The sequence below is a fragment of the Cervus canadensis genome, chromosome 1, assembly GCF_019320065.1.
Source record: "Cervus canadensis isolate Bull #8, Minnesota chromosome 1, ASM1932006v1, whole genome shotgun sequence".
Taxonomy (NCBI): domain Eukaryota; kingdom Metazoa; phylum Chordata; class Mammalia; order Artiodactyla; family Cervidae; genus Cervus; species Cervus canadensis.
Window position 1 is genome coordinate 40,520,041 of NC_057386.1, and position 288,358 is coordinate 40,808,398.

General features: G+C 41.5%; 2 protein-coding genes and 1 pseudogene across 6 annotated transcripts; 1 reads left to right on the plus strand and 2 right to left on the minus strand.

The window, feature by feature from the left end:
• Positions 1-498: 498 nt before the first annotated feature.
• On the minus strand, positions 499-124,582 carry NLK (nemo like kinase). 3 transcript variants are annotated; one of them, XM_043480057.1, is made up of 11 exons: positions 122,936-124,582; positions 60,817-60,946; positions 51,155-51,210; positions 28,932-29,038; positions 27,381-27,466; positions 22,818-23,027; positions 19,110-19,211; positions 12,821-12,907; positions 5,194-5,392; positions 4,177-4,270; positions 499-2,283 (listed from the first exon to the last, which is right to left on the minus strand). In XM_043480057.1, the coding sequence occupies exons 1-11, from the start codon at positions 123,391-123,393 to the stop codon at positions 2,229-2,231; spliced, it is 1,584 nt and encodes a 527-aa protein (XP_043335992.1). In that variant the 5' UTR covers positions 123,394-124,582; the 3' UTR covers positions 499-2,228. The 3 variants fall into 3 exon arrangements, with proteins under 3 accessions (XP_043335992.1, XP_043336000.1, XP_043335981.1); XM_043480065.1 differs by lacking the exon at positions 122,936-124,582 and adding an exon at positions 69,152-70,616; XM_043480046.1 differs by lacking the exon at positions 499-2,283 and adding an exon at positions 2,291-3,959.
• A 48,367-nt stretch (positions 124,583-172,949) lies between these two features.
• On the minus strand, positions 172,950-181,666 carry LOC122430772 (annotated as a pseudogene).
• A 77,896-nt stretch (positions 181,667-259,562) lies between these two features.
• LYRM9 (LYR motif containing 9) lies at positions 259,563-274,821 on the plus strand. Of its 3 annotated transcripts, XR_006271698.1 has the most exons (5): positions 268,895-269,026; positions 269,862-270,004; positions 271,675-271,767; positions 272,644-272,888; positions 273,283-274,821. XR_006271698.1 is itself a non-coding variant. In XM_043480085.1 (4 exons), the coding sequence occupies exons 2-4, from the start codon at positions 269,879-269,881 to the stop codon at positions 272,659-272,661; spliced, it is 237 nt and encodes a 78-aa protein (XP_043336020.1). In that variant the 5' UTR covers positions 259,563-259,628; positions 269,862-269,878; the 3' UTR covers positions 272,662-274,821. The 3 variants fall into 3 exon arrangements, 2 of the variants coding, with proteins under 2 accessions (XP_043336020.1, XP_043336011.1); XM_043480085.1 differs by lacking the exon at positions 268,895-269,026 and adding an exon at positions 259,563-259,628 and having other exon boundaries at positions 272,644-274,821; XM_043480076.1 differs by having other exon boundaries at positions 272,644-274,821.
• Positions 274,822-288,358: the final 13,537 nt, after the last annotated feature.

Sequence of the window (288,358 nt, forward strand, 5' to 3'; positions counted from 1 at the left end):
AGACTGGTACCAGACAGGCAGTCTGGCATTGTGTCTTGATCACATCACCACCCAGCTGGGCCTACTTCTTTAGCCGGAAGTACCTCTGGGATGCCAGGGGCAGGAGGCAGTAAGGAAGTGGAGGGAGGGGTCAAGCCCCCTAAGCAGTCTGCTGCTCCGGAGCAGTCCACTTTTGTTTAATATAATGGACTCTACTGTATTGGAGTTTGATTTCACATGAAAATAGGATTAAGAAAAATTCAAAAACCACTGGGTTAGACAGACTCTAAGGTCTGGAAAGACGTTCAAATTGTATACATTTAAATCACAGTATCTCTGAGTATGTTTTTGGCAATTTAAAGTCTCTGAGAAGGTTTAAAAATAACCAAAAACCCACAACTAATTTCCTCAAAAATTGAAATGGAAATATAAATAGGTAATGTCTCAAAACTTTGCAAATGCAGGCTGCAGGCTGTACTGAAGAGAAAATAAAGGAATTGAAATAAAGCGGCTGACGCATCTTTTTCAAATGTCACATTTAATGTTTTCACCACTGTACTTCAAATCTACATTGTACAAAGTGACCAGTAAGTGTGCCACGGTAACTGACCAACCTCTGAGATTGTACCTTTCACACCAGTGTCTTCTTGGGCTCTTTTGATACTAAACACGTTTCTCATTCAAGTGAATTGAAATGCTTCAGTTGGGTTGATTCTCAGGAGCCTCGTAAAAAGAAAACAAAGATATTGCACCATCTTTGTTTAGTAATTCAATGTTTGTTTCTTTCACAGCAAATAATTACTTCATTGAAGTTAAAACTTCCAAACATAACTTATTAATAGTCTTCAAATTCAGCTCAGATCACTCAAGATGAAAATACTCTGCTAAATACAGATAACTTACAATAACTTTAACAGTTAATTGTCCATAACACACACCAAGGTTTTTTCCTAGACCAATTTTAAGACGATCCATTAGTATTCCTTGTACAGGTGAAAAACGATCTTCAATTTTCTTGTCTTTTTATTTTTAATATAAAAGTTGGAAGGGACATTCAAGTTTCAAGTCTCCACATTGAACTTAAAAAAAAAAAAATAGTCATCATCAGCATGTGGAGGTAAACAAGCCAAGTTGTATAACTCCAGGAGGTAGAGGCCTTCAATTTGTATTCATATATACATATGCACAGAAGAATTCAGTGTTCCAACAGAAAAAAAAATTTGTCAAAAAGTAATAAGTTATTTACTACTGTGACATTTCAAGACTCCCACAGCTTTGCCTAAGGACACAAACACATTTGACATAATTCCCTATGTGCCTTTTTTTGTGGCTTAAAATTTTTTTTAAATTTGTTTTTATCTTTATTTTTTTTACTGTCCAGTGCAGGAAAAGTCTCACAAAATTTCACAGACCTAAAATGTGCAAGCTAGTTCTCTCTCTATACAGCAATGTTGGGATTCTTTTGAAATTAGCCCAGAAATGAATTATTTACACACATGAAAGATGCATGCTTGGGGATTCTTTTATGTAAGAAAGAGCAGAAAAACTTCTAATAAAAATAGATTAAATATATATATATATATTTATACTGGGTAAGGAAAACAAAAGTTTAGTCTCTCCTAGTCACAAACTCATTCTCTCTACCCACAACATTGGATTTTAGACAGCACACATCACCGTCACGGCTCTAATGAGAAGCTAATTATAGGGCTTGATCATTAGGTGGCATGCCCCCCTCCCCCACCCCCCCAGGTGCAGCCACGATCAGCTCACGTGGCTCCATGATTGGTCGCAGGCAAGGTTTCTAGATTCTTTTGTTTTAGAAAACCCCAAATTTTCAGGAATGGCTCAAATATCAAAATGTATGACTGTCCTTTGTGTGTGTGTGTGTGAACAATCTCACTTCATATTTTTAAAAAAGAAAAAACAAAACAAACACAAAAACCCCAAACTCCCAAATTTGGTTCAATTCTCTTTTGTTCTGAGGTGAGCCATAACAGCTGCACTAAATTCATAAAACATGTGCAACTCTGGGTAAAATATTTTTTCTTCTAAAAGCACAACCACTTTACAAGATTAAAAGTCTAGTAACATTTCTAAATATTATTCCTATCATACAAGTAGTGGTTGTTAATTTAAAACTTCATTAGTAAAATTACAGTACAAGCATGATTAACCTCCAGAATTGCAAATCCCAGACTCCAGTGGAGAGCTACATAACATCTTCAGTAGTACATTATCTTCCACCGTCACTCCCACACCAGAGGAGATGGGGGCATCTCAGACGGCTGAGCAACAGTGGAACTGGAAGAGAACGGAGACACGGTGAGCTGGCTGTAAGCACCACAAAGGGCAATTCACTGCTGCCTGTTCCCCACTTCCTCTAAAAAAAAAAATAGGGTCAAGTCCATTCCTGGAGTTTTACTTCTTTTCACTTCTCTAACGGTGCATCTGTCCACCTCCAGAGGATATGGGGTTGAATAAATGAGTCTGTGTAAAGTGTTTTTCATGGTGCCTACTTCCTAATATGAATGGAAGCTATTATAAGTAATAATGCCTATAATCAATTGGGAAAATAACATTAAAGGATACAGAATTATCCATTTAAAAGTAGCTTCTCAGAATAAGGTTATTTTAAGTGGGGACCTATTTTGAATGAGCCTCATAAGCATTCTTTTATCAAGTTTTAATTGATAATCATTTAGCACTTGTTATCCACAGATCTGTTTTGTCGTTATTTCACAGGTCTCTCTAATGTTGCCAACTAAGATTATAGACTCGAGGAGGCTGGTGTCACTCTGCTTCCTTGGGGCCCAGGATAATGAATAACTTGCACCTGAAAGGTATTAAAACACCTGATTGACTGGGTCACTGACTCTTAGGGAAAAATTTAAAACAGTAATTTAAAACCATAGAGATGTAAAAATGCAACTTCATTCCTTCTTTCTACAGAAGCATACATGGAAGGAATGAAAGATGACTTAAAAAATTCTTGACCTTGGTTCAGTAAATTCGATCCCCTTCAACACTATATCCAGGCCACTTAAAAGGAGGAAGTGTGAGGGGAAGGGAAAGAAAAGCGAGGAGGAGCGGAAGAAGGAGTGGGAGAAGGGCAAGAAGAGCGTGGCCTCTCAGATCAAAGCCCCCTACACGCTGCTCTGTGACACCCCGGCCAGACCAGTGCACCTTTTTCCTTTGCCACCCGGCCTGATGTGAGCCTTTGTCAACAGAGGGCGCTAGAGGGGCGCTGCAAGGCCGCAGCATTAGGAAGCGGCTTTCCTCCAGGTTCCGGTGTGCCTTTTCTTTTTTTGGAGGGGCTTTGGTCTACCCAAACTTTCTCTGCTCCCAGCAGGCTCTCTGACGCACCAGCTCAGCCCACCCCTTTTGAGAGTTTCTTCACCACCCTCAATGCTGTGTTCCTGTGGCAGCTAGCTGCTCTCCAAAGAGGTCCAAATCTTATTAGCCTGGGGTGGAGGGGTTTCCTCTGAGTTCTGTTTCTTTCTGTTCACTCTCCCTTGGTCCAGAGGGAGTGCTTGCTTTTCTGCATTTGCTACTTCGGACTCCTCAGCATCCTCTTCCATGCCTTTGAGTGATTAGCCATCTTTTCCTAGTTAATGCTTGTTATTAAATTTTCCCTGTCGTATGACTAGGTGGGTTTCTTTCTCCTGGTGGACCATGACTGATACAAGGAGTCAGGGAAAAGAAATGAAGGAGAAAAGGACAAACACAAAATGAGGCTTGCTAGGTTCTAGAGGAGGATTATAGCTCTTGAGCCAATCAGACTGTTGGCTTCTCTTCTAAATAGGATATATCAGCAGTCCACCTATAACATATGCTTTTCTTGCTTGCAGTTATCATTAAGGTGGTGGGGATGGCAGTGGGAACCGAGGTGACCACGTCCAACTCCAGCACAGTGGCTGCTGCAGAAGGAAGATCCCCACACACTTGATCAGGTAGCATAATGGTCATCTGGGGAAAAACTGCCAAGGCAACCACAGTGAGCTGAAGCGAGAGTGGAAACACATGTTCACATTTTACATGTGCTTTTGACTAAAGCCAAAACTCATAATAGGAACTTTCTGTTGGACCTTTTATTCATGTTATCTAATCTAAATAAAACAAGAAATATGCTGAATAACAAACTCACAGTGGCATCTTTTTAATTCTAATAAGGAAGTTAGAGTTACATATAGTTACCTAATAAAGCTCTTAAAAGCAGCAGACTGAGGGTTGATGCAGAGAGGCACTCTGTTTCCTTTCTGCTGTTCCAAAATGAACTGGTGAATGATTTCTGTGGAGAAAACAAACATCATACAACCCATGCCAATGTGCAGGCCTGGGAGCAGTGGATTCTTGGGTTAACTCTAGTCAGCATCTGAATGGCGTTTCCTAGTGGTTTAGTTAAATCAAACACACACGTCCTCTCTCAGGCAGAATTCAGTGGAACTTTCCTGAAACCAAGACGACAGGTGCTGCTAAACGCAGGCCAACCCCCTCAAAGTGGCATTACAGGGGCTGGAAATCCCACCCGTGGGAGGTGTAAAATAGTGTATAAATTTGAGAGTGCCTCTACTGGGTTGGCATTATAAATGAACTCTTCTAAACTGCTGGTTAATTATTGCTTTTTTGAAAATCACTTAAAAAACTTCAGTTGGTATTTAGGTACATAGTTTCAGGCTGGTCACTTTGGGGACAATTCTTTTCTAAAATGTCCTACAGCAGACACTTAAAACCACTCAGAATTTTGGATGTCATTAACCTCCACCCCAACAGGAGATCTCGTCAGGAAATTTTATGACTAGACTATCGGAAATCCCCTTCTTGTCATCATCTAAGGAACGATTCCCTCAGTGGCTGTTTATTCTTTTTAAAGCTTTGCATGTTATATAAAAAAGTCCAATATGTCTCATTCCATGCAACCACACTGAGTGAATACATATTAAATATATTGAGTCACAGTAAGTCAGCTTTAAAAACAAGAACAAAATGTTCATTCCTCTGCCAGACCTTCCCTTGGATATAAAATCAATGTTTTTATAACACACATAGCTTTCTTGGCTTATATACTCTGGACAAACGGCTATATGCAAGTTTTTAAAAATAAACATACAAAGGAGCTTTGATCATCATCCAGACCTCAATTTTCCACAGTCACATAACAGAAAATGTTGTTATAGTCATCTCACCTGGCGGAAGGCCAAAAAACACACTCACCTTTAACCTGTCGAACAGAACTGAGGTTCTTCTCAAAAGTGTCATCGAATTTGGGGTTGGTGACGGGCTCAAAGTCACTGGTATAAACTCTTCCAGTAGATGTGGAAAAGCAACATTTACACATACACGTGTGATATCGTAGTCGCCCTTCATCTAGGTAGGGGTGGGCTAAGGCATCCTTAGCGGATATTCTTTTGGACTGAAATAAAATTGAGAGACCAGCACATCAACACTACAGATAAACAGAACTGTCCATACAGGGGTCTTTCATGAGCCACAGTGGCTGCTTTACACAACTTACACTTAATTTACAGTACATCCTGCATAGAGGGGTGACTGCAGATGGTTGAGGGTTAAGAGGATAATTGAATTTAGAGGCAGGTAATATAGCAGTAGAGGGAGTTTTTGACGTAAGACAAGAAGCTACTGTTATAAACCACCACACGCAACCAGAAAGCACTTAGAAATGACTTTCTGCTAAAATCCTGAAAAGTTTCCTACCTTGAAATAGATGTGTGCAGGGTCAAAAATGATAAATATCATGACATTTAAATATGCAATGCTTTGGAAGGGGTACATTTACATTTTAAGTAACAGTTGTATTTTCTAAATATGTTTCAGCACTTAGAAGAGATGTGATCATGGTGGCAATTTTACAAAGCTGCTTGAAACTTCATCTTCCTGGGTACCAAATCAACTTGAGCAAAAGCCTGACTGAAAGCTGCTGGGGTTAGGCAGCAGCTAATAGCCTGCATGCCATGTTTTGATACCCATCCCAGTGTGAGTATCAGCAGCCTGGGGTTTTCTGGCACTTCAGATCAGAATACTGAGTGTACCAGTTTCCAGTTACATACACCATAAACTTTCAAACTCGCTTCTCCACGAAAAAAGAATAAAGCTGTCCCTTCTTGTAGCTCAGTGGATATGTCAGTACTACTGAGAGAAAGTGGATTTTAAAGGATTTAAGGATGACTCAGTAGTAGAGAGTAGAACACAAACTGACCCTTTGCCCTGCTTCCAGTCTGCCAGCACTTCATATGACAACTAAGAAAGAGAAAACCATTTGCATTCAAACCCGGAATAACTGGATCCTCCAACTGATTCTGGCCCCTCAAATAATAGAACGCTAAATATTCCCCTAAACCTGGATTCCCTAGAAAAACACATTATCTCTGAGTTTTTGCTATGCTATATTAAAAAGGCACGTCATGACCTTTTGGGATACGCTAACAAGAGAAATCAGCTGTTGATCTACCAAGAAGAGTTGAATGTAAATCTTACAACCCGGTCTTGTTCCTTTTGCTGCTTGTTGTGTTTTGTTATTTGGTGACATAGCCTTTCTGAAGTCTGACACTAACATGCTTAGCAACTAAACCTTTTCTTTTTTCCTAAATGAGTCCAACTATTCCCAGAGGCTCTTCCGCTGGGATCAAGGTCTAATGTCAGAACCAAAAAATACAGGACAGGATACCTTGCCTGGGTCTGGACCCCTCTGAGTCCACAGCATCTCCAGCCAGTCTCAGGTGCGGGGTTGAGAGCTCTTTGGCTTTTGCCCATTATCTGGTTACCAGCCAAGTCTATTTCTGTTTCTGACTGAGCATGGCTGATCGTGTCCAAGCTGGTGGCAGCAGTGATTAAATCTGGGTTTTATCATACAACCTTGCAGTCATTTCTGTCAGGGGCAGATGTCAGAAACTGGGTCCCTGTCAGCTGTGCACCGGCAGATGGAATCTGGTCTCACTGTTAGTCTTTGTCTGGGGCTTCTGGTATTTCCTGGGATTTCAGATGCACACCTGAAGAGATTCTGGTGTTCCCTAACTACGGATGGCATGCTCTGTGTCTGTCTGTCTTGTGCACTAGTACCAGGTCCGCTGACGTGTCTCACCTTACAAAAGAAAAGCCTTTGAGCAAAGAGCAAATCAAACCCTAGCATGCAATGATCAATTTTCATTTCTCTAAACAAATTAAAGTCTCTTTGGGACTTCTGAAACAAAGTTAAAGAAAGGAGACTGTCACTTTGTAAGGGTATGAACACTGAAAAACTATCCTATAAAACTGAAGTGAAAAAAAAAAATCACAGAATTTCTCAGATTTAATAGTGATGTTCGTTTGAAGTATCTGATGTTGCACAATTATGTCCTCTATGTCTTAATTACATCTTGTTTCTTGATCAACGTTTGTAATAGGTATGGATACTTGTTTTTATGCAATTTTGTTGCTTTATCAAAATTGGCTCTTCTAAGTTTTGAATAAGAGTGATACAATTTTCCATTTTACAAATATAAATGGATGTACTTTGTATACTTCTGAGAGGAGTTAATACATCATATTATGAGATCTCTTAAAATCAAATGGAGCCAACTCCTATTGCAAGTGGCTTTTAGAAACAATAATAACATGTTAAAGGCTATAAAAAGAAATGGAAAGATATAAAAACATTATTCTTCCTTATGAATGAAGTATTTTGGCTCTTTAGAAATTTTTTCTTGCTCAAGTTGTAACTCAAAAATTAAAAAAGCATTAATTGTGAGTTAAAATAATACTATTACTTAATTACTAGACCACAAAGTAAGCAAAATATTTCTCATAAACAACTTAAAAGTTTTCATAATTATATACAAGATGACTCTTTGGACAAATCAGTATGAGTTAATAGTTAATAAAAATTTAAATACACCCGCCTGTTTTCTTTCTGATTTTACTGTCATGTACAAATAATGCTAATACAATATTCTGGTTTCTATAAGTTTTAGGATTTTACCCTCATAAAAAGCCTAATCATTTTGAATTTTTTTCCTACTGGAAAAATTATGTGTTCAACTAAATTAGATAAATGATAATAGGTAATGTGTTTCTAAAATGAAATTTGTCTTTTGTATGCTAAAAATTCTAAAGACTTAATGAGTTAACTTAAAATTTAAACTCCTAATTCTTAGTTAACATTAAGACCTTACTAATATTGAGTTAATATGTGGTCTTTGGATATATGGGCAACATAATTTTAATATACCTAGGCTCTTAATTAATATATTATTTAGCAGCCATCAACAAACAGTTAAAAAAAAAGATGGCAAATACCTTTGGGTTAAAGTACATATGTGTTTAAAAAGCATAAAGGAATGTGTGATGAAGGAAAGATGTGTGTGTTAGAAAACAGATATGCTTTTGTTCATCAAGAGAAAAAAGTGAATAATTGTCTAAATTCCTAATAATTATTGTTGTACTTTTAAAATATTGCTTACAACTGTTTATTGTCTTTAGACAAATTAAGGTCTCTGGAGATTTGTTCAATGTCTTCACTATTTTGAGGTAATAGTTAATTACATCTTTTAAAGTTATTTATTGTACTCCATCCTTTTCAGTACTGTCGGTATTATTATAATAAAAGAACCAGTGCCCTTTCATCTTATCATCCCCTGGTTGTTTCTGCTTTTTCCTTGTATTTGCCTAAAGGCTCCTGCTACAAGATAAAGATCAGGAATAGAGTCTTCCATATGAACCATCACAAGGATCTCCGTAAAGAAATGTTATCAGGCACTCCTGACTATTGTCTTTGGGGTACAAACTCATGGGTAACAGCTGATTATCATCACCACAGTTAGCCACGAGGAGCAGACACAAGGTAATAGACTGCTTAACCCAAGACCAACAAAGTAAGAATCAACTACTTCAGACTAGATGGATTAAATAAACTTATTTAATTATGGTTAATGTTCTATTTTAATGGCTTTAAAAAAAAAATCTTCTTTCTTTCTAATGTATCACTACCTCTCAAATTTAACAGGACAAAATCAGAATGAAACATTCTTTAAGCTAGATACAGAACTCTCATAACTACAAAGAAAAGAATCCTTAATAAATCAATCATAAACTAAATTCAGTAAGACCCTGTCCTCCTTACTAGATAAATCAAACCTCCTTTTTGTAGATAAATCTAATTTGTAACTATGACCACACCACAAGTTTCATTTAATTAAGAGTGACAATCCCACTGTTGAAGAATAAGGACTACATTTCACATGCAGAACTGATATCTGAAAGGCCTCTGGGGAGATGAGCGTGGCATCCACTCTGTGGCTTAGGAAATTGGGCCCTAGAGCTGTAAAGACTACGAGCTCTCAGCAGGTCATAGTCATTAATAAACGTGGGATCTCAGAGAAAGAGGATACCTTACAGCTACAAGAACTGCAGGTAAAACCTGGGACAGGTGAATTACATGGTTCCTCATTCCTAATCTAAGTAGAACTAATAAAGAGAGTAACATATGCTTGACACATAAAAGTAAATTTAACCTCAGGGCCTTTAGAAAATCCTCTATGGGCGGACAGAAATTACCTCTGAAACCTGAAATTCATGTGCCTCTAGTTTTGTTAACCATACAAACGGTCTTTATGTATTAATCAAAGTCTCCTGTGAAAGCTATACAGATAAACTTGCCAAATAAAATATCAAACTAATGACACTAAATCACCAGCTCACTCAGCAAGTTATGTGGCTGAAACTGTCCTTAATGGCATGAACTTGACCACAAGGAGGGGCTATGCCAAAGAACGGCCACTTTGTCTTGCTTCCTGATCACTAAGAACCTCACATACCAAAGGAAACAAACAAAAGGAAAACACCAAACAAAAAATCCACTTTGTACCACAAGATGTGACAGAAATAACTTGATCATTCTGATTGGTTCTTGTTCAGCCACTCAGTTGTGCCTGACTCTTTGCGACCACATGGACTGCAGCATGCCAGGCTTCCCTGTCCTTCACCATCTCCCAGAGTTTGCTCAAATTCATGCCCATTGAATTGGTGATGCTATCCAACCAGCTCATCCTCTGTTGTCCCCATCTCCTCCTGCCTTCAATCTTTCCCAGCATCAGGGTCTTTTCCAATGAGTCAGTTGGATATGACTGCATATCCAACTTTGCATCAGGTGGCCAAAGTATTCAGTTTCAGCATCAGTCCGTCAATAATTATTCAGGACTGATTTCCTTTAGGATTGACTGGTTGGATCTCCCTGTAGTCCAAGGGACCCTCAAGAGTCTTCTCCAACACCATGGATCAAAGGTATCAGTTCTTTGGTGCTCAGCCTTCTTTATGGACCAACTCTCACATCCATACATGACTACTGGAAAAACCATAGCTTTGACTAGACAGACCTTTGTTGGCAAAATGATGTCTCTGCTTTTTAGTACACTGTCCACGTTTGTCGTAGCTTTCCTTCCAAGGAGCAAGCATCTTTTAATTTCATGGCTCCTGTCACCATCTGAGCCCAAGAAAATAAAAGTCTTTTACTGTTTCCATTGTTTCCCCATGTATTTGCCATGAAGTGATGGGACCAGATGCCATGATCTTTCTTTTTTGAATGTTGAGTTTTAAGGCAGCTTTTTCACTCTCCTCCTTTTACCTTCATCAAGAGGCTCTTTTAGTTCCTCTTCACTTTCTGCTGTAAGGGTCATGTTATCTGCATATCTGAGGCTGTTAATATTTCTCCCAGCAATCTTGATTCCAGCTTGTGCTTCATCCAGTCTAGCATTTTGCATGATATACTCTGCATATAAGTTAAATAAGCAGGGTGACAATATATAACCTTCCCAATTCCCAATTTGGAATCAGTCTGCTGTTCCATGTCCAGTTCTAACTGTTGCTTCTTGACCTGCATACAGGTTTCTCAGGAGGCAGTAAGGTGGTCTGGTATTCCTATTGCTTGAAGAATTCTCCAGTTTGTTGTGATCCACACAGTCAAAGGCTTTAGCATAGTCAGTGAAGCAAAGTAGATGTTCTTTTGAATTCTCATGCTTTTCTATGATCCAACAGATGCTGACAACTTGATCTCTGGTTCCTCTGCCTTTTCTAAATCCAGCTTGAACATCTGGAAGTTCTCGGTTCACTTCATACTGTTGAAGCCTGGCTTGGAGGATTTTGAGCATGACCTTGCTAGCATTCTGGTCCCCCAAATAAAAGAACCCTGTTTCTTACAGATCTGGACACACTCTAACAAATCATTTTTATCCCTAATCTTTGTTCTAACCTTTGTGGATTTAATAATTAGTGAGAAAGTTACTGTTTTCTCACTGTGAAAAAACCAGTGTAAACCTAATTGGTAATTTTTGGGTATTTTTTCCCTTTTAATATGTTATGTTTTGTATTTGGTGACTTCCATGTACTCTTGGCAAGTAAAATTTTTCTTTTCTAAATGCTTCCATTTAAAAAAATCTTCTTTGACAATAGTTATTGGCACAGATGTGATAAATACCCTTCAGATGAATGAATAAATGAAGAAATGAACTTTGCCTCAGAGGAATCAAGTCTAAAAATGGCATTTAGAAAAGCCACCATTTGAAATGCTGTGATAAACCTAGACAGCATATTAAAAAGCAGAGATACTACTTTGCCAACAAAGATCTGTCTAGTCAAAGCTATGGTTTTTCCAGTAGTCATGTATGGACATGAAAGTTGGACCATAAAGAAAGCTGAGCACCAAAGAATTGATGCTTTTGTTTTTTTCCCCAATTATTTTTATTAGTTGGAGGCTAATCACTTTACAATATTGTAGTGGTTTTTGCCATACATTGACATGAATCAGCCATGGATTTACATGTGTTCCCCATCCTGAACCCCCCTTCACCTCCCTCCCCATCCCATCCCTCTGGGTCATCCCAGTGCACCAGCCCCGAGCACTTGTCTCATGCATCCAACCTGGACTGGCGACCTGTTTCACACTTGATAACATACATGTTTTGATGCTGTTCTCTCAGATCATCCCACCCTCGCCTTCTCCCATAGAGTCCAAAAGTCTGTTCTGTACATCTGTGTCTTTTTTTCTGTCTTGCATATAGGGTTATCGTTACCATCTTTCTAAATTCCATATATATGTGTTAGTATACTGTATTGGTGTTTATCTTTCTGGCTTACTTCACTCTGTGAATTGATGCTTTTGAACTGTGGTGTTGGAGAAGACTCTTGAGAGTGCCCTGGGCTGCAAGCAGATCCAACCAGTCCATCCTAAAGGAAATCAGCCGTGAATACTCACTGGAAGGACTGATGCTGAAGCTGAAGCTCCAATACGTTGGCCTCTTGATGCAAAGAACTGACAAACTGGAAAAGACCCTGATGCTGGGAAAGATTGAAGGCAGGAGGAGAAGGGGATGACAGAGGATAAGATGATTGGATGGCATCACCTACTCAAAGGACATGAGTTTGAGCAAGCTCCAGGAGTTGGTGAAGGACAGGGAAGCCTGGCATTGCTGTCCATGGGGTCGCAAAGAACTGGACACAACTGAGCGACTGAACTGAAAACCTAGAGTAAACACTTCCTTATGCAATACAATGGGCAGATTTTTTTCAAATAATGCTAAAAATTTTTCCCCTAATTTAGACTGGTGTCAAACTCCTTTTACAAATATTGAGATAAATAAGGATGATGCCCTTCCTTCTCTCTCTTCACCTAGTATTATGTGTTACTACTCGAACTTCTTTGTGATGGGGGAGCATGATAAACTTCAGCCCTCAGTTACATGAGTTATCTTTTAAAAAGTCATTATTTACATTGCCCATCTACTCAAAGCCAGGATGTTTTTCCTAGAACACGTTTTTAATTCATTAAAATAATATAAAAACAAACACTACTTACTGGATCAAAGACCAACATCCTACAAAGGAGATGAACAGCTTCATGTGTAGCCTGGCTAGACAGGGTATAAAGCACAGGAAGAGATGGCTGCAAAAAAATAATTCAAATAAGTGAGTAAGTCTTTGTGTAAGTAGATGTGGGATACAGCCGATGTATGACAAGGTACGTACCCAGCTCTAAAGGTGTGCGCAGAGAAATCTCAACTCAAAGGAGGTGAGTATTCCCCTCATTAACCAGTCTTCACAAGCAGCAACTGACTTTCAGTGCATAATTTATATTGCATGATTACCCATTGAAGGTCAGAGCACAAAAGAGCCTATGAAAACTGAAAGGTAATCCTGCAAATATGAAACCCCTAATTAGCCTTATATTATACACGCTTTGGCAAGGGAAGACCAAACATGCCGAGGGATGGGAGAAAAGATTTACAACCTTGGCCACTTGCAAGCAAACTGTGCAAATAAGCATGTGAACGATGTCTTATGTCAATGTTACCATAAAGTTGCTAAAACGCTGAAGGAGCTTTAGGATACTCAGGAGATTACAGAGTCTTCTAAGAAAGTATGACACTGCTTTTGCAGGTTCCAGCCGTACTGCCTTTAGCACTGATTACTCACTCAATAATTGTCTTTTGTATTAATCAGGGGCAGGCATATCCACACACCTGTATCTAACCCTTTTGCACTGAGGCAGGGAGATGATTCTAATGAGCATAGAAGCCACAGAGCTTATAAAGCAGTTATTTTGCTGCTTGGCAGATGAATGGTGTCACTGCTCTGTCTCTCACTCAAGTGACACTGAAAGGTCCCCTTGTATCTTGATCACAGCCTTAGAATTCTGCTATGATAACTACTAGCATCAAGTATTCTATGTATCTGCCTCCTTCCAACAGTTAAATTGTATAGGAAAATCCAACAAGAACAAGACGACACTTCAGAATCATCAGGGGGTAATTATTCACCTTACAAACGTTTTCTTTAGGATCACGAGTTAACAGGAGATAAAAGGAAATGGGAGTTCTACTTCACTAACTAGATCAACACGTCTGAATCTCAGTTCCCTAAAATGAGGAGGTTGGACTAAACAATCTCTGAAGTTTAGTTCTAACTGTACAATACTTGATAGGATCACTACAGATAAAGAGGACTATGCTCACAAAACTCATAGAAAGTTGGCATTCAGATATGTGTAGACCAGTTCACTACTCCTTGGTGCATTTACCAAGGAGTAAATATCTAAGTCTATGGCAGCTCTAAAATTATTTGTATTAGTCAAGATGAGTGGGGGTTGTGCAGAGTGTGGGAAAGAGGTTTTAACTTATGATTTAACTTACACATATTTTCTCTAAGAATTTTTTAATTGTGTAAAATGAAGTAATTTGATATTCTTCAAAGATTCTGATTCTTGGTTTACGTGAATAGTTGTCCTCTTTTTCACTGACTTGTGTAGTTTGGCAGCCAAATTCCAGCCAGTTTCTACTGACCAAAATGTCTCCCCATAAGCATTTCTTTCCCTTCCATTCTCACAGTGAATCTACCCCTCATTCCACTTTTGTGGTAGAGGCAGGTTATAGCTTAAGGAAGGGAATACTAATACTAATATAATACTAATACTGGAATAAGTACTAGAAGATGTGGCTTCAAATTCTAACTCTGCCATCACTAGGCTCAGGTAAGTAACTTGCTTTGGCTCTCATCCATTAGACTACACCAGTACAGACCTGCCTACCTACCAACATCGCTGCTAATCCTGACATCCACACAGTGCCAGGTCCTGGGATAGATGCTGAGACAACAAAGATGATTAACACCTCTCTGGTTAAGAAAAACATAAGAACAAGCAGTTCCAGAGGTCACTGATTAGAGGATCTAAGACAAATTAGAAGGCAAAATTTATGACCAGAGGACAAATGGATATGGGATGGAGAATTTGTGAAAATCAAGAGTGGATGTTTAAGGCTACCTGAAATATTACAAATTCACCCTCCCCCCAATATTCTTCTTTATAGAAGTACACTCCAACAAATACACTAAAAATAATCCTAAGTTTCATTTCAGCCTTAACAGTCATTTGATATACTTTCTCCTTTTCTGTGTTTTTATATGCATGTTAAGAAGAGGCCCAGAGAAAAAGAAGAGTCAGTTCGGCCATGCCAGTACTTCTCCCAAATGATAACTATCAATAACTTAGCATTGGCTCCACAGGAAAGATGCAATACTACAAATGCTGCATTTCTTTCTTTTTTTGCTGCACGCTGTGGAGCCAATGCTAAGAAGTTTATATTTCTCATCAGGTGCAACAGAATCAATTTGAATAAGAGAAAAAATAAGTTTAGCTGCTGCTGTTCAGTTGCTTCAGTCACGTCCGACTCTTTGCAACCCCATGGAGTGTAGCCCGACAGGCTCCTCTGTCCATGGGATTCTCCAGGCAAGAATACTGGAGTGGGTTGCCATGTCCTGCGCTAGAGGATCTTCTCGACCTGCGTCTCCTGCATTGTGGGTGGACTCTTTACTGCTGAACCATGAGGAAGCCCAGAATGCTTAGACACATGCCTTAAACATCTCCTTTGGAAAAAAGTTTCTGCCAATTCCCCCAATACTCACACACATTACTTTTCTCCCTCTAAAATATATGGGTCCATTCTATACGGGTCCATTTTCTGTTGTTCAAGTCTGTGAGTCACTCAGGCCATGTAGGAGTGAGCGGGTGCCATGCTGAGTCACGAGGACAGGAAGGTTTATGAAGAGTGCTCCAGTGATGACTGAGTAATTGCCAGTAAATGAAGCAAGGATGAGCCTCTGGCTTGAGCGAGAGGCCCTAGGTGATAGATGCCACAGTTATCAAGAGACTTCCAAGTGTGGTCACCACAGCAGAGTCAGCCAGGCTGTGCAAGGCCTGCTGGAGACTCCTGACAGTCTTTACCTGGCAGCAGAGAAGCCGCGCTCAGTTGGCAGCGTGAACTGAGCTGCACTGTGTGCAGTGCACTATGGTGAGCACTTTGGGGTTATACAAAAGAACCCCCATCTGAAAAATAAGAAGTTTGAGCTGCGTGAACTCTCGAGAGTACTCTCATTCTCTTAACTGGAAGATAAAGTCCCTGACAGGAGCTAGAACTATTTTCGCCTCAGTGAAAATATTTTACTTATTTCTGACACAATTAGCTGAGAACAATCTGAGGGAAAACGAAGCTCTAAACCTTATGAGATGAACAAAGGGACTAAGGGCTGGTAGGAGACTTCTCAATCCTATCAACACGGCAGAGCCTCAACAAGTATCTGCCTTAATAGACTCCTGGGCCATGGCAGCTAAGATTCCCTTCATCCGAGATCCCGAGTTGTAGTTCAGTTCAGTTCAGTTGCATCCGACTCTTTGTGACCCCATGGACTGCAGCACACCAGGCTACCCTGTCCATCACCAACTCCTGGAGCCTACTCAAACTCATGTCAAGAGTTGTAGAAAAGAGACAATGCATAGAAAATACCAGTGTTTTTGTCTGCCCATTATTTCCTGACCTTAAGGGACCCAACTCCTTTTCTCACTCTCAGATCAAGTGATTCAACTGGGGCTTGATTTCAGTCTCCCAACTGCAAAGATGGGCAGAGGGCTTGGCCAATCAAATGATGTATTCTCCTGAGCACCACCACTGCTTCTAGGATGATGTACATAGTTAAAACAGGTTGGGAACAGTCAATGGGTCAATGGGTGGCTAACCTAACACACCCTCCCAATCCTTTTATCCCTTATCTACCCTTAATAACTGGGATAGAAAAGACACTTTTTTTTTTTAAAGCCTTTCTTGCCTTCTGGGAGGCCACATGCCATACAGTTCTGGACAGTAACACATAAGCAGAGGTTTACTAGGCAGGCTTCTGGGAAAACGTTTGCTTTCCTGAGAAAAGGAAGAGATACTGCTAGTGCTTCCTCTTTGCTCCGTTTTCTTGCTTTGAATATGGATATGATTTGTGGACAAGCTAGCGTCATTTTGTGACTATGAGGCAATAGGCAAGAGAGTATGAAGTCACATGCTAAAGGTGAAAAAAGAAAGAAAAAAACTAGATCCTCGATGACATAATTGAGCTGCAATGCCATCACCAGACTGCCTACCTCTGGGACTTTTTGATATGAAGAAAAAATAAACTTCTATTTCTTTAAATCATTATAAGCAAGGTTTTTGGGATTTCCCTAAAACTCAGATGGTAAGGAATCTGCCTGCAGTGCAGAAGACTCAGGTTCAATCCCTGGGTCAGGAAGATCCCCTGGAGAAGAAAATGGCAACCCACTCCAGTATTCTTGCCTGGAGAATTCCATAGACAGAGGAGCCTAGCAGGTTACAGTCTATGGGGTCGCAAAGAGTTGGACATGACTAAGCGACTAACACACAAGCAAGGTTTTCTATTCCTCATGACCAAGTACATTCCTAACAGAATCAGAGACCCTCCAAATATTTTTATTAATCTATCTGGGAAAGCTCTTTCTTGAAGGATTGATATGCTAATAGAATGTAGGCTTAGATTATTGGCTCCATTTTGGCCAACTCAAGGGGGAAAGCCTGTCTGAAAATGAAGCCAAAATACAGGAAAACAGAACAGAAGAGAGGCAGATTCCTGGTATGAAATATCATTTGACTACTTGAATCCAGCAGAGCCCAAAGTCAGTGGTAGCTCAAGACTTTTCAGTTATATGAGCCCTAAGTTACATATCCTTTTTGACTTCAGTCAGCTTTAACTGAGTTTCAGTGGGAAGAATCCTGACTGATAAACCACCTGGAAGGATGTATATTAATCAACCAACATAAGTATATTAATTTGAGGCAGTAATCTGTGACTTTAAGAAGATAGCCAATGAGGTTTTCCTTCTGTATATGTGTATTTTTAAAAAAATCCCAACAAACAATAGTATATATTTCTGTTTGTACAAATATATGTAAAGGCATAGAAAAATGTCTGGAAAGATATTCTCAAATTAATCCAGAGGAGACTAGGATGATGTAGGGGAGCTGAGAATGACTAACTCTGTACAATTTTTACTTTACGTGTACCCATATTTACTTGCAAATATACAAACAAAATTTTTTAAAAATCTGCTTTGAAGGTATATATGCCAGGTATTGATAAACTAGTTTAATACCCCTGATACTGGCCAGTAAATTGAACATAACAGATCTTGTTACACCTTTCTTTTAATACAGAACCTTCCTCTACGTTGAGACTGTGCTCTTCTAAGGGAGTCAGCGCCCCCATCATTTCAGAAAGATGTAACCAGCAGGGGGCTATTTAAAACACCAGGACCTACATCTCTAGTAGTAAATCTACAATGACTAGCTCAGGCTAGTTTTAGAAGATAACACGTTTTACCCACTGCCTTTTTTGCCTGTGAAAATGGAAGCTCCAGATTCACACCAGAATCATAGACAGGGAACGCTAAAGTAAAGGCAATGCCTTGATCAAACGTCCTGCAGGTAATCTGAGGCCTGCCAAACTCCATCTGTCACTTGGTCTATCAGTTACGTCAACCAGATCTTCTGATGATTAATCAGATCATCTCAATGCCCATTATAAAAGAAAGCAAGGCAAAGCCTAGGGAAGAGTTGCTGAGGCTCCCTGGTCAGGCCTTCTCCCCTCTGTCTCGGTTTGTTGTTCCTAGGAAAAGTATTCCCCTTACTCACTATTCACATCATTAAGCTGTTTTGTCCAAAGAAGATTAGGAAAGTGCTTCTAAAAAATGCTGTTAAATCAATAGGGTGGAAATAATAACCATCTCATCTTTCTCAGCAGTGACTTGGCTGGTTGCAAGTAATATTGATCAGTGCAAATCTGGCAATCTCTCTTCATACTTCTTTTCTAACAACATTCACATCTGATTCTGTGTTAGTGGCAAGAGTGCAATAGAAACAGCTTCACATTCCTGGCTGGAATAAGAGATACCGGATATTTTGGCTCAGTATGTGAGAAACAACAGCTTGATACACATATACCAGGTTATGATACTGAGGTCAAAGCTCCACCCCTGGTAACTTGTCCCCAACATGGCAAAAACCAGGAGACCAAAGCCAGAGGTCATTTACTAGCAAAGGTGCTACAAAAATACTTTCTCCTGCAGCACTGGGAATTACTATATCCTATTGGGTTTGACAAATATTTTAACATTTTACCTATGGCCATGACATAAAAAAATTAATAAAACCTACATGTAATGTTTTTGTTTAAACATTCTCATCTTGTTATTCTGTGGGAGGGAAACTGCCCAAACAGGTGGTGACCAAATACAGGACCCCTCTGTCTCCTCTCACCTGTTTATGAGGACCCCTGAGTATGTGTGCCTTAGCGCCTTCACAAGCCGTCCTCATTGCTTCCAGTGATGGTGTGCCCAAGAGATCTGTGATCAAATCCAACTACGAACAAACAGGAAATACAGATGGTTAGTAAGCTCATGGAAACAACCTTTCATTACTCTTATGTCATAGCCTGAGAGATGAGGACCAAACGTGGAGGGGAGCAGAAAACTTAGGAAAGTTCCAGATTAACTGGTAGGAGCCTCTATTTTCACTTTCTGGACTATTAAAAAAAAAAAAACAAAAAAACAGAAAAATGTTCGGTTGGGATCTATATAATAGAAATAAAGAGAATGGTTTTGGCCACCATGGCATTCCAAGGTGACAGTCATTTATGAGTCTGTATGTGCCTGCTGTGTGTCTTCACACCACACATAATCTTTTACATTGGTGAAAAATTGTGGTGCCCAGAAAACTGTGACACTGTGTAAGGCCACATCTAGTTAGCTGGGCACAACAAAAGAGACCAAAAAAATGGTCTTCTCACAAACAAGCCCTTGTAGATAGCAAACTGCCTTAACAATTTTCTGTAAGTGCTTTGATTATTCTAACCCAATTAGCAATGACATCTCATTCTAATTCTTCCAGAATGGAAAATTCTTACATAGAGAAAACTTCTTCTTCTAGTTCTGGGATTTCCAAATATAAAGCACTATTTCCTGCACTTAACTAAACCATGGGGTGGCCCTCAGTATCACTGCCCTCCAGGATAATGGAGTTTCTCAAGTGGCTTGTTTTGCATAGAATTAAACATCTCTGTGCAAAAGCTTTCTGGGAAAAGTGACTTGGCAATACTTTTGGACCTCTAATAAACACAAAAGGAAATGAGCAGTTCATGAAAACAACTGGAAATATTGAGAAAGTTGTCTAAAATGGGTCAGATCCAGGCCTCCCTGAGGGCTCAGTGGTAAAGAATCCGCCTGCTTATGCGTGAGACACAGGTTTTATCCCTGATTCGGGAAGATCCCACATGCCTTGAAACACCTAAGTTTGTGTGCCACAACTGTTCAGTCTGTGCTCTAGAGCCTGGGCTCTGCAACAAGAGAAGCCACCGCAAAGAGAAGCCCTTGCTCGCCACAACTAGAAAAAAAGCCCATGCAGCAATGAAGACCCAGCACAGCCAAAAATAAATTATTAAAATGGCTCAGATCTATGGATAAGAAACATTTTAATGAAGTCTGCTGATACTACAGCACATAGGACATTTATTTCTCAAAGAGAAAATGCTACAGCAAATATCTATTAATACTTCCATTTGTTAAGTTAGACTCTGTTTTAGGTCTTGATTTCTCACTCCAAAATACAATGGTGACTGATAGATGTGAGTTCTCCTTTAGTGGCTACATCAGACTGAAAAACTCAAGACCTATGTTATTTCTCTAGAAAATGAGATATTTGAACCCTGTTCTGGTTGCTTCACATTTCCCTTTGTACATTCTTTTCAGCACTGGGTCTTCGTTGCTGTGCACAGGTTTTCTCCAGCTGTGGAGAGTGGGGGCTATGCCCTAGTCATGGTGCTCAGGCTTCTCTTGTTGCAGAGCACAGGCTCCAGGTGCATGGGCTTCAGTAGTTGTAGCTCTTGGGTTCTAGACTGTGGGCTCGGTAGTTGTGGCACATGAGTTTTGTTGCTCCGAGGCATGTGGAATCTTCCTGGATCAGTGATCAAACCCGTGTCCCCTGCATTAGCAGGTGGATTCTTACCCTCCGTACCACCAGGGAAGTCCCTACTTAAGCTCTTCTGTATGGCAGCTTATGTCCATATGTGACATGTCATCTTATAGGTAAGGCTGTTAAACTCTACCTTCTAAAGAAATTGAGTAATAAAGTGGATATTATCAATAGTACCCAACATTAGATTTATATATGATAATTTTTTAATCACCAAGATCAATTTTAAAAGATGTAGACTTAAACAAAAATGACTGGATGTATAGCAGGGAAATAAATTTAAATGTTGATCAGAGCATATACAGTTTCTAATGTATCAGTTAACAATTCTTGGTAGATAGAGCATAAAGGAGATGGTTTCATTTTTTGTCATGTGCATGAATTATTTACAAAGATACACAGTAGGTAGGGTCATCTTTTCAAACGTGATCAGTCAAATCTTAACACTCTCTTGCTCAAAAACAGACAGCTTTCCATCACACTTTGGACAGAATAAAACCCAAAGTCCTTATCAGGTCGCCAAGGTCAGGCAGGCTCTTTTTCTGTGACCTCATCTCCTACACACTCTTCCTTAATCATGCCATCACTCCAGCACACCCACACTTGTTCCTGCCTCAGAGGGTTCTGTTATGCTGGTTGTCCCTTTTGTCCCAGGTGTGCTCCTGGTGCTGCCTCCATCCAGGCACCTTCTGGCTGTCCCTTTGCCTGGAATATTTGTTCCTGGTATCTTGCTCCCTCATTTCACTGCAGTCTCTCCTCAAATGTTACTCCCTTAGATGGTTTTTTAGCACTGCTCTGGCTCCATCATCACTCTCTATCCCTAACTTGGTTTAATTCTTTTTGGTAGTATTTATCATTACTTGGGATTATATTTATTTTCTTTAAAAAGATATTTGTTTGAATATCTTTTTTAGGTCTTAGTTTGTATCATCCGGGATCTTTCACTGCGGTGCACAGGCTCTCTAATTGTGGCTCATGAGCTCAGCAGTTGTGGCTCGCAGGCTTACATGCTCTGAGGCATGTGGATCCCAATTCCCCAGCCAGGGATCAAATCCACGTCCCTTGCACCGGAAGTGCAGAGCCTTAACCACTGGACCATCAGGGAAGCCCACCAACTTATTTATTTTCTGTCTCACATGAAAGTTTCAGAAAGCTTTATTTTCAGCTGTATCCCTCATACCCTGGCACACTGCCACCACCACCATCATAATTGCTAACATTTACTGAGTGCTTACCAGACTCCAGGCCTTAGTTTTGGCTCTATTACTTCATTTATTCTGCACAACAATCCTCAGAACAGTTTAACTTGCCCAGGATTTGACTGACAGCAAATGGCAGAGTAGGATTTGAATCCACCAACTGGATTGTACAGCCTGACTCACCATTGTTACATTCTTCTCATGCAAACAAGATTGTTAAAATTTTTATGAATAAAAAATACTTAAGAATTAGACCAAAGAAAATGTGGGTAGTAATGAATTAGTTTATAAAGGCAGACAGTTAAAGTATCACAAATGGTTTCCAACATTTTAATCAGCTTCTGATATTCTCTGCCATATTTAAATAATTTAGTCCAATATAGGTTGGAAAGGGTTCTAAATGTTCGTATTTAAAGAAGTCAACACTCAAATTTATATTCTAAGCACAAAGTGTAAGTACATTAAGTCACCAAATACATTTTCGAGTCAGATCCATTCAGTTAGAAAGAACAGAGGCTCTCAAACCACTGAAGATTACACCTGTGCAAACTGTTATAGCAGAGTCTGCTTGCCATGCATCAGTGCATGTAATAAAGTCAACATTCCCTCTTAATAGGCTCGTAAGCTGCAAAATCAATCTCTCTGTAATCTTCATAACTTTCTGAATTTTAAGTGAACTTGAATTTGCTAAAAGCAATTTAGACAGTACAATGAATAAGCCCAAGATGTGCGCAAGATGGTTTTTCCTTTAAATCTGTAATAGAACTGAAAGTTCCTAAAGCCTAAAGTGAAATCATACCTGCTGAATGGGACTCTGTGCCTGAAACAGTATTCTTCGTCCTAGTAGTTCTGCAAAGATACATCCGACAGACCAGATGTCAATAGCATTGCTGTAATGACGGCTGCCCATCAGGATTTCTGGAGCCCGATAATACTGAGTAACAACTTCCTGAGTCATGTGACGGGATTCATCTAATTCTTCCACTCTGGCCAATCCAAAATCACAAATCTAAACAGAATAGATTATCAAAATGTTGTCAAATAGACACATATATTTACAAGTGGAATAGCAGAACAAAATAATAATAAACTAAAATCTTGATAGACCTCTGAACTTTGCAAAGTTTTCAGTGATACAGGTGGAGTACATTTGTGTCAGTATATAATTTGATATTATTTGGATGAGAGGGAAGAAAGTCTCAAACTTCCATATTTCTATACAGAATTATTGTAAAGACAAGCTTTTCACTTTTCATTTGTTTTTAATTGGTAACTAATGAAACAAACAAAAAGCAATTGAATGTATACTTTTCGGTTCAATGAAGAAACCAAGTTAATCTATTTTCAAGGCTGCTTATGGAGGAAGATAGTATAAGGAAAAAAAAAGACCTCCTGAGCTAACTATGTTCACTATCTTTTTGTTTGTTTTTAGCCGAACTGCATGGCTTGTGGGATCTTTGCTTTCTGATCAGAGATGAACCCCAGGCCTTGGCAATGAAGCCATCAAGTCCCAGCCACTTAGACCACCAGGGAATTCCCATATGTTCACTATCTTTATGGAATATACACAGTAAAATTTCTTCAAAGCTATGGGTTTCAACTAGAGTCCTGCTAAATCCTGAGGTACTTCAGGAGTTCCATGAACATTTTACCTAAATTTCACATGAATCTATAAATATTTTAAATACTAATTCACATTCCAATGTGTGAATATGTCAAAAAGTAGCACACTGTAGAATACCAATGCTAACAGGTCCCTTCATTTCTTCATGCCATAAATGTTCAATTAATTGAATGTCTATTATATTTTAGGCAGTATGCTAGAACTTGGGAGACATAATGGTAAATGAGAAAGACTGGTTGATTTACCTACAAACCTAGGAATAAGTCTTTTTCTGCTCTTTCTGTTTACTTTATGTCATTAATTTATGTATCTTTGGCTGCGCTGCGTCTTTGTTGCAGCACACAGGTTTTTTTCCCTCTAGTTGCGGAGAGTGGGGGTTACTCTCGGTTGTAGCGTGCAGGCTTCTCACTGCAGTGGCCTCTCTTGCTGCCGAGCACAGGCTCTAGTTATGGCACGTGGGCTTGGTTCCCCTGCAGCACGTGGTATCTTAGTTCCGGGCCCAGGGATCGAAGCCATGCCTGCGTTGGCAGGCAGATTCTTAACCACTGGACCACCAGGGAAGTCTTCCCTTTCTGTTTAAGTGAAAAGTTTTTGGAGGCTGCAAGGTGAGCTGTTAGTAAATGGCAGCAGTGCCACCACCAGCAAATTTTGCTTATTTTCAGGAATTGAGATTTTCTTGATACTGGGCAACCAAAACAGAAACTGGGAGCACTGAGGAAGAGATAAGAGAGGAATGACCATCTAAGCTCCAGTGTTCTCAATGATTAAGTCTGAGTCAATATTATTAATATAACTGACAAAATAATACTTATCTGCCTTCTAAGTTGAGGTCCTACCATAATATTTTATTTGAAAAAAGGGTCTCATAGCTTAAAAAAGCATTGGAAAACTACTGTTTTAAAGAAAACATATTTTAGCCCTAATTTTTGGCAATCTTCTCTTTTTATCTTGAATCTACTATGTCTAGTCACATCAAATGAATGCATGTCTGTATGTGGGGACAAATCAGTATGAAACCAACATCTTTAAAACTTAAAATGAAAGTACACTTTCAGACCACACAGAAAAACTATACCAAAAAGGAAAACAGGCATATGTTGTTTATCAAATCCTCCCAAAGAACACATAATATTTTAAAAACTCTATTACTTGACCAAAAATTTTTAGGCTATCTTTTAAAACAAACAAAAAAACCCACTAAAAATCCACTTTATTTCTCTGGTATTAAAAAACAAAACAAAACAAAACACCACCTTACCCAACAGAAAATGTTTTCTCTAATAAAGCCAGCCTTTTGTTTAAAAAAAAAAAAAAAGATCTGGATTCATTTTTTGGCAATTTATCTGGAAGACAGGCTAAATCCAAAGTAAGAAGCTTATATGATCAGATAACCAAAAAGATATTGCAATTTCCAGCAAAATTATCTGCTTTGGGCCTAATAGTAAACAAAATAGAGTCTCAATCTAAAAAGATGATTTCTAAAAAATGTTTTGTCATAATTATTTTCTATGAATTTTTACATTTGAGAAGAGAGAATTAGCATCAGTAGATTGGCAATCTACTCTTTTTAAAAGTAAGCTGCCAAGACAAGTTAAAGGAGCAGAGCAAAATTTCAATTTGTTCCGATCTGTATGTTGTTTATTCATAAATGACATCTTCTTTTAGTTACTCTTTCATGTAGCTGGAGGTTACAATACCATAAAAGACGATTTAGAAAATGGACTGCAAGCAGTTAATGGCATCAAGCATGACAGGCTCTACATAAATGCTTTGTGAAGTTCTCCAACCAGAAACTGAAATAAGAAGAAACTGGTTTAAATTGTCTTATAAGTGACTTGGTCTGGATAAGTCAAAGAATTTTTGACTCTAAGGTTTTTGTTTGTTTTAAAAAAAGAATTAAAGTGGGTTATGGAGATAAGGCCTGAAGATGTTTATTACACTGTATCTTAATAGTTTGCTACTACTCTATTCATTTATTTTATTTTTGGCTGTGCGGGGACTTCGTTGCTGTGTGGGCTTTTCTCTACTTGAGGCGACCGGGGGCTACTCTCTAGTTGTGGTGCATGGGCTTCTCATGACATTGGTTTCTCTTGTTGCAGAGCATGGGCTCTAGGGTGTGTGGGCTTTAGTAGCTGCGGCACATGGGCTCAGAAGTTGTGGCTCCTGGGCTCTAGAGTATAGGCTCAACAGTTGTGGCGTGCGGTCTGAGTCGCTCCATAGCACATGGGATCTTCCCACAGCAGGGATCAAACCTGTGTCTTCTGCACTGGCAGGTGGATTCTTTACCAGTGAGCCACCCGGGAAGCCTGGTTACAGCTCTTTTTATTTATTTATTTTTTAATTAATTTATTTGGCTGCGCTGGGTCTTAGCTGTGGCAAATGGGATCTAGTTTCCTGACTACAGATTGAACCTGGGCCTCTGCATTGAAAGTTCAGAGTCTTAGCCACTGGACCACCAGGGAAGTCCCACAGTGAAAAGCGGCAGGGGAGTGAACTCAATGACCTACAGAAGGAAAATTTACTTTGGTAGTTTTTACTTTAATGGTTTTTGGGACTATTAATTATCTGTGGAAACAAAAGAATTAAGGATAATATTAGATGTTTTCAAGGAAAATATGAAAAATAGGTGTTTTTAATCTTTCTAGAGTTAAAACAGGAGCAGAGTTCTTCACATATAGAGCGAAGGGAGATTTTTTTTCATTCAAAAGCAGTTTTGACACACTAGCTTTTAAAGAAAACTGGCCCACAGTTTAAAGAAAGCATTTAAAATAAAAAATGAAATTCATTTATATACTTTGGTTTCAAGGTTTAGTTTAACTGCCAAGAGGATAAGTACTAATGACAGTTGATTACATTTGAAGTAGGCAACATTTATAAACAGTTCTTTTCTTTTTCAAATATATCAATTGAAATGTTAAGAATATTTATTGTAGACTGAAGCACCATATAATACTGTAGCCGCTCATAAAGTAAGTGGAATTTTAATTTGCTTTCACAGAGATGACTCAGCTCTAGGAAGGCCCTTACGTCCAATTTCTATAATGGGGAAAGATATGATGGGCCTTTCACTATTTAGGAGGTCTGTTAAGACACATTTCTGTTAGGGAGAGGGCAATGAACATGTGGATTTTGCTATTTGTGAGCCACTCTAACAAAAGACAAAGGGGGTGGTACTGCCGCGAGAGTAAACCCTGTAATCAATACCCCTTCAGAGGGGTAACTGAGGATTGGCCACTACATACTGTGGAAATACCTTTGACCCTTTTCTGGTTTAGTATTTTCACTTTTAAATGTTTCTATTTCCCTACTTTGCTGCCTCAGGCAAACAGCATATAAAAACATCAGCTGTGCAAAAACATACAGTCTTCTTAAAAGCCACAATTGATTGTCACGTAAGTAGATGCTTACTGGTCTTCCAATCTTTTTTCTAATATACACTTTCTTTGTAATGGAACAAGCTGAAAAGAAATCACCTTCTTTAGTCTTCTTTCTAGTCACACTGCAATTCCAATGGTTCCAAAATATGTGCAAAATATCATGAAGAAACCATGAGCCAAGACTACAAATTAAGTTACTATTTTGTCCATGACTAGTGATATTGGTGGAGAACACTGGGTTCTTTAATTTCTGGTAAAGTGATGAGAATAAATTTAACCATTTCTTTCATAAAAACGTGTTCTTAAACACACTCTGACATTCCACTTGTTTCCTAGATGTTTAAATAAAATGAAGAGCTACCTTTAGAACACAGTTGCTGTTCACAAGGAGATTCCCTGGCTTAATGTCTCGATGTAAAATGCCAGCTGAATGGAGATATTTCAAACCTGAAATAGAAACAGATAGAACTGCAGATATTTAATTCCTTTTACTCAACCAATGATTTGGGGGAAAACCATAGGAACAAGAGTACAGGATTTTAAATTGTTCTCTAAATAACTGCATAATGAACATTATTAAAAGCTTGACTTAGTCCTACCTCAAAAAACTGTAATTTTGCTACAGTAAAATAAAATGTCATCAAAGGTTTGCACAGTCTAGAGATAATGTCTATAATTTGAAAGATTATTTAGGTTTAAGTATAGATAAGCACTCCAAGCCCTGGAGTTAAGGCTGACCAGACCAATAACCTTGAACAGTTTATAAGTGTGGCTCCTGGAGCTCTGGATACTCCGAAGCTGATTGTGAGCTGCTGCCACAAAATAGTTCCCATTAACCAACAGCAAGCCTTTTCCAGGACAGATTTTCACTGATGAGACAAAATTCAGAAACTTGCCCAGGTCTGTTGGTAGTATTCTCCACCACTGAGAATCAGGAAGGTACTTAATTACTTTAAGAATATTTTTGATATCTTTACAAAGTCTGTGGGCTTTAGCAGTGCTAGATAAAAGGCACAGCTTCAAGGCTGAGTCTTCTGAATAAAATAAAGCAAATCACATTTCTACAATGTTAAAGAAGGTCCTCTATCCAGTCTCTTCCCTCTGCTACCACCCCCACTCCCAAATATCAACAAATCTACAGAAGGTGAACTTTCTAGTTTTAACACTGTGTATGTGTTTTAGTTCTTCTGGCAGATGCTTTTCAATTTTTATAAGGAATGTCTGAATTCTTTGAATCCTATGGGAGAAAAAAAGTATTTTACTAGGTAAGAAAACTGTTTCAGCTTTAAACAGGTGTAATGCCAAAATTCTGAAGGACACACCTGATGGCCAGAGGAAGCTCCAACAAATGTCAGCCCAAACTGTTTCTCTATCGTCAGTACTCCTTAATGAGCCAGGCTGGAGAGTGAGTTAGTTGGCTGTTTCTGTCAGTCTTCTCCATGCTTTGACTTTAAAAGTCATTTTGCTTTTCTAGAGTGGAACTCAGGCATGCCTGCCAACTCTCAGACCAGGCCCACCTACTGCTGGCATAAAGAATGTATGTCATCCATAGGAAACACAGTTCCTTTTCAGTTAATCATCTGATGCCAGCCACATACTCCTACTAAAGGTTGTTCAGTGGAAGCTTTGTGGCAAAACAGCCTGCTTATTTACCCCTCGGGATTAACCCCCTTGACTACCTAATGAATTAGATAGGACCTTCTCTTCCATCACCGAAAATAAGAACCATCTGGCTACCCTTAAAAGCTTCTTATTTAACATCAAGTATAGAGAGTATTAAATATACTTTGGTCAGAAGAAAAAAGTTGTCAGGCAAGAAGTAAGCCTTGGAAGGTTAGATTAGTTCAAATGAAAAGCAAAACATTCCATTTATACAGTGACACTACCTTTTTCTTCACAGAGAAAGTCTTACCTCGCAAAATCTGATAAAGAAAAACTTTGACATGATCTGAGCTGAGTGGTTGAGGAGAGACGATAATTTTATGCAGGTCACTCTGCATCAGTTCTGTGACAACATATCTTGAGGTTTTTAGTTAAGGAGAGTTCAGAGAATTCAGCCCCCAATCCCTATAAATTAGGTATCAACTCTAAATACATGACTTGTCTTTTTAAGGCTGGAAAAAGCTTTAGGGAAAGAAAGCTTTTGGATAGCATGAAAAGAGATGACAATTCCAGCCCTCCTAAGATGAAAACACTGCCAAAATGAAATAATTTAAAAAAGTTAGAAGTTAACAATCAAGTGACTATAATTAGCACTATAAAAGAGAAAAATAAGGGTAAATATTTTCAAAGACAGCCAGATCAGGAGAAATGTGAAGACCAGCAGTCTCAGGGTCTATTCAGACATGTTCCTGGAGTGTCCTCTGAATCCAAAAAAGAAAGGGTGCTGGTCTCACGCTAGGCCACCAGGGCACCAAAGCAAAAGATGTAATCCATCCATTAACAGTGGCTTCAGTTACTTTGTAAAGCATGGTACTCCAAAAAACATGCACAACGGTTAGTTCATATCTTAGTCTCTACAGTCTTCACAACTGAACTTTTATTATTTAACTTCTTATACATTTATACCTCCCATACTTAATTTTAAGCTTCCTATGCTTTGTACTCCGTTATATCCTCAGGGCTTTGCACAATCAACATGAGGCAGGTGATCGAAAGCTAGGGCCCAGGGAGTAAAGGAGATGTGGAATTCTCTTGGTAAAGGCACTACTGTCTCTTGCTTATCTAGAAAAGGACAGATTCATGACTTACCCCTGCCTTCAGTAACAACTCCTTAAAATTTTAGGCAAGTTTTACGATTTATAAGCTTCCTTCAGACAAGGGAAAAGGGCCTTTGAGTTTAGGAGGCTCTTACAGGATTTAAATTCTTTTGACACATTCTATATGTGAAAAGAATCTAAAAAAGGGTGGGTATATTATGAATGATTCACTTTGCTATAGAGCAGAAATTATCACAACATTGTAAATCAACTGTATTCCAATAAAAATTAATAAAGACAAATGAACAAACAAGAAAAAAACCCCAAACAAATTCTTTCGACATCTTGTAAAAGTTAGTTTCACATTCTGAGTAAAACACTAAGGCTTCTTCCCCGGCCCCGTGCACCTGAAAGCAGGGAAAGGCAAGACAAAAAAATAGCAGAGTTAGTTTGCCTTCTTACATACTTCCTCAGATCCTAAAATTCTTCTATGAGAAAGATATTATGGAGGTTGGAGTCTTTGGGTGCTCACCATTAGCTATAAAAAACTAAAAAGGATCTGGGGCAGAGGCTCTTTTTTCAGCACTGGCATGCTCATTGGAATGGCAAGTGCTGGACATAACTTACATTTTCAAAAAGCAACATGAGGTTTTGTATCTTACCTTTCTGAGTTTTAAAAAGTCTCTTGTAGTAAGTGATTATTATTTGGGGACTTAAAAACACTTCTAATTTAATGTTTCAGCACAAACAAGTAGGAAAAGGGACAACTTGGGCATAGGGAGAATGAAAAATTGATAACAGCTGACATACATAGTTGGACTACCCCTCCTTTGTGAGACATTTTCTCCAAATGGCTGGTGGAACATTCAGCTCTGACTTTCCCTCTCCCTTTGTGGTTGTTTCCTCTCATTCCCTTTGTTGGTGCTCCTTCCCAATCACTTACTGTTGAAATGCCCCAGGGCTTGGTCCTCTTCTCTTCAGATACTCACTCTCTAGGGTAATCGAAGAGAGTCCCATGACTTTAAATAACATCCAGGCTGACGACTCCCAACTTTACATCTCTAGTAATTTTCTTGCCTTAAGTCCAGCCTTGTATATTTAACTGTCTACTCATCATCTCCAATGGATGACTCACTGACGGCTCAAAATAACATGTCCAAGATATTCTGTAAGAGCGGGGGAAGAGCCAAAGACACCATAGCTTAGCTCCTGCTGTCGCCAGGGAATAAGGCTTTATTTGTCTCCTGTGGGATAGGAAAAGACACCTAAACATCTTTACTACTTCTAACAAAGGCTTGCAAGCAATTCTGAGTTTAGACCTACCTGCATCCCTACTTTCTAAGATACCTGATGCCTCCAATTCCTTAGCTGCTTTGATGTTCTGAGCAAGAAGTAACCCGCTTCTGGGTTCTCATTACTACCAGCAGAGGTTTCTGCCTCTTCTAGTATGAATTCTTGGGGACTGTAGGAAAGATTTTAGCAATAAAGATCAGTTTTATCAAATGTGTTTTCAGATGGAAACTGTTTACATGTTTATTGGCCACATATATGTGTAAGTATGAGAGGAGAGAAAAGAGAGGAGGAGTGAAGAGAGAGACTTGTTTCTTTTTTTAACTCAGTTTTCTACTGGGGTGATAATTTTATTTGTAGAAGTGCCTTACATATTAAGAATATTAACCCTCTTGTATATAATACGAAAAAGTTTTTTTTCCCACTGGGAAATCTTAATCATAGGACAGAGACAGGGGAAAAAATTTTCTATTTGCACCATTAAGCCTTAATCAGAGGTTCTAATATTCTTGAGTTGGTTCCAGAAATCTCAAGGGATGAAAACAAAGGAACATCACACAGGGAAAAAACAAAACAGAACAACAGAGCAAAAACAGAAAAACTTCACAACTGCCATCCCTGTATCGTCAACTTGTGGTTTTACTCAGGAAAAGAAAACTCCTAAACAGAGCACTTATCTGTATGGGATGTCAGTCATGTCTTCTGAGTTTACTGACAATTTTCTTCTTCCTGCCAGGATTGAAAAGTTCTTGCATGGAAGTGAAGAGCAGGTTATATTCTATTCTGTCTCACATATCTACAAAATAGGCAGCCAAGCTGCGATGCCAGAATCTTTACTGTTACTGGTGACAGTTGGTATGCATGCAAACAGCAGAGAGAAAACATCTTAATTTTCAAGTTATCAGGTTGAATTCATGGTGCTGGCACTTGAAAAATCTTGCTTTGACTTATAAAAGGAACAAACTGATACAAAAGCCAAAAACACAGAATAAGCATGAAATAATGTCATATGTTTTCTTCTAACAGTGACTACATTTTCAAAGAAAAGGGAAAAGGAAAACATTGGCTGGAATGGGTACTATTCTAACCAGATATTTTACAAATAATTACTAATTTCAGGAAACACTCTTATATTTAACTTAGCATGCTGAAACAAGTATTTCCAGATCAGGGTGTTGTTTCCACCCCAGACCTACTGGATTTGAACTGATAATGTTGAACCATTTTGACCAAAAAAATAATTATTTCACATGGTTTAACATAATACAGAGCAAAGTATTAACAGACAGCAAAAACAAAACAAACAAGCCCCCCAAAACCAAAATGAACCTGAAAGACAAGGGTGTTCAAAATGAATATAAAGGATGATTTCAAATACTAAGTCAATTCTTCTATACTAAGAGCACATTATGTGCATAATTTCTTACAAAATACAAACCAGCAGGTACTCCCTCTGCTAAACACAAATGACCAGATTATCATGTTACTGTCTTCAGGATCTGTGAATTTAAAAGACATTTCATTCAATCTCCTGTTATAATATTTAAGAAAGAATTTAAATGAGTGTTGCTTTCATATCTCTGCCTCTTAAGATGACAGTCAATGTTAAAAAAAAGACGGTAGTGTTTAATAATCTCTTAATTTAATCAGAAAGTCTAGGGAAAACCACATATAGCCCAGTCTACCTTGACAATTTCATTTACCTTTGTACAGAGATGTTTTCCTTCCTCTAATATCTTTTAAACATAAAAGTCTGAGAAATTTTAAAAGTATACTTTTTACAAAGTGATTAAAAACAGCCACTCTGCACAGAGTAAGTTTTGTCAAGCTTTAGTTTAGCAAAATAAATTCTTCAGGGTTGAAATAAGTGTGTTTCACCTCAGGGATAAAGCAAATTTTTTCTTCACAGAAACAAGCCAATGGCCAGGCCAATCTTTTAAAATTTTATTTCTCTGGAAAAACACAATTCCTGAATTGGCAATTGCACAACAGAGCTGCAGAATCTAGAAGAAACACACACCACTTTATGATGAGGTTTCTGCTCTGCTCTAGCAGAGATCCTCTGAAGTCTCAATCCCCAACATGATGTCTCCCAGATGTTCAGCTAGTTGCCATGCCAACTAAAGCAGCTTAGATTAAATGAGGGCCTGAAAAGGCACCTGCACCACTCCAGGTCTGTTGCACATTAAATAAAGCTCTCTTGACAGGGACTCGGAGGTGCCATTAACTTGAACAGCAGCTATCTGATTATTGTTTCTGAGTAATTTAATGAGGGTCTCCAAATAAGAAAAACAGGGTGCTCTTTCCTCTCTCTGTCCTTCTAAATGGGACAGCCTCTCCAACAGCTGGTGCACCCACTGGGCCGCTGACTTTGCTGTGGCCTTTAAAGTTAGCATTGGGTAAAGGTAAACCACAGGACCAAAGTTAGGACTTGCAGGAGAATATTAGCAGATTAACCATTCTCCCCTTATTAAAACTCATCATTAAAAATATGGTTGTAAAAAACACACTGTGCATGGTATGCCAACCTCACAGTGATTTGAACAGCCCTGCTATAAAATAAATTGCTGCTGATTGCAGCAATTAGTTAAGTAGCTCCATGAAATATGGATTTCAAAATGTACTGATTTGCTTCAGAGAAACGAATGATGCAAATTAACAATTAGAAATGCAAGGCGGGGGACAGTAGCAGCTCTTGATACCTGAAGGTGCCCAAGAGGCACAAGTGTTTCTGTGTTGTTTTAAAGAGTTAATTTTGTGTACTTTTTTTTTTGTTAATACTGACATTTCAGAAACTTCTTTATATATAACGGGGTAGAAAACAGTCCCTTCACTTCTTTCTCAAATATTACTAGTCAACGGAGAACATCAGTTAACAGAAACACAAACTCAGTCACAGAGAGGTTATGGGATTTACCCAAGGTCATGTTCCAAGTTTGCAAAAAGCCTGACTACCTTATGCTTCCCAACTCCCGCGCACTCGATCCCACAAAGCTGCTTCCTGCTTGCCTACTATTCCCATTTCTTAACCAAATGTCACACAGCATGCACACTACTTTGCAATAAAGAAAAGCTGAACTACTTTTAATTAAGTGCTATGAGAAGAAAAGGAGAAAGGAAGCTAACGTCCTGTTGAAGCTACTTATGTGCCACTTTATCACCCTCATTTAATCCCTGTGTATAACACCTAATTTGTAACTATTTCTATTAAGATATGAGCACATCGAGGCTGGGAGAGGTTAAGCTGCTGACAAAGAGCTTGGATTCACACCTCGATTGTAATGATCCCTAAATCGGACCCTTTACGTGAAATTCTGCGTCACTGTGTTTACTGTCAAGAGAGAAAATGAAATTCCTAAGACGGACCTATTTTGCATGTCGGAAAAAACCAGGTTCCAAACAAAAATCAAATTTAGGACTGGGGTTACACGATGGAGCTTTTAGAATCCCTCCCTCACTATGTGTCTTCAGATGAGAAATCACTCTCCTCGTTCTCCAACAAATATCCAGAATAGCAGCATGTGCCAGACATGAGCTCTGTTCTAGGCACTGAAAATGTGATGGAGTCTAAGAGCGTCACTGCCATGATTGAGTTCATAGCCCACCAAGGCAGGTGGACAATCAAACAAACAATTACAACAGATTCACTCAAAGATCACAACAATGTCATGGCTGTTGATCTCGTAAAGCCCCTTAGCACTGCTCTGGGACTGAATAAGGCAGATCTGCCATCACAGGGCCAACAGGAGTCAGAGAAGCAAAGCAGCAGAACCAAGACACATTCTTCTAAAAAGATAAACCTCTAATTATTAGAATTGCTAAATGCCAATAACTACAGAGATTTACACCTTCAGTGAAACACGTGAGAAACCATCCAGGTTTCTTCAGCTCATACTGAACTTCTAATTAGATGCACATTCTAATTGGCAATTTACCTATATCTATAAACACACACACATACATGCATTGTGCTCAGTCACTCAGTTGTGTCCAACTCTTTGAGACCCCGTGGACTTTAGCCCCCAGGCTACTCTGTCCATGGGATTTTTCAGGCAAGAACACTGGAGTGGGTTGCCATTTCCTACTCCAGGGGATCTTCCTAACCCAGGGATGGAACCTGCGTCTCCTGCAACTCCTGCATTGGCAGACAGATTCTTTGCCACTGAGCCACCAGGGAAGTCATGCATTAGGTTTCCTAAAATGGTTCACCTTAAGAATTAAAAAAAAAACAAAACAAAACATGAGAAATAACAAAAATAAAAACATTGAACATTTATTGAGTTCCCTCTATATGTGAGGCACTTTGGAAGCACTTGCTATGAATTATCTCTTTGACTTGTCACAGCACAAGTTAGGTTATTCCAGAGAACTAACTGTTCTCTTTTTGAGTATTAGTCTTTCCTTTTGGAAGGAACTGAATCCAAAGGTGTCTGAAGTAACTGCCCAAATCCACACTCTTACTCATTTCCTCTAGTACCTGAACTGTAGTCTTAGTTCTGTCACTAATAAATAAATAAAAAAAAAATAAAAAACAAATGAAAAAACAAATCAAATAAAAAACAATCCCACTGTTTGCTGAAAAGCATCTTTGAGCCCACTACGTGCCAGTCTTAACACAGATCACTTCATTTAACCCTCATAACAATCTTGTACCACTCCCCTGCAACAGATCTATGCTTCGGGTGAATGAATGTCAGGTTGACAAGCTAAATAATGATACTCCTTCTGCCAGCAACTGAAAAATAATTCAAAGGTTAAAAAAAAAATGCTGGAGGTAAGTTTTTCTACCTCATATTCTCTCTGTCGCTCTCTTTTTTTATCTCCCATGTTACTTCATTCAAATTTTATTCCTTTCACACTTCTTTCTTCTTCCCTTTTCAGAAAAAATTTATATTTTGGTCATGCCATGTGGCATGTGGGATCTTAGTTCCCTGAGTGGGGATTGAACCCTCACCCTCTGCATTGGAAGAGCAGAGTCTTAACCACTGAACTGCCAGAGAACTCCTTATTTCACCTTTCTTAAGTTATAAAACTAAAACTGACAATTAACACTTTCCTGCACCAAGGAACCATACACAGTTACTTGAATAGCTTCATATTCTCTATTTCTTTAAATGGATAAGGAAAACACAAAAAAATTAGCATACACACATTAATGTGTATATACATAAAGAAGCCCCAGCTAACTGTGTGGTGAGAGCCCTTGAGAAGAAAATGGGGGAAGAAAACAAGACTGAACTATAGATTGCTGGAAATATAGGACAGGTTTTAGTGGGAGATTAAAATAAAAATGTTTAAGTTTATATATTATATTACATTAGACATGGTAACAAGTAATTACTACTAAGTGAAATCTGTCACAGACAGGGTATTAATTTTGCTGTTTACTTTCCTGCACAAAGTTTTTCTTTTTTTTATTAAATATTTTTCTATTTACTTCCTTTTGTTATAAAAAAATCTGGATTTCTAAATTATGGAAGCATGTTATCATTAATGAATTATAAAATTCAGCCTTAGTGACATGATGTTCTTTAGAATAATGCCCATCAGTGTTAGCAGCTGAGTCGTTAGTGCATAGGGCCCAAATATCAACATAACATGCAGGACACCCTGCTGGACAACCACAAAGGGTTGCTGAGGAATAAAATTGTGTTCATGAGGGCAGAGTTTGAAGCAGAAAAAGCAAAAATAAGAAGTCTTCTGAGAATCAAAGAAATGAGGTAGAAATATATTAGAGGTACCAGAAAGGTGGAGAAAAGGAAGGCATGTTTAGGATTAAAAACAGTTTTGTACAATGTTCTTTGATGCCAAAAAGGATTATGGGCAAGAAAACTAGGGAACGAATGCAGATAGAGTCTGGTAGTCAACTGCCCCTCAATGGTAGGCCTCCCCTGACTGACCTCTAGCTCCAATTAAAACAAATCTGTACTATGATCAATATTTGTTTAACCCACCTTTATGATGCTGCATCTATTTTAGAAAGTAATTTAAGAATGCATGATAATCAGTCTCATGCCAGAAAGCCCGACTACTCCAACTGTCAAAGGTAATTCCACAGAAAAAGCTATATAATCACCACAGAAACAAATGCTGACATTAAATTCTGACCTTCAATTATGAAAAAGATGATTGAGTCTGTCTCTGTTTTTAGGAAGTCATGATTACTCAGGCAGTCTCAGAGGCTGCAGGACTGGTGCCAAAAGCATCATTGTTTAACCATTATCATTAGCATCAATAAATACTGACTGGGTACCAAGGGGTGTAGAGAGCATGCTAACTCAATGACAAAACAGAGAGAAAAGATGAATGAATGCAAAGCAACATTCAAGAGATTAGAAAAAGTATAAGACTGACAAGTAAAAATCAGGTAGAGAAAGAAGGAAGCAAAAAGATTTTATGTACATGGCCACAGAAACTTGATTAAAAATATTGCTAGTTTTCTATGTGTCAGACCTCTAGCTTAAAGTTAATTTGTCTCATCTATTCATAATTACTCTAAGTCCTATTAACATTCCCATTATACAAATAAGCAAAGAGGTTTAGAGAGGTGAAGAAACTGGCCAGAGGTCATAGCTTGTACACAGGAGAGTTGGTGCTAAACCCCAGCTTTTGTTCTTCATCTGTGCTTTGTCTTTCAATAGATGAAACATCAAAAAAGGTGAACAAAATAATTCTACTTGAGAAGAGGGCAGATGTTTAGAATCAGGAGTTAAAACAGACTTAGGTAGTGGGAGGCAGTGTGGTGTAGGCTTTGGAATTAAAGACCAGGTTAGAATCTCGACTTGGTCACTTACTGGCTTGGTAACATCAGACAAGTTAAATAACCTCTCTTGAGTTTGTTTTTGCATTTATAAAAGAAATACAATGACATCTACTACACTGCTGGGTTATTACTGGATCCAGATGCTGTATGTGAATCACATATAAATGTCTGACACATAGCTGCTGCTACTATCATCACTGTTATGGGAAGAACATCTAACTGTATTCTTATCTCCTCCTAACATTTCCCTCTCCCTACCCAAGGGAAAGCCAAAAGAATCTAAGTTAAAAGAAAAAAGAACACAAAACAGGCAACCAATTAAAAAAGTTCCTTTAAGGTACTGATCTTAAGAAGATCAGAATCTTAAAAGGATATCGCTGCTGAAAAGGAAAATTATATTCACTTCTTATTAACAGGTCTCATGCAGTTTTCTTGGCATACTGCATACTACTTTTGAGAGAGGGTTGGTTCTGGAAGGACTAGAAACTCAAGGGAGCAATTAAAAGTGTTAATCGCTGAGACCTCCACCCTTGGGACTTCTGGTTTTGGTAAAGAACTTCTAGACACCTGGAGTTTCTCAGACTTGACCTCACGGTGGCAAAAATTAACTATTAGATCAGCATCCCCTAAATCCCCTAACTGGTTAGTATACCACATATCCAGAACAACACACACAAAACAAAACTCTGCTGGGCTCATGCATATCCTATTTCCTTTGAAAAAACACCACTTCGACCTAATCTTATTATCTACTGGGTTCTCTTGCCACCTCTGAGTGATGTATCAATAAGAGGAAAACTGTCAATTAAACATGTAATTATTAAACCCACACCAACAATTCAGTGCACTTAACGTTTAATAACGGCATTATATATTATACACAGAGCAAACCAATGTATTAATAAGTAGTACATAAATTGTACTCTGGTTAAAATACAGATTCGTGCTAGTGTGCTACAGGTTTATTAAGTTCCCTGAAGTATTGCTCTCAAATAAACTGAGTTCGTAGCATGAGACTCAGCTGGTCTATGAAGTGACTAAAAGCCCCACTGCTTCCCTATATCCTCCAATTAAGGCAGGTCTGATAAATTTAGTGACTTCTAAAACCTCTGGGTCTCTATGTAACATGTCTCCCTGGTGTCTACCAACCTTAAAAAATAGAAATGAAGTCACAACAGTGGAATAGGACCAAAAGATCAAATAAACAGCCCTATGAGCATCCCCAAATCCTCACACCTGGATTAAATATTTCAAGAGGCTAATAATCAGAAGGTTAACCAGAAGGTTAAGCAGTTCAAGAGAATGATAATGGGTTATGAGGCTTTTCAGGGGCTCAAATGAGGTATGGCTTTGTTGTTATTCATTATTACCCTCTAATAGTTGGGAAGCCTGGCAGCATTTCATTCCCCACCAGCTGGGAAGTTTTAGAGGTATATTTATTTTGTAATAGAGGTGAAAAGACTAGATTCTAGCTTTAGATTTTTTTTTTTTTTTGGCGTCACCTGAAACACAGGTGTTTCAAAGAGCTGGTGTGAATAAGTTGTTCCTACTATAGCAACTCTCTTCAAAGCAGAAGGAAAAAAATTCCAACTGTGAGTTGGAACTTGAAACAGTTCTTTTAAAACAACCTCAGGATTTGCACATACACTACTGCTGCTAAGTCATCTGAGTTGTGTCCGACACTTTGTGACCCTATGGACTGTAGCCCGCCAGGCTCCAATGTCCATGGGATTTCCCAGGCAAGAATACTGGAGTGGGTTGCCATTTCCTCCTCCAGGGGATCTTCCCCACCCAGGAATTGAACCCACAGCTCCTGCACTGCAGGTGGATTCTTTACCACTGAGCCACGGGGGAAGCCCTAAAATACATTAAGGCCAAAGTAATCTTTATGTAGCCATGAAGGGACTACTACTTAGGAGATGCGACTACTACTTGCGGGCGTAACAGGGGAGTAGCCTTTGTGCAGAGTCACAGCCACTGGGCCACCAGGGAAGTCCCAAGGTGAGTGGCTGTGGGATGATAGGTTGGAGGAGGAAATTATGTCTTTCTAATTAATAAGAAGAGTTTGGTTAAGGTAATGGAAAGAGGAGTAAGAAAGCCATAACGGGGATGCAGTCTGGATGGAAGGCTTGGGGGTGCCAGCAAGATGTATACAGAATATATTTTCAGGTTAAGAGGAGACCAGGTAAGAGAATATGAGGTACTGAGGTTGACAACCCATTCCTCGTTAACAGTTCACATCTTATTTAAAAAAACAACTCTCTATAAACGGGCTAGGTAGTTACTGATCAGCCACTATGAAAATCCATTTGTGATGAGGACTTGCTAATACCACTTGTTCATAGCTGGCTTGGTGCACTTTGCATCACAAAGTCCATAGTTTCACTAAGCTCTACTTTATCTATAAGGCCTTTCCTTACTACTTTTTTGTACTTGTTAAGTGCCAGGTACTGTTCTAACTATCTATCCCAATTTATTCCTCAAAATAACTCTGTAGGGTGGTTGTTGCTCATTTGCTGAGTCATGTCCAATTCTTTGCAACCCTACAGATTGCAGCACGTCAGGCTTCCCCGTCCTTCTGCATCTTCCGGAGCTTGCTCAAACTCATGTCAATTGAGTCAAGTGATGCCATCCAACCATCTCATCCTCTGTCGTCCCCTTCTCCTCCTGCCTTCAATCTTTCCCAGCATCAGGGTCTTTTCTAATGAGTTGGCTCTTCGCATCAGGTGGCCAAAGTATTGGGGCTTCATCATCAGTCCTTCTAATGAATATTCAGTACTGATTTCCTTTAGGATTGATTGGTTTGATCTTGCAGTCCAAGGGACCCTGAAGAGTCTTCTCCAATACCACAGCTCAAAAGAATCAATTCTTTGGCACTCAGCCTTCTTTTTGGCACTACTAAACATTTTCATTTTATTAACCAGGAAATTGAGGCACAGAGAGGTTAAGTAACTTGTTCAAGAAAACACAAGTAAAAGGCAAAGCTGGGATTCAAATCTAGGTTGTCTGGTTCCATGCTCTTTGCCTCTATGATAGATTTTCTATTACCTCAAGCTAGCCAGAATGCTGACAAGGTTGGCCCTGGACTGATTAAAAGATTTTGAAATAAACAGAAGATAGGGAGTTTGTTCCCATTTCATGACACGACAGTCACTGAATTCAAGACTGCTCTTGTCAGGCAGCAGAACTAACCGACGATGAGAGCATGGTAAGCAGAAGGAGCAGAGAATGGGACTGATTTTAAGAGTGCTGTTATTTAGGCTCTGACCAAGAACAGATATTGGAGGAGCCACCAAGGTTTTGAAAGAGAATAAAGGGAGATACTTGCTTGTCAATTTCCTAATATAATAATCCTGCAATGATGGTCAATTTTCCATATTCCCATGTTTGAGCCTGCCAATCAGTCTATGACTTAGATTGTTTCCACCTCTCAGACAAGAGAGAATAAAGGTGACTCATTACCCAGCTCCTAGAGTCAGTAAGAACCAGGGGAGTTTATAAACTATTACAAATAAATGATTGCTATAGATAAAGGTTATGCAAATGTCATAAGAAAGCATTACTATATAAGCACTTTAATAATAGAGAGTTAATCATTCTGGACAGCTCAAGGTGTGCATATGTGTGAAAATCTGTGATGTGGTCTTATGTTAAAAACTACCCTATCAGATTAAAAAACTCTCACCATCTAAAGTTCAGAACTATAGTGGGTTGACCTGCCTGCTTAACTGAGGTCTGAGAACATGTGGAAAGAGCAACTGAGGTTGTGTGAGAAACTATTAATGATGTGTTAAAAAGCTTTCTGAAAGCAAAGTAAGGGTATTTAGCTGGTTTAGCTGAGTTGGGAGAAAATGGAGAACACAAATTATTTCCTCCATAATGAATATAGACAGAAAGCTTTGAAAACACAATTTTAATCCCTGACTTTAGATATTAAAAAGTGGGCAATTCTTTCTTCCACTTCATACTGGACAAAGACCAACACTAAACCAGATTATAAAAAATAACTCTTGCAATATTAAATATCAAGTAGGAGACATGTTGGCCAACAATTTAACAACCATTAAAAAAAAAAAGTCTTCCATCTTCATGCAATATAAGTTAGAACAAATATGAAGATCAGGTGGCTTTTCCAAAAAGACACAGTGAATTTTTGGTTTAACGGACTATAGTATGTAGATACCCAAGTTTGGTTCCTGAAGCCACAGAGTCTCTTCTACGAAAAGTCTAAGAATGACAGTTAAAACATGCTTAAACTCATGTTAAGCACTAATTCTGAAATCCTGCCATTCCTGTTGGAAGGAAAATCTTATAACCATAAATATGAGAGACTTAAATAGGTATCATTTTCTTCACATTTTTTCTTTCAAAATCAGGTCCACAGAGGGAAATTTCAATTGAGATCTCAGATATGTAAATAAATAAAAATGAGGGGTATTAAATAGCATGAATAAGGAAAAATCTGGTTTTCGGATATTGTTGATTTCAAGCAATGCTTTCCATGTGAAAGAAAAACAGCAATGCATCACAGAGAAAATTGCTTTCTGGTAACAAATGGTCAGCTCTAAATCTCATCATCTTTTTAGTAACAAAAAGCACGGGCGCCTTTGCAACTAGAAAAAAATTGGTGTGTGCTTCAATTAGAATCACTGACCTTTTCTGAAGCATGCCCGTGCTTCTCTATAGAAATCAATGGAATAAAAGGTCATGGTGTTAAAATGCTTGAATATAACAATCTTTCCTAGGCTAAGGCAAATTCCTCTTCTTTTTAAGGTAACTAATTTGTTGTATAGAATGTCAAGAATAAAAAAATTAAAACCACCTTTAATTTGCAATTTTAAATTGACTAAAAAAAGTCAATTCTACCATGTGAAAAAAGGAAAAAAAAACAAAAACAGAAAACGGGAAAGCTGTCATTCTACATCCTGTCATGGCCCAGAAGATTCCGTTTGCTGAGTCCTTGTCACTAAAGCTATAACCACATATGCAATGACAGAAAAAGCATCCTAGAATATATGATATTATTTCAAACCTCAGTCTTTTCTTTTCAAAGTGCCCTACAGAAGGCAAAGGCAAGTTTCTGTATCTGTCAAATGTTCGTAGTAGAGTCTGGGATTACTAATCTTTTGTCATCATAGCCCCACAAAGCAAATAAATGCAGAGATACACAAACCCAGACAGAGGGATGGGATGGGGAGGGACTTGGGAGAGGGGTTCAGGATGGGGAACACATGTACACCCATGGCGGATTCAGGTCAAATGTATGGCAAAACCAATACAATGTTGTAAAGTAAAATAAAGAAATAATTAAAAAAAAAAAAAAGAGCCAAGGAATAGAAGCAGAATTAATGACCAAAATAGTCACTACTTTTTCTGGACATAATATATATATTTGAGAGAAGAGTCTCTCCCCAAGTTGAGAAACATTTCTCCAATTTTTTTTAATCAATGAAGAGAAGGGGCAAATTCTTCAATCCCCACTTAACCCCTTCAGAGGATAAAGATGCACATATCAGTCATATAAAATGCCTCATGCTTCTTACTGTCAATGGGTCCTCAAATTAGACCTATCCACCCTTTCTTAGGGCTTCCCTGGTGGCTCAGACGGTAAAGAATCCACCCGCACTGCAGGAGACCTGGCTTTGATTCCTGGGTTGAGACAATCCTCTGGAAGAGGGCATGGCAATCCACTCCAGTATTCTTGCCTGGAGAATCCCCATGGACAGAGAAGCCTGGTGGGCTGCAGTCCATGGGTCACAAAGAGTCGGACACGACTGAGCGATTAAGCACACACACCCTTTCGCAACAGGTCTGAAAAACTCACTTCTATGTCCAGATGATCTGGTGTCAAACGTCCTTCACCCAACAGAATTTGAGAGCAATTTACTCCAGTCTGATCTACTGTAAAGCTGCAAGAATGATGTCATTAAAACTTGACAGTAGACTGCTATCAGCAGTATAAACAACCACAGCATTCTGAAGGGAGGACAAGCCTCTCAACATGCCAAGCTCTAGATGCTTCCTTAGTATACCTGCCCAGTACTACCCATCACAGTGAAATTCATTTTTGGTTGAAGATGTTAAAAGTCAGAGTTATTAAAAGGAATAGGGCAGAGAGGATTCAAAATATACAGAGAACAAAAATCTACAACAATCTGAGAGAGGTATATCAGAAGTCTGAGTATTTTCTATGGCAACTGGGAAGAGACGAAAGTTAAAACAATGGTCCATTTAAAGGGATCTGCCTCCTCTGTCAAGATATAAGATCTGCTATGTATCAAATTATATTTTAATGAAGTTGGGGAAAAAAGATATGAGTACCTTATTCACTTGCTCACAGTACCTACTTTCTAACATTTATGGAATAAATACTTTATCATGCAATTAGATGTACCACCTTTAGCACTGTTCCATACTGCTATTTAATTAGAATAGCTATACAAAAAGGGTTATATGGACCCACAAATAGAAACCAGAAACCGCCTAAAATTTTGTGAAAAAATATGGAAAGTATATCTATCCTGAAGTGAAGTGAAAGTTGCTCAGTCAAGTCCGGCTCTTCGAGACCCCATGGACTATACAGTCCATGAAATTCTCTAGGCCAGAATACTGGAGTGGGTAGCTGTTCCCTTCTCCAGAGGATCTTCCCAACCCAGGGACTGAACCCAGGTCTCCCGCATTGCAGGCAGATTTTTTACCAGCTGAGCTATCAGGAAAGCCCCATATCTATCCTACTAATACGCAATTGATCTCAAATGAATTGATATAGGAAAATGTTTTATTCTATGAAAATTTTAAGTTCCAGGTAAGTCCTCCAAACTCTTCTTTTGTGGGAGAGGGAAGGAGGGCAGGGAAGTTTTCATACATAAGAAAATGTGGTTAATATCTCTATTGTACACTTGATTACCCTGGTATTATAATTATTTCACAATTGTCGATCATCTCTTTTGAACCATGAACTCTTTAAGGGTAACAGCAATGGCCATTATACTTGCTACTACCTGCTGGTACCTCTTTCCTGAGGGTAAAGTTCTAAAGTTAAGGCATAAAATGAACACCAAGTGTCACAAAAAGAAGTCACCTGGGAAGATACCATGTTGGAAACCAACATATCAAACTCTCATTAAATTCAACAGTATTGTATTCTCTGGCATTGGAACAGAGTGCTGTTTTCTTTGACTGAACCCCATATGAAACAGACGGCTTGTGTTAAGGGGTCATGCCACATAAAAGTACCTCTCTTAACACCAGTATCACACTCAGTTTGGTGAAATGCTCTCACTGTGGGAAGCCTATGGGAGCTGAAACTAACTGAGGGTACAGTACATACTGATTTCTGTCTCACACTCGTTCTGGAAAAGAAGGTAAATGAATGGAATTGGGCACAAACTGAATTCTCTTTTTTAACCATGTTAAATTCAGAAAACCGTGTTGCATATGTTTCAGTTTAAACGCAGGACTGTGACTCCACCATAAGTTCAAAAACTCACTGTTCAGAGAATGAATGATGCAGAGATTTTGGGTGATTAACTCAAGGCAGAGTCAAAGGAAAATATCTTTAAACTTCTCACACCTGACTTTGAATTCTGCTTTTTCTACTGCTGATGCGTCAGCATGAAAATAACATTGGAATTTTAGACCTAAAAAATATATTCTCATTTTCTAAAGTTTAACAGCAAATGAATTAGGTGTTGACATTTTTAAGATTTAGTTAATTTGGCCATCAAAAAACATTTATAATGGATTTATATGAAGAGCATCAACATGATTTGGGTAACATGGTCTCCATTTGAAGAGCTGGTAAGTGGAGGAGTAAGCTGCCTTTTCTGCTACCTTTTCTAGACTATGGTTGGTCCCACTGCTATGCTCAAAAACCTCTTAATTCAGTGGTATTAAGCACATTCACAATGTTATGCAACTATCACCACTTCTGATTCTAGAACTTTCTCAACACCCGAACAGAAACTTAGTTAAGTTTATAAAATATACTTCTGATTCCGTCATTCCTCACCACAAAAATCCTTCACTGGATTCTAAAATGCCTACTGAATAAAGATGAATCTACTTAGTTCAACATTCAAGGCCCTCCATGACTTGGCTCCAAATAGCTTAATTTCTCACTATTCACACATTCTAAACTCTAGTCATTCCCTAGAAGATGCTAATACTCCATCCATTTGGAATATCCATCCTCCTCAATGTTACCAATCCAAATCCTTCTCATCCAACACTCAACTAAAATGTCTTTTCCTACATGAAATCTTCTTACGGTTTTTTCTGGGTGAGGCAATCTCTTCTTTTAAATCTTCTGACACAATCTACCATACGTAATAGTTATTTCTTTAGTTCTTATCTCACCCCACTGACTCAAGGGAGAACATTTTTCTTGAGCGAAAACATTAAGAGGCAGTAGTGGGTTAATAGGATTCTTGACCCACCAGACCAGTCAACATGGATTCAAACCCCAGCTCTATCATTTTTGAGAGACCTTGATCAAGTTATCTACCTCTCTGAGCTATAGTTTCTTTATCTTTAAAATGGAGATAAGAGTGAAGTATTGAGAATAATTCCTGACACACTAAATTTTTAAAAATTAAGCAATTCATCAACTTATCTCTATAACCTCCACAGGGATCAGTATTAATACAATGTTAAACATGTAACAGTGCTAAATGTTTGGCCACATGAATAAATAAAGCTGAGGAGATACAGACTAAGGTGGTTAAAGTTAAGAATTTTGCTGTTCTTGGATTGTTCTACCAACTTTTCCTCTGTTTTGCCTTTCTAAGTGTCTGTCTTAGGCTTTGGTGCTAAGGAGCCAGAAGTAGTGATGGTGGGTAAATGAAAGTTTTTGTTTAAAAACATCAAATGCTTTTCAAGTAATCAGCTTGGAAACTAAAATGGGAAAGAGTGAAAATCAGATCCTTAATGCTCTCAGGATATGTAGATTTTTTTCTATCACTGTACTTTCCAATCTATATTATTTATATGATTGTATCATCTACTAGATTACAAACCTGTTAAGTCAGACACTATCTTATTCAACAAATGTCTATTTAGCACCTACTATATGTTAGGTACTGTTCTAAGTGCTGGGAACACAACAGTGAGCAAAACAGAAAAAAATCCCTGGTTCTAGGAACATAGTTGATGCTTATGTTTATGGAATAAATGAAGAGGAAATTCTAACAATATGGAAATTTTCAAAATTCTTAAGATGTAGATTTCCAGTCCTCGCTGGTACCTTTGCTGCAGAAAGAGTGCACTTATATCTGCATTTACACATTTTATTTTGCTTGTTCTTAGCTTTTCACTGGCTCCTAAGGTTCCCTGAGGGTTATAGAGATCTTTCATAGCACTAGGGAATTGTGCTATGTACATATTGTGTATATAAAATACAGTCTACTAATACTATCAATTAAACTACTGCATCTGGGAGTAGTTTATTCAATAGTATTACATTACTGCCTACCAAAGACTTTAACTGGCTGAAATGGATATGTAGGTTCCCTCACTGTCTTTATGACAAGAAATTCCTGTTTTAACATTGCCTGCACAAGCCAAACCTATTATTCAAATAGGGACACTTCTGAAAGTAAAAGGAGAAACTTATTAACACCAGGACATCAGGTAAAATCCAGGAGTCCTGGCAAACTGGAGCACACTGTTATCCCGTTAGACTTCTCATTTCTACTGGTTTTAGGCTGTAACTGTTTCTAGCACAGAAGACTTATACCATGCATATTCTTCTCCATAAAATGTTAAGACTGTGTTTCAAGTTAAAAAATATAATTTTTCTTAATTATTAGAGAATAGATTTTTTGGTGGACATATTAGATTTTCAAACTATGAAAACACAAACGCTAAAAGTTACCGAGGTCAGGGTAGAATTTAACTGCTCTTTTTAGACCCGATTCATCTGCTGAACTCTGTAGGGAGGTTCGTAAACAGTTATAATCTAGACACTGTCTTTTTAAAAGTTGCATAAAGAGTTATTTAAAGATGCATGGTCTTTCAAAACCCAAACTAAATTTTTGGTGGGCACTGATATAGTCATTTTATTACAGTTTTAGTGAAAAACAGATGACTAACTGCATGATATACACGTTGACATTGTACACTTGATTACATCAAAATGTTCATAGACCTCAGATTTTCTAAAATGATACTAACTACTCGATTAGTTTTAAAAAGGTCTTCTGGTTTAAAATATTGTCTGCTGAAACTTATATATGCACTATAACATCCCAATTTTCTAGTCTTAGAAAAAAGTATAATAATATGGTACTCTATGTTTAAGATTACTAAAGATTATTTCTTTCCCTTTATATATATTTTTGACTCCATAAATGGGCTCTTTTACTGATGAAATATCAGACATCCATTAGATGCCTAGCAATATATGTATTTAGAACTTACCTAAAACAACAGAGCCTCCAAAATAGTTTCTTCAAAGCACAATTCCAAGATCACATATTTAAAATTCAAAATATTATCTATTCTAAAAGCCCTCAACTTAAAAAAAAAAAAAAGCACTGCCTAAAACCATGTTTAATGTATATGCCATGATTCTGAGATACTATAGAGGGAGCTGCTGGTACAGATGGATAATGTATTACATTGAAATCAAATAGGAACTTGAGATCCTATTAATCATTCAATACTTTTGTGTTTTAGGCAGAAGTTTTCTTATTTTTCAGAGGGAAACTGAGGGAAATCTTTTTTTTTTGCTTTGGCTATAACAAATTTATTTGTATTAAAAAGCACTGGACACAGAAAAGGTTCTATTTAGGATACTAGAAAAATCAGGCAGAGCACATATGTAACTAAGGCATTTCTTACATTTCTATTTAGCAGCTAAACGTTTCCATTTAGCTGTTCTAAAACACATAATTTCAGTATTTTTGTACCCCAAGCTTCACCATGTCTTCCTTATTAAAAAAAGTCTTTATAACCCTGTGGCAGCTATGGTTTAACTCTTTTTATATTAACAGGATTTATTTTTTTCCAAATGGCACAATCACTGAAAAGCACCTTTTTTTCCATATATCATTCTACATATAGCTAAAAATTATATAACAGAAAAAAGAATACTGAGGTTTAGGTTTGAAGGTTTTTCCATTTGTAGCCAGCTAATAACTGTGAAAGCACAGGTGTCAATCTTTTAACCTAAAGGTAAATAAAGTAAAACATTTAAGTAAATGGTATACTAGAGGGTTCCACAAATATTTCATGACAAAGGCTTTTAATATAAACATTCATGAACAATTTTAGGGAAAGGAATTTCATAGAAACATTCTGCTAGCTAATGAAACGGCTGAAATCAGCTACCAACAGCTATTACATCACCTATGCCACCTACGGTTTTAAACCGTAACGGTGCTAAATTTTCGCTGCTCTGCAAGTATTTGAAATAAATATGAATCTAAGATCCCCCAGACTCAAATTATGAACAACAATAATAATAAGCATTGAGAATTCCTACTTTTAATAGCATACATTTTAAAGGAATAACAAACCCAAGTATAAAAAATTAATGCCTGATATAAAGAATTCATGCTTGAACTATAAGACAAAACAGACAAGGATATAATGAATTAGCTACATTTTCAATGAAGAAAATCTACAAATACTTGATATTTATTAAAAATACCCCATATTCATCAATTATCTCATATGAAAACATTCTTTCCCCACAGATGGCCTAAGTGCAATAAAGGGTTAACAGCAGCTCTGGGTTGCCCCAAACTTACACATTCCATAAGTCTTTAGGACTGGCCCCTGAGAAATAACCTTTGAACTCTTGCAATATCCTGCCTCATAAGAATGTCTTAGCATACCTGATGCTTTGGCCACACCAGATGGCTTATGCTAACAATGTGATTTATGGTGAACACCTGTTTTTGTTCACCTGGGGCCCTGGGCCAGCTGCATTAGTTCAACCTCTGGGTGAGAAGGGAGGAGGGCTAGAGACTGAGCAGCTAAGGTCAGTCCTGAAGGCTCCCTGACTTCCAACAAAAACCCTGGACACCAAGGCTGAGGTGAGCTTCCCTGGTCGATAACATTTTACTCCTGTGGTCACACACTTTTGCTGGGAGAATTAAGCACTATCTGTGCAGTTTCACTAGGAGAGCACAACTGGAACTTTGTGTCTGGTTTCTCTTGGACTCTGCCTTATGTAGCTTTCTCCTTTGCTGATTTTAATCTGTATCCTTTTGCAGTAATACACTGTAACCATGAGTAGAACAGCTTTCCTGGGTCCTTGAGTCCTTTCACCAAATCATCAAACCTGACAGTAATCTTGGGGACCTCTGACACACCTGTAAATCCAGTAAAATTCTTATTTAAAAAGAAAATTTCCTCATTTCCAAAGAGGCAGAAATGATTTTACACACTCACAGGAATGCCTTCTAATATATGGATTCCCTTCCCACCAACAGAAAGGATAAATAAAGATGGTGGCTCCTGGCCAAACGTAGAAATTTACTTGTGCTGAATGAAACAAGTACTGCCCCCCTCCTACCAGCTTCCTTCTTTTCTTCAATCAGGAGCCACGTTATCACCAGAAAGTCCAGAAACGGAATCATTAATGCTCTTACTCAGTTGCTACTACTAACCTATAGCTGAGAAGAAGAAAAACTTTCTCAACCCATCCTTAGGTTAATTTTATATACTTAAAAAAAAAAAAAGATTTCTTGCAGCATGAGGGGCTGAACTGGGGTCCCCTGCATTGCAAGGTGGTTTCTTAACCAATGAACCGCCAGAGAAACCCCTAATTCTTTATATACGTTTAAAGAAAAGGTGTGTCAGAACCATCTTACCTGGCCCAAGATCTCAGTTTTGAACACTAAAAGGTATACAAAGACACTCCATCAGCCAGGAGCTGGTCAAATGTCAGTCATTTCTTGAGAATGTGTAGGAGTAGGGTGCCCCAAGTCTAGAATTACAGTATTCTAGAGCTCTCTTTATTTTTCACCTTACCCAAGTGGTTAAAAAAAAAAAAGAGAGAGCAGTATTATCTTCTTGACCAACTGGCAATTGTTGTATAGTGACAAAGGACTTTACCAAATTCTGTTACAACACAGCTGCCTCAATGGTTTCATCAGCAAAAAAGGAATAGCAATAACCTATCTCACAAGGCTGTGGGGATGAAGTGAAACATCTATTCAGAAGTCTTGTTTTGTGGTATCACCACTCAGGATATATTGATAACGTTGAGCTTTTTCAGATACTTCGGATTTCACAATTACCTGGTTCTAGGTACTCAACCACTTCTGCAAGGAGGAGAGTTAATATACTTCAAGGCATGAACCCCAGAAGGTGCTAGTGGAACAAATTAATTAAAAAATTGTTCCCTTCTTTCACATTCCCTGGTTAGGATACATTTCTTCAAAATAGTCAATGTGTGGAGGTTGGAGTATGTCAAGGGCAGAGAGTACCTGGGGAAAGGAAAAAAAAAAAAGCAAAATTTAGAGGAAAAAAAAAAAGAACCAAAATATGACATAAATGCAAAAAAAGTACTCTTAACTCATTAATGATTTCAGGCTTCATTATAATTGCCCACTGAGATGAACTAAATTTATCAACCAAGAAACACTGAAACATTAAGGTAGGCTTTGTAAAATTACTATCAAAGACAATTTTAGCTACACCAATACGAGAGAGGCAATTGGGATACACTACATGCTACCAGGACACCTGCACAGGAGAATGCTGGAAAGAAATGCCTTATTTCTAACAATCAGATTCGCTCTAAGAGCCTGAGAGCTCTACCATTCATCCTTTACTCCTCTGTTCAAAAATGTTTACTATGTGTATTTTATCTGGTAGGCACTTTGGGAGGTTCTTCGGTAAAAATGATGAATAAAAATAACCACCCCACTCTCTCGACTAGGGGAGAGGAAGGCATTAAATAGTTAACAAAAACGGAGCTGTGACATTTATTATTATGAAGGGAAAAAGTACAGAGCAGTGGAAGAAAAAGCTTCCCTGAAGGAACACCAAGAGTTGCAGGGTGAATAGGAGTTGGTCAGGCAGTGTAAAAGCACTGAGGCAGGAAAGAACCTGGAGGATTCTAGAAACAGAAATGCCAGTGCCTATGGAACACAGAGGGTGGGAGGAAAACAGACCGGGAGAAAATAGAAGAGAAAGGCAAGAGTATATCACACAAAATCTCTTTAAACTACGGAAAGTGTTTTGGATTTTATTCCAAGTACAGAAAAAGAAGTCACGAGGGTGGAAAAAAAAAGACTTTAAGGTACCTGAAATTCAAGTCCTTTATAAAAGCTGCATAATACCAATATAATTTCTGCCATAGAAATGTAACAAATAGGCCTTCTTCCCCTACCAACTGTCTACCAACTCCTTTAAGCCCCATCTATGATGTCACACCTAAGAATTCAAACCTATTTTGCCAATGAGAAATATCATGCTCAAAGGACTCAGAAGAAGGTATTTAACAGGAAATAAACTGTGTAGTACAAGTTCATATTTCCTGATCTTTAGCTTAGTTTTTCAATAAAAAATTTATTATGGAGAACTTCAAACATATAAAAGTGGGTAGAATAATATAAAAGAATACTCATGTAATCAAGACTTGGCCTTAGTAGTTATCTATATGTGACCTTTCTCCATTCATCTATACCCTCCACTCTCCCTGTATAATTTTGAAGAAATTTTCAGCTGTACATCAGTAAATATTTCTAAAAACTAAAAACTTTTTAAAAGTACAATGAACAAATCTGAAAATTTAATGTTTTTCAACACCATCAAATACCCAGTGCTCAGATTTCTAAATTTCTTATTTTTTGGGGGAAAAAAAAGTGTTAATCTAAATTAGGAGCTAAAGAGGATTTACACATTATGGTTGATGCATTATCTAGCAAGTTTTACCTATAAATTTCTGCTCTATTTCTCTTTTTCCCTTGCAATTTATGTATGGAAGAAACTTTGCTCACTTTATTTTAGCATTTTTATTTATTTGGCTGTATCAGGTCTTAGTTGTGGTAAGCATGATCTTTGATCTTTAGCAATGTGAACTCCGAGCAGTGGCATGTGGGACCTAGTTCCCTCACCAGGAATTGAGCCAGGTCGTCTGCATTGGGAGCACAGAATCTTACCCACTGGACTACCAGGGAAGTCCTTTGTTCATTTTAAAGGTTATTATTTTTTTTTTTTTTAGCCAATAATTTGTTACTTTATAAAGTTTTTAACTAAATGAAACCTCCTTTATTGAAAAAGCCTTCACTCACTTAGGGCTTCCCTCATAGCTCAGTAGGTAAAGAATCCGCCTGCAACGCAGGAGATCCTGGTTTGATTCCTGGGTCGGGAAGATCTGCTGGAGAAGGGATAGGCTACCCATTCCAGTACTCTTGGGCTTCTCTTGTGGCTCAGCTGGTAAAGAATACACCTGCAATGCAGGAGACCTGGGTTCGATCCCTGGGTTGGGAAGATCCTCTGGAGAAGGGAAAGGCTACCCACTCCAGTATTCTGGCCTGGAGAATTCCATGGACTCGCAAAGAGTTGGACACAACTGAGTGACTTTCACATTCACTTTAATACCAGTTAAGTATAAAGGTTTTTAAATAGTTCAGATGTTTATAAAGAGTATCCTTAGTTTATAAAGAATATCTGTATTTCCTTTCTGAATTAAAATGTTTATACTTGGAAATTTTAGTATAAATGGAAAATAACAGATTTTCCAGTTTCTTCATAGAATAATTTTTACCATATGAAAGATAAATTACTTCATTTCTATATTTTTAAACACCTATAATTAGCTGGTGTCACAAATTCACATAAATTCATTTCTCATTATGTGATAGAACAATTTTTAACATGAATATTTGATGCTTTGAGGAAGGCAGTTAGAAATTAGTGTTTTACTTGACATCTTTTGGACTCTAAGCTCTGTATCTGAACAACATACATCCTGTCTTGGGGGGAAACAGAATGCAGTGAGTGACAGCGTCCATTAGACAAAGCTATTTTACACTTCAAATCTATCTGCTATAATTAGAGGTTATCTAAAGGAAAGTGACAACCATACATTTTAAACCTTGATAGAGAAGAATGAGGCTTTCTTACTCCAAATTTGAGGAGGCTTTCTGTAGAACAGCCATATAAAATAGGGTTAGACATGTGCACCAAAGCATTTAGCTGTGGTTCTTGGCTTTGAAGGTATAATACTTTAAACTCTATCTGGAATTTTTTAAATGCCCATTGTCTTATATTCCTGTTCTTTCTACCTCAAAGTGTTTATCAGATGACAGCATTCAGTGTTTCCAGGTGGCAAAAATAGTGCTTAGAGATGATTCAGGAATCTCAGAAGTGATGTAAATGAGTTAAGTGAGAAGGAACATTAGCAGAGTTTCAAACCCCAGACTTCATGACTGACTCACTATTTAAACAGTCCAAGTCCTTCTATAACCCCTCTATTATTTATGGGAATAAAGTATGTGAGATTAGCCTTATGATGTAAATAGGAGGTCACTTGTAAAGAGTCAAAGTATCCCAAAATACCAAGGACTCAAGACTCTGAGGATCTCAAACACACAAAAAGCAAGCTGATTTGTCTAATTAAAAAATGAACTAAAGCTCCGTCCTGAAATAATGGTCATTACCAGTGTCTCAGCACATTTCTCAAATCTTTTAAGAGTTGGACAAAAGCTCATTGTGGTAGCTGCTTTTCAGAATTTTAACCTCTGTGATGTTAGAAGATTCCCTAAAATTGGTTACATTAGTAAATGGTTTAGTGGTATTTTTTTTTTAGTTAACCCTTTATCAATAAAACAATTGCTGTAAATAATCTCAATCCTAAAGGTAAAGACTGAAAATTTAACTGTTTGTGGAATTCAAATTTAATTAATTCAAATTCCAAATTTAAGCAAAGGAGCTCCCACCGCCTCTTCATTCTCTCACCTACCCCCACCCCCAATAGATTTTAAGTTGTTTAAGGTAGAGAATGTTATTTTTTTGAGCTGTAACATATAGTAAAATATACAAATTGTAGTGTATAATCTGAATAATTTTTATACACATAAAGTATATAACATGACAAATTTTTATTCCATGGTTAAAAGCTAGATCAAGAAATTAAGGATTTCAACATCCCAGAAAGCCCCCTTGCTCCTTTCTAGTCAAAACCCATACCTGCTCAGAGGTTACCACTATTCTCATTTCCATCACCCTGGATTCCTTTTGCCTGTCCTTGAACTTTACGTAAATTAAATCATAAAAAATCAAGTCTTTTGTATATGGTTTCTCTCACTTACTGTTATGTCTGTGAGATTCAACCATGTGTGAATCTTCATCCTTTATATTGATGTGTAGGATACCATCATATCAAGGGAATATAACACAAAGTATTTATCCAGAGTACTGCTGGCAAACTTGGGGGTTGTTTCTAAATGTTATTATGAATGAAGCTGCTATGAACATTTTTGTACATGTCCTTTGGTAGATATATGCAATCATTTGCCTTGGGTATATTGAAGTGAACTGCTGGGTCACTGGGCAGGTGTATATTTAGCTTTAGCAGAAACTGTGGCAGAGAACAACCAATTCTGACTCGAGTTGAATGTTTCTTTGACTTGCTGTTCGTTGCTGTTGTTATTATAATCATACATAAACAACTTGTCTTAGAGGACCCGGGCCTTTTGCCTGACTGTTAAACTAAAGTGCTTTGTTAGCTCGAAGAGATAATCTGACTCTGCCTACTGTGAATGTTTGCAAGAGATTAACACATCTCTTCCACAAGCAGGCCATTCCAGTAGATGTTTTACAAGACTGATGGTCTTTTTCACTTTACTCCCTCACTGCCTCTCCCTCTCTGTTCTGCCTTTTGACTTTAGTTCCTCAGCACTTTTCTCTTTGGTTCTATAAAAGAAACTGGCATCTAGATACCAAGAAGATGGTTACTTTGAGACATTAGTCTGCCATGTTTTTGGTCAGTCTGCCTAAACTTGTATTCCTTGCCTCAGCACCTTGTCTCCCAGGAGCAGAGCAAGCTTGGACTCAGTGACAAATTACCAGTTTTCCTAAGTGGGTTTACAAATCTACATTCTTACCAGCAACAATAAGCTTCAGTTGATTCACACCCTCGTCCACATTGGGTATTGTCAGTCTTTCACTTCAGCCATTCTGGTGGGTACATATAGTATCTCACTAATCTTAATTTACATTTCCCCAATGACTAACAACTTTGAGCAATTTGTCATAGGCTTATTAGCCATTTGGTTATCCTATTTTTGGTGAAATTCTTAAGTCTTTTACTGATGGGCAAAAATTTTTGATTTGGAGGAGCTCTTTATAAGATATATAATGTTTGGATACAGAATTTACAGTCTGAAAAAACATCAAGTAAAATATTTATTTCTAATGGTTTTCCTCAAATGCTAAACATTTATTTAAAAAATTGTTCTATCACATAATAAATTCTGGAAACAAGTTTTTTGCTGGATGATGTCTGACATCTGTCTTTTCTCTCTCTTAAACTTCTGTGCTGCATATACTTAGTCGCTTCAGTCATCTGACTCTTTGCAATCCTATGGACTATAGCCCACCAGGTTCCTCTGTTCATGGAATTCTATCCAAGAATACTGGAGTGAGTTGCCATGCCCTCCTCCAGGGAATCTTCCCAACCCAGGGATCGAACTCAGGTCTCCTGCACTGCAGGCAGATTCTTTACCATCTGAGCCACCAGGGAAATCCCTTAAACTTCTGATGAGCATCAATTTTTAATGTTAATGGTGTCCTAGTTAACATTTTTCAAAAAAATGGTCAATGCTTTACTTGTCTAGTTAAGAAATCTTTGCTTATCTCAAAGTCGTGAAGACATTTTCCTATGTTTCATTCCAGAAGCTTTGTTATTTTACCTTTCACATTTAAGTCTCTGATCCATTTTGAATTAATTTATGTATATGTCATGAAGTAGAGCTCTTTCATTGTTCTTGTTGTTATGGTTCAGTTGCTAAGTCATGTCTGACTCTTTTGCGACCCTATGGACTATATAGCCCATCAGGCTTCTTTGTCCATGGGATTTCCCAGGCCAGAATACTGGAGTGGGTTGCCATTTTCTTCTCCAGGGGATCTTCCCCACCTAGGGATCAAACCCTTGTCTCCTACATTGGCAGGTGGATTCTTTACCACTGACCCACCAGGGAAACCCAGATTTTTTTCAAATGGGTATCTAATTGATTTTGGTTTATTGGAATGGCCATCCACTCCCCTCTGGATTGCAGTGGCACCTATCTTATAAATCAGGTGAACACATACATGTATGTCAGTTTATAGACTCTATTCCATTTATCTGTCTATCCTTGTACTGCCTTGATTATTATAGCTTCATATGTTTCAATACTTGGATGTCTGAATTTGTTTAACTTCTTCAAGATTGTCTTGACTAGTTTAGGTCTTTTCCATAAACTTTAGAATGTTTGTCAATTTCCAAACACACATACACATAAAACCCTGCTGGGATGCTCATTGGGATTACATTGAATATATGGCTCAACTTGGGTAAAGCATGCATATTAACCACAGTGAGTATTTCAGTCCATGAATACAAGCTACTGTATTATTATAAATGCATCAAGAGTACCACAAAATTTAGGCACAGAGCAAAAAAACCCCCAAATCCACTAATAAGTAACCTATTCTAAGTATCCTTTGCCCTTTCATACTCCTTAGCAGCAGAACCATTAGCATTAATAATGTCTGTAGCCAAATAGCTTGTCGGCATTCAGAGAAGGGTCCTATTGGTATGATTCTTTCCTACTTATGAACCCAGAGAGGCCTTGTTTGAGTTCAGTCAGACTATACAAAGGAAAACAAATCATTCTTCTTTGCTTTCTCTACCTCCTCTTTGCCCTCCTCCACTCTAGAACTAACAGGTTGGGAAGAAGTAACTCCAAGATTTCATATTTTTTCCTGTCACTTTCACTTTCACTGAGGTTTTCCTGTCACTTTACTCACTCACTCACTCTTCAATAGACTGTCTACCTACTGTGTGATTAGTGCTGTTACCTAAGGACAAGAAAAACCCAAGAGCTGTATAACAAGGGCTCGTGGCAGGAATCAGTGGGTCCTAAGGAGGCTCTGGATGGGCTTTAGAGGACTAGTGAATGTCTAAAATGAAGCAAAAATTGTGTGCATATGTATTTTTCCAAAAGAGGGTACCTAGCATTCATCAGGTTCTCAAAGACTGAGAAAACCCTCAAACACCCCTTTTCCATGCTGTTAAAATGACAACCATGTCTGTGAAGTAGAGAATATACAGTCACATCTCAAATTCTGACTAGATACTACTGAGATGCTACTACACTACTAAACAACATCGATCTTCAGAAAGTTAAACCCATTTCTGGCACCTTAAATTACTACATCACAGTGAACTTATCCTATAAGATGAACAAACATTAAGGAAAAAACAATGTGTGTGTATGTGTGTATCTCAATCAGTCAGATCACCTGAAATCAATGAATATGATACAAGGATTTTGAAGGTTCTGCTCAAAAGAAAATCCAAAGTCTTCCAGGACTCTGAAGCTATTCTCTGACACATACAAAGTCATCCAAATTAAAACCCAACCTTCCTGCAACAGCCAGGTGAATCTTTCTAAATGCCATTTTCATCATGACATTCCTTTCTCTTCTTCTAGTCAATCAAATCTTAATCTCAAAAGGCTCATCTTAAGGTTTACCTTCTCCTTGTTAAAATCATCTTTGAGAGTCTAAGTCGAGGACAATTACTCTCTCTTTCTTAATAGTACAATATTTACCTGTCATCTTTCACCTGAGAAGCTTTAAAAAAATTACCACTACCTGTAATCTCAATCCCAGAGATCACAATTTAGTAGGTCTGGGATGAAATCCATTAAGTTTCATTTTTTAAGACTCACCTGGTGATTCAAATATACTTTGAGGTTTGGTTGCCCTGCTTTCCACTCTGCACAGAGCAGAGTGTCCTGCATTAATGTTTAACCAGGCAGGCAGTCCTCCCACGGCACTGTTATCACAGTATTTATCACATTACTAAACTCCCCGAGGGTAGAAACCCCTAGAAGCTGATGGAGTTTAGGGATATAGGATGCACACAATAAATGTTTACTGAAATAATGAATATGGGCTCTGAAGCAAGACAGATTTAAATTCCAATCTTGTGCCACCTTGACCTTGGGCAAGTTACTTAACTCTAAGCTTTGGTTTCCTTCTTTGTAGAGTAGGGATAACAAACCCTATCTGACAAGATTTCTACATATTAATATACGTAAGCATCTACATACTTCTTGACACTCAGTAACAAATGCTCAAGCATCTGGTCTACTTCCTTTAAAAAAGGACCGTATTTTAAACTTGTTTTTTGGTATTCTCCACATGACCTATACTCTGCACACAGGACACAATTAATAAACACCTGTTGCCTTAACTACATCAAATACCAGTTGCCTCTTAGATTGGCATTCCACACATACCAGGTATGCTGGCCCCAAGATACTTCCGTAGATTTCAGAGCATGGCATAAATTCACTATGTATAAAATAGTGGTGCCATGATGTCTTCAACTCCCAACTATCTGCCTCACTTTCGAACATTCCCACAAAAGTCACAAGCACTCTTTTATGATAGACCTCAGGAGCTCCGAACAGTAGTTGCTGTGTGTTAATGTGTGACTTTCAAGGATGCAATTTGTTTCTTTTCTTACACTACTCACTCTGACACTCTCTCTGTAACTTAATTAGCTATTCTATAGGAATGAGTCATGAGCAAAGATAGTAATACATACAGATAGTGACCAATTACACCATCCCTCCTTTATAAAAGAAGCCGAGATAGGTCTGAATATAATAAACCATTGAAACCTGTAGTAAGTGAATTTCTGAGGCCACCTGCAAAATATTTCTTTCCCATGGATCCCTTTACTTGAGTCTCTGACAATGTATATATAAGATGTGTAACTCTTTTGATGCTGGGTTGGTATTCACAAGGCAAATTTGAGAAATAAATAACTAAGCAAGCATTAGACATCAATCTAAAATCACTTCCAAAATTTCAGGAACTAGTCATGAAATAGCAACTGGAATGATGTTTTGAAAGTTACTGAAACAAACACACACATTGTTAAGCAGTTCCAACTGAATAAAAGACAAAACAATAACTTCCTAAAAAAGTTTAAGGAAAATGGATTTTGCGGGGGGGGGGGGCAATCAGTAAAATGAAATATGTCAAACCAAGGAGCTTCAAACAAAAACACATTGTAAGTTTGATATTCCCAGTTTTACCAAATACTTCAGACTTCTATAAATTTTTGTCTTAAAGTGTGATTCACACTTTGGCCAAAGTTCTTAAAGTTCCTGTGCAAACCAGCAGTCAGATTCATAAGCAATTATTATTTTCCTGACTTTTACTTCAGCAATTAAAATAGCACAGGTTGAGAACCAAACGCAGAATGTGAGGCAGTTTTACTTTTCATATGAAATTGAAAACTAACAGTCTAAAACTAACAGTCTAACACTAACATCCACCGGGGAAATTTTACATGTATCAAACTTTTAATTCAGGATCAGTTGAAGAGAAGCTCTCTCAAATCACTATGAGTCTTGATATCTCTAAGCAGAGCAATAAATAAGATAACCCATATTATCTTTAAGAGCTGTACTGTTTTTCAGAGGAAAAACTGTTTTCTTATATCTTTAACTTAACTCTGATTTAAAATACTAAAAGATAAAAGTAAGGCATTTAAAATCAGGGGCCAGTTACTTCTATTTAAATCACTCAGACCGCACATTATACTCTATTTTTACATCGAGTATTAGTACTGTTCCCAAGCTAAGTTTTAACATTTGCTTTATATCAATTAATATTTCTGTCAATCAATAAATCCTAGAATTCATTTAAATTTGCTCATTCACAAAAAAGGTCTATTTTGTCTCAGGTTTCCAAATCCTTTAATATGGTAATGTACCCTTTTTAAGTCTCTTCTGCTCTTTACTAACATAATTAAACATGCTTAGGAAATAGTTATCCCAAACACCAACTTCACTTACATTATCATGTTTAAAAAAACACAACATCTTCAATTCCCGGAAGACCCTTTTGCAAGAGACCAGATTCTGGAAGACGTTGGGCATCTTTTTGAGTGCTACTCTCTTTCCATCTCTTGGATCTGTTACTGACCTAAAGACACAATATTTAGGGGGAGAGGAAAAAAAAGACAGATAAATCAATTCCAAACTTTGCTCTTCAACGTTTCATCATATGACAGATACCTTTATGTTGAAACACTCAATATTAAATCCACTTAATAATGCTTAAGGTATCAGTGAGAAAGATTAAAAAAAAGTATAACCAAACAGAATGTTTAGCCCACCCAACTCATCTGCCATGCTGCTTCTTTTTTTAAATCCCTAAATTTCTATAAAAACTAAAATCTTCCGGAGAGGTCACTTAGCAATACATCTGAGGTAGAGGGCTATTAGTGGTAAAGCTATTTTAAACATGAGGGAAAAAGTACAGAACATTAACATGATTGAAGTCAAATTAGTTTTATGCTTTATTTTCAGAACCAAACGTGATCACTTTTAATTCAGTGTATAGACTACAATTGGAATATTTCTTATGTAAATGAACATCTTTTAGTAATACGGTTTTTAGGACATTTCAGGACACAAGCGTGTCCCCTCATAAGTCTGAGTGGAAGTTTAGGGCTGTGGCATCTTGGTTATGATAATGTCTTCCCTTTTGTTTCTCAGTTCTTGGTATGATAGCTGCCTCCTGTGGTTACTCCCTCTTTAATAACTCAGTGTCTGCCTTTTCTCTCTTTTAGCCTTCTAACATCTATATTGCCAATTCGTTGCATTAGAGTTCCCCGTGTCTGAAGTACTAACGTGTTTTCCATTTCTCTGACTGGACCCAACTGATACATATTAAGTCAAAGTTTTTGGTAATTATGGCCAATTGGCCATTTGGCTAACTGAGCTTCCATGGATTAATCTAAAGCTTTTTTTTGCCTTCTATCCATCATGGATGACTGGTTGTCTTTGCAGAATTCATTCCTGTCAGATTTATTTTGCTTGATAATTATCACTCTCAGCTACCGTTATCTTTCATTTTCTCTTTCAGTCATTTGATGATTTGGTTCTTCTTCCCAGACTTCTATCATTTTGAAATCTGGTCTGTATGTCACCAATGCCTTTATCTAAGTTATTAATTAAAGTTTAGAACAAGACTGAGGACAAAGCTCTTCAACAGATGTAATACTAGAAGCCATCTTTATTCAATTAATTATTCACTTAACTACAATCACTTAGTTTATTTCTTCCTCTTGTCCAGGAGGAAATAAGACACTCATCAAATTACTTTTCTGAAAATAAAGCATTCCTTTTATATAACTGTCTAAAAATCATATCAAACTTCTTTATGAATATCATCACTTCTTTACAAATTTATCTTAGTGATTGCTACTTCCTTTCCTGAGTTCTCGTTACTCTTAAATGGTGCAGCCTAGTATTTTTAAAACAGCATGAGGACTCTACTTTCTCCCACTGATAGGAAATTCGATAAAACAAGTATTATCATTTTTAACTCTTCAATACCTTGAAATGTAATTCAATTACACTAAGAGACCTAATATTTTTGACTGTTGTTTAAAAAATACCAAGCAAAATCCACAACACTGCTTAGAATCCACATAATCCAGGAAAGCAAAATACAAAGGAAACCAAATATTATATTGACTATTACATTTTTTTCATATTTAAATATCCTACTTCTGTACCGAGATACCAGAAGATAAAAAGTCAATGAAACAGCAAGGAAAGGAAATTCTGGATCACACACTGCATAGTAGCCACTGCCTCTTGAGTCTTCTTTAATGGAAGACAGTTAATTAGCATTTCTTTGTCTTATGACATTACCACTTTGGAAGAGTACAGGCCAGTTATTTTGTAGACCACTCCTCAATTTGGGTCTGACATTTTCTCAAGATTAGATTCAAGTTGATGCTGTTAGCTGCTGTTGTGTTGATTCTGCAACCCCATGGGCTATAGCCCGCCAGGCTCCTCTGTCCATGGCATTCTCCAGGCAAGAATACTGCAGTGGGAAGCCATTCCCTTCTCCAGGGGATCTTCCTGACTCAGGGATCTAACTGGGGTCTCCTGCATTGCAGGCAGATTCTTTACCATCTGAACCACTAGGGAATGTATTTTTTAACCGGAATGACCCAGATGTCTTCTCAGTGCATTACTTTAGTAGGCACATGATGTCAGTTTTGACTGATGATAACTGTGATCATTTGGATGAAGTGTTCTTTCAGGTTTGTACACTGTAAAGTTACTTTTTCCTTTTGTCTAACTGTAAATATTCCTCATCAAATTCTGACCCAGTACGTTTAGCATCCTTTGACGGCTTTATTGCCTGAATCAATGATCACTACAATGTTGCCAAATGGCACTTTAGTAATTTTTAATGTCTAATAATAGCTACCCTGCACAATATTAATTTAAAAAAATGAGTAAATTGATTTAACACATAACCCTTTCCAAAGGCCTCTTGCAGCAAAAATTCTTCGCAACTTCTGACTTTTCACTGGTCTTGACCCTACCATGGTGAGAAAAGCTGTTCTAAGATAGACCCACTCTTGGCTCAAGGTTAGTACCGTTCCTTGTAATGTTTTAAGGTAAAATTCACAAAGCAGCATTTTATTTTATTATTTATGCAAAAGCCAGTCATGCCTGTGGCTGGTAACAATATAACTCTAATGAATGTGAATGGCAGTGCAGTAATTTCACGCCATGTTGAGTTTGTTCTCTCTTAACTTGAGGGAGCAGATGCTTTGGTTCAGCACAAACGGTGCCACACAACACAGAGAAGTGTGGAAGCCTGTTCCGTTCTGTTCTTTGTTACGGAATGGCTTGCTGTGCTTGGCCTCTGTTGCTGCAATACCCCGGTTATCTCGACTGCACTTGTTAATGAAGCTCCTGCAGCAGAGATAATGAACAACATTTAGGGCAACTTTCCTCCTTTCAGGAAAAAGGAGCTATCCTTCCCCCTACAATTCACTTGTGACCAGTTACTTTCTCTAAAGTACTCTATGCACTAAATAAAACGGTGCATCTGTCCTTTCATCTGCTTACCTTCACAGGCATTCCAGTTATACTAACAGGCACTTCCTCAGTTTTAAATTAACATTTGATTCTGTAAACACTTAAAAGTTTTCAAAAGAGAAAAACAAAAACAAAGAAAGTTTTAAGGGTTGTGAGAAAGAATCCTTTCTTATATCTTCTCGGGTTCATCATCAATTCTTCTCTGAACTTAAAATATAAGTTTAACTGTTTTTTAAACAGCCAGAAGAATCCACGAGCCATTCTTCAGAGAGATACAGAGTCAGTCAAAAGAGTACACTACCAAAACAGGAAGCCTTTCAGATGTGGTGTGGCTGTTTTGTTGTAGAGTTTTCTTAATCCCAGGAAGCTGAGACCAATGCCACAAATCTGCTTCTATTACTGACAAGCAGAAGGGTTGAAGTGAAACAAGAGTAAAAGTTATTATTGGGGATACTTTTCAAGTACTAGAATGTTACAACATCTTTTAAATAGTATAACTAATCAGCAAGAATCTCCCAGAAATTAATGCTCCTCATTCACTTTGTGTGAAGTCCCCTCAACATATTTTAGCAGTTTTAAAGTTCATGGCTCTGATACAGGTTTTTAACTATCCAACAAAAATAATAATTTATAATGAGAATGCTTCAATTTGGATTAAGAAATTTTTCTTCTAATTCTAGCCACATTAACTTGTAATCAGCAATCCTCTGCTTTTTGGTATATATACTACAATTACTGTGTCAACTGTACCAATACAATACACATCTCAGTAACAGAACCTCCTAAGTGTTAGTCGCTCAGCCATGTTCGACTCTTTGCAACCCCCTACATTGTAGCCCACCAGGCTACTCTGTCTATGGAATTCTCCAGGCAAGAATACTGGAGTGGGTAGTCAACCCTTCTCTTCAGGGGAACTTCCTAACTATACTCTAAACATTTAGATTATTGCCTTCACATTCACAGGATTCACTTCCTTCAAAGTTATTTTTACTTGCATTTACATGAAGTCTGTTGAGAAAACAATAGCAAACTATGAGACAAAATTTTTGACAACAAATAAGTCTAAAAAATGTTTATTTGTCCTCAGTACTTATTATATGTTCATGGACACTACAGGTTAAAGAATATGGAAATTTATTTATATGATTCTTTCGTTTTTCTAACCAGAGCTTCAACAAGCTCTAGTCTGTGTGCACTGACATAATTTACAGAGTTGCAAACTACAGTATTCAGAAGAACAAATCTCCTAAGCTTTCCTGCCCCCACCCAAAAACACATTAAAAAGGTTTCTCATCTTTTATATTTAGATAATCTGTTCCATCAGTTGAGTTTTTCTGATGCTGGTTCTTCTTTCAAAATGTTTATCCAAATTTGGTATTTGCTGAGTCAGCTCTATATGTGAGAAAGCAATCTTTTTCATTTTATTCAAGATATTTATAAACAATCCCCCAATTTGTTAATCTGAAAATTACAAGGAAAAAAGATATTATACAATAGCCAAACCAAACAGTGAAACAGGTCACTCTTTTTTCTCATATCCTAATATTACTGATTGGGAGAAGTAAAATAGCTACATTTTACAGAAAGAGTTAAATAGGAACTTAAACATCCTCTAACTCTGTGCTTGCTACTGCTGCTGCTAAGTCATTTCAGTCGTGTCTGACGCTGTGCGACCCCATAGACAGCAGCCCACCAGGCTCCCCTGTCCCTGGGATTCTCCAGGCAAGAACACTGGAGTGGGCTGTCATTGCCTTCTCCAATGCATGAAAGTGAAAAGTGAAAGTGAAGTCACTCAGTCGTATCTGACTCAGCGACCCCATGGACTGCAGCCTACCAGGCCCCTCCGTCCATGGGATTTTCGAGGCAAGAGTACTGGAGTGGGGTGCCATTGCCTTCTCCAAACTCTGTGCTTAAGTAAGTATAAATAGCAATGATCCCAGCAGATGAGAGCAAGCACTGAGCCATTCCGATCTGTAGTGATACCCAGGGGTGCTAATAAGGGAGGAAGAAGAAAGAATAGGCAGGCCATCCAATGCCAAGCAGTCATATTTACTTTCAAATAATTGTTATTGTAAGATCTAACTTTAAGGCCTCCTCAACTCCCCATTCCAATAATCACTGAATAAGTTAAACTATAGGTGAAAAATTATTTAATGCTAATTATTGTCTTGGGAATATTTTATGGTGCTTGAGATCATGAATTAATTAGTTCTATCCTTACTGTAGATGCTAAAAAGACATAGAGACTCTTTCCCTCTCAGTCACTGTCAAATATCTCTGTGAGAGTCTGACCTGCTTGCACAAGAGCTGCCACACTGTCTTTTCAATGTTAGAGGGTGATCATGACACATCCTTGTCTGCCAAGTCTAGGAAATTTTCAGGGTCCACTAGCTACCATCTTCTCCTAGAAACAGACCTGTGAATATCGTATGGGGAGGAAACCAGTTGCAATGAAGGAAAGGTATCTGTACAAAGCCATAAAGGAAAACAATTCACAACTGCAACTCCTTCTTGCATTTTAACAACTTTGGGCAAGAGGAGGTCACAAAGGGTAACCAAAACTAAGACTATGTCACACAAAAATGTACTTGCTTTTAATCCCATTGATGATTTCATGAAAGATATGTATTCAGTAACAGAAACAATGATGAATATAAAGATCTTTTTTAAAAAATTAAAGAATGGCAATTTTTGTTGCACATTACTTTTATAAATGTAGAAGATGCAAAATGAAAGAAAAGGACAGTTTTATTCACATGGTACTTTTACAGGATTATGGTTTTACCAATGTCAAAAACTGTAATAAATTTAGAAACAGAAAGTACACATAATCAGAAAAAGTTTTGTTTTTAATTGCCAAAGATAATGCTTTACCATTTGATATTAATATTTTAGTGGCTAAACTAATATTTTAATAACATAAAATATAAGTCTCAATATGCTATTAGTTAAAAGCAAACTGTATGAACATACCAACAATAAAGTCTTTTTTGGAATAAAAGGGAAAATTTGAATATGGTTTAAAATTATGATTATAAATTAAATTTCCCTATTTCTAGAGATGTATATTCTTAAGTATACATAAGTGAAATGATATGAGATCTAAGATTTGTTTTAAAATACTTCAGTAATAAAGACTGTTGAAATGAAGCAAATCTTAAAGTTACTGAATCTGAGTGGTAGGTTGTTGTTGTTTAGTTGCTGAGTTCTATTCTTTTAGGACCCTGTGGACTGTAGCCCACCAAGCTTCTCTGCCCATGGGGTTTCCCAGGCAAGAATACTGAAATGGGTTGCCCACTCCAGTGTTCTTGCCTGGAGAATCCCAGGGATGGGGTGGCCACAGAGTCGGACACGACTGAAGTGACTTAGCAGTAGCAGTTCCTTTTCCAGGGGATCTTACTGACCCAGGTATCGAACCTGTGTCTCCTACATTGGCAGGCAGATTCTTTACCACTGAGCCACCTGGGAAGCCTGGTTAATGGGATCTAATTATTCATAAGTAAAGAAAACGTACGTTTGCAAAATTGTAAAATAAAAAAATTAAAATGAAAAAATATTTAAATTTTATAATAATATTAGAAATATCTGAAACTGGGATTAAAGAAAAGCTATGCAAGACTTCTACATAAAAGGACTGAAAACACATCACTGAGAGAAATTAAAGACATAAATAATGAAGAGATATACCATATTCATGAATTAGAAAGCTATTTAATACTGTAAAAATTTAAATTCTCCCCAAATTGATATATAGACTCAAGTGAAATTCAAAACATAAAATGGTTTTCATTTTGTAAAACTAGACAAATTAGTAAAAAAGTTTTTACAGAAATGCAAATATGCCAAGGAAAGCTAAGACACTCTTGAAAAAGAATGAGAAGAGAAAATTGCTCTCCTAGATATGAAGTCTTATTATAAAGTCACGGTAATTTAGCCAGTCTAACAGTCCAATGAAACAGAAAAATGGTGCAGAAACAGATTCTTCCATATATAGACATCTGGCTTATCATAAAGCTGGCTATGCAGACAGAACAGCCATCTTAAGCAAGTGCTTCTCAGTTTCAAAACTATCCATCTAAACATTGCTCTATAATACTAAGGTTCAGAGTCTGCAAACCATGTTTTGGTTTTCCCAACTAGATCCATGTTAGACTCTGCTAATAAAGGGCTTTAGGAGCCTTTTAGGAGCAAGGCTGGGGTAGCAAAAAGGAACAAAGGACTCTTCTTCAGTTACATACAGAACTCTTAAGAATCAATTTTTAAAAAAGGCTTGGATAGGTATTTCACCACAAAAAAGGATTAATTCAAATGGCCAATAAACATATGAAAAGGAGCTTAACCTCATTAGTCATTTGGGAAATGAAAATTAAAACCAAAGAGAAAGTACGACTTAACCACCAAAATGGTTAATGTTTCAAAGTCTGATAATACCAAATGTTTGGTGAAGATGTGATGCAATGTCAATCCTAATACATTGCTAGTAGAAATGTAAATTTGTAGAATCACTGTGGGAAACAGGTTGGTTTTATATACTAAAATGAAAATAAATCCATACTGGAACCCAGCAATTTGACTCTTAGGTATACACCCAAAAGGAATGTGTATACCTACACAATAAAACACAAACAAGTGTGTGTTCATGGCAGCCATATTTGTAATACCCTTAAAACTGGAAACAACTCAAATACCTATGCACAATAAAACAGATAAACAAATTGTTGTATATTCACATAATGGAATATTTTACAGCAACTGAAATGAACTACTGCTATATGCAACATAGACAAATCTCACAAACACAATTTTGAGCCAAAGAAAACAGTCACAAAAGAACAGTAAGATTTCTATATAAAAAGTATAAGCAAAGTTAGACTCTAAGGTTTAGGGATACATATTTAGCAATAGAAACTATTAAAAAAGGAAGTGGTTACCAAAAAAGTAAGGACAATGGTTATCTTAAGAGGGTTACTTAATGATGGGGGTGGAGCCGAGAGGACTTCTAGGTGCTGCCAATGTCCTATTTCTCATATGCATGCTGGCTTAGGGGTGTGTGCTCTGTGATAAATCACTGAGTTGTATGTTTTTTTATTTTGTATTCTTTCTGTGTGTTATTATATAAGTAAAAAGGTAAAGGCTAACCTCCCAATTAAATTTGGGCATTAAAAAAGCATTTTAGATTGAAATCTATATAATGAGTAATTTTTAAAGAGAGCGATTCTTCCTTTTTCCTCCCCCATAAAGATACACATCTACACTAGCCCAATAGATTCTGTCATACCTTTCCTTGTGCCACTGGTTCATTCTGAAGAAAGGAGTATACATAATATCTTCCTTATGTTTTGATAGAATTCCAAAAGAATTTGCTTGCTTTAAAAAAAAAAAACAAACGTTTTCTTCATCATTAAACAAGAATATGCTATTAAGGAGCATTCCACAGAATGCTGTCAGCAGAATTACAGAACTACAGTCCCACCCCTAATCTAATCACAATCTCCTAACTTCTATTGTGAAGCAAAATGCTGAAGCAGCTACAATATATAGATGTGCTTCAGGTTTTTAATTAGTTGGCCTTTTAAAAATAACCAAACCCCAAAATACTGCAAATACAAAACAGGAGGCAAGATTCCCAGCTGTGGCAAACTGAAGAAATCAGCAAATCTTCTAACAAAACTACTACAAAACTGGACAAACGTGCCAGAAACAACCATTACCAGACTCCAGAAAATAACTAAAGTGACAAATTTAAAAGTGTTTATGAAAAATGGGAGCTTTGGGTAAGAACAGAGGGAGTCAGAGGTGTTACTGTTTGGGGTTACTCCTTATCCATCCCCCACCCCAAGACACTCCATGCAGTAGCTGTACCTGAGCAGGGCTGGCCATAGAAACCAGTGGCTTCACTGTCTGAGGCTGCTGAAGTGATTTGAAATGGAAGGCAAAACCTCACACCCAGTGGCACCGAGAGTAAAACCATTAAACCCAACTAGAAAAGAACAGATAAAGTTTACGGCTCTGCTCGCCTGAGCCTGCTGTCTCAGCCGGGAAGAGGTGCAGACGAACGGAAATCCAGAAATTTAAAAAGGAGATTCTAGAAATGAGAGCCACAGAGGGCTTGGTGAACTCGAGGTTGACTGCGGAGGTCCTCAACCCTCTACATATTGAGGGCTGACTACATATAAAGGGAAAAGGGGGAAGCTTAGCAGAAAGTAAAAACTGAGGCATACTTGAAAACCAGATGAACACCCTAATACACTCACAGATGCTCAACATAGGGTAGAGGCCTTACTGGAACAATACGTTTGAGCACAACTTTTAACTTAGCTCACTGCTAAGCCATGGGACCCCAAGAAGGCTAGGGTAAAAAATAAAAAGATCTGGCATATTAAGTCAAGTTACTTGAATATTAAGCAAACAAATATAATAACAGCAATAATGACAACATTCAGAGAGAGGAGGGAGGAGGGCTGAAGAGAAATCAGATCCAGGATTGTAACAATAATATCAAATATGTCCAGTTTTAACAAAACAAATTACAACACATGTTAAAACACACACACACAGAGGAAAATGTGACCAACTCAGAGGGAAAAGCAGTGAAAAGAAACTATTTCTGAGTGGGTCCAGATACTGTACTCAGAAAAATTTCAAAAGCAATTATAAACATGTTCAAAGAATTAAAGAAAAATATGATGACAATGACAGAAAATCTCAATACAGATATCAGTTCAGTTCAGTAGCTCAGTCGTGTCCAACTCCTTGTGACCCCATGAATCGCAGCACGCCAGGCTGCCCTGTCCATCGCCAACTCCAGGAACCTACCCAAACCCATGTCCATCAAGTTGGTGATGCCATCCAGCCATCTCATCCTCTGTCATCCCCTCCTCCTCCTATCCCCAAATCCTTCTCAGCATTAGGGTCTTTTCCAATGAGTCAACTCTTCACATGAGGTGGCCAAAGTATTGGAGTTTCGCTTCAACATCAGTCCTTTCAATGAACATCCAGGACTGATCTCCTTTAGGATGGACTGGTTGGATCTTCTTGCAGTCCAATGGACTCTCAAGAGTCTTCTCCAACACCACAGTTCAAAAGCATCAATTCTTCGGCGCTCAGCTTTCTTTATAGTCCAACTCTCACATCCATACACGACTACTGGAAAAACCATAGCCTTGACTAGACGGACCTTTGTTGGCAAAGTAATGTCTCTGCTTTTTAATATGCTATCCAGGTTGGTCATAACTTTCCTTCCAAGGAGTAAGTGTCTTTTAATTTCATGGCTGCAATCACCATCTGCAGAGATTCTGGAGCCCACAAAAATAAAGTCTGACACTGTTTCCACTGTCTCCCCATCTATTTGCCATGAAGTGATGGGACCAGATTCCATGATCTTAAGTTTTCTGAATGTTGAGCTTTAAGCCAACTTTTCCACTTTCCTCCTTCACTTTCATCAAGAGGCTTTTTAGTTCCTCTTCACTTTCTGCCATAAGGGTGGTGTCGTCTGCACATCTGAGGTTACTGATGGTTTTTCCAATAGTCATGTATGGATGTGAGAGTTGGACCATAAAGAAAGCTGAGCACTGAAGAACTGATGCTTTTGAACTGTGGTGCTGGAGAAGGCTCTTGAGAGTCCCTTCGACTGCAAGGAGATCCAGTCCATCCTAAAGGAAATCAGTCCTGAATATTCATTCGAAAGACTGATGATAAAGCTGAAACTCCAATACTTTGGCCACCTGATGCGAAGAACTGACTCATTGGAAAAGACCCTGATGCTGGGAAAGATTGAAGGCAGGAGGAGATGGGGACAACAGAGGACGAGACGGTTGGATGGCATCACAGACTCAATGGACATGAGTTTGAGTTAACTCCGGGAGTTGGTGATGTACAGGGAAGCCTGGCATGCTGCAGTCCACGGGGTCACAAAGAGTCAGACACAACTGAGCAACTGAATTGAACTGGAGGTTTCAATACCCACTCTCAAAGACAATTAAAAGATGTGATGCTTACTCCTTTGAGGAAAGCTATGGCAAACCTAGACAGTGTATTAAAAAGCAGAGACATCATTTTGCCCACAAGCAGGAAATCCAATCCAGTAACATAAAATCCAACCATTATTCATGATAAAAACAAACAAACATTCAACAAACTAAAAAGAGGAAAATTCTTCAACCTTATAAAGGGCACATGAAAAACAGAGCTAATACCTTACTTCAAAATGAGACTGAATGCTTCACCCTAAGGTCAAGGAACAAGGCAAAGATGTCTGCTCCAGCTATGTCTATCTGAATTTTACTGGAGGTTCTCCTCAGTGGAAAAAGCACACCTCCAATTTTTTTTTTTTAAAACTTCTGAATTGGAAAGGAAGAAATAAAACTGATTTTATTTGCAGATGACATGATCCTCTATGTAAAAAAATCCTCACAAATACACAAAAACAGTACTTGAACAAACAGGTTATCAAGGTTGCAGGATACAAGATTGTTATAGAAAACCCATTTTTTTCTACATGCCAGCAATGAATAGTCTGAAAATGAAATTAAGAAAACAATTCCATTCACAACAGAATCAAATAAAATGCTTAATGGAAGAAGTTCGACAAAAGAAATATAAGATGTACATACGGCAAACTACAAAATACTGCTGAAATAAATTACAAAAGATTTAAAGAGACAGAGAGAACACTTCATATTCATGAACTGGAAAACTCAATGTTAAGACAGCAATTTTTCCATAGTGATCTACAGATTCAGTGTAATTCCAATCAAAACTGGAACCCTCACATATGACTAGTGGAAATGTAAAATCCACCTTGGAAAGCATCCACTTTGGAATGCAGTTTGGTTGTTTCTGAAAAAGATAAAATAAACTTACCATATGATCCAGCAAATCTACTCATATATTTACATAAGGGAAATGAAAATATATGTTCACACAAAGATTTCTATGTGAATATTCATAGCAGTATTATAGCCTAAAAAACTGGAGTCAAATCCATCAACTAGTGAATGGATAAACAAACTATGCTACATCTATACAACAGAATAAAAATGAACAAACTACTACTTCCTTATAAACTACTATTTAAATGGCTAAACCTCAAGCATTATGCTACAAACAGAAGCCAAACACAAAAGACCACACAATGTATGATATCACTTTTAAGAAGTTTTTGGATGAGACTTTCAGAGAGACAGAAAGCCTATCAGTGGTTGCTCAGGGTTGGGAAATGGAATGAGTGACTGATTACAAAATGGTTAAGTTTTGGGGGTGACAAAAATGTTCCAAAATTGGGTTGTAGTGATGATTGCATAACAGTGGAAATTTACTAAAAATTACAGAATTACATACTCATGATGGGTGAATGTTATAGTATGTAAATTATGCCTCACTAACACTGTTAAATCATCACCTCAGAATACTGTTTACAATATTCTAGGCCCTATTGTGATTTCATGCTATATAATTTTCCCCCTTGATATTTATACAGTTTTTTCCATTTACCCACATAGATTTTATACCTCAAAGAATACAGAAAAATCATAACTTCTTTCCCCTTCTTTTAATATCAGTGTTTTGCTCATCTCTAATTTATTTGGAAATCCCTATAATGAATGCAATGCATAGTTTATAACAATATAAACCATGAATCAATTTTTGGAACTGCTACTTTGTTCTATGGTTTACTTATTTTTCAACCAATACTCCCTGATAATTATCACTTAACATGTCATAACTTTTTCATATACAGATTATTGCCATTTAACCAAATTCTTTAAAGCAGCTACCATCAAATTTCGCATATCAGAATCAACTGGTAGGCTTTACAATAAGAAACACGAAAACAAAACAACTGTATTTCATTACTGGGTAAAAGTACAAAAGACTTTTGACTTTTACCCAGATTCAAGAACTACTGCTTTAATCACAGTGCTTTTGTAACTTAAGGTACATAAGAATTACCCAGAATTCTTAAAGTCTTAGAGTGAAGATTGATTTGCTATGTCTGGGGTGTGAAATGAGGTTCTGCATTTATAACAAGCTTCCACGTGATACTGATGTTGCTGGTGGCAAGGTTTTAAGATATGTATCTTATTTGGTTAAATATTAAATACCTCAGGTAAACATGGGATCTTAGTATATTTGGCCCTCCCATGAGTCAGGGTATAACTTCATTTATTCTAAATTCTTTGATGTTTGCCATTGGAGCTTTGTTGTTCACATATACACATTAGGTTAAAGTATCATGTCTAGTGCCCCAATCTTTGTGAGTGCCAAATAGGGAATGTTTCAACTGACTCTTGGGGGGAAGGGATTTTGTGTCCTGGTCCTGTGGGACTGTCATGGGCGGTGTCATCTAGAAAGAAACTCATAATCCATCTGGTGCTTTGATTTTTGTTACTGCTGCTGGGAACACCTCTACCTCACCTGGCCAAGTAAACTTGCAAAGAAAGATGAACACTGTATAATCCTTCTTATATGAGAATATATAAAATAGATAAATAAAACAAAGTTCAGTTCAGTCACTCAGTCATGTCCAACTCTTTGAGACCCCATGGAGTGCAGCACACCAGGCCTCCCTGTCCATCACCAACTCCCGGAGTTTACCCAAACTCATGTCCATTGAGTTGGTGATGCCATCCAACCATCTCATCCTCTGTCGTCCCCTTCTCTTCCTGCCTTCAATCTTTCCCAGCATCAGGGTCTTTTCAAACGAGTCAGCTCTTTGCATTGGATGGCCAAAGTACTGGAGTTTCAGCTTCAACATCAGTCCTTCCAATGAACACCCAGGACTGATCTCCTTTAGGATGGACTAGTTGGATCTCCATCGAGAGAGTCGAAGGCACTCTCAAGAGTCTTCTCCAACACCACAGTTCAAAAGCATCAGTTCTTCGGCGCTCAGCTTTCTTTATAGTCCAACTCTCACATCCATACACGACTACTGGAAAAACCATAGCCTTGACTAGACAGACCTTTGTTGGCAAAGTAATGTCTCTGCTTTTTAATATGCTGTCTAGGTTGGTCATAACTTTCCTTCCAAGGAGTAAGCGTCTTTTAATTTCATGGCTGCAGTCACCATCTGCAGTGGTAACTATGTAAATGTTATTCTTAAAAAACACTAGAAATGCATTGCCAAAAAAGTATTTAGTATGTAACATTTTAAATAAGTGTATGTTTATTATTATAATTGTTAAAATATAGTAATATACATTAATTGAAAAACTGCAACTTCACTAAATTCAATCAATATGCTATTGAATTCTTTAAATTTTCTAGGTATGTAATTATTATGTGCATTGTGATCATTTAATTTCCTTCCTGTGTTTATCTTTACATCACTTGTTTTTTAACACATAACTGGCTGACAATTGATAAGAGATTTCTGTTTTGTTTTTTACTGGAAGATGCCTCTACTTTTCCATTTGGGCTGATGTCAAGTTTTAGTGACAAAATATATAGGGAAAACTTTTTAATATAAAGAAAACTTATTTCCTTTATATATTTTAGAGTTGTTGGAAGTGAGTGATTTTTATAAAATATTTTTAGAATCTCTTAAAAATATTTTGGAGGCATAATCATTTCCACTAATTTTCACTTTTAAGTTACCAGGTTATAAAACCTTGAGAGCAAGGATTCTACTAAAAGTTTTATTCAGTGCCTAGAATACGCTATCTAGGTTGGTCATAACTTTCCTTCCAAGGAGTAAGTGTCTTTTAATTTCATGGCTGCAATCACCATCTGCAATGATTTTGGAGCCCCCAAAAATAAAGTCTGACACTCCTAGTGATGCTGAGCATCACTTCATGTTCCTGTTGGAAGACTGGCCTTCATTTTTATTTTCTGTCCTTATCAGGCACCACATGGGTCTGCCTCACAAAATAAATTAGTAGCCTTCAGTGTTTGGTAGCTATATGTTGTATGTATTATGTGTTGAAAAACACTCACTAGTGATTCCAATAAATTATCATGTGATTCCCATTACAATTGAGTTATTCAAAATATCTAGCTGTGTAGTGTTCTAAAAATTTAAAGCCTAGTTTCTAAGTTTTATAAATGCTATCCATTTCCCTGGTGGCTCAGAGAGTTAAGCGTCTGCCTGCAATGTGGGAGACCTGGGTTCGATCCCTGGGTCAGGAAGATCCCCTGGAGAAGGAAATGGCAACCCACTCCGGTACTCTTGCCTGGAAATCCAATGGACAGAGAAGTCTGATAGACTATAATCCATGGGGCCGCAAAGAGCCGGACACCACTAAGCTATTTCACGTTCACTTTCATCCATTTCCCCACTTATCTTACTTTTGTCTACCTTACTGCTCTGTTGTTTTCTTAGATCCTTTTGAGATTAACTATTATATACAGAATTTTTTTTTCTTATCGAAATAAACAGGTAGAATTGAATAAATAAGTTTAGCTTTGCCAGTCTTATGAGCTGAATAATTGGTGAGGGGGGTTTTTATGTTTACCAAGTAGTACATAACCTTTTGTAGTAAGCATTTCTCCTTTTCATCTAGTGGAAAACCTGCTATGCTTTGCTACTTCTTAGTTTATTGTACCATAATCTGAAGATGCTGTATTTAAAATTTATGCTAAAAGTATTTATTAAAAAATTATGGGTATTCAAATCTGTACACTAGAGTACATATGCCTACTATTGATATTTCCACTTCATTCTCTCAAAAATTTATCGTATTATATTACTGAGAACAACCTTTGATTTATTCGATTTGACATTTTAATGGTGAGATGCTGTGTCCTAATTGAGTGCTCTGGTATATAGCTCTTGCATTTCTCAGATTTTGTTTCCCATTGTTTCCTGTATGTAACCTAGAAAGCATCTGCTGGCATGTACGAATGGTATGTAAGACATCCCAATATTACAAAGGAAATTTTGAGACAAGCACTTTATGTATTTTCATTATATATGAATTAAAAATGATTTAAAACAGTAATGTACATGAAAACACTTTTGTTCATATAAAGCACACTGCATAACAAACAATTTGGTTGAGGATAATAAGCTCTGAATATGCAGAAATATTAATAAAAACTAAGATAATTTTTGGGGGTGCTGCACAGAGTGGCTTGTGGGATCTTAGTTCCCCGACCAGGGGTTGAACCCCTGCCCTCGGCAGTAAAAACGCAGAGTCCTAACCACTGCGCTGCCAGGGAATTCCCAAACTAAGAAAATTTAAGAAATAAGTAATTTGAGGTATGTTTTCAATAAAATAGATATAATGAGGTATACAAATCATAATTTGACATATCTTATGCTAGGTTCTTCAACCATAATATGGATGCTTTAGATGCAGGATAATTTTTATAAAACATATTGTATTTGAAAAAGATGTCAAGACTATAATATACTCTTATTTTTTAACTGTGATAAATAGTGCAATAAAGGAAATGAAATAAATCACCCTGACAGAAACATCAACATTGCAAACTAACATTTTTCCTATCTTGGTATTCTAATATAGGGCTAAATCCAGCCTTGGCTCTGGGCGGTAAAACCTGCTGGCATGATGCAGGGAGCAAACCAACTCTAAATGAGCAGGGTAATCATAATTAGCTACCAATGTCTACCCCAGAGCCACCTGGGGAATTGAGGGTGGAATCAAATGTTGCTAGTAACAGATAACAAGCGCTTTCTTCTATGGCCAGTGTATGGGTAAATCACCAGGTCTTCTTTATCACTCACTTAAGAGAGGGCAGAGGGGAGGATTTGGCTGCCCAAACACCTGGCAGGGGTGTAACTGATGACTGACTCCTTACTTTTTCCCAAATCTATTTTTCACCAGCAAATGACACCTGTACCCTTTGAAGAGTAATCCATATTTTCTCCCACTTGAAAAGACAGTAGGAGGAAAGAAAACACCATCCTAGGTTTAGATCTGAAAGCATTCTAGCCTTTGGACCAAAAAATGATTTTAAAATTTTATGTTGCCAGTTTATATATACATGTATTTATAATATATAGATTATACAATTACAAACTATAAAATCTCAGATAAAGAGGAAAGTATTTGCTTCAGCCATAGCTCATTAGCCATGTTTGAAAGCCACCTGTTACACCACAGCTAGAATATCAGGTGTATATTATTACGTGATAGGAAGATTTTCAATCCTCCTCTGGGATATCAATTTGAAAGACAGCATTGGGTGAAAGGAGGTACCTGTTCCTTTCCATTCAGCTAAGACAGAAAACTTTGAACCAAGGTGAAGATTCAGTATAGCAATTAAGAGACAGTCATGCAGAATGCAGCTGAATAAAGGAAAGGGTCTGCTGCCTGGCATTTTACTGAGAACACCTTAAAAAAAAAACACCTGAAGAACAGAAGGCTAGCAGAACTAAACTGGGATTCAATGGTGCAACAGTTTTAGTAGTGGAAGGTCAGAGAAGGTGACCACAGAAAATTGTAAGATGAATTTAGAACGAGGACAATGAGAGTTTGTTTTCAAAGAGTTTCTTTTGCTACTCAGATCCAAATGGTACCCCAGGGAAAAGAAAGGCTTTCCTAAAACTATGAGATTCCATGTAAAAAGATTTCAAGACTATTACTACCACTGCCTGTCAAATAACTGCAAATTACTTCTGCATGAATCCTGAGTCGCTCCTTGAGAGCCTTGCTCTGCTTGTTGTCAGTTTCACTTCAGGAAAGATGACACTAACCATCAAAGTCATGAGGATGAGAAAGGTCAAGTTCATTTGCCAAAAAAAGTCTATCTGAAAACTACCACTTACAACATCTAATAATGATAAGTAAAACGTAGCCCCCGTTTTCCAATGACTGGCTCCACTTTGATAAAGTAAAAATGATTGTTTATATATAGTAGTTTGTTATCAGGTCACACAAATCCCCAGGAGAAACAAACCAGAGAAATAAGAACTGCCCAAGGCCTACTCTCAGAAAGAAGTTAGAAAAGCAGCTTTACAACTACTCTAGTGGTTAAGAATCTGTCTTGCAATGCAAGGGTCCTGGGCTCAATTCCTGGTCAGGGAACTAACATCCCATGGGCCTTGGAACAACTAAGCCCCCCAAGCTGCAACTAGTGAGCCCGCACACTCCGGAGTCTGTGCCACAACTAGAGAGTCTGTGCACCACAACTAAAGGTTCTGCGTGCCCCAAGGAAGACCCGATGTAGCCAAAGAAAGAAATTAAAAAAACCAAAACTATCTCCCTTGGAACACTAGTAAGTTTAGGAAGAGAGTAGATTTTCTGCCTGTTTTCTAAAGTATTCATTCAGAACTTAGTTTCAAAAGTTCAATGACATTAGTTTGCTACCACTGTGATAAACAGACAAAATTTAAAATGCAAGCATATTTCCAAATCCATTATTATATCATTTGCAAATATACATAAAAATTTCCTTAATTAAATCTCTAGGACTTTAAATAATTTAATAAATGGCTGAACACAAATTAAATTTCAAACAAAAGTTTTCATAAAACAAAGTTTCAAACTTCAGAAAAGAGAGTAAAGCATAACCTTAGAAAGTGAGTGCAGAAAGATTTTAACTCAGTAAAAACGCATGCAATGCATAATATCAATGTCTAAACTTCTGGAGAGAAAGCTACAGGACCTGTGACTCTCACAACATTTTTAACACTATACATAAAGTTGCAAGACTGATACAAAATAAAACCCTTCTACTTCAGCATGGTTGTTCGAACAGAATGACAACTTCTAAACTCTCTTAAGCTGGACCAAAAAACTAGAAGTGCTACTTGCCTTTTCAAATGGCTATTCTTAAAGTCTTCTAAAGAGGTACTATAGTACATAAGGAAGGTAGAATAAATTTATATAACACTGGAAATGTTCTACTAATCTGCTTTACAAGGATAAAATCTTTTTCAATGTCAAATCATATAAAAAATGAAAAAAATATAATAGGGAAAAAAGATCCTCAATGATTCAAGATATGCAGGAATAAATCTAATAAGGGGTGAGGATAGATAATGGGTATAGATGGATAAAAATGTAAATTTTACTGAAAAATACAAAAGATAACTTGAATAAACAGAATAAACCATGTTCCTGAAAAAGAAGAGTGTAGCAGATTGTATTTTCCAAAAATGGCCACAATAATAAACCATAATGGAGAAGAAAAACAAGAAAACCAAAATCAAAAAACTTTTCCTCTTCTAAAGACGCTGCTGAGAAAATGAAAAGGCAAGTTACTAAATGGGAGAAAATATTTTTAAAACACCTGACGAAAGGCCTGTATGCAGAATACATATATCTCTTTCAATAGTAAAAAGATTAACAATCCAATTTAAAATGGGCAAAAGACTTGCATACTTTATAAAAGAAGATATGCAGGTGGAGAGTATGCACAAGAAAAAAATATTCAGCATTAGCAGTCAAAGAAATGCAAATTAAAGCCACAGTGACAGTCTACTAAACACTCACACTAGAATGTAACAAGACTGACATTTTTAGCACTAACCATATCACACTGTGATTATGGACATGTTTCTCTATTCCAATAAAATGCAAGCTCATAAGGGAGTGGAAAAAAAAAACGGACTGAAAAGAGGGGTGGTGAGGACTTGGAGCAACTTGAACTCTCATACATAGCTGGTGGGAATGTAGAATATACAGACATTTTGAAAAGCAATACAGCAGTATCTTACAAATAAGCATATACTTGACACATGACTGAACAATTCCACTTCTAGGTATTTACCCAAGAACAATGAAAATATATAGCCACATAAAGACGTGCATATACAAAAATTCATAACAGCATGATTCATAATAGCCAAAAATTCAGTGCCCTCCAAATGTCCATCAAGTGATGAATGGTAAATTTTAGTACATTCATAGTATATATAATACAACTCAGTATTACAAATGAAATATTAATAAACAACATGTTGAATCTCAAAACATTATGCTAAGTAGAAGAAGTCAAACACAAAAGATGACATACTATTTGAGTCCACCTGGTCGAAACGCTAGAAGAAACAAGACTACAGTGACAGAACAAAGACCAGTGGTTGCCTGAGGCTGCACACGGGAGAGGGGACCAACCACAAAGCAATGGGAAGAAACTTCTCAGGTTGGAGGCCCATTATAATGTCTTGATTGTGGTTGCACAAATATAATTACCAAAATTCATCAAAGTCTATCATTAAAATGAGTGAATTTTATAGTATATAAACTTTAAGAAAAAGAACACGCTATCAGAAAACAAAAGATACAGTACTCCACTAGAACAAAAAATGATATTGAAACTAGCAGCTATTATTTTTTCTCAAACTGACTTTGCAAAAATCACCCTATCATGAAGGGCATTAATTAGCATCTTTCTTGAGAGTAATTTGGCATTGTATACCTAAATTCTTTAAAAACGAGTGGACCTTTTGACTCAGTAATTCTATTTCTAGGAATTTCTTTTACTGAAGAAATAGTCAGAAAAATTAAGTAAGACTATATACAAGAACGGTACTACAAAATTTTTCATAATGATGACAAATAACTGGGAAAAGTCTTGTATGTCCAACAATAGGGGATCGGATAAATGAGAAGACATTCATTCAATTAAAATGATGTGCCCAATAATATACATATCCTGACTGATATATGAAAATACACTTTTTCTTTTTTTAAAATACTTATTTATTTATTTGGCTGTACTGGGTTTTAGTTGCAGCACATGGCCTCTTTTAGTTTCAGCATGTGGGATCTAGTTCCCTGACCAGGGATCAAACCCAGGCCCCCAGCACTGGGAGGTCAGAGTCTTAGCCATTGGACCACCAAGGAAGTCCCCAAAAATACACTTCTTAATTGCATTCTATGTTGATATCTTTCACAAAAATGCTTATCCTCTACCTGTGAGAGTTATGGTACAGAAACTATCACAACAGTCAGATTTCTAACATTAGAAGAAAACTAATCATTCCTGTCCTCTTTTACCCCAGTTTGGGCATATAAGACTATATTTTCTGTTTAATTCTTATGATGATTATTGAAAAGAAAAAAAGAACCTTTGGACTTTTCTCTGTATTGTCACAAAAGATCTGATGTGAGCAACTATTTCATTTCAAAAGAGCTCTGATCCACAAATTTAGTTATTTTAATAATTTACTTACAGTTTGCTCTGTAAAAGATAAAGGAATAACAGAAGGTTCTAGTACACACATTTTAGGCTTGTATTACTTGGGCCTCAGTTTCTTATCTATAAAGGAAAAATGGCAAGGTGCAGGATTTGGTCATTTCTAGTTCTAAGGAAGACTAATAAACTAAAAATCAGTCAATGCTTTAAAAAATTATAGAATCAGCAAATGCAAAGTGCCAAGAAAGAAAGCTTTGTCAACTAGTCTGGGATATCATGTAAACATTCATTTAAAGGGGGGGAAAAAAAAAGAAAAAATAAGATCCTTATTAAATCCTGGTGAATTTAAACCCAGGGAACATTCACTATCAATCTGTCAAAGAGAGTAACAAAGGCAGGAATCACAACTAAAAAGCGATATATCCTCAATGGTTTCCTAGTTGCTAAAATTTAAAGTCAAGTATCTTACCTGAAGACAGTGAAAATGTATAACACCTGTCATTATAACCACATCAGCATCAGGAAATAAGATGTCTAACAGTCCATCAACTATTATTAACAGGTAATTTCAAACAGAAAAGAACAATATACTAATAGTTATTCAAACCTAGTAATTTATTGCGCCTGCTTTATGTTTGTATATTCAATGAGGTTCATATATTCAAGTATATATTCAGGCATTCAAAGTAAGAATAATTAGTTTATAAAAATGATAACACAACTTGGATTTCTACCTAACAAATAGTATCATGTGCAACAAATCTACCCTGCAACTCAATATAACTCAAAGAAGACAGTAAATAACCTATGGAAAATATAAACCTGATTGTAAAGAAAGATTTGAATTTCATTCATTTAATGCCAAATCAAGTTTAAATATACAAGTACACAAGAAATGAAACTCATTTATTAAACCTTAATAATTACAACTAATGTATAAATATTATACATTAGATTTTTCCATAATCAATCAACTATCTGAACTATTTTCACAACATGAGCATTTCTGTGTGTATGTGCAGTTGCCTTCAGAAATTATGTAATAAAAATAACCTGTAGCATGGTCCTTTTAGGTTGGTGCCTGAATTTAAGTTACATTATTAATACATTCCAAACCAAAGTGAAATACAACGTGGAATTTATTTTTGGGGGGGCACACCTCGCCAAACCCTAACCACTGGACAACCAGAGAATTCCCCAATGTGCAATCTAAGAAGATGATACAAGTAAACTTATTTATAAAACAGAAACAGAACATAGACTTTGAAAACTTTGGTTACCACAGGGGAAAGGTGGAGGGTGGAGGGATAAATTAGGAGTTTGGGATCAGCATATACACACTACTATATATAGATAATAAGGATCTACTGTATAGCACAGGGAACTCTAATCAGTCCTCTATAATAACTTATATGGGAAAGGAATCTGAAAAAGAATAGATATATGTATAACTGAATCGCTTTACTGTATACCTAAAACTAATATAACACTGTAAATAAACTATACTCCAATATAAAATAAAAATTAAACAAGGAAAATAAACCAAAAAACCCAAAGTGAAATACAAGTAGTTGGCTCAAGCAAAGTTCCATCAGGTGGAAAAAGAATAAAACTATCCTTAAGTGTGGCCGTGGATGGTGATGAGGGGATGTCATGCTGCAACACGTGACACAGCCAGACAAAACAAAGCATAAAACAAGGGAAAGGTGCCATCCTGACACTGTTCAGACCCCGTCCTGTCTCACTCATGCATCCTACAAGGCAACTACGGAAGAAGCATGCACCTCTAATTTTCCAACAAGAAAGGAAATGGTTTGTCTGTCAACAGTAAGGGATTTCTTATTTTCCTGACATTGTATGGTGCTGTGCTAAGTCACTTCAGTCATGTCCGACTCCTCATGACCCTGTGGACAGTAGCCCACCAGGGTCCTCTGTCCACGGGATTCTCCTGGCAAGAATACTGGAGTGGGTTGCCATGCCCTCCTCCAGGGGCTCTTCCTGACCCAGGGATTGAACATGAGTCTCTAAAGTCTCCTGCATTGGTAGGGAAGCTCTTTACCACTAGTGCCACTTGGGAGGCCCTTTCCTGACATTAGTGATTTGTAAAAGTAAATTTTTATTAGGGTCTCATTTCTTTATTGAAGAAGACAAAGATGTTTCCATTTTTTTTTTTTTTTTTTCATTTTCTCTCTGCTGTTTGGAAATTGAGGTGGGAGTGTGGAACTAGAGAACTGTCTTCAAGATCCAGAGGGGCTTTTAACTGACATATCAGGGGCCCATTGAAAGTTTGTCTTTTGATGCCCAGGTGTCAGGATTCTAACATTAAAGTTAAGGCAACCTCTCAGTCCACATGCAATGGTTGACAAACACGTTCTCCTTCAGGACTTCTTTGATTGTATATCCTTAGGTCCAGAGATCTGAGGGTATACTATAGGAGGATTTTTAAAAATTTAAGAACATTTCAAAAACCCAAGTCTATTCCAAGTAAGGCACAATAATAATAGTTCAGTTATTACTGGACAGCACATTTTTTAGGCTTAATTATGTAAAGTAGGGCAAAAGTAAACTATTATATATTGTACTTTTTTCTCATATGTGAAATTATAATTTTACATAGTAGAATCAAGAACTTACATATTTTGTGATCCTCTTCAAAAACAATTCCTATTTTCAGTGAGTCAGCATAAAGTTGAGAATGCTCCTTGAGCCTTGTTTCTAGTACAGTGGCTAGCATGTTCATGTCACAGAATGCTGTTTAAACCAGATTCTTCTGAAACCAGTTAAATAGCTATCATTCTTTTTCAACTTTTCCTGAAGAAGTATTGATATGTTCTTACCTATAAAAGAATGCTTGTGCTGACAACTGCTTGAATATCTCTATTTAATAAGTAAAGCATCACCATGAATATGCAATTACGTTTCATCTATGAGAGAGACTTGGATGGAGAAACATGGGAAATTTTCTTTTCTTTTTTTTTTTTAAGCATTTTTTATTTTTCTTAGCTGTACTCTGGCATGTGGGATCTAGTTCCCTGACCAGGGATCAAACCCAAGCCCCCTGCACTAGGAGCTCAGAGTCTTCACCACAGGACCACCAGGAAAGTCCCTATGGGAAATTTTCGAAAAGTAAATTCTCCATTCTGGTTTTATGATTTTAAGAAAAGAGCAAGAGTTACAACACACAACGAAGAGAAAAGCACAGGAACATACTTGAGGGAAGATGACTTTTCTGTTTGAGCCAGCTATTTTAGAAAATCCTAGAATACTTACAGTGAGTGTCAGAATACCATCTGGCTGTACTATTGATGTAATTTTTAAATGTAACTTTAAGGATTGATGCAATCCAGGGGGAAGTAGAGGGGAGAGAAAGCCTAGGGGATAATCACTTCAATGATATTTATTTCAACTGCAGATCAGGGATCATATGATACTTAACATCCTGATGAAGTGAATTTTACGGACACCTTGCTTTATAATAAGGCCCTTGAAGATTTAAGGAATTACACAATAGCAGTAAGATGTTTGTCTCTAGAAGTGAGCCTTGGATAGAGAGATGCACATTTTCCAAAGAACTCTAAAATCTCTTTAACTATGTGAGTTATAGTCTGGGGAAGAAAGAAAAAACTAAAATAATCCCATCACTAGTAGAAGCTACTAATCTGTGTTAGAAATGGAATGCATCGGATATACTGCCACGTAGAATGGTCAGCAGACTCTTTCCTAAGGTCCAGCTGTCTAAGTTGACTATCCTTCTAGTTTGAAGGTAACGCTAGGGGAGAGAGGGAGATAAAACAGAAGAACGAGGACCTGAGGCAGTAACAGCAGTGTGGTGTGACATTTAACAGCACCAGATATAACTCAAGTCTCTTCTCCCATGAATACAGTCCTTTCTTAGTGCACATAGCAACAATTTCCACTTGAGGTGGCTGATGGTTATTACTTGTGTCTTCCCAATGTTCTTTCTCATCTCATTCTGATGGCAGACCACATTCCCCACCATCCAAAAAGAGTTCTTAGGAAGCTGAAAAAGCAGAGTTGGAAGAGGTTCCTTCTCCTCTTTCATTAAAGAAGAGCTGTAAGAGTGTGTGCTGAGAGCTTCCTCTACCACACGGGGAAACCAGATCAAGAAACTAATCACAATATGAAGAGAAAGAGAAAGGAGACAAGAATCCTGATAATTTTCAACTCTAAAGTTTCATTTGTATCTGACTAGTTCTACTTCTATCCATCCTGAGGTCTGGTTATGTGAACCAACAAATTTTTTCATTATTTTGAGTTGAACTTTTATAACCCAAAAGACTCAGCTCTTACACCAACTTTTACTAGATGCTCATTTCCACCTGTATAAAAATATCAGCTTTTGTCTCTCCTTCCTGTCCCCTCACAGATCATAAACATTGTAATTTGCCCCTCCAGCAAACCCCCAGATGTCACTGTCTAAAATAATCTTTTTCAGATATTTAATCTCTTTATGACTCCCATTATATACTATCATGGGTGCAAATCAGTAGCTTCTTTGTCAACTCCCCATATTTCTCCCCAAACTACTTCCATTTCTGGTATGCAAGCCTTGGACTCAGCTAGCAAAGGACAAGTAGCCATAGCTGGGTTAATTACGCACAATTTATAAATATCCCATGACAGTCATTTCAAAGGTACAGAAGAGAAAAGCAGCCTTTTTGAAATGTGTTCTTGTTCTTAGGTTCAGGACAGGAACAATTTGACATCAACTTTCAAACTACTTAGGCTGCAAACTACTTTTGGATTTGTTTTCCTGGTGCTATTTGTTTAGAAATCTGAAGAAAGAATGTAACCATTCCCCATATAGCAAATCCTAGAAACTTGTGGAAAATTATAGCCTTTTCAGAGAGCTTAATTTCACTTCACATAAATAAAAACAAATCATTTTACTTGTTCAGAGGTTATTAAGTATCATCTGATGAGGATAAAACTGCTACTGGCAAAACTTGTGAATCTATCATCTTCTAGTAAAAATATTACAGCTTTTTTCTACTATCCTTGTTACTGAGCAATAGTCATTTTTTTTTTTTTTCAATATTTCTTGTCATTCTCTTTTTAGAGATGTCAGGTTAAAATTCTAATGTGTTTTAATGCAGACCATATCCTGACTTAGGTAGTCTGACAGCTGAATAAGGCCTGGCACAATGTTCATCAATTATTAACACTAGCAGGAACCATTAGAGTCTAGTGCAACATCAATAAATTAGCTGAACAAATGAAATAAATGAATAGTGAGAGCCTTTGATGTGTAATTTTCATGGGGAAGACTGTTACCTTCATTTTACAAAAGGGAGAACTGATGCACAGAGAAGTTAAGAAATTTGCCTTGGGTCACAGAGAATAAATGGCAGTACTGAGACTGGATTAAAGCCTGTTAAACTCAGACAGTATGTGTTCTGTTTTCTACACCAGGCTGCTCTCTCTGAACTCTGAAGGTCTATAACGCAGCAATTCCAAAGCTGTTCCTCTACATTTTCTAAGGACACCTCTGACCACAATCACATTTCACAAAAATTTTTGTTATTATAAATCACTCTTCTTGATATGCTTATAGAGGAAGTTAAGGGAATATGCAGTGAGGACAGGGAGGGAGAGTTAATGGGGACCGCCCACAAAAGCTCTACTTTTGGAAATGCTATTATATATAGATCAGCCTACTTTAGGAGTGCTCAATTTTGGTTTCATTAAGTATGTATGTTTTTCAGAGCCAGGACTATATTTAAGAAACGCATTGTATACTTTTCCAGCATCTGGTCACAAGAATATTTCAAAGAAATCAAAGTCCTTTGTTTCATTATTGTATGTCCCCACCTCCCCCCAACTCCCTTCCCAGCCAGTTATTATTCATGAGCTGGGAGACAGCATTTCTCAGAAATCAAGATTAGGAAAACTTTATAACAAAAATAAAATCATTGAGTTTCTTAGCTATTTCTACACAAGGACAGGACAACCTGTTTCACCTTTATCTCTCTACCACTTGTTACACAGTAGGTGTTTGTTGACAGGGAAGGCTTTATAATGTACACATGGTTAGAAAAATGGAGTTTTACAGAATATTGTTCAGAGCTTGTGGATACAAAAACCTTAGTAATGGAAACATAAATCCTAAAATACTGTTCCAAAATATTGATGTAGTTAATGTGAACAAGAAAATTCCTTTACAAACTATGGTTTCCTCCAAAGAGAAAAATAAGTATCACCAAAACGGAAGAATTACCACACACTAAGAAAATGTTCTAGTCTGGTTTTCATTTGTTGTAGAGAAACATGTGTATCCATAAATTTTCTGAAATTAACATATTAAATGTTACATTTTGATTATTTACATTTTTTTCAAGACAAACATGCTGACAAGCCTTCTCTTCCCCTTCACCACCTCTTTTTTTTTAAAGCTATAAATGACATACCAAACTTAATAAGACCAGAAGCATAAGAGCAAAGAAAAGCTGATCCTCACAGAGGTACGTTTAACTTTAGAAACGGGAAGGAAGAGCTGCTGTGCAGGTGCTACATGTCACCAATCCAAAGAGGTTTGCCCTTTGGCAGCACATTTAAGAAAAATGTGTATATTGTTAGTTATAATGATTTCTAAGTCTTGTTCAACAAGGGGCACCTACCTGGCAACATTTCAAAAGATGATAAAATGACATTCAGTACACAGAAGGTAGGCTAGCTGTCAAAAAGAAAAAAATCTAATCCTTGCACGACAAAAGCTTTTTATTTTGGAAGATATGTAACAAGTGCATTACTTAAAAAAAAAAAAGTTAAGAAGGGGACACTGCCCTGTATGATTAAATGCCATAAAACCTGCAATGTGTCTTTGGGATACCTCAAAGGATAATCAAGAAGAGTCTCCTAAGAGGAAAAAGAATGGTCCCACAAAACACTCATTTTACAGAGTGGTATGAAAACTTTGATCATTACTTTTTAAAGAATACTAACTGGAAATAGGTCTTAAATCTATGGGAATAATTTTATTTGGTAGATTACCAAAATGTAGCTAATGATATGGATGAGATTTATATGGGTGCACTTATATTTAATAAAATGGAAGCCACAGAAACTGTAAGAACTATACTGACCTTGTATTTTAGACACAAATATAAACAGAAATTAGACACTCTACTCACTGCCCAGATAAAATGCTTGCCACATCTGCTTCAGATATCTTTTGTTAAAATATTAAATATTATACAGATACATCAAAAGACTGCCTGTCTCTTACTTTCTCCCTCTCTGGAGTTAACCAACATCCTGACTCTGTTGTGAATCCTTGATATTCATACTTTAAAAATTTTTATATATGTGACTACCTCCATAAAAACAGATATAATTATTGTCTTAAAATTTTACATAAATGGTATCACACTGGCCCAAGCTTTCACATAGAAATTGCTTTCCCTCCATAATCAGTCTTATTTTTAAAATTTATCCATGTCAATCCATCTAGACAGAGTTCACTCATTTTATGTGCAGCATAGTATTCTATTATATGAATAAACTGTAAGCCCACATAACTGAGAATTCACTGAACCCCAAGCAGGAGAAAATGACATCAAGATAGATAACAATCAAATTGTTTAAAATCGGTGGAGCATGGGGGAACTGGATTCAAGTATGGTCAAAAGGCATAAATTTCAAATATATAAATGTTGAGGATGTAATGTACATAATGACTACAGTTAATCCTGATGTATCATATGTTTGAACACTGCTAAGAGAGGAGATCCTGCAAGTTCTCAACATAGGGAAAAAAATTTTTATCATACTGCACACCTTAAACTTATACAGTCCTGTATGCCAATTGTATCTTAATAAAACTGGGGTGGGGGGAGAACTGCTTAAAACTATTGATAAAGAGAAAATCTTGAAAGCAGTAAGAAAATAAAGACACACTACATACAGAAGAACAAAAGTAAGGATTACAGCCCATTTCTCAATGAAAACGACATGAAGATGACACTGGAACAACATCTTAAAAGTACTTAAATGAAAAAAAGCCACCCTAGAATTTCATATCCAACAAAAATAACTTTCAAAACCAAAGGTGAAATAAAAACATTTTCAGGCATGCAAAAGCTGAAAGAATTCATCACCAGAAGACTTGCGCTGTAAAAAAGGACAAGGAAGTCCTTAAGCAGAAGGAAAATGATAACCAGATGAAAACCTGGACCTACTCAAAGGAATGAAGAGCACAGGAGTAATAACAAAGGTAAATACAAAGATCTGTTAGTATTATTTAAATCTCCTTAAAAGATAATCAACATATAAAACAAAATAAAAACAATGTGGTGCAGGATTTAAAACATCTATATAAAACAGAAAAAAAAGCCTATGTATAAGTAAAATATATAACTATAAATATATGAAATACAGCATATTCTGTGATTCCATTTATATAAAATTTGACTTTATGTAAATAGATTTTCTAAATGCAAACTAATTTATAATGATCAAAAGCCTGGAGGTGGGATGCATGAGATAAGGAGGGATGGAAAGGAAAGATTACAGAGAGGTAAAGGAATCTTTTCATGGTGATGAATATGTTCAGAATCTTGACTGAGGTGATAGTTTCCTGAGTGTAAATAAACATACATCAAACTTATCATACTATACAATTTAAACATGTAGTTTTTTGTATGTCAATAAGTAATCTTAGCCTGTTGTCCTAAAAAGGTACAAACTTGCTGTTGTAAGATAAATAATTCTGAGGATCTCATATATAAAGTGCTGACTACAGTTGATAATACTGTATTATATAATTAAAATTTTCTAAAAAACTTTTAATATTTTCACTAAAAACAAGAGTAAATATATGAGGTGATAGATGTGTTAACTCAATTGTTGTAATCCTTCCACAAAGTGTGTGCTATGCTGTGCTTAGTCACCCAGTCGTGTCTGACTCTCTGCAACCCCATGGACTGTAGCCCGCCACGCTCCTCTGCCCATGGGGATTCTCCAGGCAAGAATACTAGACTGGGTTGCCATGCCCTCCTCCAGGGGATCTTCCCAACCCAGGGATCAAATCCAGGTGTCCTGTGTTGCAGGTGAATTCTTTACCATCTGAGCAACCAGGGAAGTTCAAGAATACTGGAGTGGGTAGCCTATCCCTTCTCCAGGGGATCTTCCCAAACCAGGAATCAAACTGGGGTCTCCTGCATTGCAGGCAGATTATCAGTTGAACTACCAAGGAAGCCCTCCACGAAGTAAACATATATCAAATCATCACTTTGTACACTTATATTTTACTTCTATCATTTCATATGCCATTGAAGATGATACATCAATGTCAGAAGGGAGATCCAAGTATAAGATCAGAATTTTAATAATTTTGATTTGAAGTTATCAGTATAAACTCCTGGTGTTATTTTATCTTAAAAAGACTGTCCACTCAAAAAGCCTTAGAAACAATGACCAACCCAAAAAGAATGACTATCTCTAATGCCCAGGAGACTTTGAATAAATGACTGATTCCAAATTTAGGGTAGGAAATCCTGACCCAGGAAATTGAACCCAAGTCTCTAAATGTCTTCTACATTTGTAGGCGGGTTCTTTACCACTATCACCATGGTTCGCTTACCATAAATCTGTAAGTTAATAATATTAATTGGTCACACGTTGGAGGATGGTAGTGAACCAATTCATTATTCTGAAAACAGATAATGGGGACAAATCATGCATTTAAACCTATACCATCTATACCTACCAATAGGTAATCAAAGAGAAGAGGAAGTTTTACTTTACAGTAATATTTCGGCTAATAAATGAAGAGGAAATGGCAGAATGAGAATATTACCATTTTGTAAACTTTAACAAATCAGTGTATCTCAGCTTTAATCATCAATGCCTACCAATACCACAAAAGGAGAGACAACCCGTATTATGTGTCTCCTGCTTAAGTACAAACCACTACCTAGTAGTCATGCCCACCCATGGAAATAAGGGGAAAAAAAAATAAATCAAAGTCTCTAGATCCAATTACTAATGAACAGAAAGCATGACAGAATAACAGGCTAAACCACAAGGACGCAACCAGTAAATCTCACTAAACTAAGAAAAAAACCATTTAGACTCCTTAAAATTAAATTATAAGAAAACAGAGAAATACAGAGAGGTAATCACCCCCTTGATGTGGGGCATTCTCCAAGTATTCTAACCTTAACCTTTTCTCGTTGATGACTTCATCCACTGTATTAAGCTATAAACTTGAGAACTGATGACTAAATCTCTTAGAGCTGACACCACAGACGTGATACGGCCTCCTCACAGATGACAGTACTAAAACAAAATAGATATCATCCAGTCTAACCATCTAATGTATTCACCTAAGGCAAACAAAACAAAAACGAATAAAATCCAAATTTCTTATCTTAACATTCAAAGTCCAATCTCTGTTTCTAGTTTTCTCTCTTCTCCTCTCCAAATATCCTATTCTACTGCCAAACTAGGCAACAGTCATTCCCCAAATATGTTTATATGCCCTTACCTCAGCTGTTTCCCTACTACAGCCCCAACTACTATTTCATTAGCTGAAACAGTCCTATTCATGGGACCTCGAATGATTTTCTTTTCTGATTTACATTCCTCTGTACAACAATAAATGGTAAATGATTAGCATTCCTCTAGAACACTGATGCTAAGTATACAGTATAAAACATACAAAAGGACCAAGATATAACCAAATCTTTCTTTCCAAGTTTAAATCAAATACCAATTGTTAATGCTCTAATGCTCCATTTAATCTCTGTTCCAAATTTCCCAAACTCTCATTTGGTACATACTTATATAAAGGTTAAAAAATCAAATCAGATAATTTACAAAGTTATAAGCTTTAGGCATGCTAGAAATGGGGTAGTAACTTTTACACAACAGTAATTCTCCTTTTCCTGAGAAACAGAACCACTTTTTCTTCAAGGCAGCAATTCAGTTCAGTTCAGTTGCTCAGTTGTGTCCGACTCTTCGCGACCCGGTGGACTGCAGCACACCAGGCTTCTCTGTCCATCGCCAACTCCTGGAGTTTACTCAAACTCATGTCCATTGAGTCGGTGATGCCATCTGATCATCTCACCCTCCTGCCTTCAGTCTTTCCCAGCATCAGGTCTTTTCCAATGAGTCAGTTCTTCATATCAGGTGGCCAAAGTATTGGAGCTTCAGCATCAGTCGTTCCAAAGAATATTCAGGATTAATTTCCTTTAGGATTGACTGGTTTTATCTCCTTGCTGTCCAAGGGACTCCAACACCACAATTCAAAGGAATCAGTTCTTTGGCACTCAGCTTTCTTTACAGTCAACACAGCAATGTTCACCTAAAAGACTACGTTTCCCTTCTTTTCTGCAGCTACTGTGGTTAGGTGATTCGATTTTGTCCAATAAAATATACATGGAATTGTGTGATTTCCAGGAAGGATCCTTAAATGCAAACTAGTAATATGTTTTTCTTTGCCTGTAAGAGGTGTATAACTGAGTGACTGGGGAGACAGATAAAAGAAAAAAATCTTGTAAACCCTTTTGTATCTTTTGAATCTTAAACCATAAATATCTTGGGGAAAAAAAATGTTAATTTTTAAAAACTATAGTGACTTTTAAAAGCTATTTAAAAAACTTTAGTGAAAAAAATCTTACATTACAAAAATATATTCCAAACTAGTATATCTGAGTTCAGAACATAATAAAAAAAAAAAAATCTACCCCCCACCATTTAAGTTTAAATGTATTTATTTATTTGTGAACGATGCTGGGAACATGCCCTTTCTTTGGTGGGGGAAGGGAGTATTCAAAACTCCCCTTTTGCAGGTTGAGGTTAACTTTATTTATTCCAAGAATATCAGTCAGAAAACTTGCTAGAGGATATGTCAAAGGATTAAAAAAAAAAAAAGGCAGAAAATATGTGAACTTCTTCCTGAATCAGATAAATTAAAATGTTGAACAGTTTAGCAATTTTCCTAGCAACACATTTCTGATCTGTCATTTTTGAACTCTATGCCCTGAAATTTGTGTAGCAGTCATGATACTGCAAAAGATGTGAAGAGCAATGATACAGAATATTTAGTCCTGTTGACAAGTCACAGCCTAGACAATTCAGAAGCCTGAAAGACTTTAAACGTCACTGCCCTCTTTCTGGATTAGCAGTTAAGTGGTTGAGTCCTTTCTGTTCCCAACTCTTCACTCAGACTTTCAGACTTGACTCTAGAAATCAAGCCTCTTCACTGGTACACACAATTCTGAAAACAAATGTTAGACTTCTTAACACAAGACAATTTTCTCCATATCAAACAGTACAAAGGATAGTATATAAATGGGGAAAAGCAGATTTAACATACAACATATAGATGTTCTTTTCCTCCATTTATTTCTAAACCATGTGACTATTATTTCAAACAGTTCTCTGCATACAGTTATTCTGATCAACCAAAATCCTTTTAGGAAGGGCCACCACAGAAACCACTGCATTTAATTACACAGTATAACCCATCTTAATGGTTAAAATTTCCTTCCAGATGACTATTTAGGTGTAACTTTTAGGGTAAATGAGAAAACTCTGAGATGTGCACCTGCATATGTTATGTTACTTAGTCATTACAAACATGCTATTTCCTCAATGTTTACATTTTAAAGCTTTTACAGCCAAAAGCACTCTACTCAATTCAAAAACTGACAGGCTTTAGGGAAGACAAATAAACCCTTTTGGACCATCAACTGTAGAGGTCAACATTAAATTCTGCTCTTCAATTTCATCTCACAATCCAAACTGATCCCGCAATAAGAAAAGCCGCAGAAACCCAGGGGACTGTGCTTCCCGTTTCACCCCACCTACACTTTTCTCCAGCTTCCTATTCACAAGGATAGGAAGGTATCCTAGTTTCAGACAAAAGGAACTGATAAAAGCTGGATGAACATATTAGCAGAAACTTAGAATTAGGCATCTGGCCTTGTAAAGGTGCATTTTGCTGAAGTATCTTCTTACAATCCAGGTAATCCAAGTGAATTTTAATCTGCTATGCTAGCACCCTTTATTTTTAACACCTAATAACATTTAAAAAATACAAGACTGCTTAGAGCACTGTTTTCTTTGGCTGAGCCTCTCAGAAAAAGCCAATATATTGCAGATGCACTATTTCTGCTTAAAGAGTTACCTTAAATACAGTATGAATTTTGGGCGAAGAGGGACATTTCCTCTTACATGGCTGACAAGCTTTCAGTGATGAGGGATATAAAAGCATCCCTAACACATGCTCTTGCACGGTGATTTGCTTTGCTGTTGCTCAGTCATTAAGTCGTGTCCGACTCTTGGCAACCCCATGAACTGCAGCATGTCAGGCTTCCTTGTCCTTCACCATCTCCTGGAGTTTGCTCAAATTCACGTCCAATGAGTTGGTGACGCTATGCTATCTAACCATCTCATCCTCTGCTGCCCCCATCTCCTTCAGTCTTCAATCCTTCTCAGCATCAGGGTCTTTTCCAATGAGTCAGTTCTTTGCATCAGGTGGCCAATGTACTGGAGCTTCAGCATCAGTCCTTCCAATGAAATATTCACGGTTGATTTCCTTTAGGATTGACTGGTCTGATCTCCATGCAGTCCCAGGGACTCTCAGAGTCTTCTCCAGCACAATTTGAAAGCATCAATTCTTCTCAGCCTTCTTCACGGTCCAACTCTCACATTCATACATGACTACTGAAAAAGCCATAGCTTTGACTGAGCAATTTGCTTAGGGACTTAGAATTTGCTTGGAGATGTCACTACCAAATTAAACCTGGTTAACAAGAAACTTTCAAATCAACATAAAGCCTTTGTTTTTGCAGTATATACATCATCAGTCTATGTGAAGGGTCAACAAGAGAGGCTTTAGGAAGGATAAAGCTCAAAGGTAAGCTTTATTCAATCTTGCCCCACAATAGAAAAGACTTCCCGCCTATTCTCTGTGGTTTATATTTATTACTTTTGGGCGAAGGGTGGATATTCTAATTTTTAAAATTCATTTAATGTTGTGTTATAATTATCTGCCCCAAGCAAGTATAATAATCACTTTTTCTTTAAAAATCCAGATCTACCAGTAAAACTGATTACTTCAAGGAATTAAGTCCATTGAATAAAAAGCACACAATTAAAAACATAAATAAGATGGAAGAAAAAGCAACTACTTCCAACATTTGGATGCTTGGTCTTCTGTTTTCAACAAACTGCCAAAATATAGAGCAAGATATATACTATGCTGATCTACCAATATGGTTCATGAGATAATACGAACAGAAGAATTAACATACCCGCAGATGCTACACTTGGTACTATCCTCAGAGCGCTGCTCACAGGGGTTCTCTACTATTAAAACATTAGCAGCATGAACTTACCCTGCATTCATAAGTGTACCTCGGTCCAGTAATAACCATAATTTACCCTAGCCAGACTAAATGATAAATATCAACGTAAATAATGATTTCTTTCAGACAGTCACAGCCCTAGCTTTGTGGGATTGGGGGTGGGGTATTAGGGATACTTTCAGAATCAGATGAAAGTTAATGGATCATCTTCTTAAAAAGTCTAACACACACCCATTTTAATTTTCTTCTGTTGGATCTACAACGATGTAAACTCCCATTTAGCTATCTTTACCAAAAATAATTACATATGCTTTCTAGGAGAAAAAAAAAATAGTACTTCTTGGATTGAAGCAGTCCTTTCAAAATTTAAGCTGACTGAATGAACAGAAGTATTAATATGTTTCATTCAATACCACTTCAGTTGCTTATTCTTTTCAGTGTTTAAATAATAAATGTACACTTTAAGGTAAAACATCCTGGTAAGAACTCTGTTTCATAAAGCTGAATTACAAGATGCTAGAGAAAGACTAGAATTTTGTGACTCTATTTGTTAAAAAAGAATCTCCTTTCAAAGCTTACAGGAAGAGAACTATGCTAGTAACATAATGTAAGGTTAATGTTAAAAAACATGAAAATCTAGAATTCATTTATCTTCTCTGGTATGAATGAATAATAATACATCACTGACAAGAAGAAGGTGAAGTTTCCAAACATTATCTTATTACTCCCCTCCATACTAATGCAAGGTTTAATGTAACAGTATTCTCTGCATCAAATCGATCAAGACGCCCAATTTTAATCTCTAGATTAATGCTTTAGATTAATTTACAGTGCCAGATGCCTAATAGGCTTAGAAGCAGTTATAATTTAAGTATTCCAAGACAATTCACTAGAATGACTTTTGTCCCCAAGGGCTGGCAAACAGGGAAAGGAAGAGAAAGGAGGTTTGTATTTAATACCATTTTATTTGCTTATTATTTTCAGTGTTTAAATAACAAATGTAATACACTTTAAGGTAGAACATCCTGGTAAGAACTGTTTCATAAATCCAAATTATAAGATGCTAGAGAAAGACTGGAATTTTCTGTGACTCTATTTGTTAGAAAGAATTCATCTCAGAAAGAAAAGTGCAAAGCAAAGAAAAGCAAGGATAGGAAAAGGAAGGAAAGGGGGTGTAATGCTAACAAAGGAAAGCACCAAGAAGAGAAAACAGAAAAAGGGCAGACATGACACATGGTATTAAATTAGTATAATTCTATGTATATCTCTGACTATAATTCTCAATCTTTCAAGCTACATTTTTAGTTCAGAGGCAGAAGAAGTAAGGAGAGAGAATAAAATATGCCAATGATGAGTGAGTTCAATTACTACTTTGGACTCAATTTGCTAAGATACAGGACAAATATTTAACTAAAATGCAGTGACCACCAACCCTATTCAGCCCTAGTTCTTTCCTTCCATTGCTCTATAAACCACAGGTTCTCTGTATTTAATTAACTTTCAACTTAAAACACATATACACAAAAATGAGGGTACTCTTCATTTTTGTGCATCTTCTCCATTCTCAGGCAACATACCAGGAAAAAAAGCCCCTTTTCTGTTAGAAAAGAATATAGGTCTCTCCGGATTATTTAAGCGAATCACACTAACTTTAAAAGTATTCAAATTTTAAGTTATCATTTTCTTTAAAAACCCAATCTCTAAATCAAATAATCTGAAAGGGCTCATGATCCTTTTTAGCCCCCAAACACTGGAACTATCACAAATGTCAGCAAAACAAAATTCTTCTTTCCTCAAAACTACTCACTTGATTTATGACACATATGAAGAAGAAAAACAAAAATGAACTTTCCACATATATATGTGGAAATATTACATATTTAATTACACAAATAATAAAATAAAATAATAATAATTTGTTGTTGCTGCTACCTCAGAAAAAGTTTTTAAAGATAGATTTTGTTAGTTGATTGTTTTAGTCTGTATTTATATCCACCCCATTCCAAAACAAATGAGAAATATCGAAGGAAAAAAAAGATTTTTTTTTTTTTTAAAGAGAAGAAATAAGAGTCTGGGAAAGGGGAAAAAAATAGGAAAGTTATGAAGTAAGGAGGGGGGGCGGCCCTAGAAGATGGTGTGTACACAAAACATAAGGTAAAATAGTCTACATTTCTTAACCAAGGAGGCTGCACCTTTGGCTGTGACCCTTAAGAGCAGTAAAAAAGAAAAAGAAGAAAACCAAAGGTATTTTCACTCAAATGCCCAATTGTGTCAAACAACTCTGTGAGCATGACAGCTCTGTCAAAGTTCCAAAGAGATTCAAGAATAATAAAACAGAGATGAACTTAAGGCACAAACTGTAGAGATGCTGTTGTTTAAGCAATGCTAAGACGTTGCCATACAAGTTGTTCTTGCCTATGTATGTAGGTGCTGCATGGAAACAGCCCCATAACTAACACAAATGGGGTAAGGTTACTTTCATTTCTAGTAATACTTACATTTGATTCACAATTTCTGGCAATTGCAAACCAGTTCAGTGGCAGACCTTTTATAAAAGGAACTGCTAGTTTCACATAAATCACCTTAGAAAGAGGAGACTTCTATTGGAATAACATCAAGAGTCAGTTGTCTCGATGAGGTTAATGCTGAGTCTGTTTCTTAACATTTAAAAAAAACTGATTCATCTGCCAGATCACATAAGGTAAACTCACAGGCTAATACAGCCAATACTCCCCCTTATGAGCAATGTAAAGTTATACCATATTTCATTAACTGTAAGTTATGAAAGTAACTTAAAAATGAAAGTAAATGAAAGTAAGATGCCATCAATGGTAAATGTGCCATTATTTGATGTACCATCAAAAAGGAAAACCACACATGCTGCTTATTAAGTTGTGGGATATGACTGACTGTAAGAAACATCCTGATTGTGGAGATGTTACAGTATTAGTGGATATTAGAAGAATGTCTACATGTAAGCCATGCTCCTTTGGGCAACACGAGTCAGCTTGCTGTCCATCCACTGGTACTAGCACTTCCTTTGCCTTCTCTGACCTGGGCCGTTCTCTATTGTTGTCATCCCCACTTCTGCTCTAGCTGGTCTTCTCGCCAACCTGTCTGTACTCACTAATCTCCACTCTCTACTATCCCATCTCTTTTTCAAACTACTACTTAATTCTTTTCCTCATCTGAACATCTTCAATTATGAGAAAGAATGCTAGGCAGAAGGGATATGTGTTCACAAAATTAGCTTCTCCAACAGACTCCTTTATTTTTTCCTATTGTAGGACAAGTACGTAAGAGCCATAAAATGATTATGTAACTTTGAGGGATAAGCAAAGGAATTCCTGAAGGCAGAAACAAGGAAAAAACAAATTCACAAGAGTGAGGAACACTATAGCCAAAGCTTTCCCTGGAGTTACTGGCCAATCCTTGGGGGACAAAAGTCTTGGGTTTTAATGGGCTACTTGCTGAGATGACAGGAGGCCACCTTGGGTCCTACCATAGAGACAGACTGGGTTAACAGCACATTTATAAATATGCTAAGACTTCCCCAAAGGTTGCATCCTTAGTGGGTGAAACAGGAGAAAACTCATTCTGCAGAGGGAGATGATGGGAATCAAAATCTTTGCTGGCTTTGGCTCATGGTAGAACAGTTAAACGGAAATATATCTCCACTATAATTCTTAGCCACAGTCTGCATTGCTGTGAGGCTAGAGACTTCCAATTGGTTGTGTGGCTTGAACTAAGGTAAAAAATTTACTTAGAAATAGGTGTACTCCTAGACACTCAAATTATCTCTGGAAAAAAAATCTGATTTCTAGCCTCAAAAAATTACAAGTTTCAAAGACCATGAGCTCACAGTTTAAAAAAAAAATCACAGGAAGAAACAAAGCACTTATGAGTCACAGTCAATGAAGAGCAAACTATAGAATTAGACCAACAAAGACTGCAGATAATTCATTTATCAGACGCACAACATGAAATAAGTATTTTTAATATGCTTGAAGAAACAGGGAGAAAAGTATGGTCCGTAGAAGAAAAAAAATGATCAACTGGCTTCATCAAAATCATGTTTGTATCACAAGACACTGTTGAGAATTTTTTTTTTAAAAAAGAACTATAGGAGAAAATTTTTGTGAGTCACATATTTGAAAGAAGATGTCTATCCAGACAGGGGGGGTGGCAGACAATTCCAAATGCTCATAAGCATGTGGAGCCACTGGAACTCTCATACACTGCTTGTGAGGACGCAAAATTGCAATCACTTTGTTAAACAGTTTGGCGTTTCTTATAAAGTTAAACATATACTTATTATTTGACCCAGTACTTTCTCCTAGGCATTTTCTGAAGAGAAATGAAAACATACATCCACACAAAGATCTGCCTACAAATGTTCACTGCAGTTTCATTTATAATAGACAAAAACTGGAAACCCAAATGTTCATTAACATGAGAATGGATTAAAAATTTGTGCTATATAAATACAGTGCAATACTATTCAAAAGAAAAAAAGAACAAACTATTGACCCATGTAACATAAATATATTTTTGTTTTTTTTTCATAAATCTTAAGGACTGAAATGTGTGCACTGGATTTGGTACCCAGCTGCTAATTAATATTTAATAGCTCACTGGTCATTTATTTGTCAGAGCAGTTTGAGTTGTGTTAAGTGTAAGAAAGATGCATATAGTGGACTGGGAGTAAATAAGAAGTGAAGAAGCAGAAAAAATAATTGGGTAGAGCGGGAAGTCATCCATCCTTTGGCTTTATGTTCCCTGTGAAACAGAAAATGATGTCATCTGTGGAAAGTGAGGAAGAGGTGGAGTAGAAACTTAAGAAGAGTGAAAGAGATTTGAAATAGCTGTTGTGGGAAGTGGAGGGAAAAACTGACCTGTTTAAGACTGGAGAACACTGGAAGGCCAACAAAGGTTATAAACCATGTACTATGTTAAATTGCCATAAACGTTTCTGAATGTCTAAGGATGAGCCTCAGCAAGTAAACAGAAAGGTACTTTCATCACTGCTGGCTTGTAATAAAGTTTGTGGTCCACACTAGAAGTATTGACCTTGTATTACAATTGCCTTCTCCCAACTTCTGTTCCAACTGCAAACCATTCTCCTCAGTACTGCCTCTGCACCTCATAAAAAGAAATCTGAACATTTTAATCATCAGATTAACTTACTCAGCAGCTTCCTAGATTCAAATAAAATCTGAAGGTATTAAAATACAAACAAGGTCCTTCTTAATCTCATTTCCTAGTAATCACTCTCTCATCTATCTCATCTTTCACTTAAAATAAACTAATTCTGGGTCCCCAAAAGTACTACGGTCTCTTATGTCCCTATGACTTAGTACATGAAATTCTGTCGTGCTCTCCTTGCCCCTCTATCCCTTGACTTTTCACCATCAAAATTTAACTCAGTTGTTACTTCCCTAATTAGGCGTACTACAAAAAATGCACTGCATAATGACAGAGGCTACCATTCACAATATAATGCTCTAAGAACCATCCCCTTGGAATTGTACAAAGTGAGGCCCTGGGTAACCCACCTGTATCTTCCCACTGTCAACATCCTGGACCTATTTGTATGTAAACCTTACCATAATTTGTTTACAAGAATTCAAGTACAAGCTTCTTCCAAAGTAAGAATTGTGTCAGGGAAGCCTCCTTGGCCTCACAAATTGGACTAGGTACTATAACCACTCTGTTTTCCTCCATAAAACAAAGATGCTAAGTGCTAATAGATAACAATAAAAACAACTAATATTTACTGAGTGTTTCCTATGGGCAAAGCACTATAGTCAGCCTTTTACATGTACTATTTTGTTCAGATTCTTGCAGGAACCTGATAGGCACCATCATAAGGCCTACTATATGGAAGAGAAGACTGAAACACGGAGCTGAAACATGGTTCTGACTTGACCTTTCTCACGGTGCACAGTCTTTCAACAGGTAAATGAACACTCTTTTCTCATTTGATTCAGTTTAATTAAATATTAGTTTTCAAATGCACTTCTCAGGGCTTCTCATTTTGTCATGATTCCTTTTTGCTAACTCCCTCTCTGTCGTAAAAGCTCCAGAAAAAACAGCAAGGAATAAGATGTTCCATATTACGTTATAACTGAACTATTATGAGGGTGAAGGGCTAAATCTTCCACAAGTTGGACTCTATAAACATCTCTGAAGAGAAGAATTAGCAGTTTTCTTTATACAGACAAATACAGATAAAACATAAAAGGACTTTCAGGCTGTAAAGTTATCTCTTCTTTCAGGAAAGCATTTTAGAGAATATTTCAAAAGAATAAGTTCATTAAGAAAGATACAATAAAACAATTTGCCTTTTAAAACCCAAACCCTAAGAACCAAAATAAGAAAATGATTAGACAGGAAAAAATTGGATACATGTACAAATCTCAATTTTAAATTATTTTTTCTCCGGGAGACTGTATTAAAACTTTATAATTGAAGTATGCTAGCATCAGACATAGCAGGCAATGGCAACCCACTCCAGTACTCTTGCCTGGAAAATCCCAAGGGCAGAGGAGCCTGATGGGCCGCAGTCCATGGGGTTGCAAAGAGTCAGACACGACTGAGCGACTTCACTTTCACTTTTCACTTTCATGCACTGGAGAAGGAAGCAGCAACCCACTCCAGTGTTCCTGCCTGGAGAATCCCAGGGACAGCGGAGCCCGGTGGGCTGCTGTCTATGGGGTGGCACAGAGTCGGACACAACTGAAGTGACTTAGCAGCAGCAGCAGCATCAGACATGAATATTACTTCCCCATGAAGTTTATTTGGGTGTAAAGTGTGCCAGTTGTGTTATAAAACTGGCAATGTAACAAAGAAAAAAAAGATAAGGGGTGACTTGATTATTGTCTTAAAGACAAAACAGTCATCAATCTGTCATAATTTTAACAATTTTTGCTAAGTGTTTATCCCATGGTTTATTATGCTAATTATTCAACACATGTAGCTTTAATATTAAACTTTTCGTCATTATCCAGAGATACCATAGTTCATTTTAGTAAAATTTAAAATGTTTACCTAAAACATTATACAGTTATACTTTCTAATAAGTAAGGATTTTAAAAAAATCTATTCACTTAGAGAATCCCCAGTCACCCTCACTCCTCCACCCCCAAGATCTAAGTGTTACAGGAAGCTTAACAATGGTACTTACATTCTTTGACAGAGAACCAAATGAAAGGAGATGAGAATAAAGTTAGTAGTATTAGGCACAGAACTTGTGACCAAAAGGGCAAGAGGGCAATAAAACTTAGAATTAAGTCACAAAATGAAAACTATAGAGTCATTACCGCAGGGATTCTAAGAAAAAAATGCCAATAACTCACCCCATCTCTTTCTCTCTCTTTCTGGGAGTTCAATACCCTCTTCTTATTTATGCAATTTCAATAGGCATTACCCCTCAAATCTTCCCCACTAAACTACATGGCATTATTTTCTAAAAGATTAATTTTAAAACAAGTTGAGAAGTCCAAAATATGCCCTGTATGGCCAAACTGAAAGAATGCATCATCAATTACTGGAGCATTAACTGAGTGTACTGGGTAAGTGATCTTTCTGCCTCTTCTACATCTACAACTAAAAAATAAAGCTTCTAAGGAAAGAAGCTTTTCTAGTTTTGAGGAAGAATGGATCCTCATTAGTTACATGAGGATCCATGCATAACTTCATAGTTACATGAAGTATAGCGACCCCCATACATCACCTGAACATTTACTACTCTCATTTAAGTTAGGACAGTCTCCCAAGCAGCTCAGTGGTGAAGAATTCGCCTGCCAATGCAGCAGACATGGGTTCGATCCCTGGGTTGGGAAGATCCTCTGGAGGAAGAAATGGCAACCCACTCCAGTATTCTTGTCTGGAAAAATCCCATGGACAGAGGGGCCTGGCGGGCTGTTGTTCTGGCGACTGCAAAGAGTCGAACACGACTAACCATGCACACAAGTAGGTCAGGAACTCAAGTGATACAGAAATTTCATACAAATTAGCTGGTGCCACTTTCATCGAAACTAAGGCATCAGAAAAAATTATCTCTAGGATCATTCAAAATCATTATTTTCAAAATGCCTTTTTTTCAATTTTCTTCTAACTATAAATATACCATAGAATTACAGAACAGTAAAATGCTAAAACTGGAAAAACTAGTACTTCAAACATCCAACTCTCAACAGATGGAACCACTGGGGAAATCTATGTAAAACTATTTCTACCACCATCTCTTACAGACCATGTTTATTAAGAATTAGTTATCTGAGGATGCAGCTTTTAAATAACAGCAGGTGCTCAGTATTAAAAGTCAGGGGTTATTCCCTAAAACGAAATTTCCCAGAACTCAGGTTCAGAAAACTCAGGTTCAGAATATAATCACAGTTTAAATTAAGAGAAAAATATTTGTTTTAACAGAAAAGAAATCATTCGTATTTGGTAATGTAAATAAAGTGGTTAAACTTATGTAAATATCTTTGAATCTATCATGGACACCATAAAGTTAGCTAGAGAAGAATTTTAAAAGCATACTGCAAAGAATTATTTTTATATTAAACCTTGTTCAAAGTTTCCTCTGGTTTGAGGAGCCTGAATAAATGGGACAACATGCTCTGAAGTATAAAGATTCTGCATAAACTTTTATCATCAGTTCCCTCAAAGATTCATTAAAAATACTGACAGAATAAAACAAATTCATCTCAATTCTTCGTCATATTTTTTTAACTAGAAAAAGGAAGCAAATTTTTTTTTTTAGGAAGCAAATTTACTAACTTATACTGCATTCTCTCTTCATACCTTTCTTTATGGAATTCAAAGTGCTTTATTTATTTATTGCAGTATGGGAGATTTTAGTTCCTTGACCAGAGACTGAACAGAATATTATTTAGCACTCAAAGAAATGAGCTATCAAGCCATAGACATGGAGGAACCTTACATGCATATCAGGAAGTGAAAGAAGTCAGTCTGAAAAGGCTTCATATTACATGATTCTAACTACATAACACAAAAAAGGAAAACTATGGAGGCTGTAAAAGATCAGCAGTTGCTGGGGGTTCGGAGGGAGGGATAATGAATGCACGCAGCATAGAGAATTTTTAGGGCAGTGAAACTACTCTGTATGACACTACAGTGCTGAATACATTTGTCAAAACCCATTCAATGTACTACCAAGAGTAGTACCTTACCAAGAGTAAACAGTACCTAATGTAAAAAAATACACACTTTGGGGGATAATGATGTGTCAATGTGGGTTCATCGACTGTAACAAATGCATCACTCTGGTTCAGAATGTTCTTAGTGAAGGAGGTGTGCATGAGCAGGATCAGTGAGTTTACAGGAACTCTCTGTACTTTCTGCTTAACTTTGCAGTCAACCTTAAACTAAAACCTAAAAACTAAAGTCTATTTAAAACAAACAAAAAGCTAAAGCAGATTATACACGGTGATTAACTGGGACTTATCTCAGGAAAGTGAGGTTAAATCAATATTTAAAAATCAATTAATATTCATTATACATAAAATAGATAACTAATAAGGACCTACTGCATAGCACAGGGAACACTTCTTAATATTCTGTAATGACCTACATGGGGCTTTCCTGGTAGCTCAGAAGATAAAGAATCCGCCTGCAATGCAGGAGACCCCAGTTCGATTCCTGTGTAGGGAAGAATGCCTGGAGAAGGGATAGACTACCCACTCTAGGATTCATGGGCTTCCCTGGTGGCTCAGAAGATAAAGAATCCACCTGCAATGTGGGACACCTGGGTTCACTCCCTGGGTTGGGGACATTCCCCTGGAGGAGGGCATGGCAATACACTCCAGTATTTTTGCCTGGAGAATCCCCATGGACAGAGGAGCCTGGCGGGCTACAGTCCATGGAGTCACAAAGAGTCAGACATGACTGAGTGACTAAGCACAACAATGACCTATATGGGAAAAGAATCTAAAAAAGAGTGGATATATGTATAACTGATACACTTTGCAGTACAGTAGAAACTAACATGACATTGTAAATCAACTACATTCTAAAAAATTTTTAATTAATGTTTAACATCCATTCATGATAAAAAAAAACACACTTAAATGAGGGATAAAAGAGAACTTTCTCAATCTGCTATGAAGTGTCTGGAAAAACCCACAGCTAACACACTCAGCAGAGAAAGACTGAATAAGTTCTCCTTAAGATCAGGAACAAACAAGGAAGTCTACTCTTGCCCTAGAAGTTAGGCAAGAAAATAAAGGCAGCAAAACTGGAAAGAAAAAGTAAAACTTTGCAGATGACATGACACTGTATATAGGAAATCATGAGAAATATATTTATAAACCACTAGCACTAACAAAAACATGTTCAACCAGGTTGTAGGGCAAGATTCAATGAAATTAAGAAAGCAATTACAATATCACTGAAAACAATAAAAAAAAAAAACCCTGAAGAATAAATTTAACAAAGTGTAAAACATACTCTGAAAGCAAAATTGTTGAAGAAATTAAAGAAGATCTAAACAAACATAAAAACACCTCGTGTTCTGGATTAGAAGACTTAATGTTGCTAAAATAACAAAATTCCCCAAACTGATTTACAGTTCAATGTAATCTCCAATAAAATGCCATCTCCCTCTTTTGTAGCAAGTGGCAAACTGATCCTAAAATTCATATGAAAGTGTAGACACCTAGAGTAAATCAAAACAATCTTAAAACAACCAAAGTTGGGAATCTCTTATGGTCAACTAATTTTCAACAAGAGGGCCAAAGTCATTCAATTAGGAAATAAGTACAGTCTTTCCAACAAATGGCAATGAGACAAGTAGATACCTACTTGTTGTACCCCCCACCCACACCATACAGAAACTAACTGAAAATGGGTCACAGACCTGACTATAAGAGCTGGAACTATAAAACTCTTAGAAGAAAACAGAAGTATAAATCTTCATGATCCTGGATTATGCAAAATCTTCTTAAATATGACACTGAAAGAGCAAAAGACAAGTAGAAAAATTGGACTTCATAAAAAAAAAAGTCTATGCTTCAAAGGACACCATCAAGAAAGTTAAAAGACAAGAATAGGAGAATATATTTACAAATCATATATCTGATAAAGGACTGGTATCTAGAATACATAAAGAACTTAACAACTTCTAATGTCCAGAATAGGCAAATCTAGAGAGACAGAGAGGTTAACAGTTGCCAGGGGAAGGGGTAATGGAAGCAATTTGCTAATAGGCATGAGGTTTCTTTCAGTGGTAATAAAAATGGTCTAAACTTTATTTACTGTAAATATGCTTTAAAAAAACAGTAAATTGTATAGTTTAAGTAGGCAAATTGCATAATGTGAATTATAACTCAAGAAAGCCATTTTAAAAAAAGCAAGTAATAATAAACACAAAACTCAGGATAGTGGTTTCCCCTTGGCAGGGGAAGTAAGGCAGAGTGATGGGGTGGATATGTTTTAAGGGCAGCCTCAACAGTGTTGATTTTATGTTCTATTTCTTAGGCTAGGTTGTGGGTTCATGTATACTTTTTAATTATTCTCTATAACTTCTATCATGTATCTTTTATATATATCAGTATTATATTTGTTTGTCTGTTTAAAGAGCACAGGCCTGGGTGAGGCCTTTTCTACCATTTTGTTAGCTATGAAGCCTGAGACAAGTCAGTTAGACCTTTCTAAACTGTAGCTTCCTCCTCTAAAAAGAGGGATGCTATCACTGTACTTCATGTTTACAATAAAGAAATTCTTAGTTTTTCTTTTAAGAAGTCTGACTCTTTGCGATCCCATGGGCTGCAGCCTGCCAGGCTCCTCTGTCCATGGGACTTCCCAGGCAGTAATACTAGAGTGGGTTGTCATTCCCTTCTCCAGGGGATCTTCCTGACCCAGGAATCGAACCCAGGTCTTCTCTACTGCAGGCAGATTCTTTACTGTCTGAGCCACCATTGAAGCCCTATTACTATAAAATCCAAAGTGAAAATCCACTTTACTGCCACCTCACTATAATAACCATTGTTGGTAGAAATCTTTTCAGACTTTCCTTGAATATACGAGTGCATCTTTTTTTTTAAAGGGGATGATCTTTGACATTGATTTTCATGTAATAAACTATGAGCATCTTTCAAAGTTAACCACTTCACCATTCATAGACGTTTAGGTTGCTTTCAATCTGGGAGGTTTGTCTGGGGGTCTTTTTGTCTTTTCTTTCAGGCTTTTTTAATAATGTATTTTGCCAAACACACATCTTAAATTTCTACACAGACAAACCTGATGTTCTTTTTCTTGCTTTGAAATCAAGACGATACATATTTTCCTTCTAAGATGATAAATAATTATATATTACTTTCTTCTTACTTTTTGGCTTTGTTTTTTTCCATTTAAATTTTTAATCCACTTGGATTTTTTGTTCATGATGAGTAGGGATATAACTTCCTCACTCCCTACCACCAGCTAAACACCCCAACAAACACATGAAATAAATCAGTGGTTCATTGGAGCTGGCTCAGACTGGCTCCCGAGAGACAGTCACATTTTCTGCAATTCTGCAAAGCTGACTGTGAAAAATTATAAAAAATGAAATGATATAAACTAACAAGGAAACAAATTATAATTAAAATAAAGGTAATAAATACTCAGAAATAATCATTCCTAATTATTTCAGAATAATTCAGAAATATTTCAGAGTGATTTGCGCTCTCACGGTTAACATCGACTTCATCTGTATGGTGAAAACTGTTTACGATGGTGTGCGACTCTGTTTGTTTTTCCAATTCAGCATTTACTGACTTCAGCTTGGTAGCCTGACACCGGCTATTAAAGGACCACAGGAACTGGCAAGCCCTACAAACTAGAGCTTTTTAATTTTTCAGAGACCCTGCTGCTAAGCATAAACCAGCACACCACAGAAACAAGCCATTCTTCCTCACTAACTTTGAAAAGATCTCCAGAACACACTAATCTGCAATTTATTCATCAATTTATAGAACAGAATAAGGAGCTTAGTATTTGGGGGGGGGGTGCTAGCATCACAGAATGCTTTGCAATGTTTTGATGTATCAGGTGACACTTGAGACATAGTTTCTATTTTTCAACATAAGATGACAGTACTGCACTGAGAATGTTATTTTCCCTCAACAATTTAATAGCATTCTTACTCTAATGTAGATTATAAAAATAAAGGGCTATTTTGGTAAATAGTTGGTTATTGTACATTATTTTTAGATTAGGGCTCTTTACTCTTAAGAAAAAAAAATCTGAACATAAGAACACAAAAATCACTACTATAGTCTAAACATCACTGTTTTCTCATAAGAATTCATTTCATGAGGAAGTAGGGATCTACATAATGGCAAGAGCCAGCGATGCTACTCTTCTTTGGCAGTCACCATCACGCACAAACTTAGCATTGGCAACTTTCAACAACAAACACGTAATAAGTACAAATGAGACATGGCCCCAGCCTTTCAAGCTCTCATCACTTTTAGTGGATTAGTGGGTACAGAATGTGTCGTTAAGTGATTATAAGCATTTGCTTTGATTAATACTGAGAGGGGAAGAGAGACAGAAACAGATTGATTTTCATTTGAAAGAAAATCAAAATTAAAAAAAAAAAAAAGTCTGCCCACCTACAGAGACAACCTGATGTGTGTTGATAACATCTTCAGTATCTACACCAGTTAAAACACCACAGTGTCCCTATTTTAATGTCTTTCCCGCTCAGGTACTTTAAGAAGTCAGTGGCTTATTTGCAGATACTACTACCAAGTACCATCAAGTAAACCAGTATCAGTTGCATGTATCTTCCTTACCTGTCTCAGGTCATTTACATTTAGACTCCAGCTACCTCATTCTAGGTGTTTATGTTATGAAACTATGCAATGTAAAAGTTGGGTGGATGCAATAAAACAACCCACTTTTGCACATAAACCAAAATACTTTCAAAGACTTGCTGTCCAGTTGGGGTTTCTGGTTAACAAAATATCTCATATTGCAGCCCAAGGAGCAAACACAGCAGCCGCCCTTTTCCTATACACAGTGATGATTTCAACCATTTCTAATTGTTAATATTTTAAACTTTAAAATCTATCTCTTAGGGATTTGTGCTATATATAGAAATAATCATTACCCTTTGGGAAACAATGGCTCATTTACTGAAAATGAGTTTAACAAAGGAATTATTTGGTACTGAAAAATACAGAGCAGTGAATTGGGTGACACAAATCACAACATCATCAGCTCATGTGACTGTTTTAGGGTAATTTCCTTAAAAAAATAAAAAACTACAGTAATGTAAAATTTAGCTTCAACAATCTAATATCCTCAATCATGCCCTCTGTCATAAAATTGTGAAACCAGATCTTAGGTTCTTAATTTGAAAATGTCCCTTAATTCTCAATTTGAGATAAATACCACAAAAAAGAAAAACTCTGCAGAATGGAATATTTCTATTCTGCCTGAAGCCTAGTTTTGACTGGTATGTTTCAGTTGCACATTTGATTCACACTGAATTTTGTTTTAAGTATTAAGAGAATAAATAGCATTCCAAAAAGTCACAAGCTTGAAAACTTCCAGTTCCTTCTCTAGTTAGAGATCTTACAAAACTTATTACATGGAACAGTGAGTTAATGCAGTGACCATAAATTTCTTAACACTGTAAGTCTAAATTTAATCGAAACCCAATCTCAGAAAGTTCTGTAAAAACAGCGTTGAAGTAGATAAAGCAAAAAGTCACAAAATGTTAATCTACAAGAAAGGTTTATGGGAGTACCACTGTACAATTCTTTTAAGTTTTCTGAGGTTTAAAATTTTTCAAAAAATAAAAGGGGGAGAGGCATGATAGCCTTGAAGCAGATACAGAACATGATTACATACATGAAAAGAGTGAGCTATTTTCAAAAGCCCTGTAGCTCGTAACATTAAACTTTTACCAGAAACATTAGTCACTAGCACACAAAAACTGCCCAACAGAGTATTCTAAATATTGTTATTTTTTCTTTTAGAAGCATTGTTCCTGGTTTCATTTATAGGAATTTTGTTTTTTATTCTTTTTTTTTTTTTTGCTTTTAGAAGAACACTTCCTCCACTTTCAATGGGCATTAACTTGGACAGGTATTACTGGTAAAACAGCAAAGGAGCAAAGGTTCTGGCTCAGCCTCCTACCAGTTCTATGACCTTGAACAAATCTCTTAGCTTCTCTGCGTCTCAATTTTCCCACATAAAATGAGGCAGTTACACTAGATGCATTCTAAAGTATCTCCCAACTCTGTAATTCCTTTCAGATAGAGCTCTAGGCTTGTGAGAAAGAAAAAACTAGCCCTCAAAGAGGAAAAAAATGGCCAAAATGTACCTTTGTAATGGTGGTGAAACAAATAGGATACCAAATTGTAAGCACACAATGTAATAATCATGATCCCAAACTTTAAAACTTTAACATTATTATAAATGCACACATTCCAGATTTTAAAAATTGAAAAAAAATTATACCAAAATACTATTAGTGGCTATCTCTGAGTTACAGGTTAAATATAGCTTTTCTGTATTCTCCAAGTTTCCTACAACAAACATATTATTACTTTGATAACAGAGTGAAAGGAGGGAGTTGATAAGCAAGGAAAAACCCTCCTCTTATGTGCTAAAGGAAATTTTACCTTTGGAAGGCATTCTAGAATTTGAAAGAATTTTCTGAGAACAGTTGGGTGTTAATCCGAAAAAAAATCTCTGGTATAGTCATTAACTTGATACCTGTCAAAATCATTCAAAAGCTGTTGGTTACCTGCCCTAGGTTAGTAAACTTAAGGAGGTACTGCATTTTTTCACGAGTACTGAAACTGGTAATAATAATGAAAGCTAACATATACCTAAGTGCCAAGCACAGTTCTAAGACTTTACATATACACTGATTCACTGAATCCTCACAAAAACCCTATGCAATAGATATACCATTATTTACTATTTCCATTTTACACACGACAACCAGAGGTTAAATAGTTTGCCCACAACTAATAATCCAGGCAGTCATCAGAGTACAGGCTTTTAACTATTTAACCATCCTGTCCTTTTGTACTTAAATGTTTTGCTCAGGTCATTCTTTAACTGCCTTTTGCTCTCAAAGTTCATCTAAACTAGTTTTCTTTAACCTGCAAAGAAATAATATTTAAGTACTGGGATAAAAAGACTGGCCAACCTTTTAACTTGGTAGGTGAAAATTATGATTCATTTTTAAGTCATTACTTCAAAGGTACAGGAAGTATAATTTAATCTCAACACATATCACAAGGTAAACAACACGGTAACATCTGAGGGATTAAATATGTAGCATTAATTACTAAGTTAAAATTGGAATATCTTAATAAAAGACACAAATGATTGACGTTAATTTGTCCTCATGAATCGTCTGTGAAAAGAGCCCCTAAAACCAAATGTTGGACCTTTCTAAAATTTCAATCTTACTGAAATGCCATTTGAAACCATGTTGTAATTAACATGGTTTGGTTTTTAAAAGAATGCATCAATATTTATTTTGAACACTGGCCTTAGTACACACCCAGTTATCTTCACAATAACCTCAAATACTATTAACATGCAGAACCTGGGACAAGGAACACAAAGGAAGCTACCAATTAAATACAGCTGAAGTTTCTCACCTAATTTTTGGGCAATTCAAATCCAAACCAAGTATCCTTTTTTTGGCCAGTACCATTACCTGTCAATTTTTATGGTTTCTGGATTACTTTTAATAAAAGCTCAAATTTCCTCACATCTGTGTTACTAAATGTCTAGCTCTGTCTAAGTAAATACAGAAATCAATAGTTTCCTATTTTAAAAAATTAAAAAGAGAAGGAAGTGGAGAAGTGAGAAAAAAACTTTGCACTGGGTTGCCTGTTAGCTTAGATGTGCAATGAGACAATCACCTGATAATTGTACCCTTTGGGTACTTCTGTACTGGTAAGATAATAAAGTGAAATAAAGTCACCTTTATTTCAATTTACTTATACAATTTGCAAATCTGTAGCTCTCTGCCATGGTAGATTAAGAAAATTAGCATGTAAGAAAAATCACCTGCTTATGTAAATTGGAGGATGGTTTTTATCTATGCAGACAGAAAAAAAAAATAGCTGCAATCTGGGTCAAATGACTAATTTTATCTATTTGTTCAAAGGTCTCCCCTCACCTTTTCTCTGTAGCTCAGGGCAAGAATTTTAGGTCAAGGAATGGATAAACAAAAAAGTATCTGTGTTGTCCATTCTCCTGTAAGAAGTTTGCTGCCTGACACTACTGAGCTCTATATTACTTAAACTGAAAACAAGACTGAGAACTTTATCTAGATAACAAAACCACAACACTGAGAGAGGAAAGAAAAGAAATCAATGGACGATATCTGATCTAACTGGCAAAGAAAGCTAACATGACAAGGATCAGGTACCAATTTTACCTTCTGCTACTTTAAGCAAACAGGGCTTCAGAAAAGGAAATTACTCCAAATAATTCAGGGCAGGCAGGACAACTTCTCTACAAAGAACATTACTCCACTTTGCTCTAAAAACACACCAGGTCAAGTTCTTCTGAGTCTGACGTAAGTTAGATGAATGATTTCTTGCTCATTTAATGACTATTTTCCCAGCATTCATTGCTGGAATTTATCTGTCCCACTTATAACTAACTCCATCTCCAGTCCAGGAGTGGACCTGACTGCTTCAAAGTAACCTTATCGACACTGACAGTGACGGGTTCAGAGCTGAGTATACAATTCAATAAAGGCTAAAGATATTCTAGAACTGGGCTGGTCAATAAGGCAGTCAATAGTCACTGGGCTACTGAACACTTGAAATTTGGTCAGTCCAAACTGAGAAGTGCTAACATACACACTGGGTCTAGTATATTTTATATGGGAAAAAAAAATGTAAACTATCTAATGATTTTTATAGTAGTAACATGTTGAAATGATAATATTTTGGATATATTGAGTTAAATAAAATAGATTACTAAAATTAATTTCATTTGCTTGACATTTTTAATGTAGAAAATTTGACACTGTGTTACGTGGCTTGCATCATATAGTTGGCCCTTGAACAATGTGAAGGTTAAGTGTGCTGATCCCTGCCCAGTGCAGTCAAAAATCTAGGTATTAACTTCTGATTCCCCCTAGACTTAACTTCTAGTAGCCTATGGCTGATTATCAGTAAGGCTTCCTGATACTGAACAATCAATTAACACTTTTTGTATGTTATACATACAATATACTGAATTCTTACAACAAAGCAAATTAAAGAAAATGTTAAGAAAATCATAAAGAAGAGAAAATATATTTGTGGTGCCATTTACAAGATTAATCCATCTGTCAGCACCTTCATCAATATTGTCTTATATGATACAAAACACTGCAGGTATTATACGTATCACTAACACTAGACATCCAAAACGCAAAGATAATGTGAAAAAGAAAAGTTTATACCTTATTTATAGGTATAACTATTCACGCATTGATAACAAAGAAGCAGTAATATGGTAGCTTTATGGCAGACTAGTCTAATCAATATGAGTATTGGAAACACACATTTTAAAAAGACACTTACCTGTGATGCTAGGCTGATACTGTTTCTCCATCTATGAGTGAAAGGAGGTGGGGCATACTGTACGGTAATTAATTCTTTGAAAGCAAAGTTAAAACAATAAGAAAACTAATACACTATTAATTCTATATTCATATCATTCACCTTACACCTGTATAAGGAAAGACTAGTATCTATACCTATCTTACGCCTTCATGACATACCTTTTACTTAATTCTTTTGGTATTTCTAGACTACAAGCTTCATCTGTGAAGTTTTTCAAACTGTCACAAATCTCAAGTTTCCGATATATTTATTTTTTAAAATCTGCATATTAAGTAGACCTAATAGTTCAAACCCATGTTGTTCAAGGGTCAACTGTGTATCGAGGCAACACAGGATTTTATAAATGAGGAAACCAAGACTCAGAAAAGTCAAATAACTTAATCAAGGTTAGCAAGGCAGGGACCAGAACCTTGTCTGCTAACAAGTTTAGTTAGCACTTTACTACCTTGTCATTAAAAAGAAATAATCTTGCCAAGGAAATGATACCTTGAATATGATAAGCATCAAATTCTCTGGTTTAATAAACTAAAAATAACAACTTGGGATTTGGGAGAATTTTATTAACAATAAAAGTGCTGCTAATACTGGAGACATTCTTTAGAATCAAACATACATATATGTCAGAGGTGGGGGAAAAAAATCATACACATTCTCTCCAGTGATCTACTTGCGAAATTTAATAGCCTTTTTCCATCCTCATTTTCTTTGACTTTATTTGCATCAAAGATTATTCCCATCTTTCTAACAATCTTCTCCCATGTGCAGGTTGTCAATCACTATGAACATATTTTCCTATCTGACTACCCTGAGTTCCATCTCCAATGGAACTCTTCTTCCACCTACAGCTGAGAACATTCCCTAAGGCCCAGACCTCAGCTATCTCTACTTCCACTTACATAGCCTTAAAAAAAAAAAAAAAATTCAATCTGAATGGTCACTCTGTTAACTTCCAGTGGTTGCCATTCCTAATGTTCCAACCTTTTTCATTATTTCCTGCCGCCAGGAGCGTTTTCAGACATTTTCCCCTCCAACTGCTCTCCCCTCAATGAAATTTTAATACCACAGATATGCTGCATATCTGTTTATGTACTGTATGTTAAAAAGGGGCTTTAAATGAAAAAAAAAGTTTTCTTTTCCCCCTCTCCCATGTACCAATGGTATCTTATCTCTTCAGCAGGATACTCCAACCTCTTCAGGACTGAGCTCAAGCTTACATCTCCACCCTCATCTCCTGTCACCTGCACTGCAATTGATATTCAGCAGCTCCAGCCCTGTAAGTCTCCCTTATAAGGGCCCATCCACCAATAATTCCCTTCCCCGTTAGTTGACTCTTTTTTTTTTTAACTTTTATTCTTAAAACTCTGTTGAGGTATTTATCTCTTCGAGGAAGCATTCGTACCTTCCCCAGAAATCCCTTCTCTGTATTCCCAGGGAGTATCTCTATTGCTGCACTTATGGCAGTGAATTGTAACTAACCATTTACAAATCTCTCTCCCCCACTAGATCATAATCACCTTTAAATCTTTATCATCCAGCACAGTGCCTGGCAAACAGTCAACACACAGTCAATGAGTATTATAAGAACAAGTGAAAATAATCTGTCCTTACATTTTTATTTGATGGTTTCAAATTTGGTTTCAATTCTCCATCAAGACTCTCTTGAGAGCAAGAATGTATCAGTTCATAATGTTTCTTTAACTGTAAACTCCTTCAGGGCAATATCATGACTTAAACATCTTTATATCCCAAGCACAGCAGAAACTTGAAAGAAGTTTGTGAAATTATTTATATAACTAAATATCCTCATTAAAGCCTACAACAGTGCTGCTCTGTAGCAGGTTGACAAGACCAGTGACCTCCAGCCATGTCAAAACCTTCTGTATGATTCAATTAGCCAAACTTATTCAAAACACAGATGTGAAACTGGGTTTAGGTAAAGATCACCGATCATGATCAAAGGCAGACATCCCCGTACAGAGTCCCTCTACTCACACCACTACAATTAACTATTAAATCCGAACTCCCTACAGTTTCCTGAGAGTTCATCTTTTCATAATGCCAAAGTGCCAGATTTTTTTCTAAAAAAGTTCTGAGCTAGGTACCTCAGAATTACCAGCTAGGTCTATGATAGTTTGTCACATGCTTATTGACAGTATTACAACTGTTGCCTCAGGCACCCTGTGTGTTACCCCCAAGCAACAAAAGGATCAAACTGACAAGCTATTTTAGTTAGAAAATCATTATTGATCTGCATTAGATGACCCAATCAACAAATAATTCACCTGAGTATTTCAGAAGCACAGCGAATCACAAGTAAAACCCAAATGTAATGTAAAGAACTTCTACTCAATGACTTTTTCCTGCTTGGTTGGATGACAAATGGAAAAGTTTCTTTGGCCTTGACAATTTGCATCAAAGAAATCAAATCAGCATATTATATAAACAGTTGATGCTTGAAATGCTAGGACAGCAACAAATCTAATAAAAACCACCAAGAATAGATACTCAATTCTACATATAGAAGTCAGTGAAATCCTAATGCTCCAAGTTGTGAAGATAATAAAATATTCTAGTATTTCATTAGAAGACAGCCTTACGTATAAGGAACAACACCACTACAGTTGCCTATGCTTTGAGGGTTAAATTCCAGAATTCAAATATTCAGTTAATGAATTTTGCAAGTATTCTCCTAGGATAGCATATAAAAGAGAACTATATATACCACTATTTCTTCCTCAGGACATGCACCAGTGGTAACAACTGATAGCTAAAAGAAGTTGCAAGTAGTTCTGAGGGAGACTGTTGTTTTAGCTTGTTTGAAAAGGCAATTCCTTCTGAAAAGTATTTTTTTTTTAGGAAAAAAATTTTTTTCTTCTAAGCTAACAGTCAATAGAACATAAAATTTCCCCCTAAGAATAAGACAAATTTCTTTTGTTGTGTTCAGGTTTTGTTTCATTTTCAGTTTTTGAATAAAATTTGCATAATCTTGTCCAGGAGCCCAACTACAACATGACTTCCAGTGTTATAGGTTATGGACTTTCAGTGACCAAGAAACCAGTTCAGACTGTGTTCCTTTTATTCTCTCTCTGCCTCCTCGACTTTATGACCATGAACCTGCAGTTTCTAAAAGTAAGTTCGTTTGTAGTTAAAACTAACAATATAGATTTCCACATTTCTAGTTTCACACGGATGCTTTGTTATGTCTAGAAGAGCAACCGTTTCCTTTTTATGGTGCAGGCTCTGGTTCTTCAAAGCTCTTTTCACAAAGCAGATCCCCCCCCCCCCCAAAGAATCCAGCTGTGGCTGTTAATCTTGGCTGATAGAGCAACTTCTCAATGCTACAGATTCCTAACCTGGAAAAGGCAGCTAATAACAAAATACACTTTAGTCTACTACTCTTTCTGATGCAACTAACGCCAGCATTTTCCCAAAATTATCCCCAAAAGCATCCCCCAATTTTCCAAATTTTAGTTTGCTACTTGGGGAGTAAGAGGACTAGAGAAAACATCAGAAAATACATGAAGCCTCTAATTTTCACAAGATGAGGAAGCTAGACAATCTCTGCCATGCATAAGGATTTATACTGAATAATTTTTCATTAAACCACATAAATTTTTCATTTCCATCTCTCTCACTGGGATCATCTTTAACAATTTACACCTGTTCATCCATACACAAGTAAAATGAATTTCCACTAAAAGTGAACTTTGACAACAAGGATGTCCTTCATTTGTTACATTCTGAGGAAAAAAAAATTAATTTCCTTCCAGGTATGGAAATCTATAATACTGCCTAAACAAGTACAGATGACCTGGCTAGAACATCTACCAAGTCCATGTAAACATATATATTATGCCTTTAAAAAATGCATTTGCTTTTAATTAATTGAGAGAACAGAATACTTTACCCTAACTCTAAATTCAACCCCTTGGCATATAGCAGAACTAAGGGGACACTCTATGGTATTTAAAGTCATGCCTTTGAAAACAGCGGGCTTCTCTGGTGGCTCAAATGGTAAAGAATCTGCCTGCAGTGCAGGAGACCTGGGTTCGATCCCTGGGTCTGGAAGACTCCCCTGGAAAAAGAGAATGGCTACCCACTCCAGTATTCTTGCCTGGAGAATTCCACAGTCTGCATGTTGATTTTACCTGATGAAGCTGACCATATGTGAAGCCATATCTATGCACATTTACACAAGTTTGATTTTCCTACCAATAATAATCACAATTAAAAATAGCTAACATTTATTGAGTGCTTACTGTGTGCTAGACAGTGTACTCAATGGTTTACAAGGATTACCTTCATTTAATCCTCAAACCAATGGAATGAAATGCTATTATTATCCTTACTTTATAGATGAGAAACAGAGAGGTTAAACAATATATCAAGGTCACACAGCTAGTAAGTAACTAAGTGTCACTACAGAGTTTCAAACTTCATATAAAAGTAACCTGCTGAAAGTATTAGAGTAATACAATTCAAAGTTCTCCAACTTAACTTGGAGAACAAAGGCAACAAACTGAATGTAATCCCAGACAAGTAAAAAATGCTGGTTTCATAAGGTAGAAGCCTTTCTCAGACTATCATCAAGGTGGCAATATGTACCATTAATTCAGTCGATATTTTTGGCTGCCAAAGTCAAAACTGCTTGGGTTCTGCAGTCTCAAGTGTTTCTCATGTGTTCAATTTCCTCCAATTCTCAAAAGTATACACTTCAAGGGGCCCTGAAGGCTTTATGTTGTAACACTCTTTGTCCCAAAGTTGTTACATCTTTAAGAACAACCTAACTTACTTTCCATCTGGCAAATGTTAACTACAGACAAAAAGGTATTGACATTATTCTCACAGAACAAGTGAGGTTTCTGTCTGTGAGTTGTTTCATGCTTTGGTTTTGCATTGTGAAAATATCCACAATATTTGGAAGCCTTTTTATCTGATAAAGAAGGTCAAATTATATACGATGCTTTGATAACCCATGAACAATATTCTATCACTGGCAATGAATGTATCTCAGGCTACCCCATGATCATATTACTAGGTAAACTGGAATCCTTACTTTGAGATAAAGCACAGCAGACAGTTGTTAATGAAACCTTAATTGAACTGTCAAAGCACCACCTTTACCAGCAAGCTAATAGGTAATTCACTACTTTTACACAACTGTCCAATACTGATAAGTTATTCCAATAGTTAAATTCAGCAGAAAGATAAATCAAGCCTGGTAGACTAAATTGTTCAGTGAGAAATCAGAATGGTAAAATGCTGCATCACCTCTACAAATATCTCTCCTTGTCTACTGGGAGGAACAACAATATCCCTCAAAATTATATGCAACACTTAGCTATCAGTTTAGTACCACTGGGTACATGTCCAGAAAAAGAAACGAGAGCGCATACAGTTTCCTCTCATATGCCATGACAGAAGGAAAATACTTGCAAAAAGGATTAAACATATTTGAGTCTAAGTGAATCTTATAATGCCCAAGTAGTTATATGGTGCTTTGAATTAAATGATGTGTCATTAGGAGAATATTTTTATGTTCTATTTTAACCACTTTAGAAAATAGTTGTTTCAGAGTCATTAAGTGCCTTCTAAATTAAAAAGAAAAATCTTCACACAGTTAAAAAGTAAAAAAAGCTCACTAAAATCTTTAGCTTGGGTTTGAAAATACTAGTGCAATTCACTCTGGTCTGTCATTCCAATTCCTAGTTTTAACAATCTTACTTGGGTCATACAGCAATTAAATTTCAAATATAATAAGCAATTCAGACAGCAAGTTATAAATATGTAAATACAAAAATAGAAAAGTATTTGCATACTAAAACACACACCTGGAACTCTTTTCCTTTTTTTTCATACCGAATTGTATTTCACCTGTAACAGCTGATAAAAACATTCAATGCAGCTAAGCAGAAAAACTTGGTTAAAAAACAAAGAAGGACCTGACCAGGAGATCAAGTAACCAAGCAGCAAAGATGCCACAGCACCGTGCTGGGGAGGAAAAAAGGTACTCTAGCAGGCCCAGTCACTAGCCTCATTGGGCTTACAAATGTGATCAGTCAGACAGGGCAGGTACAAAACCACTGGTGCACGGTGGAAGATGGTCACAAATGGAGGTGCTTCAAGCACATGGAATGAACTCCATGGGTGGTAGAAGGGGTCAATCAAGGAAAGACTCTAGAATGGACTCAAAGCAAACATTTGGATTTTCATGTACTGGTAATTTTGAACACCCACTACCAAAATGTTTGCTGGTGGGATATGTTTCAGCACTCCAGTTCCTTATTTTCCTTCCCTTGAAAAAAATAAAAAGAAAAAAGAAATTCCCTTAGCACCAACTTTAAGTTAACATTTCTACAAACCCCATCACCAGTTGATAGAAATGAAGAGCAAATAACACCTTTAGAACATAGTCAAGAATCCTGCAGCCCATTTCCCTGTCAGCACATCTCCAGTTCTTAGCATTGTATGCAAAGCACTAAAATGAAAGAGAGCATCCGGTCTAAGAAAATCCAAACAAATTCTCAGTAAATCAATGACAAAATTACAATCATTTTCCTCCCCTCAGCTTTGAAATCCTCTAGGGTCAGACAAGAACAGAAGTTCACCGTGTAGTCCCTGAGGATAGGATATGGAAGGGAAGACAGGAAGGCAAGAACAGGCAGGTCCCTGAGCAGAGACCGAAGAGGCACCATTACCGGCTACACTCTTTCCCACCAGGAATCCCACACACCTTGGAGAACAGAGCACTGCAGCAGCAACCTCCTTGGAGAGCTCGCTGGGAAAACACTGGACTTTACCAGGTTAAAAAAAGATGGGTTGGATCACTTAGTAGCCTAGTTTATAAAATCTGAAATGTAAATAAAGATGGCCAGATGTAATGCAAAAATGAAATTCATATCAATTACAGCTTGAAAAGCAATGATGAAAGGAGACGCTTACCCGGCTAGTTCCAAAGAGTTCATTTTCCCCAGGTGATGGGGGCTTTTCTAGACATTAACAAGAATCTTTTCCTTTTTAAAATCAGGGTATAGTTGAAGGAATCTATTTTTGAAGCACTGAACACATCAATTCATCTATTCACACCAGGATACTTATTCCTTGGGAAGAAAAACTCAGTTCACTCTAGTTTTGATAGAAACAGGACCCTACAATGATAAATACATTTTACTATAAACTACTAATCTTCCTAAAAAAAATAAACAAAATGTTGCATTTAAGAAGCCCTCAGACTTTAAAAAATATACACTAGCACTAGCAAAAATAGAGCAGTTTCATGTTTTAAAAGTACACTCCCTACTACAGCAACCAACCAAGGGTAAGAGCAACTTACAAGCCACTAAATGACACTAAAACATTACACTGAATGTGGGCCACTGCATAGTTACAGTCTACTGACCTCAATTGTGGTACTCATGTGTGATGCTATATTTAATGCATTCTTATCAAAAGGCTAAAGCTACATACTTCCCAACTGTAGCTTTATGGTTTAAAATAAACCACTCACTCATGCAACGACTTAACTGGTTCAAGTATGAACCCTATTTTCCTTGTGGGGATCTTGATCACAAATTAAGGAATGAAAAGAGGAAAAGAGCAAAATAGTTGTGGAAAGTATACCCCGATGACCAGACCATGGTAAGGAATCCAGTTTGGGTCAGTTGTGACATCTGCTCCAATTGGGCAACTGATTCAAACTCAATCAAACATAAGGGATGGTCAAGGTCTGTGGAGGAATAAGCGTCCCATGTATTCACCTATTTACTGATTCTCCATTCAGTGGCTTCCTTAGGTTCTATGCAGTAAGTATGGTAGACAACAAACTTCTGTGAGTTCCTCAACAGAGGGTGCTCCACCACAACTGGCCAGGACTTCAAAGCTTAAGCCTAGACAGCCAATGCCATCAGGCCCCTTTTACCAGGTACTGAAGGGTGACTTCCTATAGTTTGAGTTGAGCAGCTTGTTCCACTTGGGTCGACATGGAGAAAAACCATGAGAACAGGCCTTGCCCAGCAACCTTGAGAAGAAACCAGGAGAAGTCGTGATTCTTCCTTGGATACTCACCAGACGACACCAAAGGCTCCATATCCAATAGGTCTATCCGGCTCAATATCCAGCTGCTGTTGTGGATGATGCGAGTGCTGATGATGGTGCGCCTTAACTGTGGCAGCTGCGGCAGCCTGTACCTGAGCTGGGGCTGCTGCAGCTGGTCCCGGAGCCTGACCCGGTGCCGGTGATGGGAAGTAAGGCTGCTGTTGCCCAGGGTTTAACATGGCTGCAGCTGCGGCCGCGGCGGCGGCTGCCGCAGCTGCCGAGGAGGTATGCTGCTGCACGGGGTGGACCGCAGCAGCCGACCCGGGATGAAGATGGTGCTGAGGGTGGTGGTGGTGGTGAAGGTGAGGAGGAGGGAGGTGTGGAAGGTGGTGGTGATGGTGGTGGTGGTGCCCTGCTGCTGCCGCAGATGTACCGCCATTGTAAGCCGCCATCATTTTTGCGTTGGCTCTTGCGCCACAAAGAGACATTCAAAAAAAAAAAAATGCCCTTTGATTGGAAAGCAAACTGGGTCAAGCTGTCATTTGGCCATTTAAAAATGAAGGAAAAAACCACTCACTCCACCTCCAAAAAACATGGAGCGGAACTGGCTTTATGTCTTCATCAGTCAATCCAGACAAGTTAGAGGATCTTGGTGTTTAAGTTGGGGGTGAGCGTGTGTGGAAGGGTGTGGGTTGCCCCCTCCCAAAAAAAAAAAAAGAAAAAGAAAAGAAAAAGAAAAAAGGGACCCCTTCCCCCCAGGTTTCCTGCCACAAGTAGATACTAAAACTCCATCCTTAATTCGGGGGAGGTTCCAACTTTGAATGTGGGAATGAAGGCCAAACCTCCCGACCCCCTGAACTCCACACGCGAAAAGGATCAGGTAACACACCACCCTTGGAATCTTGTAAGAGGCTTGACTCATCTACCCCTTCCATTCCCACATCCTTTTCTAAACACCTACCACCTCCTCAAAAATGCAACTGAAAAAAATTCCACCACCCCAAAGTGAAAAGATGGGGGGAAATGTTCAGGGAAACCAGCTTCCCCCCCCTCGAACTCTCAGGCCTTCCTACATCTCCCCCTACTCCTCGTCAGGTTGACCTGATTGGAGGGGGGTGGGGGGGGACTAAACTTTCCCGAACAGAAAAGAGCCAGGGAAGGAGGCAGGAGGGACAGAGTAAGCAGAGGAGGCGACAGGGCAGGACAGAGAGGAGAAAGAGAACCGGGGCAAAGTGAAGGTAAGGAGGTGCGGGGAGGAATGAAAGAGGTGGGCAGCACTCGGACGCCGAGACAGAGGGAACCGCCCCGGGAGGAGGTTAGGGTCCCGGGGCCAAAGAATGGGAGCCCCGGGAGGCGGGCGGGGTGCAGTCGGAAGCGGACTGACTCCAGCCCCCGCCGCCGGCTGCTTCTGCTGAGGAGGGTTGGGGGGGAGAGCGGGTGGGTCCCCCCGCGCGACGGCCCCCGCAGGGCTCAAGGCTTCTCCGTCTCCCCCCCTCCCCCCCACCCGGCTTCCGTCCCCGCGGCCGCTTTCTCCTCAGCCGCTGTGGCCGCTTTCTCCTCAGCCGCCGCCTCCTCAGCCGCCGGTGCCGCCGCGGCCGGACTCACCTCCCCTAGCAAAGCCGGATAGAGCGGAGCCAGCGGCGGACACGCGCAACCAGCCGCCGAGGCCCCGCCCCCGCCTCACACTGACCGGCTGCCCTAGCCAATCCACGCCCACCTGTCCGCGTCCGCCTCCAATCCTGGGCCGGCAGCTTCAGACAGGCGCACTGTTCGGCCAGTGGCGACAAGGTGTGGGTCTCCTGGGGAAATCCCGCCCCCGACCCAGGATGGGCAGATAGAAAAACCAATCAAAAGGCAGAGTTGGGCCTGACCGACAAGGCCAAAAGCGAATTAAACACCAAAGATCTCCGTGACATTTTATTTCGCCTCTCTCCTCTTTTCTTTTTCTTCTTTTATTTTTTTGGCAGGAGCAGGAAGCTGCGTGCTAATCCCGCCTGCAAAAGCTGGAAGAGAGGGGTGGAACGAAAGAACCAATCGTGAGCCGGGGAGCAAGAACAGAGCAACCAATCATTGGCTTGAAGAGGAAGTGGGCTGAGACTGGAACCAGATAGACATTTGATTTGACAAATGAAAAAGGAAATTGATTTCGGTCCCACCCTTCCGATCTCCTATAGGTCAGGATTGTGGAGAATCGTTGTCATATCAGCGACGACCTCCTCAAGGGGCGGGCCAACTGATAGGGGGTGTGGTCTCAAGGAAGGGGGCGGGACCTAGAGGAAGAAGGTGGAGTCCAAATCATCCATTGATAGGAACCATCTACTACTATCCCTTTTAGAGACTTCAGGTGTGGAGAAATAGGTGGCGCCAAGAGGGGATGTATAGCTTCAGAAACTCAATCAAGATTACTCAACAGGGCGATCACAAAGAAACTCAGTAGACTGATGGTTCATAACCTACAGCTGGTCTTCCATGGCTAATCCTCTTAGTGGCAAAAAGACATTTCTTCCAGTTTTCACAACTAACACACTCATGGAACAATAGGCCTATAGATGTAACTAAAACAACAAAAATAATAAACCTAACCACAAAGACTGTAATTTTATCCCATACTTTCTAATAAATTCTAGTCATTGAAATTTTGCTAAAATAAGCCTTTCACTTTCACATAACCTCGCTTATCTGAATCTACTTTGCTTTAAAAATACTAAATAATAAGCTTACAGAACCTTACCCTTACTAAAACTGTGCACTCGGAACACTGGAAATCATCATTGATTTCTCTCTTGCCTGCCCACTCCTCCCGTTCTAATCAATCCTGAAGACTTAAACACTTCTGAACACTTAAAATACATGGGCTTCCCTGGTGGTTTAGACGGGGAAGACTGTGCCCGCAATGCGGGAGACTCAGTTTCGACCCCTGGCTCGGGAAGACCCCCTGGAGAAGGGAATGACAACCCACTCCAGTGTTCTTGCCTTGAGAATTCCATGGATAGAGGAGCCTGCAGGGCTAGAGTTCATGGGGTCGCAAAGAGTCAAACACAACTGAGCGACTAACAGTATCATTCTCTATCAAACACACACATACATACACACACGCTTCTCCGCAGTTACCACGGTATTACCTAAATGCATGCCACTAGCATCTTTAATTACGATCTCCCTGTCTACAGGGCTTCCCTGGTGGCTCAGCTGGTACAGAATCTGCCTGCAATGTGGGAAATCGCAGGAACCTGGGTTCCATCCCTGGTTTGGGAAGATCCCCTGGAGAAGGGAATGGCTACCCACTCCAGTACTCTGGCCTGGGTCACAAAGAGTCAGACACAACTGAGCAACTTTCACTTTCCCTACCTATAGGATAGCTCTCCTCTAATCCATCATCCACTGAGAGCATTGCAATCTTTTAAAAACACAAGTCTGACTACACCCCTACCCTTGAAAAAGTCAATGAGTCTAAATAGCCCAGCTGGATCTGGTTCCCACCTCCCTTCACAGCCTTATATACTCCAGACGTTATGCGTTTTGTTCAGTTCCTCAAATGGTTTGTTGCCTCCATGCATATCATCAGCTCCAAACACTCCCCACTCCCATTCTAACTTATACTTCAGGTCTTCACTTCTCTTTCTGAAAAGATTTCCCTAACCCTATGGTAGAATACATGTTTCTGTTAAACATTTCCATGGCACTACATCTGTCATAGCACTGAGAACTGTTTATTTATTTATTTTGAGAACTCTTTTAATTTTCATTATTTACTGAGTTTGACCAGGACAGGAAGCTTCTCTGTTCCACTGTGTTCCTTGAGCCTGATTTCTTGAGCAGTGTCTAAAAGGTGAAGGCAGTAAAGATTTGCATGCATTTCTGAGAGCAGGAGTGGGTGCCAATCCAAGCTCTGCTATTCACTAGCTGTATGATTTAGGCAATTTAACTAACTTTAAAGTTCCTGACATGTTCATGTTCATTCTCTCTCAATCAGAATCTTGGGGTGGGGGTGGGGGGCAGGGATCTGTTTAATAAGCCCTCCAGGTGATTCTTACATGCCCTAAAGTTTGAGAAGCACTGGCCTAGAGCAAAGTGGCTGTATTTTTTTTTTTTTTTTGAGTCTTCCTACTCCTTGGAAGGAAAGTTATGACCAACCTAGATAGCATATTAAAAAGCAGAGACATTACTTTGCCAACAAAGGTCTGTCTGGTCAAGGCTATGGTTTTTCCAGTGGTCATGTATGGATGTGAGAGTTGGACTGTGAAGAAAGCTGAGCGCCAAAAAATTGATGCTTTTGAACTACGATGTTGGAGAAGACTCCTGAGAGTCCCTTGGACTGCAAGGAGATCCAACCAGTCCATCCTGAAGGAGATAAGTCCTGGGTGTTCATTGGAAGGACTGATGCTGAAGCTGAAACTCTAATACTTTGGCCACCTCATGCAAAGAGCTGACTCATTGGAAAAGACCCTGATGCTGGGAGGGATTGGGGGCAGGAGGAGAAGGGGACGACAGAGGATGAGATGGCTGGATGGCATCACCGACTCGATGGGCATGAGTTTGAGTAAACTCCGGGAGTTTGTGATGGACAGGGAGGCCTGGCGTGCTGTGATTCATGGGGTAGCAAAGAGTTGGACACAACTGAGCGACTGAACTGAACTGAACTAAACTTTGTTTACTTTTCACTCTATAGTATAGCACCTGGCACCTAGAAAGGGCTCAATGCATGTGAAATAAATACATCCAAACCACCAGCAAGCTATTGCATATTAAGAGCTATTTATTCCTGCCACAAATATTTACTGAAGACCAACTATATCTAGGTATTGTACTAGATTCAACAATACAGAAATAAAAAGTGAAGTGTTAATCACTCAGTCGTGTCTGACTCTTTGCGACCCCATGGACTGTAGCCCCCTCGTCTTCTCTGTCCATGGGATTCTCCAGGCAAGAATACTGGAGTGGGTAGCCATTCCATTTTCAGGGGATCTTCCCGGCCCAGGGATTCAACCTGGGTCTGCTGCACCACAGTCAGATTCTTCACTGTCTGAACAACCAGGGGACCCCAGGGAGATGCAAATTAATAGTCTCTTTTAGGAAGGAGCTCTCAGTGTCTAGTGGAAGAGTTTCCAAAATGGTGTGTGCAGACTCCCAAGTGATGCACAAAATGCACCACTTTCTGGGCTCCAGAAAGAAATTAGTACAACTTCTATTTCTACTCTTTTTTTATTTCATCTTTTTAAAGCATCTATTTGGTCAGTGTTTTATAATGTACATAATATACAGAGTAGTGTTCATGTATATTATGTATAAATAAAAGTATGTAAATTGGGGATTTGTGCTCCAAAAATTTATCAAAAGTATTGGGAAATCACTAGTCTAGTGACTATTAGGTCATTTAGGTCAGCTCTGTCCAGTAGAAATATAATAAGAGTAACATAAAAAATTTTTATTGTTCTAGCAGTCACATTAAAAAGACAGTGCTCTGTGATGACTTAAATGGGAAAGAAATTTAAAAAAAGGGGATGTATAATATGTATGTATAGCTTATTCACTTTGCTATACAGTAGTAACTAGCACATTGTAAAGCAACTATACTCCAATTACAATTAATTTTTAAAAAGTAAAAAAAACTAATTCAATTTGTAATTTAATATTTTTTATCTAACATAAGCAAAATTTGTCATGTTAAATATGTAATCAATGTAAAAAAAGATTGTGTACATATATATAGATATCGATATAGATACTAAGTCTTTGAAATCTGGTACATGTTTTGTATTATTAGCACATCTCAACTGAATTAAAAATTCAATTTCTCCTGTCATACTGGTCACATCTCAAGTGCTCTATAGCTTCATGTGGGGCTTCCCAGGTGGTGCAGTGATGAAGAATTTGCCTGCCAATGGAGGAGACGCAGGTTTGATCCCCGCATTGGGAAATCCCCTGGAAAGGGCAACCCACTCCACTATTCTTGCCGGAGAATCCCATGGACAGAGGAGCATGGCAGGCTGCAGTCCTGTGGGGTCTTTGTGGGGTCACAGAGAGTTGGTCACGACTGAGTAACTGAGCACACACACAGAGCTTCATGAAGCTAGTGGTTATCTTATGAAACAGCACAGATCTAGATTATGGATTTGAATCCCTGCTCTGCCACCTACTAGCTGTGTGATCTTGGCAAATTCCCTAACCTGTCTTAGTCTTAATTTCCTTGTCCATAAAATAGAGAGGATCCCTGACTTCTCCAACTGTTGTGATGATTCAAATAGACAGTCATGGAAGGCACAAGCCCAGGGCTTGCCTGGCTCCTCATGGGTGGCAGTAAGAGGAGTGGTTATTATTAGCATTACAATCCAAGGCAAAGTGTCCTATGTGTCAGATGAGAAACACACTTCAGGCACTGCTCAGTTCACATCCCCAGCATCCCATCCATGGGGAGCCGGCCTGACGGACACTCAGTTCCCCTTAAACACATCACCAGACAGCACAATATCCAGCCCTTTCCATCCCATTCCATTTTCAGGAGCTGAGCATGATGAACAAGAAGTCGGAAGTGACTCAGCAGGATAGCACTTAACGCCTAAAAAAGCAAGCAGGACATCAGAATGCATAAGCAGGAATAGAATGTGCAGGAAGTGGGAGGTGATCTTCCCTTTCTTCCAAGAACTGGCTCCCCTCATGAGTTGTCTGAGGAGGCTATGCGACTTTGGGCACTTAACATTTCTGAGCTTTAGTTTCTTCATCTGTTTTGAAGTAGAAAATAATACCTACCTCGAAGAGATATTGAGAGCATTAAATAGGGCCATGTATTAACATATGGGAGACCAAGCACAGTGCCTGACACAGATGAGCCACTCAATCAGGCAGCTTCCTTCCCACTTCTATGTTTTGGTTACTGATCAATTTTCTTCCCCTGGTGTCTCCATTTCCACTGCTCTTCAAAGAAATGGGGCATGGTAAGAAGCTGGGACTAAGTAAGGCCAGACAAATCCAAGTTCATGTGTTGTCCAGGCCCCCTGAAGCCTTGGGCCTTTTCCCCCCAGAGCCAGGCTCCTACTCAAGTCAACAACATAGCTTAAACCCCACGAGAGCTCCTGCTCCCTTTGCACGAATCTGAGAACTTTGTCCTCATCTTACCCATCTCCGTCTTTTAGGCCTGAGGTGAGATGTTCATCCCCACTCCAAACCTGAGGACCATACCTTAGCCCTGACTCATGTCCTTGGCTCAGAGAACCAGGCAATGTCCAATACTTTTCTACTTCCCAGGTTACTAAGTGATGAACATTTTATCTTAAAATTAGTTTTATTAAAAAGTTTTAAACTATGTGTAAAATTGCTATGTTTAACAGTTGTAGGTGCTTTTGTCATTCTGACTTCTTAAATCAGTAAATGAAAGTATAACTCACAAGCACTGGACATACAATAAAATAAAGCATATTTCATAATGTTGTATAGGAAATGTTCTATGGATTCATTTTTCAGCTTGGACTCCAAATGTGACGAGATACTTTTCACCAAAAGGACAACAATGAGCCTTATACAAAACTTTCACCTTCCCACTCCCAAGATATCAAGCTGCAGAGATCAGCCTCCAGAATAGAATAAAAGTTGTTCTCCCTAAAAGCCTTAACTGAGCTTTCCTGATGGCTCAATAGTAAAGAATCCACTTGCAATGCAGGAGATGCAGATTTGATCCCTGGTTTGGGAAGATCCCGTGGAGAAGAAAATGGCAACCTACTCCAGTTTTCTTGTCTGGGAAATCCTATGGACAGGGGAGCCTGGCAGGTTGCAAAGAGTTGGACACGACTTAGTGACTAAACAACAACAAAAAACCCTTAAAGACAGTGGTCCCAAGTTAGAAAGAGAGCTGCAGCCTTAAATACCCATTCCTAGAATAGCAGGTGAAGCCAAGTTTTTCAAGAACCACACTGAGCACTGTGTAGGCAAAGACGAAGATGATTTCCAGGCCTTGCTGCAAATTGGAATCACCTGGGGATCTCTAAAAATTACTGATGCCTGGCTTCAGTGGCGTAGTAGTAAATGTTTACCACTCAGGTCTTGAGAAAGGAAGAGGGGGAAAAAAGTGATTTTTTTAACACATTTCCGTGGAATAAAAACTTCCACCCTGGTTGGTTTCAAGCTACTAATATGATTTTGCTGAAGGTGGACCTGTGAAGAGAGCCTCCTAAGGCACGTGGCAGCTGACCACTGCCTGGTGTTCACTCTCATTTAACCAATATGGTATCTGGCCTGGGTATCATATTTTTAAAAGCTTCCCAGGAGATTTTAATGTGTGTGCAGCAAGGTTAAAACCACTGGGCTAAGGGGCCCCATAATAAAGACCCAGAGGCAAGAAACAGGCCACTTGACTGTCTTTCAGTAAAAAATGTAACTGACAACTCGATTGTAATATTTGCCTCCTTGTGTCAGTACATTTTCTTCCTCTAGGCAATGCTCCACAGGAAACTAAATCATTGGCAGAAGGTCACTCAGTGGGCATGGTCTCAGAGCACAGAGTGTTGTGGAGGGGAGGCTGGTGGGACCTCTGGCTGGTGGCCATCTAAGGGCCAAGGTTCTTTCACCAATGTTCTTGTCTGACTGGAGATTCCTGGTGGTGCTGGAAACACTGAAATTCTCCCTACACGACCCCCCTCCAGGGATGTCACAAGTCTTCTATTAAAACCATCTTTATTCTGACTGGGTGGCAAGCACTTGATTTGCTTAATTCTTAATTGTTCCACTTTCAGCTGTGCTGACTGAACCCTAGTCATTTCGGTTGAAGTGTACCTAACTCTCCACAGGAGAGGTGAGGCAGGATTGGTGTTTTCTTCTAGAGATAGCTGACTGGGCCCCAATGGCTTCCCATAGCCCCTTCTGCTTATTTCCGTCATGGCGCTTATCACACAGCGTTACAGATGTTTACTTGTCTGATGCTCTGGGAGCTCCCTAAGGGCGGAGACTGTGTTCCTATTTTTCTCCACATCCCCAGTGCCCAGAGTTGGTTCTTAAGCTGAAGTGAAATGAACTCATCCATCACATTATGGAGTATTTTTTATCTTATTTTTAAAAAACACAAATAGAGTCTTGTTTTAAAATTTTCAGTTTTCTACTTCAGAAAATTCTCCCTTAACCCTCTCCTTGGAGGTCACCACTATTCTCAGTTAAGTGCGCATGCCAACTAGACTATTTTATGGACATTTACACACACACACACACACACACAATTAGAAATATATGGTTTTATTTTTGTGTGTTTTAAAAATACATGCTGGGCTTCCCTGCTGGCTCAGTGGTAAAGAATCTGCCTGCCAATGCAGGAGACATGGGTTCGATCCGTGGGTCAGGAAGATCCCCTGCAGAAGGAAATGGTCAACCCACTCCTGTATTCTTGCCTGAAAAATCCCGTGGACAGAGGAGTCTGGTGGGCCACAGTCCAAGGGGTAACAAAGAGTCGGACATAACAACACAGGTGGATAGAGCACTGACAAGGTCTGCTATGGAGCAGGGGTGCCTTACTTTATTATCTCATTCCCCATTTAAGTTGTTACCTTTTTTATCTTCTGTAAACAAGGCCTCCACAAGTGTTCCCATTCATGCTGCTTACACACATGCAAATATTTCTTTGGGATAGATGCCTACAAGTAGGCCCATCCATCACACAATGTTTCTATTTTTACTTTCGCAGGTGAGAGAAAGCCTACTGTGATCCACTCTGAATGCCAGGCTGCCAGAGTGTGAATGTCCTCTCTACCATATCTTTCAATCTGCCCTTTCAGGAATTTTCCCATGATTGAAGTGATGGGGGCATCTAATGACTTTCCTAGAGCGCTGGTTGGGATTCCTGTGGCTTCACCTTTTTCCTCCACAGACATCCCTATGACTTTACTCTTGTCTTCTGCCTATAAAACCTATTGCTTCTGGTATATTTAAGATTGTAAGTTGTCCTCTAGTAATAAAAATCAAATTTTGGAGCAGATGCTTCTATTTGGTCTGATACTGCTCCTCTATTTACCTGCCTAGGCAGGCCATCATTTCCAAATAAAGAGCACTTGTTTACAACCTGAGACAGCATCTGGGCAATCCTTTTTATACAGTATCTAGCACAAAGTCACACTTAGGACTTAATAAAAATTTTCAATTCCAAAAACCAATTTAAATTTTTACTTTTTATATCCATTATTGATCTGTAGTGTACATGCAATAAATATTTTAACTTCAATGAATTTTGGCAAACATACATAGTGACACTATGTAATCACTACTCCAATCAAAATACAGAACATTTCTATCTTTGTCCCTTTCCAGTCAATCCTTCCACCCTTGACCCAAGAAAACACTTTTTTTTTTTTGCTTCTCATCCGTATAGATTAGTTTTGCCTGTTCTACAATTTCATATAAATTGCATTATACAGAACTTACTCACATATAAGTATTCTGTCACTCAAAATGTTTTTGAGATTCACCCATGTTGTTGCATGTATGAGTAGATCCTTTTATTATTATTATTATTATTATTATTGAGTAATATTCCATTGCATTGGTGGATCACACAATTTGCTTATCAGTTTATTTCATCAGCTGATGAACTTTGGGGTTATTTCCAGCTTTGGGCAATTATAAACAAAGCTGCTATAAGTTTCTCTGTATAGATTTTTGTGTAGGCATATTTTTTCATTTCTGTTGAGTGAAGACCTAGAAATAGGATTGCTGGATCATAATGTAAGTGTATTTTTACTTTTATAAGACACAGTCAATTATTTTCAAAGTTATTGTAACATTTTACTTTTTCACCAACAAAGAGTGACAGTTCCAGTTGCTCATCCTCACCAACACTTGGGACCATAATCTTCTCAATTTTAGCCTTCTAACGGATGCATGGTGATATCATCTTGTGGTCTTAATTCGTATTTCCCTTCTTACTAATGATGGTAAGCAAGTTTTCATACTCTCATTGGTTATTTGTATGTAACTTTTTTGGTGAAGTGCCCGTTTGAAAAGCTGAGGGTAGATATCCTTTATGTACTCTGTATACAAGTCTTTTGTTGTATATATGTATTGTGAATATTTTACCCCAGTCTACAGATTTCCTTTCAACTTTTCTTAACAGTGTTTTTGATGAATAGTAGTTTTAAATTTTGATAAAGTTCAGTTCATCCATTTTTTCTTGTATGGTTTGGGTTTTGGCATCCTGTCTGGATGCTAAAAATCTTAAGATTTTTGCCTACCTTAATGTCGTAGGATTTTTTTCTTATATTTTTATCATTTACATTTAAGTCTATGATTCACTTTAGAGTTTATTTTTGCATGTGATGTGAGGTAAAGGTCAAGGGTTTTGGGGGGAGTGGTCCCCCTTCTTTGGATATTTGGTCGTTCTAGCATCACTTGTTGAAAAGATTATCTTTTCTCCATTGAATTACCTTAGTACCTTTGTTAAAAGATAATTTTACCAACTATGTGTAGGTCTATTTCTGGAAACTCTATTTCACAGAACTGTGTGTCTGTCCTTATGCCAATACCATATTGTCTTGATTAATATGGATTTAAATTTACATCTTGAAATCAGGTAATTTAAATCTTCCAATTTGGTTCTCTTTTTCCAAAATTATTTTGTTTATTCTCAGACATTTGCATGTTCACATAGATTTTGAAATCACCTTGTCAGATTCTAGCAAAAAAAAGAAAAAGAGCCTTCAAGTATTTTGATTGGTATTTCATTGAGTTCATAGATCAATTTGAGGAAAATTGACATCTTAACAACACTGAGTCTTCCAACTCATGAACACAGTATATCTCTTTGTTTATTTAGGTTTTCTTTAATTTTCCCAACCAATGTTTTATACTTCTCAGTGTATAGGTCATTAACATATTATTTTAAATTTATCTGGTAGTATTTCAACATTTTCAGTATTATTGTAAATGGCACTGGTTTTTTAATTTCATTTTCCACTGGTTCATTTCTGCTATATAGAAACATAACTGATTTTTTATAGTGACTTTGTAGTCTTTGGCCTTGCTAAATTCATTTATTAGTTGTAGTAGATTTTTGTTCTAGATCCTTGAAGATTCTCTAATCTTATTAATCTACAAATAAAAACAGTTTTATCTCTTCCTTTCTAATATGTCAGCCTTTTGTTTATTTTTCTTGCCTTATTGTACTAGCAAGGACCTCCAATTAACTGTTTAATAGAAGTTGTGAGAATAAAATTCCTTGTCTTGTTCTCAGTCTTAGGAAGCAATCTTCTAACATTCAGTCTTTCAACATTAAGTATGATGCTATAAGTAGGTTTTCTAATAGATGCTCTTTGTCAAGTCCAAGAAGTTTCCCTCTAGTTTTAACCAGTGAGTAATTTTAATTTCATTGTTTACATTTCACCATGCTTAAAGATGTCAGAACTCTAGGTCTTGGTTCTGTTTTCTCTGATAGTATTGTGTAGAAAGTATGGTTTTGGAATCAAATAGATTTGAACTCTGCCGCTTTCCAGCTATATGACCTTATTTAAGTTTTCTATCTTCATCTCCATCTCCTCACTTGTATAACAAAGATGGCTGATTAATTTTCCAAGTTTATTATGAATGATGTTTGGTTTCTTTGCATATATCTGGCACAAAGTAGACACTCAAAAACTTTATTACCCTCTTATCCCCTTGCCTTCCTTTAGTTATATACTTTTGACTTTATAATGACATTTATGATGTCTACCTATATTTCACAGTAGGGTTTTTACAAATGAGTATTGGTCACAGAGGAAGGTCAAGATCTCATCAGTGAATGACAATTTCATGGTTCACCGTAACATGTGACATCAAATCAGGTGCTTCCTTCTGCTGACTGCAAAGTTCATAATTATTCCCAAGCTAAGACTTTCTGGGATTAACATGTTGTCCCAACCACTACAAAGAGAAATGCACTGTTGCAAATGCTTACCTAATTATATCATGTTCACTTCTTTTAATAGAATATCCAGAAAGGATGATTCACAAGTCTTGGCTCCAATTCAGATATACAGAGAAACTTTATTGTTAGTCCATACACATGCCTTTCTGGCCTGGAATTCTCCTGCTGTGCAGCCCAAGGATACTAGGGCAAAAAGTGTTATAACTCCCAGAGCTGTGATTCCAAATGCCAGTCCCAGAACAAATGCCTGATGAAGTGTTTCACACAGACCTCTGTAGAACAAGAGGTACAAGGCTGATTTGTGAGTTCTTCATAGAATTAAATGTACTGTTCCTTGTTCTGATATTCCCTCTCTCCTGTCTTTTTGGTGTGAAAAGGATGATAGCTATTTATTATCCTTATTTGTTGTTTTATGATGATAGTTGTTTATTATCCTTATTTGGTAAAATAAGTTAGCAAAATTATCTTAATCTATTGCACACCACCAATTAAAAACATAAGTTACTGGTCTGCCTGAGAAATAGCAGAGTATATTTCCCAGGAGAATCTCAGTATGCCTAGATTGTGTCATGATAACAGATTATATATCACCATTATTACTCAGGGAAACTACAGACTTGCTTGGAGTCACTTAGAATTCCAACCACTATCCTCTAACCAGGAGTGTCCACCCCAGTGACAAAACTGGGAGGGACTGGATACAGAGGGCCTATGATGCTCTACTGGATTGAGGTCAGCCTTGCCTGACCTGAAAAAAGTGTAACTGTCAATTTTGTGTCTCTAAACAGGTAGATATATTGGATAAGTTGAAAAAAAAAAAAAGAACAAATGTCAAGAGAAAGGGCCCACAATGACATGTTGACTACTTGGGGGGAACCCAGAGTTCATGGGGAGCCTACTATAAGGCAGGAAGAAGAATCACGAGTAAGAAGAAGCTCAGCCAACTTGACTGAGGCTTAACCTTATAAGCCTCTGTTTCCATAGCTGCTAAGTGGAAATGATCACCCTGCCTTGTCTCTCTGGAGTGTTTGCTTGTGGATTGAATGATAATGGATAGGAGAGTGCTTTGCAAACTACAACGTCCCAGACAAATTTAAGAAATGACTCTCTCTTACTTTGTTGACAATTGAAAAGGCAATATTTCTAGACATATGACATAGCTCCAAGCAAACGCTTTACTGAGAAGAGATGATGGAAATGTACATGGCCTATAGGCTAAATACTGTCAAAACATGTTATCACCAAATAAATCTGGACAATCGTATTTTTAACGCCATGCTTGCAATCCTAGTAACTAGACAGAGAGGCTCAGCTCTGGTGAGTGCTGGATGCAAATCAGGATCTGGGGCTCACAAGAAAACACCAGGGTCTCTGTCAGCTGCCTATGCCTCCATGTTCTGGATAAACTTCTCAGAACACATTTGGGCTACAAAAATATGCTAGTGTAATTTAAGAAGACAGTTTATATGAAGACCTAACCTAGCATGAGCAGATTTTTCAAACAACAATAAATTATTTTAATTGCCCTAAAGTCTGTGCTGTTAGAATATACTCATATCATAGTCAGTTCTTTAATAACAGTTATGATTTATTAAGTGCTACCTATTTAGGGGGACTCTTAAGTTCTTCAATATATTCTCATTTAATGCTCCCAACAGACTTATGAAGAAGGTATTATCAATATCTCCATTTTCAAGATGAGGAAACTCAAGCAAGTACCTTACCCAAGGTCATGACTTAATTAGTGATGGAGATTGGATTTGGACAAGGCGGTCTCTTCCCAGGTTTACCCTATACTACTCTGTTTTTATCTTAAAGAAAGTGAAAGTGAAGTCGCTCAGTCATGTCTGACTCTTTGCGACCCCATGGACACCCGGCTCCTCCGTCCATGGGATTTTCTAGGCAAGAGTACTGGAGTGGGCTGCCATTTCCTTCTCCAGGGAATCTTCCCGACCCAGGGATCAAACCCAGGTCTCCCACATTGTAGGCAGACGCTTTACCATCTGAGCCACCAGCGAAGTACATGTGCTTTATTCCAGACACTGGACCATAAGCTACAGGGATTAACAAAAACAAATCTATGCCCTTGAAAACACTCAACCTGGTAGAGAGGTTGCTGTTCTGTCATTCAGTTGTGTCTGACTCTTTGAGATCCCATGGACTGCAGCACATCAGGCCCCCCTGTACTCTACTATCTCCTGGAGTTTGCTCAAATTCATGTCCAGTGAGTCAGTGATGCCATCCAACCATTATCCTTTGTCACTCCCTTCTCCTCCTACCCTCAATCTTTCCAGTATCAGGGTCTTTTCCAAAGAGTGGCTGTTCGCATCAGGTGGCCAAAGTATTGGAGCTTCAGTTTCAGCAACAGTCCTCCCGGTGAATATTCAGGCTTGATTTCCTTTGGGATTGATTGGTGTGATCTCCTTGCAGTCCAAGGGACTCTCAAGAGTCTTCTCCAACACCACAGTTTGAAAGCATCAATTCTTCGGCACTCAGCCTTCTTTATGGTCCAACTCTCACATCTGTACATAACTACTGGAAAAACCATAGCCTTGACTTGACTCCACAAAACCTTTGTGGAGAAGTGTAAGGACTGCAATAGACATACTTCTCCCTCTCCCCTAATCTGTTTCCTTCCATAGACTCCTTTATCACCATCTAACAAACTATGTATTTGCTTGTTTATTATATGTCTCCTGATAAAACTATAAACTCCATGAGGGCAGGGGTTTTGTTCTATTCACTGCTGTGTCCTAGTATCTAGGGCAATACCTGTCAAGTAAATCTACTTACTAGCTGCTTTCAAGGCATTAGAGTAAAAATTAAATAAAAAATGAACAAGAGATGTCGCAAAATATCATATGACTCTTTCATGATGATCTGCACTGATAAAATCTTTGTAAAGTGAGATGTGCTGAAAGTTTAAGAGAGAAGAAAGAACATCAGCTAGAATATCCTGGTGTTATTCTATGTGTATACCCATATACACTCCAGTCCTCCTGATCTCCTTCATCCCTTCCAATCACATTGAGAGGATTGTCCTTTTCCGTAAGTTGACATAGCTTCACACATTCTGTTCCCTGTCTTACAGGGCCCTTCCGCTGTGTCCCCTTGCCTCTTGCCCTCACTTCCCTTCTGCTTTACCACCTCACTTATATCCTTCAAAACTCATATCAGCTATTGCTTCCTCATTGACGTGACCCCCTTCTGTATTCCCACAGCACCCTCTAAAGTGATTCAGTATTAGAACCATGGTTTTACTTGTTCATGATCCTACACTGAAGGCTCCTCGAGAACTGAGTCCATGCCTTATTCAGTCTGTATTTCCAGAACCAAGCACTGTGCCTGGCATGAGAATAAGATTCATGAAAGACTTTTAATGGCTAATGAAAGAATCAGTCTCTTTGTCTCTCTCTCTCTCTCTCCACACACATACACACACACACATACACCTACACCTTGGTGTGGGGACTACATCCCCTGCTTCCAGTACCCCTTTCTCTAAACTTATGAAAGCTCTCCACATGGAAGTTTCTCAATAAATAAATTCTCAATAATTCTACAACTGTAGAAATATAAAGAATAGGGACTTCCTTAGCTGTCCAGTGGTTGAGACGTCATGCTTCCAGTGCAAGGGGTGCAGCCTCAATCCCCAGTCAAGGAACTAAGATCTCACAAGCCATTAAAAATAAAGATTTCATATGCCATGCGGTGTTGCCAAGAAGATAAAATATATATATTTTCTACATATATATATAAATAAAGAATAATACAGTGAGAGTACTTATACTTGCAATTATAAAACATGTTACAAACCTATACAATACTGCAACGTAGTATGCTAATTGTGCAAGAATAAACAGGCCAATTGATGAAACAGAATAGAAAGCTTCTAACAAAAATATGGATGTATTATTTTGTGAAGATAGTGATTTCCAATCAACTAGAAAATGATAGATCTTTCAGAAAGTGCTGGAACAAAGTGGTTAAAGACCAGGAGTAAAAGTAAAACTTAAATCTCTCCATCATACTATTCACTAAAGTAACTAAAGATGAATTCAATAGTAATAGTAATGTTATTGTTTACTATGTGCAGACCTAAGTAGGCTTCCCAGGTGGCACTAGTGGTGAAGAACCTACCTTCCAGTGCAGAGGACGTAAGTGGTGAAGGTTCGATCCCTGGGTTGGGATGATCCCCTGGAGTAGGAAAGGGGGGATTCCTCTCCACTATTCTTGCTGGAGAATCCCATGGACGGAGGAACATGGCAGGCTGCAGTCCATGGGGTCACAAAGAGTTGGACACAACTGAAGTGACTTAGCACACATGCACACATGTGCCAGACCTGATACTAAGAATGTCACAAGCATTAACTAGTTCAAGCATGATGACAACTCTATGATATTGAAACTGTTGATTTTATTTCTGTTTTCAGGGGAGTAAAATGAGTCTCAAAAGGTTTAAGTTGATCAAGTTCTCATAGTTAATAAGTGAGGAGAGCTGGTATTCAAACCCAGGGCCAGCTAACCCTATAAGCTTTTACTTTTACCAGTACACTGAAAAAGTATGTCTCACTAAAGAAGTGTGAACACTTGAACTGCAGAATTACCACTAATATTTAGGTGTCATATCTCCTTAAACTCTTCTGGTCTGTAACAGTTTCTCAGACTTTTCTTTTCTTGAGCAGCTTGAAGGTTTTGAGGAGTACTGGCAAGTATTTTGTAGAACATCCCTCAATTTGTGTCTGATATTTTTCTCAGAGTTAGACTGGGGCTATGGATTTTTGGTAAGAAGGCCTTAGAGGTAAAGTGTCATTCTCATCACATCATATCAAGGGCAAGTGCTATCAAGATGACATATGACTGTTGATTTTTACTTGGACACCTGGCTGAGGTATGTTTGCCTGACTTCTCCATGGCAAAGTTACTCCCCACCCCTCTTCTGTCATACCATATTCTTTGAGAGCAAATCACCAAGGACAGCCCACACTTAAGGTGGAAGGGGATTGTGTTTCAACATAGCTTCCTGCCTTCCTTAGCAAGGTACCTGACTTCAGAACAGCGTTCACTTTTAGAGCCGCCACCATAAGATTTTTGTGGGCTGGCTGTTGAAATTTTTTGGAAGGTGCCTTTACAAACTATTCAGTTGCAGAGGATCTCATGTGATCCCTCTCAGATTAATAGAGGGGGCGAGAGCCTACTGATGGACAGATTCCCAGGGCTTACTGATGACATGTCCCTGTTCTAGATCAAACTCTCCCCAGCTACCCCCCTTTTATCTTGTGTTTCCCCCTACCCCAACCAATATCTTTATAGTAGGGCTCAGTAAATGTTTATTGCCTGTTGAATTTTTTTAACTTAATGTACTCATTTGCCTAGTTGCAAGGTTCTCCATGGCTTCATTATGCTCACACAAGTCAGCACCTTTAAAAAAAAAATGACATTGATATATAGTCACTTAAATAAATTAATGTACCCATCTCAATGATTCTTTCTGGCTATATACACAAGCTCCCATTCCAAAGCATGTGATTCTAATACTGGAAAATAAAATGCTTTAGGCTTTTTGCTGATACATGTGTTGTAAGCGTTAGATGAAGAGACGTAAAACCATTTTATACAGTACCTGGCATATAGTTTGCACTCAGTAAATATTATTACTCTTATTGAGAAGTTGTTGTTGCTTAGTTGCTAAGTCATGTCCAACTCTTTTGCCACCCCATGAACTACAGCCTGCCAGGCTCCTCTGTCCATAAGATTTCCCAGGCAAGAATACTAGAGTGGGTTACCATTTCCTTCTCCAGGGAATCTTTCCGACCCAGAGATCAAATCCACATCTCCTGCATTGGCAGAAAGACTCTTTACCACTGAGCCATTAGAGAAGCCCTATTGGGAAATACCAGGTCTTTTTTTTTCCCTCAGCATGTATTAAGGTGTGCCATTTGTGCCAGAGATTGCATGAATGTAAAGGTAAAGAGAGAGTAAGGAGATGGGGTGAGAGGCATTTCATGGTTTATTAAACTATGAATACAAGAATGCCACTTCTTACAGGAATAGAAAAAGTGCTAGAGATACAGTGGTAAGTAAAGTATAATAAAATGTGCATCTGAAAGTAGTGTTACAAACTGAGTACACAGAAAAGATGAGCTGGACCTGACTGCATTTTGACTTATTTATTAAAATATACTTAAAGATCATCTATTAAGTGCCAAGTTTCATGTTAGGTGTTGGGGATATAACACTCAATAAGAAAGATTTGGCTCTTGGTGTTGTCAAGTTGACTGTCTACTGTTCACTGTAAACCGATGTAGCAGTTAACAAAGACATAAAGAAGTAAATAGGTAATGACAAAACGTGATAACTACTACCCATATCTAATAGAGAGTTCAAACTCAACTTACCCAAACTGAATTCTTTGTTTTTCCTTAACATGTGTGTTTTCATATAACATGCATGTTCATAGCAGTGCTTTTCACAATGACCAAAAAGTGGAAAAGAATCCAAATGTCCATCAATGGGTGAATGGATAAACCAACTGTGGTATATATATGCAAGGTAATAGCATTCAGCCATAGAAAGAGATGAAGTACCGATCCATGTTACAATGTAAATAAACTTTGAAAACATGCTAAACGTTAGAAGCCAGACCCAAAAGTTCATATATTGTATGATTCTGTTTATATGCAATTTTCAGAATAGGTAAATGCATAGACCCTGAATGAGTATTGGGAGTTGCTGCGGGGAGGCAAAGTGGGGAACAATTGCTTAATGGTACAGGGTTACTTTTGGGGGGTGATAAAATGTTTTAGAAGGTCGAGATGGTAGTTGTATAACATTATGAGTGTGCTAGGTGCCATTTAATTGTTCAGTTCAAAATGGTTCATTTTATGCTATGCGAATTTCATATTTTTAAAAAAAGAATAGTCCTTTTAGAAGGACTGCTATGTCACTGTTAGCTGAAAAGTCAGTATGAGACTTATCATGCAGGGCCTTACAATCAAGCTTCATGGAATGTCACATTGTGTTTAATCAAAAGCCATTTACCATGAAAACCACTGTCTCAAGGACTATAAATATGGACCAGAACTTTCTCAACCTATAAAACAGGAGGTCAGACAATCACTTGAAGGAGCAAAGAATCAGCTCTGGGGGTAATAGACTGTTGCTGTTGTGTGTGCTCAGTTGTGTCTGACTCTTTGCGACCCCAAGGGCTGTAGTCTGCCAGGCTCCTCTGTCGATGGGATTTTTCCAGCAAGAATACTGGAGTGGGTTGCGATTTCCTCCTCTAGGGGATTTTCCTGACCCAGGGATCGAAACCGTGTCTCCTGCAGCTCCTGCATTGAAGGCAGATTCTTTACCCACTGAGCCATTGGGCAAACCCTAATAGATGATGGGGCCTTGGGTGGCCTGATTCTTCCTTCTCATGACAGAGATGGTTTAATCAATAGCCCTTGATGGACCGGGTCTGATTGTTGAGGCTCGCTTGGCGATGGGCACTACCAATCCTTGCTTCAGCACTTTTCTTTCATCTATGTTTTCTTGACTGACAATTTCTCTTTCCTCTGCACTACCTCCCCATTCAATTTGACACATTCTTTAGGACTAGGCTTCCCTTGTGACTCAGCTAGTAAGGAATCCGCCTGCAATGCGGGAGACCTGGGTTCGCTCCCTGGGTTGGGAAGATCCCCGGGAGAAGGGAAAGGCTAACCACTCTAGTATTCTGGCCTAGAGAATTCCATGGACTGTATAGACCATAGGGTCGCAAAGAGTTGGACACAACTGAGCGACCTTCACTTCATTCACTTAGGACTGTTAATACCTTCAATTACACAGTGGAGTCACCCTTCTCCTTCAGGTAACTATGCATATGTCTAATCCCACCCATTGTCTTATTTAAGGTTCAAGTTGTGTGTGTGTGTGTGTGTGTGTGTGTGTGTGTGTGTGTGTGTGTGTTAATGGGCACCTCATTTATAGCTTCATGTAGCCACAATACTCCCAAAGTAACCCAAGGGGCTGGGTAATTCTCAGTTCAATGGTTCTCAATTAGGGCTAGAGGTGAGGGTACCATGGGAGAGGAAAGAGTCGAGAATAAAAATCACCTAGGGAATTTTTCTGAACTGTGCATGGTTGACTCCTTACTCCACTGCCACCTCTGATAAACTAGAGGGTTGGAGTGGCTGGAGAGGACAAGTCTGAGCGTTTTGGATAAACTGCAGAGGAGATTCTAAAAATCTCATCCTCCTCCAAAATACTTGTGAGAACTTTCATATACCTCAAGTGAGCCACTGACTGTGGCTGGAAACTTGAAACACACAGACCCTTGTGTCAAAGGAACTATGCCTTTTGGGCCCCTAGTGGTCCAGTGGTTAAGAATCCACCTTGCAATGTAGGGTGTGCAGTGTCAGTCCCTGGTTGGGAAACTGGGATTCCACATGCTGCAGAGCAATTGAGCCTGTGGGCTCAAGATCCCACGCTCCACAACTAGAGAGTCCATGTGCCACAACAAAAATCGTGTGTGCTGCAACTAAGACCCAATGCAGCCAAATTAATATTTTTTTAAGAAAAGGAACTGAGGCTTTAATCCATGAATCTGGAGCCCAGCTTCCTTTGAAAATACAGGGCCATCCCACAAAACTTCCTTGGATACTTCTCCATCAGCCAGGTCTTTGCCACTATTTTTGTTTCAGAACCACCCACCTAGTTGAGGCTTTCTTTCTCAGGAAAGGCATTTACCCAGCAGAGTTCTCACCCACCAGAAAGTGGTAAAGATGAGGACTGGAGGAAGTGAGAGCTGCAAGGCAAAAAGAATATCTGTCCCCTGATGACTGATTTCCCCCTCACCCCCTGTAATTATTTCTTTGCAGCAGGAAAGACTGACTAAATGGTTTTAGAAAGTGAAGGATGGAGAATGAGAGCACAATCACACTTGTGGTGTAGAGAATAAAAAGACAGTTGTCTTGTGGTGATAGAGAATAAAAAGACAGGTTGAATCTCCTTTACAAGTGGTCAAATACCCCAACTCACTTGGAATTAAAATTAGTGAGATAAGCAGAAGGCAAAGCCCACTTTGGGTTGTTCCAATTGCAGAGGGTGGTACTGATTGGAGTGGAGATGACTCTTTTCCATGGGAGATTTGGAGGATATGCGCAAATACAAGAAGCCAGTATAACTGCTGGCGTTCTAACAGCATCAAGTTGCCCACTTGATTTTTTGCAATAGACAACAGTAATTTATGAGTGGCTTTTAGCAGTGGAATTTTGTCTATCAGGATGTCAATAAGCTCCTTTGAATAGAGGGAGGGATAAATTGCGCCTCCCCCTCCCCACCTGGGGGACTCATCTTCTGGTATCATATCTTTTTGCCTTTTCATACCGGCCATGGGATTCTCTAGGCAAGAATAATGGAGTGGGTTGCCATTTCCTCCTCCAGTGGGCCATGTTTTGTGAGAGCTCTTCATATGACCCGTCCGTCTTGGGTGGCCCTGCAAAGTATGCCTCATAGCTTCAGTGAGTTACATGAGCCCCTTCTCCATGACAAGGCTGTGATCCATGAAGGGGAATATACACAGTACTGTAGATAAAATAGATAAACAAGGATCTACTGTATAGCACAAGAAACTCCACTCAGTAATCTATGATGACCTATATGGGAAAATAATCTTTTAAAAAGTGGATACATGGATGTGTACAATTGATTCACTTTGCTGTACCCCTGAAACTAACACAACTTTGTAAATCAACTGTATTTCAATTTTAAAAGGGAAAGAAAAACCACACAAACACAAAAGATGCTATAGCACAATCAACCAGAACACATCTGGTGACAACCTCTGTTCCAGCCCTTCTCCCTCAATCTCTCTCCCTAAAACCAAAGGCCACCCTCACAGCTTCACCTTGACAGGTGGCCAGCATGGGGTAACTGAGTGCTTCAGAGTTGCAGCTTCCAAAGTAAAATTGATTCCTTTGACAGATATGGCCGGGTGTGACAGTCTGCTCTCAAGTCAACCAAAAATCAGGAAGGGATTATTTTTTGCTGAGTTTGGTTTGTAAACTGGCCAGGTGTGGCCTACAGAAATCTTTTAAAAAATATTGTTTAAAATGTATTTATTTGCCGCATCTTAGTTGCATCGCTTGGGATCTTTTCTTATGGCGCACAGACTCTCTAGTTGTGGCTCATGGGCTCAGTAGTTGGAGTGCATGGGTTTAAGTGTTCCAAGGCATGTGGGGTCTTAGTTTCTGGCTAGGGATTGGACCTGTGCCCCCTGCATTGCAAGGTGAATTCTTAACCACTGGACCACCAGGAAAGTCTCCAGAAATCTTTTGTTTGGCCCACACGATATTTTAAAATTTTAATTTGAACCAATATTTAGGAATCCTGACTTCTGATGTTAAAAAAACAAACAAACACAGAAGTTCTGGTAATAATGCACTTCTGTATGACAAGAATTGATTGCAATTAAGAAGAAGCATCTTCCTTTAGACAGTTCACCTTGGTCCTCACTACTCTCACAGGACATGGATGTGCCTGCTGTTTTACCCCGTTGAGCTGAGACCTCCTTCAGTGTGCATGCAGCAGCCAACAAGTCCCAGGACACTTAAAACCAAAAGGAGGAAGCATCAGCCCCCTATCTAGAAAAGCCCAGGAAGAACCTCCAAGTAAGTGCAAATCCCCTCAAGTTGTAATGGGGGAACACATGGGAAGTTCCCTGGAGATAAATTAGAAACCCTCCTAGAAGATACACCAGATGGTGGAGAATGCAGTGGCTGCTCTATACTAGTCCTGAGGAGGTTACGTTAATCCCTGAGGAAACAGTTATCTCTTACCTCCAACAAGTTCATTTCTAAGCTCATCAAATATGCAGTAGCTCTCAACTGAAGTGAGTGTGTTGGGGTTGAGAAAGTGTTCCTGCTATTGACATACGTTTTCTGATTGAGAACCACTAGCCCTAACTAATTTCCAAGTGCTGTGCGTGATCATTTCCATGGGGACTGTAGTTCCTCCTTCAGAATCGTGCCTTGGCTCTGAATTCCTGAGGATTATTTTATAACTATAAGCAGAAGAGGGAAGCCTGAGCCTTATAAAAGTTGCCAAGAGCAGTGGTTCCCAGATCTGTCAGTGCACGAGAATCCTCTAGAAATCTTTAAAAATTTAGATTCCTTGGCTGTGTTCCATACCTGCTGAATTAGAATCTTTGGGAACAGGGTCTATGTATTTGCATTCCTAACATGCCCACCAATGATTCTGTTGCAGCCCTTTTAGCATCAGCTTGTGCTTTTTAGGACAAACTTTGAGAGGCACTGGCTCATGAATGTGAAAATTACCTCTGAACTTTTATTCTGGAACTAGCAACCCTGTGTCCCACAGTCAGCCCCTATTATACCATCAGAGCCATTTGCCTTATTGGAGTACCTGAGGTCACAGATAGATGACTGTTAAGACTTGCTATCCACCCCCACCCCAAAAAAAGACTTGCTATCCCTTGAGTGGTCTTGAGTAAGTTATAACCTCTTCTCAAGTTTTAGCTTCCATTTGTATCTGTAAAGGGGATACAAATGCCTACCTCCCAGGGGTGTTGAGAGGACTTGATGAGATGACATGTGTAAAATATCTGACTGAGTAGTTACAGTAGCTATACAGTAAACATGGATGCACTTTCCAGAAGTGGGATCACTGATTACTCTTAGAGAGTCCTAATTGGGAGGATTCTTTCTCCAGGCACCCTAATACGAGAGTGCTGATGTCAGCCCAGGACTCAGGCAAAGAGATTTAAGACCCTAATTTAAGGAGGCCTGAAGATAACATTCAGGTTTTAACGTTTTGACTTTATATTCAATGTTTAGAAATCTACTCTCGATGTTAACATACATATGGTTTGGTTCAGTTTTCTTAAAACAAAACAAAAACTATCTCCTATAGCAACAGTTACTCTTCTCTTACTTCTGTAGTCCATGCCTCTCTCTAGGGAAAAGAAGAAGCTATATACTCTCTTAAGCTTACACTCTTAAGCTATATAATCTCAGTATGAGTCCAGAAGATTGAGACCCCCTGAACGCACCCTTAACTCCTTAGTAATTTGTGAAAAGCTAAGGCAGCTACACAAGCATTTTCCCAAGACATGAAAAACAAAGCCAGAGAGAATCAAACGATAAAAGGCATTAATTTCAACCTAGCAGGGGATCACTATAAAAAAACTTCAAAGTTACACTCTTTTCAAAGCATAAGCTTATATCAGAATCAGTCTCTATAGATAACAGTGCTACATTTCCTAAAAATTTGAAGATTTACTAATTGCCAAACCTATGGACTCTGACTCAAGCAGTTAAAGCTGTGGTAAGAAGGAGCAAGAAAGGCAAGGAAACCTTGATCAGAACCGTGGGCAGAGGGAGGTTCCAGAATTAAGAGTAAGGAAGTCAGGGGAGGAGCTGTCCATGCCGTTGGTGCTGATACCCCCAGCAGGGAATCAACCTATTGTGAAGCAAGAGGCAGAAGCAATGTGAGTCAATCTTGCAATCCTAGGAGAGCCTTACCTAGTGAATTTATGCACTCCAAATGGGGGTGGAGGTATTCCTAAATCAGGATGGGATGCACTTGGGTCAGATAAGACTGTCAAGGCCTGATGCCACTGCTCTTCCTAGACATAGATAATGACACAAAAATACCACAAAGGGCATGGGGATATGACAACCTGAGAACCTCACAAAGGGGAATGGTAATGAAAGTGACATTTATTGAGCCTCTAAATGCCTTTGCTAGGTTCTTTACTTCCAATGACTCATCTTAATTTTAAGAGACAAATATCATTACTCTTATTTTCAACTGGGGAAACCAAGACTCAGTAAGGCCAAGTAAATTTACCCGGTGTCACATAGGTATCAGGTGGTGTGTCCCTTTCTTTGAAATGTAGCCTCTGTATGTGGAATTGTCTAACTTTCAAACATGTATTCTTTGGCCACATGAAATTTACCTAGAGCTGAAGTTAAGAACCTGGGTGGAATCATGCCTGTTTGGACGGATGCACTAAGTCACTTCAGTCGTGTCCGACTCTTTGCGACCCTATGGACTGTAGCCCTCCAGGCCCTCTGTCTATGGTATTCTCCAGGCAAGAATAGTGGAGTGCGTTGCCATGCCCTCCTCCAAGGGATCTTCCTGACCCAGGGATCGAGCCTGAGTCTCTTATGTCTCCTGCGTTGACAGGCAGTTTCTTTACCACAAGCACCAATCAGACTCAGGTGTCAGATATTCAAGCCAGAACCTGAAGGCAAAATGCTAACTCCATTGCCTCTTCTGAATGATAGGAACATTTGGTGAAAGTAATGCTTATTTTCTTCCTCAACCAGAAACCCATCACTTGTAGTTACTAATAAGAGGTTTATTGGTAAGAACAACTCTGCCAAAAAATGGAGATGGTCTCAATTCTGATATCCTTCCCCCTATGGAGAGCACTGGAGCATTTAATATACTCCAAATGAACTAATGTCTCACCTTATCCTACTTTTCCTCTTGTCTTCTCTGTCCCACCTATTTTAGTTAACAAAGCTGCAAATCTGTGATCCATATTTATGCCTGTCTCACAAAAATCTACAAACCTCACCAAAATCTACCAGTTGTTGTTGTTTCTCTATGTCTAGCAAAACAGTACTACTCTTTGCTACTCTTTCATTTCTCCCATTTCTATTGCCACTGTTCTAGTTCAGGTCATCAAAATCTCCTGCCTAGGCTTTTGCAGCAGCCTCTGAAGTTATTACCTTGCCTCCAGTTTTGTCCCCCACTAGTCTGTGAAAGTAGTCCGAAGTAAAATGAAACTGACTGTTTCTCCCCCTGCATTTGGTGTAGTGAGCATAGTGGTTAAGAGAGCTGTGGATCCCGACTACTTCAGTTTGAATTCTAGTTCTGACATTTATTGTGTATCCCTACACAAGTTACTTAACTTTCTTAGTTTCTTATACCTTAGTTTCTGTATCTGCAAAGTAGGGTTGATAATCATGCCACCTACTCAAAAAAAAATGTTATTGAGGATCAAATTATTTTATTTACTGGCCATTGCCTTATTTTTCTGGTTCCCTTTATGGCAAAACTCCTTGAAAGAATTATCTTTACTCACTGTCACTAGTTTCTTTTCTTTATCTTCTCTGTTTTTAAAAAAACTTTTTGTAGCAGAAAATTTCAAACATACACAGGAGAGGAAATTATTTAATATATTCCCATGTACCTATCACCTAATTTTCAATAATTACTAATCTTCGGTCAAGCGTTATTTTCTTTTCCATCTCTTTTCATGGGTTATTTCGCAGCAAATCCAGGCATATTTTATTTGTAGATATTTCAACACATGCCTCTAAGAAACAGAAATGCTTCACCAAAACGTCAATACTATGTCAAATCCAACAAAGTTAACACTTGTTTTTTCCTCACTTTTTGACTGTGATGTGCAGCATATGGGATCTTAGTTCCCCAACCAGGGATTGAACTCACATCCCCTACGCTGGAAGTGCAGTCTTAACCACAGGACTGCCAGGAAAGCCCCAACAGTCATTTTTAATAAAATCAGATATCCAACCAGTGTTAAAAATTTCCTTCCAGTTTACTTGAATTAAGACCTAAATAAGGGTCAATCACTGTAATTTTTTAAAATTTACCTTTAACTCTCTTTTAATCTATGTTTACTACCCTCCCCCCCCCCTCCACTTTCGTGATTTTTTTGTTGTTGTTGATGAAATGAATCATTTTTCCTGTAGATTTTCCCATAGCCTGGAGTTTCCTGGTTGCTTCACTGTGGTGTTGCCAAGTGGGTTCCTCTCTCCCTGTAGTTCTTACAAATTGATGTTAGATCTAGAGGCTTAATCAGATTCAGGTTCCTTTTTATTCAGGAAAACATCTTTTTGTAAAGCTAATGGTGAGCATTGTCGAGATCCATTCATTCATCAGGGGCTGCAAAATGATAATATTCTATCATTCCTTCCTTCCTTGCTAGCTGAATATTTCTATAAAAAGAAACTCCTCTTCATCAACTATTTGGTTACTCTGAGAAAAAAAGAGGGTAAATGTTAGATTTTCCCCTTTTATTTATTAATTTTCAAAATACTGAGTTGGTTCATTTTCCTTCTGAACCGTCTCTAATCGTGATTTCACTCCCAACCACACCACTGAATCTACTCTTGTTGAAGTTACTACTGAACTCTACGTCGATAAATCCAAAGGTTAGTTCTTATTCCTCCTATTGGTCTGTCAGCAGCCTCTAACACTGAGGATCAGCCTCTCCTTCTTGAAACACTTTCTTCACCTGGCTTTGGGGACACCACACTCTCCCAGTTTTTTTCTCATCTCATTGGCCATCCTTTCTCAGTCTCCTTTGTTCCTCCTAAACTTTTATGTTGTCGTACCTCAGAGCTGTCTTTAAACCTCATCTCTCTACATACACTCAGCTCCCTTGGAGATCTCATCTAGTTTCATTATGTTAAGATATCATTTATATGCTAACTACTCCTGCATTTTTATGTCCAGTCCATACACTGTCCTCAAACTCCAGGCTTATATACAACTGTCTACTTGTTATCTCTACTTAGAAGCTTAATAGCCTTCTTTAACTTAACCTGTTTGAAACTGAACTTCCAATTTTCTCTTAAAACCACCGTCATCCATATTCTTCCCCATCTCGATCAGTGGCAACATTCTTTCAATTGCTCTGGTCAAAATTCTTGCTGTAGTTTTTGAGTCCTCATTTTTGCTCATTTGCACAAATTGCCCTTATCTAACTTGTGAGAAAATACATCAGTCTTAAAGGAAATCAACCCTGAATATTCATTGGAAAGACTGTTGCTGAAGCTCCAATACTTTGGTCACTTGATGCCGAGAGCTGACTCATTGGAAATGACCCTGTTGCTGGGAAAGATTGAAGGCAAAAGGAGTAGGAGGTGGCAGAGGATGAGATGGTTAGATAGCATCACTGCCTCAATGGACATGAATCTGAGCAAAGTCCAGGAGATAGTGGAGGACAAAGGAGCCTGGCCTGCTACTGTGCATGGGGTTGCAAGAGTCGGACAGGACTCAGCAACTGAATAACAATAATGTTGGTTCTCCTTTCAAAATATATCCAGGATCAGATAGTTTTTCACTGCTACCACTCTCGTCCAAGATACCACCATCTTTCCCCTGAATTATTGCAGTAGTCTCTGGTTCATGCTGTCTTTCTAGTCTTCTTTATTTTTTAATTTTATTTTTTGGCTGCAAGGCATGTGGGGTCTTAGTTCCCTGACCAGAGATCAAACCCACATCCCCTACATTGGAAGTGTGGAGTCTTAACCACACAGAAGTCCCTGTCTTTCTAGTTTTTATTTTCCACATTGATAAGGTCAATTTGTGCAAATGAGCAAGTGAAAACTTGTATGGCTACCACTCAAAATTTGAGGCTCAACTCAGTCAACTCAGTCATCTCTTCTTCACATAGCAGCCAGAGTGAGCCTTTTAAAATACATTAGATCATATCACTTCTCTCCTCAAAATGCTTCCAAGGTTCCCATCATACTCAAAGCTAAAGCCAAAGTCTTTCTAACTGCTTACAAGGCCCGACTTGATCTGCACCCCTTGTTTCTTCTCTGACCTCTTCTACCAGCTTCCCCTCATTTGTCCTATTCTAATCACACTGGCTTTCTTGAGCAAGCCAAGAACACTCTTGATTTGCCTCTGTATTTGCTCTTTTGTCTGCTTGGAATGTTCTCCTTCCTATGTTCTTGCTTTATTCTCTTACTTCCTTCAAATCTTGCTCAAAAGTTACCTTCCTCATGAGCTTATTCCTGACTTCCCTTTCAAAAACTGCACGTTGCCAGGCACCATTATGCCCTCTTCCTGCACCACTTCCTCCATTGTATATATCACCATTGAACATACCATCTATTTGCTTCATTTATTTTGCTGGTATGCTCCCTGCTGCAACACACACACTTGAATGTAAGTTGCAAGACAGTGGAACTTATATCTGATCTGTTCTGTTCTGTCCACTGCTATATCCTAGAGTCAAGAATGGAACCAACATGTATGTTGCTCAGATGGTAAAGAATCTGCCTGGGGGAAGGGGGCAGTGGAGGGAACAAGAAAAAAAGAAAAAAAAAAAAAAGAATCTGCCTGCCATGTAGGAGACCCGGGTTTGATCTCTGGGTCGGGAAGATCCTCTGGAGAAGGGAATAGCAATCCACTCTAATATTCTTGCCTGTAGAATCCCATGGACAGAGTAGCCTGGTGGGCTACAGTCCATGGGGTTGCAAAGAGTTGGGCATGACTGAACGACTACCACTACTATATGATAAGACTTCAGGGATGGCTTCACGGGCTAAAACTAGTGCAGTTTCACAGGGCCCACTCTCAGAAGGGAGAGCCTATGCAATTGGAGTTTAATGCTCTGTGGTTGCGGTCTTGAAATTATTCTTGTTTTTTATAAGTCGGGTCTGATGGGACAATGCAGCATGTTCTTGGAGTCTGGAATCCCAATTCATATGCAATCCCACTTCTTTTGCTCCCCACATCTTTGGAATGATTTCTTGTCTACCTGTTCCTCCTCCCTACCCAGCAACTACTGCCACCCTGGGCCCCAGAGGAGCTTTTGGCAAGGACACAGGGAAGTCAGAGTCAGACATGTATGTGCCCATGGCCTAAGTTTCAGTGTGATCAAATGCAAGTCTGTGTGCCTGACACACAGCAAGACCAAACAATATCAAAACGTCAGAGTTTGGAGCAGAGAAAGGTTTATTGCAGAACTATGCAAGGAGACGGGTGGTTCATGCCTTAAAAAAAAAACCCCGACTCCCTGAAAGCTTAAAGCAAAGCCTTCTTACAGGAAAGGGGAGAGAGGGGCGGGGTTAGTTATTACAGTCTTCCTGGTGTCAGATCTTTTGAAGTCAGGTCAGAGTCAGTTCACCATATTTCTGTAAATCTCCACCAAGACAAATGTTGTTCTCTGTTCTGACAAGAAGGAGGCTCAACTTTTGCCCTCTGAGGTCCAGGCTCTGGCTAAGAGGAGGGAGATCCCAACCTGGGCTGGTTACCCTGCCTAGGGTGTTTGTCCAGCCAGCAATCTGGATCCTCCCAGCAGTGCCCAGGACCAGCTGAAGAGGCAGATCTCAGCTGGTGACACCCTCAGAGCCCATTCTCAGATCCTGCCCAGCTGTCATCACTGAGGGAGCCAGGTGACCAGGACTTAGCTGGCCCCCAGGTTTTTAATTTAAACTGCAGAGAATCATTTGTAGGGGATCAATAGGAATACATGTTGTGAACAAATACCAATCAGGTGAATTCCCAGCTCACAACAACTGCCCTTCTTTGAGACTAGCCCCAACCACAGAGGTAGACCCGAAGAAACGATGTGTAATGTCCTTGCAATTTAACCCTGACTTCTGGCTACCTCCTGTCTAATGTCTAGCAGTATTGCACTTTAAGTGATTGTGTTCATGTGCGTGCTCAGTTGCATCCAACTCTTTGTGACCCCATTGACTGTAGCCCGCCAGGCTCCTCTGTCCATGGAATTTTCCAGGCAAGAATATTGGAGTGGACTTCCATTTCCTACTCCAGTGGATCTTCCCTACCCAGGGATCGAACCCATCTCTTCTGAGTCTCCTGTATTGGCAGGTGGATTCTTTAGCACTTGGCCACAATTGGTCTAAGTTGGACCAGTTTTTGAAACTTGTACAGAGAGACTGAAGCTGGTTGAAGCTTTGCCTTAATGGCAGTGTCCATATACTCCAGTTGCTGAGGCCTCCGTGGACCGTGAACCGTGGAGACCGCTGCTGCTGCTACCATCATATCTTGGAGGTGGGGACGGGGGAGAGATTCACTGCTTCTTCAAGGCCTGTGCCCGCCCAGGGGCATCTGTGGCGAGAGTTCTGGACCTCTTCAGGATACAGCCCTCAGCCTGTACCTGGCCGTTGAAGTTCACTGCTGGCCTGAGACCAGAGGGCCTCAAGGGCTCAAGGGAGAAGGCTGAGACCCACCTCTCACCCCATTCTCTGCCAAGAGGACCACTTCCAGGCTCACTGTTGGCAGAGCGGGACCTCCAACCTCACGATAACGGTAGCACTAATGGCTGCGTGCCTGCGTGCCTCTATTACATCAGGGTGGGGCACGGGGCACTTGCAATGATCTGTGCTTGCTCTGCCAATATCTCTGTGCTTCAGGAATGCAACATTAAACAGCAGCCCCTGAGTTCAATAGTTGCTCTTCCTCTGCCTCATCCCTTATCTGGAACCAGGTTGATTGTTCTGCCTTAGTCCCCAGAGTCCCAGGGACTTGCTTGAGCCACAGCCTACTATGGGGATTCTGACACTCGGTTGAAAAAATGGACATGCAGTTTAATCGGCATTGCATTTTCTTGCATTTAGCCTTGTGCAGTTTATTTTGTGTATGTGCTTTTTTAACATCCCTGAGCCTCAGCAGTTTTATCTGTGAAGTGGGAATAAGAATGTCTATCTGGCAGGGTTGCTGAGAAGTTTTAATGAAGAATGCCAGCCCATAGTAGGATCTTGGAAAATGTCTGCTTCCCCTTCTGCCAGGTGTATTATTGGCAACTGGCATGGGCCATTCCCACTGGCATAGGCCTCCTGGTTTCTATGTTGCTGTGAACACTTTTAAGCTGCCCAACTCCAGCCTATATATCATGCTGGTTCTGCCTCAGTGTTAGTGACTATCTTGTCAGCAGGTCCTCCTGGCCTCAGAAAAGGAAAAAAAAAAAATCATTGTTTTGGTTCAAGTGTGATAAACAGTGATTGACAGGCCTGAAAAAGAAGCTGTTGAATAACAAGAAAAAAAGCCTCCAATTATTCCCTTTAACCTGTCTGTTATCCTGTCTGTTCAATTCATTTTTTGACAACTGTCTCTTCCCACCCCTTCGTTGCTTTAACTGTTTAGGAATAAATTGTTTTGGAGAAATGTGCTTTCAAATAAATTTGTTAAAGCTAAAATGTTGACATTTGTGAATGTCTCTATGTTCTGATTCTGAGCTCCCCTGCTTTCCACTGAGAGACTAGGAGTCACTCTTTTCGGGAAATCATCAGTGATGGCAGCTCACAGGGGCACCTGGGTCCAAGAGGGAGTGACCAGCTTCTAGAAAGTCTCGAATCCTTCGATTAACTGGGTGACCTTTGGTCAATCTCTTAGCCTTTTAAAAAAATTTTATGACCTCGCCACTTGGCATGCGAAACTTCCCCAGCCAGGGATTGAACCCATCCCCCTGCAGTAGAAATGCAGTCTTTTAAAAAAAAATTCTTATTATTTATCTGGCTGTTCTGGGTCTTAGTTGTGGCACTTGAGATCTTCCATCTTCATTAAGTCATGCAGGATCTTTTTAGTTTGAGCATGTGAACTCTTAGTTTTCACATGTGGGATCTATTAATAGTTCCCTGACTGGGGTTCAAACCCATGCCCCCTAAAGTGGAAGTGCAGAGTCTTAACCACTGGACCACCAGGGAAGTCTGTCCCTTACCCTTTTTTTTTTCAACCTTACCCTTGTGAGACATAGCTTCTCCATCTGTAAAATGGGCATACCCTACATACTTCTTGGAATAATGGATGTAAAAGCACTTTAGAATGCAAAGGATTATTAATATTCTTCCATGATACTCAGGATACTGATCAATTCAGTGAAAGAAAAAAGAATGATTGACTTAGAGCTGGTGTCCTCAGCTGCTCTTGAAACTGTCTCTGACATTGGCCTCTTTGGCAGCGTCCTCTGCCTAAGTCCTTGAATCTCTCTAGTGAAGAGTCGGCAAGCCCTTCAGGATACTCCTGGGCCTGGTCCTGGGGCAAGGGTGGGGATGTGGGAAAGTGAAAGTGAAAGCGAAAGTTTCTCAGTCGTGTGGGACTCTATGCAACCCCATGGACTATACAGTCCATGGAATTCTCCAGGCCAGAATACTGGAGTGTGTAGCCTTTCACTGCTTCAGGGGATCTTCCCAACCCAGGAATTGGACCAGGGTCTCCTGCATTGCAGGCAAATTCTTTACCATCTGAGTCACAAGGGAAGCCCAAGAATACTGGAGTGGGTAGCCTATCCCTCTCCAGCAGATCTTCCTGACCCAGGAATCAAACCAGGGTTCTCCTGCATTGCAGGCGGATTCTTTACCAACTGAGCTATCAGGGAAGACCTTGGGATGTAGGAAGGGAGGGAAAAAATGTCTTGTAGGAGGAGGAAGGAGGCAGGGGAACTCAGGATCTTCCTGTGAAAGTTCAGAGCCACAGGTTTTTTGGTCTTTTATCATGGTTATTGGCTACCTTGCCCACATCACTTGCTCATCCTTCCCACTGTTGCTGGACCCTGGGCACCCACAAGTTACCCTCATGGTCACTATCAGTAACCTGGACATGGTTCAACACTTGAAGTGGGCTCTCTTGGTGGTGAACCCATTGTGGTCTGCGTGAAGTCTCTAGTAGGTGATGTGAAGGGGAGGAGCCTAAATCAAGAGCGGAGATCCTACCTAATAGAGTCTGCTTTGGGGGGTTGAGTTGATAGCTAAGATTCACTCCTTAAGAAGGAATCTGAGGGACTTCCCTGTAGATCCTGTGGTAAAGACTCTATACTTTCAATGCAGGGGGAATGGGTTTGATCCCTGGGGAACTAAGATCCCACATGCTGCATGGCCAAAAATTAAAAAAAAAGAAAAAAAAAAAAAAGGAAGGGATGTGAGCATTAGATTAACAATACTAATAATGAGCATTTTGAGTTACTATTGTACTATATCAGGCAGATGCCAACAGGGAGGGGGTCTTCCTGCCCCTTGAGATACACATAAAATTGGTCTCTCCCCACCCAGCCTACTCTGCAGCCTCTGGAAATCTGAACTCCTCCTGCAGATTTCTGCATCTGGAGATGTGTGCTTCCAAGGTCAAATCTGCCATCAGACCTCTGTCCTTCCTTTTGCACCAGATCATCCCAGACCTGAAATTCAGGGCACTTCCTCCATTTCCACAGCTGCGACTTCTCACATCAGCCTTCACACAGTCAGAGTGTAGGATGGAGAGGGACTCAAAGGGAGCGGCCCACATAGTGCGATTGGAGAAGCTCTCTCTCTCTGTTCTCTCCCGCTCCTTTTCTTATTTCCTTCTCCACCTCTCACTCCCATTCCCCTCTCTCTTTCTCCTCCCCAACCCATCCTGGCTTGCTTTGAAGCTGCCATAATTTTCCTCTCCTCTGTGTATGAAAAGTAATTTTCAAATGCAATCTGGTAGCCTGGACTGGATCCTGGAACAGAAAAAGGCCATTAGTGGAAAACTGGTGAAATCTGAGTAAAATCTGAAGTTTAGTGAATAGTACTGTACTGTGTTAATTTCTCAGTTTTGACAAATGTCTCATGTAAGATGTAAACATTGGGGGAAACTGGGTGAAGGGCATACAGGGATTCTCTGGACTGTCTTTACAATTTTTCTCAAATCTAAAGTTATTCCAAAATACACAGTTTCAATTGAAAAAAAATTTTCCTTTTCCTTGCTGATATTTTGGCAACACTTCTCACAGTTCCTGGGCTTCGCCCATAGCTCAGTTGGTAAAGAATCCACCTGCAATGCTGGAGCCCTTAGTGCAATTCCTGGGTCGGAAAGATCCACTGGAGAAGGGATAGGCTATCCACCCCAGTATTCTCGGACTTCCCTTGTGGCTCAGCTGGTAAAGAATTTCCCTGCAATGCAGTAGACCTGAGTTCGATCCCTGGATTGGGAAGATACCCTTGAGAAGGGAAAGGCTACCCACTCCGGTATTCTGGCCTAGAAAATTCCATGGACTGTATAGTACATGGGGTTGCAAAGAGTTGGACATGACTGAGCAACTTTCACTTCTCATGGTCCCAACACCTACCCTAAGCTCTTTATCAGGGGAATTTCTGAGCAAACACAATTCTCATCTTAATAGAATTTCTAGTGCCAGCTAAATAGCACAATTTCCTCTGTTTTCCTTCAAGTGTGTATTATCTTACTTAATCTACACAGTGACCCATGTGGCAGATATTCTTACTCTTAGTTTCCAGACTTGGAAACTGAGGTTCACTGTAGTTAAGTATGGGCTTCCCAGGTGGTGCTAGTGGTAAAGAACCCACCTGTCCATGTAGGAGATGTAAGAGATGTGTGTTTGATGGGTGGGGAAGATCCCCTGGAGGAGGGCATGGCAATCCACTCCAGTATTCTTGCCTGGAGAATCCCAAGGACAGAGGAGCCTGGCGGATTGCAGTTTATGGGGTTGCAGCTGCTGCTGCTGCTAAGTCACTTCAGTCGTGTCCGACTCAGGAGCCCAGGAGGCTCCCCCGGGATTCTCCAGGCAAGAACACTGGAGTGGGTTGCCATTTCCTTCTCCAATGCAGGAAAGTGAAAAGTGAGAGTGAAGTCACTCAGTCGTGTCCGACTCTTAGTGACCCGAAGGACTGCAACCTACCAGGGTCCTCTGTCCATGGTATTTTCCAGGCAAGAGTACTGGAGTGGGTTGCCATTGCTTTCTCCATGGGGTTGCAGAGTCAGATGTAATTGAAGGGACTTAGCATGCATGTATGTAGTTAAATACTGAGGTACAGCAAGCAGCAGAGATGAAATTCAAATCCAAATTTTTATTCCAAAACCCATGCTCTTAACTAATGTGTTAACTTTCCTTCCTTTTCTTTTGGGAGGTGTTGTACTCTTAGATCAGGATTTTAGTTCAGTTCAGTTCAGCCACTCAGTCATGTCCAACTCCTTGTGACCTCATTGACTGCAGCACACCAGGCCTCCCTGTCCATCACCAACTCCCAGAGTTTACTCAAACTCATGTCCATTGAGTTGGTGATGCCATCGAACCATCTCCTCCTCTGTTGTCCCCTTCTCCTCTTGCCTTCAGTCTTTCCCAGCATCAGGGTCTTTTCAAATGAGTCAGTTCTTTGCATCAGGTGGCCAAAGTATTTGAGTTTCAGCTTCAGCATCAGTCCTTCAATGAATATTTAGGACTGATTTCCTTTAGGATGGACTGGTTGGATCTCCTTGCAGTCCAAGGGACTCTCAAGAGTCTTCTACAACACCACGGTTCAAAAGCATCAATGCTTTGGTGCTCAGCTTTCTTTATAGTCCAACTCTTACATCCATACACGACTACTGGAAAAACCATTGCTTTGACTAGATGGACCTTTGTTGGCAAAGTAATGTCTCTGCTTTTTAATATGCTGTCTAGGTTGGTCATAACTTTTCTTCCAAGGAGTAAGTGTCTTTTAATTTCATGGCTGCAGTCACTATCTGCAATGATTTTGGAGCCCAAAAAACTGAAGTCTGCCACTGTTTCCACTGTTTTCCCATCTATTTGCCATGAAGTGATGGGACCAGATGCCATGATCTTAGTTTTCTGAATGTTGAGTTTTTTAAGCCAACTTTCTCCTCTTTCACTTTCATCAAGAAGCTCTTTAGTTCTTCTTCGCTTTCTGCCATAAGGGTGGTGTCATCTGCATATCTGAGGTTATTGATATTTCTTCTGGCAATCTTGATTCCAGCTTGTGCTTCATCCAGCCCAGTGTTTCTCATGATGTACTCCGCATATAAGTTAAATAATCAGAGTGACAATATACAGCCTTGACGTACTCCTTTCCTTATTTGGAACCAGTCTGTTGTTCCATGTCCAGTTCTAACTGTTGCTTCCTGACCTGTATATAGGTTTCTCAAGAGGCAGGTCAGGTGGTCTGGTATTCCCATCTCTTTCAGAATTTTCCACAATTTGTTGTGACCTCCTTATATCACAAGAGCAGTTACCCTGATAATCATATCATGTTAATCATCTACCCCATCCATCCAATAATTCAACGAACATTCATTGAATGTAACTGTGGTGTGTACTGGCTGTGTACTAGGTACCAGGGTTCCGAAAGTAAGAAAGACATAATTCCCACCTTCGAGGGGCTTTAGTCTAGTAGAAGAAACAGGAAATCATTTTCAATGCAATTAAACAAGTTCAGCTATAAAATGGTACAAACAAGGGGTAATGAGGGAGCTATGAAGGAAGGGATCACCCAGGCCTCGGGTTCCAGGAAAAGCTTTATGGAGGAAGAAAGACTTGATTTGAACTTTTAAAGATGAGTGAGCATATTCCAGGAGGAATCAGAAGTAGGTATACGATTCTGGAGAAGGAAAATGGCAACCCACTCCAGTATGCTTGCCTGGGAAATTCCGTGGACAGAGGAACCTGATGGGGTCCATGGGGTCACAAGCAGTCAGACACGACTGAGCAACTAACACTTTCATATGGTTCTGCAGGTCAATGAAACAACAGGAACAAAGGCATGGAGGTGTAAAAGGACAGCCAGGGACTTCCCTGGTGGTCCGGTAGTTAAGGATCTGCCTTCCAAAGCAGGGGACGCAGGTTCCATCCCTAGTCAGGGAACTAAGATCCCACATTCCATGGAACAACTAAGCCTGAGTGCTGCCACTACTGAGTCTACGTGCTCTAGAGTTTGTGCTCTGAAACTAGAGAACCCAGCCACTACAAGGAAGACCCAGCATAACTGCCCCCCCAACAAAGAGAACATCCAGGAGGTGTCGGTGCTACTGCCTGCCAGGAACACAGAGCATCTGCCAGAGGGTCATGGAAAGTGAAGTAAGAGACCCACAAGACCAGGTCGGGAGGTGGGGGTGAGGTTGCTAAAGAGATTCGATTTTATCCTGTAGGTGACAACAGAAGAGCAGGATGAATTTTAAGGAAGGGAGTAAGTGACATGGGTGGGTGTGTGGTCTGGCTGACTTGAGAGCAAGGATTAAAGGGACAGGTTCTTCTAGGTTTGTCAGTACTTTGCCTATTGTCAGGCATAGCTTCAATGGTGCTGGATTAGGTCAACCTGGAGTTCAACGTGTTCATCTGGAAGCCCAACCACAGGGACAAAGAATGAAGTCAATACTGAGAGTGAAGTAGAACTTAGAGGCAGAGAGGTTGACAAAGCTCCTCAGAGACATCACTTGAGCCCCTGATTCCAGATGTGGTTGAAACCATCTCTAACATGACTCCACCCCATCCTTTGGAGTTCTATGAGCCAACACATCTCCTTGGAGGAAGTGAGCTCGAGTTGGGTTTCTCTTCAGGTTATTGAAACGCTCTGTTGCTCAATTTCCTCCTCTCTAAGATGGGGGTAATAATATTACCACATCACAGGACTTAGAAAGAATTAAATGAGATTTTATAGGTATAGATATATACACATGATGCACGGTACTGTGTCTGGCACATAGAAAGCACTCAATAAAAGTTAGTTATTATTATAATAATTATCGTCATCATTATCATTAAACTCCTGGGCTTAAGCCCAGAAGCATCAATCTGAGCCTACACTCCATGTCGCTAGCAGAGGGACAGCTGTACTTTCCATCAGCTTATTCCCCAAAAGCTTAGGACTTGGCAGTGGCTGGTAGAGCATTTTAATGTGGTTCAGTGTTTTCATTTCTGTCGTTTTGTTGTACCTGCCCCCTGAGGTGGCTGAAGCAGAGAAAGCCCCAAGAAAAAGAAATAAAGAAAATAAACAGCTGTGATGAAACCCCCGTGTTATTCTCTAGGTTCAAACTGCTTTTTTAGGGAATCTTTTGATAAATAGACAAAGATGTGACTCAAAGCACAGGTAGGTTGTGGCCCCTGGAGGTGAGAGACTGGATGAGCTGCGGTCAGCAGGTGACAAGCACAGTATGAGCAGGCTTTGCAGACAGCAGCCGGGGCAATAATCTTTTTTATTTATTTATTTTTTAATTTAATTTTTTGACTATGCTTCTTGGCCTGCAGGGATCTTAGTTCCCTGACCAGAGATGGAACCCGAGCCCCCTGCATTGGAAGCGCAGAGTCTTAACCCCTGGACTACCAGGGAAGGCCAAACACATCCTTTTTTTAAATTTATTTTTGGCTGTGCTGGGTCTTCGTTGCTGTGCTCAGGCTTGCTTTAATTGCGGCAAGCAAGGTTTACTCTCTAGTTACAGTGCTCAGGCTTCTTATTGCGATGGTTTCTCTTGTTTTGGAGCGCAAGCTCTAGGCTTCAGTAATCGTGGCATAGGAGCTTAGTTGCTGGATCGTCCCAGACCAGGGATTGAACCTGTGTCCCCTTCACTGGCAGGCAGATTCTTATCCACTGGGAAACCAGGGAAGTCCCAGACCCAATGCATTCTTGAGGTAGTTGTTTTTAAATTCATATAACAACATGAAAATTACCCATCAATTAGAGCTGCAGATATTCAGAAGTCAGCTTGGAAAACGCTGAAGATTATTTTAAACTATAGGTACCAGACAGCTGGACTGGTTCCTCTGGCAACTCTGTCAATCTCAGCAAATCTGAGTTAGAGTTGTGAAAAGTGACAGCAGGGGAAAGCTGGCCCAGAGCAGCATTCCTCTTGAGTTTGTGGCAGTTGAAGAAAAACCTTAAGAGTATGCAGACCCACCCATGGACCCCATCAACATGGCGAATAAGAAGCCTCTTTCTGTTATCAGTGGGCTTCCCAGGTGGTGCTAGTTGTAAAGAACCACTAGCAGGAGACATAAGAGATGTGGGTTTGATCCCTGGGTTGGGAAGATTCCCTGGAGGAGGGCAAGGCAACCCACTCCAGTATTCTTGTCTGGAGAATCCCATGGACAGAGGAACCTGGCAGACTATAGTCCATAGCGTCACAAAGAGTTAGACATGACTGAGTGACTTTCACTTCACTTCACTTCAGTATCTCCGCTTGACCTAGAGTGGGCTCAAGAGAGGCTTGTATCTCTAGTTAGTCTGTTTTAGAACTTCCTTATGCACAGGTCTTTCTGGACCCTTTTCCTGGCTTTCTACCAAGGGGGCACTGATCATCTTTCCTACTCTTTCTTCATCCTCTCCCTGGAGAGCATGTTTCAGTAGAGCTGGGGTGAAGACTTACCATCTACATTTTCATGAGCACCTTGGGTGATCTGGTGTAGGTGGTCTATGGATCAAGCATTCAAACACATTTCTTCACAGCTTCCATGGATGTTCTCTTCCTCATTTCTCTTACTTGTCAAAGGATTCCTTTCCCTTTGTTTTTTAAATTTTTATTATTATTTCTGGCTGGCACAGCACATATGGCATGTGGGACCTTATTTTCCTAACCAGGGATCAAACTTGTGTCCCCTGCATTGGGAGCCTGGAGTCTTAACCACTGGACCTTCAGGGAAGTTATGATCCTTTTGCCTTTAGACATGGACTTCTAGGTCATATAGAGAAATTAATTCAGCTTGCAGAGACTTCGGAAATTTATTACCCTCATGAAGCCAAGTGGCCCCATAAGAGCAAGTGATGTGACATCTCAAGTTCATTGATTAAGAGATTTAACAAAGACACTATAGATAAGAAATTGCTATTATTATCTTTTCCACCTCTTATCAGTCTCTTCTGTTGCATGGAAATCTCTAATCCATAATGAAAAGTAATAAAAAAGACATCCAATGGTGCCCTTGTTGACCCTTATGTCCTTTTTGATTCCTCACAAAAGAGAGCACCACTAAGCTTACTCTCAGTTCTAGAGAATTTCACCACCCTTAAGTCCTTCACTATGTTTTAGGTGGCTCAGTGGTAAAGAATTTGCCTGTCAATGCAGGACACCCAAGTTCGATCCCTGGGTTGGGAAGATCCCCTGGAGAAGGAACTGGCAACTCGCTTCAGTATCCTTGTCTGGGAAATCCCATGGATGGAGGAGCCTGGTGGATTGCAAAGAGTTGGACATGACTGAAAAACTAAACAGCAAACGGCAAACAACAGGTAGTTTAGGGCCATTTCCACCTTGGGGAAGGAAGGCAAATTCCTTGCTTCAGAGAGGAGGCAGGATGGTAGCTTCCTGCCCATTGGCAGGCTTTAGTCCATTTCAGTTTGATGATCAGACCTCCATGTGGTTAAGATTCTGTAGCATTATCTTAACTAAGATCTCTTTGACTTATAACACTCAAGTCTCATGTTTGATTCTCATAGCCTTTCCAAGGAGTGTAATTAATTTATTAATTCAGCAAATATTTATTAAGCTCTTACTGTGTGCTAGGCCTTTTTTTTTTAAATGTCTTATTTATTTGACTGCCTCGGGTCTTCGTTGCACCCTGCGGGATCATCATTGCATTGCGCAGGATCTTTCGCTGCAGTACGAAGACTCTCTGTGGCGTGCGGGCCTCAGAGCACATGGGTGTCAGTAGTTGTGGCACACAGGCTCAGTAGTTCCAGCTTGTGGGCTTAGTTGCTCCACAGCATGTGGGATCTTAGTTCCCTGACCAGGGATCGAATCCCCATCATCTGCATTGCAAGGTGGATTCTTAACCACTGGACCCCCAGGGACGTCCCTCTGCTAGGTCTTTGATATAAAGAGAATGAGTACATCAGACAAGACCCTTGCAGTCTAGGGGCTGTTCCTCACATGCAAACCAAGGATCAGAGAAGCCAAGTGATCTGCCAGGAGCCGTAGAGCAAGTGGTGCCAAACCCACAGCTGGAAACCAAGATCCCCTTTCATTTTTCTCTAGATGACTTGGTTACTGAGCTCATGATCTCTTAGCTTGATATCTTGAGATACAAGTACAAGGACAAGGGCTTTTCCTGCAGTGGGGTCAACAGATTCTGACCACTCCCCTCCACCCGTGCTGCTCTGAGTTAGACTCACTGATGCTTTCCATGTGGAGTCTCAGGTCCTCCAAACTCTCAAACCAATCCTGCTGGTCAGCTTCCTCTGCCTGTAGTCTCAGGCCAGTGGGGCCTGGGATTAGTCTTGCTTCTTTAGACTTGGATATGGCATGCTTGGGGGTAAACCTGAATTCTCAGCAAGACACATTTTCAGTTCCCTTTTTTTCCCTTCTTTTTCTTTCCCCTCCCTTCTTTTCCCACTCCCAAACCCCCATGCTGGCAACCATTCTGATGATTAGGCTTCTGCCTGGGGGGCCCACAGAGAACTCTAGCTCTCTGTGGGAATTCAAGCACTGCTGTAAATCCGGCTTAAGTGACTGGGGTCCTAACACCCTATTTAATTATTAGCAGCTCTTTTGCTCTTCTTCTGGGATAGTGAAAAGAGATACTAGGTCCTTCTGGCCTGAGTTTTGCTGTGAAGAGACCAGCTGTCTGAAGCCAAGAAGGCTGAACCCACTTGGATTCTTTCCGCCATGATCTAATCTATAGATTGGGAAGATTTGATGCCTGCACCAGCTAAACCACCGTGAGCATGAGCTGATCATTTTGCATTCAGCCACGTGCTTGTTCCAGGGAACGCTCCAGGGATTCAGCTCCCTCAGCTTGGTCCCTGCCTGCTCACACTTCCACCAGCTCCTTGCCAGTCATGTGACTGTGATCTCAGCTCACTATATGATTGAGTCTACTTGAATGAGGCCCAAGATGGATTTTCCCTGACCCATTTATCCTCTTTTGCATTGTGGTCAATCTTGTGTGTGTTCTCTAGGGGAGAAGAATGAGACCCTCTAGCTCATACCAAGATCATTCCAGGAGCCCTGTTGCCCTTGTTACAGTGATTGTTTCCAGTGAGCCACCTCAAGATGATGTGTGCACATGAGCAGAAAAATATGTAGGAATTAAATGACTCAGTGTAGGTAAAGCTTTTTGCAAGGCGTCTGAGATAACAGGGAGCAATCAATCAATTTGTTCAGCATTGGCTCTGGGAATCTCAAATACATCTAGCTTGTAGGAAGCATAGTTCAGGAGCCCAGGAGACAGGTGAGTCTGACCACAGCTGGCTAGAAATGAAGTGAAGGAGCAAGGGATCTTGACAGACTATTTCCTTTTCCATCTTCGATTTGTTTTTATACTTAGAATTTCTGTGGAACTTCCTGCTAGTTTAGGCACCCACTTATCTAGTCCCCAGTAATGTCTTCCCTCTCATTTACACAGCAGGTGGAGAGAATCCCTGAAATGAAACATATTTTCCTTTTGTCCAAAGCACTTGCCACCTCTCCCAAGTCATAGGAGTCACGGTCATTGCAAAGTGGAACACAGCTGAGACAGAAACCAGGAGTGTGCACACGTCAACATGCTAAAGAGAACCAGGTTCTGGAGTCAGATGGTTTGGCTTTAAATCATGCCCCTGCTTGTTATTAGCTATGAGAACTTGGGCAAGTTACTTTTCCTCTCTAAGCTTCAGTTTCTGCATCTTTCAAGTTTTGTGAGGTGTTTGACCCAGCATTTAGAAGGGGCTAAGCAACTGATGGATGTCAACTATTATACTATCCTGTTGGTAAGGGACTCCAAAAATCAATCAGGAGATACAGTAAGAGTTATTGCCCAGAAGGAAATTAAACTTCAGGAAGAGAACAAAGTTAGTGTGTATGGGCTTTTTCTGTTGTTTTTTTTTTCTGTTGTGCTAAGTCTTCATTGTGGTGTGGGCTTTCTCTCATGAGATTGCAGTCAAGCTGTTGGCCAGGGATGTGGTCTTACCTGAAGGCACACCAAGCTCAAACTCAGTAGTTGTGGTGTATTGGCTTAGTTGCTCCTCGGCATGTCCCTCTTAGTTTCCCAACTAGGAATTGAACTCATGTCTCTTGCATTGCCAGGCAGATTCTTAACCACTGGACCACTGAGAAGTCCCAGTGTGTATGATTTTATGGGGGCTGGTGGCAGTAACTGATTCTGTCCAGTACACCTCACAGATAGCCACCAGTGTTTGCTATCTCCCCGTGTCCATGCCCTTGTGTAATTCCCTCTCTTTGAGTGACTAGTGATTCATTTCTAGCAAATAATCCAGCAGAAGTGATATGATGGCACTTCTGAGATTAGGTGATAAAAAGACTGTTTTGCACCTTATGTGCTCTCTCTCTTCCTCTTTCTCTTGGATCGCTTGCAGTGGGGGTTGCAAGATGCCATGAGACCCATGTGTCAGGGCAAGAAACTAAGGTCTTTAGTCCCATAACCACGTGCACGAGCTTGGAACTGGAGCCTCCAGTTCTAGTCAAGCCGATGAGACCGCATGCCTGGACAACAGCTTGACTACAACCTCATGAGAGAACTCGAACCAGAAGCCCTCAGCTAAGCCACATTCAGATTTCTGACCCTTAGGAACTGTGATAGAATAAGTATTTTTATTTTAAACTTGTAAACTTTGGGCATTTTTTTTTATACAGAGAGATAATATGTCTTTACAATTGTGGCTTTTAATTTAGTTATCTTTTGCCTTGGGACTTTTCCAAAGCCCCGCTCAGCCTGGTGATAATTAGAACTGAGAGACTGTAGTGTGTTGAGGGCACTGGAGTTGCAGGAGAGTGCCTGGAGCAGCAGAAAGTAATTTCACGATGATCTCATCTCTCAGAGAATGGTTATGGAGGAACACAGAGGCTGGAGAATAAAGCCTCTCTGTGGTGCAAGTCCAGCTGGGCTGGGGACGGCCTTAGGGCTAAGCTTGGGTTGGAAGTAACTGTGGACATCCCCATGACTCCCATCGGTCATAAGGAACGGGATGAAAAGTGACAGGGAATGGAGGCAGGGGTATAGAAATTGGACGCACTGTCATTAGACTCTGAAGGTTTGTAACATTGAACAAACTGTTTCACCTCTCTGAACCAAATGTTTAAAATAGAGATTATAATAACCCACTTTGAAAGGTTATTTTGAAGATTAAATGGGTTAATGTACACAAAGTGTTTAACATAATGCAGGTGAATAGTTGATATTGTTGTTATTCTGTTGGAAGGGGCCCAGTTTGGGGGTCCTGCCTAGATTGTTTCTGCTGGAGCTTGGGCTCATGGTAGGGACAAGCAGGATCTTCCAAAGCAAGGTTGTGGAAGGCCATTTGATGAGTCTCTCCCTGAAAAATAAATGCATGGGTAAAAGGCCAATGGCAATACCAAGAGACCACCTCAAAAAGGAACCAAAACATAGGACAATTCATACAGAAAAGCCCAGTGGTCTATTGAACATGGGCAAGCCTTCAGATAGGGCACAACTCTCATTTGACATGGAGAAACTCTTAAGGACAGCTTGTTCTAAGACATCAATGAAAAAAATGGGGAAAGTTTCTCATCTAGAAGTCATGACTTATGGTTCTTCAGAGAATTCACACAGCAGCAAAACCCAGGAGGATGAATTCACACCTCATTGATGTCGGCAATCTTATACTAAGGAGAAAGTATCAGTTTAACGAGTTGGAAAACCAGATAATATTAGAAGAGAAGTGATGCTTCAGAAATGACACCAAAGTATTTGTGAAAAAATTATACAAAATTCATAATTATAAAATAGACATGATTGATCACAGTTGGCTATAAATATTTAAAAGGATGAATAAATTGAGTGATAAAAACATATGCTACCACTTCCCAAGGTTTGCAAGGGTTATGTTCCTGAGTCTGTTACATTTAGAAAGGTATACCTGTGTCGAAGTTGCATGTGTGAATTTAACATAATTCCGAAGGTGAAATAATATATACGAAGTCCTACAGTGTACATGATTTGATAGAGTTCTTAAGTATGACCGGACTCTAAAGTTTTCGAAACATTAGTAGGTAGAAGAAGAAAAAGTGCTCATTTGCAATTTACAGTTCATCATTTTGTGTACTAGATTTAGAGACCTTAATTCACCTTTGGGGAAGACGGCTGCTTCAAGAAAAATCTCAGAATAGCCCTTTAATTATCTAGATGTATAATGTTATACTTATCGCTCTTGTAGGCGATGGTGACGTCATTGTTAAACTGACTGTAGATATTGATAATGTAAATTACAACTGTATAAAGCAACCATTTTTTGAATACTTACCCTGAGGTCATAAGAACTACTTTGGGATGCTCATTTAAATACAGATTCTGAGCCCCTCCCTAGAGATCTGATTCACTAGGCTTGGGCAAAAGCCCTGGAACCCATAGGCAGGCTGAACTTTCCTTAAATCTTGTCTTGAATATGCTGAATAGCAGAAAAGGCAACTTGCCCAAGGTCACAGCTATTAAGTGGTGGAGTAGGGAACAGAGCTCAGGTCTGTCTGATCCTCACTTTAGTTTGAAAACACTTGCGTAGAGTGGGTGTGAATGTCCTACTAGACTGAAAGTACAGGAGAAGTATGGCAGTAACAGAGAGACCAAGCCTATCAACCACCTTGGGTGGGCCATAGGTATCTGTCTTAGGAAACATGTCATGGGCATAAGTTGTCCCAGTCTATGAGTACTTAGGTAGTAACATAAGCCTGGCCCACAGAAGACAAGCCATTCATCCTAGCAGGCCCAAGGAACTACCAACTGAATAGAAAATTATCACAAAGAGGCTGCCACCCTGGACTAGCAAGGAGAATTCATGTTGCACAACTCTCCTCCTTCTATTAATACTAAGAAAAGAGTAAATGCAAAGTGCTGGATGATTTGGTTTCTAGTTCTTTCTCTGGCCTGTGACTTGTTACAGTCTCAGTTACTAAGCCATAAGGGACTCTAACAGGGCACCCCACTGGCCAGATAGCTCTTTCTTTTGGCCTTAGCTTCTTCCCATTTTCTTATGCCATCAGCAGGGATGCTCCTCAAGCCAACATGATGTAAACTTTAGATCTTTTTTATTTCTATTTTTATTTCCCAGAACCTAGTGTGATGCCTGATACACAATAGGTATCCAGGGAAAGTTCAGTGATAGCCTGAATGAATGAACCAGTGACCAGGTGTGGAGGAGACTCATGCATTTGCAGTTCTGCCCATTTGGGCATCCCCCTTTCTAGTCTTAAAAAGTTCCCTTGGGGCTTCCCAGGTGGCTAAGTGGTAAAGAATCTGCCTGCCAATGCAAGAGACACGGGGTTTGATTCCTGATCCGGGAAGCTCCACATGTCGGAGAACAACTAAGCCCGTGCACAACTATTGAGCCTGTGCCTCAGAGGAGCTGCAACTACTGAGCCCATGTACCACAACTACTGAAGGCCGTGTGCCCTAGAGCCAGTGCTCCACAGCAAGAGAAACCACCCCAAAAAGCAGCCTGGGGACCACAACTAGAGAGTGGCCTCAAGCGCCACAACTAGAGAAAAGTCTGAGCAGCAATGATGACACAGCACAGTCAAAAATAAATAAATAAATACAATTATCTTCTTTAAAAAGTTCTCTTACTCTGCACCTGATGTCATCAGACAGGACAGACAAGGCAACTTTGGCACATATACCTCCTTCTTAAGGGAAGCCCCTGATGTGAAAACTTACAGCTATAAGAATAATAAATGATGATGGTTAGTTCTTTCCAGACATCTGTGAGGAAAGATAAGCAAGATCTCAAAATAAAGGCCTTACAATTGTGGGCAGAGCCTTCGAAAGGCTTTTAAGAATCCAAACAGTGCAGGACTGTCACAAAAGACAGAAAATTGTTTCTGACAGCCATAACTATGCTAAAAACAAAACAAAACAAAACATTTTAGTGTGTTTCCTTCCAGTTAAAACTCAACTTTCAAAAAACAAAGATCATGGCATCCAGTTCCATCACTTCATGCAAATAGATGGAGAAACAACGGAAACAGTGACAGACTTTATTTTCTTGGGCTCCAAAATCACTGCAGATGATGACTGAAGCCATGAAATTAAAAGATGCTTGCTCTTTGGAAGAAAGCTATGACCAACCTAGACAGCATACTAAAAAGCAGAGTCATTACTTTACCGACAAAGGTCTGCCTAGTCAAAGCTATGGTTTTTCCAGTAGTCGTGTATGGATGTGAGAGTTGGACTATAAAGAAAGCTGAGCACCGAAGAATTGTTGCTTTTGAACTGTGGTGTTGGAGAAGACTCTTGAGAGTCCCTTGAAATGCAAGGAGATCAAACCAGTCAATCCTCAAGGAAATCAGTCCTGAATATTCATTGGAAAGAATGATGCTGAAGCTGAAGCTCCAATACTTTGGTCACCTGATGCAAAGAACTGACTCATTTGAAAAGACCCCGATGCTGGGAAAGATTGAAGGCAGGAGGAGAAGGAAACAACAGAGGATGAGATGGTTGAATGGCATAACCGATTCAATGGACATGAGTTTGAGCAACCTCCAGAAGTTGGTGATGGACAGGGAAGCCTGGCGTGCTGCAGCCCATGGGGTCTCAAAGAATTAGACACAACTGAGCAACTGAACTGAACTGAAATTCCAGTTATCTTTCTTCACATATTTCTTTCCTGGAGTGATTATAATGCATATTTATTTTTTGAATCTTGCTACTTTTTATCCCACATAACATAAACATTTCCCTGAGTTGTTATAAACTCTATACATATCAGTTTTTGCAATGCGAGAGACCTGGGTTCGATCCCTGGGTTGGGAAGATCCCCTGGAGAAGGGAAAGTCTACCCACTCCAGTATTCTGGCCTGGAGAATTCCATGGACTGTATAGTCCATGGGGTCACAAAGAGTCAGACATGCGTGTGCTAAGTTGCTTCAGTCGAGTCTGACTCTTTTCGACCCTATGGGCCGTAGCCTGCCAGGCTCCTCTGTCCATGGGATTCTCCAGGCAGGAATACTGGGGTGGGTTGCCATACCCTCCTCCAGGGAATCTTCCTGAACCAGAGATCGAACTTGCATCTCTTAGGCAGGCAGGTTTTTTTTTTTTTTTTTTTTACCACTAGTGCCACCTGGGAACCCCCTCCATAGATTCTAGCAACAATTAATTCATTAACTTTGATTGTCAACAAGGATGGAAATTTCCACATATGCTCATTATCTGTTTATATTTCTGTGCATGTGTATATGTGTGTGTATGCATTAAGATATATTATTTGATTATTTTATTAAAAAAATTGGGGGGACCACACTGCACAGCATTTGGGGTCTTAGTTCTCTGGGGATCAAACACATAACCTCTGCAATGGAAGCACAGAGTCCTAACCACTGGGGCACCAGGGAATTCCCAAGACACATATTTTATTTTATTTATTTACTTTTTATTGAAGAATAATTGCTTTATAATGTTGTGTTAGCTTCCGCTGTATAACATCATCAATCAGCTATACACATACATCTATCCCATTTCTCTTGAGGCTCCTTCCCATCAAGACATGTTATTTTACAAAAAATAGAACTTAAAAAAAAAAAAAAAGACATGTTATTTTGGATCGAAGAAAACTAAACCATAAGGGGCTCTAAGAGGGCATATTTATCAGGTAAGTCCCTGGACAGATAACTCTCTGTCAAGATTCATCTAATCCCAAAGAAAAGCAGGCACTAGCACCCTAGAGTTTCTAGACAGCATCTCTCCTTTCCACTAAATTTTTTTTGATTGATAAATTTTATTTAAGAACTTATACAAATATTACAGAGTGAATTTTAATCCTCATCTTCCTCCTCTTTCATCTTGATTAATCTGGAAGTAATGCAATTCATAACTTTCTTTGCTGTTAATGACTATGGCTAACCAATCACGTAGATTATTCTTCTTCAAATATTTTTTTGTAAGGTATTTCAAATGCCTTTTGGAAAAGGGCACCTCGGAAGTTACAGCGATCTTGCTCTTGCTTCTTTCGATGGTTAGGACACCACCATCCAGGTTGCCAGCTTTTCCATCCACCTTGATCCTCTCCCGAAGAAACTGCTCAAAATTGGTGCTATCCATGATTCCATCTTTTACAGATGGGTACAGTCCAGAGTGAACTTCAGGACCTGCTTCCTTTTTTTGCCCCCGCTTCGCCACAAGCTTTCTCACAGTCGCCGTGGCAGCAGCAGAGTCAGAAAGCTCCACTAGTTTTAAGATAGATCATCTCTTGTCATTCTTCTCTTTATATGTTTCCTTTAAGACTAACTACATTCTTAAGTATGATTTTTATTGTGTTGAGGGACCCTGGGGAGCATATCACTGATGGTGGAACAAATTCAGAGGGAAACATGGATTTAATGTCCAGAAATCTGTAGCACCACGGACCTCTCTAGGAGGACATCTCTCGGTAAGGCAAGTATTCCCAGGGCAAGACTCTGGGCAGCTTTGAGCCCTGTAGGAGAACAGTGCAGCCGCAGCAGCTTCCCTTCCGACTGACAGCATCTATAAATCCATTTCCCGTCTTGTGATTATGTCTCATGTAGTAATTAGCCCCTTCATATCAATGAAGCTAAATTTCCCTGTGTAATGGAGTGCAGCCTGAGTGTAGGAGACAAATTGAAATGCAGCTTTGGGTGGGGGGTAGGTGGGGGGCTGATGGGAGGTACCTCTGAGAGCTCCTCAGGGTCAGGGAGGACAGTCCTTGCTTGCAGAGCCCTACTGCGTGCCAGGCATTGTGCTGGGCCCCTTGCACCATGCGATTTCTTAAAATCCTCACACTGACCTTTCTGCTCGAGCACCTGCACTCTTTTTTAAAGATTTTTTTTTTTTTTTTAATCGTGGACCATTTTTAAAGTCTTTATTGAATTTGTTACAATATTGCTTCTGTCTTCTTTTTTAAAATTTCGGTTTTTGGGTCCTAAGGTATGTGGGATCTTACCTCCCTGACCAGGGATTAACCTGTACCCCCTGCATTGGAAGGGGGAGTTTTAACCGCTGGACTGCCAGAGAAGTCCGATCTAGTGCCTTCACTCTTGCTTTTACTGTCAGAGTGCAGCTTCTGCACCCTCCTTCAGGTGGAAAATCAAACCCAACAGATGACACTTCCTGCCAAAGCCCCTGTGGGTACCGAAGAGAGAGGTGCTGCAGAAGCCAGCCAAGGCGAGCTCTCGAGAGGGCTGCTTCCCTCCTGGAATTTCACTCCACAGCCCGGAGGCAAGCATGCATGGAGCCAGCATCAGGGTGGGACAGAAGCTCTTAGGGGTCCCGGGGGCTCAGGAGTCCAGGAGCACAAGGACCCCGCTGTAATGGGATCGTTTGGAGCATCCCAGCAACGCTTGGAAGACCAGGGAGGAAAATGTGGGCTGAGACAAGGCTGGGGGCGGGGCAGGCAGAGTGGGCGGGTGCAAGGAGCTCCCATCCCTTCATCTCTCCCCCTCCATCTTCCTCCTCTCCTTTCTTTTCCCTCTCACCTCTTCTCAGGCCTTTCCTTCCAATAATCAGGTTGTGTTTGGGGAGACATCCATAATCTTGTAGCTTGACAGAGAATTTGTGTGGGAGGGGAAGGGCCAGCACAAATTGTCATGAAGGTTAAGAGAAGGGTAGGAAGGACAATGGATTAGCCTGGAATCCTTGAGCAAGCTACTTAGATCCTGCCAAGTCCCTTTGTTCCCTGATCTCTAAAATGGGGATAATAACCACACCTTACTGGACTGAGGAGAAGGTGAAAGATACTTCATGTTCACTCAAACATGAGCTGGTTTTTCAGTGACTTGTCTAGGGAAACATGTATCAATGCATGTTTAAATATATCTGTCTACACATGTAAGTGCTGGTTTTTCAGTGACCTGTCTAGGGAAACATGTATCAATGCATGTTTAAATATATGTGTCTACACATCAAATTGCCGATATCGGCTGGATCATCAAAAAATCAAGAGAGTTCCAGAAAAACATCTATTTCTGCTTTATTGACGACGCCAAAGACTTTGACTGTGTGGATCACAATAAACTGTGGAAAATTCTGAAAGAGATGGGAATACCAGACCACCTGACCTGCCTCTGTATGCAGGTCAGGAAGCAACAGTTAGAACTGGACATGGGACAACAGACTGGTTCCAAATAGGAAAAGGAGTACATCAAGGCTGTATATTGTCACCCTGCTTATTTAGCTTATATGCAGAGTACATCATGAGAAACGCTGGGCTGGAAGAAGCACAAGCTGGAATCAAGATTGCCGGGAGAAATATCAATAACCTCAGATATGCAGATGACACCACCCTTATGGCAGAAAGTGAAGAGGAACTGAAAAGCCTCTTGATGAAAGTGAAAGAGGAGAGTGAAAAAGTTGGCTTAAAGCTTAACATTCAGAAAACTAAGATCATGGCATCTGGTCCCATTACCTCATGGGAAATAGATGGGGAGACAGTGGAAACAGTGTCAGACTTTATTTTTTTGGGCTCTAAAATCACTGCAGATGGTGATTGCAGCCATGAAATTAAAAGACGCTTACTCCTTGGAAGAGAAGTTATGACCAATCTAGATAGCATATTAAAAAGCATAGACATTACTTTGCCAACAAAGGTCCATCTAGTCAAGGCTATGGTTTTAATAGTGGTCATGTATGGATGTGAGAGTTGGACTGTGAAGACAGCTGAGCGCTGAAAAATTGATGCTTTTGAACTGTGGTGTTGGAGAAGACTCTTGAGGTCCCTCGGACTTGCAAGGAGATCCAACCAGTCCATCCTAAAGGAGATAAGTCCTGGGTGTTCATTGGAAGGACTGATGCTGAAGCTGAAACTGCAATACTTTGGCCACCTCATGCAAAGAGTTGACTCGTTGGAAAAGACCCTGATGCTGGGAGGGATTGGGGGCAGGAGGAGAAGGGGATGACAGAGGATGAAATGGCTGGATGGCATCACCGACTTGATGGGCATGAGTTTGAGTAAACTCCAGGAGTTTGTGATGGACGGGGAGGCCTGGCATGCTGAGATTCATGGGGTCGCAAAGAGTCAGACACGACTGAGCGACTGAAGTGACTGACACATCTCCAATTGTAGACATACAATTTACTAAATGTATGTATTTTTGTCTTTTAGGAATTTAAACCCACCATGTATAATAACTAGTTCCTGCTTGTTAACAACTTACCCTATGCCAGACCCTATCTAGGATCTCTTGTTTCATTCTCAAAACCCTATAGGGTAGATATTATTAGTCCCACTTTACAGACTAGAAAACTGAGACCCCAGGTTAAGAAGATCTCCCAAGGTCATGGACCAAGTTAATGTTCAAACTCTCTGAAATAGACCTGAATTCTGAATCTTTAGTCTTTTTTTTTTTTTTAAGCTATATAAATATTTTTCTTTTTTTTCCCCCCCTTTATTTATTTATTTATTTTTTCAGTGGGTTTTGTCATACATTGATATGAATCAGCCTGAATCTTTAGTCTTAATCATTGTGGTGTTTCTAAGAATCTGAGGTTTTTCATGTTGTTGTTCAGTCACCAAGTCATGCCTGACTCCTTGAGACCCCATGGACTGCAGCATGCCAGGCTTTCCTGTCCCTCACCATCTCCCGGAGTTTGCCCAAGTTCAGGTCCATTGCAGTCCATGGCATTGGTGAAGACATCCAACCATCTCATCCTCTGTTCCCCTCTTCTCCTGCTTTCAATATTTCCCAGCATCAGGGTCTCAGGGTTTTCCATAGCCAGACGTTTTTGGACTCAGAGGGAGGATATTTCCAACTCCATTTCCCCCAGGGCTGACTCCCTGCTTCCAGTCTATCATGGCTCTGGCTCAAAGCGATCTAAGGCAAGAAGCCAGAAAGGCTTTGGGAATGTGCTGTGAATTTCACCTCCGCAGCCTAGAATGTTTTTCCAGCTGTGTCCCCAATACCCAGGGGAGAGAGAGCCTCAGCTAAGGCCTCAGGCTCAGGGCAGGAGTGCGGGGCACTGGCTGGGTGACTGCCCCCATCACAGCAGAAGGTGTCTACCTGTAGATTGGAGGTTGCTGTTTCTCTCTTTCCACACTGCTTTGGAAACCTCTGTACCTTCTCCTTTTCCTGCTTCTTTGTTCTTGACCAGTGCCTTCTTGTCTTCATTATACAGAATTCTAGAAGGGTTCATTACAGGTCCAGCTCTTTGCCAGGCTGGGAGACCCCTTCTCCATCATCGCCAGTTCAAACAGTGAGTTGATCGGAATTTCCTGACAGTACAGTGGTTAAGACTTCACCTTTCAATGCAGGGGACAAGGGTTCGATCCCTGGTTGGGGAGCTAAGATCCCATATGCCACGGGGCCTGGGTGCCATGACTAGAGAGGCTGTGGCCACAGCCAAAAATAAATAAATAAATAATAAAAAACAAACAAACAGTGAGCTGGCAATGGATGAAGGGTATGAGTAAGAACTGGGATCTGCAGCCATGGGTTCAAATCTTGGTTCTGCCACTGTGCCCTGTCACTTGACCTCTCATGGACTTCAGTTTCCTTCTTTTACTTTCTTTTTTTTTAAAGAAAGAGCTAATAACATCTATATTTTAGGGTTGTGCATGCATGTGCTAAGTCGCTTTGATCATGTCCGACTCTTTTCAACTCTATGGATTGTAGCCCGCCAGCCTCCTCTCTTCCTTGGATTCTCCAGGCAAGATTACTGCAGTGGGTTGGCCATGCCCTCCTCCAGGGATCTTCCTGACCCACAGATCGAACCCACATCTCCTGTAACTCCTGCATTGCAAGTGGTGCTGAGCCACTGGGGAAACCCTTTAGGGTTGTTGCTGGTATTAATCAATACACACGAAGGACTCAGTACAGTGCCAAATATATACTCAAGGCTCAATTGCTCTCATTTTTACCCCACATCAGAGACTTCACAAGATGCTTGACACACACAATTCTCCTTTGGATCACACAACAGTCCTGTGAAGTAGAAGTCATTTTATCCCCATTTTACAGATGAGGAAACTGAGGCTCATGGAAATCGGGTCACACAACATGTAGGAACTTGAGTTCAACCAGGACTGCCTGACTTCAAAGCTCCTGCTCTTAACCTCCTCATTGCACCTTCCTCAAAGACCTTCTCATAAAAAAAGTTGCATGTGTTTTCCTCCTCCCTTTCTGGGGCTTCCTAAGGGAAACCTCTACCATCTGAGGATGGCTGCAGGTGGCTCGTGTCATGTAATGAGAGGTGGGGGCAGTGTGGTACTGATGACCTTGTGGTGAGCTGGATTCTGTGATTACCCAGTTCTCGTCCAGCACTCATGCTGGGGATTCTGTCTCCAGACTGATCTGTAACAGGTCTGGGGGTGTCTGGCACAGTCAGGATGTGATCTGAGGGCTTTTAAAGCGATGAGAACAGACAGGGCAAAAATAAACGTTTGCATTAATCCATTATCCTAATGATCATCCTAAAGATAAGTGTGATCAGATATGAGCCTTGCTAAGATTGATTTGCCTAAAATAAGAATCTTATTTGCATTTTTCTGATTTTTCCTGACTTTGTTTAGCCACATCGAGACAGCTGCTGCTCTCACCAAGGACAAACATCTGAAGTAGATGGATACTGCCCACATGTATTTATGGGGCATAGTATCCTTTCCACCCACCTGTGTGTGTGTTGTAATCTCTTTGACACAGGGGAGAAGGACAGTTTAGGAACTTCAAGGTGACAGCTCTGGCTTGCTAAATCAGGGTCAGCCTTTCAACTTGCCTTTGATCATCTTTTTAACTTATGTAGAAAATATCTATGGAGCCACAGAATCTGCGGGGGTAAAGAGGCTTGAAGAAGAGCCTAATAGTTAAGTGTCTGATTTAGAAGACATAGTTTCTCAGCTCTTTTCTTTTTAAAAAAAGTTTTTAATTTAATTTTTTTTTTAAAATTTTGGGCTGTGCTGGGTCTTCGTGGATGAGCGTGGGCTTTCTCTAGTGGTGTGCGGGCTTCTCATTGCGGTGGCTTCTCTTGTTGCAGAGCATGGGCTGAAGAGCACGTGGGCTTCAGTAGCTGCGGGCTTAGTTGCCCTGTGACATGTGGAATCTCCTAGGACCAGGGGTCAAACCTGTGTCCCCTGCAATGACAGACAGATACTTTACCACTAGATCACCAGGGAAGTCTTCTCATACCTCTTTTCATTAACTATCCATATCAACCCTAAGAGGTAGGTAGCTAGGGCAGGTATTTCCTACACATTACCACCCCCTCCCCCCGCCATTTTACAGATGAGAAAACAGAGACCCAGTGAGGTGAAGCAATATGATTTAGTTTATATGCTTTGTCAATAGTGTCGAAGACCCTTTGACTCCCAACCCTGGGTCTAAGACTTCTCTTCGGAGTTCTCTGCTGTTGGGCTCAGACTTTTGTGAGCAACTCTGAGAACTACTCTTCCAGGAGAAGACTTGTTCTTGGTCATATGGGTAAGACTACAGCTTTCATCCATTTGGTCTTCAGTGACCCTCCGTGGGGGAGACAAGGCAGTGAAAATAGCTAAGAGTAGGTGATGAGCACTTGTGTGTGCTTCCTGGAAGGGCTGATCACGAATCATAATGACCTATGAGGCCATAGTGTCCAAGCTTCAGAGAGATCCCACTGACCCCATTCCTAGCCTCAGCCTGGAGACCAGTCCCCTCTATGGTCAGCCCCTCTTGAACTTGACTTGGTGATTAACTTTGTAGTGGAAAGAACATGGACTGCGGAATCAAATACTCACGGGTTGAGTCCTAGCCTTGCCATCAATGTCTGCCGGTGTTCATAAGGGGATTCTCCATCCAGAACCTAATTTATTACACTATTTCACTTAGTCCATTATTTTACTTGATTTTGCAACATTGCCATGAGGCAGATTTCTAATATTGTTGCTCCTCTTCCAACTAGAGGAAAACAGATCTATAGTGGTAAAGGCTAAATAACTTACCCGAGCTAGACAGGCTCATTTCTTGACTCCAAACACATATATGTATATGTATATATATATATATATATATATATATATATATATATTTAACTTCAGGAAAAATAGATAATGCATCACTTGGCTCAACATTTAAAAGATATAAAAAAAGAAAACTGAAAGTCTCTTTCTTACCCTTTCTTCCAGCTAGCGAGTCCACCTTCCTGGAGGCAATAAATGTTACCAGCTCCATGTGTTTTCTTATGGAGACTTGTTTTATATATACATATACACATATATATACACACACAAGCAAAGAGGTAAGTCTATTGTTTCTGGTTTTTTCTTTTTGTGAGTGCATAAATCCTTTTGTTTTGTTTTTTACTGAAGAACTTTTGTAAAGGTTTTATATATATGTGACAACTGTACTGTATTGATTTTGGTCATATTAATGCCAAGTAGTATTTTTAGTTAAACATGCTATATTCTCTCCATTTCCCTGCCTCTGCTCTTGCTTTCCCTCAGTGAGAAATGTGTGACTCCTCACTCATGCTCCTTATCTGGCAAGCTCCTGGGCATCTCTTAGGGTGCAGCACAGACGTCATCTCTTGAGAAACCTTCCTCAACTACCCCCTCTCCCCACTGAAACTTATTCATTTCCTTTTATCCTCACATTTCCCACACTTTTTTTAATAATTATTTTTAAAATAAGCTATTATATTCTCAAATAGCCCATAGGTCTCAGGAAACATTCATATACCTATCTGTCTGTCTGTCAATCTATCTATCATCCACCTAATCTATCTATCTATCTACCATCTATCTGTCTACCTACCTATCATCTATCTAATCTATCTATGTATATTTGGTGGGGTGAAGTTCAGATCTTTTTATTTAAGTGTCAGTATTTTGAATACAGTATTCTATTTCTTGCTTTCTGAAAACTTTTTGTCATAGAAAATTTTCACACATATATAAAAGTAGAGGAAGTAGTGTGAACTTCTATAGCTGTCAGCTCGCTTCAACAATTATTGCACATGCCAGCCTTGTCCCCTCTCCCCTCGATTATTTTAAAGCAAATCTCTGACATCATATAATTTCATCTGTAAATACTTTAGCATATATCACTAAAGGAAAATGACTTATAATATCTATCTCATGTAAAAAAATAAAAACTATCTATTAGTATTCAGGTTTCCCTAATGGGCTCTCTCTCTCTTTTTGTTCAAATCTAAATTCAGAGAAGGTCTACATATTGTATTTGGTTGACCCCTTGCTTTTTATCACCTGACAATACTCTTGGAGATCATTTCATACCAGAATATAAAGAACGGCTTCGTTCTTTTTCCATTGCAGGGTATTCTTTGTAGGGCTGTACTATAATTCACTTAACCAATTTCCAGATAGTGGACATTTAGATCACTCCAAACCTTTGCAATTATATTAATAAACAATGCTGTATTGAATAACCTTGTAAGTATGTCACTTTGCACATGTGGGAGCATGTTTGCAAGATAAATTCTTGGAAGTGGAATTTTGGGGTGAAAGGATATATGTATTAGTAACTGCAAAGATTACTGGTGGATCATCCTTGATGGAGGTGGTACCCACGCAGTGGATACTTCCACCAGCCATGTGGCTGAGAACATTTTCTCTGTCCCCTTCTCAGAAGCACCATCCTCTCAGACCTCTGTGCGATTGCATTTTCTGTGGATGTCTGTGGATGTCCCGTCTCAACTTGTCCATCTGATGAACTCTTGTTCTTCACAACTAAGCTTAACCCCCCACCAGGGTTTTGGGTTAGCGCCCACCCTGTGCTCCCAGAAAGCCCCTTTTCACAACATACATCACACTTCACACTGGATTCTCCTTACTGACTCATCTCTCTCCTCCACTGTTAGTGAGGTCCTTGAGGGTGTAGTCCCAGGCACACAGTAGGTGGTCTATGTGAATTGGTCCATTGAGGTGCTGAAGGACTGAGAGTTTAGGGTATAATCTCTGGTCTTATTCTGGGAGTTCAGGGACTTCTGCTATTTCCTTGGGTGGAACAAACCCAGAGTCATGGGTACAAATCTGCTTTTGTAACCCTCTGGCACCCAAGTATTAGAGCCCAGAAAACCCCCCAAGCTCCACATTGTCCAGCCCAGGAGCCTACAACAGATGGCCTTGTATCACTGAGGCTGGGACGTCTGATTATCCTAGACCTACAAATCGTTTATGGATTCTGACTTTTTCTATTTAATCTGAAAACCTTAATTTTTTTGGTTGTTTTAAAAATCTAGGATTTCTTCTCACCCCACACATGAAACCACCATCCTCCAAATTATTATTCTCTGGATGGGCAGGAGTGGAATTAGTCCCCACAGAAGCAAGTTAGGCGGGGCAGGTGGGAGTAATCCCATGTGCCCGAGGTGGGGGAGGGCAGAGCAGATGGCTCCCCGGGCAAGCCTTGAAAGCCAGGATTAAAAAGTAATTTTCAGCGTGCCCAAAATGGGACTGCAGATTTGGGTCACTGCAAATTAACTCTTTTGGGACTGTAGGCTGGAGATTCAGAGTCAAGAGGAGGTGTCCTGCCTCAGGGAGGGGCTAGGTGAGAACCCCTGGGTTTCTCCTTCCTGGGCCTCCTGGAGATCATCTCCTAGGTTTTTCCTTGAGAAGGCAGCTCAGGCCCTCAGGGTCAGCCTCTTCCAAGGGACAAGGCTCCTACTTCCCCTCTGAGTGTGGGCTCTGTCAGAGGGAGTCCTTCCTAAGGCTGGGGGAGGATTTGTGCCTCAAGAAATTGAGTTCTTACCAGTGCTCCACAGAGGCACCTCATCCTGTTATCAAAAGTATCTCAGGGGGACTTCCCTGGTGATCTAGGGGCTAAGACTCCGCCCTCCCAATGCAGGGGGCCTGGGTTCCATCCCTGGTCAGGAAACTAGATTCCACATGCCTTAACTAAGACCTGGTACAGCCAAATAAATAGATACTAATTTAAAAAGTACCTCAGGTATTTGCCTCACAAAAGACAAAGTGCTACCTCGCCAGTTACTTTCTGTGCTAGAGACGCTACAGTTCTTTCCCAATATAGGATCTAGAGGTAACTTCGCCACCCCCAGCAATAATTCCTGTGCCTCAAAAGCCAATGCATTATTAAATTCTCTTCGTTGAGGAAGGATATTTCCTCCCCTGCACTCTTGAATAGTAGAACTGTAATGAATGGGGTTTCCTTTTTCTCTTTGTTGGCCAGGAAGCTCAGAGCCAAATTCACAAAGTAATTCCCCAGTCTCTGTGAATGCATTTCATTTTTTCCACCTAGCTTGTTATTCTATTCTAATTTACATATTTCCTTTATCTCATTTTTGTTTTCCTATCTAAATTGCACTGTGTTGCCGAATGGATATCCTGTTATCGCAAATCCTTTGTACAACTAGGTAGAATATAAGTAATTAAAAGCAGAAACAATTCATGCTTTCATTAATTAATTCAGCCTTTAAAATCAGCACCTGTTAGAGGCTTAATACTATAGTAGATGAGGGGCAGATACAAATAAAATACATTTAAAGATTTATCACCTATTATATACCAGGTACTATGCCTGGGACTTTTCATGTCATCTGTTTCAATTTATGTTCAACAGCAATCTTACGACATAAATAATTAAATGAGTTGGAATACATGAAAGCACTGTGCCCAGTGTCTGGTACAGTAAGTTCTAAATAAGTGGTAGCTATTCTTCCTATTAAGTATCATTATTCTCATTTTAAAAGAGGAAACTGTAGTTCTTAAAGATTAAATTACATTGTTGTAAGAGTTTAATGAAAATAATGAACCATGAGCCTGGCAGATGTAGGTTCAGCAGACATTTGAGGTCTTTTTGGGCTGCCCAGAATCCATTTTCATTTCTTTTAGTAAAATGTTAGTGAAAGGGTTACTTGTTCAGTTGTGTCTGACTCTTTGTGACCCCATGGACAGAGGAACCTGCCAGGCTCCTCTGTTCATGGAATTCTCCAGGCAAAAATACTGGAGTGGGTAGCTATTCCTTCTCCAGGGGATCTTCCCAACCCAGGGATTGAAACTGGGTCTCCTGCAGTGTAGGCAGATTCTTTACCATCTGAGCCACCAAGGACTACCCTTTTACTTCTTTGCGGGGAACTCTACTCCCTAATGCATTTGTAAATCATGTGCTCTGTGCCAGGATTTATTTCTCACTCCAGGAAAGGAGCATGTGACTCAAGCATGGCCAATCAGTGCTTTGAATTTACCTAACCACAGTAATTGGTTCAAGACTATACCGTGTGACTCTGATTGGTCCAATTAAAGTGATCCTAGGATTTCTGTGGGCATTATTGAGAAGAGAATTATTTTCCTTATTGCTAGGCCCGGAGCCTGACCATGTGTATGATTGGAGTATGGGCAGTCAAACCTCTTCTTTCTTTGATTGGAGAGTCCATTTGATAATGGAGCCAACAAGAGAATGTGGAGTCTAGGCTTTCTGGGTGGTGCTAGTGGTAAAGAACCCTCAATGCAGGAAACTTAAGAGATGTGGGTTTCATCCCTGGTTCAGGAAGATCCCCTAGAGGAGGAAATGGTAACCCACTCCAGTATCTTTGCCTGGAGAATCCCACAGACAGAGGAGCCTAGCAGGCTACAGTCCATGGGTCACAAAGAGTTGGGCACGACTGAAGAGACTTAGCATGCATGCACACAGAGATGGAGAGAGTGAAAATGGGTTCTGAAGATATTATTCCCCTGGGTCAAGCTACACCTGAAGCCCACTTGATCTGGTCCAGAGTCGTTTGCTTGCTTTACTGATAAATTCCTTTAAAAAAAAAATTTAAACCTGTTTGAGTTGGGTTTGTTACAGCTAAAATGATGTTAATTTATTAAGGCATTCAGTAACATTTTGTTCCTTTTCTTTTTCCATTTAATAGACTTGCCCAGTGTCATAGTATTTGACACTGTGACAGTGTTTGAACCTGTTTCTGGCCCCAAAGGCCGTGTATATCATGTTCCCTGAGACAGGAACTTGCGTGTAGTTGGGAATGAGACAGAGACAGATGAAATAGGTGGACAATGTGTCATGGGGGGACAGCTTAGCCATTGTGTAAAAACTGTGGGCAAGGGCTTCTGGAGCACTTTCCCTCCACACTCTCCTCCCCAGAATCTGTAAATGATCTGGGAGAAGCACAAATGCTGATTCACAGACATGCCAGCTGGCTCTGTGTGTTTCTACGCAAGGAGCTGACGCTTTCTTTCCCTGCTTATTTAAAGGTAAAATCTTGCCTAGAGCTGAGGCTGGATGAAACAGTCAGAGATATATCCATAGCACTGGACTCCGACTCCCCATGTGACCTTTCTGGTTGAGTCATCTCCCTCCTGAGATGGGCTTTCTCATCTGCACAATGAAGCTTGGCAAATGAGGTACAAATGAGATCTCATAAATCATTAAGCCTGAAGGTTACTTCTGGGTAGCCCCACCCAGATAACTGCAGAACTGGGCCTCTCCTCGCTGGTGTATCTGGGAGTCCTTGAGGGTGTTTGTGAATAAGTCCAGTCTTATACCACCTGCAGCTTCCTGGAAAGACCCTCTGCTCCCCCAGATCAGGGCATCATGTTGCCTAGAGCTCCCTCAGTCTGTGGCATGTACTGCCCCATCGCTCTGCACCTTTGATGAGGAAGGAAAGTCCTTTCTCCATGCCTTAAAAAAAAAAAAATTATTTGGCTGCGCTGGGTCTTAGTTGAGGTGTGATCTTTAGCTGTGGCATTTGAACTCTTAGCTGAGGCAGTTAGGATCTAGTTTCCTGAAAAAACCCTGGGCCCCCTGCTTTGGGAGTACAGAGTCTTAGCCCCTAGACCACCAGGGAAGTCCCCTGTTCCTGTTTCTTATAGAGAGAATTTCCAGGGAGTTGTGTGCTTTTCAGGTCATGGTAAACCTGTAGGAAAAGAGAGCCAGGCTGTGAACTATTGGGAGGCTCGGTGAGGCCCTGGTTATGCAAGTTTTATTACTTTCCTTGCACCTCCCTGCCTAGGGACGTGCACCAAGCTACACATAGGAGGACGAAAGAGCCAGTGTCCCCACTCCAGGACAACTTCAGCAAGTGTGAAAGATGCTTTGTTGCAGGCAGCACGTTCAAAAGAAATAAGCTTGGTGAGACAAAATTCTGCCAGGGAGATGCTCACCCAGTTTTGACACTCTGGGGGGTGAAATCACAGTCATTTGCTTTTTTTTGTTTCCAATACTGAGTGGCATGTGGAATCTTAGTTCCCCCACCAGGGATCAAATCTGCGACCCCTGCAAGTGGAAGCATAGAGTCTTAACCACTGAACCACCAGGGAAGTCCCTCACAGTTCTAATAATGAGCTAGGTCCACCCCATTCAGGATACAAGGGTGATTCAAAGGTGGTGCTAGTACATATTTTAAAACTGGCTCTCCAGAAGAAAAATATATATGCTTCTTATAAATTTGGTATAATTTAGTATTCTTGATGTATAAATTTATTCTAAAATTTTATTGCTAGAAAGGGTATGTAGCACACTATTCATAAATAATAAAATACACAATACTTCTTTGTAAATTCCATATAGTCTGTTGAATCTCACAATGCTTTTATTGACCTTTATTGAACTCTTGTATCCATAGTCCATAGTCCAACTGTGGTTGCAATTCAATCATGATTTGACAAAATCAGACTATGTATAAATGCTTGGTTATTATCCAGTTCAGCAAAGAAGGCACTCATGTCTCTAAACAAGTGAGTATAATTCCACTATGAATGTTGGTTGATATTTTCACTTATGTTAAGGAGTAAGACAAAAGAGAAACAACAAAGACATATATCAGAACTTCATCTGTTCATCAGTGATATAGAGACTTCTTTGCTGAATCAGGTAGTAGTTTTTGAATGCTGGGAGGGTATGTCCTCAACTTTTTGTACTGATCACAATGTCATGATTATAAATACAACATGGGTTTAAACTGAATCTGCATTATTAACATTTTCTCCATCATATTCTTGCCTATACAATCAACAATTTCCATGGTATAAATCCTCCCACCATGAATGATTTCAGTTTACCAATGTTAAGTCACGAATGGGAAGGGATGCAAGATAGGAAAACATTACATATAATATTTCCACCAAACAGACTCAAGAGACAAGAGTAACCTCAAGAGCATAGGTGCTTATAAAATGTAGTAAAATAATTATAAAGTGGTGAGTTTCGAGTATATGTCACCTTTGTTTTTATGTAATTTGTTTCACTATCAATATATATAATTAAAAAATTTTTTTTTGCCACAGCATGTGGTATGCAGGATCTTAGTTCCCCAACCAGGAATCAAATCAGTGCCCCCTGGAGTAGGAGTGCAGAGTCCTAACCGCTGGACTGCTAGGGAAGTCCCCTATAATTTAGTTTTTAATAATGGCTGTATTTAATAATCAGCTTGCAAAATTCCTGAAAATTTAACAATTGGCTCTTGTGAACCAATACAAGCTGGCTCTGTCACTCCCCTGCCAAGGAGAGTGGCAGATCACACTTCTGGCTCAAACCACATTTGGTTAAGAGAACTAGATCAATCGCTCAGCATACTAACACCAGATGAACTTTTAAGGCCAGTTCTGCTTTCCTGTGTGATATTATTAGCCATGTGGCTGAAGGGGTCATTCTGGGTAGCTGTAGATCCTCCAAGCCAGTGCTTCCAGCCCTGCATCAGCAGCTTCAGCATAACCCCAAGAATTTTGGAAATGCAAATTTTCAGGGCCCTTGCCAACCTACTGAACTGAACTACCCTCAGAGCTTCTGGGGATATTGTCCTGCTACCCGTTCCTGAAGTGTCAGACGCCAAGTTCCAGGTGTTTCTGATGTACCCTCACTTTGATGTTCTTTTCTGGGGACAATGGGAATCCCAGGAGGCACAGTGGTAAAGAATCCACCTGTCAGTGCAGGGGACGCAAGAGATGTGGGTTCATTTCTTGGGTTGGGAAGATCCCCTGCAGGAGGAAATGGGGACTATGGTTCAAGGAGTCTCGCTCTTTGGTGTGTCCCACATTATTCTTGCCCCATGTTCTTTTTTTTTTTTTCCATTTATTTTTATTAATTGGAGGCTAATTACTTTACAATGTTGTAGTGGTTTTTGCCATACATTGACATGAATCAGCCATGGATTTACTTGTATTCCCCATCCCAATCCCCTCTCCCACCTCCCTCTTCACCCAACCCCTCTGGGTCTTCCCAGTGCACCAGCCCCAAGCGCTTGTCTCATGCATCCAACCTGCTTGTCTCATGCATTCAACCTGTATTCTTGCCCCATGTTCTTGATGATGGAGTGTCAGCTTTTCAATTCAGAACCTTTGTTATTTCTTGGTGTGCTCAAAGCAAAGGGGTTATGAAAAGAGTTATCGTCACTTGGTTCCCATGCAAGGTTACACCTCCATCCAACATGCTTTGTAAAATGGTGCAATGGGACAGGTGTTTCTCCAGCTTCTGTACCCCAGGGCTCAGTGCTTACATCATCTCTGTGATCAGTATTCTCCGGTGCTGTGAACACAGCAGGGGCAGTTTATTTTCATTTAATTAATTAGTTTATTTATGGCTGTGCTGGGTCTTCATTGTGGTGCAGCGGCTCTTGGTTACAGCACATGGGCTTTTCTCTAGTTGTAGCACCAGGGCTTAGTTGCCCCACCACTTGCGGGGTCTTAGTTCCCCAATCAGGGATCGAATCCCTGTCCTCTGCATTGGAAGGCAGATTCTTAACCTTTGGACGACCAGGGAAGGCCCAAGTGTGGGCACTTTAAATTGCTTTTAGTCAGGAGCAGGGCTTCCTGCTTTGACGGGGGGCTCAATGTAGATGCCCCATCTGTGCTTTCCTGTGACACTGACTCTGATATAAAGTTAAATTACTCCTTTCCTGTAAATTAGCTGAAGTGGCAGAAATCCAGGGTCAAATGGACATAAATAATAAGTAATTTTATTTTTCATAACTGAAGTCCATGGGCTTTGGAAGTGGTTGGTTTAGAGGCTCAGGATCAGCATCATGGACCCAAGTTCTTATCTCTCTGCCATGCCATTCTCCACATTGGTCTACCTTTAGGTTGTTAGCAAGATGGCTGCAGCGGTTCCAGCCATCACAATGAGAGTACAAAGTCCAGAGCAGGGGCTATTGACTGGGCTCTATGGGCAAACTCAGGGAGCCATGAACCTGAGTGGGAAAAAGAATCACATCACTCACTTCTAACTGAAATGTGTTGTTTTCTTCAGTTATGAGTGTAGGCAACAAACTATGGTAGCATAGTATACTGTGGCTTTGCCATCAATAGAAATCACATGTATTTTCACACATAATTGTGAACATAATGTGAAATGTTATTTATCTTAACCCCACTGTGAAGTTAGAGTAGCTATCAGACCCATCACTAGATCTTGATATTGAATATATTAAAAAATATCACATATATTATATCATAAATATTGTTTTAATGTTTTAATAATGTTACATTATAATTGTTTGCATGTGATTTATTTTATATATTTATATATTTAAAAACATTATTCTGAAAAGGGGTCCAAAAAATTCACCTGACTGCCAAAGGGATCCTGGAACCCCAAATTTTTTTTTAAAGTTTGAGAATCCCTAATGTGGAAGAAGAAATGAGACCATCTCCTCCTATCTTTCTGGTGTTTCTCTGAAGAAACAGCACATTTCATTGGCCGGAACTGGGTCACATGACATCCTTGAGCCAATTATTGTGAAGGGAAATGGAATTACCTTGGATCAGTCAGGTCCACTCTTGGTCAGGGCCCGTGGTCAGCTTTCCCTGAGGCATGGAGCTACTTGGAGCAGAGTGGATGTGAGAACAAACCTGGGCTCTGAAAGGAAAGAGAGAGGGGTGAATGGATGCTGGATAGGTAGTCCCTCAGGTGCTGTGGTCAGGTGTAGCTCAGATCTTCATTGCTCTCTGCTGCATATCAGAAGGATAAGACTAAGATAAAAAGAGCACTTGGCACTTGGGCTTTTTTCCCTTTCCAGAAAGTTTCCAGAGGAAGGCATGCATATGTGAAGTCTTAGAGAATGAATAAGACTTGGCCAGGAGGTAGATGGAAAATTATTCCGGAGTGTGGAAATAGTATGCACAAAGGCTGGAGACATGAGAAGGCATGGTGTGTTCTGGGAACTACAAGTCTTCAATATCTGGTAAGAAAGGGAATGGCAAGAAAAGAAACTGGTGAGACGGAGTGAGGCACCAACAAGAAGGGCATTGGGTGCCAAGGTTGGGGTTAGGATTCTGTTCTGGAGAAGGCAGGTCATGTCTGAGGAACTTTAAACAGAGCAGTGACATGATCTTATTTTGTTTTTTTTTTTTTGTTTGTTGTTGTTTTTTTTCTCCCTGCAAACTCATTCTGATTATAGATAGAATAGATAGAAGGGAGCAAGGCTGGAGGCAGAGAGGCCACTTAGGGGCCTGTTGTTAAATCAGAGGAGAGATAGTGGTCTGAACAAAAGAGGAACTGGTGAGGCTGGAGAAGGATGAATGGCTCTGACAGGACATAGGGGGCTGGTTGCACGTGGGATGAGGGTGGGGGTGAGGGAAGTAGACAAGACCCAGGTGACCCCCACTTTTGTGACCTGAGCCAATGGTGGAACCATTCACTGACTAGGAGAGAAGAGGAAGTGTAGTTGGGGGCAAGCAGAGGTCAGAGTAGATGATGAGATCATAGGTTCAGAACTGGACAGATTGTGATATAATTTTGGCTCCTTTTGGTCTTGGCATTCCCTATTCTTGTACTTTCCCTGAAAGCTTGAAACTTCCATGACTTTTCCACGAGAACCATGATGCTGAAAGCCCCGAGATCTTTGTAGAAATAGGAAGATCTGGTTGGAGAAGGGATGACACTCAGTGATATAATTTTGGTTTGCTGCTCCAAAGATTCACTAAAACAATACAACCACTAATTCTGTCTCCTAGTACACCAGGAAATGGAAGCTTTGCAGGAAAACCAAGTTGTATTATAATTATAGGCTTTTCAATAAGCATCATGGGTGATATTTTGCACCAAACAATGAGGTGTTGAAGACCTTACTGCTTTTGGTCCTGTTCATAGAGTAAAATCAGACTCAGCAGAATTCAGGGACTTTTAAATAGATTTGGAAAGTGGCTCTGAGCCAAGGTGCCTGCCACTTTACAGAGTAAATTATCAAGGCAATAAGAGGCTGGAACTTCAGCCTGGGGAAATGGTTAATTGCTTTGCCCTCTAGTTATTGTTTCCATCCTATGCTTACTGCAGAGGGTAGCCTTCCAAGAGAGGGGCTGTAAATTTCATAGTGGGTGGGGTGGGGGGAACCTATGTTGAGGCAGGAAAGGCAAGCAGTTGTTGATGCCAAGGTTAATTATCAATCATGGAAAACATGCACTTTTTTAGGCAGTGCTGTCTAACAGCACCTTCCTTCCATTTTGGCTTCTTCCTGGGTTCTCAGTTCCCTTCGTAGGTAGTCACGTGTACCCATCAGCCAGCACACACGCGGGAGGACCCATTCTACAAAACCTTGGGCTGGCTATTGTTTTAGATGCTTGTATGCCCGCAGGGTCTGTAGACATGGACATTATTCGTCTAAGTCCTTTAAAAAGAGGTTGCCTGAGCCTGGATGGGAGGGGAGTTTGGGGAAGAATGGATCCAAGTATATGTATGGCTGAGTCCCTTTGCTGCTCACCTGAAACCATCACAATATTGTTAATCGGCTCTGTGCTGTGCTGTGCTTAATCCTTCAGTCGTGTCTGACTGTTGGCAACTCCTTGGGTTATAGCTCACCAAATTCCTCTGTCCATGGGGATTCTCCAGTCAGGAATACTGGAATGGGTTGCCATGCCCTCTTCCAGGGATCTTCCTGACCCAAGGATCGAACCCAGGATCTCTTGCATTGCACGTGGATTCCTTACCAGTTGAGCTACCAGGAAAGCCCTAACTGGCTATACCCCAATTCAAAATTAAAAGTTAAAAAATAAACGAATAAAAGAAAAAGAAAAAGAGAATGCCTGGCTTGAAGAAGCAAATTTCAGGAGGAAGCAGATAACTATTGATTTCATACACCCCACACCCCCGCCCCACTCTGTACTGGGACTCCTGTAGTGGTTACTATTGCTTGATCCCTTGTCCTGGGTTTTGAGATGGATGGAATGTATCAGTGATGTCGGCCCTGTTCTTAGGAGCCGACAGGCAAAGGCTGGCACTGTTGGGGCGGGGGCGGAAGTGGCTGTTGCTGCTGCCGCTGGTGCGGGTGTTACCTGGTGGGTGGGGTGGTGGAGAGACAGGTGGGCTCTTTCGCACGCTGAGCATTTGTGAAGGCGTTTTGTGCTTGGGAGCTGTTTGTGTCTTCGCCTTGCAAGCTGTTGGATGCCTCTGCTCCAACCGAGGCCAATTCCCCAGCATGTGGCTCTGCTCAAGTGCTGCCTTAGGAAGTGCGCCCCTTGCAGCCGGGCTTGGCCCCCCTGGGGCTCTCTCTATAGCATGCACTTTCTGGAAGGGAGCAGGCATGCAGACAGCCGGAGCTCTTCTGATAGCGCTGGCACCAGGAGCCAGGGGTGCAGAAGTGCCTGAATCGAGGGATCAAGTCACAGGAGATCAACTCTGGGCTGGGCTGGCAGCAGGCCCCAGAATCCAGGGGTCAGAGAGGGGTTGGAGGGTCCTGCCAGCTGCTGGAGTGTGAACTCTGCTCCACGGGCCGAGACCACGTGCCCTGCCTCACTGGCCCTGCCTGTGGCGTGGGCGGTTATAGCTGGAAGGCTGGTGATCTGCAGCTGAATCTGGTCTGATTCAGATGAGGGTGGAGGTACCAGACCATCAATTCCCAAAGTTCATTCCACTGGACATTGATTCATAGAACCTAAAAAAGATGAAAGCATTCTGGGATTATATAAATTGAAGAAAAGCTGATAAAGGGAAATCTCTTTACTGAAAAATTGCTCAGACTTATAATTTACTGAACAGTAGAATAAACCTTTAGGCAGGGATTAGGGTATAAAATGTTGGATTGTGGAAATTCTCTTGTAACATCTCTTGGTGGGGAGGGTTCCCTAGTTCATGCTTTGGGAAACACTGCCTATGCTTTCCTTGCATACTGACTTTATGTGACCAGGCTGGGTGCTCAGATCCTGGTACCAGGGTGGTGGATTTTGAATCCAGCTATTGGTGGGGCTACTCTAAGTCTTTAACTTTGGTATTTCTTGCAATATCAGTCAACCAATGTGTCTGAGAGAGCCTCTTGGGAACCCAGACCTCTTGACATTAAAAATAGACTAAAGAGGGACTTCCCTGGTGGTCCAATGGCTAAGTCTCTGCACTCCTAATGCAGGTCTGATATGATCCCTGGTCAGGGAGCTGGATCCCACATGCCATAGCTGAGCTCGCACGCTGCAACTGAAGAGCCTGCATGCCGCAACTAAGACCAGGTGGAGCCAAATAGACATTGAAACAACAGCAATAACTCCCTGCTCGCAAGACTGAAGATCTTAAGCTGCTTAGCTTAGAATTGGGAAAGTGAGGTCATGCAGTAGGAGTAGCGAAGAGGTGCCTGCCTGTGTTTGCGGTGGATGCCTCTGTGGCAATAACCTCTGACTTGAATAGTAGAGAGGGCAGAATCAGTGTGAAGATGAGCCTGCAGAGAGGTCAAAGTCACTGTCACAGGCCAGAGTCAGAGGGAGCAAAGTGGTGTAGCAGTAACAAACGGGGCTCTACAGTTGGCAAGACCTCATTCAGACCCTGGCTCAAGTCTTCACCGGATGTGACACCCATGCAAGTTTCTTTACCATTCTGAGCCGGTTTTCTTATCTTCTTTTTTTTTTTCAGTCGCACAGTCATGTCTGACTCTTTACAATCCCATGGACTGTAGCCTGACCCGCTCCTCTGTCCATAGAATTCTCCAGGCAAGAATACTGGAGTGGTTTGCCATTTCCTTCTCCAAGGGATCTTCCTGACCCAGGGATTGAACCTGGGTCTCCTGCATTGCAGGCAGATTCTTTACCAACTGAGCCACTAGGGAAACGGGCTTAATAACAGATCTACCTTCCAGGGTACTTGTGAGGAATAAATGAAACAGTACCTGGCCAATATCTGACCAGCTACAAATCAGGAGCTCAACCAATGTCTTTTTAAAAAGTTCTGGGCTTCCCTGGTGGTCCAATGATTAAGAATCCGCTTTGCAATGTAAGGGACACTGGTTAGACTGCCGGTCCTGGAAGACCCCACAGGCCATGAAGCAACTAAGCCCGTGGGCCACATCTACTGAGCCTGCACTCTAGAGCCCGTGATCCATAACGTGATGCAAGTACTGAAGCCCTTTTGACTAGAGCCTATACTCTCCAATAAAAGAAACCCCGGCAATGAGAAGCCTGCCCACTGCAACAGAGAGTAGCCCCCACTTGCCACAACTAAAGAAATCCCGTGTGCAGCAAAGAAGCCCCACCATAGCCAAAAATTAAATAAATAAAACGTTCTGATAGAGGAACAAATAAGTCTGCTGACAGAAGGGACCAGGGAACAGATATGCACTGCTGTACTCTGAAGCAGGCAGAGAATAGTGTTGATAGGTGGATGAATGGATGGAGTTACCTTGGTGCACTCAGGATGGGTGAGTTGAAGGAGAGAGGTATATAGAATTAGCTTTCTGCTTCTGCAACTTGCGCTGACCTGGCTTCAACTTGACTTTGCTATCACTGGTCAGTGTACAGATGGGAGAAAATCACTGACATACATAGTCCACTCTGACCTATGCCATTTGGAGTCTAGAATCCCTTGACTTGCCAGGCTGGTTCTGCAGCTGGGCTGGGGAATGGGGGTGCGGTCCCTGTCACTGGAGGGCTGGCATCAACTCATCAGAGGGAAAGAAAATGTCAGTGGGATGCCTGGAACCTAGTGACCTGAACCATGAGGTCAGCCATTCACCCTCTGGCTGTCTAGTCCCATCTCCGGAGGTGATTCACATCCTAATGTGGGGAGGAGGGGAGGTGACGAGCAGCTGCCTCTCCTCCTCTCCGTGTGAGGCATCGCCTCCAGGCCAGGCACAGGCAGTTTGAGGAGCTGATCTGAAGGTTCAGGTGAGGCCTGAACGTGGTGAAGCTGCTTGAGCTACAGGACGGGAATCAGGGGAGGAGCTGGGCGGTAAGTGATTAAGGCCACACCCAGCCCACTTCTAAGAGCATCCTCCTTGATGTAGAAAGGTTTCCTGGCCAATCCCTGCCTGGTTCTCCGAGGGGCAATAGGTGAGGTGAGGGGGCTGGCTGGGTTGTTTAGTCTGGTCTCTAGAGGGGCATACTCGAAGGGGTTCTTTCTGGGTTGCAGGATATGGGTTAGGCAGTGCTTAAATCAAACCAGAAATAGCATCAATAGCCAACTTATCATTTACGAACCTTTCCACATACTGACTCACTGAATCCTCATTACCCTACGTAGTAGCTTTTCTCATAAACCCGATTTTACAAATGGAGAAACTGAGCCAGGGACAGGATGAGTCACTTGTTAGAGGTCCTGTTGGTGTTAAGAAGCAGGATTTGAACCCAACCAGTATAGCTCCAGAGCTTAGGTGCTGAAGCACCGCACTCCCATAGGATTCAGCAGAAATGGAATTAAGTGGTGGGCGAGGTGAGATGTGTGGAAAAAAGTATGCTCTCCTCATCTGGCTTGGTCTGAGCTCTGGGAGGCAGGGTTGTGGTGGGCAGCTGATTCACGAATGAGATCAGGCCAGAGCTGAGTATCTTAAGTCCTATGGTCTTACAGACAGAAGCCAAGAACCACAGAAGCAACTCAGATACATGTTACTGAGTAAGTTGCCTCTGGTTTTGCCAGCATGTATTGCCCCAGCTTCACGGGTGATATTTGGGGGATGGAGATAAGGTTTTTTCCTGGTCCTGTACCTGCGCTCAAGTGCTTCATGGGTAAGAGGATTCTAGTTCCTGGGAAGGAGGAAAAGAGCCCTGGCTTTAAAGCTATACCAGCTTGGCTGGGCTTGAAATCCAGTTCTAAACTGTACTGTGTGACTTTGGCTAAGTTATTTAAGCTCTCTGAGCCTCATCTGTAAAACAGGGATAGTAATATGTACCTCATAGTGTTATTTTTTAAATGGAAGCATAGTTGATTAACTATTCATAGCATTATTATGAAGATTAAATGAGATGATGAATGCACATTATATAGTGCCTGGGGCATGGTAGGTGCTCAGTGTAAGTAACCGCCCCCCCCAACACTTGCTTTTTTCTCCCTCTTTCCTGGAAAAATATGGTACTTTGTGATTAAAAAAAAAAAAAAGCAAGAAAAGGGCAGTGCAGCTGCAGGGCCTGTGGTCCTCCGCAAATGCCTATGGCAGGGCTTCCCTGGTGGGCTAAGGTTAAGAATCCGCCTTCCAATGGAGGGGACTCAGGTTCAATCCCTGGTCAGGGAACTAAGATTCCATGTGCAGCCGGACCACTAAGCCCATGGGCCGCAACTACTGAGTTTGCAAGCTACAACTAGAGAAAAACCCTCCTGCTGGAACTAGAGAAGCCTGCGCACCACAAGGAAAGATCCTGCTCGCCGCAACTAAGACCCAACACAGCCAAATACATGCATACATACATACATAAGTGAATAATTTTTAAAAAGATGCCTATGGCAAAGGAGAAAATGATTTCTGCTCCTGGTTGTGCTTGGGGATGACCGGAGTACAAAGAGAAACCCGCTGGCCCCGCCTGGCTGCCTTTCTGTGGTCACGACCACCGTGGCGTGGATTCTGCCCCAAGGCCTGACACCAGAGACTACACACAATCAGGATGGCGCTGAGGTGGGCCTGAAGAACCGCTGGGACCCCGGGCACCTTCAAGAGGGCGGAGACCAGGGGAGGACAGGATGACGACCCCCACCTGGCAGGATGGCCAGCCTGTCCCCTGGGCACCAGCCAGCCGTGGGGTCCTGGGCTCAGCCCACTCCTTACGTTCTCTTTCCTTCCCTGGGAAAAACCAAATCAGTGACATTATCCCATAAGATGTTCAACTTGCACTCTGAGCCACCAGGGAAGATAAAGGCTGCATAGAGAAGGCAGACGGAATGCATTCATTCATTCATTCACTCCTTCCACTAACATTTATGAAACACCTCTTTCCTCCATATGTGTCTCAGGCCATAAGGCTACTTACAGAATCCTCAGTTCACAAACAGCACACTTACTAGCAGCGTGGCCTTGGTCAAGTCACTTAAGTTCTCTGGACATCAGTTTTTTTCTGCTGTGATGGGTAAGAAGACACCTACCTAGTATATGGCAGGTACTCAATAAATATTGTCTCTCTTTCTCCCTCCACCCCCTTCTTTCTTCCCAAATGTCTGCTGAGGGAGGGAGCACCCACGGCTGTCAGCACTCATTTACGTGTAATTTTGTATAAATCTTGGGTGTCTTTTAGCCGGGGCAGTGGAAGTGCTGCCAGAGGCCCACTTTTGTCTTTACTTCCTCTGCTAACCGTGTCTGTTTCAGTTATCTTTTTTAAAAAATTTATTTATTTGTCTGTGTTGGGTCCTAACTGTGGCACTCGGGACCCTTCTTGGTGGCACGTGGACTCTCTAGTTGTGCATCAGCTTACTTGCTCCCTGGAATGTGGGATCTTAGTTCCACAACCAGGGATCACACCTGCGTCTTCTGTATTGCAAGGCTTTTCTTAACTGCTGGACCACCAGGGAAGTCCCTGTTTCAGCTGTTTATCCCTGCAAAATGAATCATCCCCCAAAGCAGTGGCTTAAAACAACAGTCATTTTATTATCAGGTCTCATGGGTCTATAGATGAACTAGATTTGGAAAGGTGGTTCTCACTCGGGATCCCTTGGACAACTACAGTCAGATAGTAGCGGGATCTGGAGTCATTTCAAAGGCTTTCTCACTCTCCTGACTGGCACTGATGCTGGCTGTTGGCTAGGATCTCGGCGGGTGCTGTCACCCAGGCACCTACAATGTTGCCTCTCCATGTGGTCTGGGCTTCCTCACAGCATGGCAGCTGGGTTCCAAGAGTGAGAGTTCCAAGAGGACCAGGGGGAGGCAACAGTGTTACTTCTGCCATAGTCAGAAGTCTGCCTAGATGCCAGTGGAGGAAATAGAGACCGTGTCTCTCAGTAGGAGAATGATCAACTGTCAAGCTGTAAGAACATGTGGGGTGGGAGATCTGGTGGCAGTCACCTTGGAGATACAATCTGCAGCACTGCCTAGCCAGGAAGGGTGTTCAGAAGGAAGGCTGGTGGCTGGGCTCCCGGGGGTGAAGTTGCCGGTGCACGGAGAAGAGGTTTTGAGTGTAAGATCAGCGGGCGTGGGAGGGTGGGCGTGGGTGGGTTTAGTTACTACCAAGGTAGTTCTTGAAACTCTGGGATCCCAGAATTGGATCAGATTTCCCCACAGGGCTGTGGAGCAGAAAAGGAGGAAAGGAGGAACAACAGAACCTGACATTAGGACTTAGGTTTAGGAAAGAGCATCTCATGTTTTCCCGATGATGGGCTGGTCTTCCTCCAGGGGACGCTACTGAAGCTACTTGAGGAAGGCCCTGGGGACTCGCCTGATGGAGAGCTACACTGGGGTCAGAGTTCAGTGGGCATGACTGTGGCTCCAGATAAGGTGGCGTCAGCCTTCTCCTAGCTACTCCTCAGCATCGGGAGGTATTAGGTTGGTCTCCTCGCCGATAGGCCTGGGACAGGCCTCCCACCTGCATAAACAGAAATAACCACACAAGTCCACACCATTCCACCTGCTTCCAAAGACTAAATAAATATGAGAGTGAGTTTGGAGTTACTCTTTAAAAAAATAATTCTCCAGGCAGAAATAGAAATGCAGTCTATGGAAATATACATGATCACTCTCCATGGAAAGTAGAAGCCTGTGAATGAAGCCGAGATGGATCTACTGAAATCAAATGTATAAATTATACATGGATGGGAACCGGCTGCAGCATAAGGTGTCTGGTGGGGTGCTGATGGAAATGAGAACGAGGCTTGAAAGATCAATTCTGCTTTTGACTCAGCTCCAGTTCTGCTGATGTCCCTGGGCCTGCCTGGCAGAAATACCCTGACTTATCAAATTAGAAAATCCCCTCAGCCCCAAGTCTTTGGAACCTGTACCTTCAAAGTAATTGCTAATGTTTTGGATGATGTTTCTGTGCATCACTGGGAATAATAAAAAGGCAGTAAAAGTTTGAAGGCCATATTTTTGTTGCCTGATGGCTGGTGTAAATCAAACCCACCTCTTCAAAGGGATAGACAGGAAGTTTTACGGTGTGGCTGTAGCCTGTCAAGCAAAGAGGGGGTGCTGACTTCTGGGGACAAATGTTATTTGCAATCCAGCCATCGCTGGGTGACCCTCAGCCTGTCAACCCTTAGCTGACCACTCTGGGCTTTTTGCTTTTCCATCTGTCTATCCCTTTTTTAATTCACTTATGTATTCAGTTAACTTCATGAGCTCATAGTATGTGCCAGACACTGGACTATATGCACATATTTGGTGCTTAAGAAATAGAATCGACACAAAGATGAATATAGCAAATGCCTGTCTTCAAGAAGTTCCATGTCATAGAAACATAAACAGATAAGTTGCAAAAACAGCTTGTTGGTATTAAACCAAAGTGCTTTGACTAGAGGGTTTGAAGATGGATAGGTCTGTAAAGGAACAGAGATTGTTTTGCCTGACAAAGAGGATTATTCCCTACTAATGATCATCTGGCCAGAGCTTCACAAGGCGCCCTCAGAGAGTCTTTAAGATGACCTCTGCTGAGAAAGTAGAAGAGGGAAGAAGCTGAGATTGAGGCAGGAGCTATTTAGGTGAAGTAAAACAGAACTTGACCGTGCATTTTGTAAGTGGACGAAGGAGATGGCCACGGCTGACGCGGTTCCGTGAGGTCACTGAGTTCTGTATCTCCAGGGTCTTGCATGGGGCCTGGCTCAAAGAAAGGGCCATTTTTCTTTAACAAATGAATAAACAAATGATCTGTTACCTGATGTTATTTCAGGATAGAGCAGATCCTGGCCCGCTTGTTCAAGGAAGGTAGATACTTACCTGGCAGGAGAGCGATGTCTGTCGCCCTTCTCTGCTTGTGATGTTGTTATTTTATTCCTATTTGAATGGATGGCTCACTCCCTGTTCTTTTATGGTTAGAGTGTAATTGCCTGACAATGTTGTGTTCATTCCTGCTGTACAGTGCGGTGAATCAGCTGTAAGTATTCCCTCCTTCCTGAGCTTCCCTCCCACCGGCCCCCCACCTCCCATCCCTCTAGGTCATCACAGAGCACCAAGCCGAGCAACCTGTGCTATTCAGCAGCTTCTCACTAGCTGTCTATTTCAAACACGGTAGTGTATGTGGCAATGCTTCTCTCTCAGTTCGTCCCATCCTCTCCTTCCCCACCTGTGTCCACAAATCCGTTCTCTACATCTGTGTCTCTATTTCTGCCCTGCAGATAGGTTCATTGGTACCATTTTACTAGATTTCATATATATGTGTTAATATATGATGTTTGCTTTTTTCTTTCTGACTTCACTCTGTATGGCAGACTCCAGATCCATCCACATCACTACAAATGACCCATCACTCCCTTTTTAAAATGATGCTATTCTGGATATATTCTAGATATAATATATATATAGCAAAGCATGTATATCTTAACTGAGCAGCTCAGTGAATTTTTACATATATCCACATCAGCAAACCACCCACAGATCAAGATAGAGAATATTTCCTGCTCCCTGCAAGGCTCCTCCACGCCCTGCAGAGGAAATCACTTCTCTGACATCTTTGCTAATTCTTTCTGTAGATTCTACCTCCATATTCCCACCCTGCATGAAAAGGAAAAAAAAAATTGAAAGGTAAATCCGTCTTCAATCTAGGGAAAAAATTAACAAGTTGATGTTTCCTTCCTGACATTAGAAAATCAGTAAATGTCAGCTCAGGCAGGAGGCTGGTGTCTGGAGGTCAAGAGCTCCTCACCTTTTCCGGAAGTAGAATTCCTTCTCAACATCTGTGTATTCCACAGATCCCAAATAAGAAGAACGGTTGCCTTTTTAGTGTCTTTTTGATTAAGAAAATAACAACGGGGGGTTACCAGGGGCTGAAAGAGGAGGAAGAGTGGGGACTTAGTGTTTCACGGCTAGAGTTTATTTCGGGATAATGAAAAAGTTCTGGAGATGGATGATGGTGTTGGTTGTACAGCAGTGTGAATGTACTCACTGCCACTGAATTGGATAGTTATAAATGGCTAAGATGGTATATGTTGTAAATATTATAACATATTATATGTTTCTGTATTTTACCACAATAAAAAAATCAAAAAGATAAAGTATCTTAAAAAAGATTTTTTTTTCCCAAGCCATGAAGCATGCGGGATCCTAGTTCTCCGACCAGGGATTGAACCTGTGCCCCCTGCAGTGGAAATGTGGAGGCTTAACCACTGGACTGCCAGGGAGCTCCCATAAAGTATCATTAAATATAGAAAATAATGAACCAAATTCCCATGAATTCAGTGACTGTTTTAAAACACATTTTTATTTTATAAATAACCACTGAGTCTATGTTCATTTGAAAAACAATAGTACATGTGAGCATGAGAGCTATTCTGTCCCCCAACAGACAGTGCAGGGTACACACAAAGGCTCCTCGACCTTAGCAAAACCTGTAAGACTCCTGCCTCCTCCCAGTGGCTGAGACCCAGGGATTGAGATTAACTGTTCATTGCAGCAACCCCTCAGTTGAAGACACCATGGCTCAGAGAGGGAAGTAACTTGTCCAGGGTCACACAGCCCGTTGGGAGCAGAGCCAAGATAAGACGTCTGGGCTCAGGTCCCTCTCGCAGGTGCTCTGATCTCTGCACCATGTCTGTTGTGCACCAGCTGAAGACCACGTGTGCTCTTCAGAGCCTCCGCCTTCCGTTTCCTGCAAATACTTAATTAGAAGCAATTCCCAGCTTGGCCGATGCCTCCTTCACCAGTCCCATCAAGGCAGGAAGTGGGATGCACAGCCAAGAGATGTGGCCTCTGCATTCCTTTGTAATTTGACCCTGAAGCTCCGCTCGGGACTGGGGGTGGGGGTAAGGGTTGGTACAGGCTCATTCTTATCATCCAGGCTGTATGATGGCTCCTGGGAATGTGGACCCATGCCCTGGAGTCCCAATGTTCAAAGCCGGGGGCCGGGAGTCTGGGTTCAGAATAGAGGTCCTATCAGGAGGCGAGAGTGGGTGCCTTGGCTATTTCGGCGAGAGCTGACACTAAGGGATTCTTCTCTCGCACAAGCTGTGCAGAGAGCATTTTGTATTGTGGGCTGTCCGGCCCCCGCCTTTCCCTTCCCCAGGCTTGCTGGCTGCTGCTGCTGCTCCCCAGCCCCCTCCCCAACGCGGCACATGGCTAACAACATCCAATTAATTCAGGATAATTTGGTTCATTACAAGCCCTTAGACTGGTAACAGTGTTTTCTCCGAGTGCAGCCTTCCTGGAGTTGCTCAAAGAGGCCACAAGGCTCTGAGGCTGGGAGAGGGGAGAGAGGGCAGAGTCCTGCTTTATCTGCCAGGGTGGATACCAGGGAGCTGGTGGGTGCCTGAGACGGGCTGGGCTGGGCTGCGCTCACGCTAGCAAAACACATCCTTCCCTGTGCCCCCACAGCCCTGGTTAAAAATATGATTGGAAATGGGGATGTGGCAAGACACCCCAGCAGGAACATCAGGCCACCCTCGGGGCCTGCCAATAGGCGCCATCCTTGCGGGGCTAGAGATGTCAGTTCTGTGCTGAGTGGGCCCAACTTGATGACCGTGGGAGTTCCCGCAGGCGCTTGTGGGAAAGGAGGCCCTGGCTGTGGCCAAGACCCAGCAAAGCTAAACAGGCAGCTGGCAGGGTCTTTTTTAGGGGAACGATCTTTTTTGTTTTAAATTAGTTTACTTATTTGGCTGCACTGGGTCTGAGTTGCGGCAAACGTGATTCTTTAGTTGTGGCACGTGAATTCAGTTGCGCCAAGTGGGATCTTACTTCCTTGACCAGGGATCCAACCCCAGACCCCTGCGTTGGTAATGCGGAGTCTTAGCCCCTAGAACCACAAGGGAAATCCCATTTTAGGGGCCTGCTCTCCGGTGGGGAGGAAATGCTTAAGAGAACTAGGATCTGCCCAGACAAGGGAGGGACTGTGGAAAGAGAGCTGGGTCCTGGGAGCAGGCTGGGGCAAAAGACCAGGCAGGGTTTCTGGGTTGGGCAGGTCAGGACTGGACCTATATCCGTACCTTCTTTACCCAGCATGTGACTGTGGTCTCCTTGATCTTTATAGTCTTTGATTAAGGACAGGAGAACGATACCTCATTCATTGGCTTGTGAGAATGAAAGAGGGTGATGGGAGGCCTTTGATGTGATAGTTAAGGAAAGGCGACTCAGCCGCCAGACTGCCTGGGTTACAATCCCGACCCCACCACTGTGTGACCTTGGATAAGTCACTGCCCCACTCTACGCTTCGGTGTCCTCATCTGTGAAAGGTGAGAACAATAAGATCTGCTCAGAGGCGTGTTGTGAGGATGAAATGAGCACTTTGAAGAGTTCTGGTGCACAATACATGTGAGCTTTTATTACTTTTTTTTTTAAGGTTTATTATTTTATTTATTTATTTATTTTTGATGTGGACCATTTAAAAAAAGTATTGAATTTGTTACAATATTGTTTCTGTTTTTTTTATGTTTTGGTTTTTTTTGGCCACACTGGCCCTCCAGGATATCCCACTCTTATTACTTTTATTGATGATGCCTGTAGAGGACCCAGCATTCTGCCTGGAAGGAACATCCTGAAGAATCTGAAACTGTCCTATCCTCCTTCCTGATGATTTAAATTCCTTGTTTTTTTAATAGATCTCCTACCTATCTCAGAGGATGTCTGTAAGGCTCCTCCAGAAAACCTGTACTAAGCACTCTCCTCCCACCCCAGGAGGAAGTGATCTTCGACAGCCCCAGCAAGGATGCAGACTTCCATCCCAGCCCTGGTATGGACACATCCCAACATGTGGGTGTTGGTGGTTATTCTCTCGAGAGCAGGGAGTGTAAGGACTGGGGCATCCTAGGGCCCACCCCCACCCCCCCGACCTAGCAACCTGATGTGTGGAGAGGCACTTGGGGTGTGCTTTTGGGGTGAGCTGGTGTGGGCTCAAGGGTCCTGAAAGCTGGATCGGGGGAGGGCACACGGAAGAATGAACGAGAAGCTACCTGTGTCAGTGAGTAGCTGCCCTGTAAGTGGGAAGCAGCAGCGCTCATGCCCACCCAGGCCCCGAGGCTGCCTCTTTCCTAGACATAGGATTCTCTTGAAACCCTGGGAACACAGAGGAGGAAAGAGCAGGACTGGAACAGAAGAGGAAATGAGGCAACTACACTCCCATCCCTGCTCATCCCCAGCCCTCCACCCGACCCCCCACCCTTCGGTTAATCACCAAGTCTGCAACGTTAAAATCTCCCTGGGAGCTGTTACAAATCCAGAATGCCCAGGCCTCACTCCAGACCAATTAAATCAGAAATCCCTGGCGGAGGAACCCAGGCGTGCGTATTTTCTCGTGAAGTCCTCAGGTGATTCAGTGTGCTGCCGAGGTTAAAAATATCGGATCGTCTAGGGAGAGACACCGTTTCAGAGTCTCAGGGATCGCAGGATTGGGTGATGTGTCTTAGCAGCCACATTGACTCAGGTTTCCAGCCTTGTTGTCTTAGAGGGGAGATTAAGAGACTCACTGATGCTCCCTGGGCATCCACTTTGCAGAGAGTCCCTGTCGGGGTCCCAAGGGGATACACCAGTAACTCACAGCAAAGATCATAATAACAACATTTATTAAGTGCTTATTGTGTGCCAGGCACTTAATTACATTGACTAATCCTTGCCAAAATTCACACAATTTTTACTGTCAACACACTGTTCAATTTCACCTTCATACAACCAAGGTTGCTGATTATAAACATCTGTGAGTTTGGTTTAGGAGGTTTTTTGTTTGTTTGTTTTTTCTGCTCAAGAGACCTAAGCCTTCTCTTTTTTTATGGCCAAGGGACCATTGTCAAGCCAAGATGGATGAAACCTTGGTGGATAAACACCCCAGTTTTTTTCACCTCTTGGAGGGTATTCTATATCAGTAACTCATACTTTGCTGCATATTAGATCATCTAGGGGACATAAAAATTTTTTGATGCCCAGGCCTCATCCCAGACCTATTAAATTCATGTCTCTGTTGGAGGATTCAGGCACCTGTATTTTTTCAAGCTCCCAGGTGATTGCAATGTTTAGCCAAGTGGTGAACCTACAGTCTACATGTCTCCCAGAGTTTTCCATCAGTTCTGAAGTCCAGTGCCCAGTGTTATGACTTACTTAATAATAATGGACCCTACTTGCAGTACCTTCCTTTTCCCTGTCTCACATCCCCATTTGTCTCCTGAAATATCCTGGCATTGCCTCCCAATACACTTCTTTTTTTTAAATTTTTGATTTATTTATTTTTATTTTGCCTGCACTGGGTCTTCGTTGTGGCGTGCAAGCTGTTGTTGCAATCCACTGGCTTTTCTTGTTGCGGAGCATGGGCTCTAGAGCATACGGGCTCAGTAGTCCTATGGGCTAAGTAGTCATGGGCTAAAAAGGCAGCACATGGGCTTAGTTGCCCCAAGGCATGTGGGATCTTAGTTCCTTGACCAGGGACTGAACCCACATCCGCTGCATTGGCAGATGGATTCTTAACCACTGGACCACCAGGGAAGTCCCCCAATATACTTCTTATATTGAATCCTGGTTTTAGGATCTGCTCCTGTGGCACTTGAAGCTGAGATCTGACATGGCTAAGTGTCTTACCAAAAGCTTCACGACAGAGGCAACGTTTAAATTTCCGCTCTCCACAGACTTTGTGGTATGAGGGAAGAGACAGGTATTTAGAAAACTATCAGACAAAAAGACATGAAAGATCAAATAGATCTTCAAACAAAGGCCAGAGGAACATTAAAAAAAAAAAAAAATCCAACCCAGCAATTAAACGTTACTGGGAGTTTGGAGAGGCTCCCCAGAGCTGAATCATTCATGTTAGGCAAATAAGAGGGGTTTCTCTAAGTGGAATGTGGGCAAGGTCATTGCCAGCATTGGGCCAAGATGAACAGAAGCTCGGGGCGGATTTGGATGGTGAGTGGGCAGCAGGCATGTGGTGCGAGCCGAGGCTGGAGGAGACAGGTGGTGGGCTTAGGCAGTCCCTGAAGAGCAGGAAGATCCTCTTGTCTCCCAGTCCCTAGGATCTTTCTTTAGCCTCCCACACCGGACCTCCTTCTAAGGCATGGCTGGGCAAGAGTCTTATCTCTGTTATCTTTTATGAGTCTGTGAGGGCAAGGGGCCAACTAAAGGCATACTGGGGGACATGAGTGGGGAGGGGAGAAAGAGGTCCAGGGATGTGAAGTCCTGGCGGTGAACCTGATGAAGAGCACACATTCCCACGGGCACAAAGTACGGGGTCCAGGGTCCATCTGATCTCACCCTGTTCTCTCCTCTCCCCACCTACCTTTCTGCCCCTCACAGCACTAGCCTTCTTGTGGTCCAAAAGGTCAAGTCTGCCCCTGCTGCAGGGCCTTTGCTTCTGCTGTTCCCTCTGCCTTAAGAGCTCTTTCTTCAGATCTCAGAGTCATCTCTTCTCCCCATCACTCAGAATTCAGCTCAAACAATGCTTCCTTGGAGAGGAAGTCCTTCTGGACTATCATCTCGCATCTTTTCTCCCTCCCCACAAGTCTCTCTCATATCACTTCACTTTTTATAATTTATTTATTTATTTTTTGTTTGGCTGCATTGGGTTTGAGTTGCAGCATGTGGGGTTTTCGATCTTCACTGTGGCATGTGAGATCTTTAGTTGCAGCATGTGGGATCCAGTTCCCTGACTGGGGATCAAAGCTGGGCCCCCTGCATTGAGAGCGCAGAGTCTTAGCCACTGGACCACCAGGGAAGCCTCTCACATCACCTCATCTTATTTCCTTTACTTCACACATCTCATCTGAAATTCATCTTCGATCTCTTTCTGTTTCCTCCCTTGTCTTGTCAGTCTCCCCCTTGAAGCTGCCCGAGAGCAGGGAGGACCTTCTCTGTCACGTGTATCTGTCACCTCAGCTCCTAGACTGATTGAGCTGGGCGGGCCCAGAGGCCCATGCAGCAGAGCCGGGGGACAGGAAGGGGTTAGGGTGAATTCTGGAGAGGTGGGAATTCTGGTAAGCTGTCTTCGCTCTTCTCCACGCCTTTGTAAGGAGGAGTAGTGCTGAAGCGGCCAGGCTGGTCTGAGTGAGCAGCTCATAACAGTGACCAATCGATACCAAGAGAGAGAAGAGCTAAATCAGGTTAAGACCCAGCTTTCCTGGGTGGGTGTCAGGCCATAAATGGCTTCCCAGCAACTCAAGGGCAAGGGCACAGCTCTACCCCACTCCCAGCCCCGACTGCCTGCAGGGGCCCCTCTCCAAGTTCCGAGAGGCCGACCCAGCCCACAGGTGGTGGTTGCTCTGGGCCATTGCTTTTCTTCTGCTCCCTCTCATTGCACACAGAAGAGCGCCCTTTCCTTCTGCATTTTATTTCTGCACCCAAGGTCTGAGGTGGTCACGCTCATGCTGACATTTAAAGACCCAGCCTGGAAATCAATCAGCGTAGTCTGTCCTTCAGCGCCCCGGGGAAACTGTGTGGCTGAGCCAGGTCTCATCTGGCTCGCGCCCCATTGATTTGTAATGGTATCTGTGGGCTGCTGAAATGACGTGTGGAACCTGCTTTGAGAAAAACAGGAGGCAGTGTAGCAGAGTGGTCAGGAGCCTCGGAAGCCAGAACCCCCTTAAATGAACGGCAGCTGGCTGTGTGACCTGGGCCACTGGCTCCACCTCTCTGAGTCTCAGTAAAAGGAGTTGACTGGAGTATCTGCAATGAGCTCATGAACTTAAAACATGGGGAATGCCACCTGCTTATAGTGCTTTATAAATGCTAATTATTGTCTTTGGACTAGGGGTAGAAACCATACCTACCTCCCAAGATTGTTATGAGGATGAAATGAAACAATTCACGTATATTAGGCCTCTGACACTGTATTAGCCTCTCACACTGGATCTCATTCTAAGGCATGATTGGGCATATGCCATGATACACATATGATGAAATAATTCACTTGGCATGTTGTAAAAACTCAATAGATGTTAGTTCTGCCCTCACAACTTAAAGGAACACAGTCTGGTGAATATAAACCAAGGATAAGGTCCTCTGAAACAATGCCCATCATTAGAAGTAAAGAGGGTTTGATTTAGGAATTTACATCCTCCCTAACTTGTTAGGAAGATGACTCTTGAACAGAACAAGGTTGCCATGACGCTGACTGCGATCCAGGCAGGGGGAAGCCGCTTTGCCTCAAAGCTGGTCCAGGCTGCGGTGAGCTGGGAGGCCATCAGGGTTGGGGGTGGGGTGGGGGTCATGGGTCCCCATGTGACTATCTGAGCCTGATTAGTGAACCGTGGGAGTTAGAAATCCACCCCCCTCCCCACCCCCAAGTAACTCTGGGCTCCCAGTTTCAGATACAATGTCCTTTTTATATCTACCCTGTGTCTGGGCCAGGACCTGATCATATGCTTGTTTGGATTAAGGGCAAAGGGGACAGAGGGCGGGGAGGGAGGATTAACAATTACCCAAGTCCTATAAACATGACCAGAGACGGCCCTCAGGACTGGAATGTGACTAGAGAAAAGCGCCTGGAGAAATGCTGCATCTGTGGGAGGGGGAGGGGAAGCGGCCGTCACTGGGCTCGGGGCTCTGAGTTTCACATACGTTCACTTCGGGTGAAAACCCGAAAAACCCTGGAGCTGGAGCGGAATTGATGTGTCTGAGGTCACATGGCTAATGAACAGTGGAGGCTGGATTTGAACCTGGGTTGGTGGATTCCAGAGCCTGTTTTCCCCACTGACCGTGCAGATCATGGAGCAGAGACGAAACAGATCTGCCGAGGTTTACCCAACATTCTGCAAAGGGAGAGTGTGCTGTGTTAAGGGAGATGCCAACATTCAGGTCCCTAGAGACCAGAGTTCTGTTCTGGGTCAAGGTTAGTGTGCCCATGGCTTTGTGGACAATGCCTCCAGATCACCATCCCCTGACTTGGGTCCTGTGCTGATCATCAAATTATAGTTTACTTCCAAGCGCGTGCGTGTGTGCGCATTTACTAAATTGTATCTTTTTTCGACCCCATGGACTATAGCCTGACAGGCTTCTCTGTCCAGTGAATTTTCCAGGCAAGAATACTGGAGTGGGTTGCCACTTCCTACTCCAGGCGGTCTTCCCCACCCAGAGATCGAACTCAGGTCTCTTGTGTCTCCTGCATTGGCAGGTGGATTCTTTACCACTGAGCCACCTCGGAAGCCTTCAGTTCCCAGGGGTCTTGCTAATAGGAAGAGGGATCCTGGATGCAAATGTACTTGGTCCTCCTCCTGGTAAGGCCAGCTTCAACTTTGGACTGTGTGGCAGTGTGGGGTAGAGGAAAGAGTGAGGATTTTAGAGTAAGACTGTCTCCTACACTCATTAGTCTGTGAATTCCTCTCTAAGCTTCAGTTTCCATCCTTATCTGTAATATGGGGTTTAATAAGTTCTACTCTGAGGAGATATTATAAGAAAGGCCTAATCCAGTACCTGGCACTCAGGAGGGGCCCAACGAATGGTAGGTATTTTCAAAACACAGTAACATGCTGATTTATTAATCAGTCTTTTGTGAGTTGGTCTCTCAGTCACTGGGTAGCAAGAGAGAAAATGTGAGAATTCCATTTGATTCTAGAGATCTAGTCTCCAAGATGCTAACCCTTGGGAATACCCTGGGAGAGGACACTAGCCAGAGCGAGGCTTGACCCTGAGGAACTTTGGGCCTAGCAGGCCACTGTGGTCAGAATCCCTGGGATCCAGATCCCCAGAGGAGCAGGGGAGATGGTCTGAGGGAGGTTGGTGGCCTGAGCATAGAGAAGTATCTGAGGAGGAAAACTGAAGGCTAAGCTCTGAGAAGAACCCAGGAGGCCAACCATGCTGAAGGCAGGAGGTCTGGATACTCAGGAATGGCTAGAAAACCACAGGCTGAACCATTCCCCTCTCCATCAGCCACCTGCACACTCACAGCCCCTAGTGAGCTTGGTAAAAGCAGATTCCTGGTTCAGTGGTTAAGACTCTGCGATTCCAATGGAGGGGACAGGGGTTCGAGCCCTGGTAGGGCAATTCTGACATGCCATGCACAGCCCCCAAAGGCATTTTTTTTTTTTCTAGAAAAGCTTTTGTTTTCTAAATTGGAAATTTTAAATCATCTGCCTAAAATCTAAGTGAGTTCATGGTGCACACCTTGATTGAATCTTCTGGCATAAAGAGCGTGGGATGGTTTCCCATCTTCCTTCTGCCTTCCTCTCACTTGCTCTGTACGCCCTCAGTCATTTGTAACTTATTGTTACTGACTCTGAATGGAAGTTTTCATTTGCTCCATTCTTCCTCTTTTTGTTGAAGTGCTATCGATGGGGGAGGAACTACAACTTTAGCTTCTGTGATCTGTGTTGTCTGACTAGCTGGTGTTACTGGCCTCATTTCCCAGGGAATTAATCCCCTTAGTGTAGATGGTAAATGATGAAAACCTGGGACATAAAGAATGATTCAGGCAGCGTCCCACTGTCCCTGTGTACCATACTCAATGCGTCCAAGCTCCTGGGCCATTCATCCTCTGGGCAACAACCAGACTTTTGCCCTTTCTTTCCTTCCTTCCTCTTTGCTTCTTTCTCACGCTTCCTCCCTCCCTCCCTCACTCCCTGTTTTCCTTGCTTCCTTCCTCTTTCTCTCTTTCTTAGAACATTTATGGAATGGAGGACCTAATCTGTGCCAGACACTTTCTAGGTATCTTTATATGAGTTCTATTTTGTAAGACTCGTAATCTAGTGGCTTAGATTATTCAAAATTCCATTTCTCTTCCTCTTTTTTCCTCCCTCCTTTCATCTCTGTCTCCTTTCCTTCTACACCTATTTCTAGCATACTCTGTGTATCAGGCACCCAAGGTAGACCCTAAGGATGTCACAGAGAATAAGATGGACATGTGCAACTCTTTCCCATTGTTCTTTCATTGAGTCTTATGACCCCTGGGCATTGTCTCAAACCTGTTGGATGTCTTCTCAAATGTTCTCTCTCACATAATGAACAGATGTAGCAGATCAAAGGGCTGTGATTTGAAGATGAATTAAATTCAGGCCCTGGGTTCATACTTCTTCCCATCTCGCCCCCAAAGTTCATACCTCAGAGGTGTGACTAACAGATCTGATCATGCCTTCCCCTGCTCCAAAGCCTCCTGTCATCCAGGGCCTTGCAGACATCACTCTGACATGAGAAATGGTAAAAACCCAAGTGGGGATCTCCGTGTGAGCTGAACCATGGGGAAAGGTTGGGGCTAACATTTTGAGAAGCGCTTTTCTGTGCATAAGGTGCAATTCATGGACGGAGTGTCATAGCCAGGCATCGGGTCATGGAGGCATTTCTGCAAATGAGGAGCAGGGCCTGGGCTTCAAGACCAAAATACCTCCTCTCCTTAGTTGTCCTCCAGGCACGCACACACCCAAGTCATTTGTGTATACGCCCTCATTCCCACCTTTTTCATCTTTGATTTAGGTAACTTTGTGCTTATATTATGCAAGCAAACATATGCTGAGAGGTAGCAGTGTTTATTTTAGGGGAAGCATGTATTTTAATAGCTTTGTAAATCACACCAGGATTGCATTTATAGCATCGTTAAGGATCTGAAGGGGTCACTTAAATATTTGTTAGACTTTGCTGCTGTAGTTTACGGGAGATAGTATTTGCTATCAAAAGTCTATTGCAATTCTGAGCAAGGCAGAGGGTGGTAAGCTTGATGCCACATCTCTGCTGGGGGGTATGTCCCCCACCCATACCCCAAGTATCTATATTTCAAAGTGAAGGATTCTCAACAATGAATAGGGAGACTTCCTAGTATCCCTGTGTTCCTACCAGTCTCCTCCTGTGGACCAAAGTGGTCACATTTGGAATCTAGAGACCCAGAGTCTGGGCTCTAGCCTAGCCCATGTGGGACCTTGGACAAATCAAACTTCCTGGACTCTTTTCCTCAGCTGTTAAAAAAACCAACAACATAAAACAGAAACAATATTGTAGCAAATTCAATAAAGATTTTTAAAAATGGTCCACATTAAAAAAAAAAAAATCTTAGAAAAGAAGTGAGTCACTAAGTCCAACCCATACTCAAGGGGAAGGGAGTTGAGTTCCACCTCTGGAAGGGAAGAGTATCAAATAATGTATGAAATTTCAAATCCACCACAATTAGCTATTCCTAATTTCTACAGCAAACTTGGGAACAACTGTGTTGCCTGCCAAGGGAAATCTGTTTGACAAATGAACACACAAATGGGCAACAAATGAATCTCAAGCGATGGATCATTCAGGCATCTAAGTAAAGTTCATTTCAGTTCAGTCACTCAGTTGTGTCCAACTCTTTGAGACCCCATGGACTGCAGCACCCCAGGCTTCCCTGTCCTTCACCAACTCCTGGAGCCTGCTCAAACTCATGTGCATCAAGTTGGTGATGCCATCCAACCATCTCATCCTCTGTCATCCCCTTATCCTTCTGCCTTCAATTTTTTCCAGCATCAGGGTCTTTTTCAATGAGTCAGTTCATTGCATCAGGAGGCCAAAGTATTGGAGTTTCAGCTTCAGCATCAGTCCTTCAATGAATATTCAGGACTGATTTCCTTTAGGATGGACTGGTTGGATCTCCTTGCAGTCCAAGGGACTCTCAAGAGTCTTCTCCAACACCACAGTTCAAAAGCATCAATTCTTCTGCACTCAGCTTTCTCTATGTTCCAACTCTCACATCCATACATGACTACTGGAAAAACCATAGCTTTGACTAGACTGGCATTTGTTGGCAAAGTAATGTCTCTGCTTTTTAATATGCTGTCTAGGTTAGTCACAGCTTTTCTTCTAAGTAAAGTTGCTGCCTTGTAAAGGAGAGACTTCCAGGGCCCGGAGAGTTACATCATTCCTACCGTGTGCACCCCAGCAGGCTGCCGCTGCTCCAGGAAACCCCACTTCTCCTGGTCTATTGTGGGGCCCAAGAGTCCAAATTTAGAAGCTCTTCAAAGGTGAATGTCAAGTGCAGTCATGTTTGGGAACCCTTGGTGTAGGCAATTGTTTTACCCATTTACTTATGTACACGCACATACATCTCTTAATTCTGTTTTTCCTGCTCTTCCAGCTTCCTGGCTTTACACATACAACTTTCCTAGTTCCCTTCAGGCTGCATTTCTGGTTTGTTGTACTTTGCAACTTTGAAGCTTTGCCTGATTTCTGACCACCAGTTCCAAAATGTCTCCAGCTCCTGACTGAGTCAGCCTCTGGGAGGCTGAGGGGGATTCAGGCCGAACCAGACTTCCTGTCCTTTCTTTCTGCATCCTCACCACTTCCAGTCTTTACTACTGGATCTATTAGCCAAGTCTTTACTACCAGACCAAAAAGACGGTGGGAACAATTATTCAGATAATTCAGATACTCATTCAAGCAAATATGATGATTGTATTTCTCTTGAATGTTGTTGATCATTGTTTTAATTTTCAGTTTCACTTTGTTTCTGGATCCCTGGCCTTTTTGTTCTGTGACTCTCGTTAAAATTTGGTCCCAGTGATAAATATTTATGATCTAATTGTTTCCCCCATTCACCTTTCACAGGGGGTATTTTCAGGGAAGAGGATCCATAGATAAATGAGAACTAATTTCAATCCCGGACAATATTAGAATTAAAATAAAGTGGTCATGGCAGACCAACTCTCTCCATTTCACTTTCTGGAAGGGCCCCACTCTATTTTAGCCTTCTCCAACCCCCGACACACACAGTAGCAAGAAGCAGATTACCATTTACTAAACTCTAACCATCTTTCCCATTTTTCAATACTGTTCTCTGTGTGTGTGAGCAGCATACAAGCCTGTACTTCACTGTCGTTAAACTAGCAGTACGTCTTGTTAGCACAGCATCCATATTTATAGACAGGGTTGAGCGATGCTGTTAGTGACATGGTGCAAAGTTGAATGTCCTTAATAGAAGGTTGGGGACATGTCCTCATCCTGGAGCAATCCAGGCACACAGCAGATATAAGCGATTTGAAAGGTCTTAGCAAAGGCTCAGGCTGTTTTCAGACAGCTTCAAGGCTTCTGTGGGAATCTATAAAAGTTCAAGCAGAGACATCTCACTTTGGGAGTAAAGCCCATGCTTCTTTATTTGGGTTTCACCAATACTGGGAAGCTGACAGGAAATGACAGTGTCCTATTTATTGCTCACAGAACAACAGTTCAGAAAGTTCATTACAGGGCTTCTCTGGTGGCACAGTGGAGAAGAATACACCTGCCAATGCAGGGGACACGGGTCTGATCCCTGATCTAGGACGATTCCACATATTGCAGAGCAGTTAAGTCCATGTGCCACAAGTAGTGAAGCCTGCATGAGCCACAGCTAAAGAGCCCCTGTGCTGCTACTGAGGCCCATTTGCCTAGAGCCTGTGCTCTGCAACAAGAAAAGCCACCGCAATGAGAAGCCGCTGTACTGCAACTGGAGAGTAGACCCTGCTCTTTGCAGCTAGAGAAAGCCTACAAGTAGCAACGAAGACCCAGCATAGCCAAAAATAACTAACTAAATAAAGGTTTTAAAAAAATGCATTACAGAACCTGTTCAAGCTGACTGGGCTTGGACCAATCCTCCTGACCCAGGATGTTCAGTCTGGAGCAACTGCCCGATCAAACTAGAATTCTTCTGTAATTGCCTCCTAAGCTAGGTTACCCTCAAGTGGCTGTCAGTGCTGTAATATATGACAGGCCAAGTCCTGTATCTTATCAGTAGGGAGAGGTTAGCCGTGCACCTACTTATCTAGGGTTCATGTATAAAACAGGTCCGGTTGAATCTGGCTCAACAAACCCAGGTCTGTACAAAGTTCACAGACCTTAAAGTTCACAGACTTTAAAAAATGTATTTATTAATGTATTTTTTAAGGTTACTATTTTTTAAAAATTTTATTTATTTATCAGCTGTACTGGTCTTCATTGTTCGACTTGGGGTTTTTCTAGCTGATGAGTGGGGCTTACTCTTTGTTGTGATGTAAATGTTTCTCATTGCAGCGGCTTCTCTTGTTGTGAAGCATATGCCCTAGGCATGGGCTCAGTGGTTGTGGTGAACAGGCTTAGTTGCCACATCACATGTGGGATCTTCCTGAAGCAGGGATTGAACCCATGTCCCCTGCATTGGCGGGCAAATTCTTAAAATCCAGGCAAATACTGGACCACCAGGGAAGGCCTATTATTATTATTCTTTTTAAATATTATTTATTTGGCTGCACTGGGTCCTAGTTGTGCAATCCCCTGGTGGCTCAGACAGTAAAGAGTCTGCCTGAAATGCAGGAGACCCGAGTTCGATCCCTGGGTTGGGAAGATCCCCCTGAGAAGGAAATGGCAACCCACTCCAGTATTCTTGCTTGGAAAATCCCATGGACGGAGGAGTCTGGTGAGCTATAGTCCATGGGGTCACAAAGAGTTGGACGCGGCTGGGTCCTAGTTGCCGCAAACAGGATTGTCAATCTTCGTTACATTGTATGAGACATTTAAATAATGGTATATGGGATTTAGTTCCCTGACTAAGGATCAAACCCAGGCTACTATACTGGGAGCAGGGAGTCTTAACCACTGGACCACCAGGGAAGTGCCCAAAGTCTACCCTTTTTTTTTTTTTTTAATAATATAGAGCATCTCTTGCTAGAAATCCAAAGCACAGTCTCTTCCTTCCTGCTTCCCACTGCAAAACATTGCCTTGACCTCTGAAAAGACCGTAAATTTCCCAATCAGCACCTTTCAACCAAATGCTGCCCAAACAGGCATGAAGTGACCTGCCCATTCCTCAGGGTCCCACTCTTCCTCCCAAATTACGTTGTACTTGCTAGGTGGTCCTTCCCACCTGAAGAAGCCACATGATTCACTGACTGCCTCTCTACCCACCCTGGCCGCCTGCCCCTGCCAATTTCAGTAGCCTCGGGGGCACCTACCTGATGAGACCCAGGTTTTAGCTGGTCTACTTCTTATCTTATTTGTTTTTTATTAAACTTTTTCTTTTCTTTTTTTTATCTTTTGGCCATGCCCTGTGGCATGTGGAATCTGTGTTCCCCAGCCCCCACCAGGGGTGGAACTGGCACCCCCCCCACCCCCGCCCCATGTATTGGAAGCGTGCAGTCTTAACCACTGGACCACCAGGGAAGTCCCAACTCATTAGATTTAGAGTCTGGGACCCAGAAGGAACTGAGGGAAGAACTTACCCCAACATTTTCATTTAGCAGTCAGGCACCGAGGCCAGGGCAGGGAGGGGGCTTAAAATAATCCAACCTCCCTTCCCCCCACCCCGCCCCAGACACCTGGTCCCTTCACCTATTGTTCAGCCAGGGCTGGCGGCTCCCCGCAGTGTAATCACCCTTGGCGCATTAACAAGCTGCGCTCATTTGCATATCTAAATATCCCTGTATATAGAATACAGAGCCAAGTACATCTTCTTTTAGTGTGTATACAGGAAAAGGGCAGGGAGGAGGCAGACAGGAAAGGCAGATCACACACCCCTTCACCTGTCCTTCACCTGTTGGCCAGTTTCTTTTTTAAACCAGCTCACTCTTTCCTTATAGACCAAGCATTGATAAACTTCATCTTGTATTTACTCTCTTTCCATTTGGAAAAGCTAAGATGCGTCCTGATTTTCAGCTCTCTTATTTTCACCTTTCCTTCTCTGGCTCCAACTCTGGGATAAATAAAACCAAACACCCTAGCCCTCTACCTCCATCAGCTTTATGCAAATACATAAACACACCCATCATCATTCAGCATGCTCAGAAACAGGAACTGTCTATCTATAGATCAGCTTGATTACAGTTCGTTTTTGAACAGCTTGAGAAGCGTGAAAAGTCACAGGCTGAAGATAAACCAGCCCTAAATCGTCATACAGATGATCGTGACACAGGTAGATCATTTATTCTAGAAGTGCCTTGATGAGCCCCCAGGATCCAGACTACGGGATTCTTGTCAGTTTGTAAGAAAGGGTATTGCTCTACTGATGTCTTCTAGGGCAGTGCCATCTTAATCATGGTGGTGGGGGAAAGGGGGACTTATCTCCATCCAGCTGCCAGCTTCCTCGGAAAACAGCCTCAAAACAATGGAACTCCAGAGAGAGTTCCAGCCCTGAGAAATAGAGTGGCTGGGCAGGAAAGTCTAGACAGTTTTAGGACTTGCTCCCGGCTTTGTCACTCATTCCATCCCATCCACAAGCATTTATTTGCTCTCTGCTCTGTGCATAATCCCCCACTAGTTCTGAACACATTTATTTTAACAAATGCTTGCTAAGTGCTAAGCTTTGTTCTAACTGCTTTATGAACATGAACTCAGTTAATCCTCATCCCAATCCTACGAGGCAGGTGCTATCATTGTCTTCACTTTACAGGAAACTGAGGCACAGTGAGGTTAAGTAATGGTCTCAAGATCAATCAGTTCATAATCATGGTACTTGGATTCTCACCCAGGTAGTGGAACTCCAGTCTGTGCTCTTAACCATTCTGTAGAGTTTCTGAGTAGCTGGAACAATGAGAGGATGTAGTCATGACTATCTGTCGCCTGCTTGTCTAACATCCATTCACCTTCCTCTACCAACAGCATCTCATTGCTGTGCTGTCCTAAGTTGCTCCGTCGTGTCCGACTCTTTGCGACCCCATGGCCTATAACCTGCCAGGCTTCTCTGTCCATAGGGATTCTCCAGGCAAAAATACAGGAGTGGGTTGCCATGCCCTCCTCCAGGGGACCTTCCCAACCCAGGGACTGAACCCAGGTCTCCCACATTGTAGGCAGATTCCCTCCCATCTGAGCCACCAGAGAAGCCCAAGAACCCTGGAGTAGGCTGTCTATCCCTTATTCTCTTCCTAAATTCGCTTCTCCACCAGGTAGTTGGGGTGGGTGTGGCCCCATCTACAGTTCCAGGGGGTGGGCCTTCATTTGTTTAGACTAATCAGCACATCTCATCCCCAGCCACCCTGACTGGTCAGCGACAGGCACATGGCCACAGAGAGGGGGTCATGGGGATTCTGAGGGAGCTATCGGGGAGATAGCTTCTCGGTGATAGTGGAAGGTGAGGAGGATGAGCTGCTGGATAAGGGGAAGTGAGAATAGAACAACCATGTGGAGTTTAAGAATGAGTGTGTGGAAGGCAGAGCAGAGAAACAAAGAGACAGATCAAGTCCTCAGTAAAAATGTTTAAGCTGCTGGATCAGGCTGTGCCCAAAGGTGCTAGAGTTACCTCCAAACTTTTAGTTGCCTCACACATAGTAGGCTCTCAATAAATACCTGTTGAATACATGAGCTAAAATCCCTTTATTTATAAGCCAATTTAAATTGGGTTTCTGTCTTGGGTTTGGCTGCCAATTTTGGGGTTTCTCTAAGCTGGGACTTTTTTGAAAGTGACAAGAGGATTTTTCAGGGCAAGTGAGCCCACACTCTGAAATGAGACCTAGACGTAGAGTGTGATACATGTGTGCTCAGGCGCTTCAGTCTAGTCTGACTCTTTGCGACCCCATGGACTGTAGCCCGCCAGGCTCCTCTGTCCTGGGATTTCCCAGGCAAGGATACTGGAGTGGGTTGCCATTTCCTTCTCCAGGGGATCTTCCCAACCCAGGGATCTAGCCTGCGTCTTCTGCATTGGCAGGTGGATTCTTTACCACTGAGGCACCAGGGAAGCCCAGAGTGTGATACATATTTAGAAGCTATAAATGATCAAGCCTCACAGTGGTTCTTGCAGTGGTTCCCCGATCCCTAAGGAAGAGTGGTCCTCTTGGCTTGAAATGGCTGCAAGGGGGATTCCTGGTCAGCCAGGATTCTCAGCCTGGGTTCTTGCTAGCTCAGGCCCAGCCTGCCTCTACCCTCTGGATCTTTATTATTAAAATCAAGCATTTAGTGTTTTTCTTTTTTAATTATTTATTTGTCTGTGCCGGGTCTTTATTGTAGCATGAGGGATCTTCAGTTGTGACATGCGAACCCCTAGTGGGGCATGCAGGATCCAGTTCTCTAACCAGGGATCGAATCGAGGCCCCCTGCATTGGGAGCTCAGAGTCTTAGCCACTGAACCACCAGGGAAGTCCCAAGAATTTAGTTCTTTACTTAGTCAATGCTCAGACTGATAGAACTGGGTTGCTATCAGTCCTTGTCTGTGCAAGACTCTTCCTCTCTTTGCATCCCTGAGCTGGGGCTGTGGGGTTTGCATTACTCTGCACCTAACTGAAGGACTTTGTGTTTGCCTTCATCTGCATTGTAGTCACTGGGAGAAGGGAGACCAAATTTTATAGCCCAATCTCCTCCAGGAGTCATTCTCTGAAAACCAAACTTGTTTATGCAGAATGATGGAAGGTGGTAAGGAAACTAACCTCCTCAAAATCAGAAGTTAGTGTCACATATTCAGTTAAAACAAGAAGCTAAATCAACAGAAATGATATTTAATGTTTTGTTCCACTAATCTACTATCATGAACACTTCCCTGATAGCTCAGTTGGTAAAGAATCTGCCTGCAATGCAGGAGAACCCAGTTCAATTCCTGGGTCAGAAAGATCTGCCGGAGAAGGGATAGGCTACCCACTCCAGTATTCTTGGGCTTCCCTTGTGGCTCAGCTGGTAAAGAATCTGCCTGCGATGCAGGAGACTGGGTTCAATCCCTGGGTTGGGAAGATCCCCTGGAGAAGGGAAAGGCTACCCACTCTAGTATTCTGACCTGGAGCATTTCATGGACTATATAGTCCATGGGGTCGCAAAGAGTCGGATACGACTGAGTGACTTTCACTAACACTTTACAGAATTTCAACCTCATACTCCCCTGGCTTCTTTGGACTACTCTGATTCCCTTTGTTTTCAAATATATATTTGACCTATTTGCAAGTGCAAATTATCATTTTATCTTTTGGAGGGTTTTTTTTTTTTTTTTTTCTTTGCCAGCATTTGACCTCTCTCCCCTGTGAACCACAAAGAAATTCTGGAAGCACGCGTGTGTGTAAGGCTGTGTCTTGGGTATACGTAGGTGCATCAGAGAGCCTATATGTAAATAAGCATGTTAAGAAGCTGCTACAAGGGTTTTCCTGGTGGCTCAGTGGTAAAGAATCTGCCTGCCAATGCAGGAGACATGGGTTCGATCCCTGATCCGGGAAGATCCCACATACCATGGAGCAACTAAGCTTGTGTGCCGCAGCTGCTGAGTCTGTGCTCTAGAGCCCGGGAGCTGCAACTACTAAGCCCACGTACTTTAGAGTCTGTGCTCCAAAATAAGAGAAGCTGCTGCAGAGAAGCCCAAGCACCACAACTAGCAACAAGAGAAAGCCTACGCAGCAATGAAGACCCAGCACAGCCAAGAATAAGTAAATAAAATGATAAAAGAAGCTGGTACAATTGTTCCCAGGCCCTGGCTGGCAGGGACTCTATTCCTCCCTCTCTGTAAGGCAGGTCTTAAAAACAGCAAAGTCCCGTTTTAAAATTTAGAGTCCATGGATTATTTTTCCTTACCCAGAGATGCTTCTGTGTTTTGTAAGCCTCCATGTTCCCACTCCCCGCCCTGCATCTGTGCCCTTCTCCTGATGCCAGGCATTCAGCTTCTCCTTCTTTCCATTACCTAGCATGAGCCTTGTATTACAGCATCAGAACACCCTCTCCCCAGCACCTCTGTTCTCCAGTCCTTGCTCTTCATCTGTCTGGAAAACTTGAGATAGTGTGACTGTTGCTTCCCTCATAGATTGACCAAGATAGAGGACCATTGTTGGAGAAAATTGTAGAGTGGCCCAGAAGGGCCCTTCTTGGCCCCTAGGTCTAGCTCAAGCATCAGGGCTGCCCCAGAGCAGCCTCCTCTCCCTCATTGGTCAATTCCCTTCATTGGTCAAAGAAGAATGTTTCTTTACTTGCCTCAAGATGTCTTCTTACTCTTGCCCTCTTCTATCTCACCTCGTGAGTCTGTCTTTCTTCATTAGAAAACTGAGGCTTTCAAAGGTAAGAGACTACAGCTTTGCCCACTGCAGCCCATTCTTTCCTCCTTTCCTTAGGAAAATCTTTCCTCCAGTTCAGTGCCCACCCTTTGTTCTCAATTCCATCCCCTCCCACTCCAATTTGGGTCATAGCTTTATCAATTTTGGGGGGCTTCCTTGGTGGCTCAGACTGTAGAGAATCTGCCTGGAATTTGGGAGGCCTGGGTTTGATCCCTGGGTCAGGAAGATCCCCTGGAGAAGGGAATGGAAACACACTCCAGTATTTTTGCCTGGAGAATTTCATGGATAGAGAAGCCTGGCGGGCTATAGTTCATGGGGTCCCAAAGACTCAGACACAACTGAGCAACTAACACTTTGATCAGTTTTTACACCCCTCCCATTTCCCGTGTCTCCAACCGCTTCTGCTGCTCAGCCTATAAATACGGTGAAGATTTTTGCCTTATTTGTGTGTAAATGTTGGACTTTAGTTCCCTGAGCAGGATGGAACCCATGCCCCCTGCAGGGGAAGCGCCTGGTCTTAAACACTGGACCACCAGAGCAGTCTCCATTTTTCTTTTCCAATCTTATTTCCCCTGCATTTAGAAGCCATTAACGTATATATTAGGGTGGAAGAAATATCTTCAATTAAATTAATGAAAGTCTATTTTTAAAACAACATTTTTGCTTTTTAACAAAACTCTCCCTAACCCAAGTTCTGCTGTAACCACTCTTCAAAGTTTCTCCTTTCTTTGCCCTTCCAGTTCCCCAGAAGAGGTCTGTTTACCCCCTGCCTCTTCTTAACTTTCTGTTCACTCTTGAACTCATTGAAACTCATTGGGGTTCTAGTTCAGCTCTACTAAATTGCTCTCAAGATGGTGACCACCTTAATTGACAAATCCATCAGACTGGTTTTGATCTATAACTGATTGCCCTTGACACTGTTGATTAACATTCTCTTCTGTGACGGTAAGCTTTCTTGATTCTCCTCCTAGCTCCTTGACTGTATTGCTCAGGATCCTTTAGCTCACAGGTGACAGAAGCCCAACTTTCTTTTGAAAGGAAGTATGGTTGGAACTCAGGAGTAACTGAACCAGGGACCATGGTGGCAGGACTCTCCAGGCCCTTCACTGCTTCTCCTTCTTCCATGGTGGTTTCATTCTTTTAGACCAGTTCTCTGCATGTGATAAGAGACATGGCCATCAACGGCTCCTGGGTTCAAAAGTCTTAGAGAGTCTGATAATCGCTTTCTTTGACCTCAAGGTAAAAATCTCAAGGAGGGCCTCTGCTTTACTTACCTTGACTCAAACACCCACCCCTAGACTAATCACTGCAGTAGATTAATCACTGTAGTCAGGAAGGCAGGGTTTATAAAAAGATGGCAGTTTCTAATGGAAGCACCCAGTTAGAAGAATTATTTCGAGAAGAATTATGCTCCTATGAGCAAGTAGAGTGCTAGATGTCCATTATATTGTTATTTTTTTAAAATCTCACTTTCATCTTCCTGTACCACCTCAACGCCAGTGTTCACCAAGTATGTTAGTTGGGATTTGGAATAGCAGTGAATAACTAGAAAAAACAACACTGACTTGAACAAAATATCAATTTAACTAACTCTCATATAAATGTCCAAATATTTGCAGTCCAGAGCTGGTACAGCATCTCTATTTCAGGAAGTCCTCTTTCAATTACTGACCTACAATTCCCTGGGATTGATCCTTATCTTTGTGATTCAAGGCAGCATCCAAGTTCCAGGGAGCAGGACAGGGGAAAGATGTTGACAAAAAGTAAAAAGGGCATAAACTGTCTCTTAGGAATGTTTTCAGGAAGCTGACATCTGGCATCACATTAGCCAGAATATGGGCACACCCTGATGCAAAGGAGCCTGGGAAATGTAGTCTTTATTTGGGGAGGCCACGTGCTCAGCTAAAATTTCTATTGCTGTGTATGGGAGAAGGAAAGAATGGAGATGGGTAGAAGTCTCTGCTGCAGCAGTGTTCCATAACCAGCCCACTGGTTCTTACTCAGTGTGTTCTTCCTTGTTCATTTCATTCACACTCAAGGTTTCAGTTTTTATCTATATATTAATGGCTTCCATCATCTCTCTTGACCCTGACTATTTCCCTGAACTTTAAATTTTCATATATCCAACTATTCACTGCACACTTGGATATCCTCATGCACCTCGAACTCAAACTGACATCTTTCCCACACAACTTAGGTCCTTCAGCTTAAAATATATGATCACCATTAAGCCTAGGTTATAGATCAGCCCAGGGTTTTCTATAGAGAGGAACTGTGACAGTCACAGTGAAGAAAACTGGGATCTTTGAATTGGTCAGACCTGGATTAAAACCTAGCTCTGCTTCTCATTGGCTTTAAGAATTTAAGTAAATTACGCTATCTGTTCAGTAGGGCTGCCGTACAAAGTACCACAAACTGGGTGCCTTAAGCAACAAAAATGTATTATCTCATATTTCTGAAGGCCAGAGGTCCTAGGTCAAGGATTGGCTTTTTCAAGGGTTTTGAAGGAGAATCTGTATTGTTTACTGGCAATTTTTGGTGTTCTTAGCTTGTAGAAGTACCATCCCAATCTCTGCCTTCATCTTCACATGGCATTCGCCTTGGGTGCATAGGTCTCCAGCTTTCTCTTTTTTTATGAAGACACCAGTCATTTTGGATGATTTTAACTTGATTACCTTTGTAAAGACCCAATCTCCAAATAAAGTCACACTCTGAGGATTAGGACTTTAACATACAATTTAGGGGGATACAAAATCACTGCACATGGTGACTGCAGCCATGAAATTAAAATATTTGCTCCTTTGAAGAAAAACTATGACAACCTAGACAGTGTATTGAAAAGCAGAGACATTACTTTGCTGACAAAGGTCCGTCTAGTCAAAGCTATGGTTTTTCCAGTAGTCATGTATGGATGTGAGAGTAGGACCGTAAAGAGGGCTGAGCCCCGAAGAATTGATGCTTTTGAACTGTGGTGTTGGAGAAGACTCTTAAGAGTCCCTTGGACAGCAAGGAAATCAAAGCAGTCAATCCTCAAGGAAATCAGTCCTGAATATTCATTGGAAGAACTGATGCTGAAGCTGAAGTTCCAATACTTTGGTCACCTGATGCAACGAACTGACTCATTGGAAAAGACCCCAGTGCTGGGAAAAATTGAAGGCAGAAGGAGAAAGGGACGACAGAGGATGAGATCATTGGATGGCATCACCAACTCAATGGACATGAGTTTGAGCAAGCTCCGGGAGATGGTGAAGGACAGGGATGCCTGGCATGCTGCAGTCCATGGGGCTGCAAAGAGTCAGACATGACTGAGCGACCTAACAGCAATTCAGCATGTAAATTACTTAATCTATCCTTGGAGGCTAATAATACACTACATAATAACAATGCTGATAATGAGACCCATGTTGCAGAGTTGTTCTAAGATATTGCAAGTGAAGCTTCTATGCACAAGGTTAGTGATAGACACCAGTTTCCTTCTACCTGACTGTTTGCTACATTGCAATTTTGAGACTCCTGGAGAAAAAAAAAGTTTCAGGGCTATTATATAAACCAGAGGATGAAACTATAGTGAACATTTATTATTCTCTTTGGCCTTCAGTTTCTGCCCTTCTCCAGTGTTTGGGGGCACTTTCCACCTAATGAATTTTAGTTTTTAGTTTTAGTTTACCTACCTCTGGAAGCCAAAAATACCAGCTCTCTGGTCATCTCAGGTCAGTTGCAAGTGTGATCTGCACACTTTCTGTATACCCTTCAAGCCTGGTTTCCTAGCCTCTCCAGAGATGCCATGAACTACCATTATCCTTTAATAAATTCATTTTCTACTTATACACTCAGAGATGCAATTAAGAACATGAACTGATATGAGGACCAAAAGGTAGAATTTTAGACACCAGAGACTGCTCTGTCATGGGAAAAGCCTGAATAGGGCATCTGTCTATTCAGCTGAGATACTGCCTTAGACTCAGTTGTTATTGTTCAATTGCTAAGCCATGTCCAGCTCTTTGCAACCCCACGGACTGTAGCCTGCCAGTCTTCTCTGTCCATGGGGATTTCCCAGCAAGGATACTGGAGTGGGTTGCCATTTCCTTCTCCAGGGGACCTTCCCAAACCAGGGATCAAACCTGTGTCTCTGACATTAGCAAATGGATTCTTTACCACTGAGTCACTTTATTAGTATCCAATTAAAGGGACCACTTATCATTGGAAAAGCAGAAATGTTGATCAACAAAAACAAGGTGGTATCAGTCACCCTATCAAAGTGACAGGTGCGAGGCTGATGCTGGATGGTTTGGCAGAGCTAATAGGAGAACTGTTCTGGTATGTTTCTTCCACCAGGTATATAGGAACAATCAGACGTCAAGTGGTGAATCCATCTCACCACCTCAGAAATCTGGCAAATAACACTCAGGAATGGAGTGACTAGGGTAGAAGTGAAAGAAATACTGACTTTCAGTTCAGGAAGGAAGAGACTATTCATACTTGTGATGCACTTTGAAGAAAAATTCTAGCATTGGGACAGATTTCTTAGATTATAAAGCATCGTTTTCTTTCCTGTTGCCTGAGTGTTTATAATTGATTCTGTTATTTTGTCAAATCTTTAATAATTGTATGAGGACCTGTATAAAGTTTATGGGAGAATTTAAAAAGTGGGATGTGAATGGCAGAAACTCAAGAATCTATGTGAAATTAAATAAAATCTTCAGTTTCTGGAGAGGTCTGATGTGGAGACTTACATATATTTAGAATTTCAGAGTTGGACTGGGCCTTCTCAGTCATCTATTCAGGTCCTTTTTATTTTACAAATAAGTAAATTAAAGCCCAGAAAAATTAATAGCCCAATGTCGTAGGGCCCACTTGGGACCTATGCCTTGTTCTTGACTAACATTCTTAATTATATCATTGTCTCCAAAACCTACCAATCAACAAAACCAATCAACTAACCAACCAACCAGCAGATAACATACTGGAGGGAATTCCCTGGGCATCCAGTGGTTAAGACTCTGCACTTCCAATGCAGGGGATGTGTGTTCAATCCCTGATTGGGAAACTAAGATTCCCACATGCCAGTGAGGCCAAAAAAATAAAGAAAAAAATACAGGAGAGTGGCAATGTGGTTAGTGCAGGCCGATTTTCTGTGCAGGACATTTTCAAGGAAATGGCAGGATTAGTGTGTTTGAAGTTGGATGGGTGAGTCTTATCCTTAGAAAGTCCTATCTGTTAACAAACAGGCAAGGACATTTCTCATTCCAAGCTGTTTACAAAGACCTAAAAGAAGGTAGTTATTAGATAAACAAATTGCAAACCTTTCACTAACGTAAGATGAGTGTGTTAGCCGCTCGGTTGTGTCTGACTTTTTGCAACCCCATGAACTGTGTGTAGCTCATCAGGTTCCTCTGTCCATGGGATTCTCCAGGCAAGAATACTGGAGTGGGTTGCCGCTTCCTTCTCCAGGGGATCTTCCTGACCCAGGGATTGAACTCAGGTCTCCTGCATTGCAGGCCGAATCTTTGCTGTCTGAGCTACCAGAGAAGCCTAACATAAGATATAAGAATATAAATTATCTAGATATTGTCTACCGTCTGGCTAGCATCATGTGAGCATCAGAATTCTTCATGAAATGTAAGCTATAATCAATCTTCCAGCCTCTTCAGCCTGGGCATAAAACACACAGCCCTCTTATCAAGAAGTAATACTCTTTTTCTGCTTGGTCTTTCACTGGGTAGGTCCAACCTCTGGCTGGTCATCCCTGGCAGGGTATTAATATGTGTTCCTGGGTCTAATTCTCTTGTCCAACTCCCCCCACCTCAGTTCCATATTCCTGCTCTAAGACTCCAGCTTGTCACGGGTGTTTCCTGCTGATACCAGCAGAAGCTGCATGGCCGCTCAGGCTTGCCAGCGTCTATGCTGAGGTTGCCTGTGTCCAGTGTTGAAAGCTGCTATATCTGTGCCACGGGAGCTGTTTCCTGTGGCAGTCAGATCCATTTCTGAGTCATTGCTGGTTGTCATCTAAGCTTCGAGAACCCAGGCTGGAGTATCAAAGGCAACAGCTTTTGCTGACTTCCTTAAAAAGTCACCAGAAGTCCCTTGACCTTGGAACTTACTTGATCCCCATACAAATGGGCTGAACTTTCCAGGTAATCAGATAAAGGACAACCTTGAAGACAGTCACTTGACTACTCACATCACCCCTCTAATCTCTTTGCCTTTGAACCAAACTGGGTTAACTCTCTATAGTAGATTCAACTCCTGTTAGCTGCGTGGCTTTCAGTAGGCAGAGTAGCCATTCTGGGTCTTGTATTCTCAGTTTTGAAATGGAAAAAATACTTATCTCATTGGGTGGTTGTGAAAATTAAATGAGATCAAGTATTCCACAGGCCAGGCATGGAGTAAATATTCAATAGCATTATGATAAGTTATTCTTAGAAAACTCTTCAGCCCAAACCAGTTTTCTGAATGCATTTGACTCCTTGGGTTACTTTTAGTATTTTTTCCATTTGTGTTTTCATTTATTAAGCACTCTCCATGTGCCAGGCCCAGTATTATTGGTATTATTCATTGTCTTGTGTATGTCTCATGCCAGCCCTTGGAGGCAGGTACTATTGAAAGTCTTGGTTTAAGGCGGAGCAAATTGAGGCCCTTAGAGATCACATGGGCTTTCCCAAAACCATCTATTTGGTAAGCAATGGAGCCAAGATTTGAATCCAGAACAAATAAACTGCAAGCCATGTGACCCTTACATGCTTTGATATACTGTCCCTCTAGGATAAACACAACTTGGCCTCAAGCTAGTCCCTTGCTGTATGTTTTTTTGTTTGAGGGTTGACTTTTTAAAAAGATATTTATTTATTTGGCTGACTCAGGTCTTAGTTGTGGCAGGCTGGATCTTTGCTGCCTCGTGAGGGATCTGCCATTGCAGTGCACAGACTCTCTAGGTGTGGTTCATTGGTTCAGTAGTTGCAGTGTGGGGGCACACAGACAGTTGCTGAATGGCATGTGGGATCTTTGTTCTCCAAGCAGGGATCAAACTTCAGTTCCCTGCTTTGCAAGGCAGATTCTTAACCACGGGACTGCCAGGGAAGTCCTGGGAGGGTTGGTTTTTTTTTTTTTTTTGGACTACATAACTGAAGAAAATTCTGTAATGTCTCATTAGTTTAACCAGAAAATCCCCAAAGCTGGGGTTGTGGTCTTCTAGTTTGTTTGTCCTGGAGAAGGCAACGGCAACCCACTCCAGTACTCTTGCCTGGAAAATCCCATGGACGGAGGAGCCTGGTAGGCTGCAGTCCATGGGGTGGCTAAGAGTCGGACACGACTGAGCGACTTCACTTTCACTTTTCACGCATTGGAGAAGGAAATGGCAACCCACTCCAGTGTTCTTGCCTGGAGAACCCCAGGGACAGGGGAGCCTCCTGGGCTGCCGTCTATGGGGTCGCACAGAGTCGGACACGACTGAAGCGACTTAGCAGCAGCAGCTTGTTCGTCCAGCTATGCTGGGACAGGAGTACCTTTCTCATGTTCTGATTCAAGCCAGAAAAGGCATGTTACCCTGGGTAAAAAGGATGTCCCGTTTCCTTAACTTTTCTCATAACTAGCCTTGTCTCTCTTCTTTCTTGGCAAAGGTACAAGGAAAGGGACAGATACTTCACACTCCTCCCGCCCCCCTTTTTAAAAAGATTTGCACAAGTGAGATGTTACTTTGTTTATGAAATTGTCATGCTTTGCTTTATATTTTTGGAATAGCTTTTTGGTTTGATACCATTTCAATGTTGCAAGAACAGTACAAGAAATTCACATATAACCTTCACTCAAATTCACTAGTTACTCACATTTTGTCCCATTTGTTTTCTCTTTCTGCATGTTTTCCTAAACCATTAAGAAATATAGCTGAGACATCAGGTCCCTTTTACTTCTAGAAGCTTCAGCATATGTTTCCTAAGAGTAATCACGTAACTACAGTAGCTACCAAAAATCAAGACATTTTACATTCGTATGAGTATTATCTAATCAATAAATCATACTCCAATTTTTTTATATTATCAAAATAAGGTCTATTACAGATATCTCTCCAGGTCTTTAATCCACTTCAGGATTCCATAGTGTGTTCAATGATCGAATAATCTTGGACAGCTCCTCAGTCCTTCTTTGTGTTTTTTTACTTTGACACTTTCAAAGAACAAAGGTAAAAAGCAATATGGCAAAAGGTACCTGAGTTTGTACTCATCTGCTGTTTTCTCACCATTTGATTCAGGTTATACATGTGCAAGGAGATCCAACCAGTCCATCCTAAAGGAGATCAGCCCTGGGTGTTCATTGGAAGGACTGATGCTGAAGTTGAAACTCCAATACTTTGGCCACCTGACGGGAAGAGCTGACTCATTGGAAAAGACCCTGATGCTGGGAGGGATTGGGGGCAGGAGGAGAAGGGGATGATAGAGGATGAGATGGTTGGATTACATCACCGACTCTTACATTTTGATTGAGGTATAATTTATATCTTAAAAAAATTTTTTTTAAAGATTTTGTTTGATGTAAATCATTTTTAAAGTCTTTGTTGGATTTGTTACAGTATTGCTTCTGTTTTGACTTTTTGGCTGCAAGGCATGTGAGAAATTAGCTTCCTGACCAGCATTTTTTTTTTTTTTTTTTTTATTTCAACTACAGAGGGCAGGTCTTTATTCCCAATCCCGATCCCCCCTCCCACCTCCCTCCTGACCAGCATTTTTACATATGTTTATACCAATATATCCACCTCTACAAAATACAGAATATTGCCTGTGAACTCGCTGGCTAAGTTCTTTGTGCCCCTTAATAGGTAATTCTCTTTCCACAAAGGCAATCACCATTTTATTATTTTTTTGAGTGAAAAAGTCTTTAAATTTCATAGTGCTTCACAGTTTTCAAAAGTTTCACACAGATGATTTAATTTAATTCCATAATAACCTCCTTTTCCCCCTCTACTCCTGTATTTCCCCTCCCCTATTCTCTCTCTCCCTGGTGATTCCAAGTTTGTTCCTTGTATCTGTGAGTAGCAGGCACCATTTTAATCTCTACCATTGTAGATATCTTTTGTTGTGTTTCATAGATGTGTTTGTTGTTGAACTTCATTTAACAAAATAATTCAGATGTACTTTTGTGCCTGGTTTCTTTCACTCAGCATTATTCCTGTGGGATTCATCATGTAGAGCTTGTAGCAGTAATTTAGTCTTTTTCATTGCTGTGTAATATTCCATAGCATGACCATATCATAAGTTATTTGTTCTACTATTGTTGGACATTTGGGTACTTTCTCGTTTCTATCTATTATTAATAAAAGCACTAGAAACGTTTGTAAATTTTATTTTAAAATATTTCTTTATTGGTTGCATCAGATCTTAGTTTGTAGTACACAGGATATTCTTTGTGGTGAGTGGGCTCTTTAGTTGTAGCATGTGAGCTTAGTTGCCCCTTGGCATGTGGGATCTTAGTTCCCCAACCAGGGACTGAATCTAAATTCCCTCCATTGGAAGGCAGATTCTTAACCACTGGACCACCAGAGAAGTCCCCAGTTGTACGTTTTAAAATGCATATAAACAATTTTTAAAAAAACATGCTTTTGTTGCATATCCAGGAATAAAATTTCTAGGTCCTCTTTATTTACTTTCCTTTACTGATAAACTTCTCTAAAGGTTGATCTGTCCTTTTGCTGTTGCCACATCCTCATTTTCCATTAATGTCTCATTGAACTGTGCCTGGCTTCTGCCTTTCCTATTGGAGTTACTCCTGATCAGGCCAGCAGTGAACTCCCACTGGCTAAATCCAATGTCCCTTTTGGCTTCTCCTCCACCTGACCTATCTGCAGCACTTGATAACACTGACTACTTTTTCTTTGATTTCTGTGCATGACTTTCTCTTGGTTTCTTCCTACCTCTCTTGTTGCTCCTCCTCAGTCTTGTTCATATGACTCTTCATTCCATGCCTGCCCCTTAAATTTTGTTTTTCCTAGGGTCTAGTGACACAGGAAAACCCATCTTCTCATTCTCCATTAGGGGTCTCAAATTAGTGGACCACCCAAGACTTGTTTTGATTGGCCCCCTCAATATTTTAATAATGTTTATCACAAATGTCTTTAGACATAGGAAATATTACCTTCAATTCTCACTGCAGTAACCACCGCTATTTATGGTTTTGATCTGAGCTAGTTCATACATCTACACTATATTCCTAGCCTCTGAAAGCATTAGAATCTATAACTCCTCCTCTAATGTTTGGGTTTCCCTGGTGGCTCAGTGATAAAGAATCTGCTTGCAATGCAGGAGACACAGGCTCGATCCCTGGGTCAGGAAGATTCCCTGGAGAAGGACATGGCAACCCACTCCAATATTCTTGCCCAGGAAACCCATGGACAGAGGAGCCTGGTGGGCTACGTCCATGGGTTTGCAAGATTCATACACAACTTAGTGACTAAATGACTACCACCGTCACCTTTAATGTTTTCCTTGAGAGATGTTATCTTCTTCCATAAATTCAATTGCACATGCTCCAAATCTTGAGTTTTCACCCCTCTCTGACCCTGCAGACCCATGTTTTTAGTCCTTTGTTAGGCGTCTCCATTTAGACATCCCACAGGCTCCTCACACTAGTATGTCCGCATGAACCTATCCTCTTTCCCACCAAGCCCTCCCCCTTTCCTACCAAGCCCTCCCCCTTTCCCACCAAGCCCTCCCCCTTTCCTACCAAGCCCTCCCCCTTTCCTGTACTCATGGTGAATGGCACCATGATTCCTGCAGGGTTCCGAGCTTGGTGTCACCTTGGACACCTCCTTCCTGTCCCTCACCTTCCACATCTCTTTGGTTGTCTAATACCATTGTTTCCTCCTTTCAAATATTTTTCTGAAAGCTTCCTCCTTTCCATTGCTACTTGCATCGTCTTTTTTTGTCTAGATCATTCCTCATTCTGCAAATATTTATCAAATGCCTACTAAGAGTTGAGCAATATTCCAAGCCCTGAGGTCAAAGCAGGAAGCACAAAATTAACAAGTAAAAAAATACATCCCCTAGAGAGCTTTAGGTAGTTATCAATATTAAGAAGAATGACTGGGGTGGTGGGTGTTGGGTAAGGCTACTTGAAATTGGGTAGTCACAGAAGACTTCTTGGAGGAGGTGATTTTTGAGCTGACACCTGAATAGCACTGATAAGGAGTGAGCTACACAGAAATCTACAGAGTTCTCCAAGCAGAGGGAAAGCAAATGCTTGGAGGAAAAACTCAGTGTTTGAGGGACAGGAAGATTGCTGTTGGGGTTGGGGCAGAGTGACTGAATGGAGAGGTAAAGCAGGGACCAGATAATACAGGATCTTGCACTTTGCTGTAGATTGAATGTTTGTGTTGCTCCCAGATTCATATGTTGAAAAAGCTAATGCCCAAGGTGATGGTGTTTGGAAGTGGGGCCTTTGTCAGGTGATTAGGCTATGAAGGAGGAGCCCTCACAAATGGGATTAGTGCCCTTATAAAAGAAGCTATGATCAACCTAGACAGCATATTAAAGAGCAGAGACATTACTTTGCCGACAAAGCCCCGTCTAGTCAAAGCTATGGTTTTTCCAGTAGTCATGTATGGATGTGAGAGTTGGGCTATAAAGAAAGCTGAGCACTGAAGAACTGATGCTTTTGAACTGTGGTGTTGGAGAAAACTCTTGAGAGTCCCTTTGACTGCAAGGAGATCAAACCAGTCAATCCTCAAGGAAATCAGCCCTGAATATTCATTGGAAAGATTGATGCTGAAGCTGAAACTCCAATACTTTGGCCACCTAATGAGAAGAACTGACTCCTTGGAAAAGATCCTGGTGCTGGGAAAGACTGAAGGTGGGAGGAGAAGGGGATGACAGAGGATGAGATGGTTGGATGGCATCACCGACTCGATGGACATGAGTTTGAGCTAGCTCCGGGAGTTGGTGATGGACACGGAGTCCTGGCATGCTGCAGTCCATGGGGCTGCAAAGAGTCAGACACGACTGAGCGACTGAACTGAACTGAAAAGAAGCCTGAAAAAGCTCCCTTGCCCCATGCATCTTGTAAGGTTACAGTTATTAATAGAAGGCACCACCTAGAATCAGAAAGTGGACCTTACCAGACACCGAATGCTGTGGTGTAAAGATCTTGGACTTCCCAGCCTCCAGACCGTAAGATATAAATGTTTGCTGTTTATGAGTTACTCAGTGAATGGTATTTTGTTATAGCAGCCTGATGGACTGACATACAGCCCATAATAAAAGTCTTGCCTTTTTATTCTAGACATAATGGGTGGCCATTGGGAGATTTTGAGCAGGGCAGTGATCTGCTCTGCCTGATGTTGTTGAAGGCCCTTCAGGCTGCTGTGTGGAGTCAGCAGGGACTTCCCTGGGGGTCCAGTGGTTACAACATCGCTTTCCAATGCAAGGAGTGCAAGTTCAATCTCTAGTCCGGGTGCTAAGACCCCACATGACTTGCGGTCAACAAACCAAAACATAAAACAGAAACAATATTGTAACAAATTCAATAAAGATTTTTAAAATTGTCCACCTTAAAAAAAATCTTAAAAAATCTTTTAAAAACAGAGCCAACAGTAGGAGGACAGGGAGATAGGCTGTGAGGTGCCTTAGATCCGGTTCACCCAGAAACACTGCATCAAACATTAAGTGTGCAAAATTTATACACTCTTGGGGAGGGAATCCCAGAAAATGCCAGTGGAGACACAGGGAAGTGGGACAGGGGAGGGAAAGGATCAACGGAAGATGCACTGAGTTACCACTGTGGATAACCAGAGCTTGTGTGCCCAGGGAGCTCTGAGTCCAATGCAGAGCATCTACCCTCAAGTTATCTCGTCCTGGGGATGAAGAAGGTGGGTGTTTATACCAGCTCCCTGCAGGCAGTGGTTGGGGCAGCTTCTGGAGTGGCTGGCAGAGGTGTTGATGCTCCGCCCCATGCTGCTGTGTGGGGAGCAGGGGTCCCCCTACCTGAGAAAGCCCTCGGGCAAAGAGACGCAGGTGTGGCAGCAGTGGGGAGGCTCAGCCGCGATGCTGAGTGCGTGTGATCCAGACACGTGGGAGGCGGATGGTATGGATGTGGGAGCTTGCTCTGTGAGGGGCTGGAGATTCCCACAGGGAATCTTGCAGAAAGGATCCTGGAAAGGGAAACTTCATGGCTGTTGCCTATTTGAGGAGAACCCCTTGAGAACTCCTTGGGACTCCTGGAAATGACTGGAAGGTGCACTAGGCCTGTCTTTCAGCGGCCCCGTGGCTCTGAAGTTGCTGACAGGGAAGAGAACCAGTGAACCGTGCTCCATTACGTTTCATGCACTTCATTCTTTCTCTGGCCCCAGGCCCAGGAAAGGAAGCTGTATTTGGAGTCTGTTTTTCTCTGTGACTGGCCTGGATCTCAAATTCAGACCACGCCTCTCCAACCTGGTTTACATTTCAGAACGCTGAACGTATTTACCTCCCCAACCTCTGACCTCAGCTTGGTCCTCTGGACTCAAAGCACTACCTCCGTCCCCACACACCCCTCTTTCTCTGTCATCTGACCCGGTCACAACCTCCTGCCGGCACACTGCCTCATCTTGCCAGCCTGGCATTACTCCCAGAAAGGCTGCCCTTGGCTTGTCCTATTTCATTTCTCTCCCTAATTTGACACTGACATTGACAGATAAAGACAAGGGAGCAGCCAAACGCCAGGGCATAGCCAGTATCATTCAAGCGCCACCAAATTAATCCTCGGGATTCAGGATCACATTGGCCTGCCTTGCGAATCTCCACTGCTTGGAAGAGAAGTGGAGAGAGGAATCTGGAACTGACATGTGGAAGAGCCATTTGCCCAACTAGACAACCCCAATCTCTAGAGTGGGGGCTCTCAGAGCCTAGTTTCTGGAGAGGAGAGAAAAAAATCTTGACATCAGGGAGGAATGAGAAGAGATAGAAAATGCGAAGCTCTTGGGACTTCCCTGGTGGTTCAGTGGTTAAGACTCTGCACTTCATTGCAGGGGATGTAGGTTTGATCCCTGGTCAGGGAACTAAGATCCCACATGCCATGTGGTCAAAAAAAAATAATAAAAAATTAAAAAAAAAGAAAAGAAAAGAAAATGCGAAGCTCTGTAGAATTAAGATATCTGTATGTCACGGTTGTGCCCAAGCATAGCCCACAGTCCATGTCAGATCTTTCTTATTCCAAAGGGCAGTAGCATCTGAGAATGTCTTCCACTGTATTTCTTATTCCATCCCTGCCATATGGCATATTGGGCTTCCCTTGTGGCTCAGCTGGTAAAGAATCCACCTGCAATACAGGAGACCTGGGTTCGATCCCTGGGTTGGGAAGACCCCCTGGAGAAGGGAACGCTCCAGTATTCTGGTCTGGAGAATTCCATGGACTATATAGTGCATGGGGGCGCAAAGAGTTGGACACGACTGAGCAACTTTCACTTCACCCTGCCATACATACAACTCTATACCAAGACACATGGAGTTGTCTTCTGCCCCTCCAAAAGCAGTCACAGTTAAGAACTCCTTGGCCCTTGATCTTAACATCTTTATTTTGGCATTCTGTTTTACTGAATATTACATTTCCAACACATTCCCCTCCCCCCAATCATCTGTCCCTTTGTTACTCTTTTTTTAAAAAAATTTTTTTAATTAGAGTATATTTGCTTTATAACGTTAGTTTCTGCTGTGCAACAGTGTGAATCAGCTATATGTAAACATACATGCCCTCCCCCTTTAGCCTCCCTCCCACCCACAATCCTTCCCACCCCTCTAGGTCATCACAGAGCCCTGAGCCGAGCTCCCTGCGCTATACAGCATCTTCTCACTTGGTATTTTACACAATAGTGTATATATGTCAAGGCTACTCTCTCAATTTGTCCCACCTCCAGCACATTCTTGAAAAGTGAAAAAACACCTACTATGAGAGAGGATTCCAGCTAACTTCAAATTGGTAGAGGAGCTGGCTTGAATGCCCTTAATGGTCATGGTGGGAGCAGAATTGGGGGGCCCCCTGAGAAACCTTTTGGACATGAACGAGCATCCCCGGAGTTGCTCCTGGACTTGACCCAAATCTGGCAACTCTGAGACTTGCTGGCTGCCTGCCCTTGTTGGTAATGACTGGCCTTGGGGAAGCACCCATCATCTCAGAGCCTCGTTTTATCCTCATCGCCTTTCTAATAAGCCTTATCTAAATGCTAATGTGATTCCAACTTTTTGATTAGGATATTATATAGTCATCCATTCCAGAAAGACCACAATTAACAAGTGATTTTATTTCTGACTCAACATTTCTTTGTTTGGAAAGTTCATCTGTTGTGTGATGCTCCTAGTGGAAGCGGGTAGAAGGAGCCACTCCTTATGGGTGGGGGGACCTCTGCCAAGTTTTCTTAAAGGAAAGGTGTTGACTTTTTATCATCGTGGGTAGGGGGTGATAGTGGAGGGAGTGTGTGGTGGTGGTGTGATATTTCACCCGAAAATATTTTTCTAAAACATGTTGGCGGCTAAATTTGGCCATGTTTGTGGGATTGGGTGGAGTTTTACTTAAAGGGACAAGGCAGGCTGTGCGTTATCTCAGAATTTTCACTGAAATTGAGTTATGCATGTTAAAGAGACCACTAAGAGACAGTCTGATTCACAGAGGCAGTTACGTGCATCCTAGCTTACTGCATGCTAGCTGTGTGACTTTGGGCAACTTACCTAATCTCTTTGGACCTTTGTTTTGTCATTTAACCAATACTACCAACTCCTGGGTTTCCTTGGTGGCACTAGTGGTTAAGAATTCGCCTGCCAATGCAGGCGATGTAAGAGACTCGGGTTCAATCCCTGGGTCAGGAAGATTCCCTGGAGGAAGGCATGGCAACCCACTCCAGAATTCTTGCCTGGAGAATCCCATGGACGGAGGAGCCTGGGAGGCTACAGTCCATAGTGTTGCAAGGAGTCGGACGTAATTGAAGTGATTTAGCGTGAGTGCATGTGCGCACATACACACACCCCAAACTCCTATGGCAATCGGGGGGCTAAAATTAACTGAGTTAATATTTGTAAAGCATTTAGAATAGAGCCCAGTGTACAGGACATCCCATGAATTATATTATATTTTTCTGCCTCTAAGAATAGAGTCTTCCATCTATAGAAAACCTACTAAATGTCAGGCACTGTGCTAAGAACTTTATATTCATTTACCTTGTTTAATCCTTAAGGATACAGAGTAGTATTATGATTTCTGTGATAGCTTTATGTGTCAGCTTGGTTATCATATAGTACCTAGTTATTTACTCAGGCATTCATCTAGGCATTGATGTGAAAGTATTTTGTACATAAAGCTAACATCTACAATCAGTTGATTTTCACTAAATGACTAGCAATAATGTGGGTGGGCCTCATCCAATCAACTGATAGCACAAATTGCAAAATCTGAGCTTCCCTGGGCTTCCCAGGTGGCGCTAGTGGTAAAGAACCTGCCTGCAATGCAGGAGACGTAAAAGACATGGGTTCAATTCCTGGGTCTGGAAGATCCCCTAGAGGAGAACATGGCAACCCACTCCGGTGTTCTTGCCTGGAGAATCCCATGGACAGAGGAATCCATAGTGTTGCAAAGAGTTGGTCATGACAGAAGTGACTTAGCACAGAGCTTTCTTGGAGAAGAAATTTTGCCTCAAGACTGCAGAATTGGGACTTCCCTGGTGGTCCAGTGGTTAAGAACCTGCCTTCCAGTGCAGGGGACGTGGGTTCCATCCCTGGTGGGGGAACTAATACCCCGCGTGCCATGGGACGACTAAACCCATGAGCTGAATGAAACTAAGACCTGGTGCAGTCAAATAAATAAATACTTAAAAAAAAAGAAGACTGCAGAATCCCCTTCTGCCGGAGTTGATAGCCTGCCCTACAGATTCCAGACTTACCAGCCCCCACAATTGTGTAAGCATATGTGTGTGTGTGTACGTATATGAGAAAAGTAATGATCAGAGAAATTAAGTAATTGTACAAGGTCACATAGCCAGGAAGTGGCAGGATCTGAATCCCGGTTCCTCACACTACAAAGCTTACTTTCCACTATAGGATGCTGTCTACTGGGTCATAACATTGAGGGTTAGAGGACTTGTGATTTCATGCCATTTAATGAAGAATGGATGGAGGAGAAAATGGCAACCCACTCCAGTATTCTTGCCTGGAAAATTCCATGGACAGAGGAGCCTGGGTGGGGGACAAGGGGAGGGTTCAGTAGTATAGTACATGGGGTTGCAAAGAGTTGGACACGACTGAGCGCACGCACACACACAGTGAAGAATGGAATGCTCTCTTACCCTCCAACCCTGAAGAAAGAATCTAGAGGAGTGCAATTCCTGTGACCATTTGGGCTGTTTTGTAGCATGTGGAACTGGGAGCAGGGGAGAAAGAAAAAGGGGGGATAAAGATTTTCACCACTGGGGTTTTTGGTTGCAAGCACCAGAAAATGATTTCCCCCAAGTTGCACAAAAAGGAAAGGATTAGAAGAATATTGCTGAGGGGACTTTTCATAGGAAAAGGTGTTGTGCAGTTTGGACGATGAGAACCCTGGGAACAGTCTCACCGCAGGGACAGCCTGGTGAGCCCACCACGGCCTCAGAGACTCACCTGGAATCTGCTTTTCCTTCTGTCTGTGGGTGAGGTGCTCAAGAGGACATCAGTCCAGCTGAGCAGCTTAGGTCATACTTGCCCCAGTCTATACCTGGACCCAGAAGCAGGAGCTGGGCTTAGACAGGGAGGCGTGCTAGGAATTCCCATCCACAGAAAACAAGGGAGGCTCCATTTCCCTAAAGAAAATTGGGGTCCTAGGAAAAAGAGAGATAGCTGCATTGCTTGACACCCAAAATGATTAATGACCATTATAGCTTGTTGTCGTTGAGTCACTCAGTTGTGTTCAATCTTTGCGACCCCGTGGACTGCAGCACGCCAGGCTTCCCTGTCCTTTTCTATCTCCCAGAGCTTGCTCAAACTCACCTCTATTGAGTCGGTGAGGCCATCTAACCATCTCATCCTCTGTCATCCCCTTCTCCTCTTGCCCTCAATCTTTCCCAGCATCAGGGTCTTTTCCAATGACTCGGCTCTTCACATCAGATGGCCCAAGTACTGGAGCTTCAGCTTCAGCATCAGTCCTTCCAGTGAATAGCCAGGGTCAAAGTTTCAGCTTCAGCATCAGTCCTTCCAATGAACACCCAGAACTGATCTCCTTTAGGATGTACTGGTTGGATCTCCTTGCAGTCCAAGGAACTCTCAAGAGTCTTCTCCAACCCCACAGTTCAAAAGCATTCATTCTTCGGTGCTCAGCTTTCTTCACAGTCCAACTCTCACATCCATACATGACCACTGGAAAAACCATAGCCTTGACCAGATGGACCTTTGTTGGCAAAGTAATGTCTCTGCTTTTTAATATACTATCTAGGTTGGTCATAACTTCCCTTCCAAGGAGCAAGCGTCTTTTAATTTCATGGCTGCAATCACCATCTGCAGTGATTTTGGAGCCCAAAAAATAAAGTCTGACACTGTTTTCACTGTCTCCCCATCTATTTCCCATGAGTAATGGGACCAGATGCCATGATCTTAGTTTCTGAATGTTGAGCTTTAAGCCAATTTTTCACTCTCCTCTTTCACTTTCATCAAGAGCTTTTCAGTTCCTCTTCACTTTCTGCCATAAGGGTGGTGTCATCTGCATATCTGAGGTTATTGATATTTCTCCCAGCATTCTTGATTCCAGCTTGTGCTTCATCCAGCCCAGCATTTCTCATGATGTACTCTGCATGTAAGTTAAATAAGCAGGGTGACAATATACAGCCTTGACGTACTCCTTTTCCTATTTGGAACCAGTCTGTTGTTCCATGTCCAGTTCTAACTGTTGCTTCCTGACCTGCATACAGGTTTCTCAAGAGGCAGGTCAGGTGGTCTGGTATTCCCATCTCTTTCAGAATTTTCCACAGTTTATTGTGATCCACACAGTCAAAAGCAACTATAATTCAATACAAATTAATTTTATAAGAAGAAAAATATTTTAAGATGGGTCCTTCACCAGTGTCCAGAAATGGCTCTTAGGTTTGTAAAATAATAAGGATCACATCTGTAGGCTTTGCATGCGTGCTAAGTGGCTTCAGTCATGTCTGACTCTGTGTGACCCCATGGACTGTAGCCTGTCAGGCCCCTCTGTCCATGGGGTTTTCCAGGCAAGAATACTGGAGTGGGTTGCCATGCCCTCCTCCAGGGGATCTTCCCAATCTAGGGATTGAACACACATCTCTCATGACTCCTGCATTGCAGGCAGATTCTTTACCACCAAACCATCGGGGAAGATTTGGGGATCTAGGAAAAGGCTCTTGGGGTAAAAGTTCATATTAAACATAAATAACAATAATAAGAATAGCAACCAACCTCTATCGAACACTCGCTGTGTGCTGGACAGGGTTCTAAGTACACTGTTTGCTGTTCACCTCGTCTTTATAACAATAGTGAAGTAGGTACATTATCATCACCACGTTACATGTGGGAAAACCAAGGAATGTGGAGGTTAACTAACTTGCCCACACAGCTAATGAGTGGCAAGCAAGACATAATAGTGTCTCTTTACAATTGTAATCCTAAAATATTAAACTGCAGAGGAGGTTGACAGATAATCACAAGCAGCTCAGGTCCTACAGGCAAGCCTTCCTCCTAGCTGGAGAGCTGACAGGGTCTGATGCTTGCTTGATAAAGACTCTGCCTTGATGTCTGATCTGAGACGTTCAATTCCATTTTCTTAATGGCTGTCAATCAGTTCCCCACTGTTTCCCCTGAGGCTGGGCCCAGCAGGGGTGTCGTCAGCACTCAGGAGCAGCATTAAGAACAAAGCCTGATGGGGCTGTTTGTTTTTCCCCTGTGAGGGGGCTCTATTCCTCAGCACAGTCAGGAGTGAGCTCAGATGTCACCGAATGAATCCTTCCCAAATCACTGAGCTTCCCCAAGGTACCCAGTAAGACCAGTGCGTGCGTGTGTGCCAAGGCCCTTCAGTCCGACTCTTTGAGACCCCATGGACTGTAGCCCACCATGCTCCTCTGTCCATGGGATTCTCCAGGCAAGAATACTGGAGTGGGTTGCCATTTCCTTCTCCAGAGCAGACGGAAATGAGATATGAGTTCAAATGAAGTTGGCCACCACTTCCGGTTCCAGGGATTTCACTTTTAGACCAGTGATATCCAGTAAAAATATAACATGGGCCACACACGTTGTTCAAAATTCTCCAGTAGCCATGTATTTAAGGGGAAATTAACTTTTAAAATGTGTTTTATTTAACATAACAATGCAAAATATGACAATTTCAACATGTCATGGACAGAAAAATGTATTTTTAAAATGTATTAATGAGGGATTTTCACATTAAGTCCTTGAAATCCTTTGTGTATTTTGCACTGAGCACACAACTCAGTTTGTACCAGCTCCATTTCAAGTGCCCAGAAGCCCCACGTGGCTAGTAGCTGTCGCATTGGAAAGGCAGTTCCCGAATGTAACTTTTTCAACAGCTTCATTTCTCAAATATGAGCTCCTTCAGGGTATGTGCCTACCTGGTCTGAGACCTTGTAGAATTTACATTTTAGAGTGGGTGGTGTAGTAAACAAGCATACACACAGACAATTATTGTTTGTGATGAGCAGCTACCTCAGAGTGAGCTGGGAGGGCATTTGAGTGTGGTGGGCGAGGATGAGGTGGTGGGGAGCCTTCTCTCCAGAAGGGACATCCCAGCTGGAACCTGAAGGACAGAAGGAACCAGAGTGAAGACGGAGGCAGAGACTTCCAGGTGAGGCCAAGGCAAGGGCAGGAAAGTCCTTGGCTCAGGAGCTACAGACAGAATGGCTACGTGGTTGGGCACAAGTGGCTGAACAGTTGAGTTGAGGCAAGGACCAGAGTGCTCTTCAGGGTTTGGGATTTTGTTCTAGACAAGAGGAGAAACCACTGACCTGCTTTAAACTGGGGAGTGGTGGAGTCTGATCTCAGTTTTAAAAAGATGGTTCTGGGGACTTCCCTGTGGTCCAGTGATTAAGACTCATGTTTCCAATGCAGGGGGTGTAGGTTTGATCCCTGGTCGGGGAACTAAGATCCCACATGCTGAGTGATGTGGCCTAAAAAAAAAGACTGGCTAGGATCAAGATAAATTGGGCCATTAGAGATCCCCTTTATTCCCCATACCTAGAAATGACTTTCATTAAAAAAACAAAACAAAACAATAGTCAATATCTTATAAAAACCTATAACGGAAAATAATTTCAAAAATAATATATGTGTTCGTATAACTGAAACACCTTGCTGCACATCTGAAACATTGTAAATCAACTATATTTCAAAAAAATATATATTAAGAAAATAAAGACAACAAAATTAAACTGAACTCTATATCTGAGTTTGATAGAAAGAGACAAACAAACTTGGCTCAGAGACTAAGAGGGAAGTTAAACACAGAGCAGGAAGATTCCAAGTGGACTCTGGCTGCTGGGGGTGGGGGTTGTGGGAGAGGAGCCAAGAGAAAGTTCCAGAATACACACCCTAATGGACGGTAGCTAGAGTTTTCATGCCTGTGCTGGGCAGGAGACAAGCCTTGAGCCCTTTTGAAAAGGGAACTCAGAATGAAACCTCTTTATAAATGCAGGCCCCTGAAAGAGATTTTCTGGTAGCTTAGCAGTCAAAGAATCTGCCTGCAATGCAGGAGATATAGGTTTGATCCCTGGGTCGGGAAGATCCTCTGGAAAAGAAAATGGCAACCTGTTCCAGTGTTCTTGCCTGGGAAATCCCATGGACAGAGGAACTTGGTGGGCCCCAGTCCATGGGGTCACAAAAGAGTCGGACACGACTTAGCGACTAAACAACAACAAAAAACCTCCAGTGAAATGGCTCAAGATACTTTCCCTCATTAGCTCAGGGAAGGAATAAGAATTCGTGTCTTTGTCTTGTGGAAAAAAGAATCTGTAAGAAATTAGAACTGCAATCCTGTGCCACATGGCGGGGTAGATTAAAAAAAAAAATTACACTATCTGAGTGGTATGTGCTTAGTTGCTCAGTCGTGTCTTACTCTTTGCGACCCTTTGAATTGCAGCCTGCCAAGCTCCTCTGTCCATGGATTCTTCAGACAAGAATACTGGTGTGGGTTGCCATTTCTGGCTCCAGGGGATCTTCCTGACCCAGGAATTGAACCCATGTCTCTTGTATCTCCTGCAATGACAGGTGGGTTCTTTATCACTGCACCACCTGGAAAGCCTGCTGTCTATGCTGCTGGTCTCCTAACCATTCTCTGAATGGCAAGGCTCTATGTAACAGACAATGGTGGTTTGGACTAGGCTGGTGATGAGAGAGACAGAGGAAGATGGATTCAAAAGATAGGTTGGGGGGGAATTGCTACTGAAGGATAGATGTGGAAGGGAGAGAACTGATACTGAAGGACAGATGTGGACAGAGGGTGAAGGGAATCAGGGGAACCCAAGGCTGGGTTTCTGGCTTTGATAACAGTGATGGTGGTGCCATTTATTGATATAGGGAAGACAGGGGCAAGAACAGGCTTTTTTTTTTTTTTGGGCGGGGGGAAGGGTACTGTGTTTTGGAGGATCAAAAACTCAAGGCCAGGCAACTGCAGATACCATGCCTTATCTGCTTTCTCCGAAAAATGTTACTAGGAGGCATCCAGGATATGAATGATCTATTTTCCCAGCTTGGGTTGCTGACAACAATCTTTGCTTTGTAGGTCCAATCTGGCAAGTCTTAAAAGCTTAATAAATAGCCAGCTTTGTAAACGAGGTCCAGAAATGACCAGCAAACTCCTCCTATCTGCCCCTCACACCTTCAATACATGCTTCCCTTGCTTAATACTGGCTATGACCAGAACACAAATCAGTTGAATTTAGGCTCTATCTACGAGGATCTTTCAAACTGCTCCACATGCAGTCAATTTGAATGAGCAGACTGCTTGCGCATTGCAGTTTCTAATCAGTGATATAACATGTGCAGAGTTAAGGATTCTTTTTGGACAAGTATTTCTTTAAAAAGCAAAAGAAGTTATCTTTGTGTCAGGCACTCTGTTAGGTACTTTTACACACATCATCCACTTCAGTTGCTTCAACAATTTTTCCAGGTAGGTACTGTTATTTCTCTTTTCACAGATGAGGAAAGTTGGAAAAGACCCTGATGCTGGGAAAGATCTGGGGCAAGAGGGGGTAACAGAGGATGAGATGGTTGGATGGCATCACTGACTCAATGGACATGAGTTCGCGCAAACTCTGGGACATAGTGAAGGACAGGGAAGCCTGGTGTTCTGCAGTTCATGGGATCATAAAGAGACAGACACGACTGAGCGACGGAATGACAACTGTTATTCCCCTTTGCACAGATGAGGAAATTGGGCTCAGAGGGACAAGTAACTTGTTCAAGGTCCCACACAGTCAGCGAATGGAAGGGCTGAACCTCTGTCAGCCTTGGTCCAAAGTGCAAGTTCTTTTTACATTGCTCTGGGCTCCCCAGTTTCCAGGGGAAACTAGTTTAGTTTTCTAGCTGCTAGTTAAATGCCAGGTCACCCAAGATGGCTAGTCTCTTGCTCTTCCTGCTCGACCAGCGCCTGGCTCACCTATACCCTGATTGACCTTCCCTCTTAATCATAAAGCCTAACCAGTAAATGCCTATGTACTTGCCCCCAGCCCCAGCTAGTGATTGTTCTAATCTTTAGATCAGAGCCATCTCTACTATGATAGTTTATCAAAGGGGCAAGGAGACGCGTGCCCCTCTGCTGGTTTCTAATTTACCCTATAACTGGCTACCTCCTTTTCCCTCTGGTAGCAAAGACTACTACCACGTCCTGCCTGCTGTCTGCTGCACGCAGTGGGGCGTTGCTCCAGGACCTTGCTTCAGACATGTAAAATCCTCTCTCCATTAAACTATTGGTGTCTCTGTTACTGACTCCAGGCTTTAGTCTTGAGTCTGGGCAAGCACAGGGCTTGCAGGTCTGTGAGGTGCAGCCCAACACCAGTGTCTTTGGAGATATTCTTTCAGAGTCAGGGTAAGGGAGGCTCAGAAGCGTGTTCTAGAGAAGGCAGCACCTTACACCATGCTTTCAAGAATAACGAGGACCTGGAAAGACAGGGGACCCTCCCAGGTAGCAATTCCAGGTTGTGAGACTACACGCAAGCCAGGCAAGCCGGCAGCCTCGGCTCACAGGCTTTCTTCCACTCCCATCTTCCCTACCAACATCCATCTGGGTTTCTCCTGGCCCAGGTTAAATGCCTGACACCTTTAGGCTGAAAGAGGTGTCCAGTTCCTATTCACTCATGACACCCTGTGATTATTTCTATCACTGCTACTTCCTTATTAAATGATTCTGCATTCAACTATATATAAAACAGATAATGAATAAGGACCTACTATACAGCACAGGGAACTCTACTCAATACTCCGTAATGGTGTATATGGGAAAAGAACCTAAAAAAGAGTGAGTATATTTATATATATTGCTGACTCACTTTCTGCACACCTGAAACTAACACAAATTATAAAATCAACTATACTCCAATAAAATTTTTTAAAAAATGAAAAATGATTGTGTTTTGTGTTCCCTTCTTGAGGTCAAGGATTTCATATATTTTTGAACCCCCAGAGACAAAACAATGCCTAGTGCAAAATAAGCTCTTGATAAGAAAAAAAAATTTTGGAAGAATTGAATGTTTTTTGGTGATGATTTTCCTTCCCTCTGCACTGTTATGTTGGTTGGTTTGTTCCACTCCACGTTGGTTGGGATATATCAGTGATTTAAACAAGATAATGTACTGCTTCCATCTAAGAGTCAGAGTAGCAGCAGGCTATACTGATAAGGTGCCTTTGAGGGGTGGGGTACCCAGGATCCTGCTGGCCAGTAGCTCTGTCATCCCTCAGATGGCTCTGTCGCCTTCATTTATTTGCACCATTGGAGGTGGCTCACCATCCCATCTGCATTCTAGGCAGCAGGAAGCAGCAAAGAGGGAAGACAGGCTGCTTCCTTTTTATTTTTTAATTTAATTTAATATTTATTTTAAAAAACATTTATTTATTTGGCTGTACCAGGACTTTAATTGTTGCACTAGGGATCTTTAGTTGTGGCATTCGGGATCTGGGCTTCCCTCGTGGATCAGTGGTAATGAATCTGCCTGCCAATGCAGGAGACTCAGGTTCGATCCCTGGGTCAGGAAGATTCCCTGGAGAAGGAAATGGCAACCCACTCTAGTATTCTTGCCTGGGAAATCCTGTGGACAGAAGAGCCTGGCAGGCTACTCTACAGCAAGGATCAGACACAACTTGGTGACTAAACCACCACCAGCACCACCACGTGGGATATAGTTCCCTGACCAGGCATGGAACTCAGACCCCCTGCACTGGGAGTGTGGAGTCTTAGCCACTGGACCACCGGGAAGTCCTGCTGCTTCCCTTTTAAAGGTGCACCTCTCCCATCTCTTCACATCCCATTTTCAGGACCTGGTCATGTGACTGGAGATGGCTACAAAGGAGACTGGAAAAGTAGTTTTCATCTGGGCAACCATCTAAGGCTAAAATTTCCATTATCAGAGAAGGAAAGAATAGATATGGGAGTGTTGGGGAGGGCAGGAAGAAGTAGCAGTGTCTGTCTGCCACACTTTCATTAAAAAAAAAATTTTATTGAAGCATCATTGATTTACAATGTCGTGTTAGTTTCTGGTGTACACCCAAGTGATTCTGTTATGCATATATACAGATTATTTTTCATTTTCTTTTCCATTATGGTTTATTACAGGATATTGAATATAGGTCCCTGTGCTATAGAATAGGACCTTGTTGTTTACACTCCATTCTTATACTGGCATATTGTAAATATCCAGACTGTTCCATATGATATGGTTGACCTATTTTTTTCTTTTCAAGGTGCATTTTTGATTGAATTACTCACCAATCATGCATAGTCATCTTATGTATCCTCTGAGAGCATGAAATCTTTCATCTGTATCTTGCACAGCCTTGATCTTATAGCGTGCCTGGTACCTAGTTACTTAATCAATAGTTGCTGAATGAATACATGGGTGAAGAAGAGAAGAGCTTTGTCATTCCACCATTACCTGTCTCTATGGAGCTGGATTTATCAATCACATTAAGTCAACAGTACAAATAAATCAGTATTATCTGTGTTGAGTTATTACAAAATATGGAAGCATTGAGGGACATCAACATCGTCTTCCCTGCCCTCTGGTGATGCTCTTGAGCCGCAAGAGTCAGACTGGGGACCAGTGACTTTATTCCCAGGACACATGTCACGAGGTCAACTGTACCACCACCATCTTCTCCCCCTTTCCTTTCGTTCTCTTTCAGAAGAAGAACCCCACCCCCACTCTGCTGTTCTAGAAACACTTCTTTTAAGTTAGAATGCAAATACCAAGGAGTTGTGTGTGTGTGCTTAGTTGCTCAGTCCAGGGTAAATAAATAATCCTGAAGATCTCCATTTTCTAAAGAGTCCTGATACTGCCCTCTCTGCATGTTTTGATCAGCGGTTTTGGCTTTTTGCCAGGCTTATCTGTCCCTGGACTTCTCCAGGCAAGGATACTGGAGTGGGTAGCCATTCCCTTCTCTAGGCAATTTTCCCAACCCAGGGATGGAACCTGGGTCTCCTGCATTGCAGGCAGATTCTTTACCATCTGAGCCATGAGGGAAACCCCAGCTTTATAAAACGGGATAACATTTTGGCAATGTCAGGGCCAGCTAGCCCCCAAGAGTCTGTTACCATGGCAAACAGTAAGGTCACATAACAATTACCCACTTGACCCAAGCTTGTTATGTCTAGACACTCATGCTGAGGGCGACATCACCCAGGAAATCAGAGACTCATAGGCCTGCCCTTGTTTCTGGTTTGTCACATTTTCCTCCAGCCTCCTGGAAACCCCAAACAGGATTTCCAGCTCCTTTCAGATTCCTGTCTGGCATTTCCTCGCTCTCTGCTCTCCTGGGGACAGGACTGCTTTTGGCAGACAGACTCTACCCCTCCCTCCCCCAATCCAGGAAGGGCCCTGGCCTCTATGACAGCAAATCCATTGCACCACTTAGGTTTAATTAGAGCACAATGACGGATGATTAGTTTACACATCAAAGCACTGAAACAACTTGACAAATTGGCCCCATCCCAAAGCCCAGCTCCGAGCTGGCCTTGAACTCAGAGGCTCTGCCCATGGGGGCCGCGGAGCTGGCGATGAAAGCTCGGGAGCTCCAGGCAGGGGCGCACAGAAGGAGTTCTGTTTCTCAAGAGAAGAAATGCATCCCAGCTGTTTCCAGCCCTGATTGTGCCTCTCTATCTCCCTCACCTTGACTTTCCACCTCCTGGCTCTCCCCTGGCCGCCGCTTAAAGTTCATGTGTGGTAGGCTCTCGGTACTTTGGAGACATGATCAACCCATGAGTTACCCAAGCCCTTTGCTAGTTCTCTTTTTTACCCTGTTTACCCTCCAAGTGGGATTTGGACTGTTCATTAGGATACCTACCAAGGAAGAAGAGAGAAACAAAATTCATCTTCAAACCAGCCCCTTGGTTACCAACTGATGATTTTTTGGTTGGCAAACTAATGCAGGAAAGAGATAGAAATTATAGACTGCAATGAAGTAAAGGAATTATTTCTAGGTCTCCTGTCTGTATACTTTCTCACGCCTGTGTATGACCAGAAGTCAGGTGAACCCAGGAAAGCACCTGGCATTAGACTGTTTTGGAGGTTTATTACATATTTCAGATCTCTGATTGGCATGCTGGGTCCCAGAGAGGCTGACGGTGTGTTGGAAGCCGTTCGGTTCTTCTGGCTCAAAAGACCAGTCTGTTCATACTAACAATCACTTAATTCAGTGATTAAACAAACAAAAAAACCCTAAATGTCCACCCAGTAGTTGAACTGAATCGACCTTGGTCGATTGGTCTACACTCATAGCCTCATGGAAGAACAATTGGTGTGTCCTGCTTCAGAGTCATCTCATCAAAGTCAATGGCAGAGCCGAGACTTGAATCAAGGTCTTCTTCCGTAGCCCTTATCCCTCAGGACTAGGTGATCTTCCCAGTGGTCGGAAAGATACAGGGCTGTGGTCACAAAAACATCTCACGGAGCACGAAGGCTCAGGCCTCTTTCCGGAACAATTGATGGAGACGCAGTGCATGGTGGGATTCTTGTTTCCTCGCTGTGGGCCTCGGGGGTGAGCGGGCATCAGCCTCACCACTGTGATGTGGGCAGACAGATGAATGCTGACTGCCTGTAGCGTGGGACAGTCAGTGGGCGGGAGCTGGTTCGGACTGCTGTAAGCGAAGCACTTCAGAAGGAGGATGACACGGCATTATTACCATAAACCAGGAGCCTATTGATCGGGCTGATTAGAAAACCTTCCAAGGCACGGGGGTAATTAGCACAATTTACAGCATAGCAGTTATCAGCTTCATTGCTTAATTAACAATGTAAATATCTTCCTAAATGACTTTTTATAATCATGATCAGACCCTCTAGCATTTTCCCTGTTCACTGCTTAATTTCTTCCCAGATGTACAGATAGCCGCCTAACATCCCGTTGCTGCATCTTATAAGATAAAACAATTGTCCACACCCCGCGTCTCCTCTTTTGGATCTTACTAGGGGTCTGTTCTGCCTTCCTCTCTCCAGCCTGAAATCTACAGTCTGCCAATTGAATTGCCAATTAAAAGTACTTAATTAGACGTGAAAGGGGAGTTCTGTCATGTTCTGGATTCTGAACTATTTTTTATTTATGTGCTTAGCAGGATAAGTCATCTTAAATTAGCATCACATTTTTCCCTCTGAAGAGCATGTGAGAAATGAGGCTATTAGGAGGAGAGGTTTAACACAATATTTGTGTACACTAGTCATGGATGCAGGGAATCATCCCAAGCGCATATGGCGTTTTGGCAAGCAGGGTTACTCTTCATCTTTATTTTATTTCCTTATCATGTCTTGTTGAATTAATGTTTGCAATAGAAATTTTGGTCTTCCTTATCAAACATATGTGCAGACAGCTTATTGTTTGATTTTTTTTAAACTTTCAATTCACCTCTTCTTTTGAGTATCAGGGCCATACCGAAAGATTACTGTTCCATGTCTAAGTTCCCAATGGCATACAAACAAATTCAAATCTTAATGCAGCCCTGGGGGTGGAAAGTTCAGAGGCTCATAATCCTCCCTGGAAAGAATGCCCCCTAAGCTTTCCATTCCTGGAGGCTTGATGATTTCACCTGGTGAATGATCCACTTCTGATCTTTCTGCTCCTACTCACTTGACGGTGACAAATACAGTTACATATCTACACAATGTGCAGAAAGGGGGTTTAATACAAACCAGTGCATAGTATATTGGAAAAATGGTAGGGAAGCCAAACATGAATTTTGGAGGAATTTGCTGTGGGTTTTAATTAACCATCTTGCCCTTGTTCCCCATTATCATTGATTTGTGTGATAAGTGCCAATTATACGTGTCATAAGTATACTGCTTTTCGCTGAAGACAAGAGATCTCATGTGTGATGCAAATCAGGACTCTCAGAATGCTAATTTTGTAATGAGCCAATGCATTCTTCAAGGAGTTTATAGTCTAGAGGGGGAATAAAACATGTGCATAAATAATTATAATGCAAAGTAGAGAGCTGGTGGGTCATGAGACAGTGCAGAAAGAATTATGGCCAAAAAAGAGGGTGGAGGAATAAATTATAGTTGAGGGATTTAGGAAGGCCCACTTGAAGGTCGGGGCAAACTGGCTTAAAAGCAGACTGAGAGTATAGAGTGTGATTTCCAGATGAGGGGAACAGCAGGAAGAAAATACAGAGGTGGGACAGCATGAAATTTAAATGAGGAACAAGATGTTTACCGTGGCCTTTACAGGAGGGATGCGAAGGAAAGCACTGGAGGGAACACTGCAAAGGTAGGTCGGGGCTCCCTGGTGCAGAATCTAGCATCCAGAGCCAAAACATCTGCATTGATTTTTTAAAATATATCTTTATTTATTCGGCTGCGTCGGGTCTTAGGCACCGCACACGGGATTTTCACTGTGTCGTGGCTCGGTAGGTGCAGTGCCCTGGCTTACTTGCCCAGAGGCATGTGGGATCTTAGTTCCCTAACCCGGGATGGAACCTGCGTCCCCTGCATTGCAAGGCGGGTTCTTAGCTCCTGGACAACCAGGGAAGTCCCTGCACCAATTTTTGCAGATCACAGATTGGCTATTTTCTTTTTTTTTGTAAAGGGCCAGAGAGTATATTTTAGGCTTTGCAGGATATGTGATCTCTGTCACAACTGCTCAACTTTGCCACTGGAACACGAAATCAGTCAGAGGCAACATGTACATGAATGGGCATCATGATGTTTCAATAAAACTTTACTATGGACACTGAAATGTGAATTTTCATGTGTTACAATATATTCCTCTTATGATTTTATCAGTACTACTCTCCTCTGCTATTGGGGTAGGCAGAGGCATGAAGTTGTGCATGCATGCTAAGTCACTACAGTCGCGTCCGACTCTTTGCGACCCTATGGACTGTAGCCTGCCAGGCTCCTCTGTCCATGGGATTCTGCAGGCAAGAATATTGAAGTGGGTTGCCATTTCCTTCTCCAGGGGATCGTCCCAACCCAGGGACTGAACCTGCATCTCTTATGTCTCCTGCACTGGCGGGTGGTTTTTTCTTTCTTTTTTTTTTTTACCACTAGCAACACCTGGGAAGTCCACTGGGGTAGGCAGGGGTATGAAGCTGTAACCATCTCCTAAGCTTTGAGTTTTTGTTTACTTTTGAACATATTCCCCAAATCACAGAGAACCAAGTGCTGATAAGTTTGGATCCAGGGCGGCAGAGAACCACAAAGTCAGGGCCTCAAGTGGTGGTGATGGCACATGCGTGTACCGGTGGCTCTGGTTCTATCACCCTGTTGGACCGGACCAAGCTTCGGCATGTAGCACTAGGGCAGTGCTCCCAATGTGCTTAATGGTATTTGGTAGTTAAAAAAGAAATACCTAGGTCAAGAGTTTTGACAATCCCTGTGTGGTAAATGTAATACACAGACCGTCCTCTACTTTTATGAACCCACATTCTGGTACACTATCTACTGACATTCCTAAACCAATTTCCCTGTATTGAATTAGGTCTTTCTGTACATGAGCAGGCTAATAACTTCCATCCATCTTCTGGGTAAGATTCTGTGCGTGCGTGTGTGCTCAGTCCTGTCTGACTCTCAGTGACCCCACGGACTGTAGCCTGCCAGGCTCCTCTGTCCATTGGCTTCTCCTGGCTAAGAATGCTGGGGTGGGTTGCCATTTCCTCCTCAAGGGGATCTTCCTGACTCAGAGATGGAAACTGCATCTCCTGCGTCTCTTGTATTGGCAGGTGGATTCTTTACCTCTGAGCCACCTGGGAAGCCCTATGATTCTGTAACTTGCAGAAACTAGTTTTCCTCCTCCTCAATCCCCCTGCCCTTGACTGCACCAACCTGCCCTCCAGGACTGGGATGGGAATTTAGGCTGCGGGAAGCCTCCTAGCCTCCTCCAGCTTTCCTTCCTGCCCAGATTCACTGAGAGTTAATGTAGGGCTCTGTTAAGGTACAGAGGCAGGTACAGAAGGAATGCTGAACCAGGCTTTGCCTTTGTGATCTGGATCAAAGTAGTTATGTCTCTCACTTCCAATTACAACTGACATGACAAAGAATTTTCTAAAACCATAAAATGTATTTTTTTTTCTGATTTGCAATTACATGTTTATGCTTGAATAGAATGTATCTCATTTATCTCCTCTTTTATCTTCTCTGCCCTCTCTTACTCAGAAATGTCTTCAATTTTTTTTTCTAACAAGAACTAATGTTGAACGATATACGGTGAAGAAAAGGTTTATTAGGTAACTAGCAATGTTTCAAGAAGGAGGGTATGGTCAGCTGACCCAAAGGCTGCCGGGAGCAGAGGAAGGAAGCTAAGGACAGAGTGGAAGGAAGCTTATCATAACGTGGAAGCCACTGAAAACCTTGTTAAGAGCAATTTTGGTGGCATGATGATGGAAGCCACCTGTATGCCCGGAAGGGTGAACGAGGGAATGAGTGAAAAAGTGAGATAGCCTGTGTAGACAATTAATGATGTCTTCGTCACTTAGATCTCAGTTTAAATGTCACCTCTTTGGAGTGATCTGAAGTAGCCATTTGATGACTGTCTGAGTGACTAAACTCAGTTGTGTCCAGCTCTTTGCAACCCCATGGACTGTAGCCCACAAGGCTCCTCTGTCCATGGGATTCTCCAGACAAGAATACTGGAGTGGGTTGCCATTTCCTTCTCCAAGGGGTCAAACCCAGGTCTCCCACATTGCAGGTGGATTCTTTACGGTCTGGTGACTGTCACAAGGCTATATTTCTCACCGAAGCACTTATCTATGACCTGATAATGTCTTCTTTCTTTCTTTGCTGTTCTTTGCCACCAGGACACCACATATGCACAATAATCATATCATTTTTTCTTTTTGTATACCTCCAGAACCTAGAAGATTGCTTGGTTCCTATAGGTATTCTGTAAACATTTGTTGAATGAATGGATACAAGTTTGGCTGTGGTAGAAGGTGGAGCAATATAGCCCAGAGCTTCTCAAACTTTAGTGTGCCTGGGGATCTTGTTAAAATGCAGACTCTGATTCTGTAGGTATGGGTGGGAGATTCTACATTTCTAACAAGCTCTCAAGTGAGGCCCGTGCTTCTGGTCTGTGAATCCCATTTTGAGTAGCGAGTACCCTGGGCTACTTTGGTACATTGCTCAGAGTGAACAGGTGGAGAAAAGAGGGGGAAGGCAGAGGGGATAGAATGCAGAGACCCAGCCGGAGGAGGGGTTGGTTTTTCAAAGGCAAAAGGAAACTGTCCCTGTTTAATAGGAAAAAAGCAGAAGGGGTGAGGAGAGGAGGAAATTTTTGACTAAGGGTGTCTAACTTTTCAATGAGGTCATTATCGGAGAGAGAGGGTGGAGGTGGGCTGTGGGTGTTCCCAGAAACAGTCATTTTCTTCCCAGGTATCCTCCAGTATGACTGAGTTTGCATCAAAAATTTAAAGTGAAATGTCAGCTCTCTTGTGTCATTTTCCCACCATTAATCTGCTCGGGTGCAGGTTGGAGAAAGAGGATGGGAGGGTCATCCAGAGAGAGCGTGACAGAGGGCGAGAGGAACCAGGCAGTTGTGGGTGTTGGTAACGGGGAGTGATTTTAATGATGGAACACAGGAAGTGGGGCACAGACACTGGGACGCTGAGACACTGCTACTCAGTCCTGCTCTCATGGGGCTCTAGTGGGGAAGCCAACATGCACATCTGTTGTTGTTGCTGTTCAGTCGCTAAGTCATGTCTGACTCTTTGTGACCCCATGGACTGCAGCATGCCCGACTCCTCTGTATTCTCCACTGTCTCCTGGAGTTTGCTTAAATTCATGTCCTTTGAGTTGATGATGCTATCTAACCATTCTCATCCTTTGCTGCTCTTCTCCTTTTGCCTTTAATCTTTCCCAGCTTCAAGGTCTTTTCCAGTGAGTTGTCTCTTTGCATCAGGTGGTCACAATATTGAAGCTTCAGCTTCAGCATCAGTCTTTCCAATGAATATTCAGGGTTGATTTCCTTTAGGTTTGACTGGTTCGATCTCCTGCAGTCCAAGGGACTCTCAAGAGTCTTCTCCAGCACCACAGTTTGAAAGCATCAATTCTTTGGTATGTATGTATGTAACCAGCAGAACTGTCAATGCCTCACCCGTAATTCCTTGAGCCTTCCATCATGTATATCTGGCTGACTTGCAGCTGCCAGCATCTGCCTCTCTGCCTGAGAGCATTGCAAGCCAAAAGTAGTACCAGGGGATCAGTGCTGCTGAGAGCATCAGGCAACCAGTAACTAACAGGAACTGATGGATAAATACCCTGGCTCCCACAACCCTCCAGTGGGATAACTGATGTGTGTGTTCTGTGTTGGTTCCTCAGCAGGATGAAGCTTAGTGCCCTTGGTGGTAACTTGCTGAGCAAGATTCTCTTTATGGGTTGCCTTCTCTGTCTCACTGCCCATAATGGATATTTTCTAGGCTCATCTCCTAAACAGATTACTTGCTCTTGAATCCTTGTTTCAAAGTCGTCTTCTTGGGGAAGATGAACTAAGGTGTATATAATTATAAACTGTGATGCATGCCTTGGAGACAAGTATAGGCTACTATTTGGGAGGAGAAGGGTATCTGCCCCAGTGTCTAGTGGGAGTGGGGGCATCGGAGAAGTTGATCTAAAGGAGGCACAGGATGGAAGGAACATGGGGCTTTTGAGGGTCTGAAAGGCCACGATGGCCCCAGCAGGGAACTAGGGACACTAGGTAAAGCCTGAGAAGGAAGATCCTGCAGGGTCTTGCTGGATGTGGTAAGGCATCCGGCATATCTATTCAGAGAAGGTTGAGAAGCCGTTACAGGAGCTAAAGAGGACAGTGTCAAGATCAGATGTGCTTCTAACAAAAAGTGGAGAAGGACAGGAGAACAGGACTGAGAGAGATGGAGCTCAGAGGCTTCTGCTAAGACCCTGGGCTTTGTATGGAGGAGTCTCAACAAATGGTTGCTGAAGTGGAAGGTAACTAACCACAGTCTGGGTGTGTTAGTTGCTCAATTCGTGTCTGACTCTGTGACTCCATGGATTGTAGCCTGTCAGGCCCCTCTGTCCATGGAATTCTCCAGGCAAGAATGCTGGAGTGGGTAGCCATTCCCTTCTCCAGGGGATCTTCCTAACCCAGGGATCAAACCCAGGTCTCCTGCCTTGTAGGCAGGTTTTTCACTGTCTGAGCCCCCAAGGAAGCCCAGCTAACCCTAACCCTATTTGATTGATCAGAACGCCTTACTTCTGGGCCAAAATGAGTAATGGTTTCCCTTAATTGATGATGCCTTTTGTTCAGGGCTACTTCACTTCACTTTATCAGGCTTTGGGGAGGAAAACATAACTTCCTTTAATTTTTTCTCATTCTCCGCTTCCCTCCTTTTTTTTTTTTTTTTCCTCCTCCTTTTTTTTCAAAACCCCTCTCTTCTCTCTCCCACCTTCCTCTCTACACTTTGTCTCTTATCTTCCTCCAAATTATACTTTTAAATAAAGTGGATCATTTCATACAGTCTCTATTTCTATTAACCATGGCATTTAATTCTTCTTTGTGGCCAGCTTAATGCTCTGCAGATGTAGTCAGTGGAAACAGGATTACACTTTGTGAACAAGGTGATTTTAAAGTGGATCGTGAGTAAAATGCCATCAACATGCAAAAAAGAAAAATATTCCCGAGCACATTTGATCCTTTGTGAATATCTCCATATACACACCCGGCAGGCACTTACAATTTTTATGGGAAAAATTCCATTCCAAAACTGATTAATACGAAAAATTGCATGCCTGTGTGCATGTTATTTATAATCTGAAATCATGAGACATTGAGCATATTTTCAAATAGAAAAAGTAAAGACTGCATATTCAGAGATGACATGCATCTGACGATCAGCGTGGTCTCACGTGTGGCCACTGTAGATATATGACTACAGAACACACTGAGAATCTAGAGTGATTTATGCTGGTCAGCAAGTTTAGATTTACAGAGCTGCAGAAACACAGAGAGAGGTCCAGGAAGGCTAAAACCCAGGCAGTAAATTACTCTCCTAGTGTAAACAGTCACAGTTGTACCCTTCTTCCTTTTTTACTCTTTTTATGTGTGTGTTTAAATCCTTGCTCATCCCCTTGTGCAACCCAGCAATTAAAGAAAAAAGACACTAGTCCTCTGAGATTTCACATAACCTTTTATACCCAATATTTTCGTTGTCTTTAACAAAATCTTTAGTAGTCAGTGAGGGTTGTTTTGCAACACCCCAGGGTGGAGAAGATCTGTTCATAAGGGTTTCCATTTTCACCCTGGTGTCCTCTTTTGGCACATTCACCAGTCACCCCAGGCCCCTCACCCTGTGTTCTGGCAGGATTTGAGACATGCAAATTGCAACTGGTAAATAGCAACTTTGCATATTTTGAATAGAAGAGAACCACGTAGCACTACTCTTTCTGTTCACAGGGAAATCTGAGATAATGGGGAATGAGAACAAGGGCAGACCAAAGGTCCTGAGTGTTTTCTTCAAAGTGTTTATTATGCTTATTAAATCTATTGTACAGTGATGAATGAATTTGAATTATTTACATGGTCAGCTTTTGAGACAATAACCTGATTTAATCAGAGGATGCAAATGTATCATGTCTCTTTGAAATCTAAAGAGTTTTAAACTAGAAGAAGCATCAAGACTTGTTAACTTCTCCCACAGATATTGTTACAAACCTGCAGTTGTCAGGTTAAATGACATATTGTTAGAAGTCAAGAGAATTGAATGATGTATTTCTTACGAAAGTCGATAAATGCCCCTGGGAGAACATGTCCTCTGGACCGCCAACTCTTAGGTGACCAAGTTCTTAAGTAAAGACTTTCAATTCTGTTTGTCTCTAAATATCACTCACGCAGTGTCTGACATGAGGGTGTTCATCTGCTAAAATGTCAGTATAGAGGATGATGACATAGTAAGAATGGTTGGATTTTCATTAGATTGTGTGCCTGGTGTCATTTTAGTGACTGTTTGGACTGTAAGAATTCTTCAGTTTTACCACTGAAGTTGTAAGAACCTAAAGGTTGCTGTCACGTTAAAAGTATTATAATCCAATTAGTTCAAAATCTAGGTTTCCATCACAATTTGGAAAACACTGGACATTATTATCCAAGCCTACTCTACTTTGGATTATTATTATTTTTTTCCTGGATGCTTATAAGGAAATTTTTGTGAAAGGTTAAAATTGTTTGTAAAGACAGAAGAGGCACCAATGATTCTGAAGGTGGAGTCTTTCTGAGGTAAAGTGAACAGCTTGCATCTTGAATATTTTATAAGATCTAGGTATTAGAACAATGTTTGTGATGCAAGAACACAGCGATCTAGGAACAAAAGGGAGATAGGGCCAAAGAACAGACTGTAATGTTTCATCAAAATGTTAGGCAATCTTGAGACTGAAAACAGGAATGGATGGATGGTAATACTGCAGATTGTTCCTAATAAGAGCTTTAAAAGCTTCATGATGTATCAACTGGATCCACACTGATGTGCCCTTGTATATGTAAATAAATGACTGATTTATGAGGGTACAATTGTATCTTTCAGATATATTTGGTCCTAGTCTACATATTGAAAATAAGTTGAAGGATTGAGGTCATTGCCTGAATATTTCAGGGGAGCAACCCCCACCTGCTTTGGAGGGAGGCTAGTATATTAGGTGAAGAGGAATAAAAAAGAAAGAAAAGAAAGGAGGGAAGGAGGAAGGGAGGGAAAAAAGGAAGGGAGGGAGGAAGGAAAGAGACTCTAAAGGTAATTAGGAAAAAAGATAAAACTTTAAAACAGCACTTCCGTTAAGAAATATCTCCTACTTTTCTCATCCTAAAAGAAGAAAAAGAGATTCCCAGGTGCCATCAGGGAGCAATGTTTCCCTTCAAAAATAAACTAAAGAACGAAGGAGAAAGAAAAAGAAAAAAAGTTAAAATAAAAAGTTGTCTTGTTAAATCAGCTACACATGGAGTCTGTCTGTGTAAGGAAATCAGCCTTTTCATTACAAATAGGTTTAAAAAGCCCTAGAGAACGGAGATGTGAACAGAAGCAATATTACCCACTAACAACCTAACTCCCTTTTCGGCATCAGCTGAGAGAAGATCAGCAGCATCATTGAACAGCGGGTTTGTCTTAAGATAAAGACTCATCTTTATTTCTTTCAGGATATAAAACTTGTATTTAAATCAATTCAGAGAAGCACTTTAGCTCTAAACATTAGAGAGCAGGGAGAGCCTATTTAATAAAACAGCATTATTTCATTTTCAAAGAAAGATACTGGCAGTCGCTATGAGTTTAAATTCTGTATTCTTTTCCTCAATTATAATTATAGATGGGTCTGAAAGGAAGCATGACTATTACTGTCATATTTATTCTTTTGACAGGTGTTATGGGACTGTAATTTGATGAAATGACTCAATACGCAGCTTCCCATCCAAATATAATTCCGTCATCAACACCAGTGGCTTAGGAAAAGTCCGCCTGCAAGCCTTTTCACAGATCTTGAACACTCTTCATATTTTAGTAGCAATTCATATTCAGGAAAATGGGGGGAGCCCTGTCTCTGAGGTGGCAAAAGCCAAAAGGAACAGTGGGTGTTTCAAGAAGGCTGTTGCTCAGTCAACTGTCCAACTCTTTGAGACCCCATGGACGGTAGCCCGCCAGGCTCCTCTGTCCATGGGCTCTCCTAGGCAAGAATCCTGGAGTGGGTTGCTATTTCCTTCTCCGAGAAGAAGGCTGTTAGTTGGACAGCTTTCTTTTTTCAAGAGGGTGGCTCGGATCAGGGAAAAGGGCACGCAATACAGCTCCCTCATTAACAGACGCCAAGTCCCGCGCGCGCCCGGAAGAGGGCGCTCCGCAAACAGTCGCCTGGCGGGGGCGGTGCTTCAGCGGCCGGGGGGCGCAGGCGCACTCTTGGCCGCCGCGTCCGAGGCGAATGTTCCCCGGCGGAGGCGGGTGAGCGGCTCTGCGCAGGCCGAGGGCGGGAGTGTGGGCGGTCGCGCGGGGATCCGAGCCACCTGGGACGGCAGGGATGGACTGCAGTTAGGAGGCTTCGGGGTGTACTCGACCTGGCGCGGCCTGTGGAAGACTCAGCGCCGCTCTCTCGACCCTCTGGCCTCCAGAGAGCCGTGTCCTCCGGAGTGCGGCTCCATGGACACGCCGCAGGCCTCGCGGGGCTGGCTGAGGGCCAGGGGTCGGGGGAGAAGGCCCAGGACTTCGGGGAGGGCGCTTGGGGGCGCCACGAGGAGCCCAGGGGTCTGCGGGCGCCGGGCCTGCTGTGAAATGTACCTGTCGGGCCTCGGTTTGTCAATTTTTTAAAAGCAGTCTTGGCCCTGCGCGGCCCGAGTGCTCGCAGCACCCTGTGAGCGCGCTTACCTCGAGTCACCTTCATCTACTCTACTGCCTAACAGATCGAGTCCATGGCCGGAACTCCTGAGCCCTTGGGAGTTAACCTTTCCTTTTGTTTTTACACGGCATGCAGTTCACCCCGTTAAAGTGAACATCTCAGTGTCTTTTTAGTTTAGTCACAGGGCTCAGGCCGCTCTCTCTGCCTTCACCCAGCCACACTCTCCTTGTCCCTCAGATTTAATGTCCCTTTCTCAAGAAACCTTCTCTGACCCTTGACTGGGTGAGGGACCCCGTGTGCCAGTCCTCGGGACGTGAATTCCACTTCGTGGTGTGTGTGTGTGTGTGTGCGTGCTCAGTCGTGTCCCTCTCTTTGCGACCTCATGGACTGTAACCCACCAGGCAGCTCTGTCCATGCAATTTTCCAGGCAAGAGTACTGGAGTGGGTTGCCATTTCCTTCTCCAGGGGGCTCTTCCCAACGCCGAGATCTCACCCACATTTCTTGAGTCTCCAGCATTGGCAGGGGGATTCTTGACCCCTGCACCACCTGGGCATGCCCAGTCGCTTCATTCAGTATGTCCAGTTCTTTGTGACCCTATGGACTGTATCCTGCAGGCTCCTCTGTCCATGGGATTCTCCAGGCAAGAATACTGGAGTGGGTTGCCATGCCGTCCTCCAGGGTATCTACCCAATCCAGGGATCGAACCTGGATGTCCTGCATTACAGGTAGATTCTTGACTGTCTGAGCCACTGGGGAAGCCTGCACCATCTGTAGTATTTAGCTAATACTGGGTGTTTTTTTTTTTTTTTTTTATCCTCTGTTAATGTGTAAATTTCTTGGGGTGAAGGGTCACCTTGATTGTTTCTGTAACTCCAGCATCTAGCACTTTATCGGTGCTTGATGACTGTTTCAGCACACACACTGTGCTCAGGACACAGCCATGAACAAAATTAACTCCCTGCTCTTGTGGAGCTTACACTCCAGAGGGGATGAGTACAAAGAGAAGAATGCTGTGGAGCAGAGAAGGCGGGACTGCAGTGTGGTCAGAGAAGGTCTCAGGTGAGACCTGGATACACAGGCGGGTGAGCCACGTGGGTGCCCTGAAGAGTGGTTAGGTATGTGAAGGCCAGCAAGGAGGCCAGAAGGCGGAGGAGCAGGAGAGGAAAACGGTAAACTAGGAGCCCTTGGAGACAAGCCCTGGTGTGTGTAGAAAGAGCTTGAGTTAAGAAGAGAGAAGCCCAGCTATGGCTCTCACCAGGTTCTTCTGTGTGACCTTGAGCCTCCGTTTAAGTAGCCCCTTTGAAATACCCAGCCCAGTATCTGACATCTGGTAGCTGTGCCAGTTTCCTTCTTTGACCCTCGGATAGACTGTGGTGGCCTGTGCGGGCAAAGCCATTGGCACAAAGCAGTCTGATATCACTAGATTCAGCTCAGGTTGCTGGTGGCTCTGCTCTGCAACCAGTGTGTTTACCTTTTGGATGATGTTTCTGGTTTGCTTTTGGGGGATGACCTCACCAGGTTGACCTCTAACACATGAAGGCCCAGGGTGGTTTGGGCCTCCAAATGTGATGTTCGAGATCCTTTGAGACAGCACATGTAATAGAGCTGAGGATTCAGAGCCCGAGGACCCGAGTTTGAGGCCCAGCTCTGCCACCTGCTGGCTTCATGTCTTCAGGACAGTCCCCTCCTCCTGCCTTTAGTTCCTCTCTGGTAAGTGAGACTCCATTAGTACACATTTATTGAGATTTTGTTATGTTCCCGGGCACTGTTGACTATGGAGGGGTGACTAATACAGTAGAGTCTCTGTCCCCCAGAAGCTCACAGACATCTAGGATCACAGGTAGCTGGGTAGAGTAGGAAAGGCTAAGATGTCCAAGTATACAATGGTGCCAGCCCCTGGCCTAGGCACTGTACTGATGTGAGTTTGTGTGATCTTTGCAAATCCCCCAGTGATGTACATAATCCGTTGTCCAGTTTATAGAGGAGGAGGCAGAAGATCAGAGAAGGTGAGTTTCATGAGAGAAGATGGAAACAGACTTCATCCAACCAGACTTGAATAAAGAACATTCCACAGAGGCTGGTGAAGGGTGTGTTTTTTGTAGGATGTGTCCGTGGGTGGCACTGTGGGGGCCAGACTGGAAGGAGTCTGATTAGGAGGCACTGTTCCAAAGCTGGAAACAGAGGTAGTGTCTACGGAGGCTGCAAGGCTCAAGGGTGGAACATGGGATTGGAGCCTTGACCATGTGAAGAGAGACTGGAGGAGCAAGGGTTGTTCCATTTCTAACTTAAGAGAATGTGCATGCAAGCTGGAGCCCTGCAATTGGGAGCAGAACCATTCTGTTCCTGTATTGCGACTTTCCTCATCCCGAAGAATAATTGCATATTTAAACAATGGGTTGTTCAGGCTTAATTTAGCTTGTATCTGTGCTCAGTGGGGCATAATTTCTGATTATTTTCTGTAGTTCCATTCTTTCTTTTTTAATGTATGGCTTTTTCCCCAATTTATTTTTAGGTGTCTTTTTGTCAGGGCACAGGTTAGGGAAAGAGACAGTGGGGTTAAACGGGGCCGAAGCCCTATTTTTCAGCATCTCTGATGGTGATGCCGTGCGGCTCCCAGGAAATTCCCTTTGTGACTTTATTTTCATTCTTTTTCTTTATTCTGTCTCATTCTCCTGTATTCTGTCATCCTCTTTTGAAGAGTCCATAAACTCTTCAGAGTTTCCTAGGAGCTTTTTTGTTTTGTTTTGGTATCTCTGGTTACTCCTTTGGTTGTGTAAGTGACATTAGTCTTGGGACTTGTGTTTTCGTCTGTATGCAGGGGGAAGCCATAGATGAGGGTCTTGGGCTTCTGAAAAGCATGGAACAAGGGTTTATGGAGAAGGTCGAGAAACAGGAACTGGACATAGTATAGTCAAGTGCTTCCATGGATGCTGGGACCTGGTCTTGACGAGCCCTGGGGAGAGTTCTCAGTTGGGGTCCTTAGCCCTGATCTGGACAACATTTGTGAGTGTCTTAGATATGGACATAGGTGGTGTTAGGAGCAGGTAAGGGCATGGACTTTGGAATAAAATAGGCCTAGGTTTGATTCCTCACCTGACCATGTACTAGCTATATGGCCTCTAGCAAGTTGCTTATGTCTAGAGTTGCTGTTTCCCTGTCTATAAAATGGGGCTAATGATACCCAGTCCATAAGGCCGTTCTGAGGATACATGAGAGAACACATGTAAAGCTCTCAGCACCCCCCTGGCACACGCTAGTCACTCCCTGAATGGTAGGTGGTAAGACACGCCGTCAGCTGTGCAGAGGCTTGGGTGGGAGAGCCAGGGAACCTGCCAGGTGTCCACCTCTGTGCTCTGAGGGCTGAGTCCAGAGTCACACATGGGCTAGAGGCTCCGAACGGGTGCCTTGCAGGGGTGGCTGCAGAGCTTCTTGAAGTTACTGTCTCTTTGTACCCCATTTGTGACTCGTATGTGATTGCTTCTTTGCTTTTGTTGTGGTGAATTGAATTGAATAACAGACAGGATCTGGTACCCCAGAGATTGTGGCAGATTGTGACTCTGGACTGAATTAATAAAATATAAGATTGGGAAACAGACTTAAGCATAGTTCATGGGGAAAAAGTTCCTTTGAGTCAAATGCCAGGGCCATATGAGGGCTGGAGCAGAGAAGGCAGTCTGGGCTGCATTCCTTGGATTCCCAGGTAGAGGAGCTGGGAATTGCCCCCATGAGCTCCAGTGCCCATGGACCTGGTCAGAACACAAACTGTGGTTTTTCCCTCTGGAGTATGTTTAAGAGTGTGCACTGGGAAGACCCAGAGGAATCGGGTGGAGAGGGAGGGGGGAGGGGGGATCGGGATGGGGAATACGTGTAAATCTATTGCTGATTCATGTCAATGTATGACAAAACCCACTGAAAAAAATAAATAAATTAATTAAAAAAAAAAAAAAAGAGTGAGATGGATAATGAGGGGGTGTGTCCAGAGAGAGGAGGGTGGGTGAGATGGGGGTTACAGCACTTTTAGCTTGCTTATCTCAGAAACGATAAGGCTGGGGGTCTGGGATAACTGACCTTGAATACTGACAGTCTGGACTTGGCAGTAGGTTAGGGAGACTTTAGCTCCAAAAGGCAGAGCTCAGAACAGTGAGTAAAATTTTCCAGAGCAGATCTCAGCTCTGAAGTGAAAGGACTTCAGTGCACTGCTGAGAGGGAAGGAGTTGAGGGAGAAAAACTGGGTGACTCCCCGCCAGTAAGAAGAGATTTTTTGACAGCCCGTGTGCGGAGGTCGCGTTCAGGGCTCTGGCATCCTGGTTTTGAAGGGTGACCTACTTTGCACTATTTCTATTCATTCAAGTTGACACCTTTTCCCATGAGCCTGCTACTTCGGGTGTTTTTGTAAGTTTCTAATTCATTAAAGGCTGTAGGATGAGTAACCAGAACTCACTTCTGATTTGGGAAAAAGCTAAATAAATTTCACCTGACCTGTGGTTTGATTTAAAAGGAAAAAACGTCTATTTTTTTCTTCCTTTCTGATGTATAGAGAGCTTACTGAGTCGATGAAACCCACAAATCTCTCTTGATCTCACTTTGCACCAAAGGCTTCCTTTAGCAGGCCATTCCTATTGTGGACATGTGTGCTCAGTTGTGTCCAACTCTTGGCAACCTCATGGACTGTGGCCCACCAGGCTCCTCTTATCCATGGAATTTTTCAGACCAGAAGACTGGAGTGGGTTGCTCTTTTGCCGTCGAGGGGATCTTCCCAGCCCAGGGATTGAACCCGCATCTCTTGTGTCTCCTGCATTGGCAGGCAGGTTCTTTCAGATAGAAGCGTGAAAAGGACATCTTGACTTACTCTCTTTTCTTTTACTGCTCCTCCAGGGTCAGAGCAGGGCCTGGGAGAGGGAGGTCATATTCCGTGAGCCACTGTCATAAACCAGGCACATGTGTCTCTTATTTAATCCTCACATCAGCCTTACCATGGTTTGGGGCCCACATGCTTCACAGTTCTACTCAGTCAGTACTCGGGGGCAGACAAGTGGCCTGACAGTTGTAGGGGAGAGGGAGGATTCACTCTAGACACCCCTCTGTTGAGTAGCCACTGCATGCCAGGCACGGTGGGAGGGACAGAGAGGGTAGAGCTGGGAAGAGTGGAAAGTGTGTGGGGATTTGGTTGCAGATGGGGTAGAGATAGGGGGTTGATTGGGGAACATCTTCAACACCCCACTCCACCACAAATACACACATACTCGAGACCCTTGGGTTTGTTCTGTGGATGCCATGTAAAGATATCAAGCAGTGGGCTCAAAGATGAGAGTTTTGTTTTCAGAGGCTCAGTCTGGCTGAGCATAGGGAGAGATTGAAGAGGCAACGGTTGAGAAGGATGTTGGGTTAATCCAGGCCTAAGGAGTCCTTGGAAAAGGAAAGGCCTCCTTTCGTCCGAGAACTTAGGGATGTTGGGGCGCTGGAGCTGGAGCCAGAGCCCACAACCCAGCTCCGCTGCTCACTGGTTGTGTGTTTGTGGGCATGTCAGCCCACTGTTCAGCCTCAGTTTCCACATCTGCAAAGTGGGGATGATAATGCTTTTCATCAGGGGGTAGTTGTAAAATAACCTGCACCATGCTTAGCGTCTTGGTTGGGTCTCAGGTGAAGATGGATTTTGTGGTGGAGGGGAGTTGAGGATACTCTGGTCTGAGGGCCTCTCTAGACTCAGTGAAGTAGGTGGCGTCGGTGGCCTGCGAGAGTTCCTGCGGATGAGCTGGAAGCTGGAAGAAGCCTGGAGTATCTGGGTGGAAAAGTAGGGTGTTTCTGCCAGAGGTGATGCCCAGAAGTACCGAGGCATGGAGGATCGTGCGGACAGCAGCGGTCCTCACTTTATAGTGGGCAGGCGCACAGGACCATCTCTTACCTTTGGATCGAGAAGGCAGCGAGGAGGCTTGAGCTGCTGTTTTCTCAAGCTTGGGGAGTGCTTGGATTTTGAGGTTCTTCAGTCAGCAAGCACTGATGGAGGAGTCCACTGGGTGCCCAGGGCTGGCCTGGGCAGAGGCGCCGAGGTGGCGGGCCTGACACAGTCCTTGCCCTTGTGGGGTTTGGCTGGGCAGGGAGATGGACAAGAAAGCAGAAGGTTATTCCGTGGGCAAACAGATAAGGAAGTGAGTCTCATTCCATGTGGGGGTAAGAGGGGTAGGAGGAATTAACCAAAAGGAAATTATTGAAAGAGTGTTAGAAGCTCTGAGAATCAAGGGAAAAGCTGGAGAACTGGGCAAGGATCTAGACATTTCTGGAAGGTCAGGCAACAGGATCTTTCAGAAAAGTTCAAAGCAGGAAGAGGCTGATTCAGACCCACGTAGCAGTGCATGAACTCTCTTCCGGCTCTTTGTGACGCTCCTCAGGACCCTGTTTCCAGGGGTGGCAGATGCTCACGTGGTTCGTGCCCGGGGGCTGTGCTCATGTGTGCTGGGTCGCTCAGCTCTGTCCAGCTCTTTGTGACCGGCTGTCTGCAGGGTGCCAAGAGAGCTCACGTTTGCCTGGACTCAGCGAGTCGTGGGTGATGTGTTGAGGGGTGGTGGGAAGGGGCCAGATCAAGAGCGGGTCTGGGAGGAAGGCAGTATGGAATTTATTCTATAGACCAGTGCTTTTTCAAAGTTCAGTACCACCTTCATGACTCTTGGCATATCCAGATTTTCAACTGCATTCTCACTTGCTTGATATATTTTTAAAAATCACTTTTCTGCCCGTTCAGTTTTTAAACTGTTTTGAGCTGTGATACCCATAAGATTATGGAACTTTTTTCTTATTACACGTGAAAATAAATATCAAAGTATGACAATAAAAGGATGTTGGTCCATATACTGCTTAAAATATTTTCATCTTTGTCCCATGTTTTGGGAAAAGTTGTCATGAGTGATGGGGCTGGAGTGGACATCAGGGGCTTTGCATGACTTGCTGTGATGTGTGTCTGGAAAGATTCACCCTGGCTGTTGATTGCAGAATAAATTGGCAGACAGTAGATTGTTGGGAACTCTCGCAGGTGTCTGCCTGAGCTGTGATATGAGTCTGAGCCAAGCCTATGCAGCAGAAATAGGAGGGGACAGATTTGAGGGGGTGTCCAGAGGTAGAATTTGTTAGGATTTAGAGACCAGTGGTGGGCTTCCCTGGTGGCTCAGTAGTAAAGAATCTTCCTGCAATGCAGGAGACCTGGGTTCCATCCCTAGGTCAAGAAGATCCCCTGGAGAAGGGAATGGCTACCCACTTCAGTATTCCTGCCTGGAGAATTCCATACACAGGAGCCTGACTGGCTATAGTCCATGGGGTCACAAAGAGTTGGACACGACTGAGGGACTAATGTGCACGCACACACACAGACCAGTGGTGTGGGGATTGAAGAGAAGGTGGGCTGTCTCTGTGATGGCTTTGGGAAGACAGAGGTGTCTCCGATGAGGCAGGGAGCCAAGGTAGAGGCTAAGGTCAAATTCAAAGAGCAGGATATGAGAAGTAAGCGTTCCTAGCCACAGGGTTTGACTACAGGTTTGGCAATGGTGATATGAAGTTCCTTGCGCCTTAAATAATAGCAAACCCATGCTTTAAATTAAATTAAAGCATTTTAAACTCTTCTGAGTGGACCCACACAGGCATTCTCTGCTCGTTATTATGAGAATGACTAAGTATTATAATTGAGCTGAAAATAATCTCCCGCCCATACTTGCTGGGTTGGTTTCTAAGTATTGAGTTTTTAAACAAAGTTGCATTCTCTCCAAGTGTTAATTTTAAAGACTGCAGATGGTAACCATCTGTTACACGACTAGCATTTTACAATGTTTGATTAGCACTTTATATAGATTGGGGAAGCCTGTCCAGGGAGTCTGCCCTGCCCATCAGGTTGGGGATTTCGATGATATGTCTTCTGTGGGTGGCCCTTGAAAGCCTTTGCCCCACCATATGTGGTTGCCCTCTCTGCTGCGCTGAAGTGTGGCTAGTTGGCCTGGCAGGTTGCGCCCTGCCCTGTTTGCAGTCTTCCTTAGAGCTGGAGCCGTCGGAGCTCACTGGGGACGCAGAATGTGGGAGGGCTGGATCTCTCCATCAGTCAGGACTCTCTTGGTTGCAAGTGACAAAACAACAAACCCAAATCTAGGGGTGGGACTACCTTCAGGTACATGGTGTTTGGGCTCAGGTGACTTTTTCACACCTGGTGTCACTCAGGGTCTCAGCTCTGCCCTCTGCCCTGTCGCTTCAGTCTCAGGCTTCTAGAGGAGGCAAGATGGCTTCTTTGAGGGTGAAGTCCTCTCAGCCTCAAGTCTAGAGTGGAGCACCCCTGCAGAGGCAGTGAGATCTGCTCTGGCTGGACCAGCTTGTCACGTGCCCATCTGTGAGCCAATTCCAGCGACCATGTAGATGAAGGGCTCTGAATGGTCAGGCCTGGAGTGGAGCCCCGCCCAGACCTTGGGGGCGGAGACCTGGAAGGGTGGAGCCCCAGTGGCTCATCCCCGGATGTTACCAAGTGGGACGATGGGTGATGGGGGTCAGCGGCCATGAGCCCACCCCAGTGTGAGAGTGAGAGGCTAAAATACAAGGAGCAGTTGGCAAATTTAGCTGTGGAGACGGACAGACATTGTTACCAGGAAGATAATATGCTGGAAATGGAATGAAAGAGCCTCTGAAACTAGTTCCTTACTAAGTTTCCTCTCATAGTTTAACTCTTCTTTACTTTCCTCTCCTAGTTTAGCTCCTTAGTAAGTTTCCTCTCCTAGTTTAAGACAGATTAAATTTCCTATCCTGGTTCTTTATTTTTTAGAGGGGGTGCAGGTTGTCTGTCTTTTTTATATGTTACTTTTAAACCAAGGCCAACTACTTAATCTTGGTCTTTTAGCTCCTGCATTTGGAACACAGTGAGCGTCTCTCTAAGAGGGGAAATCTTTGCAGAGAAGATAACAGATTCTTTTCAATCCAGTTCAACAAACAGGGCACGAAGTGAAATGTTGGGGCCTGGGCCAGGCTCTGGAGGCCTGGCAGCAGGTGAGTCCCCAGCAGTGTGGGAAGTGCTATAACAGCTTCAGAAACAGGGCACTGCAGCCCCCTCACGCAACCAAGCAAGGGACAGTCATAAAGGGCTTCCTGGAGGAAGCAACACTGAGCTGGCCCTGGAAGGACAAGCACGGTGCCTAAGGGGGAGGAGATGGGGAAGGGAGCTCCAGGCTAAGGGGGCCGTGTGTGCATAGGCATAAGAGGTTACCTACTTGATGGCTCAGGGGATCTCGGAGAAGATCCTTGCCTCTGACAGTGGAGTGAGCCCAGCACATTGGTTCCAGAGCTCATCCTGGCGTCAGTGTGGCGGCGGCTGGGGAATGACAGGCTTCAGGCAGGGACACCAGGCAAGATGCTGTGGTCGCGGTCCAGGCAGGATCCTGTGCGCATCTCGTTAAATTGCAGGCCTGGTTGTTTTCAGGTGAGATTGGGTTTCTCATTAGCTGCTGGTGATGTCAGTGCTGCCCGTCTAGGACCACACTTTGATTAGCGAGGCTCAGACCTCCGGGCATCTCCACTCTCCGCTTCATCCTCCTGAAGTCAGCTGGTTTCTCCGTGATTGTGATGCAGGGTCTTCTTGCTTGTCAGTCTCCAGAAGAAAGACCACAGGATGCGGCTGTGCCTCCCACCTTTGTCCTTGCGGGTCTGCTCGGGGCTGAGCCTCCTGCAGGGCTGATGCCCAGCCTGAGCTCAGGGGCTCGGTTCCATGGGGATCTGGCCTCCATCCACACTGGATCAAATACGCCTGCTTCGCAGAGTGCTGGAAACTGGGGGCCAGGGCAAAGTATTGGCTGGATGCCTAGAAGTGATGCTCTGTGTTTTCCAGGGACTGAGGTCTGGCGGATGGCCCCACTACCGGGGGCAGAGCTCGTCCAGACGCCACTGCAGCTCTACCGATACCTGCTGCGCTGTTGCCGGCAGCTGCCAACCGAGGGCATCCAGGAGCATTATAAGCATGCCGTCAGGCAGGTGGGAGCAGGGTACGCTGGGCTTGGGGTGGGGGTGGGGCTTCCTGTGGTGGGGCCGTCACAGGGTTGGGGGCCAGTGGCAGTGGGCAGGGCTGGTCTTTCAGGTGGTGATGGTGTGGGGTGGTGGCATTTGGGTAAGAGCTACCGGAAAGCAGTGCTGGCCAGCCCAGCTCCTCTCTAGTTTCTGTTTAGGAAACAGAATGCATCATCTGGGCACACCAACTCTGTGCCAAGGCTTGAATAAGACAGCTGAATGGATAATTAAAATTGAGTGTGAGACATAACATCATTTTGACAGGCATTTCTGCCAATAATGCACAACCTGAATTTAATCATGAGGAAACATTAGGTAACCCAGACTAAGTGACCATCTACCACTTAATGGCCTGTGCACACCAAACACGTCAATGTCATGAAACACAAAGGCAGACGGCTACTCTGATTTAAAGGGGACTAAAGAGACGTGACAACTAAGTGTCAGGAGTGATCCCAGATTGGATCCCGGACCAGAAAAAACGATGATAAAGATTACTGGGAAATTCATGAAGTTGAAATATGAACTGTAGATTAGATAATAGTACTATGTCAGTGTTTCTCATTTTGATTACTGTGGTCAAGTACGAGAATGCCTGTGTTTACACGTCTGAAGTATTCAAGGATGAAGGGCATGATACCTGCAACGTTTAAATGCTTTCTCAGATTTTTATACAAACCCGTATAGAGAATGATAAAGCAAATGTGGCAAAATATTAACAGTTGGTGTTTCCAGTAGAGAATTCTTTCATATTATTCTTACAGCTTTTCTGTAGATTAGAAATTATTTCCAAATAAAAAGTTAAAAACTAAAATGTATACAAATATGATGTTGAAAGTAAAAAAAAAAGGCAGCAACAGAGAGCTGTGGAAATATGGAGAAGGAGCAATTAACTGTCTGAGGGAATCGGAGAGGACTTCCTAGAGGTGAGCATTTGAGTTGCTCCTGAAGATAAGTAGGAGGACGTGGGATTGAGAGTGGCAGGTCAGAGGAAGTAACCAGTTCTTTTGAAGGGCCACGAGTGCAACACCAGTGGACCTGAGTCTCATGTTGCTACTCAAAGGGGAACATCTGGCCAAGGCAAACAGCAGACCCACACTGCGCCACTTTGGGCCTGGCTGGATTTTCCAAAGCCCCCCTCCCCATTCCCCTTCCTTCCCTGCCTGACTTTCCAACAGGGACCAAGAGAAACTCTGTTCTTCCCCAGGGAGAAGGCATGCAGCAAGCTCAGCCTGCTGACAGTAGGCTTCCTGGGAGCAGCAGAGAGATGGAAGCGTCCTTAGGCCCCTGCTGCCTGATAACCTTTGGACCTAGCTTGATTCGGGGGTAACTCGGGGCCAGTCTTCCCTTTCACGGCTGCCCTGCTGGTAGGAGCACAGGCTGTGTAGTCAGACAGTCCAGGATTCAGATGCTGCTGCCATTGCCTAGTGGCGAGTTAGAGTTTTGGAGCCTGTTTGCTCACTTCAGGGCAGGTTTGTCGTAACTGTGTGTGAAAAAAAACAAAACAAAACTGTGTGGAAGAGTAAGAGCAATGCCAAGGACCCCATGCCCACCACATGCCTGGCCCTTGACTGGAGCTCTGAAGCGGCCAGTCCTGATTTTTACCAAGTCATTGTGTCTTATACTTAAACCCCCAGAGTTTCCGGGTTCATTCGGATGAGGACAACCCTGAGAGGATCCAGCAGATTATTAAGAGAGCCATTGAAGATGCCGACTGGATCCTGAACAAAGTAAGCCCTTGGCTCCTGTTTCCACCTGCAAGTTGGGAGTTGAGGGCTATAATCTCCGTGACCACTAGGGGTCGCCCCAGCCCCACAGTTGAGACTGATGAGTGTTTTCCCCTGCCCCTGACCAGCAGCTCCCCTCCTCCAGAAGACTAAAGGGGATGGCAGATTTCCTTCCGGTTGCAGTTTCTGCAAAGGGGTGCACATCCTCAGTCCCTAAAGGCAAACAGTGCTGAATAAGCTAAGATGGGGCTACAGGAAGACGGAAGAGTCTTCCAGGCAACAACAGTGCCAAAACCGACAGCAGCCTTGTGACGGCTCAGAGAGGAAAGCTGGCTGGGTGAGGCCGTGTTACTGAGGAAACATTCAAGTATCTGTTTTGGTGGCGGCAGGAAGGGAGTCAGAATATAGACAGGCTTGCTGGTCCTCACACTTTGGTATTAGAACAGCCTGAGAGCTGGAGCACACCCCACTTTCCTGTCCTTCTGAATCAGATCCTCCAGGTGTGGGGTCTAGGATTTGTTTTTCAAACTCAGGGATAAGACCAGATGGTTTCTGACTGTTGTCTTCTAGAACCTGAGATTCTTTTTTCCCCTCCGAATAAGACTCAGCTTGAAGTGAAGGCTGGACCGACCACAGTTTTCAGTTCGAGTGTTCCCGGTGTCGTTCTTGTCCTCTCTCCCCAACTCCATCAGCTTCCTTTTCCATGGGTACCAACTAGAGACTTGACTGTCTGGTGCCTGCTGACAAGGTGCTACTGCCTCTAGGAAGCCCCTGCAGGAGGTGACTGAGGCCTAGTGACCACAGTTATCAGGATTTCCCGGGTCCTCCCTTCCCTTCCGGTTTCCCTCACCCACTCCTAATGATCGCTCTGTCTTACAGTATAAAAAACAAAACTGAGACTCCAGGGTGTAAAGAGTGCAGCTGACTTGGCGACGCTGACATGGAGAGCCCTCGCTTCGCCCGGCCCTAGCAGCAGCAGCAGCCATGCTGGGATATCCATTGGCCTGGTTGGCTGGGAGCAGGAAATCAGCAATAGGAGAAGCTTGTTATTTGCTCAGACTGCGCTTCTTGCCACACTGGTGTCCCCAGCGTCCTTCACATTTGCTTTTCCAGCTGGTGATGAGGTGAGCTTTGGGGAGAAGGTGTTTTCTCACTTTGCTCTGAAAGTGATTCATTTACTCTGGACGTCATCCTTTGAGAGGCAGAGTTGGTATCCCCTCACACAACAGCCTGTGCAGAGGACAGGGCATGGGCTTTACAATCAGGCTGATCTAGATTTGAAGCTCAGCTCGGTGGCTTTTCGAGGGTATTGGCTTCAAGTCCAGTTCTTCCTTCATTAGGATTAGATAAGATGAAATCAAAGAGCCTGACACAGGACATGGTATGTGGTGGCCAGTAAATGTCCTTCTGAGGAAGCCGGCCTCTGACACCCTCGTGGTGCTCACGCATCTCTCTGGCTCCCGCAACATCAGCTCTTAGTTCTCTGTGGGCTTGTCCTGTCCCTGCTTGTCACCCCAGGCCCTGAGCCCTCACAGTTGCACTGTGCCCAGCGGTCTGCCCAGCAGCTGCTCTTCTGACACCGATCCTCCCAGCCCAGAGAGACAGAAGCCCTGGTCTTTGTCTTCGTGGGATCTGTCGTGTCTCAGAGTGTCGAAACGAAAAACGCCCGGGCATCTGCAGTAGACGCCGATGTGTTCAGGCTGCAGTGAACCCGTGATCTGTGTGACCAGCTCTTGCCTACTTTGGCTCCATCTTAGAAGGAGAGGGAGGAGGAGCAAGCAAGCAGTCGTGAGGGTCGTCGTGAGCCTGAAGTCTGTGGAGAAGGCAGACCTGGGTCACGTCCCAACTCCACACAGAGTGCTTTCGGGTAACTTACCTCGCCTCCTTCAGTCCCAGTTTCCCCATCTATCCAGGCAGTAATGACCGTACCTACCTCACGGGGCCGCAATGAGCAGTCATAAGCCCTAATGTATGCCAAGTGCTTCACCCAGGACCCGGCCTGGGGAGCCAGGGAGAAGGGAGCTCCTTTTCAAGAGATTGAGCCCCCTTTCAAGGTCACAAAATGACTAAGTTGGGTCTGTGAATGTACCAAACCCTCTAGATTTAAGAGGGGAAGGACAGCAGTAGGGGCAGAGGGAAAGGAGGGTGAGAGGGAGGCAGGGGGGAGGGCGAGCAGGGAACATCAGGGTGACCGGCTGGAGTGGGCGGAGCAGCCAGAAGATGCAAAGAGAGACCACACCAGTGGTGAGTGTCCCCCGAGGACTCCCAGCCAGAGGATGAGCTTGCAATCACGTGACTTACAGTAACTCAGATACACCCATGTGCGCTCAGCTGATCAGCAGATCATGAAGTAAATACATCAGCGCTCTGGTGTATGTTCCCTACTGTGTGCTGTCATGTTCGATGTTGAGGGTTAGAGGCAGGCAGACAGAAAGCTGCCAGGAGGGATCATTCTTTCATGTTTTAATTCATTAATTGAAATGTATGGTCCTAGATAAAGATAAAATTTCAGAACTTGCATGAAGGTTGAGGCATCTCTCTTCCAGGTGGGATCTGCTCCAGTGGGAAACCTGCTGTCAGAAGAGGGGACCACGGGCGGGCCGCCTTTGCTAACTTGGGGTGAGGGAGTGGCAGGGGCTGCCTGGCAGACGGACAGTTTCACCAAAGGCTTGGAATAGCACCACTTGCTCAGGAAGTCCCACGCTCTTCTGTGTGGTTGAGACACTGGACTAAAGAGACGGTTTTGCAGCCATCTCTTTATGTAATTGTCTCCTTTCTGAGAGTGAACCCCTTGAGGGCAGGGGCCATATGCTGGTCAGTGCAAAATCTTCTGGGCCAGCTGTGTGCCTGCTGCCCAAGTGGTGAACTTTAAGCATTTGTTGAATGGAAGAATGATAATCCAGGCAAACTGATATGCCTCTTTTGTTGGAGTGTTTATTGCTTTCTAATAATGGGGGATGCTGGGAGGTGGTGATTATTTCTTGGCCAACCACTGGTATGTGTGTATGTGTGTGTGTTCGTATCACTGATGCTCAAATAAAGTCTTAATACTATTATGGAAGTAGTTTTCACTTCGAGAATCTCCTGAAAGGATTTTAGGGATTCCTTGGATTGTACATGGAGTCCATGGACTGCACTTGAAGATCACTGTCTCTGTGTAATCTGAATAAACCAGAATACTAAGAGGATTTTTACCTCCTTTCTTGATACCATGGCTTTGTTACTTTGCCTAAGATTGTATTCATTTTTTTTTTTTTAAAGAACCAGTGTCATCTGCTTTGCATTCAACATTTAACATGAAGAAAATCTTGAAAGACATGATGTGAGGGGAAGCAAAAAACACCTTCGTAGAAGAAGTCATGCTTAAGCTCAGTCTTCATAGAGGAAAGAATGTTTTTTTCAGGTGAATAAGAGAGGCAAGAAGAGCATGCCAGATAGGAGGAGACATATGAGCAAGGACATATGGCACGAATAGGTTAGGGTGCTGAGGAGGGTGAGGAATCTAATTGGAAGGGACAAGGGTACCAGATAACAGCATGAACAGGGCAGGAGGGAGGTCAGCAGCGGGGGTAAGAAAACCCACATTTGTTTGGGAATGGGAGCAGGTGAGACTGGTGATTCAAGAGGCCTGCTTTGGTCCAGGGGCTGAAATGAACAGGCATAGCAGTCTCAGGCTCAGCCAACCTCAAGGTTATGAGCCCTAGTCAGTTTCAGAGGTCTAATGAAGCTTCTCTTGTGCATTCATTGCTCAAAGCTGAACGAGAACAGCATACCTCCCCAGATGTCAATGAGAAAAGATCCACTCTCTCCACAGATGCTGTGTCTCCATGGTATTGACAGCCATTGGTAGCAGTTAGGAGGTAGAAAGAGAGATTCTGATGGTTTGGAGAAACCTGATCTTGATGGCACTAGTGGTGAAGACCCTGCCTGCCAGTGCAGGAGACAAGAGATGAGGGTTCTATCCCTAGGTTGGGAAGATCTCCTGGAGGAGGGCATGGCAACCCACTCCAGTATTCTTGCCTGGAGAGTCCCAATGGACAGGGAAGCCTGGTGGGCTACAGTCTATGGGGTTGCTGAGAGTTGGACACAACTGAAACGACTGAGCACGACCTTGAATGAAGCTAAGTGCCTTCTCAAGAGCATGCCCCTCCTTTGGGGCCCACTGCTATCCCTGTAGACCCCTGGACTCAGACTGGGTGTTTATGGAATTAAAGGCTTTGCTACTCTATCAGTGAGTTCCAGAGGCAAAGATCATGACTTCAATGCATGCAACAAACGTCTGTGAAGCCGCTACACTGTGCAAGGCATTGTGCTAGGTGTTGGTGAAAGTGAAAGTCACTCAGTTGTCCCACTCTTAGCAACCCATGGACTCTAGCCTGACAGGCTTCTCTGTCCATGGAATTCTCCAGGCCAGAATACTGGATTGGGTAGCCATTCCCTTCTCCAGGGGATCTTCCCAACCCAGGGATCCAACCCAGGTCTCCCGCATTGCAGGTGGATTGTTTACCATCTGAGTCACCAGGGAAGCTATAATTTCCTTGCCGGGTGCTGGTGGGTACTGTTGTGCCGGGGTCCAGCCTCGGCAGGATCCAGCGGATACCCTCGGGATGAACGGCGTCGGCGAGAGAGAGAGAGAGGATACGTGAGACCAGCCTTGATAGGGCCAAGTCTGCAAGGGAGAGAAAGAGAGAGAGAGAGAGAGAGAGTGACCAGACGGCAGGTGCAGCAGTCTGGCAGAGTCTGGCAGGGTCTGGCCATGCTTTATTTTTTACCTTAGCTTTTATACCCTAAGTTAGTACATTTCTGAGGGGAGGATAGTTTAACATTACATCAGCTTGTCCTTCACGAAACCAGGGTGTTTTCTGCATACTTCTTTGTTTATGAGGGTCTTGTACATTATCTTCTGGCCTTGGGGCCTATTAACATTTTATGCAAGTCAGGTGAATGTAAACCTATTTTCTGTTTCTGTGGTGATCTTAACAGAAAAGGTAACAGTCTCATAGGGCAACAGTACAGCATGTCACAACAGAAGTATAACCTTGTTAACATAAAAATTAATTCTTCTGCAGAAGTTGTCAGTTGAGTTTATCTAAGAAGTTTACCCCACACTGACTCTGCGACTTTGGTGAGGCAACCTCTGCCTAGCACTCCTGGGTGACAATTAACAACCGTCTCATTGGTACCACACTAGGGCTAAGCTCTTATTTTTCTAGATCTATAACTATATTAACAATGGTTTCCATAACACAACCTTAGCACATTAAGAGCAAAAACACAGCAAGCAAATGTTAACCCAATTACCACTTTTAGAATAATTTTTCTTATGTTTTCCAATAGGGCTTCCTTACTCCCCGAAGGGCTCTATGTCTATTAGGGCCTTTATATGATCAGGTTCTTTATGCTGTTTTATGATTAGGGTATTATAAGCAGTCATGCATACTAGTACTAAGGGCATAGATGCATTTGCCAAACAAACTAAAATACCAGCAAAGGAGTTTAAATTAAAACACTCCTTTCACACTGGATAATCTCATAAAATACCACCACCTGGGAAACTTATTGATTAAAGTTCTAAATTGATTCTTATTTGGAAAGAGATCGGGGAAGGCCTTCTGCCTGTGTCACAGAAATTAGGGAGTAGTCTATTGAAGCAAGCATCAGAAAGATATCATCTTTAAGGTGAGCGCCGGGGGCAGCTTCTCGGAATCCCTGAAAACCTGATCTGCCTTGCCTGTCAGGTTTTCTCCTCATGACCTTGTCATGGGTGGGATCTCATGAGCTGGCCTTTTCGAAACCCCTGAAAACCTGATCCGCCTTGCCCATCAGATTTTCTCCCTCACGACCTTGTCATGGGTAGGGTCTCATGTGTTGGCTCCTAGCACTGTTGTTTAGGGCCTTAATCTGGATTTCAGTCACATTTTCTTACTTAATTCATTGGTTCAACAAACTTTGAGCACCTTTTATATATCAAAAATTCCATCTCATTCTGTCAAGGTTGGGTTATGGGTGGTTTAATTTCTTCTCCTTATTGATCTGTATGGTTTCTGGAGACGTATGGAGAGATTTCATTTTGGGCACCTGTGACTATCCACAGGAATCTAGTTTTTAATCAAACTAAATAAGTTTTTTCCCCTATAAGTTTCCTGTTTATAGACATTAGCCCACATTTACAAACACATGTAACATATGCTGGCTGAGAAATGGTTAATCACTTTGAAAATATGTTTTTCTGACGTTTGCACCTTCCTGTTACCCTGAATCTTTAAAATTCTTGAATTGGAGTGATAAGATTTGCCAAGGGGGCCAACCTGTCTTTCAAGGCTCAACCTCCAACCTTTAGGCATGTGCGTAAATAAACATTCTTATCGGTTTCTTCATCTTAGCTATGCTGTTGATTTCATCTTTCTGGTCTGGGCCCCTGTAAATAATTGGCTATGTTAGAAACCACTGCTTGAGGAGCTTGGAACTTTGATATACTGCTGGTGGGTATGTCAAACATTGCAGCTGTTTTGGAAAACAGTTCAGAAGTTTTCCAAAATGTTAAACGTGGAGTTACCACATGAATCAGTGATTCTACTCCTTTGTATATACCCAAGGGAAATGACATCAGTTCAGTTCAGTCGCTCAGTCGTGTCCGACTCTTTGCAACCCCATGAATTGCAGCACGCCAGGCCTCCCTGTCCATCACCAGCTCCCAGAGTTTACTCAAACTCATGCCCATCGAGTCGGTGATGCCATCCAGCCATCTCATCGTCTGTCGTCCCCTTCTCCTGCCCCCAATCCCTCCCAGCATCAGGGTCTTTTCCAATGAGTCAACCCTTCGCATGAGGTGGCCAAAGTATTGGAGTTTCAGCTTCAGCATCAGTCCTTCCAATGAACTGATCTCCTTTAGGATGGACTGGTTGGATCTCCTTGCAGTCCAGAGGACTCTCAAGAGTCTTCTCCAACACCACAGTTCAAAAGCATCAATTTTTCGGTGCTCAGCTTTCTTCACAGTCCAACTCTCATATCCATACCTGACCACTGGAAAAACCATAGCCTTGACCAGACAGACCTTTGTTGGCAAAGTGATGTCTCTGCTTTTTAATATGCTATCTAGGTTAGTAATAACTTTCCTTCCAAGGAGTAAGTGTCTTTTAATTTCATGGCTGCAGTCACCATCGCAGTGATTTTGGAGCCCCCAAAAATAAAGTCTGACACTGTTTCTACTGTCGCCCCATCTGTTTCCCATGAGGTGATGGGACCAGATGCCATGATCTTAGTTTTCTGAATGTTAAGCTCTAAGCCAGTTTTTTCACTCTCCTCTTTCACTTTCATCAAGAGGCTTTTCAGTTCCTCCTCACTTTCTGCCATAAGGGTGGTGTCATCTGCATATCTGAGGTTATTGATATTTCTCCCGGCAATCTTGATTCCAGTTTGTGCTTCTTCCAGCCCAGTGTTTCTCATGATGTACTCTGCATATAAGTTAAATAAGCAGGGTGACAATACAGAGCCTTGACACACTCCTTTTCCTATTTGGAACCAGTCTGTTGTTCCATGTCCAGTTCTAACTGTTGCTTCCTGACCTGCATACAGGTTTCTGCAACATGGGTGAACCTTGCAAACACTATGCTAATTGAAAGAAGCTAGTCACAAAATGCAAAGTTGTATGATTCCATTTATGTGAAATGTCCATAATAGGCAAATCTGTGGAGACATAAAGTAGATTAACTTAGAGGCTTGGGACGTGGGTGTTGGGAGGAGCAAGAGTGACTGCTAATTGGTATGGGGTTTCTTTATGGAGTGATGGAAATATTTTAAAATTAGATCATGATTGTACAACTCTGTGAGTATGTCAGAAACCACTGAATTGTGTACTTTAAATGAGTGAATTGTGTGGTATGTGAATTACATCTCAATAAAACTAAAAAGAAAATGAAATTAGATGCCAGGAGAAGACTGAATAAATCCCAGTGCATCTGGAAGGTACCACCCAGTCTCATTAATTTCTAGAAGATACCCTCCTTGATACCTTACGCTAGTAAAGTAATGCTTAAAATTCTCCAAGCCAGTCTTCAGCAATATGTGAACCGTGAACTTCCAGATGTTCAAGCTGGTTTTAGAAAAGGCAGAGGAACCAGAGCTCAAATTGCCAACATCTGCTGGATCATCAAAAAAGCAAGAGAGTTCCAGAAAAATATCTATTTCTGTTTTATTGACTATGGCAAAGCCTTCGACTGTGTGGATCACAATAAACTGTGGAAAATTCTGAAAGAGATGGGAATACCAGACCACCTGACCTGCCTCTTGAGAAATCTGTATGCAGGTCAGGAAGCAACAGTTAGAACTGGACATGGAACAACAGACTGGTTCCAAATAGGAAAAGGAGTGTGTCAAGGCTCTGTATTGTCACCCTGCTTATTTAACTTATATGCAGAGTACATCATGAGAAACGCTGGGCTGGAAGAAGCACAAACTGGAATCAAGATTGCCAGGAGAAATATCAATAACCTCAGATATGCAGATGACACCACCCTTATGGCAGAAAGTGAGGAGGAACTGAAAAGCCTCTTGATGAAAGTGAAAGAGGAGAGTGAAAAAATTGGCTTAGAGCTTAACATTCAGAAAACTAAGATCATGGCATCTGGTCCCATCACTTCATGGGAAATAGATGGGGAAACAGTGTCAGACTTTATTTTTCTGGGCTCCAAAATCACTGCAGATGGTGATTGCAGCCATGAAATTAAAAGACACTTACTCCTTGGAAGGAAAGTTATGACCAACCTAGATAGCATATTAAAAAGCAGAGACATTATTTTGCCAACAAAGGTCTGTCTAGTCAAGGCTATAGTTTTAATAGTGGTCACGTATGGATGTGAGAGTTGGACTATAAAGAAAGCTGAGTGCCGAAGAATTGGTGCTTTTGAACTGTGGTGTTGGAGAAGACTCTTGAGAGTCCCTTGGACTGTGAGGAGATCCAACCAGTCCATTCTGAAGGAGATCAGTCCTGGGTGTTCATTGGAAGGACTGATGTTGAAGCTGAAACTCCAATACCTTGGCCACCTGATGTGAACAGCTGACTCATTGGAAAAGACCCTGATGCTCAGAAAGATTGAGGGCAGGAGGAGAAGTGGACGACAGAAGATGAGATGGTTGGATGGCATCACCGACTCGATGGACATGGGTTTGGGTGGAATCCTGGAGTTGGTGATGGACAGGGGGGCCTGGCGTGCTGCGGTTCATGGGGTCGCAAAGAGTCAGACACGACTGAGCGACTGAACTGAACCGACCCTCTGTGATGAGTTCCTGTTGAAGGAAACAATTGTCTTCTCTTTCCAGTGGTGTCCAAAGCGGAATTTTTCTGCTGGGAACAAGGGCCAGTCCTCATACCTTCTGCACTCAACTGTGCTCAGTTTATAATCCTGTGAGATGGTTCTCCCCTTTCTTCAGAGAGAAACAAGCTTACACATCTGTCCAGGGTCACATCTCAAGAACTCATGTCTCCCAGGTTGGGCCCTTTCTAGAGACTGAAGGTTGCTCTTCCAAAGGCTCTGAGGTAATAACCTATCTACATTGTTATATTTAAAAACTTTATAAAAAATTCTCATCCCCTCTCAGAAGTCTAAGAGATACAAAAAGACTTGAGAAAATGAAATGACTTTGGATTACAAAAAGTTTAACTGAGTTTCCCAGCTGGAGTGCCCTAGGCTTGTCACCTCCACTTGAAGCAACCTCAGCCCATTATCCCAGCGTGCCATACTTACAGTGTCCCTTTTTACATATGCCAGGGAATGAAAAAGATCGGGGAGTGCTGAGGTCTTGTCCTTGGCATTTTCTGTGCCTGAAAGCACTGAATTGAGGTGTCTCTGTGATGTATATATGGCTACTACAGCCCAGAAGACGTCTGATCTTGTTAAAAGATGGACTAATAGCTATGTGACTTTGGGAAAGTTACTCAGTGTTACTAAGCCACACTTTTCTCATTTGTATAATGGAGACAAAAGTAATAGCTTTCTCTCGATGTTGTTCTGAGGATTCAGTGAGATACTGCATCTAACATACTTAACCTGGAGCCTGGTACATGGCTAACAATAAATGTATCTGCTATGATTGTTAATTGCATGGGGGCTCTTTGCTCTGGAGGTTGTCTGGAGCCAATTTGATTTCCCTCTGTACATTATTTCCTGGGCTTCCCAGGTGGCACTAGTGGTGAAGAACCTGCCCGCCAATGCAGAAGATGTAAGAGTCACAGGTTCAATCCCTGGGTTGAGAAGATCCCCTGGAGAAGGGCATGGCAGCCCACTCCAGTATTCTTGCCTGGAGAATCCCATGGACAGAGGAGCCTGGTGAACTAGGGTCGCAGAGTCAGACACGACTGAAGCAACTTAGCACACACATACATTGTTTCACTGATTAGGGAAAGCAAACTCATTTTAACTTCCTAAAAACTTCTCTCATAACAGAAAAGAAATCTGAGGAGCGAGAAGGAGTCATCTTTTCCTGTCACACGTGGGGGCTTGCATGTCAAGGCATATTTCAGAAGTGACCAAGGCTTCTGTTTGCACAAAGATCCTCAAGCCCTTCTGGGAAGCATGAAGACAAGTTGAAACACAGGTCTGGCTGTGGGCTGAGATGCTGAAGCAAGGAAAAGGGCAAAGCCACCTCTTGAAAACCTGAAGGATTATCTTTCCATGTTTTTCTTATCTATTGCTGGGTAACAAGTTGCCTCAAAATTTAGTGACTCAGAATGGCAATGACTTATTATTTCTCATTATTCTGTCTGTCAGGAATCCAGGCAGGGCTTGGTTGGGTGGTGGCAAGTAATGGCAGCTGGGTCACTCTGTGCTGTGTTCAGATGGTGGCTGGGCTGAGTTGAAAGGTTTGGGAAGATTTCACTTACATGTCTGGCACCCTGGTCTTCCAGGGTGGCTTCTCTCCACATGAAATGTCATTCAGAAGACCATGCATTTCTTTACTGTGTGGTGGCTGCCTTCCTCAGAGAACATGAGAGTTTCAGTTTTTTCATGTCTCCTTAAAGTCTGGACTGGAGTGACACTTCTGATGTCACTGGAGTGACACCATTCTGATGATTAGAGCAAGTCACAGGGCTGGCCCTGATTCAAGGAAAGAGGAACTAGACTCTGTCTTTTTTTTTTTTTTTTGCTGCACCATGTGCAGCATGTGGGATCTTATCAGTATTCCCCAACCAGGGATCGAACCCATGTCTGCAGCAATGGAGATACTGGAACAGTGGAATCTTAACCACTGGACCACCAGTGTAGTTCTTAGACTTTACATCTTGATGGAAGGAGTAGCATGCACATACAATGGAGAGAGACATTGATGGTGGCCACCTTCGGAGACCATCCACCATACCCAGTGAGCTGAAAATTTAAATTTTGGGAAGATAGAAACAAAATGCTTTAAGGCAGACCCTGGTTGAAGGAAGGACAGTGTTGGAGGCAACACTGTAAATGTTCCCCTGACTCAACTCGAGCTATTCTTATCCGTCTTAGAGTCAGAGACAGAGATAGTAAAAAGCAAAGACTTAATAATTAGAGTGCACTATGACATTGCAAGAACCAGGCCATCTTGTTCTGGATTCTGATAAAAGAATTACAGCTCTGGTCAGAGGAGCTAAGTGTTAGCAAGGATTGATGGGAATGCAGATTGGTATAGCCACCATGGAGAACAGCGTGGAGATTCCTTTTAAAAAATTAAAAATATGGAGAAGGAAATGGCAACCCACTCCAGTATTCTTGCCTGGAAAAGTCCATGGACAGAGGAGTCTGGCGGGCTGAAGTCCATGGGATTACATGACTGAGCATGTGTGCACAAGGGTGGAGGGAAATGGGTTGGTAGCAATAAAGTGGTAGAACTAAAAAAAAAAAAAAAAATTAAAAATAGAGCTATCATGTGATCCAGCAACCTCACTTCTGGGTATGTATCCAAAGGAATTGTAATCAGGATATGGCAGAGATATCTGTACTCTTGTTCACTGCAGCATTATTCGCAATAGGCAAGATATGGAGTTGACTTAAGTGTCTTGTCAATGGATGAGTAGATAAAGAAGATGTGACATATATAAACATACAATGGAATATTATTCAGCCATGGGAAAGAAAGAAACCCTGCCATTTGCAACAGCATATGTGGACCTTGAGGGCATTATGCTAAGTGAACTAAGACAGAGAAGGACAAATAACTATATATGATATCACTTACCTGAGAAATCTAAAAAAGCTGAATTCATAAAGATAGTAGAGTGGTGGTTACCAGGGGCTGGGGTGTGGGGTAAAAGGGGGGATAAAGGGTACAAAGTTCCAATTATAAGATAAATATGTCCTGTGGGGTCTAGTGTATAGCATGGTGATTACAACTAGTAATACCTTATTATAAACTTGAAAGTTTCAAGGAGAATATAACTTAAATGTTCTCAACATAAAAAAAGAAGTGGTGATTTTATGAGGTGATGGAGTTGTTAATCATCAATGGCAGTAATTATTTTGCAACATATAAGTGCATCAAGTCCACACATTGTACACCTTAAACTATTACACAAGGTCATCATGTGTCAGTTATATCTCAATAAAGCTGGGGGGGAAAAAACCCTCTGGTCAGGAGAGGGCCTTCTCTCAGTGAGAGCAATGGGGTAATGATGGGAGGAAGAAATGAGTGGCTGCAGATATGAATGGGCTCACAGGAGTGAAGTTAAGGAGGGTGATGTGAACATGGCAACAGAAAACCCCAGAGACACAGCCAGTCCTCTTCATGGGGAGCAGTGGTGGGCATCAGCTGAAACCAAGGCCACTTGAGGTAGGCACAGAGTGGCTTTGGAAGCTGTCACACAAGATCCATGGTATGGTTGCCTGTGAGAGCATGTGGGCAGCCTGGAACCTGGCTGGAGGCAGGAGGACCATGTGAGGCGGGATGCCAGTGATGCCTACATATAGCCCTCTCTCAATGATTATCTCGCAACAGGGGAAGCACATACATTAGGTTATATGTTTTTTTTTGGGGGGGGTCACTATCTCTTAGGGAAAAATTAGTTAAGAACTGAGTGCATGGCTGAAGAAATTAAAAATACATCATTTGTTACTTGGAACCAATTGCTTTGAATTTCACTAAGGCAACCTTCACAAAAGAAATGGCACCAAGGATGCTTGTATATTCTCTTCAAAGGGTCTAAACATGGAATACTACTCAGCAATCAAAAGGAACTAACTATTGATACATAAACCAACTTGAATAAATCTCAATGGCATTAAGACAATAAGAGAAGCATAGTTTACATGTAACCAAGCTTACACAGGTTATGATTCCACTTACATGACTGCCTCAGAAAGACAAAACTATGATAATTGATGACAGATCAGTGGTTAGCAGAGGTTGGGGTGGTGGGAGCGTGTATCTATCAAGGTAGTGCGAGGAAGGTTTGGGGGTGAAAAGGCTGTTCTGTGTCCTATTGTAGTGTGGTCACAAGAATCTGTACATGTGCTGAAATTCATAGACCTGTACTTGCCCCCAGAAGTCAATTTCACTGCATGGTTTTTCTTTAAATGGCCCAACCATCATTAATAGGATTTGGAGTCCTTCTGTCATAGCTTCCTCCGTGATCAAGGGAGGGTGATTCCCCAACTTATTCTCTGTCCTCAGGAACAAAACGAAGAAAAACAAAACATTGCTGAAGATAGGGATTCTTGAAAATACCATCCTTTTAGGTTTTGCAAGGAAAACAAAGGAAGACAGAGGGCAAGATGGTAGAGGGGGAGAAAAGAGAGGGAAAGAGGGTATTCCGGAATCACTTTTATGAATTATTATATTTTTAATACTTATTACCTGCTAGGCAGTAAAGTTATAAGTGCCTTGCTTCAGTTTTCTCTGAGAGGTACATAACTATTATTAGCCTCACTTTGCAGATGAAAGAATTAAGGCCCAGAGAAGTAAAACAATTTGCTCAGGGTCACACAGCCAGTGGACTGTAGGGCTGGGATTGAATTCAAAGCCAGTGCTCTTAATTCACATGTCTTTCATCCTACCTCCCAGGTCACATCATTTCAGCCCTGTATCTTTGAGTTCCTTGATCCCTGGGCTTAAGATTTATATTTTGCTTCCTCTTCTCCTGACCTTCAAGGATTTGGTCTTGGTTGTTCTCTCCATGTTCTCTTCCATCTCCCGCTTTTGCCATGAGATCCCTCCTGGACCAGCCTCTCAGCAGACCCTGGTGTGACTTGGGAGGGTTAACAAAGGTTTCCATCAGCTCAGAGACCCTTATATTTTGGGGGGTTATAATATATGACTTTCAATTCTCGTTATCCAGTTGCTAGTGTAATTAATGTATTCTGACATGGCCATTGCTGGCAAGAATCTTACTATATTGTGGGCCAAACCATGTGCCCTACAACTTAACAATGACCCTAGAAGGCCCTTCTGATCTAGCTTCTTCCTGGCTCTGGCCTCCTTTCCCAAGCCCCGCTCCCCACTCCTGCTCTGCTGCAGCTGCATCCTGTCACCTGCCCTGCTGGGCCCTGTGGTTTGGGCGCCAGTCCCAGCTTTGCTTCTGTTACCCTGCCTTCTCTGCCCTCCCCTCAGTCCATCTGTCAGACTCCTTACCCTTCTTGCAAGGCTCCTCTACAAAATCTTTCTTGACCTCTGTCCACAGGCAGCTCCGATCTCTCCCTAAGAATTCTACCATCTCTAGAACGTTTCTCATAGTTACTCAATATCTACCCTTTCTGCATGTGTTTTGTGGGTGCTTGATATGGAGGTAGGTGCTTGGTGTATGTTATCTTGAATTCTGGCAGCCACCATGAGAGGAAGCATTCATGTTTCCATTGACTGATGAGGACACAAGCTCAGGGGAGAGAAGGACTGGCCCAGGCTCTCACAGACCCTAATGGTAGAACCAGGATTGATGCTGGGTTTGTATGACTGCAACACTCAGTCAAGTTTTGCCGACTGAATGGGATTACTCAGCCAGGTGGTGGCTGCTACAGGGGGTGGTGGCTGTGTGTTCTCAACAGTCGCCTGATGGAAGGGGCTTGGCATAGCAGTCTGGTTGGAAGGGGAGCAGCTAAAAGATAGTCTGATGCTGCCCAAAGGCAGCAATCATACTGCTTTTTATGGACTGTGTGTTTATGGAAGGGATCTTTAGAATGGCTTAATAGAAATTATGGGGGGGCTGAAACCCCTTCATAAGCACTGTGGATGGAGTCAAGGAAAAGTTGAGGGTAGAGGACTGGGTCAGAGAAACAGAGGCAGAAATGCAGCTGGGGGGAGGCATGTGTTTGTATCAGGATGATCAACCATCCTACTTCATCATTCACACTGAGTCAGACCCAAGAGGCATTTCATAGAAAGTGGATGGTGCCATCCATTCCCTAGAGGACTCTCCATTCCAAAAGAGATGTGCAAAAGAAGAAATTCTGTGGGCGTTAATAATAAACAGCCACTTAAAAAGCTCTCATTGAACAGCATTTCCATGCTTCTGAGAAGGCTGTAGCAATTATTACTTTCTTTTTTTTTCTAAGAACAGGAAAAAAAATTAGCTGGGAAAAGCAAGAAACAATTGCTGTTGTTAACAATAAAATCATGACATTTGAATATCAGATTTTCAACTTTTTCAAAGAGCTGTCCTATATCATTATCTCATTTAGTTCTCACTTCCCTTAAGTGAGATGACAGGAGAGCCTCTTACTCCTAATCCACAAGAAAAAACAAAAGCTCTCAGTGATGGATCAGAACCTGATGGGGCCCTCCATTGCTCATCATCAAAATTAGAACTTACTTGGTGAGCTGTTGTGGGCACAGAGAGGGAGGAATTAGGTCCTTGCTGTTTGGAAGTGAATTGAACCCTGGGTCCTGGTAGACAGAAACCATCACTATGAAAAGGCAGGCAAGATGTTTTGCCCTTTACTTTCCTTGTTGGTCATTTTGGATTTGTTTGGGTTGACGAAGACATACATTTGCAATGATCTTCAAATTACATCACGAATAGTACTAGGCAACATCCTTGTGTGCAAGGCAAAGTTCAGCATCTTCTGGACTGACCAGTCAGAGATGAATAATTTGCTCGTTGATCTTTGATCCCTGATACCTGCCAATCCAGGAGACACAGGAGACTCTTGTTCGATCCCTACATCGGGAAGATTCCCTGGAGGAGGAAATAGTAACCCACTCCAGTATTCTTGCCAGGAAAACCCCACAGACAGAGGAGCCTGGCAGTCTACAGTCCCTGGGGTTGCAAAGAGTCAGACATGACTCAGCGACTGAGCGCATACACGCATGCACACCTGTTGCCTTCCTCTCTTCCTTTCAGCTTGAATTAATGCTCCTTTCAGGGTAGCAATAGTTATGGATGCACAAGAAGCATTGATTTTATTCATATTATCTGTTTCTTGCATTCTTTTATCATACATTAAGAAGTTTTTCTTAGGTCTAACACAAGTTCGCACTGCTAACTTAAGATTTTATCTCCCAGTTTTGTCTTCAGAAAAGTCAAAAGACACAATTTATGGAAAGTCCCAGCATGGAAAATATACTGGTCTTGTCCCCGTGGAAAGCTTTTGGCATCTAGAATACCCAAGTAACCGGAGCAGCCAGATCCTACCTCCAG

Coding starts and splice junctions, on each gene's coding strand:
- NLK (XM_043480057.1), bottom strand. CDS start 123,393: ATGTCTCTTTGTGGCGCAAGAGCCAACGCAAAAATGATGGCGGCTTAC. Junction 4,271..5,193: donor TTCTGTTCGACAGGTTAAAG/GTGAGTGTGTTT, acceptor TTTTCTCCACAG/AAATCATTCACCAGTTCATT. Junction 2,284..4,176: donor GCTTTTAAGAGCTTTATTAG/GTAACTATATGT, acceptor GTTCTCTTCCAG/TTCCACTGTTGCTCAGCCGT.
- LYRM9 (XM_043480076.1), top strand. CDS start 268,987: ATGTTGGGGCCTGGGCCAGGCTCTGGAGGCCTGGCAGCAG. Junction 269,027..269,861: donor CTCTGGAGGCCTGGCAGCAG/GTGAGTCCCCAG, acceptor TGTGTTTTCCAG/GGACTGAGGTCTGGCGGATG. Junction 270,005..271,674: donor ATAAGCATGCCGTCAGGCAG/GTGGGAGCAGGG, acceptor TTAAACCCCCAG/AGTTTCCGGGTTCATTCGGA.